This window comes from Ciconia boyciana, chromosome 4, assembly GCF_034638445.1.
Source record: "Ciconia boyciana chromosome 4, ASM3463844v1, whole genome shotgun sequence".
Classification (NCBI taxonomy): domain Eukaryota; kingdom Metazoa; phylum Chordata; class Aves; order Ciconiiformes; family Ciconiidae; genus Ciconia; species Ciconia boyciana.
In genome coordinates, this window is record NC_132937.1 from 4,560,470 (window position 1) to 4,848,827 (window position 288,358).

At 43.5% G+C, this 288,358-nt stretch overlaps 2 protein-coding genes and 1 long non-coding RNA gene across 7 annotated transcripts in view; 2 read left to right on the top strand and 1 right to left on the bottom strand.

Annotated features, from left to right (window-relative positions):
- Positions 1-6,719: 6,719 nt before the first annotated feature.
- LOC140650991 (transcription factor RFX3-like) lies at positions 6,720-162,381 on the top strand. Of its 5 annotated transcripts, XM_072859947.1 has the most exons (18): positions 6,720-7,217; positions 49,182-49,380; positions 50,350-50,474; positions 57,785-57,882; positions 94,344-94,599; positions 111,980-112,054; positions 117,377-117,558; positions 118,342-118,461; positions 127,839-127,960; positions 129,253-129,365; positions 130,785-130,900; positions 131,390-131,544; positions 147,730-147,827; positions 148,142-148,291; positions 149,965-150,173; positions 151,194-151,347; positions 154,667-154,709; positions 155,495-162,381. In XM_072859947.1, exons 3-18 carry the CDS (start codon positions 50,358-50,360, stop codon positions 155,734-155,736), a joined length of 2,250 nt encoding a protein of 749 aa, XP_072716048.1. In that variant the 5' UTR covers positions 6,720-7,217; positions 49,182-49,380; positions 50,350-50,357; the 3' UTR covers positions 155,737-162,381. The 5 variants fall into 5 exon arrangements, with proteins under 5 accessions (XP_072716048.1, XP_072716047.1, XP_072716050.1 ...); XM_072859946.1 differs by lacking the exon at positions 49,182-49,380; XM_072859949.1 differs by lacking the exons at positions 49,182-49,380; positions 154,667-154,709; positions 155,495-162,381 and having other exon boundaries at positions 6,722-7,217; positions 151,194-151,356.
- Positions 162,382-185,806: 23,425 nt separating this feature from the next.
- On the top strand, positions 185,807-190,731 carry LOC140650918 (uncharacterized). Its single transcript, XR_012042197.1, has 3 exons — positions 185,807-185,919; positions 186,293-186,355; positions 190,445-190,731. It is a non-coding gene; the product is annotated as an uncharacterized lncRNA (long non-coding RNA).
- An 11,056-nt stretch (positions 190,732-201,787) lies between these two features.
- Positions 201,788-288,358, bottom strand: part of LOC140650760 (lens epithelium-derived growth factor-like) — a 111,219-nt gene continuing 24,648 nt past the window's right edge. The window contains exons 4-19 of the mRNA XM_072859490.1: positions 288,200-288,338; positions 278,825-278,941; positions 273,266-273,361; positions 272,829-272,891; positions 242,554-242,647; positions 240,538-240,613; positions 238,378-238,603; positions 237,789-237,801; positions 237,586-237,703; positions 231,421-231,476; positions 228,540-228,610; positions 227,471-227,572; positions 227,043-227,262; positions 226,131-226,242; positions 205,701-205,843; positions 201,788-204,522 (exon numbers count right to left, since the gene is read on the bottom strand). Coding sequence (XP_072715591.1) covers positions 204,452-204,522; positions 205,701-205,843; positions 226,131-226,242; positions 227,043-227,262; positions 227,471-227,572; positions 228,540-228,610; positions 231,421-231,476; positions 237,586-237,703; positions 237,789-237,801; positions 238,378-238,603; positions 240,538-240,613; positions 242,554-242,647; positions 272,829-272,891; positions 273,266-273,361; positions 278,825-278,941; positions 288,200-288,338 — 1,717 coding nt within the window. The 3' untranslated portion in view covers positions 201,788-204,451. The remainder of the gene's footprint in view (positions 204,523-205,700; positions 205,844-226,130; positions 226,243-227,042; positions 227,263-227,470; positions 227,573-228,539; positions 228,611-231,420; positions 231,477-237,585; positions 237,704-237,788; positions 237,802-238,377; positions 238,604-240,537; positions 240,614-242,553; positions 242,648-272,828; positions 272,892-273,265; positions 273,362-278,824; positions 278,942-288,199; positions 288,339-288,358) is intronic.

Genomic DNA, 288,358 nt, shown 5'->3' on the forward strand with positions numbered 1-288,358 from the left:
AGGTGCACAAGAAGCTGGGAGGGGGCACAGCCAGGATAGCTGATCCAAACTGGCCAAAGGGCTATTCCATACCATATGGCATCATGCTCAGTATATAAACTGGGGGGAGTTGGCCAGGGGGCAGCGATCGCTGCTCGGGGACTGGCTGAGCATCGGTCGGCGGGTGGTGAGCGGTTGCATCACTTGTTTTTTTCCCTGGGTTTTGTTCCTCTCTCTCTTTTTTTGTTGTTTTCCTTTTCATTACAATTTATTATTATTATTTTGTTCCAATTATTAAACTGTTCTTATCTCAACCCACGAGTTTTCTTACTTTTGCTTTTCAGATTCTCTCCCCCATCCCCCTGGGAGGGGGGAGGGTGAGCGAGCGGCTGTGTGGTGCTTAATTGCCGACTGGGGCTAAACCACAACAGGAGTGGCCACCTCTTCCAGCAGCTGCTGCCCAGAACTCCTCCTGCCCAGCCACTGGAGCCCAGCTCTGTGCGTCCCGGGGACCCCAGGGTCTCTGCCCAGGCTGAGGGACATGGCTGCCGCTTTCCCATTTGCAGGTTCAACCAGTAACAAAGCTGAGCTCGTATCCCAGAGATCCCCCACCCACATACAGGACACACAGAAGACATACACAGGACACTGACACAGCCGGTCACACAGCCTGCCACAGATAAGGCGCTGCCTTCAACAGCACCTACATATAGGACTCACATAAACCAAACATAGATAGCCAAGTCCCCTTCCTCCTCTTTGGCTGATAGAAATTGAAGATCACTACTGAAGGCACACACACGACACTCTCTGGATTCACAAGCACACGCACATTAGTGGATCCCCTGAGTACCAGCATGGACCCTTCTGTCTTTTCAGTACCCCTGCCTGGATTCCAGGCCCTCTTACCTGCTTCACGGGTCTTTTATTTGCCAGCTGGTCCAGCACTTAGCTATGATAAGTGCTCTAAAGATAGTGGAAAGCCGAGACATATGTAAAGCTGATAAGGGGGATTCATACTGGAACATGGAACATCTAATCGAGAATTACTGTCCTTGGGAGTAAAGCACATCCTGGAGAAATATGTAAGCTAATTAAGATGTTTTTGGACAATCTGAAACTGCTAGCAGAAGTGTGATAAGGAGCACCCTTATGCGAACTATCCTCATTATAATACTAAAAATCACACCCCTTGAGCTGGAGACCCTGGCCCAAGCAGTGACCCCTCACCTTTGAGCATGCGCAGAATATTAAAGTAGCACTGTAGCTTTAAGATTGAGACAAGAAAATGTAGACCAATAGAAAACCGCTTTGCGTAATTACTTATACATATGTATAACTAGATTGTATAAATATTGTACCTGCATGAACGAGCGGTGTGCTAGCTTTGTGGAATTACCACCTAGCACCCGGTCTTGTGCAAAACCTGAAATAAACTGATATCTCGGCTCTGTGTGCGTATTGGGTGTTGCACACTGGGTAACGAACTCCGTTTGTGATGTAACACTGAGAGTCTCCCAACCCTCTGGCCTGGGACTCTGTCTCTCCTTCTGGAGGCCTCCTCACACTAATTAAAAAATACATCCCACCTTAAGTGAACTATTTTATCTAAGTTAAGGTACCTTCTAGAGTGAATTGTTTTGAGGGATCATTTTTTTTGTCCCCAAATTCCAATTATCTAAGTACCTGCAGGCTTTAGGAGAGTACTGCATATACATATAATACTCTGGAGTTCCCTTTGAGGGCAGTAGAACTTCCTTTGATTGTCTGGTCCCATTTTCACTTATTCAGAGGAAACAAAGGAAAGTCAGAGGGACTTATGTTGCTTGGATCCTCAGTGAGGGAGTACAAATCTAGGCCTATCCATGGCACAGAGGGATAAGAGAAGAGGTTTGGGCATCCTGGAGAAGACATAGCTTTGACTTAATCCCCTCAAAGTGATCAACCACGGTTTTCTCCCCCAAGGCGACTAACCAGAACCAGAGACTGAAGGGAAAGATAGAAGTCACACAATGGGCCCTCCTGTTCACAGTGTCTAGCCTGAGCCCACCATAGTGGTTGAGGTTGGGGTTGTCAACAATTAAACCAAAGGAGGCTCATACTAGAACTAGAGACAGAAAAGGGGTAACGGGGTCACTCACACCAAGAGCTCACACCATTCGTCTTTAACTGCTAGGGCTAATCACCCCTTCGCAGAGGGTAGCCTGGGTGGCTAATGGATACCCCAAGAGTTTGCCTCTAAGTGGTGGCAGAAATCAATGCCCAGCTCTCAAGAATCACTGTCCACACAGGTTCATTTATTCATACCATATTAATACCAGAAACCAACCCAGACTTTTACTGACTTACCTCTCCTAAATTTTACCAGAACCAGAATTACAGATTTCTTCTCTCTTTTAGCCAGCAATTTGGGTCTGAACTGACCTTTATCAAAAGTTCATATTCGGCAGTCTCAGCATGCCACAGGAGCCTACAGATGACCATTGCCCAAAGTCCCAGTAGGGATTTCAAAAGGTCCTGTACCTTTCTGAGTGGCACCAAGGGGTTTTGGCAGGGAGCAGTCTGCGGTCTTCCCAGGTGAAGCAGGATGTGTGAATCCGACTCATGGCCCCAAATTTGTCATGGAAAAAACAGAATACAATTTACATCAGGTCAGAACAGAAGCTATTGGAGAGAGCACAGAGCAGCAGAGAAACAGTCTCTGCTGATGTGAACTCTGTCTCTGTACAGTGGATACAAGTTTTATACACTTAGAGACGCTATGCAAAAGACAGATAACAGGATGTGAGTTATTCATATCTGTTACATACACAAGGCCACAGAACTGCTCAAGGCCGGTCTAGAGTCTGCTTTCTTTAGCACAGGGACTGATTTATCATGAAGGTTACACAGTGATTATTGTTTCAGGAGACAGGGTGAGAGTTGAGTCGAGAGGCCCACTCAGGCCTTAGTATTTCTACTTCCATAATAGCAATGAGTAATTGTTGTAAAATTCAGAAAAAAGGATGATCTCTTAAAAAATTAAGGAGACATACTTTCTTTGAGAATGATTTAAGTTTAAAAAGTTTATTTTGAGAGAAAAATCTATATATTTGGAATTATTTGAATTAGAATTTCCTATTCCTATTCTAATTTCTATTAGGCCTATTAGGCCTTGACAGATCTAAGTGGATATCTTTGCAAATTAACTACATAGAAGAAAGGATTATAACTTTAAACTGATTTGATAATTTCCTTGTAACACTGGTAGCTACAACCCTCCTACCTATATAACAGCTGATTATATATTCATAAGCTGAAGATGTTTCTAAAACATTCTACAAATATGTAGAGTCAGGGAAAGAACTTCATCCATTTCATTTTATTTCTGCCAAGGCCTGAAAGAGGTTTGATTTCTTCCTTCAAAGATAAGCACATAAAGTTCCTTGCTTTGAGAACACAAATTGACAGCCCAGTTGATTGAGATAAAGAGCCAACTTTAAGGCTCTTACCACAGCTTATCCTGTTCATCTTTCTAAGCAAGTAAGCATGCAAGTGATGCTTGACAGAACAAATAAGACAGTACAGTATCAAGAAGAAACAGCCTTCAGGTCACAGAATCACAGAATGGTTGAGGTTGGAAGGGACCTTTTGAGATCACCTAGTCCAACTCCCCTGCTCAAGCAGGGCCACCTAGATCTGGTTGCCCAGGACCATGTCCAGATGGCTTTTGAATATCTCCAAGGCAACCACCACCACCTCTCTGGACTACCTGTTCCAGTGCTCAGTCACCCTCATAGTAATAAAGTGCTTCCTGATGTCAATGCTTTCTTAACCATCATGGGTAAGATGAAGGATTCTAAAGCATTACTGTGGACTTACAGTCACAGTGTTCTGGCAACAGTTTTTATGAGATAAAAATTATTTGGTGTCCAACCTTTAGAAATACCTTTTCTGTCCCTTATATCTTTAAAAAGGAATTTAAAATTCAATGAAAATACAACTCCGGAACACTTTCAGTGTATTATTACCTAAATTAAACTACCTTTATTTGCTGGATAGAAAGGAAAAAATATGTTTATCAAAATAGTTTTTAACTTCAAAACAAATTGACTTATTAAAGAAAGTATTATCCATTGTTAGCAAGTTGCAGTTTATGTTTGTCTGTCATTGTAATGCTATGTAGATGAGTGAATGTGAGCTCTTCGATCACCCAGAGATCCATTTAGGATTGTGGAACCTAGGATTAGGAACCTAGTGGAGAAGTTATTTGTTCAGCATCTCAGGATTAGATTCTATAATAGAAACTAACAAGCTATATCTTCACCTCGAAAAACAGCATAATGTTACTAATTTAAGATTATTCTGTCTTGCTTTTAGCAGCAATTGCGCTAAGAACCCTTTCAACTTTAAACATTATGATATAAATTTTGTGGCCTTCTATGTGGATGGTGAACAAATGCCAGTGAAACTGCTGCAGCCTGATTTTGAGAATGGCTGCTATGTGAGAGAATACATACAGCTCATTTAGACAGTCAGCAGACATATGGAAGACCATTCCCTGCTGGTTGACATAAGGATCATTGAGTCCAACTCCCTGCTACTCGCAGGACTACCTAAAACTAAACCATATGACTAAGAGCATCGTCCAGATGCTCCTTGAACTCTGACAGGCTTGGTGCTGTGACCACTTCCCTGGGGAGCCTGTTCCAGTGACCAACCACCCTCTCAGTGAAGAACCTTTTCCTAATGTCCAGTCTGAACTTCCCCTGACGCAGCTTCATTCCATTTCCTTGTGTCCTATCGCTGGTCACCAGAGAGAGGAGATCAGCACCTCCCCCTCCACTGCCCCCCTTGAGGAAGTTGTAGACTGCAATGAGGTCACCCCTCAGCCTTCTCTTCTCCAAGATGAACAAACCAAGTGACCTCCGCCGCTCCTCATAAGTCTTGCCCTCGAGGCCTTTTGCGATCTTGGTCGCCCTCCTCTGGACACACTCTAATAGTTTGACATCCTTCTTATACTGAGGCACCCAAAACTGCACACAGTACTCAAGGTGGGGCTGCACCAGTGCAATGTAGAGTGGGACAATCGCCTCCCTTAACCGGCTAGCTATGCTGTGCTTGATGCACCCCAGGACACGGTTGGCCCTTTTGGCTGCCATGGCACACTGTTGACTCATATTCAACTTGCCATCAACCCAAATCCCCAGATCTCTTTCTGTGGGGCTGGTCTCCAGCCTCTTGTCCCCCAATTTGTATGTATAACCAGGATTATCCTGCCCCAGGTGCAGAATCTGGCACTTGCTCTTGTTAAATGTCATACGGTTGGTGATTGCCCAGCTCTCTAGTCTATCCAGATCTCTCTGTAAGGCCTCTCTACCCTCGAGGGAGTCCACAGCTCCTCCTAGTTTAGTATCATCAGCAAACTTACTTAATGTACATTCGACTCCTGCATCCAAATAATTTATAAAAACATTAAAGCACACTGTCCCTAAAATTGAGCCCTGGGGAACCCCACTAGTGACTGGTCGCCAGCCTGATGTAACCCCATTTACTATAACTCTTTGAACCCGACCCATCAGCCAATTGTTCACCCAATGTATTATGGACTTGTCTAGCTGTGTGCTGGACATTTTGTCCAGAAGGATACTGTGAGAGACAGTATCAAAAGCTTTGCTAAAATAAAACAAAACCAAACCACATCTACTGGCTTCCCTTGATCAACTAGATGGGTGACCTTGTCATAAAAGGAAATTAAGTTAGTTAAGCAGGACTTTCCCCTCGTGAGCCCGTGCTGGCTATGACCAATATATGTATTACAGCCAAATATTACTGGTTATGTAGATGGTAGAATGGACTGCATACAACTATACAGTGATTTTATAGGTTACAAAAGGTGCAAAAGAGCTGCAGGTTTGCATGTACTGGGGTTACAGGGATATATGGGATCATAGTGGCCATTAGATGTGGATGCATTGCAGAAAAATAGGTATGACGCTGTGTAAATTCTCATTGTGTATTGCCTCCAATACACAACATCCCTTATATCCCTAAAACAAGCAGTCGTCCTTAACACCTTGTAGCCCCATGACCCTAGAGGAGCAGAGAATCGCTGGTGATATGGGAGATTAAGGGGAAACGGGATGAAGAAAGGAAATTAAAGAGCATTGCCCTAGTGGCAGCATGCAGAATGAAGTGTGTTCAGGGAAGGAATAGAAGTGAAGCAGGTTGCATTCTAAGGAAAGGCATATGTGGGGAAAGGTAGGGGTCTATGAGGAACATCGCTGGAGGGAAAGGTTGGCACAAGGCAGCTGGTAATGCACATGCTGGTTTGTGCACGTGCCGAGTCCAGCAGGCCAAGTGTATACAGCAGTTACAGAAAATGTTCAGCTTTGCCAATGAGGGCAGTACAGCTGCTGCCACAGTCTCACCTACTTTAAATAGCAGCAGTTAACAAATACCCCATCCATCAACACCTCTTCACTGCCATTTTCTGATGGAAAAAGAAGTGGAAAAGGTGACAAGCAGTGAGCACAAAGCAGAACTTCCTGTTCATTCTAAACTGCTTCCAAGTAGCAGGAAGCAAGCAGCATGGAAAAGCAAAGCAAACCACTGAACAGAGATCCCTGCCGAAAACCCCCCTTTATCTTAGTTGCTAATCGGATGTGACGTCAGGATGTCGGTGAGCATGATCCACGCGGGAGACAGATATGACCACACCCCCTCTTCTCTCCTTCTTCCTCCTACTCGGGTTTCGGCCTGGCGGTTGCTATCCATTTGAACAATCGGCCACCACTACAGGTTCCCTCCCTGCCCACTCCGATGTAGTGTGATCTTACATCCATGGATAGTCCATTGTCATACTACTGCCACTTTGCTTGTTGGGGATAGAATGCGCCCTCGCACGCCCTTAGCGAGGTAGAGGAGTTAATACGTCCCTCCCAACCTTCTTTTCTCTCCCCCTTGAGGAAACGGATCCCCCTCCCCTCCGGCCCTAGAAGCGGTCCGTCATACGGAAGGCCCTGCCTCTTCCGGGTCTCTTCGGCTGGGCCACTGCCTCCTCCTCTCTCGCTTGCTCTCTCTCTTTTGTGAGTTATAGCAACTGTTGCCTTGTGAATCAAGCGCCATAGTCACCGTAGTCTTGGTGACTGTTACTCATCAACAACAACCGCTCTTCCGCTGCTTTCTATCTCCTTCCTCATCGTCACCTACAACAGCCACCACCAGCAAGAACAACAACACAGCTTTCCACAGTTCAGGTGAATGTAACTGTTCTATACACGCTTGCAATTCCGCCTTTCTATCCCTTTCTTCTCCTCCTCCTCCTCCTCCACCCCAACCTTTACCTCCTCCCTCCTTGCAGCATCCGGGCTGGGACTGCTCCATTGGGCTTCACTATTGATTGAGGGGGGAGGGAGGGGGGAGGGGGGAGGGGGGAGCCTCGAGCGCTTTCTCTTCCTCAGCCTTTCTTCCCTCCCATTTTATAATATGGGAAGAGACATAATTTCCAAAGGGGAAAAAAATGATGTAAATTGCCCTGTGGTTGTTTATTATGAAGGGTATTTATCTTTTTTTAATTGGAAGTTATCTGACATGCTGCAGTACTTGTAATGTTCCAAAGTATTTTGTATATCAGTAGGGAAGGCCAGTGGGTAACACAGCAGAGGGATTAGAGATCCTTTAAAACTGTCTTCAGGGTGTGATTAGTAGTTAATAGTAGAGGTTGAAGGGCTAATTGGTACTATATAAAATCCTTCAGTGTAATTAGCTGTCATTTCCATAAACCAAGCTATCTGGTTGCAAGTCTAATTTAATTTTATAATTTAATTTTATGGCTGTACTTCTAAATTCCCAACTTTCTGTTCTCATCAACTAACGCTTTCATTTTATTTTAAAAACATATTTGTTCTACATGGAATATTTGATTGTATTATTTTTCATGCGCTGATTCAGAGCCTTTTTGAATTCTCTAGCTTATACTACTTGTAGAATTTAACCTGCTAGTATAGAAACCACTAAGTTTTCAGTAAACTCAAAGGAGTTGTGCATATTTAGAGCACACAATGCTGTGTGTTTGTCTTACTTTATTAGAAACACATTTGTTTCTGAAGAGCTAAAGAAGTCTTTAATGTATAGTTCCATAGGAATAAGAACCATCTACCTGGGTATGTTTTCTCAATTAAGGTGGTCTAACCGTGCCATGTTTTTGATTCATATGGTTTCCTGTTGTCATTCAGTTTCTGTATCAAGTTGTATTATCTCAGATGTTCTAAAATAGTTTCATAATCTATTAACCCTAGCTTATACTGTGTTAGGAAGTGCACCTCTTCTTACAAAAAATGTACACGCTATCTTTCTTATAAACATAGTGTCTTTCTGCTACCTGATAAAAGTGCTATGTAGAAAAACAATGACAGAATGTATCTACTGTGGGTTTTAACCTATTTTTAAATTAATTTAAAAGAAGAAAAACACTGATACTGTGTAACTATCTAGTTCTTCATAACCCCTTAGCCAGTGTTTTTTTCACTGATTCTTAACATAAATCTCGTGTATTTCCTGTATAATTGCTTTACTTGGATTTACTCTAGTGTCTCTCTCTCTCTCACATTTAGTGCCATGATGAAATGTTTAGTTGCCTCTTACACCCATACTTACGTGGCACAAAACAGGGATATTTTTATCTTCAGTGATTCCTTTTTGTTTCATTTTATCACATTATCAGTCCTTTTGAATTAAACCTAATTTTGAGCTAACTATAAAGTAATATTGTATTAGGAAAATAATAATTATTTTTTTTAGAATTACTGTTTACTAACATGCAGATACAAGCCTGTGAAATGGAAGACAAAATGCTAGATTTTTAAAGGGATATTTGGAATTCAGATAATGGGGGAAGCTAAAGAACATCCTTGAAACATTTTGTTCATTTTGTTTCTAGATAAGAAGTTAAACTAAATGTCAGTCTTTAAATCTTTTTTTTGTGTCAACATTTTCTTTGCTTTTGCAGTTTGTTTTAGTCCTAATTTGCTTTTTTATTATTGCTGATTATTTTGTCTCTTCATATACATTTTAGAATTCTGTTTTCTGTATTTGCTGGCACTCAGTTTCAGTCTTTATTAATCTCCTCACTATGGTTCCTTTTTGGTGAATTGTTTCCTGTCCACTGTTCTTTCCTTTTCCTTGTTAGATGCTTCGCTTCCACATGGTTTAATGTTTCACAGTTTACTTGAGGTAGTGGGATATAGCAAGGCTGGGAAGCACTGTATATCAGACATCTCTGAAGTATATCCAGCTGAGCTGCAGGGATAGCCTACAATTACTCTTTTGTTAATCTGTTTTCTTTTGGGGTGTAAACATTACCTGCTTCATCTCAATATACACAAAATTGACATTTAAAATTTATTTTGAAGAAGACTTCTTCAGCCAATTGCAAATGACTAGAAAGAACGCTTGTTCAGCAGTGCAGGATCTATTTTTCACACCAGCAACCTGAAGATTGGTTAAAACATCTTCAAACATATTGTGAAAATAATCATGTTGAGGAATTTGCCTTTTGTCAAGTAGAAGAATCTGAGGAAGTTTTTAAATTATTTTTTTAGATAACTTAGAAATTATCTGTAAGCGTAGTCAGTTGACATCTGCTTAGATTTTTGCAGAACATATTAAAGCCTGCCCCCTTTGTGATATAGTAGTGCTTCTGTGCCTGGCTTGACATCTCTGTTGGTGTGATAACCCTTTACCACCTTAAATTTACCATAAAAAATCAGGGATTTACTAAAACTTAGTATTGGAGTAGCTGGTTTTGGTGGATTTTTTTTTTTTAGTATCTATGTTAAAATATATATATGTTATATATTTTATATATATGTATCTATGTATACATTTAAATACAGGTGATTGAGCGCTTTTTTTTTTTTTAACATGCCCTATTCTTGGAATTGCAGAGAAGTTAATTTTCCTGAAAGTTCTGTGTGATTGACACTATGCCCAGCCGGAAAAAGAATAAATTTAGTAAAGATACACCAAAATGAAAACATATTTATGCTGGAAAATGTTAAAAAATCTTAAGTGTAGTTGATAATATCCATTTTACTTCAGGTAGATCTTTATTGTGTACATGTGAAACAGCTGTTTAGAGAGAATAAGCATCTGCATGTGTGTCAAAGCCTGCTCTACGTACTTGCATTAAGTACTTAAAAGTTTGATGCCGAGAAGGAGTGAGGGAGGGAGAAGGAATTCGAGTGGAAAAGACTAAAGGGAGCATTGAACTTGGATAGTTTGTACTTAGAAGCATGCTAGTCTCACAGATGAGGGAGATGCTCCATAATAGTGGAGGGAGGAATGCTGGTTTAATCTCAGTAGGGCCTGGTTCTGGTTGAATTTCTTCATGTGAGCAAAACTTATTCAACCAAGCTGTCTCACCAAACTTAACAGATTGAGGCTCTATCCTGTTTTATATAAACAAACCTATATGTCTGCAGAAGTTTCATTTACTGTAGTTACATTGAAGGGACTATCTTATGGTACTAATAAAGGGTTACTTATGGAACAACTGAAGTTGGACAGCATTGCAACTGCTCTTTGCTAAAGTCCCTCCTGTCTCTAGTACATCCTTGAGCAACACAGAGGAAAACACTTGCTCTCAGTTGAAACTAGATCTAACAAAAATCAAGACTGTAAAATGTAGTTCAGATAATCATTAGCTAGTTTTTAAGTACAACTATTTTTACAGTATAATATATCTAGATGTCTTTAACTATAGCTGTGTAGATATAATAATTTTAGACTGTTTTCCAAGCTGTTTTCCATCACTTTTGAGTTTACAATCAATAGGGTAGCTTTTAATGTTGCAGTGATCTGTCCTTGAAAGTAATTAAAAGTAGCAATTACTGTACTTATTAAGTCTCTATATTTATCTTTTTGCCTGTGTTGATGGAAATGGGTGCTTGATTCTGGACTCCGAGTTGCTACTGTGTTCTTTACAAGGCTAAATCCTAAAAGCGCAGGAGATGAGGCAACTTCTCTTTATGGTTTGTCTTATAAGCCCATTATCTTAATGTAGGCAAAAAAAAAAAAAAGTTTGGTTTTGCTTTAGAAAAAACATTGCAAGTTTATGAATTCTGGAGAAGAAACAAAATACCAGTTACAAAACAGTTTTCATTCATGAATGCTCTCTTAGGAAGAAATTTGCTTCCCCCACTGGCTTTTTGCTTTCAGAGCAGTCTTTGTTTTGTTATTCTTTTTTGAGGTCCCTGTAGAAAACCTTGGCCAAGTAGTATAAAATGTTTTGAGGTGCGCAAACTGGGTATTGCATAGACTAGTTATCCTAGCTTTTCTGATAACTTTCAAGACATCTTTTTATTCTTGTGTTCCTAAGGAAATAGTTTCTGTGATACTTCCCTCCATCTTATTTGAAAGAGGGGTAGAGGTTTCAAAAACACAGATTTCATCAGAATAATATCTTGGGAAAGGTAAGACTAAATTTATGCTATTATTGAAGAAAAGGCAGTTGGTGCTCAGGTGTTATACATTCCATTTGGCAATAGACAGCTGGCCAATCAGCAAACATCCACCCCCTATACTCCATCTATTGTAATATGGATACATTGAAAGAGCAAAAGGCATAAGCCAGATTTCCTATTTCCTATAGATGTGCTACTATAATTGTGCTACTATAATTCCTATAATCGTGCTACTATAGAACAACTTATAGGAGAAAAGCCATATCGTTCACTTCTTCTATGTGCCATTTCTTAGCCCTTCTCCAGTGGATTTGCTAAAATATTATTGAAAACACTAATCTTGTAGAGGTATTTGTAGATATGTAATTCAGCCTGCAGAATCTTTATGACTGAAAATAATGAGCAAAACCAGAAGAACACAGTTTGACAAAAACATCTTAGAGTCAACTTGAAGATCCATTGGGCATATGTAGATATAAAAAGTAAATATGAAGCATCATGCTGCCATTTTAAAGGTGTTTTTTTAGGTTGTTAATTTATGGTCTAAAATATAGAGCTTGATATGTTGTTCTTTGGGAGCGTAAAATAAAGTATCTCTACAGAGCATGTTGTGCAGCTGTTTTAGCTGTTGAAACATTAACTTTGAGGTTTCTTGGTATTTAAGATTTTTTAATTGTCCTCCTAAATCACAAATTAGAGGAAAACTTTGTTTGCTTTCAGTTAGAATGCAGTGAAGATAATATGTACTACTTTAGGTTTTCTGCTTTAATATTTATTAAATATTTGCTTTTGTGTACAAGCAAAGCAAAACAAGGAATTCATTCACTACTTCCCATCTGCAGGCAGGTGTTCAGCCATCTCCAAGAAAGCAGGGCTTCATCGCACATAATGGTTCCTTGGGAAGACAAGCGCCATAACTCCGAACATTCCCCCCTTCCTCCTCCTCCTTCCCCCCAGCTTTTATTGCTGAGTGTGATGTCATATGGTATGGAATATCCCTTTGGTCAGTTGAGGTCAGCTGTCCCAGCTGTGTCCCCTCCCAACTTCTTGAGCACCCCCAGTCTACTTGCTGGCAGGGCAGTGTGAGAAACAGAAAAGGCCTTGATGCTGCATAAGCACTCTTCAACAATAGCTAAAACATGGATGTGTTATCAACACTGTTTTAGTCACAAATCCAAAACACAGAACCATACAAGCTGCTATGAAGAAAATTAATTCTATCCCAGCCAAAAAACAGTGCAACTGTTAAAATCTGTTAGTATAACCCTTTTAAAAAAAAGATATCTGGGGGTGTGTGGTGACTATTTGAGAAGAGTTTTAAGCTCTTTAAGCAAATTGGTCAGAAATGTGTAAGGAGGCCTACAGATTTATTAATGCTTCTTAACCTGAAAGCACCACATACCTTTAAGGTTGCACAGCAACTGACTCCTAGCAACAGTAGTAGATTGAATTTCTAAGAGCAACCATGTTGGATGTAATAATAAAGCAAGAGTACAAACAGTTGTCATGGTTTTCTTTTCATAATAAACTAGTTTGAATTTAAGGAACTTTTTGGCCCTCAAAAATAGGAAGCCCCTTGTAAAACCAAGGTACTTCAGAATGCTTCTGGTACTAAAACTAATAAAATTGTTTAGAATGAGAGTGGCTGTAACGTTTTGGGGTGTGTGTGGTTTGTGTGGTTGGTTTTTTGTTTGGTTTTTTTTTTTCTAATATCCTTTTTTTTTTTTAGCATAGTACTATGAGACAAAACAGAAAATAAAGAATCATTACACGGAGCATTAAGTAAGGAAGACATTTAATGCTTGCTTAAGGTGATTTGTAAATTTCAACTTCTCTTGTAAATTAATCCATTGTAGGACTTCCTAAAAGTCACCAGCTAAACAAGTAAACAAACAAATGTTTTTTGAAGGAATCAAAATTCTTTTACTTTGGGGTATAAGTCAAACTAATGGAGTTAGAAAGAGACCTCCCCTGAAGAGGTTATTCCATAACTGTCTACCGTAGGGGTTCTTGTGTCTATGTGAAGCTTGCAGTATCAGCTGATCTCATTTAGACAATTTTTATGTTCCAAAATATACATGGTCAGTGTTTCATTATTTTTATTTTTTCTGTTGTCTTCTCTTGGTTCAGCTAGAAAATATTGAGGCAATTTTTCTAACTTTTTTGGAGAGAAATGTTGATATAAAATCCTATATATTTTTTTTTTAAATTTTATTTGCTAAACACAAGAAAATTGGCTATTTTAAATCAAACTCTAACCTTTTTCAAAAAGGTTTGTGAAATTCTTGTGAAGATTTGTATAAAACTGACTGACAAATTTACTGTCATACCTGTCTGTCAGTGTTTTACCTTTTCAAATCCTTTGTGTTAAAGGTGTGAAAAAGGTAGAAAATATGTGGGCAGGTGGGTGGTGTGGAGATGGAATGAGACAGACATTCTCTCACAAATAGTAAAATGCATTACTTTGTCCAACTACATTCAAGTTTAAAATTTCTCACCTGGCTGACTGACTTAAGAACCAGAACACTGTTTGGTGTCTTTGTTTGTTTGGTGTCTTTGTTTGTTTGGTGTCTTTGTTTGTTTGGTGTCTTTGTTTGTTTGGTGTCTTTGTTTGTTTGGTGTCTTTGTTTGTTTGGTGTCTTTGTTTGGGTTTTTTTTAAATGCTAGTAAAATCTAAGTCTAAATTTGATTAATACCCTTGTTCATTTCTTGTGTCTGCTTTTAGAACAGTTAAAGTGTAGCTCTGCTAAAGGCCAAAAACTATAATAAAAAGCCCAATTTAGTTCTTTGACATGTTATGTTTCATTAAAATAGCACCATTTTTTTCTGAATAGCAGAGAGCTGTCCTAAGCTTAAAACATACAGTTTCAATTAATAAAAGCAATAGTTCTACCTTCATAGCATAAGAACATTGTATGGAAATATAAACTACTTTAATGTTACTCATTTGACTTGGGATGTTTTAGTGTTGCATTCTGAAAAAGTCTTTGTTAAATGGGTCTCTTGAGTCAGACTATGTGAATAGTACCTTCCAGCTCAAATAGTCAATTTCAGAAAGTGTTGTTCTGTGATATCACTAACATTAGAATTCTCATTGTCAAGCATATTAGTAGGTGAAGATGATATATTCAGTAAAATAAATGTTTATGTTTATATTTGAATAATCATATTTATGTGGCATATTTTTCTAAACTGGGGACTTAAGCATTTATAAAGCATATTTGAAGCAGGTATTTAGGTCTATCTATCTTTAGGGAAGTTGTTAAGCAAGCACTTAGTTTTAAGCATGTGAATTCAGTTAATTTAAATGGGAGTTAAGCACTTGTATGAACAACCTTCTGAATTAGTATGATGTCATTAGACTATTGTGCTGGTTTTGGCTGGGGTAGAGTTAATTTTCTTCATAGTAGCTAGTATGGGGCTATGTTTTGGATTTGTGCTGGAAACAGTGTTGGTAACACAGGGATGTTTTAGTTGTTGCTGAACAGTGCTTACACAGGGTCAAGGCCTTTTCTGCTTCTCACACCGCCCCACCAGCGAGTAGGCTGGGGGTGCACAAGAAGTTGGGAGGGGACACAGCTGGGACAGCTGGCCCCAACTGACCAAAGGGATATTCCATACCATATGACGTCGTGCTCAGCAATAAAAGCTGGGGGAAGAAGAAGGAAGGGGGGGACATTCAGAATTATGGTGTTTTGTCTTCCTTAAGTAACCATTATGCGTGATGGAGCCCCCTGCTTTCTTGGAGATGGCTGAACACCTGCCTGCTGATGGGAAGTAGAGCATGAATTCCTTATTTTGTTTTGCTTTGCTTGTGCATATGGCTTTTGCTTTCCCTATTAAACTGTCTTTATCTCAACCCACGAGTTTTCTCACTTTTGCCCTTCTGATTCTCTCCCCCATCCCACTGAGGGTGGAGTGAGTGAGCGGCTGTGTGGTGCTTAGTTGCCAGCTGGGGTTAAACCATGACAGCTATCGATTCAGTTATTTTTGCAATAAGGAGGTATTAGTGTAGTAAACTAGCAACTACCACTAAAATTGGAGAGTTTAGAGGAAAGATGATGAAGCAAAAATGGAAGAGAGAAGATCTGAGACTCAGAAATTGAAGGTTTGCAATTTGGAGGTTAAAATGTGATAATTTTTTTTTTTTTTAGTAATGGAAAGTAAGTAGAAAGCAGAAATTTAAAAAAGACAAACTATAGAAAATACCTTTTATAATGTAGCTGTTCATATTCATAGCCCATAATTTTTAAAGGTGTTTTAACTATATAAGCAACAAACAGCTTTTACTTATAGTAGTGACCTTTTCAGAGGAGATTTGGGAATTTTCATATCTCGTTCCTTATAAAAAGTGATGGTAAGTATGTATTCTCAAATCATGTGGATTACTTTGAGTTTCTGTAAGGATTTCATTTATTTTCTGGAACAGTCTTCATTATCTTCATACAACTCCCCCCTCCACCTTCTCCCAAGTAGCTGTTTTATCATATATTGTATATATACTTATCTTCTTATAGACTATCATCTTCTAGAATAGCCATTCCCTAACACAACTCTTATAGGATAAACCTGAGTAACTGAGTTTGCAGGTTAATGTTTCCACTGCATCCAGAATTAACTTATTATGATGACTGCTCTATGAATGTTCAACTAAATTATGTTGTGGTGGGTTGACCTTGGCCAGATGCCTGCCCAGCTGCTCTCTCACTCCCCCTCCTCAACAGGACAGGGGGAGAAAATAAGATGGAAAAGCTTGTGTGTCAAGATAAAGACAGGGAGATCACTTACCAGTTGCTATCATGGGCAAAACAGTCTCGACTTGGGAAAAATTAATTTAATATACTGTCAATTAAAAAATAGATTTGGATGGTGAGAAATCAAGACAAAAAATATAACACCTCCTCCCCTTCCCCCCTTTTCTCAGGCTCAAATTCACTGCTTCATTCCGAGCTCCTCTGTCTCCTCCCCCCTGCCCTAGTGTTGCAGGTGGGATGGGGAATGGGGGGTTGCAGTCAGTTTGTAACAGTTCCTCTCTGCCGCTCCTTCCTCCTCACACTTCTCCAGTGCTCCAGCGTGGGACCTTCCCATGGTCTACGATCCTTCAGGAAAGGACTGCTGTTGTGGGTTAACCCTGGTAGGCAGCTAAGTACCACACAGATGCTCGCTCACTACCCCCACAGTGGGATGAGGGAGAAAATTAGAAGAGCAAAAGTGAGAAAACTTGTGGTTTAAGATAAAGACAACTTAATGGGTAAAGCAAAGCTGCACACGCAAGCAAAGCAAAATAAGGAATTAATTCACTACTTCCCGTTGACAGGCAGATGTTTCAGGAAAGCAGGGCCTCAGCATGGGTAATGGTTACTTGAGAAGATAAACGCTGTAACTCTGAATGCCCCTCCCCCCCCTTCCTCCTTCTTTCCCCCAGCTTTTATTGCTGCGCACAACATCCTATAGTATGGAATATCACTTTGGTCAGCTGGGGTCAGCTGTCCCAACTGTGTCCCCTCCCAACTCCTTGCCCACCCCCAGCCTACTCACTGGCGGAGCAGTGTGGGAAATGGAGAAGGCCTTGACGCTGTGTATGCACTGTTCAGCAATAGCTTAAAACACCAGTGTGTTATCAACACTGTTATCAAAGCACAGCACTATACAAGTTCTATGAAGAAAATTAACTCCATCCCAGCCAAAACCAGTACAAGTGTGTGTCCCCCATGGGCCACAGTTCCTGCCCAAAAACCTGCTTTTACTTGGGTTCCTCTCCATGGGCTGCAGTTCCTGCCAAGAGCCTGCTCCGGCATGGGCTTTCCATGGGCTGCAGCTTTCTTCAGTGCATATCCACCTGTTTCGGCGTGGTCTTCACCACAGGCTGCAGGGGAATCTCTGCTCTGGCGTTCCTCCTCCCCCTCCTTCTTCACTGACCTTGGTGTCTGCAGGGTTTTTTCTCACACCTTCCCCCCCATCTCCTCTCTCTCTCACTCTGCTGCACAGTGTTTTTACCCTTTCTTAAATATGTTATCACAGAGGCGCTACCAGCTTTGCTGATTGACCCAGCTTTGGCCAGTGGTGGGTCTGTTATGGATTGTGCTGGAACCACCTCTGTTAGGCACAGGGGCAGCCCCTCATCTTTCTTCACAAAGGCCACCCATGCAACCCCCTGTGGTCCGAACACTAATGGAGTCTGACAGCACGTTATAAAACAAAGCTTTATTGAGGCAGTAAGAAAGATGAGCAATGACGTGCCCATATGGTGACTCACCCAATCACCGTTAGCAAACACAGGATCATAAGTGATGCCATGGCTCCGATGGCCAGGTCATCTGTCAGCAACTGCCAATCATGCAAATACTTTTTGAGTGTGGGTAAGAGTTGCGCCTCCCCTTGGCTCCACCAATGGTAGCGTGATTTGAGAAAATCATACTGTACATGAATAATGTGGTGCTGATATCAGTCAAGGGGCAGGGTGTCAAGAAGCAGGGTGTCACCCCCCCGCTACCAAAACCTTGCCACGTAAATCCAGTACATAAGTTTTGTTTTAAACTGCGCTTTGTTAAATGTAATGAGGATATTTCATTACTTCATATGCCCTCAATAGAGGGCTAGTGATAGAAATTCATCTAAAAGAATGCCTTGCATGTCATAAAGCTTTATTTTATGACATAAAAGCAAAATGAAAGGTGGAGATTTAAGACAATGTCTAAGAACCAACTATATGTAAAGAGAGTCATAACGTGCTTGCTTTTTTTTTTTATTTTTTTATTTTTGGTGTTGTGTCTGTAGTGGGTTAACCTTGGCTGGCTCAGACCCCCATCCAGCTGTTTTCTTACTCCCCCTCCTCAGCAGGATGGGGGAGAAAGGAAGATGATGATTGGTGATGCAGCTCCCATCCTAAACCACTGAACCTGGAATATCAACAGTAATGCTAAGTTGAGAGGAAGCTAGTAAAAGGATAAGAAAACAAAAGTCACATTCTGATAGTGGCCCTGACTTATTGTGCTGGTTTTGGCTGGGATAGAGTTAATTTTCTTCATAGTAGCTGGTATGGGGCCATGGTTTGGATTTGTGACCAAAGCAGTGTTGATAACACAGGGATGCTTTAGCTATTGCTGAACAGTGCTTACACAGCGTCAAGGCCTTTTCTGCTTCTCACACCACCCCACCAGCGAGTAGGCTGGGGGTGCACAAGAAGTTGGGAGGGGACACAGCCGGGACAGCTGACCCCAACTGACCAAAGGGATATTCCATACCATATGACGTCGTGCTCAGCAATAAAAGCTGCGGGGAAGAAGGAGGAAGGGGGGACGTTTGGAGTTATGGCGCTTGTCCTCCCAAGGAACCGTTACACATGATGAAGCCCTGCTTTCTTGGAAAAGGGCTAAACATCTGCCTGCCGATGGGAAGTAGTGAATGAATTCCTTGTTTTGCTTTGCTTGAGCGCATGGCTTTTGCTTTACCTATTAAACTGTCTTTATCTCAACCCACAAGTTTTCCAGTTCTCTCCCCCATCCCACTGGAGGGGGAGTGAGTGAGCAGCTGTGTGGTGCTTAGCTGCCTACCAGGGTTAAGCCACGACAGTATGTTTTAACTTGTTCTTTCAAAATAAGTTATATTTTGAACTTTCGGTCTGACTGCTGTTTTTAGTATCTTTGAGAAAACTTGCATTGTTGGAAAAATATTATGCATCAGGTAATAACGTTCTAAGACATTTCATGTTGACTGTTATGTTCTTCTGTTAATCCATTTTGACTTCGCATTGCAGTTTTTTCTTAGACATGTCAGTTTCATTCTGTATTTCTCCTTCAGTATGTAAGGTGTATGTGTCATGGATTAAGTCAACTGATTTTGAGCTTAATAATCAAAGTATCATTCAAATTGTTGCTCACTTCAGATATATAATTTAGTGTCATTGATTTGAGAAATGTAATTTACAGTAGCTGTTTTAATAGAATTCCAGTACACTGAGGGACAGCCATCAACTGTGTGAGAAACGTTTGTGATGTCATAATCTTATCCAACAGTAAATTTGGTCACAAGGGGGAGCAGCATATAGTTATAAGGAATAAGTGAGCATAAGCAGTCTCTTGATGAGCTGTGAAGGGACTGCCTAAATGCTTACTGAAAAGTGTAAAGAGAAGAGAGAATGAAATGGGCATTCAGTAATCAAAGATGAGTTTTGTGAGTATAATTTCTGCTTTGAAGAGAGGTGACACTGCTTTCTGTCTCTTTAAGGGCATGATGAGACCAAATTCTACTGGTAGCTCCTGTATTTGCCCACATGATGTATCTTTTAATTCTTTTTGAAGAGCTGTCTCTGTATCTATCTCTTGATAGTTGTGGATCTTCAGAGCTGGAGATTTTATTGTTGTCTTGGCCTGTTCTCTGTGCAGTAGACTTTTTCATGTTTCCCCTTTCAATCGCTTGGGGAGAGGAGAGAAAGAGAGGTGTTACTTGGACAGTCAGTTAGTCTTAGCCTCTTAGTTTTTCTGATTTCATACTAGGCAAAGATAGATCAACACGTATCTGAAACTGAATAATTGTTGTCTACTAAAAATAGATCTTTGCTGTAGTTGATTACCGTTCTAAGTTTGTTGTAAAATTAGGATAAATAAGCTCCTTTCTATTTTTACACTGAAGATTTTGAAGAATTTTAATTCCTTCTATGCAGAAAGTTGTTATGGTATACATAAAGTCACTTGTCTTCAAAATGTTCTCCGTTTCCTCTATTTCCTTCTGCTAAAAGTGCACTGAGCTCTATAGATCCTCAGTCTTTTGGTAAACAGTACTGATTTTGGATCCTGTAACAGAAATTGGACTTCTTACCTCTTTATTAAAAGCAACAAAAGTAAATCCATGTCTCTTAGCAAGTGGAAAAGAAAATAATCCTTTCTTCTTAGGGAACTATTGATAAAGTTTCCTCAAGGTACAAACATCATAACAGTGTGGTGAACAAACACCTACTACTAGCAAGACTGTGGTACTCCTTCCAAGATTTATTCTGATGTAGTTGTCTTCAATACTGAGTCCCTTGGCACCAGGAAGGTCAAGGTTGTTATTCAGCCCTGAGGAAAGTCAGTCTTTGGCATTAATACTACCTTTTATGGTTTATCTTACTAAATGATCTACAGTTCAATAATGATCATCTTGTGCTGAGTTATTCTAAAAATGGATGCCTAAGTGTAAGTTTAGATAATTGCTATTAGTATTTTGTATCCAATGTAAGGCTGTTTGGGGTTAAGTGACAAGACACATGGGGTTTGATTTATCACTCCTAACTATTAACCAGAGCATATGTGGATAGGTAACGAGTTCTGACAGTTTATTTGTTCCAGTCAGTGCCTTCAAGCATGGAAATCAGAGTACTAATCTATTTAAGGTACTGTGTACTATTATCCTTTTACCATTGTATCTCAGCAGATCAGAGACTTCAGTGTAGTTCCTCTTATGCTTACAAGTCTGAGAATTACAATTATCTTGATTTTATAGATGGGAAGCTTGGGCAAGCAAAGTGACTTAATCAAGGTCATGAAAGGAAGACTGGGAAATGAATTTAAATCTCCAGATTCTTAGACAGGTGTCTTCACTGCGTAGACCAGCATTCGTCTCAAAAGTAATATTTTGGTCTGCCTAGCACAAGGAATCTCAGAATTAAGGAATAAAATGTTTTATCTACTACATAGATTTGTAATTCCTTTAAAAAAGGTGAAATTCATAACATTAGCAGTTAAAATATATGGAAAGGAATATCAGTAGTTATTGTGTATACACTGGAGATTAGCACTAAAAAGAATAGAGTCCTTTCTATTGCAAGTTGACTATTTGACCCCCTAGTAAGTGATATATGAGAGATGTTTTATAAAGTGATGAGAAAACTATGTTAATTCTATTAGTTGCATTCTGAATGAACTGGTTAAAATAATCTGAATCTTTATAAGTCAGTTGGAACATCAAAAAACTAAATATCCACAGCACACCCCTCAGTCATCTGGACCAGCAAATCTATTGAAGCAGGTAAACAGCCAGAAGTTGTCTTAACATGAAGTCAGTAAGCAGCCAGCATATACTTGGAAGAAACTAGGACTTGCAGGGCACGCTTAAACCTACAGTTTGTCTGCATTCTTGGTGTATTTAGGTCTAATTCATATGTTTAAAAACCCATATGGGCTGCTATGAAGAAAATTAACTCTATCCCAGCCAGACACAGTACAAAAACTATAAGAAACAAATTTTACATGATCTAACAGCCACTATAAGGAGACGTAAAGTCTTTCTTTATGGGCAGATAACTGATTTAATAATTTTGATCTAGTTTGAGTGAGATCTTCTAAATTTGGTAGCCATGCAGTTGTCAGTGTAGTCTATTTATTTATAAGTAAAAGATCAAATTAATTCTGAAATATATTTGGCTAATATCTCAGCTGTTTTATTATTTTCTTAGTAATTTCTGATCTTTTTACTACATTTCCCAACACTGCTTACTGCCATAATAAAATGAAAGATGTGATCTAAATTAAATAAGTGTTTATCATATGGCTTCAAGTTTTGCATAGGTATTGTATTGTACAGGTATTGTTCTGTCTCTGCTAGTAATTAGGAATGAGATGTTCAACAGATTTCCTACAGGCATATATTTGAAATTATAACAGGTGGTTAACAGGTAGTAATGTTAAAACCGAAGAGATAAGGCTGCTACATCAAGCTTCCTTTCTTGAGTAAAATCTCTCTGTTAGCCCATTATGTCTGTTTTCTACACTCAATATATAGACATTAAGGTGGGTTTCAGAGAGTTTAAAGACTTATTTTTGAGCTTTTACACCATAAATTATTTAGGGGTTACATATTTAAATGTTTGCTTTTCTTTCTGTGTGCTTCTACTATAGTTGTAGCACTTGGGTACTATGATGATAGATGGGGTTTTTATATATATATATATATATATATATATATATATATATATATAAATAATGTCTTATTTAATTTTGCTTGAAACAGACCCCAGTGATTTTAGGTATTAGTAAAATGCTACTAAGTTATACCATTATATCATTGTTGGTAAAAATAAAATAAAATATCAGAAACAAGTGGAGTTTAGGAATGGGTATTTTTATTGTTAAAGGTAAATTCGTATGGACTTTAAAAAATTATTATGAATTTAATTATTTATAAAATACTCAGATACTATGTAGAAAGTACGTAGGAAATATTTTAAACTGCATTATTATTTTAAATATATGAATACATCCTTATACAAGATTGTAAGCATATAAAATGAGCTATAGTGGATGAATTAGTATCTTCTTTCAAGTTTTATTTCTGACCACCTTTTGTCATGTTGCTAGGTGAAGTTAGACGTTTGTCTTAATATAACTAAAGAAAATTTTATTCTGTCTCTTTTCTGCCACCTTGTGGACTTACTTATTTTAATTCTAGAGTGGGTTCTTCCTATGTTTCCTGAAAAAGACTTTTTTTTTTTTTTCCTTCTTGTTTCATTCTTCTTATTTAGCATGTTCTGCAGTGGTTTTCTACTCCCTTCTATTTTCAAATCTGAAATGTAATGAAACTGTTCCTAGTGTTTTAAATTTTGTGATATCCTTAATGGAAAGTTGATTAAGTTTTTGTAGGCATTTGTTGACCTCATCTCTTATCTCTCTGCCTGAATTGTCATATGCAATTCAGCAAGAGGAAAAGATACAGTCCTTAATTCTATTCTTGCGATATACACATAAAAATAACAAAATCTAGTTTAATTAGTTTCTAGCAGGAATTGATCCATTTAGGAGGAGAAAAAGCATGAGCGTGTATCGCCAGCTACCTATTCTGGAATCAGTATAATGTCCGGTAAAAGCATTGAAGTTCCATTTCAATATATAATTAAATTGGACTCCAACTTCTGTACTTCATATTAATTTGTTGCAAGTTAACTTGAACTTAAATCTATCAACGTAAACTAATATAATGTACATTTAATAGTCACCCAGTTGTTAATTTTAGGACTGCTTGATCGTATTTTCTCTGTGGATGCCTCAAAATTTTAATTACCTTTCTGTTTTTTTTTTAATTCTGTGTACTAGCTTTAAAATGGTTTTAGAACTTTTTGTATATATGTCATGGAAAACAGCTTTGAATTTGATGTCAGAACACGCATAGCAATAGAAAGACAATTCACTGTGATCCCACTGTGAGGTTACTGGACTATGTTGATAATGAGGTAGCTGAAGAAAAGTAGAGAAGTAGTTAATGAGAATTTTAGTAGTTATGGTTCTATAAAAGACCTTTAGTCTAAAAACTTTGAGTTAAGACATAATGGGTGCCAGAAGGGATAATTGTAAAGATGGAGTTCTTGACTTTCACTGTATTTTTTTTCCACTGTGCATTGCATACGTACATCTGAAATAGTATTAATGATTTCAAAAGGCTGAAATTTCAAAGGATTCAAGCATTGTGAGCTCTCTTTGGCTAACTCTGTAGCAAACAGTGCCAAAATAAAAATTAGTATTTTAAATTTTCAAAAGATTAACTGGCAAATTGGTTCATTATCCTGTACTAAGAAATTAATCTTCCACTTCCTTTACTGGTACTTAGTTAAATTGAACAGGAGCTTGAAAAGGGAAGACACTTATTGGAAAAATAAATTTTGTATAGAAGAAAAACTGGTGGTGTGTGGAAGCAGATATCTGGGAGGGATAGGACCATTGGACTGACTTTGAATAGAGGATGGACATTTGAGAGATTTGAGTTCTAATAAATACATACTTTAGGTGAAAGTGGAAAAAGAAGAAAGGGAGAACAGGATCAAAATATTCAGAATAAGGGTAGGAGAAGGAGGGTATGAGAAATGTTAATTCTATGTAGTATAGAGGGATTATTACCAAATATAGTAATTCTTTGTTTTTGACTAACATGTTACAAAAAATTTTTTTAAAAAATGAAACTTCCTTCAAGTTTCTTCCTTCAAAACTGGGTTGTTTCTCTTTTCTTTTCTTTTCTTTTCTTTTCTTTTCTTTTCTTTTCTTTTCTTTTCTTTTCTTTTCTTTTCTTTTCTTTTCTTTTCTTTTCTTTTCTTCTCTTCTCTTCTCTTCTCTTCTCTTCTCTTCTCTTCTCTTCTCTTCTCTTCTCTTCTCTTCTCTTCTCTTCTCTTCTCTTCTCTTCTCTTCTCTTCTCTTCTCTTCTCTTGAGATCGTCATGATGTGCATTAGTGTATTTTGTATGGTTATCTCTAGTGTTTCTCACTTTTATTTTGAAAGGAAAGAAAGTCCGGAAATGAGGGTGTTTAATCTGGAGACCTACACTCAGTTCCCTGCTGTGTTACAGATTGTGTGTGTGGTCTGGTCTGAGCAAATTATTTGAATGTTTCCAGGGATGGGGTATCTACAACCTCTCTGGGCAACCTGTTCCAGTGTTTCACCACCCTCATCGTAAAAAATTTCTTCCTTATATCTAGTCTGAATCTACCCTCTTTTAGTTTAAAACCATTGCCCCTTGTCCTATCGCTACAGGCCCTACTAAAATGTCTGTCTCCATCTCTCTTATAAGCCCCCTTTAAGTATTGAAAGAAAGAAAGAAGAAATGTGTCAGTTGACATAACTAGAAATATGAGAGTCCTACCGGTAGTTGTGACCGTTGTTTTCTAACCTATATCTGAGAAATTATTAATCTCAAATACTAATGGAAATTGTTGTTGTTATAGATCTCTGAAATGTCACATAGATCTTTATCCAAACTCATTCTTAGTCTGTTGCCCTCTAGCAGGTTCTCAAAAGTGCTTCTTGAACCAACTTTTTCTAGAGAATTAGACCAAGTTTCCCTTTTATCTGTGCAACACTTGATTATATCATTACAGTCTCTCTTAATAACATTGGTGAAACATTTACTATCTTTATTGCTGTCTTGTGAGAAAATCTATTTCAAAAAATACCTATTTTTCAGTAATGATGGCTATGCTACTATATCTCAGTTCTCACATCAAGTTTCAGTAATTTAACCAAAGTAGTTCCCTTCCTTCCGTTCTTTTGTCCCAAATCCTCGATGTTTGTTACACAAATATTGCATTTATTATTTCCATCCAGTTTTCTAACCAGATTAGAGATAGTCCTTTGATTACCTGTCATTTTTCTGACTTCTGTTCTCATCAATAGTAATACTTTACTCTTTACTATTTTTCATTCTACTTGCCTGTTTACCTGATTTTATTTACTTAAACTCAGGAGTGGAGATTACATGAATCTTTCCCAACCTTCTTTCCTCACTTCTTAGTTTAAAGCTCTTAAGACTGTTAGACTAAATAATGCAACGCTGTTTTTCACATATTTGGTCCATAATTTAAATAGAGTCCGATGAATTGATGGTAGTGATCAAACGTCCGAGAAACTTGATCATAGAACCAGTCCTGAAGCTATTATTTTACCGTGCTTTTGGCCTTCCCCTGTACAAATGAGAAAAATTCCAGGTTCACTTCTGTATCCACCTGGTAGTCTAGAACAGTGGCCTCCAAACTTTTTGATCGTGCACCCCTATCAGTACAAAAGTTTTTGAGCATGCACCCCCACTATATGTGTATTTATTTATTTATAAATTATATACATGTATTACTGTGCTAATATATTATGTACATTATAAAACATACACAAAAAAAGAAATTAAAGAAGGATGAGAGAAAGATGAAAGGAACAATATTTTAAAAATATTTTTTATTTTATTTATTAATGGTACAAAAAACCTTTTTGCTCTTGCTAAAAAAATATTATTAATAATTTTTAGTGAGAGCAATGTGATTGAATATGCTTCATTATTTTTTAAAATCCTGGTTTAACACTTTGTGATACAGCGATTCAAAGGTCTGGTTCTAAGTTCAGTTTATTTTGATACTTGGTTTTAATGGCTGTCATAGCCGGAAAAGATACCTCACAAAGATACATGGATCTGAATGGAAGAAGTGCATTGTTGCCTGCGCTTACTAAATCACGATACTCATTTTTCAATCATCCCATCCACCAATTATGCAAAGTTTTTTTGTTGAAATTTGGTGTTGCGGTTTAACCCTGGAAGGCAGCTAAGCACCACACAGCCGCTCGCTCACTCCCCCTCCAGTGGGAGGGGGGAGAGAATCGGAAGGGTAAAAGTGAGAAAACTCGTGGGTTGAAATAAGGACGGTTTAATAGGTAAAGCAAAACCTGCGCGCGCAAGCAAAGCAAAACAAGGAATTCATTCACTACTTCCCATCGGCAGGCAGATGTTTAGCCATTTTCCAGGAAAGCAGGGCTTCATCATGCGTAATGGTTCCTTGGGAGGACAAGCGCCATAACTCCAAACGTCCCCCCTTCCTCCTTCTTCCCCGCAGCTTTTATTGCTGAGCACGACGTCATATGGTATGGAATATCCCTTTGGTCAGTTGGGGTCAGCTGTCCCGGCTGTGTCCCCTCCCAACTTCTTGTGCACCCCCAGCCTACTCGCTGGTGGGGTGGCGTGAGAAGCAGAAAAGGCCTTGATGCTGTGTAAGCACTGTTCAGCAATAGCTAAAGCATCCCTGTGTTATCAACACTGTTTCCAGCACAAATCCAAAACATAGCCCCATACCAGCTACTATGAAGAAAATTAACTCTATCCCGGCCAAAACCAGTACATTCGGCTATTAAATTTCCATCTTCCCTGATGTAAATCCGTTGTTCTTGCAAATTGATAGGAAGGTGTTACAGTTTTATAGTTCTAACAAATGGGTCCAAAACCTACTGAAACTCTTCATTTGGAAGATTTTTAAACAGGTTCGAAAGTTCTGTTTCCAAACTTTTTAAGTGCACAAATATGAGAGTTTTTATAGGTGACACACTTGCACTTACTAATTGATGATATGGACCCATCGACTTCCATGTCCAGTGTTTCTTTTTCACTACTGGGGTGTTTACTGTAGTTGGGGGTTGGGTCCCCTCAACCATGGTGTCCTGAGATGTGGTTTGGGTCCCTGTCTCAACCATGCTCCTCTGATGGTCCTGAACAGAGGCTTGAGAGGCACAGGCCAAGCCCCAATACTGTGCTAAGAGCTGCTGGGTCTCATTGGGGTAGGCAAGGCACCCTTCCGTCAAGTGGTACGCCAATTCATCGGGGCTACATGCTTGTTCAGGTGTAAAATCCCAGGCTATCGGAGGTGATAAACACCCTAGGCATCTGCCCAAAACCATCCACACACCCTGCCACCCAGGAACCGACCGCCTCAGGGCACGTTTCTCTGTGGCCTCACCAACAAGTAGTTTCCTCTTACGCCAGAATGAAACCAGGTTCCACGCACCCAGCAAAATGACTGCGATATTAGATAACAGGATCAAACAGCTTACGTAAGGATGTGCAAGAACCTTGGGATCCTGTGCAACAAAGCCAGCCACATCGGTCCCAGAGGAGAAGAGGGAGGTGTAATCCCTCATTCTCACTGCAAGATAGCCCACCCAGAACAGCAATGGCATCAATGCCAGGGCCAAGTGCATGGCCACTGCTTTTATAAAAATGTTCCCGGGCATAGCAAAATAGACAGATAAGCAGCGCAGCAAAGAGCAAGAGCTGAAAGCAGTCACTAACAAGCCCTAGACTCTATTATACAGTAAAGCAAGCAAGCTCCATGATCTGCAATGAGCTTGCCAATTAACTAACTACAACAGCTATAGCATGCTCAGATTAAAACTGTCGTTATCTCGATCCCCACGTTGGGCACCAAAAAAGGGCTGTGGTGGGTTGACCCTGGACAGCAGCCAAACTCTCTCTTTGGGAGAGAAAAATAGAAGAAGAGACTTGTAGAGTGAGATAATGACAGTTTAATAAGAAGCGCAAAATCTGCGTGCTCAAGCGAAGCAAAAGACAAATTCATTCACTACTTCTCATTGGCAGGCAGATGTCCAGCCACTTCCTGGGAAGCAAGGCCTCAGCATGCGTAATGGTTGCTTGAGAAAACAAATGCCATAACCACAATTGTCCCCCCCTTCTTCCTCCTTTCCCTGAGCTTTTATTGCTGAGCATGACGTCATATGGTATAGAATATCCCTTTGGTCAGTTTGGGTTAGCAGTCGTGGCTATGTCCCCTCCCAACCTCTTGCCCATTCCCATCCTACTGACTTTTGGGAGGGGGGAGAGAGAGAAAGCCTTGACGCTGTGCAAGCACTCTTCAGCAATAGCCAAAACATTGGTGTGTTATCAATCAACACTGTTCTAGCCACAAATGCAAAGCGCAGCACCACATGGGCTGCTATGCAGAAAGTTAACTTCATAACTCCATCCTAGCCAGACCCAGCGCAGAGTCAGATGGATAGTTGGGAGAAAAAGAGTCCCTGATGAGGTGCTACAAGAAATCCAGCTGTTACCCAATCCTGAGAATAAAAATAAGTTACGTGCTGTGCTAGGGACTTTAGGATTTTGGAGGACGCATATTCCAGGATTTAGTATAATATCCACTCTATAACTTGCTAAAGAAAAATGCAGTCTGGGAATGGAGTCCACAACATGAAGAGGCCCTGGAGCTTTTAAAGGAATATGTGACTGTTTATCAATCATTGGGACCCATGCACCCTATGTGGCCCCTCTCACTACATATCCAGGTGAGAGAGAAGGGATATTGGTGGGGGCTATGGCAACAAGGGCCTACCGGTTCCAAGGAACTCCCTATTACTTTTGGCTCCAAATCATGGCAGAATGCTCAGCACAATTACTTGACTCTTGAAAAGGTGCTATTAGCAGCTTATGAAGGGCTAGTAGCAACTGAGTCCTTGACTCAGGGAAGAAGTGTAAAATTGCATGTGCTAATATCTATTCTTAAGCCTATTCTTGCTGGTAAACCACTGCCTTTAGGTGTAGCACATAAGACCACTGTACAAAGGTGGGCCCTGTGTATCCATAAACGTGTAACCACAGATGGCTTAACTAAGGAGAATAAAGTTACTGGAGTTGTGGAGCGTGTAGGAATGCCCGCTGAATACACAGACCCTCTGTGCTCTCCTGTCCAGCATGCCCCTGAATTCAATCCCCATCAACCAGATGGTGTCTGGTTTACTGATGGGAGCGCTTGCAAAATACAGGGTAAATGGCAAGGAATGGCTGCTGCTGTATCTGTAGCTGATGAACTTGCAGTAACTGAGTAGAAGGCTCTGCTCAATTAGCAGAGCTCTATGCCATAGTATTAGCTCTTAGAAATGGCGCACGGACCGTATACGCTGATTCCTATGCTGTATGGGCTGGTGCTACACAATGGCTAGGAAATTGGGCAAAACACAACTGGCAGGTAGGGAACTGAGATGTATGGGGAAGGGAATATTGGGAACAAATATACAATATCACTAACTCCCATACTATTGCTGTAGGGCACATAGCCACACACCAGAAAAATACCACTCAGGTAGCCAAATGGAACAGTATGATTGACCACTTAGCGAGCATAAATGCGGCAGGATTTTCCTCTACCTTGAGTATTGAATGGCTGGAGTAAACGGCTGCATGAATGGTTGGGACACACTGGTGCATATGACCTGTATCAGCATGCAGCAAGATGAGGTTGGCCAATTACTAAGCAACAACCAGTTCAGCTAGTGACCACCTGTGGATTTTGTAATGAAACGAAGGATTATCTTGACAAAAGTCAACAACAAGCAAACCTCAGGGAAGGCAAAGTCCTTTGGGGTACTTGGCAAGCAGACTATACCAGGCCCATGACACGTACCTCTGAAGGATGGAAATTTATTATGACTGGAGTTGAAATACTGAGCGGTTTGGGTAATGTTTACCCTACTCTCACCGCGTTGACAGCCATGGCAGGATTAAACTGATGGTTTGCTACGCACCCAATGCCACAAGAGATACAGTCAAATAATGGGTCACATTTTAAAAATAAAATAGTACAGGAATGGTGTCTTAAGCATGGAGTTAAGTGGCCTTTCCACTTACCCTATCGAACTCAGAGTAATGGTATAGTAGAAAGATGGAACAGGTTGCTTAAACAACAACTCAAATGTCAAAATGGTGATGTTAATTGGGGAAGAAACATATAGGAGGCTATGCGAGCTTTGAACTCCTGGCAGACTCTTACTAGTAGTCCACTATACAGAGGTTTTTGTATTGGGTTTGTGTGGCAAGGTTTTGGTAGCGAGGGGGTTACAGGAGTGGCTTCTGTGAGAAGATACCAGAAGCTTCCCCCATGTCCAACAGAGCCAGTTCCAGCCGGCTCCAAGAGGGACCCACCGCTGGCCAAAGCTGAGCCAATCAGCGATGGTGGTAGCACCTCTGTAATAACATATTTAAGAAGGGGAAAAAATTCCTGCGCAACAGCAGATGGGAGAGAGGAGTGAGAATATGTGAGAGAAGCAACTATGCAGACACCAAGGTCAGCGAAGAAGGAGGGGAGGAGGTGCTCCAGGCACCCTGGTGAAGACCATGGTGAAACAGGCTGTTCCCCTGCAGCTCATGGAGGTCCACGGTGGAGCCGATATCCACCTGCAGCTCATGGAGGACCCCACGCTGGAGCAGGTGGATGTGCCTGAAGGAAGCTATGACCCCGTGGAGAGTCCGCACTGGAGCAGGCTCCTGGCAGGACCTGTGGACCTGTGGAGAGGAGCCCACGCTGGAGCAGGTTTTCTGGCAGGACTTGTGACCCCGTGGGGGACCCATGCTGGAACAGTCCATTCCTGAAGGAAATGGACTGGCACCCCGTGGAAAGGACCCATGCTGGAGCAGTTCGCAAAGAACTGCAGCCCGTGGGAAGGATCCACGTTGGAGAGGTTCGTGAAGGACTGTATCCCATGGTTGGGACCCCATGCTGGAGCAGGGGAAGAGTGTGAGGAGGAAGGAGAGGCAGAGACAACGCATAATGAACTGACTGCAACCCGCATTCCCCGTCCCCCTGCACCGCTTGGGGGGTGGAGGTAGAAAAGTCGGGAGTGTTTGTTTAGCAATTGGTGAGTGATCTCCCTGTCCTTATCTCAACCCACGAGCTTTTTGTTATATTTTTTTCTCCCCCTGTCCAGTTGAGGAGGGGGAGTGATAGAGCGGCTTGGTGGGCACCTGTCGGCCAGCCAAGGTCGACCCACCACAATCGCGGAGACATAAGGGGATGTAGGACACCACCACCTGGAGCAGCCAATAGATGTTGCTAATTTCTATTTTTCACCTGGGATGGTCAATAAGTAATGATGTTTTCCTAATCTCTCAGACCAATTTTTATTTTTCCAGACTGTTTTCCTGTTCTTGCAGTTAGACCAGCCAATGGCAGTCACCAATTCCTTCTTTTTCAGGATGTTTTCCCTCTTTTCCAGACTATTTTTCACTTTTCCAGACAATAAGTTGCTGTTACAGTTTCTTGGGTTTGTGCTTATCGGTGGTATCTCAGGCTGTCTCCGGTTTCTAGGTACCCAGCTGCACTTCAAAGATGCCAGTTGCGCTTCTCAAGGATGCTTCTGGTTCACAGGCCTAGTTCCCAGGCTAGCGTTTCCCAGGCTGGCAGGCGTTTTCTCTGTCAGTATTTCAGCAGACATCTTCTGTTCAGTATTATTCCCCTTATAACCAGGTTGTCTTTATGGCTGCTCCCATCAAGGATACCTTGCGTAATGTACGTGACACATGACCACCTGACATACGGACCGAGTGAGGGCACCAGTATATTAAGTATTAGTAACATCCATATGTTAAGTATTAGTAAAGCTTAATTTTTCTTATTTCTTTTAAATAAACATAAATATAAATTCTAGTATTTTCTTCCCCCACTCCAATGGATCATCTTGTGCACCCCCCTGGGGTGCATGCACCCCACTTTGGAGACCATTGGTCTAGAACACAAGACATCAAACAGATTATATATTTTGTCTTTCCAGTTTGAACAGATTTGGACTAACAGCATGGAGGTGAATTATTGTTTTTATTGTTATTACCTACTGTTTGAGTTCTCTTAGTCTGTCTTTGACACTTGCCATCATGGCACCCTTCACTCTCTGGGCACTCTGTCTCAGCTCACTTGCTCCCTCTCTCAGTGTGCGCTCTCAGTGCGCTCAGTTGAGCTTTCTTGCTCGGCTTTCTAGCTCGATCCTATCGATGCTCTCACTGGACCTGCCTGCCCAGCTCCATGTCAGTGCCCTCGGATCACTCAGCGCATCTGCTCTTCTCCCTCTCTCCTTTCAGCGCTCCCTCTCTCTTCTCAGCATGCTCTTTACTGTTATTGCTCTCATGTCTCAGCTTGCTCAGTGCTCCGCTCTTGACTCTCAGCACTCCTTCTCAACTCTCTCTTGACTGTCAACTCTTGAGACTCTCGTGTGTCTTGACTTACTTGGTGCTCCATCTGTTGAATCACAGTCTCTCAGTTCTTGGTGCTCCCTGTCTTGGGGCTCTCATTCAGCTATTGGCTCTTTCTCTGCTCTCTCATGGCTCTCTCTTGGTGCTCTTTCTGCTCTGGATGCTCGCTCAGCTCTCTGTCTGCTCTGGACACTCTCTTGGCTTGCTCTCAACTATCTGAGCTTTTGACTCTTGGTGTTCCTGTTCTTGACTCTTGCTCTGCTTTTTACTCTTTTGATGTTTGGATCTCTCTGGGAACTCGCTTGGCATTTTGGGCACGCTCTCTCCACTCGTTCCTGTCTTTTGGCTCCCCTCCCTCCCGTCCTCCTCTCTCAGTCCCCTCTTGCCTCCCACTCTCGGCTCTTGCTCTCGGCCCCTCCAGCCCTCTCTCCAGTCTCGGCCCTCGCAGGATCCTCTCTCAGCCCCTTCTAGGCACTAGAAGGATCCTCGCTCGGCCCTCTCCGCTCTCGCTCTCCTCTTTCTTGGTCCCCGCTTGTCTTGCTCACCCCTCTCTTGGCTCTTTTTTTCTCAGCCCTTGTTCCCTTCTTGCTTTCCTCTCTCTTGGCCCTCACTCACTCCTCAAGCCTGCCCCCCCCACCTAGCACATCTATTGCCCTCCTCTCTTGGCCCTCACTCCTCTCATTCCCCCCTCATTCTCCCCTCTCTTAGGTCCTGCTTCCCTTTCACTTGGCCCTTGCCCTCCTCTCGCTTGGCACTCGCTCCTCTCCCCCCCTGCTTTATTGGCCCTTGTGCCTCTCACCCTCTTCTCACTCTCACCTTGCTCTCCCCACACCCATTTTGTTCACCTATTGCTCCCTTCTCTTGGCTGTTGCTCTCTCCCCCTTCTCAGCCCTCACTTCTCCCAACCCCTGTGCCCCTCTCGCTCTCCTGTCTGTTGGCCCTCACCCCTCTCATTCTCCCCTCTCTTGGCCCTCTTGCTCCCCTCTCTCTGGGTCCTCTCTCACTCCTGTCAGCTGTATGCTAATCTCTCTTGGCTTCTCATTTCTTGTTGCGCGCTCTCGGCTCTCGCTCCCTGCTCCTCGGCTCTCACTCCTGGTTCCTCACTCTCGGCTCTCCTCTCTGCCACCCACTCCTCTCCTCTCTCCTTGCTCCTCGCTCCTCTCACTCCCCTCTCTTGGCCCTTGCTCTTTGCTCGCGGCCCTCGACCTCAGTCCTAGCTCTCTGCCCTCTCTCGCTCCTCTCTCCTCTTGGCCATAGCCCCTCTCTCTTGGCTCTGTGCTCCTTGCTCTCAGCTGCTCACTCCTTTATCCTCTTGGCTCTTGCTCCTTGGTGCTCAGTCATGCTTCCTTGCTCTTGGCACTCCCTGCCCCCCCGGTCCTTGTTTCCCCTCTCTCTCACTCCTCACTCCACTCTCTCAGCTCTCATCCCTTGCTACTTGCTCCCCTCTCCTTCAGCCCTCCCTTGCTCCTTTCTCATCTCGGCCCTTGCTCCTTGCCCTCGGCTCTCTGCTCCTTGCTCATTGCTCTTGCCTGCTCATTCTTGGCTCTTTCTTCTTGCTGCGCTCTCCCCCTACTCCTTGCTCTTGCTCCTTGTTCCTGGCTCTTGCTCCTTGCTCTCAGACTGTGTTCCTCTCAGCCCTTGCTTCTCTCTCCTTTCGCTCCCCTCTCTCGGCTCTTGGCCCTTGCTCCTCTGGCTCATCTTGGCTCTCATGCCTCTCTTCTCTTGTGCCTCTCTCCTCATCCCCCTCTCCCCTCCACTTGGCTCTTGCTCCCCTCTCCCCTTGGCTTGCCTTTCCCCTTGGCTCTTTCTCCTTGCTCTTCTCTCTTGGCCCTTGCTCTTGTCTCTCATTCCTCGCAGCTCTGTGTTCCTTGCTCTCAGCCCTCGCTCCCCTTGCTCCCCTCTCACCGCCCCCCCCTTGGCCCTTGCTCCTCTGGCACTCCTCTCACTCCCCCCCACTTTGGCACTCACTCCTTGCTCTTCTCGTTCCCCTCTCAGACAGTGTTCTTTGCTCCTCTTGCTCCCCTCTCTCTTAGCCCTCTCACCACTTGTTCTTCTCTGTCTTGCCTTCTCACTCCTTACTCCTTGCGCACCCCTCTCGGCCCTCACCCCTCTAGCTCTCCTCGCTCTCTCAGCCCTTGGTCCTCTTGTTCTCCCTGCTCTCATTTCTTCTCCACAGTGGTCCCCTCTTGCTCTCCTTGGCCTGTGGTCCCATCATGTGCACCTCTTGCTCCTTTCTCTCTCTGCCCTAGGTCCTCTCGCTTCTTCCTCCCTCGGCCCCCGCTCCCCTCTCTCTTGGCCCTCGCTCCTCTCATTCCCTCCATCTTTCTCAGCCCTCATGCCCCTCTCCTCTCACTCCTGTCTATCTTGGCCCTCACATGTTGCGCTCCGCTTTTGCTCTCCCCCTCCTCGGCCCTCACCCCTCTTGCTCTCCCCCTTCTTGGCCCTCGCTCCTCTCGCTTCTCTCTCTCGGCCCTCACCCCCCCTGCCCTTGCTCTTCTCACTTTCTCTCGTGTCTCACTCACCTCACTTCCCCTTTGCTCTACCCCCTCTCAGCCTTTGCTCCTCTTGTTCTCCTATCTCACAGCCCTCGCTCTCCTCTCTCCCCTCTCGCTCCTCCCTCTATTGGCCCTTGTGCCTCTGGCTCTCCTTGGTCATTTGGCTCTCCTGCTCTCCTCTCTCTTGGTACTTGGTCCCATCGCAATAACCTTTTGCTCCTTTCTTTCTTGGCCCTTGCACCTCTTGCTCCCCTCTCTCTTGGCCCTCATGCCTCTCGCTTCTTTCTCCCTTGCTCCTCGCTCATCTCACTCTCCCCTCTCTCAGCCCTAAATCCCCAGGCTTTCCTCCTTCGTCCCTCACTTCTTGCCCACCCCCCCCCTTGGCCCTTGGTCTTTGTGCTTTCCTCTCTCTTGGCCCTTGCTCATCTCGCTCTCCTCTCCCTTGGCCTCCACTCCTTTTGCTCTCCTCTTGCTCCCCTCTTGCTACTCGCTGCTCTCTCCTCCCTCTCAGCCCTCGTGACTCGTGCTCGCCTCTCTTGTCCCTTGTTCCTCTTGCCCCCCCCCCGTCTCTTTTCCTCGCTCCTGTCTCTCATCCCTTGTTCCCCTGGCTCCCCTCTCTCACACCCCTTGCACCTCGCTCCCCTCTATCTCATCTCTCGCTTCCCTTGCTCCCCTTCCTCTCAGCCATAGACTCTCGTTCCCCTCTGTCAGTTGTCGCTACTTGCTCTCCTGTCTCAGCTCTTGCTCCACACCCTCCCATGGCTTTCACTCCCCTCACACCCCTTAATCTTGCTCTGGGTTCTCAGCCCTTGCTCCCCTCTCTTTCAGCTGTTGCCCCATGCTCCTTGCTCCCCTCTATCTTGACCCTCGCACCCCACTCCCCTCTATCTCGTCTCTCGCTCCCCTTCCTATCAGCCATAGGCTCTTGCTCCCCTCTGTCGGCTCTTGCTCCTCACTCCCCTCTTTCAGCTCTCATTCTTGCTCTCTTTGCTCATGGCTCTTGCTCCCCTTGCTCTCGGCTCTCGCTCATCTTGCACCCCTCGCTCCAGGCTCTCGCTCATCTTGCTCTTGGCTCTTGTGCCCCTTGCTCGTGCTTCTCCCTCCCCTCCATTGTTCCCCTCCCTCGTGTCTCACTGTTGGCTTGCTCCCCTCATTCCTCATGATCCCAGCTCTTCCCATCGTTCCCCTCTCTCATACCCCTCACTCCTGGCTCCTGCCCCCCCCCCCAGCTCTCACGCCTCACTGCCCTCACTCTCACCCCATGCTCTTGCCCCTCGCTCCCTTCTCTCTTGCTCCACCCCCTTGCTCCTTCCTTTCCTCTCTTGCCTCTTTCTCCTCGCACCCCTTCCTCTTGTCCCTCCCTCTTTGCCCCCCCGCTATTCCCCCTTGCCCCTTGCTCCCCTCTCATAACCCTCCCATCTCTCTTGCTCCTTGCTCTCTCAGCTTTTGTGTCTTTCACTTGCGGATCTTGCTCCCCTTGCTCCTTTCTCACCCCTCTACTCTGGGCTCTTGCTCATCTTGCTCTCAGATCTCACTCCCCTTGTTCTCGACCCTTGCTCTTGCTCTTGGCCTTCTCTCCCTTCACTCTCACCTCTTGCCCCCCCCAGTTGTCACCCCTTGCTCCTCACTCCCCTCTCTCTTGGCTCTCACACCTCGCTCCTCTTGCCTCCTTTTATCTTATCTCTCACTCCTCTTGCTCCCTTTCCTCTCAGCCGTAGGCTCTCACTCCCCTCTGTCAGCTCTTGCTTCTTGCTCCCCTCTGTAGGCTTGTCACCCAGCGCTATGGGGACAGACAGGTTCTTTTGGGGATCCTTGGCAGAATGATGATGGCACTAAGTTGTAGTTACAATTAAAGCTTTATTTTTTTAACAGAATTTTATGATCAGCATAGCATAGAATTTTATGATCAGAGTAGCATAGGAGTTTTATAAGTAGAATCAGTGTAGCACAGTTTTATAAGCAGCGTAGCACAGAATTTTATAGCACAGCTTAGCTTATGGTTTTTAATCACCTGGACCCTCTGCAGATCAGGCCAAATCTTAATACTTGGCTTGCTGTATCAATATAACAATCATAATCTAAACTTGAAAACATGTAAAAGAATACGAGTCAGTCACTCAATCCTCAGAGGAAGCAGACGACGGTGGAGGTGTCCCTGACCACTGAGGGATCATGGGTTTCACTGTCCAGCAGCAGTTCTGGTCCAAGTTCCCACTTAGGACTTGTAAATGCTTGATTTTATAGACAGTGCTCTGTGTACTGTTATGCTTCCCTGTTCTGTGATGGGGTCATCATCACCACTTGGTTGGCTGGGTGCCTGGGACCTTCAAGGCTGGTAAGGAGGGAAGAAGTCGGCCTGGCGCCCAGGAACCTTGAGGCCGATAGGGAGGGGAAGAAGAAATCTGCCTGATGTGCAGGACCTTCAGGGCCTGATGAGGAGGGGAAAGGAGACTGATATGTGACTAGCTCGGTGACAGAGAATGGCCATTTGCCTTATAAAATGGTGTTAGTAATGCTAACCATGTTACCAGGGGTCAGGAGCAGGGTGTACTTGGTCACAAGGCTCTTGCTCCCTTTGCACACAGTTCTTGCTCCCCTCGCTCTCGCTCCCCTCACTTCCCTGTCTCTTGCTCCTCACACACTCCTTGCTCTCGGCTCTTGCTCCTCTCATACCCCTTGCTCTGGGCTCTCACTCATCTTGCCTTTGCTCCCCGCTCCCCTTCCTCTCAGCCTGTTGTGGGTTAATCCCAGTAGGCAGCTAAGCCTGACACAGCCGCTTGCTCACTCCCCCTCCAGTGGGATGGGGGAGAGAATCGGAAGGGTAAAAGTGAGAAAACTTGTGGGTTGAGATAAAGACGGTTTAATAGATGAAGCAAAGCTGCATGCACAAGCAAAGCAAAACAAGGAATTAATTCACTACTTCCCATTGGCAGGCAGATGTTTAGCCATTTGCAGGAAAGCAGGGCTTCATCACACATAATGGTTACTTGGGAAGACAAATGCCGTAACTCCAAATGTCCCCCTGTCCTCCTCCTTCCCTGCAGCTTTTATTGCTGAGCACGATGTCATATGGTATGGAATATTCCTTTGGTCAGTTGGGGTCAGCTTTCCTAGCTGTGTCCCCTCCCAACTTCTTACACACCCTCAGCCTACTTGCTGTGGGGGCAGCATGAGAAACAGAGAAGACCTTGACGTTGTGCAAGCACTGTTCAGCAATAGCTAAAGCATCGGCGTGTTATCAACACTGTTTTGGTTACAAATCCAAAGCACAGCACCATAGGGGCTGCTATGAAGAAAATTAACTCTGTTCCAGCCAAAGCCAGTACACAGCTGTAGGCTCTCACTCCCTTTGCTCCCCTTGCTCTTGGATCTCGCTCCTCTCGCTCCTCTTGATTATGGCTTTTGCCACCTTGCCCTCGTTCCTCATTCCTGCTCCTTTCTCCCCTTACTCCATTCTCCCCTTGCTACCCTTGCTCTTGTCCTTCACTCCTTGTTCCCCTCTTTCTTGGCTCTTGCTCCCCTTTGTCTTGGCTTTCCCCTCTCGTTTCCCCCTTTCGATTCTAACCCCTCCCTCTCACTCCCCTGTCTCTTAGCTCTCATCCCTTGCTCCCCTCTCTCTCAGCTGTCGTCTGTTTCTTCTCACTCCCCTCCCCGGCCCTTCCCCCCTTTCCCAGCACTCCCTCGTCTCTCTCCTGTCTCTTTCTTAGGCCTTGCCTCTATCTTGGCCCTCTCTCCTCTTGGCCCCCACTCTTTTCTCATTTTTCTCTAAGCCTTTGCTCAGCTCTTGGCCCTCCTTTTTCTCTTGGCCCTTGCTTTTCTCTCAGCCTTTGCTCCTCTCTGGCCCCTCTCTTGGCTCTCTTTTGGCTCTCTCCTCCCTCACCCCTTTTCTGGCTCTTTTGGCTCTCTAGGCCCTCGCCCTTTTCCCAGCTCTATCCTGTCTCTTGTTCCTCGCTCCTCTCTTGTCCCTTGCTCCTCTCTCAGCTCTCTCTCAGTCTTTGTCCCCCTCCCATCTCTTTCACAGCTATCTCTTGGGCCTCACCCCTCTCTCGCCCATCGCTACCCCCTCTCTCACCCCTTGCTCCCCTCTTGTCCCCCCCTCTCGGCTCTCATCCCTTGCTCCTGTTGCTCTCGGCTCGCTCTCTCTTTGCTCCCCTCACCCTTGGCGATCTCCTACTCCTTGCTCCCTTCTCTTTTGCTCCTTGCTCCTCTCATTCCTTGCTCATGCTCTTCAGTCCTCTCTCTCATGCCTCACTCCTCTGTCTTGCTCCTGTCAGCTCCTTGTGCTTTGCTCCTTGCTCCTTTCTCTCAGCTCTTGCCCCTCACTCTGCTCTCGAAATGTGCTCCTCTCTCCATCCTCTCTTGGCCCTCCCCTCTCTCTTTTATCTCTCAACCTGCACTCTACTCTTGACACTCACTCTTCTCTCGGCCCTCCCCTCTCTTTGCTCTCAAACCTCTCACCTCTCCTGTCTCTCTCTTAGCTTGCCCCTCTCCCGGCTCTGTCTCATCTCTGTAGACCCTCGCCATGCTTCTGTCTCTCTCTTGGCCTTAGCTCCTCTCTTGGCCCTCACCTCTCTCAGGGCCCTCACTCCTCTTGGCTTTGTCTCGCCCCTCACCCCTGTCCTGGCTCTCTCCTCCCTCTCCCCTCTCCAGACTCTCTCTCAGATCTCTAGGCCCTCGCCCCTCTCACAACTCTCTCCCAGTTCTCTCTCGGCCCGTGCTCCTCTCTTAGTCCTCTCTCCTCTGTCAACTCTCTAGTCCCTCTCACCTCTGTCTCAACATTCTCTTGGTCCTTGACCCTCTCCTGGCTCTGTTGGCCCTTGCTCCCCTCTTGGCTCTCTCTCGGCACTTGTTCCTCTCCAAGCTCTCTCCTGGTTTTTGGCCCTTGCCCCTGTATCAGCGCTCTCTCAGCTCTTGCACCTCTATCAGTTCTCTCTCGGCTCCCTCTCCTCTCTCGGCCCTTGCTCATCTCTCGTTTTTTTTTTCTTGACCCTAACCTCTATCCTGACTCTTACTTGGCTCTCTCCTCCCTCTCCCTTCTCCGGGCTCTCTCCTGGCTCTCTAGGTTCTTGCCCCTCTCACAGCTCTCTCCCGGCCTTTGCTCTTCTTGGCCCTCGCTCCTCTCGGCACTTTCTCGGCCCTTGCTCCTCTCTCAGCTTTCTCTCAGCTCTTTAGGCCCTCACCACTGTCCCATCTCTCTTTTGGGGCTCTCTTGCCCCATGCTTCTCCATCCACTTTCTCTCAGCCATTGACCCTCTCCCGGCTCTCTCTTGGCCCTTGCTCCTCTCTTGGCACTCACACCTCTCTGCTTTCTCACAGCCCTTGCCCCTTATCAGCTTGCTCTCGGCCCTTGCCACCTACCCAGCGGTCTCTCTTGGCTCTCCTCTATCTCCCCTCCCTGGGTGCTCTCTCAGCTCTCTATGCCCTTGCCCTTCTCACATCTCTCTCCTGCCTCTCTCTTGCCCCTTGCTCCTCTCTCAGCCCTTGCTCCTCTCTCGGCTCTCTCTAGGCCCTCGCTCCTCTCTTGGCTTTCTCTTGGCCCTTGTCCCTCTCCTGGCTCTGTCTCAGCTTTCTCCTCCCTCTCCCCTTCCTGGGACCTCTCTGTAGGCCCTCACTGTTCTCTTGGTGCTCTCTTGGCCCTCTTTCATCTTGGCCCTCGCATCTAGACTCTTCCTTGGCTCTTCCTCACGCCTCTCTGGTCTTTCTCAGCTTGCTCTCTGCTCACTTCCAGATCTCTGTTGCCTTTATCTCTCTCTCTGCCCTTGTTTCTTTCTTGGTCCTCGCTCCTCTCTCAGTTCTCTGCTCCTCTCTCGGCAATCTCCCTCGCTCCTCTCCTGGCTTACTCTCAGCTCTCTCTTGCCCCCCCCCCCCCAGTCCTCACTTGGCCCTTGCTACCCTCTTTGCATTCTTGCAGCCCCTGCTCCTCTCTTGAGCCTTGCTCCTCTCTCTGTTCTCTCTCAGCCCTTGCTCCACTCTTGGCTCTTCCCAGCTCCTCTTCAGGCATTGTAGGTTTGCTCTTGGCTCACTCTAAGGTGTCTTGCACCACCCCCCACCACCCCCCCCCCCATCTCAGCCCTTCTTATTCCCTCAGCCCTTGTTCCTCTCTTGCCTCTCTCATCAATCTCTCTCGGCTCTCCCTCACTCCTCTCCTGGCTTACTCTCAGCTCTCTCTTGCCTCCCCCCCCCCCTTTCTCTCAGCCCCCCTTTTCCTCATGGCCCTCATTTTTCTCTCTTGCCCCTCTCTCGGCTGTCTCCTCCCTTGCCCCTCTCCTGTCTGTCTGTCTTGGATCTCTAGACCCTTGCACCTATCCCGGCTCTCTCTTGGACCTCACCCCTCTCAGCCGTCAGTCCTCTCTTGCCTCGATTTAATCTCTCTCTTGGTCTTTGCTCCTCTCTCGGCCCTATCTCCTTTCTTGCTCCTCTCAGGCTTTCTGTTGGCCCTTGTCCCTCTCCTGGCTCTCTCCTCCCTTGCCCCTCTTTCGTCTCTCTCCCAGCCATCTCTTGGGCATCATGCCTCTCAGCCATCGCTCCTCTCTCAGCTCTCTCTCAGCCCTGGATACTCTCTCCTACCTCTCTGTCACTTCTCTCCCCCTCTCCCCTCTAGCTCCCATCCTCCCTCTCCTCTCCCCTCCCCTTCCTTTTCCTCTTCCCTTCTTGTCTTCCCTTCCTCCCTCTCTCCACTCCCTCGCCCTGAACCTCTCGGCTCATCCCCTCGCTCTCCCCTCTCTCCCTCTTTCCTGAACCTATCTCGTCCCTCTCTAGCTGCCTCTCTCTCTCATCCACCTATTTCTCATCCATGTCTCTCCCACCCTCTGTTCCCTCTCTTGTGCCTCTCTTGCCTCCCTGCTATCTTCCCTCCACTCGTATTTCTCTCTCCTCTCTCACCCCCTCCTCTCTTCCGCCCTCCCTCTCTTGCTCACATTCCCTCCTAGCTCTTGTCCCCTCTCTCTGCTTCTCTCTCATCTCCCCCTCTCTCGTCTTCCCCCTCACCCCACCCTTTGCCTCCCTCTCTTGCCTCCTCTTTCCCTCCTTTCCCTCGTCTCTTCTCCTCTCCCCTCTTCTCCCCCCTGCCTCTCCCCCGCCTCCCTACGCACTCTAGTCTCCCTTGACTCTCTCGTATCTCTCCTCTCCTGTCTCTCTTCTCTCATCTCCCCTGCTCTCCCACATTTCTTGTCTAATCTCTCAGCCCTCCCTTGCCCCCTCCCTCTCCCCTCATATCTCATGTGCCCCTCTCATATCTCTCTCTCATCTCCCTCTCCTGCTGCCTCGTCTCTCTCGCCTCCTGCCTCTCTTGCCTCACATAATCTCTTGTCTCATGTCCTCTTGTCTTGTGTCCTCTTGTCTCATCTCATCGCATTGCTTGTCTCATCTTGTCTCACCTCCTGTTTCTCATCTCCCCTTTCTCTCCTTTCTCCCCTCTCCCCATCTATCCCCCTGTCTCCCTCCCATTTCTCCTGTCTCTCATCTCTTTGTCTCCTCTCATCGCTCATCTTGTCTCTCTTCTCTCACCTCTCCTCGTCTCATGTCTTGTCCTCTCATCTTGCCTTGTGTCTTTCTCTCATTTCTTTCTCATCTGTCGTTTCACCTCTCATTTCTCTCTTCTATCTTTCCCATTCTTCCCCTCTCCCCCCATCTCTTTCATCTTGCCTCCTCTCACCTCTCTTGCGCCTCCCCCCAATACAGTCTTTCTCATCTCTCTCTCGTCTGGTCTCATCTGGTCTCTCATCTTGTCTGTCATGTCTCTCATCTGGCCACTCTTGTCTTGCCTGGCCTCTCATCTCTTGTCTCATCTTGTCTCTGTCAGCTTGCCTCTCTCATCTCGTGTCTCGTCTCTCTCATTTTGTGTCTCCTCTCATCACTCATCTTGTTTTTACCCTTGTGTCTTACCTCATGTCTCACAGCTGCTATGCAGCATTTTTTACCCTTTTGTAAACATGTTATCACAGAAGCACCACCAGCTTCGCTGACTGGCTCAGCCTTGGGAGGCAGTAGGTCCATTTTGGAGCTGGCTAGAACTGGCTCTGTCCGACATGGGGGCAGCTCCTGATCTCTTCTCACAGAAGCCACCCCTGCAGCAGTGCCCCCCCCCGGCTACCAAAACCTTGCCACATAAACCCAATACAGGCACCAAAAAGGGCTGTTGTGGTTTAACCCCAGTAGGCAGCTTAACACCACACAGCCACTTACTCTTATCTTGTCAGGTCTCTCGTCTCACCTCTCTTATCTTATCTTGTCTCTCTCACCTCTCTCATCTGGTCTCACTCTCCTCCTCTCTCCTCTCCTTGTCTCTGTCGGCTTGTCTCTCATCTTGTTTCCCGTCGCATCTCTCTCAGCTGTAGTATCTAGCATCTAGTCTCTTTGTCTCTCCTCTTGTCACTCACTTCCCCTTTCTGGCTTCCCCTTTCTTGCCTCCCCTTTTCTTCCTCTCTCTCGTCTCATTTCATCTAGTCTCTCGTCTTGTCTCATCTTTTGTCTCTTGTCTCATTTCTCATGTCTCATCTCTTGTGTCTTCTCTCATCTCCCCCCATATATCTCTCGCCCTGTCTCGCCTCTCGCCTCTCATCTCACGGCTCTCCCTGTCTCCCTGTCCCCCCCCCAGTCACTCTTGTCTCTATCATCTCTTGTCGCATGGCGCCCCCCCCGTCAGCTTCTGGTCTCCCTCCATCGTCTCGTCCCATACCTCATCTTGTCCCACTCCCCTCTTGCTCCTTCCTCTCTATTCTCGCTCCCCACCCCTCCCTAGCCCCCGTTTCTCTCTTGTCTCTCCTTTTGGCCCTCATCTCTCTCTCGTGTCTCAGCTAGTCTCTCTTGTATGGTCTCTCTCATCTCTCTCTTCTCATCTCATCTCATCTCCCTCCTCCCCTCCCCTTGCCTCCTCTTGTCTCATCTCCTCTCATCTTACCCCCTCTTGTCTCATCTAGGTTGGCTTGTCTCTCTCATCTCATTTCTCATCTTGTCTCGTCTCTCCCTGCTCTTTAATCTCTCATCTCGCCTCTCTCACACTAACCCCTCTCCTCTCCTTCTCCCTCTCTTGTCACTCTGCTCTCTCTCCTCTATCTCGTCTCCCCCCCCCGTCTCATCTCATCCCTTATCCCTCTCTCACCCCCCTGCCCCCCCCTCATCTGGCCTCTCTTGTATCTTTCATCCTGTCTCTCCATTCTTGTCTCGTCTCGTCTCGTCTCGTCTCGTCTCGTCTCGTCTCGTCTCGTCTCCTCTCCTCTCCTCTCCTCTCCTCTCCTCTCCTCTCCTCTCCTCTCCTCTCCTCTCCTCTCCTCTCCTCTCCTCTCCTCTCCCCCATCTCTCCTCTCCCCCATCTCTCCTCTCCCCCATCTCTCCTCTCCCTCATCTCTCCTCATCTTGCATCTCTCGTCATCTCCTCTCTCACCTTATCTAATTTTTCCTCTTGTCTCTCCTCTCATCACACATCTCCCCTCTCTTGTCTGTCTTGTTTCTGTCTTATCCCTCTCTCATCCCTCCCTCATCACCCTCTCGTCTCCTTCTATCATCTCATCTCATCCCTCATCTCGTCCCTTGTCTCACCTCTCACCTGTTGTCTCTCATCTCTCTCGTGTTGTCTCTCTCGTCTCGTCTCTCATCTGTTGCTGTCGCCTGTTGTCTAGTCTCCCCTCTCCTGTCATCTCTCATCTCTTGTCTTGCCTTGTCTCCCATCTCATCTCCTCTCTAGTCTCTCATCTTGTCTCTCCTCTCTCATCTCCTTTAATCATCTCTTGTCTCTTTCGTCCTGTCTCTCCATTCTCATCTCTCCTCTCCGCTCCTGTCATCTCGTCTTGTCTCGTCTTTAATCTCTCCTTTCCTCTCTCATCTCGTCTCGTCTCATGCCTCATCTCTCTCTACTTGTCTATTGCCACTCGTCTCGCCACCCATCTCGTCTCTCCCTCTCTTCTCATCTCTCTCTATTGCCCCCCTCTTGCCACCCTCTTGTCTCCCTCTATTGCCTCATCTCATGTCTCGTTCCTTGTCTCATCCCTCTTGTCTCTCTCCTGTCTCTCTCGTCTTTCCTGTCCCTTGCAACTCTCACCTCTCTCTCATTATTCACCCCTCTTATCCTCCCCTCTACTCTTGTATGGTCTGGCCTATCTTGTCTAATTTCATGCTCTCGTTTAGTCTCTCTCATAGTCTTGCGTCTATAGCTCATCTCCTCTCCCGTCTCTCTCATCTCATCTTTCTAATCTCTCGTGTCTCTCATCTCTTGTCACTCCCCCCCCCCGGTACCTCTCTTATTCTGTCTCTCCATCCACATCTGGTCTCTCTCATCTCGCCTCGGCTCCATCTAGTCTGTATCTCGTCTGTCGTCTTTCTCTCATCTGCCCCATCTCTATTGTCTGCCTCCTCTGTCTCATCTCGATCATCCACCTCGTCTGTCTCTCATCTGTTGTCTGTCTTTATCTCCCCTGTCTCTCCCTCTTCTGTTTCTTGTCTTTTATCTTGTTTGTGTCATGTCTCCCCCCCCCCCCCCCTTCTTGTCTTTTCTCTTGCCTGCCCCTTGCTCCCCCCTCTCTCGCCCCTCATCTTTCTCTGGCCTCTCTAGTCTGTCTCCTGTCTCTCACTTGTCTGTCTTCTTTCTTGGCTCTGCCTCATCTTTCTCTCGCCTGTCTCTTGTCTCTCTCCTCTTGTTTCTCTCTCCACTCATCTTGTCTCATCTCTCCACTCATCTTGTCTCATCTTGTCTGCCTCGTTCCTCACCTCACCTCAGCTCTCACCTCTCGTCTCTCTCCTCTCACCTCATGCCCCTCATATCTCTTGCCTCTCTCCCCTCTCATTTCTCTTACCTCTCATCTCTCCACTGATCTCTTGTCTCGTCTTGTCTGTCTCGTGTCTCATCTCATCTCTCCCATCTCTGTCTCCCATCTCTCTCCTCATCTCTCTCCACTCATCTCTTGTCTCGTCTTGTCTATCTTGTGTCTAATCTTATCTTGTCTCTCCCGTCTTCCCCCCATCTCTTGTCTATCCCCTCTTGGCTCTCTCTCAGCCCTCTTGGGTCTCACTCACATCTCTTGGCTTTCTCAGCCTTCACTCTCCTCTCTTGGTCTCAACTGTCTTGAATTTCGTAATCAGCTTTCTCTCTCATGTCTTGGAACTAATTTCTCTCATCATGCTATCATCTCTCCCACTCCTCAGTACTCTCTCTCTTTCTCACTCTCCATTTTGTTTATGCTCTATCTCTTTTCTTTCCAGTCAGTTGGGACTTTCTTTTTCTTCTTTTTAAAAATCCTTTTGACAGTATAAACTTTTAGCATAGCCCCCAAAGCCAACAAAAAGCAAAAGTGTTGCTTTCTTCCATAAATAACAAATAGGCATTTTTCTAGGGTTGGTGTGGTCAGTGTCTACCTCTCAATTATACTTGATTAAATATGTCATGGGTTGACCCTGAGCAGCAGCCAAACACTCACCCTTCTTGCTCACTACCTTCTCCCATAGGATGGGGGGAAAACAGAAGGAAGGTGAAAAGACTTGTGGATCAAGAAAATGACAGTTTAAGAAGAAAAACAAAAGCTGTGTGTGCAAACAAAGCAAAAAGAGGAATTAATTCACTACTCCCCATTGGCCAGCCACGAGATGTCCAGCCACTTCCTGGAAAGCAGAGCCTCAGCATGCTTAACGGTTGCTTGCGAAGACAAATGCCATAACCATGAGTGTCCCCCCCTTCCTCCTCCTTTTCGTGAGCTTTATTTGCTGAGCATGATGTCATATGATATGGAATATCCCTTTGGTCAGTTGGGGTCAGCTGTCGTGGCTATGTCCCCTCCCAACCTCTTGCTTACCCCCAGCCTACTGGCCTTGGTGTGGGGGGGTGGGGAGTTGGAGAGAAAGCCTTGATGCTGTGCAAGCGCTGCTTAGCAATAGCCAAAACATTAGTCTGTTATCAACACTGTTCTAGCCACAAATGTAAAGCACAGCACCATATGGGCAGCTATGAGGAAAGTTAACTCTATCCCAGACAGGCCCAGTACAAAATGTAATGCTGATTGATAGATGCGTTGGCAACAAGAAAGGATTCTACAAGTACAGAAACAGCAAAAGGAAGACTAGGGAAAATGTTATCTGCTGCTGAATGGGGCGGGGGAACTGGTGACAAATGACATGGATAAGGTTGAGGTACTCAATGCCTTCTTTGCCTCAGTCTTTACTGGTAAGACCAGCCTTGAGGATTCCCAGGCCCCTGAGACCAGAGGGAAAGTCTGGAGCAAGGAAGATTTACCCTCCGTGGAGGAGGACCATGTATAAGAGCACTTATACAAACTGAACATACATAAGTCCACAGAGCCTGATGTGTTGCACCCACGAGTGCTGAGGGAGCTGACTGATGTCATTGCAAGGCCACTCTCAATTATCTTTGAATGGTCATGGTGATTGGAAGAGGTTCCTGACAAGTGGAAGAGAGCAAATATCACTCCAGTCTTCGAGAAAGGCAAGAAGGAAGATCTGGGGAACTACAGGCTGGTCAGCCTCACCTGTATTCCTGGGAAGATGATAGAGAAAATAATCCTGGAAACTGAAGGACATGAAGGTGCTTGGTAGGAGTCAGTATGGATCTACAAATGGGAAATCATGCCTGACCAACCTGATAAGCCTTCTACAATGAGGCAACTAGCTTGGTGGATGAGGAGAGAGCAGTGGATATTGTTTAATGGACAGTGAGGTAGACTGAAACTGGCTGAATGGCCAGGCCCAGAGGTTTGTGATCAGTGGCACAATTTTCAGTTGGAAGCAAGTCACTAGTGGTGTCCCCCAGGAGTCTATACTGGGGCCAATACTTTTTGCTATCTTCATTAATGACCTGCAAAATAGGACAGAGTGCACCCTCAGCAAGTTTTCAAATGATACAAAACTGGGAGGAGTGGCTGATATACTAGATGGTTGTGCTGCCATTCAGAGAGACCTTGACAGGCTTGAGAACTGGGCAGAGAAGAATCTCATGAAGTTCAACAAGTAGGAATGCAAAGTCCTGTATCTGGGGAGGACTTACCCCAGGCACCAGTACAGGCTGCAGGCTGACTAGCTAGAAAGTAGCTTTGCAGAGAAGGAAATGGGTGTCCTGGTGGACAAGAAGCTGAACGTGAGCCAGCAGTGCACCCTCGTGGCAAAAAAGGCCAACAGTATCCCTGGCTGCATTAGGAAGAACATTGCTAGGAGGTTGAGGTAGATCCTTCCTCTCTACTCAGTGCTAGTGAGGCCGCATCTGGAGTACTGTGTTCAGTTCTGGGCTCCCCAGTACAAGAAAGGTATGGACTTACTGGGGCAAGTCCAGCAAAGGGCCACAAAGATGATTAAGGGACTGGAGCATCTGCCATATGAGGAGAGGCTGAGAGAGCTGGGACTATTCAGCCTGGAGAAGAGAAGGCTCAGGGAGGATCTTATCATTGTGTATAAATACCTGATGGGAGGGAGTGAAGATGAGGGAGCAAGACTCTTCTCAGTGGTGCTCATTGACAGGACAAGAGGCAATGGGCACAAATGGAAAAAAACAGGAAATTCCATCTGAACGCTCGAAGACGCTTTTTTACTGTGAGGTTAGTCAAGGACTATACCAGGTTGTCCAAAGATGTTGTGGAGTCTCTATCCTTGGAGATTTTAAGAACCCAACTGGACATGGCCCTGAGCAACTTGCTCTAGGTGACCCTGTTTTGAGCAGGGGGGTTGGACTAGATGATCTCAAGAGGTCCCTTCCAACCTAAACGATTCTGTGATTCTGTGCAAAATTGAGGAATTCTCTAATTCCTAGTATGTAGAAGTCATCCTCAGTCTTCTTTCTGATACTCTAAATAGGTTTTCTTTGTAAGGCATTTTCCTTCGTTGTTGGACCATTTCTGTGCTCTATCCGGACTTTGAATATTCTTCTTTAAAATGTCAGTGCCACAACCTCATGTACTTTTCTAGTGTGTGCCTCACTATTTTAATAGGGGTAAAATCCTTGTTTATAACTCCAGTGATTACATTAACACTTTCTGCTAAAGCAAGCTTACTTGAGTCACTTTTTCACTATGACCTTTAAAATGCTTTTCAGGGTCTTCTTTTCAGGTTGCAGCCCCTCATTCTATCACCTGCTAGAGCTTTAACTCGGCATTTGAATATGAAGAATTTATAGTGCAACTCAGTAAACCAGAGGAAGGACAGCTTTGAAGAATGGGTAGTCATTTACAAGCTGATGGGAGGACTTTGACTTATTTCTGATTTTTGAGTTGTTCCTGAAGTCGCATAAATAAGTGAGAAAAGTTTCTGTTCATTTACATTATTAAATAAGATATTTTGAGTGCAAGTAAGGTAAGAGAAAACTTTGAATATTTCAGTACATAAGGATTTGAACTGTTTCAGGGAAGAAAATGAAGAGAGAAATTTCTGGTATTGCATATTTTACCCATTGTGTTCTTACAGTACACTTTATTCAGTGTATGTTAGTTCTTTCTAAAAGCTGACAATATTGGAGGTACTGTAATTTACTTGTATTGTGATTACTATAGAAATTACTCTCTTAGTTCTTCAGAATTGTGTCGAGTTGGTATGAAATGTTTCCAGTGTTCAGTTTAATTGCATTGATTATTGCAAGTCTTTTTGTGAAGGCATGCTTAATTAAGAAGTAGGCATTTATATGTGCAGTTTCTAGAATTAATTATGTTTGTGCATATAGGTAGCTTAAAGTGTGTTGTCTTAATATGGTATAAGGTTTTGAGTCTCCTCTCAAAATTTGACAATAGTTGCAGCTAACGTATACAAGTGTAATTAGAGAAGAATCAGGCCTGTGAATGGATTTTTTTTCTAAAAGTTCTTTACCTCAAAGCAGTAAGTAGGTTCGTGTGCACCTCGCTTCTGATTTGATAAACGTATTTGCTGTTACAAAGCAGACTGTAAACTGTTAGAAAAAAATTCATGAAGTCCAAAGCTTATAGTATTCTCTTCTTGATGTGCTGCAAGCTCTAAGCAGACCTTAGATTAGACAAAGCAATAATATATAATATGAATTTTCTAATATTTTAGGCTAAAGCAGCATTTTAAAAAAGGAAAAATAAAATAAATATCTCCATGTACTAATGTAATAGTATGTGAAACAATCTTTAGCTAATCCCTAGGTTGGATTTTGGGTGAATATTCTTCTTTTAAGATCTGAATAAGGATAAGTGACAAAAAGCAAAGAAGTTTGTGCTGAACTTTTAATTTTACATTTTAATTTTATTCAGAGACCACGATGCAGACATCAGAGACTGGGTCGGACACAGGTTCGACTGTGACTTTACAGGCATCTGTGGCTGGCCAGGCAGCAGTGCCCACACAGGTAGTACAGCAGGTACCGGTTCAGCAACAGGTAGGTGTCTGTTAATTTTGGGAAAACAAAAAACCCTGGCAAGACAGAATGATGCATTTCAACAGATGTAGTGAAGAACTGATTTTGTACAAGGCTGCAAAAGCAGCTCTTTTTCACTGTTTTATTCGATTTTATTTTGCTGGAACTAAAATAGCTACATAAGCAGACATGCAGTTTTCAGGGTTTATTTCTTGAACTAGAATATCTGGTGACCACCAGAAATACATATGCATGATTCTAAAAGTAGATTACTATGAAATGTGTGCAATATCTCATAAAAAATTACATTTCAGTTATTGAATAGTCACATTTATTCCTTTGAAAGGTTGATAAGGAATATGGAATTTTTGAAATAAATACAATATAGATGTAAAATACAAAAGCGATGTCATTTTGTACTTCTATGCTGGACTCCCTGCAGGTTCTTGCACAACTGCAGAAAGGTATTTGAAGTAAAACCATATGTAATGCATAATTTGGATTTGCCAGAGGATTAAAGGGGCTTCTGAAGCAGCCAGCTCAGCACATGCTTCTGTGACATGATTAATCACCTATGCAGCCCCACCAACATTAGAGGGAGTGGTGCATGGGGAGATTAAGGAGGGAAGTGGAGTTGGAAAACAGGAACTGAATGTGAAAAGCCATGACTTTTGTCCAAGACTCCTTTAGTATGTGTAATTTAGCTTTTTTTTTTTTTTTAAAATTATTTGTTCCAGTTGGAAGGGACCTACAATGACCCATCTAGTCCAACTGCCTGACCACTTCAGGGCTGACCAAAAGTTAAAGCATGTTATTAAGGGCATTGTCCAAATGCCTCTTAAACACTGACAGGCATGGGGCATCGACCACCTCTCTAGGAAGCCTGTTCCAGTGTTTGACCACCCTCTCACTAAAGAAATGTTTCCTGATACCTAGTCTGAACCTCCCCTGATGCAGCTTTGAACTATTCCCACTTGTCCCATCACAGGATACCAGGGAGAAGAGATCAGCACCTCCCTCTCCACTTCCCCTCCATTCAGCTGTCAGTGTTTTAGGTTCTTTGGGCGAAATCTGATGTTCTTTTTCAACATAAGTTGGCTTTACAGTTTCAAAATCATCAATATTAAAACTGAGAATAACTGGTTAAATTATGTAAGTCTGTTTCTGTGCTAGTGAATCACTGTTGTCTAAATTAAAATTTTTAGCATTTTGTTAAGTTTAGTTTTAAAATTTAAGGTGATGAATCTTTCTGCATGTTCTTTGCAATGCTGTTTAACTGCCTCATACATTTCACTAATAATTTTTCCTGGTATACAGACTCAATTCATAATGTCTCATAATTCCATTAATATCACTTCTATTTATATTATCATGTACCTCGGAATACATTTGCTTTTTTTTTCTTTAACCCCCCCCCCCAAAAAAAAAACCAAAACCAAACCAACAAACAAAAAACAACCCAAACCAAACAATGTTTCAGCAAAACATTTAGCATTGGGCACTTAACATGAATTTAAATGCTTATCTTTGTATACTTGCTCAAAGTTCATCCCTACTAAGTTGTTAATTGGCTGAAGTCACAGAATTGCAAAATCACAGAATGGCCGAGGTTGGAAGGGACCTCTGGGGGTCATCTTGTCCAACCCCCTGCTCAAGCAGGGCCACCTAGAGCTGGTTGCCCAGGAACATGGCCAGATGGCTTTTGAATATCTCCAAGGAGGGAGACTCCACAACCTCCCTGGACAACCTGCTCCAGTGCTCAGTCACCCTCACAGTAAAAAAGTGTTGTTCCCTTATGTTCAGACGGAACCTCCTGTGTTTCGGTTTGTGCCCATTGCCTCTCGTCCTGTCACTAGGCACCACTGAAAAGAGCCTGGCTCCATCTTCTATGCACCTTCCCTTCAGATATTTATATACATTGATAAGATCCCCCCTGCCCCAAGCCTTCTCTTCTCTAGGCTCAACAGTCCCAGCTCTCTCAGCTGGGAGCCCAGAACTGGACACAGGACTCCAGGTGCACAGTACTCAATTGGTGCTGAATAAAGGGGAAGGATCACCTACCTGGACCTACTGGCAATACTTTGCCTAATGCAGCCCAGGATACCATTAGCCCTCTTTGCGGCAAGGGCATGCTGCTGGCTCATGTTCAACTTGGTGTCCACCAGGACCCACAGGTCCTTTTCTGCAAAGCTGCTTTCCAGCTGGCTGCCTCCCCCCCCCCCACCCCGGCATGTACAAGTGCATGGGGTTGTTCCTCCCCAGGGGCAGGACTTGGCACTTCCCCTTGTTGAACTTCATGAGGTTCCTGTCAGCTCATTTCTACAGCCTGTTGATATCTCTCTGAATGGCGTTCTCCAAAAGAGTTTTAAAAAATAACTTTTCCCACAGTTGCTAGGCCCTGCCAGAATAGCAGAAAAGGGGTGCTTCCAGCACATACCCATAATCAAAAGCCATAGGGGAGGCTGTTAACATTTTTAGTCAGTACCCTTTTGTCATAAATTACCTTCTGCATCTTCTGGAGGGGCCTGGTTTCTATTGCCCATTTCTGCTTATTCCTGACAATAGAGCACTGCTCTATCACAGTCTTTTTAGGGTCATCACTGTCTGGATTTGTGCTGTAATCCAACACAAGATCCCTCAGTGCCTCAAAATTGATCTTTTCTCTGTTTGTTGCATTTAGAGTGATGCCTTTAACCTTTAAATGACACTTTCTTCCAGACTGCAGGCAGCAGGACCCCCAGGTCCTTTTTTGTAAAGCTGCTTTCCAGCTGGTCGGCCCCCAGCCTGTACTGGTGCATGGGGTTATTCTTCCCCAGGTGCAGGACTTGGTGCTTCCCCTTTTTGAACTTCATGAGGTTCCTGTCAGCCCATTTCTACAGCCTTTTGAGGTCTCTCTGGATGGCAGCATGACCCTCTGGCATATCAGCCACTCCTTCCAGTTTGGTGTCATCAGCAAATGGCTGAGGGTACACTCTGTCCCATCATCCAGATCATTAATGAAGATGTTGAACAGGACTGGACCCAGTATTGGCCCCTGGGGTATACCACTAGTCACTGGCCTCCAACTAGACTTTGTGCCACTGAAAGGCTTTTGCTGAATTAGGACTTTTATATAGATCTCTCTCTTTAACTTAAATCTTTATTACAGAATCACAGAATGGTTGAGGTTGGAAGGGACCACTGGAGGTCATCCCCCCTGCTCAAGCAGGGTCACCTAGAGCTGGTTGCCTAAGAACATGTAAAGAGAGCTTTTGAATATCTCCAAGGGGGGAGACTCCACAACCTCCCTGGGCAACCTGTTCCAGTGCTCAGTCACCCTCACAGTGAAAAAGTGTTTCCTGATGTTCAGAGGGAACCTCTTTGTTTCAGTTTGTGCCCATTGCCTCTTGCACTTTCACTGGGCACCACTGAAAAGAGCCTGGCTCCATCTTCTGTGTACCTTCCCTTCAGGTATTTGTACACATAATGAGATTCCCCCCTGAGCCTCTGGGCTAAACAGCCCCAGCTCTCTCAGCCAACTAGACTTTGTGCCACTGATCACCACCCTCTGGGCCCAGCCATTCAGCCAGTTTTCAATCCACTTCGCTGTCTGCTCATCCAGCCCATATTTCAACAGCTTCTCTATGAGGACCTTATGGGAGACAGTGTCAAAGGCCTTCCTGAAGTCTAGGTAGACTATATCCACTGCTCTCCCCTGGTCTACAAGGCCAGTTATTTCATTGTAGAAGGTTATTAAGTTTGTCAAGCATGACTTTCCCTTAGTGAATCCATGCTGACTACTCCTGATTATTTTCTTGTCATTCATGTGCCAGGAAATGGTTCCCAGGATTAGTTGCTCCATCACCTTCCCAGGGATTGAGGTGAAGCTGACCAGCCTGTAGTTCCCCGGGTCCTCCTTGAAGACAGGAGTGATTTTTGCTTTCCTCCAGTCCTTGGGCACCTCTCCTAATTGCCATGACCATTCAAAGATTATTGGAAGTGGCCTCACAATGACATCAGACAGCTCCCTCAGCACTCATGGGTGCATCCCATCAGGGCCCATTAGGATAAGGTCTTTCTAATATTATACTAACTTTGTAAATGAAGCTTCTGTGATGCTTGGACTTAGTTAAGCTTTCTAGGAGGCTTAGTGTGGTTAACTCTTTTTAAGCTTTGCTTAAAACTTTTAAAAACTAGATATAGTTTATATCAGCATATATTTTCAATAAGATATTACTTATCTTTCAGTGTTACTATTTCCAATAATTCTGTTTCACTGAATATTTCATCTGTATTTTGGACTATTTTGTGATTATATTGGATTGTATTTTTTCAGTTGAGTCTTATTTTGAAAGTAGAAGTCATGTAAGGTTTCAGAAGGAAAGTTAGGGGATCAGCCTGGCCAAGGAAGAGGAGTTTGCTGCAATATTTTGTACAGACTGAAGAGGTGATGCATATGTTGTGAAAGCCAATGCAGATGATTCTGCGGTGATTGAGGCAGGATATGAAAGAGATACTGGTTTAGAGAGAAAAGGATAGATGATGAAAGCGTTGAGAAAAGGTCAGGAATTTTAAAGGAATTGAATGTGTAGGGTAAGGAAAAGGAAGAATAAAGATGTGAATCTAGTATACCACTAGGAAATGTGATGAAGAATGTGGGTAAGATAGGTGCTTTTCCACTGCAGGAAAAGAAGGGGCTATCAGGCATTAAAACAATCTCTTTGATGAAGAAGAGTGGTTTTGCTCTGAAAAATTAACTGCATATATTATATATTTGCTTAAATTTGAAATTTGAATTTATGTACACATGCTTTAGGAGCAGACTACTTTAGGTAAAGATGAAAAATTCAGAAGAAATAAGTTATTTTAAAAATTCTTTTCCTGTAGTTATGGGGGGATAATTTCTCAATGTCTAAATTATTTTCTGCTAAAATAAATCTTTTATTTGCACACTGACAATATAACTGTGGCTTTCATGAATGTCTGATATGGTGCTCCAAATGAAGAAAAAAAAAAAGTCCTTAATGAAAAACTAAGATTCCCTTCTGAGTGTAGTGGCAGTGGTTTCACAGGTGTTTTCAAGCAACACAGCAGTTGTCATTTTTGGCACTTTGAATGGTGAAGGGAGAAACCTATACATGTGCAAGTAAAAAGTAGCAAAAGTAAGGCCAAAAAGTGAGGAGCATAATTAAATGCCATTTAATGTCCTGCAGAATTTTTCTTAGTCTTATGTTTCCTCAAATATGATTTTCCACTCATGTATCATTCCTGTTTTAACATGCACTCTTAAGTATGAGGTAGCAAGCTTATAAGGATTTTAAATTCATCTCACTGACCTTATGGTTTATGTCATGAAATACAGAAGGATTCGAAGAGTAAAATTAAAAACAAGTGTCTGATTGATTTTAGAAGGTGTATCCATGCATCAAAAGTTACACAAAACAAATCTTCCTATTCAGCATAGACTATGACCATAGCATTCAGAAATAATTGTATCATTAAACTGGACATACACACTTTTGCTAATCAAAATCAGAGCTTAATGCAAAATCAGATTTAACATATGAAAAACATAGTCATGAACTTATATTGGTCATTTATCTAAATATCAACATTATAGCATGTGCTGCTTTCCAAAAGTATTCCAGACTTCTTAATGTATTAATTAACAGAAAGCTTTGCATATCCAACTCTTTTTTTTTTTTTTGGCACTGCACTTTTTTTTTTAATTTTAAATGGAGTTTATAAATCCTTACTTATGTTACCCTAGTATTTTTCTCATAAACTTATTAGTACTTTTAATGCAAATGCTTTTATCTAAAATCAAAATTCTGTACATAGTTTTATCTTGCCTTAATGATAAGAGATGTATTTTTTTAATTTGGGAAATTATAGTTCAGGAACACTGTTAAGGGATGGCAGGCCAATGTCAATTTATGTAATGGTTCACGTGGGAAATCACCAAACTGCTGATTTTTTTATTTAACCATCAAAAAGAGTACATCTCATTACTGCTGACTGACAGAAACATCTGTTTTTCTGTCACACTTGAACAGTCTTATTCAAAGTAATGTGGGTTTTTTCAGAATTAAGGTTTTCATATCAATTTTTCCTTAGGTGTTGTGGTTTAACCCCAGCTGGCAACTAAGCACCAAACAGCTGCTCGCTCACTCCCTCCCAGTGGGATGGGGGAAGAGAATTGGAAGGGTAAAAGTGAGAAAACTCGTGGGTTGAGATAAAAACAGTTTAATAATTAAAAAGTAGTAATAATAATAAATTGTAAGGAAAAGAGGAGAAAAATAACGAAGAGAGAGAGAAATAAAACCCAAGAAAGACAAGTGATGCAAATGAAAACAATTGCTCACCACCCACTGACTGATGCCCAGCAAGTCCCCGAGCAGCAGGCCCCCCGCCAACCTTCCCCCTAGTTTTATTGCTGAGCATGACATCATATGGTATGGAATATCCCTTTGGTCAGTTGGGGTCAGCTGTCCCGGCTGTGTCCCCTCCCAACTTCTTGTGCACCTCCAACCTACTCGCTGGTGGGGCGGTGTGAGAAGCAGAAAAGGCCTTGACTCTGTGTAAGCACTGCTCAGCAATAACGAAAAGATCCCTGTGTTATCAAGACTGTTTCCAGCACAAATCCAAAACATAGCCCCATACAAGCTACTATGAAGAAAATTAACTCTATCCCAGCCAAAACCACTACATTAGGTTAACAATGAAGTTTAGAATCTCATTTTGAAGTATATGAGTTAATGGTGGAAAAGGAGGAGTAGGAATTTTATAGATTGTAGTGAGGATGATGAAGGTGTTCTAACTAAAATGTTCTTAAAGAGCTCTTTTAGATGATGCATCACATGCATGAGAACCAGACTCTTCTAGGATTACACTGAATTTTTTTAGGACCTACTCTGACAGGTCAAAAGTTGCCTGTTAACAGCACATATAAGTTGTGATTTAGAGGCTTGTATTGTATAGAGTTAAATTGGAGTAAAAAAACCCCAGAAAAGCAGAATATAGATGACCAAATGAAGTTTTCTTCCTTACTAAATATAGTTCCTAAGCTTGGTGTGAAGCATACAGTTCTTGTTCTTGTGCTTTCCAGGTGGTTCTGTCTTTGGCATTGAAAATACCCATACTCTCAAGGGCATGCATCTCCAATGTTAGTACTCCACTTAGCATATTACAGACTTGCAGCACAATATTACATTCTGTGTTATTTAGTAATTGTGAGAACAGGGATGTCCCATGACTGAGAGTATTGTTTAGAAACCATTAGATGCACTGAAGCACTAGTCATTCTTTTTATAAGGTAAACTATCCTGTATTTCTGGTGTTCTTGTTTACAGGTACAGCAAGTACAGACTGTGCAACAGGTACAGCATGTCTACCCAGCCCAGGTTCAGTATGTGGAGGGAAGTGACACAGTCTACACAAATGGAACTATGTAAGTTGGTTATTGATCAAAATTAGAATGTTTACTAAAATATGAAGTTAAATGCACATTCTTTTAATGACATCATATGGGCTACTGTATTTTAAGTAACAAAGAAAAATGTTTGAACAAAAACTTTATTTTTTGTCATTTTAAATCATTATTTAGGTGAAAACAAGTTGAATTCACATCACTTGAATTCACCTAAAATCAATTCAGGTAATTGTTACAGTTGGACATAGTGTGAAGCTATATATGCAGCATTTTGTTGTTTGGGGAAAAAACTTAAGTTTATGGACAAGTTTTAAGTTATGCTGATAGGAAGGATTATCTAAATTTGTCATAATATGATCATCTGTGTAATAAAGAAGTCTTCATGTGGGCCTCCTATTCTTCTAGTTGAAATTCTACTGGCAATTTCCTAAATTGCTGAGGCAGCTGCAGTCATTACTTACAGAAAACAATTATGTAATCTTTACTGTGTTTAGTGCAATGAGATACATATTTAATTTTTTTTCAAAAGGAAGGAAGAAAGGGAGAGGAACTCTTCTATTTCCTGTGCTTTTCTTGCTTCAGTGAACATGCTTTTCTGCCATCAAGTTCCTTTCTCCCATGTGTAAACTTAAAATCATAGAATAATTTAGGTCAAAAGAGACCTCTGGGGTTATATGGTACAACTCCCACACACACTCAGAGTAGGGCTAACTTCAAAGTTGCTCAGGGAGGACCTTCCCTCCCTCTTTTTCCAGTTACCTCTAAATATATCCCCTTGACACTTTTGATGTGTTATTAGGTTAAGGAAGAAGCAAAAGGCATGTAGAAAACTTGTTTGGTGCCAGCAAATATGTATTTATTGATGATAATCTGGCATTGACACAAAAAAGTCAACAACACTATTGGGTTCAGAGACTGATGTTAACACTTGCAGCATCCTCTCCACTGGCATATTTTGCCAAATTCATTCTTCAGTTAACCTTTTCCCACACACTCTCTTGTTGCCTGATTTTCTTTGCTCTTATAATATCTAATCAATCTTCTGTCCTAAATGGGTCTGTTAAGATGTGCTTATTATTAAGAATGACCAATGTGTCCTTTTTTAAGATACTGTAAAAACTGAAAGTCACTCATAACATTGTTAAACTGTAATCAAAGATTGAAAATTTCTATGTAGAATGCCTTGTCAGGCTAACTTGTTTTTGAAAAATGTCAGCCAAAGACATTGAACTGTTGAGACAAAAGAAAACAAATTTCTTCATCCACACTTGTATAAGTTTTTTTCTTTTAAAAGCTCTAGTACTTCTACTCTTTCAATTATGGACTTGAAACTGAGCAGTGATGTTGGGAGTGTGTGGTTTATTGCAGTTCATGAAATTTTGCCTGAGTTTATAGCTCAAATATATTAAGCATAGGATTATGTTTGCTTTACTCTATTTATATGTTAAATGCTCCAAAGACCAATGGATGTGCTCCAGGTGGTCCTAAATGGGGCATCTCCTTGCAGCTGCTGCTTCTGCTATTAATTATATCAACTCTGGGTTCTAGTACTTAACCTATGAACAAAGAGTCTATTCTATTCCATATACAGGGCCTAGGATATATGGTTGAAGGAAACTATCCTATTAAAACAGAGAAAGGAGCAAGTACTAAACCTGTGGTCAGAATGGAAAATGTTCTATGACTATTAACATGGATATGCTTTCATTCTCCTTTTACGGCCATGTGCTAGCCTGATTCTAACACAACCCTCAAGCCCTCCCAAGAGATCATTTACACATGAAAACAGCAACTAGGGCCAGTCAGTGAGGAGGAAAGGAAAACATGAGTTAGCTGGTTAAGAAGACTGGGACTGTGATCCAGTAAGCAGGAAAGGGTTCTGGTCTTAGATAAAGAGCTGGTGGAAGTGACTGGAAAGGCAAGAGCCAAGAACCAGTGGGTGGAAAGAAGAAAATATGGTGGCAGACATACAAATTTAACAAAGAGCCAGGATGCATGGTTGTCTGGGAAAAAGAATTTTAAAAAACAAAACAAAAATAAAAACACTGACCAGATAAACAGCCCAGAAAAGTTGTCTCCATACAAGAGATGATGCCTATATGATTTTCCCAATATAACTGCTAATGATTTAATTTGTAGATAGTACCTTAAAAGGAGATGGAAGGGGGTGCTGGCTGACACAACATAACTTGTAGTGCTATTTCATCCGCCAGTAAACTGTATTTTACTATGATTGATAATTTACCATAGAAAAATTTAGGTTGTAAGGGACCTCCAGAGGTGATCTAGTCCAACCGTCTGTTCAGAGCAGGTCTAATTAGATCAGGTTGCTCAGGGACTCGTCCCATCGAGTCGTGTACACCTCCAAGGATAGAGGTTCCACACCCTTTCTGGGCAACCTGTTCCTGTATTTGACCACCCTCATGGAAAAAAGTATTTTCCTAATATCTAATCAGAACTTCCCATATTACAACTTGTGTTCATTGCCTCCTGTCCTATTGCTGTGCTCCTCTGAGAAGTGTCTGGCTCTATCTTCTCTGTATCCTCGCATCAGGTAGTTGTAGAGAGCAAAAAGGTATCCCCTGAACCTTCTCTTCTCCAAGCTGAACAGGCCTAGTTCTCTTAGCCTCTCCTCATATGTCATGTTCTCCAGCCCCCTGACCATCTTGGTGGTCCTCTGCTGGACTCGCTCCAGTATGTCCATATCTCTCTTGTACCGGGGAGCCCAAAACTGGATACAGGACTCCAGATACAGTCTCACCTGTGCTAAACAGAGGGTAAGGATCACTTCCCTCAACCTGCTGGCTACACTCTTGGTAATACAGCCCAGGATGCATTTGTCCTTCTTTGCTGCAAGGACCAGTGGATGGAAAGAAGAAAGTACGGTGGTAGACACACAAATTTAACAAAGAGCCAAAATGCTGCTGGCTCATATTCAGCTTGCTTTCCACCAGGACCCCCAGGTTCTTCTCTACAAAGTTGCTTTGTAGACAGTCAGCCCCCCAGGCTATATTGTTGCATGGGGTTATTCCATCCCAGATGCAAGACTTGGCATTTATTTATATGGCATTATGTTAAACTTAATGAGGATCCCATCAGTCCATTTCTCTGGCCTTTCCAGGTCCCTCTGACCTCCAGCATATTGAGCGCGCCCCCCCCCCCCCATTTGGTGTCATCTATAAACTTGCTGAGAGTGCATTCTGTCCCATCATCCAGGTCACTAATGAAGACCTTAAACAGCATTGGTCCCAGTACTGATCTCTGAGAGATCCCACTAGTTACTGACCCACAGCTGGACGTTGCTCCACAGATCACAGCTCCTTGAGCCCAGCAGTCTAGGAGATTTTTCACCCACCTTATCATTCACTTATCCAGCCCATATCAACAATTTGGTGATAAGGAGATTATGGGAGACTGTGTCAAAGGCCTTTCTTCAATCAAGGTATACAACATCCACTGCCTCCCCTTGTCCACAGTACCAGTTACCTCATCATAGAAAGCAATGAGTTTGGTCAGGCATGATTTGCCCTTCGTAAATCCCTGTTGGCTGCTCCCAGTCACCTTCATGTATTTACAGGTAGCTTCCAGGAGGATTTGTTCCATAACCTTTCTAGGGACTGAGGTGAAGCTGACTGGCCTGTAGTTCCCAGTGTCCTCCTTTTTGTCCTTGAAGATGAGTGTGATATGACTTTTTCCAGTCATCATGAACTTCCCCCAGTTGCTGTGACCTTTTGAGGATGATAGAGAGCTGCCTTGCAATGACATCAGTCAGCTCCTTCAGCACCCTTGGATGCATCCCACCTGGTCCCATGGGCTTGTGTACATCTAAAAGGCTTAAGTGCTCCTTAACTGCATCTTCCTAGCTACAGGAGACTGTGATTTCTAGCAAGCTCTAGCAGTTCTAACAGGCTCTGTCAGCTGTTCTTGATTAAAGAGGGCATTGAGCTTTTGTTCCAGCTGACTCCTGATTAGGGACAGTCAAGCACCCTTTCAGCAAATACTAGGGAGTGGCCTATATAAGTGCCAGCATAGAGCACAATGAACAGAGTCAGCAGTTTGTAGTGAGTGGGGTCTAGTAACTACTCAGGACAGTGTCTGTATCCTCAACAATGGTGGGGACCTGTTACAGGACATGATCCCTAGCAGCTGTTAGAGCAACTGTCCCTGGAATGTCAGAGGCCTTGGCCTAGATGGAGCTCCAGAAGGAGGATACAGTTCTGTAGGTCTCAGGCTGTAGGATGTGCCTGGGGTTTTGCTGATGCTGGGGCAGCAGAAGATAGTCTTATAGCCTGCAGGTGGTGTGCACTTGTTGAGGATCTGTGTTGCCAAGTAAAGAAGCTATGGGAGGAGGTCACCAGACTGCACAGCATCAGAGATGATGAGAAAGAGATCAACTGGTTCTCCTCTGAAATCCTGTAGCTCCAAGAGCCTGAACCCCCAACTGTACTGAAGAAGGAGCAGGAGCAGTTTGTGCTTATTGGGTTGGGAAGTGGAGACTCCCATGATGGTGGAGGGTGGAAGCTTGTGACTTCTGGCACCAGGAGGAAGGCTCCTTCTCCACCTGAAGATTTGCAACTACAAAATAGAATCAGTGCTCTCATAGCAGAGGAGGAGTTGGGAGATCTGTCAAACAAAGCATCCATGCTGGTGGAACCTGAGTCATGCAGTAGTGAATAACTCGCTGCTGAAGGGGACGGAGACTCCCATGTGCTGAACTGACCAGTTGTTTAGGGAGGTTTGCTTGCTGGGGGCTTGGATGTGGGACACCGTTGAAAACGTGCTAAGGCTTCTCTGGCCCTCAGGCTATTAATCTCTGCTACTCTTCCATGTGGGCACCAAAGATACTGCTAAGGGAGACCTACCTGGAAAGTGTCAAGTGTGGCTATATGACTCTGGGGGCAATGGTCAAGGACATGGAGGCCTCAGTGATGTTCTTCTTGATCTTACTGGTGAGGGGAAAGAGCTTGAGGATGAGGGGATGGATCCTGCAGGTCAACAATTGGGGGTGTGGCTAGTGTTGGCAGCAAGGTTTTCATTTTTTTACAGAATCACAGAATGGCCGAGGTTGGAAGGGACCTCTGGGAGGTCATCTTGTCCAACCCCCTGCTCAAGCAGGGCCACCTAGAGTCAGTTGCTCAGGAACATGGCCAGATGGCTTTTGAATATCTCCAAGGAGGGAGACTCCACAACCTCCCTGGACAACCTGCTCCAGTGCTCAGTCACCCTCACAGTAAAAAAGTGTTGTTCCCTTATGTTCAGACGGAACCTCCTGTGTTTCGGTTTGTGCCCATTGCCTCTCGTCCTGTCACTAGGCACCACTGAAAAGAGCCTGGCTCCATCTTCTATGCACCTTCCCTTCAGATATTTATATACATTGATAAGATCCCCCCTGCCCCAAGCCTTCTCTTCTCTAGGCTCAACAGTCCCAGCTCTCTCAGCTGGGAGCCCAGAACTGGACACAGGACTCCAGGTGCACAGTACTCAATTGGTGCTGAATAAAGGGGAAGGATCACCTACCTGGACCTACTGGCAATACTTTGCCTAATGCAGCCCAGGATACCATTAGCCCTCTTTGCGGCAAGGGCATGCTGCTGGCTCATGTTCAACTTGGTGTCCACCAGGACCCACAGGTCCTTTTCTGCAAAGCTGCTTTCCAGCTGGCTGCCCCCCACCCCGGCATGTACGAGTGCATGGGGTTGTTCCTCCCCAGGGGCAGGACTTGGCACTTCCCCTTGTTGAACTTCATGAGGTTCCTGCCAGCCCATTTCTCTATCTTGTCGAGGTCCCTCAGGATGGCAGCACAACCCTGTGATGTATCAGCTACTCTTCCGAGTTTTGTGTCGTCAGCCAACTTGCTGAGGGTACGCTCTGCCCCATCATCCAGATCGCTAATGAAGACGTTGAACAGTATTGGACCCAGTATTGACACCTGGGGTACACTGCTATTTACTGGCCTCCGACTAGACTTTGTGCCACTATGACCATGGGATCCTCTTTGAGGATGGAGGACTGCTAGGGAGAGACAGGATCCACATGACCAAGTGGGGCACAAACAGCTTTGCCAACAGTGTTCAAAGACAGTATCAATAAGCAATATATATGAATGTGTTTAACTAACAGAAGGTAGGATTGCTCTTACTGCTGTGAAATCTTGGTGGTGGAGAATGAATGCTGCTACAGTATAATGAAGAAGAAAAAACTAGAAAAGGGAAATCATTATCTTTAAGTGATTTTTTTTTTTTTTTCCACTACATCTAAGAAGAAACAGTCCAAGTAAAGACTGGATTTTGTTTATGAGGCAAAACACCATGTTTGGTAGAGTAAGAATTAATGGTTAATGGAAGTCACCTAATATGAGAAATGCCCTTTTTCAACTTGAGTAATCGATGAATCCTGTAATTAAGAACTTCTGCTAGCAAAGTTAGCCAATTTGCTTAAAAAGAAAGAAATATTTTATTTTTCACAGCATCCTTTTCTCCAAATTTGTAGTGATAACTAGTTTATGTAACTGCCCCCAAATGTGGATGCTCATCTGAAATTTAATTTGGACTTATAAAACTTATGTATTAGCTCTATGGAACAGGCTTTTTTGTCTTGGTTTTTTGTTTTGTTTTTTTTTTCTTGAGGTTTCCAGGCAAAGAACAAATGCTCTTTTGCACTGTCAATCATCTAACCCACTTATGCTTCTACATAAACATTTTTTGTATGTACTTACTAATTAACTAAACATTCACTCATGTTAATTTATTACCTGCAGAATAAGAAAAAGTCAAAGTATAAGGTATACCATAAATAATGTGTCAACAATATTTAGTTATTTAAGGATTTATTTTTTTTTTCTGGACAAATGCTATGTAAAACACCTAACATAAGATCTTTTTCACCCCACTGTATTACAGGATGATCTGTTTTAAAAAAGAAGTGTGGAAAGAAGCAGCTCAGTGTCATCCTGATTTAAAAAAAAATAAAAAAGTCTTTAGCTATGAAGACAGAGGAGTTCTAAATTCTAAAGAAATAATATTCCCTCTTTCTAGCTAAACACTATATTATTAGAGGACAGTGATGTATAGAGTGATCACAAATTTCTAATGAGTTCTGAAAATGATACATTAAATTAGAAAATGTTGTTGTCCTCTGTCCTGTAAATAGTGGTTAACATACCCAGACATTACCAAAAACCTAAGCACCTACATGCTCCAAACATTCTTCAAGTTGATCTGGCTATCATCAAAATTGCCAAAAACCTCTTCCAGAGAATCTTAAGAACAATCTGGGGCAAAATAAATGGCCTAAGTTCATTCTGATAGTTTGTAAAGTGTTACGAAACGCACATTAAATGATGTAGCAAAAAAAGTTACGAGGAGAACATTTATTTTTGGATAAGCATTCAAAAAGCTTGGGTTCTCATCTGAAATCTCTCTCCTACACAAATCTCACAAATAACAAGATTTTGCAGTCTTTCCGGTACTTGTAATTGCTGAAATTGAGAAATTCAATGTGAAAAATATGTTGAACATAACTTCTCTGCCTGGAATAGGAATTCCCAAACAAGTTTGTTACTGTCCATCCTGTCATTTGTGAAGAGACAAAAAGGTCATTCTCAAGGGAAAGGATCTATTGCCAGTAATACTCAGTGGCTCTGGTCTTTTGCTAGAATCATTAGATAATAATCAACTTTACTCCCGACTCAAGTATAGAGTGTTTGACTTCATTTTAAACAAAGAAATTTGGCTTTTTCCTACACAGTAGTTTTTCATTCGTTTTGTGGGCACTAAAAAGTTTTAACAAAAATTTCAACTGACCAAATTTTACTTAGAGCTTGTTTTTCAAAAAGTTTTTCCTCACTGTTAATTTCTTTTATGCTAATATTTGTTAGGAAGTTATGTGACAGAGTAGGTTTTGGGGATTATCCACCCCCCCCGTACTGAAAATCAGGAAAAGAAAAAAAGATAAAACTCATAAAAATAGAATTATCAGTCTACATCCTTACTAAATTAAACACATTTTCCCATTTTTTTGCCCAGCTGCTGTTGGTACCTTTCCAATTATCCAGAAAAAAGAAACCCGCCTATGATGGGGTATTTCTACAAAGCAGTACTTGCAAATATTTTCCTGAGTTGCTTCTTACAGCATAGCTAACAGAGGCAGCCAACAGATGCAGCACTTTGCTCAGAAGGGGGCCAGAAACTGTGCAGAGAACAGCATCCATGTCCTGAGCAATGGTGTTAATGTGTCACAGGGCACCACCTCCAGTCATTGGAGCAACTATCTCTATAATGTCAGAGGCCTCAATCCAGACCGAACTCCCGAGGGAGGATGCAGCTCTCAGAGTAAAGTGAGTGCCTGGGGTCTCTCACTGAGGCTGGGGCAGAGGGAGACAGTTTCCTTACCTGCAGAAGGTGTGCAGTGGTACAGGATCTGTGTTGCCAAGGAGGTGCAGGAAGAGGTCAGCAGACTGCGCGGTATCAAAGATGGTGAGAAAGAGAGCAACCGGATCTTTTTCCAGCCCCTGCAGCCTGAACCCTCAGCTTTATTGAAGGAGGATCAGGTGGTCTGTGCTTATTGGTTTAGGAAATGGCAAAGGCTGGAAGCCTGTGACTTCTGGCAACAGGAAGAAGGCTCCTGCTCCACCTGCATATCTCCAGCTAAAGAACAGGTTCAATATCCTCGCAGCAGATGAGGGTCTGGGAACTCTGTCCAATGAAGCATCCAAGCTAGCTAAGCCTGAGCCATGCAGCAGCACCAGAAGGAAGTGGCAAGTGATAATAGTGGGAGACTCCATGCTGTAGGGGATGGGGGCCCACATCTGCTGACCTGACCTGCTGTGTTGGGAGGTTTACTGCTTGCTGGGGGTTGGATCTGGGATGCTGTGGAGATACTGCCAAGGTTTGTCTGACCCTCGGACTATTACCCCTTGCGAATCTTCACGTGGGCACCAACGATACTGCCAGAGGAGACCTGGAGCATATCAAGTGTGACTACATGCATCTGGAAGCACTGGTCAAGGGCATGGGGGCCCAGGTAGTGTTCTCCTTGATCTTTCCAGTGAGAAGCAAGGGCTTGAGGAGGAACGGAAGGATCCTGTGGGTCAACAGTTGGTTGCCCAGCTGGTGATGACAATCGGTATTTGTATTTTATGACCACGGGGACCCTTCTTTAAGGATTGAAGACTGCTAGAGAGAGATGGGATCCACCTGACCAAGTGGGGCAAAAACATCTTTACCAACAGGCTGGCCAACCTGGTGAGGAGAACTTTAAACTAGAAATGACTGTCGCGGATGGAGTGAGAGTGCACTTCACTCGTAAGAGAGAAGTAAAAATATAGTTTATTGATACAGAATAGGGAGTTAACAAAGTTCAATGCGACAGTGTTTTAACAAGATTCGATGGCGAGGCACACTTGATTATTTACTGCATAGAGGACAGGGTCAGACAAAACTGTCAGGGAGACCCTCCCGTTGAGTCATGAGGTTCGGAAAGGATCCCCTTGCTTTCTAAACTCCTTCTCAGAGAGGAGTCTAGGTGCGGCTAGATCCAGTCCTAGTCCCAGACTTGGTCAACGGTTTATGTCTAAAGGATTATATGTGCGCAGTCAATCCTTTATATCACTTAGCTAAGATTTCAAAGTTTAGCATGCTGTTAGTCACTTACCGAGGATCTGTTGCGGCAAGGAATCTCTCAACCTCGAGGAGTAACCTTGAGAGGCGTCCCTGCCCAAGGGGAGATCCTGGCGTGCAGCCCGCTGCCGTGCAGGAGAGCTCAAAGGGCCCTGGGCTGTCCACTATTTAAGGAGTAAGATGATTGACTTATGGTCATATTTGCATATCAGCAAGAGGTTTAGATCCTTGCGTCAAAGCAGCCAATGGCTACTTTGTTGCCATTTGTCCTCAAGGTCCAGGATAACTGGATGCAGCTATCAGGATGACTCCCACTGATGGTTACTGCTTGTGCAGGGAGCTGGGGAGCTGGGGGGGGGGAGCACACCGCCACACTCCACCCCGTGACTATAGTCAATTCATCTTACCTTCACAGAGTGGTGGTACGGTCACCTCTTGCCTCTGTGCCATAAATAGTATACTGATGGTTTGTGCGCTTATAGATCCATGGTAAGTAGACAGTGAAGCACTGCTATTTGTTATGCGTTAATTTGTATGTTTTGGGTGGTTGAAGTTGGGTTATCTGTTTTATCATGTGCCAAACCTTTATATACAATATAATTATAAGCAATAGACACACTAATGTTAGAGTTAGTAAAATGACAACTGGGTGAAGCATAAGATTGAACACTCCCGTTGCTGTCGGTGACCATCCAAGAAGAGTTTCCCACCAATGGTGTTCTCCATCCTTCTTCACTCTTTCCAAGACATGGTGTATTTCTTCTGCATCATGATGAACGGTGATTAGAGTTTTGTGTCCATTGTTTCGTATGCGTTCTAGCAGTTGACACAGGTCATCATGTTGTAGTAGTTTCTTCACCAATGTAAGATTCATTCCGATGGGGGTAGGCAATAAATCTTGACTCAATGTGTAGTTAGATTGTAACAATTGATAAGACGTAACAGGAGCTGAATAATTGAAGTCACATCCCACAATTTTAGTAAAGTTACAAACACAAATATTTGAGCGATTGCTTGTATCTACAGTAACGTTATCTACAAATATAACATCACAAAGGTTTCTCATACAAACACATCCTTTTCCAGTATACACAAGTACAGTTTCAGGGGCTTCATCAGGTCGTATTTCAAAATGACAAACATTTTGTTCAGTATCAAGACAAATGTCTTGGGCTTTGAGGGTGTTACTCTCACAAATAAATCCTTGTTGTTCCCGTACAACGCATGCATTAACATCAACAGTTTGCCATTTGTTTCCATTTCGGTGGGCCCATACTCTATGTTCTAATGGATAGAGTACAGTTCCATTGTGATTCAATCCCAGCGCAATGATTGGGTATATGGTGTATACCGAAGCATTGTGAATTGTTAAGACAAAAGCTGTGGCCTTATTGCTAATGGGGTCATAAGTGAAATTGACTAAATACCACCAGGACTGGAATTCTTTCTCAAATTTAGTTGCATTATCCCAAATTACCTTTCGAATTTCAGTGGGTAAGGTGCCCTCTTCACCTTCTCTTATAATTGCTGCTACCATAGATTGCATCCACAGTTGAGCTTGGATACAACTAAGAGCTAGAGAAACATTGGTTTGGGCTACACCAAGTGCATCCACAATCAGTTGGTGGTCCCTTTCATTAATTCTTTTCCACTGAGGTAATATATCAGATAAGAGCCATTGGTTAGTTCCCAATGCTAATAGAGAAGACCGTAATGGGTGTTCTAATTTGTTTAAATCACTTGTTGTTGTGCTCAGTTTGTTTACGAGTACTTCGGCATCGATACTATTTAAGACTCCCAATCCTGTCCCTATGATACCGGTCACATCTCTCCTTGTTCGTCTTGGAGAGGTGAGGGTTCGCCCATGTAACCATGCTAACCATCCTGCATAGGACGTACCTAGGAATGGTGAACAGGTCGGTTTGATTGCAGAGATATTAATTTGCATTAGTAGTTCTACTCGTTTAAGAGACCATGATGGATTAAATAACACTTGTTGTTGGCCTGTATTTTTGATCACATATGGTCCAACTTCAGAAACCTGTGGGGATAGAATTGTCTCATCCTTTACAGTCAGGGCGGATGTTGTGCTAGGCTTAATAATGTCTATTTTAAATTTAAAGGATAATCCCACACGATGGTGAGCCCAGAGGCAGACTACAAAAACAGGTCGTACTAAGGTAAAATTGTACCAACAGTCCAGTTTTTCAAAGGCGCAAAGTTTCGTATCTTTGGCTATTGGTTTTGATGTAATGTTGTACACAGAAATCTGAGATGCCTTCTCATGGGTAGACCCATTGATCATCCGGCATCCTATTTTAATTTCTTTCCCTGCTGTTCCTCGGAGCCGGGAACTTTATCATCAGCTTCATCTTTATCCCAACTCCATTCGTTTTCTAAGTATGTTTCAGTTCCGTGCATGACCACGGTGGAAAGCTTTAAATCCCCCTTACTAGAGTGTATTCCCATACTTCCAGTGTACTCAACACGAGCTTGGGACCATGGCCATTCTAGGGTTCTTTGACCACAGGCTAAGAAGAGCAGCATTGTTAGGGTTTGGAATAGTAACATGAACACAGTATTTCCGTCTGCCATCCTGTGGGGTGCTGTAAGAGAAAATAGAGACTTGTTTCGGTGGGGAGAGTCCGAACAGGTTACCCCATTAAGAAGAAGGAAAAATCCATCGTGAACTAATTCTGTGTTTTGCACCACTGCTATCAGTAGCTTCCCAGGCAAGTGGGCCACGAGGTTTAGTTAAAGTCATAGGCACAGTACCGATGGATGGTAAATTGACCATCACAGGCTGTCCTGGCTGTAATGTCATTGGATATTCTCTTTTCCTAGTAGGTGGAGCGCTAAGCTCAGTTTTTACAAAGAATGCTCGGCTTACAGGGCTTCCAGTAGGCCCATACCGATTGTTTAATTGATGGAGTACTTTGGGAAGTCTAGTATCCCATTGAGCTTCCTGTGGTTTGAGACTCCTTTTCAACAAGCCATTAGCTCTTTCTACCATCCCATTTGATTGAGGGTAGTATGGGGTGTGGAAAACCCATCTAATTCCCTCTTGTTTTGCCCAATCTTGCACTTCCTTACAAGAAAAGTGTGAGCCATTATCACTCTGGATAACATCAGGAGTAGGTAGATTTGAGAACCAAAATGATAGCCCTCGCACTGTGTTTCGCCCATCGGCTTTCCGACATTTAGTCGCCATAAGCAAGCCGGAGACTACTTCCACTCCTGTAAGGATGTATCGATATCCTGCAGAGGATTTGAATGGTCCGATATAATCAATTTGCCATGTAGACCATAAAGTTTTCCCTTCATTGATATGTAAAGGTGGTGCTTTAGCAGGATGATCTGCTTGTAATTTCAATCTACACTGAGGACATTCTGTAAGAATAGTTTCACAAGTTTTTCTATTTATAGGCCAGCCTTTACTCTGTGCAGCAAAGTAAAGTGCTTCTTTACCTGTGTGGCCTAGGTTTTGATGTAACCATTCTCCCAGTCGATACCACTCAGGATTTAAGGTGATTTTCCTAATTGTAGTTAGCTCATCTACCTTTTGATTCCACTTTGTGGCTGGTTGATTATCTTTAGCATGAGCTTTTACCCATCCCATCTTGAAAGGTGTTTTCCTGGCTATATCTAGTAATAATTGCCAATCTTTGTTTCTCCAAACTGGGGATCTATTTACTTCCCAATTCAAGGTTTCCCATTGACAGAGCCACTGTGTGGCACCGGCCCACACAGCATAGGAGTCTACATATATGATTTTTGCTCCATTCTGTGCTGCTAAAACAACTGCTCTTATTTCTCCTACTTGTGCACTGCCTTCACCTTCTTCTACTACTTGTTTGCCAGTGGTAATGTCTAATGCAACAGCCTTATATTGCCATTTACCGTTTACCCTTTTTGCTGAAGCATCTGTAAACCAAATGTTTTCTGTTGGTGTACCCTCAGTGAGGGGTGGTGCATCCAGAATGGGTGAAGGTTTAAAAGGTTGTTGTAAAGCTAAAGGGTCTGTGTTTATGGGCATCTGCAATTTGGAAACCTTAGTGTGTCCTTCAGTTAGTTGCATATTTTCTGCAACTCCTGTTAGGTAGGCATACCATTTTCGGACAGTGGGTTTTTGTGCAACTCCTTCTGGGGGAGCAGTCCCTTTTAGGATTGCTTCTAGTAAATTAAATGGTCCTCTAGTTTGCACAGGTTTTCCCTGATGTATTTTCTCAACTTGTTTAACTGCTCGGACTAAAGATAAAAGTCCCTTTTCCCATTCAGAGTATCGTTGTTCTGTTTCTTTAAATGCAGTTGAGCTAAACAATAAAGGTCTTTTTGGCCCATCGGGTCCAGTTTGGAACAGGTTACAGTAAGTAGCATGTTCGGCGAAACCCCATTCAGCTATAATAGGGTCGCGGGGGTGCACTGGTCCCAGTGACTGATATGTTTTTAACTCTTCAGTTAGAGTTTTGACTGCCTCTTTATGTTCTAATTTCCACTCCCAGGGTTTGCCTTTCCGTAAGAGTGAGTATAAGGGACGGAAATGATAGAAAATCCAGGCACATGTTTCCTCCAATATCCTAAAGTTCCCATTAATTGTTGTAACTCCTTCCTTGATTGGGGCATTTGCAGCTCTTCAATTTTTCTTAAGGTATCTGGAGGAATCACTGCACTGCCTGCTATCCACCAAGTACCTAAAAATTTTACTTCTTTACTTGGTCCCTGACATTTTCCGGGTGGAATCTCAATTTCTGCTTTATTTAGTGCTTGCCATACTGCTGCTGCTGCTTCCCCAACCTTTTCAGGGCAAGTTCCTCCAATCAGAATATCATCTATATATTGGTACAGTTTCACTTCTTGGGGGAGTGAGACTGTCTGTAAAAGTTCAGCAAGCGCAGCATGAGCAATCGTGGGTGAATGTTTATACCCCTGTGGGAGTTTGTTAAAGGTGTATTGTATTCCCTCCCAAGTGAAAGCAAACTTCTCTTTATCCTCCTCCTTTAAGGGAACCATAAAGAACATATCCTTTACATCTAGCGCTGCCATCCACGGATGTGCAGCTGCTTGCAAAGTAGCTGTTAAGTTGGCAATGTTTGGCACAGCAGCTGTGAGCGGGGCTGTATTGGTGTTCAGGTGCCGATAATTGACAGTTAAACGCCACCTCCCGTCTGGTTTCCGGACGGGCCAGACAGGTGAGTTATATGGGGAGTGCGTTCTGGAGATAATTTGTCGTTTCTCCAAATCAGCTATGACTTCAGAAATTCCATTTCGTGCCGCAGCAGAAATGGGATATTGCGGTACGTTAGTGATTTTTGACTCTGGAAGTGCAGGGGCTGCGCGCAGTGCCCGCACTGCAGCCTCCCGGCTTCTGCTGGGGTTGGGATCGATGTTCGAGCCGAAGGACCACGCGCTGCCGTTCGGCAGGCGCCAGGTTCGTCCGTTTAAAACATCGAAACCTAAAATATTTTCATGGTGATCTTTAATTGCAAAGCGAGTACTCGACATGCGCTTCTCGCCCGGGAGCCATAAATTGACCTTGGCAGTTTGGCACTGAACACTCACTCCGTTCACGCCGGTAATTTTAACTCTTTGCCGTCTGGGTCGTACACCCAGCTTCTCGGCATCTTGTTGTGTTAATAGTGAAATTTGTGCTCCCGTATCTATTAAAAACTTTACCAATTGTCTTTGAGGACCAACTGGAATTAGAATGTATGGGCCGTTATCATTTATCCACTGATAAGCCTCCACTTTCCGGACAGGCAGGCCCAATTGCCTTCCGGACACTACCCGTTTTTTGACTTCAGGCCCTGCAATTCCTCCCTAAGGGGGAGGAAGGGGTTGTCTCCCCTTCTGGGGTGTGGCGCAGGAGGAGTTGAGATACGCTCCTTCCTTTCACCGTTATCTCGTTTCTGGAATGCTTCAATTAGACTTAAAATAATGCCAGTAGGTTGACCTTGAATCGCAGCTCTGGGAATGCCTAAAGCTAATGCATTCCTCCACAATTCATTCCTCTGTTCTCGAGATTCTGTTTGGGGGTTTTTAAATTTGTTTCCCTTCGATCTAGTTTCTGTTCCCTGTTTTATGGGTCTTACTTTGTGATCTCCTCCCCGGGGCTTCAGGTTTTGTTTTTCAGCTGGTGCATCGTCCCAGCCCATCTCACGGCTGTAGTTAACAATGCCGTGCATCAGTTCTGCCCAGGTAGGGAGCTGCTTGTGGGCATTTTGAGCGTTGTCACCTAGTCCCTCATTGTGTTCTGTGTCTTTCTTGATCTCATCTCGTTTTGCAACTAAATGGGATTTAAGAATTGCCGGGGCTCCTCTAATCAGTGGTTTTAACATTGCGAAATCTACTGTAGCAGACAGTGGGACATCATGGGACCCTCGTTTGTGCATGGCTTGTATACAGGCGGCTTTTGTGACAGCTGTAGAGAGCTCACTTAAAGATTTAATGGGAATTATGGAGGGTTCACCTCGCTCCATGCTGTCTATTCCTCCAGCCCAATAAGCTACTCGGCTGGTGATAGAATGAGGTGTATTTGTCGGGTCAGGCCCTAAATTTAAGAAAACTCCCGGACCCCAATAGCCGCTTGCTTCGTCCTCACTCAACATTATTCGGTCACCGCCACTGAGGCATACTCGCCACAAGTATTCTGTTTCGGTTTCACCTGGTTTTCTGCTATATCTCTCTTGCAAATTTGTCAGTTGCAACGGATCCCAGGGGATGGTTCGCGTAGTATGTCGCGGATGACCACCCCGAGGACCCACAGTTCTTTCTGTTTTAACAATGGGTCTGGCTTCATACTCAGGAGGATTTGTGGGGAACAAAGGGTCGTCGTCTTCTGGCTCGCTGTCATCGGGATCACCCCAGATGTCTCCATCCCAGTCTTCAGGGGATACTATTAGTTTCCTAATCTGTACGATGTCGGGGGGCGGGTGAGCCTGTATAAGCATCATCTCGACCTTTTCTCCCAACTTTTGTCTTTTTTCCTTTTCCTCCTGCAACTGTTTCTGCAGTTGTTCAATTTTAAAAGATAGTAACAACTCAGTTGCCTTTCTACCTTCTATTTCCTTCTCTAGGTCCTGCTCCTTTTTATTTCTGTTGTCTCTTTCCTGATGTGCAGCTTCTAAACAGGCACCTAGCATCTTGCAGATAATTCCTTTCCCTTTTCCATCTTTTGTGTGGCCTCTAGTTACTTTTAGGTGTTCTTCAATGGCTTCCCAATTATGCCAATTGTCACGAGTCCATTCTGCTGAGAATTTGGGACTCGGATTCACTCCATGCCTCCGTAAATAATCAGTGATACTACTTGCCATCCTGCCGACTACGCCAATTTGTCGCGGATGGAGTGAGAGTGCACTTCACTCGTAAGAGAGAAGTAAAAATATAGTTTATTGATACAGAATAGGGAGTTAACAAAGTTCAATGCGACAGTGTTTTAACAAGATTCGATGGCGAGGCACACTTGATTATTTACTGCATAGAGGACAGGGTCAGACAAAACTGTCAGGGAGACCCTCCCGTTGAGTCATGAGGTTCGGAAAGGATCCCCTTGCTTTCTAAACTCCTTCTCAGAGAGGAGTCTAGGTGCGGCTAGATCCAGTCCTAGTCCCAGACTTGGTCAACGGTTTATGTCTAAAGGATTATATGTGCGCAGTCAATCCTTTATATCACTTAGCTAAGATTTCAAAGTTTAGCATGCTGTTAGTCACTTACCGAGGATCTGTTGCGGCAAGGAATCTCTCAACCTCGAGGAGTAACCTTGAGAGGCGTCCCTGCCCAAGGGGAGATCCTGGCGTGCAGCCCGCTGCCGTGCAGGAGAGCTCAAAGGGCCCTGGGCTGTCCACTATTTAAGGAGTAAGATGATTGACTTATGGTCATATTTGCATATCAGCAAGAGGTTTAGATCCTTGCGTCAAAGCAGCCAATGGCTACTTTGTTGCCATTTGTCCTCAAGGTCCAGGATAACTGGATGCAGCTATCAGGATGACTCCCACTGATGGTTACTGCTTGTGCAGGGAGCTGGGGAGCTGGGGGGGGCGGGGGAGCACACCGCCACACTGACAGGGGAGGGAGATGACGACCCATAATCAAGCGAGGGAGCGGTGGAATGGGTTGGCAAGCAAAGGGTGCAGGGTGTTATGGAAAAGAGAGAGCTTGTAATCAGCAAAACAGGGCTGAAGGGGAGACGCTCTGCTGGATGCAATTCTTACAAACAAGGAAGCTTTTCTTACAATTCTTACAAACTGGTTGGCGGTGTGAAGGTTGGGGGGCAGCCTGGGCTGCATTGACCATGAGATGGTGGAGTTGAGAATCCTGAGAGGAGGGAACAAGGCAAATGGCAGGATCACAACTCCAAACTTCAGGAGAGCAGACTTTGGCCTGTGCAGGGACCTGCTTGGAAGAATCCCATGGGAGACAGTCCTGGAGAGCAGAGGCGGTCTAGGAGACCTGTTTGATATTCAAGGATCACCTCCTCCAAGCTCAAGAATGGTCCATCGCAATGAGCAGGAAATCAAGCAAAGGTGACAGGTCTGCATGGATGAACAAGGAGCTCCCGACTAAACTCAAACATGAAAAGGAAGCATACAGGAGCTGGAAAAAGGGGCAAGTGACCCAGGAGGAATGCAGAGACACTGTCCAAGTGTGCAGAGATGGGGTTAGGAAAGCCAAAGCCCACCTGGAGTTGAAACTGGCGAGGGATGTGAAGGGCAACATTAAGGGTTTCTACGGGTACATCAGCAGCAAAATGAAGACCGGAGAAAATGTGGGCCTGCTGCTGAATGGGGCAGGGAACCTGATGACAAAGGACATGGGAAAGGCCGAGGTACTGAATGCCTTCTTCACCTGAGTCTTTACTGGTAAGGATCGCCTTCAGGAATCCCAGGCCTCTGAGACCAGAGGGAAAGTCTGCAGCAAGGAAGAATTCTCCTCAGTAGAGAAGGACCCAGTTAGGGAAACATTTAAACAAATTGGAGATGCACAAGTCCATGGGACCTGATGGGATGCACCCATGAGTGCTGAGGGAGCTGGCTGATGTCATTGCAAGGCCACTCTCAATTATCTTTGGATGGTCATGGTGATCAGGAGGTTCCTGAGGACTGGAAGAAAGCAAATGACACTCCAGTCTTCAAGAAGGGCAAGAAGGAGGATCCAGGGAACTACAGGCCGGTCAGCCTCACCTTGATCCCTGGAAAGGTGATGGAGAAAATAATAATGGAAACCATTTCCTGGCACATAAAGGACACAGGGTGATTTGGAGTAGTCACCATGGATTTACAAAGGGAAAATTATGCTTGGCCAACCTGCCAGCCTTCTACAATGAGTCAACTAGCTTGGTGGACGAGGGGAGAGCAGCGGATGCTGTTTATCTTGACTTTAGCAAGGCTTTCGACACTGTCTCCCATAACATCCTCATAGACAAGCTGACAAAGTACAGGTTAGATAAGTGGACAGCGAGGTGGACTGAAAACTGGCTGAACCGCCAGGCCCAGACGGTTGTGATCAGAGGCATAAAGTCTAGCTGGAGGCCAGCCTCTAGTGGTGTCCCCCGGGGTTGATCTTTGGGCCAATACTGTTTAACAACTTCATTAATGACCCGGACGATGTGACAGAGTGCACCCTCAGCAAGTTTGCAGATGATACAGAGCTGGGAGGAGCAGTTGATAGACCAGATGGCTGTTGTGCCATTCAGAGGGACCTCGACAGTCTGGAGAAATGGGCAGACAGGAACCTCATGCAGTCCAACAAAGGGAAATGCCAAGTCCTGCCCCTGGGGAGGAATAAAACACGATGCACCAGTACAGGCTAGGGGCTGACTGGCTGGAAAGCAGCTTTGCAGAGAGGGACATGGGGGTCCTGGTGGACAACAAGCTGAATGTGAGCCAGTAACGTGCCCTTGCAGCAAAGGAGGCCAATGGTATCTTGAGCTGCATTGTTGACAGGAGGTTGAGGGAGGTGATCCTTTCTCTCTACTCAGCACTGGTGAGGCCACACCTGGAGTACTGTGTCCAGTTCTGGGCTCCCTGGTACAAGAAAGACATGGACATACTGTAGCAAGTTCAGCGAAGAGCCACTGCAGTGATGAAGGGATCGGAGCATCTCCCATAGGAGGAGATGCTGAGAGAGCTGGGATTGTTTAGCCTGGAAAAGAGAAGGCTCAGGAGGGATCTTATCAATGTGTCTAAATACCTGATGGGAGGGTGTATTGAAGATGGAGCCAAACTCTTCTCAGTGGTGCCCAGTGACAGGACAAGAGGGAATGGGCACAAATTGAAACATAGGAAATTCTGTTTAAACTTAAGAAAACACTTTTACTCTAAGGGTGGTCAAACATTGGACCAGGTTGCCCACAGAGGTTGTGGAGTCTCCATCCTTGGAGATATTCAAAACCTGACTGGACAATGTCCTGAGCAACTTGCTCTGGTTGATCCTGCTTTGAGTGGGGGTTGGGAGGGGGTTTGGACTAGACAATCTCCAGAGATCCCTTCCAACCTCAACTACTCAACTATTCTATGGTTCTGTGATCACACTTGAAGTCACCATGGCAGAAGGTGTCATTTACAGTATCAAAAATAGCTTTGCTAGCTACAAGGATAGCTGAGGGTCTATGTCTTAAAATATTAATCCAACTTTATAAAGTGATTATTGTTTGGTCCATAGAAAGGCTATAAAACGTAGTATTTACAAGGATTATACTGGATTGTAAATAGGAAACTTCTTTTTAATTTTTAACACAACATACAAAACATGCAATAAATGTTTTAGGAAGGAATTTAAACTACAGGCACCACTTCCAGGAAGATCAACCTGAACTTTGCAACTGATAACATGTTAAATCGGGGGGATCCCAGACAGCAAACTGGGAGGGATGTGGGAATTGATAGAACTATACAAACCGATGAAGGGACTTGCAGGGGGAAGGGGAAGCAGGGAGAAACAAAGAGGGGGGATAGACAGAAAGGGGGATAAAATGGGCCAGTCACGGGTAAAACGGGGCCGGTCAGTACGCTTGTCTGGCTAAGCCCTGCGCCTGATCACTGCAGTCTGTCCTATTTTCTTATATATTTTCTTTTAAAATAGTTTCTTAACTATCGCTCTGCTTAATCTCACTCTCTGTCCCCTGTGTATGTGTGCTGCAAGGAACAGGTGCCAGCTGCTGGTGAGACCTGTGTGTGTGTGGGTGAAATTTGGTGCCCAGCTACTGGAGTCAGACTAGGGGGTGTAGGCACCCTGGGGCCTCTGGTGTCAGCTACGGGAGTGAGTGAGGGTCCTGGCATCAGTAGTTGGAGGGGCCATAGCTCTCTGGATCATCATCGTAGACTCATCATATGGTTTGGGTTGGAAGGGACCTTTAAGGTCCAACCCCCCTGCCACGGGCAGGGACAGCTTTCACTAGATCAGGGTGCTCCTAATGCACCCCAGGTTGCGGTTTACCCTCTTGGCTGCCAGGACACAGTGCTGACTCATATTGAGCCTGCTGTCAACCAGCACCCCCAGGTCCCTTTCTGCAGGGCTGCTCTCCAGCCACTCCTCTCCCAATTTTTACTTGTGCCCGGTGTTACTCTGTCACAGGTGCAGAATCCGGCATTTGGACTTGTTAAATTTCATGCCATTGATGATTGCCCAATGCTCCAATCTATCTAGATCCCTCTGCAAGGCCTCTTGTCCCTCAAGAGAGTCAACAGCACCTCCCAGTTTGGTATCGTCAGCAAACTTGCTAATGGTGCATTCAACTCCTGAATCTAGATCATTGATAAAAATATTGAACAGAACTGGCCCTAGAATTGAACCCTGAGGAACACCACTGGTGACCGGTTGCCAGCCAGATGTAGCCCCATTCACTATAACACTTTGAGCCCTGCCGTTCAGGCAGTTCTTCACCCAGCGCACCGTGAACCTGCTCATCTCACAGTTGGACAACTTGTCCAGAAGGATGCTGTGAGGGACAGTACCTAAAGCCTTACTAAAAATCCAGAAAGACTACATCCACCGCCTTCCCTTCATCCACTAGGCGGGTGACCTTATCATAGAAGGATATCAAATTAGTTAGACAGGACTTTCCCTTTGTGAACCCATGTTGACTGTGCCTGAGGAGTGCATTATTCTTTAAATGCCTTTCAATAGCACCCAGTATGATCTTCTCCATAATTTTTCCAGGTACTGCGGTTAGACTAACAGGTCTGTAGTTCCCTGGGTCTTCCCTCACGCCCTTCTTGTAAATTGGAATAACATTGGCTAGCTTCCAGTCAGCAGGGACCTCCCCTGACTCCCAAGACCTTTGGTAGATGATAGAGGGGGGTCCCACCATAACATCCTCTAGCTCCTTCAGTACTCTGGGATGAATCTCATCAGGCCCCATGGACTTGTGAACGTTCAGCTGATACAGCTGGTCCCTTACAATTTCAGCGTCCACAAATGGAAAGTCACTGTTCCCACACTCGTGGTCCTCCGACTCAGGGGACCGGGCAGCCCAAGGTCTATCAGTATTATTAAAGACTGAGGCAAAAAAAAGCATTGAATGCCTCTGCTTTTTCTTCGTCCCTATTAGTCAAGTGACCATCTTCAACAAGTATTGGTTCAATGTTTTCCTTAGACCTCCTCTTGCTATTAACATACTTAAAGAAGCCTTTCTTGTTGTCTGACACAACACTGGCCAGTTTCATCTCTAATTGAGCTTTGGCCTTTCGTGTCTTCTCCCTGCATATATGAACCACAGCTCTGTAATCTTCCTGTGAAGCCTGACCTTGCTTCCAGAGATCATACAATTTCTTTTTCCTCTTGAGCTCCTCGAGGAGTTCCCTGTTCAGCCAAGCTGGTCTTCTGCCCCGCTTGCTTGACTTTGGGATTGCCTGCTCCTGTGCACAGTGGGATTGCCTGCTCCTGTGCTTCTAAAAGGTGGTTCTTAAAGACTGACCAGCACTCGTGGGCTCCTAAGCCCTCAAAAGCAGATTCCCAGGGTACTCTGCTAAGTAGCTCCCCGAGTAACTTAAAAGTTTTCGCTCTTGAAGTCCAGGGTAGCAACTCTGCTGTCCTTTACACTGAAAATTTTAAACTCAACCATTTCATGATCACTGTGGCCAAGACAGCCACCTACCATCACATCTCCCACGAGTCCTTCTCTATTCACAAACAACAAGCCTAGGAGGGCATCTTTCCTAGTTGGCTCACAGAGTACTTGTGACAAGAAGTTATCTATCTCCCACAAACTTCAAGAATTTCCAAGACCTGCTCGTCACAGCAGTATGGTATTCCCAGTTGATGTCTGGGAAGTTGGAATCTTCCATAAGGACAAGGGCTACCGATCCAGAGATTTCTCCTAATTGCCTATAGAATAACTCATGTCACCAGTGACATGGTAAAGCATAACCTGGGCAAGATCAAGCAGGACTTGAGAGCCCTGGGGGCCCAAGTGAAAGGGACAGGTGCCCAAGTGATCTTCTCCTCTGTCTTGTGAGTCAGATATAGAGGTGCAGGCAGAAGTCAATGCATCATGGAGATCAACACCTGGCTTTGTGGCTGGTATCATCACCAGGGCTTTGGTTTCTATGTTCATGGGACACTCTTCAATGAATACAGCCTATTGGGGAGGGATGGAATCCACTGATCTAGAAGAGGCAGGAGAATCTTCACCAGCATATTGGCTGACTTGGTGAATCATGCTTTAAACTAAGGAACTTGGGGGGGTAGGGTGCACAGCTGTGACACCTGTATATCCATAAGCAACAGGGTAGATAAGCATACCTACCAGACTAGTAAGGAATGCTCCCCAGTCCTTTCCAAAGGCAAGAACCCCAAGTCCAGCCACCTCAAGTGCATGTATACAAATGCAAATAGTCTGGGCAACAAACAGGAGGAACTGGAGCTCCATGCCTAGTCTGAGAGTTATGATGCCATAGGAATCAAAGAAACCTGGGGGGAAAACTCACATGACTCGAAGACCACAATGGATGGCTACAAATTCTTTTGGAAAGATAGGAAGGGAAGAAGAGGAGCTGGAGTTGCATTGTATGTAAAAGAGAAATTTGAGTGTATGGAGGTGAGATGTGGAGACGACAAAAGTTCTGTCATCGAATGTCTTTGGATCAAGACTGAGGGACCGTCACCAGGGGGGATCTTATGTTAGGTATCTATCTGTTACCAACCTCCCAAGCAGGATGACAAGGCTGACGAAACCTTACTTCGGCTGCTCAAGGAAGTCTCAGGCCAACAGAACCTGGTCCTCATGGTTGACTTCAATTACAGAATCACAGAATCATATAGGTTGGAAAAGACCGTTAAGATCATCGAGTCCAACCGTAAACCTAACACTACCAAGACCACCACTATACCATGTCCCTAAGCACCTCATCCAAACGTCTTTTAAATACTTCCAGGGATGGTGACTCAACCACTTCCCTGGGCAGCCTGTTCCAATGCTTGATAACCCTTTCAGTGAAGTAAAATTTCCTAATATCCAGTCTAAACCTCCCCTGGCACAACTTGAGGCCATTTCCTCTCGTCCTATCCCTTGTTACCTGGGAGAAGAGACCGACCCCCACCTCTCTACAACCTCCTTTCACGTAGTTGTAGAGAGCAATAAGGTCTCCCCTGAGCCTCCTTTTCTCCAGGCTAAACAACCCCAGTTCCCTCAGCCACTCCTCATAAGACTTCTGCTCTAGACCCTTCACCAGCTTCGTTGCCCTTCTTTGGACATGCTCCAGCACCTCAATGTCCTTCTTGTACTGAGGGGCCCAAAACTGAACACAGTATTTGAGGTGCGGCCTCACCAGTGCCGAGTACAGGGGCACAATCACTCCCCTAGTCCTGCTGGCCACACTGTTTCTGATACAAGCCAGGATGCCATTGGCTTTCTTGGCCACCTGGGCACACTGCTGGCTCATATTCAGGCGGCTGTCAACCAACACCCCCAGGTCCTTTTCCACTGGGCAGCTTTCCAGCCACTCTTCCCCAAGCCTGATAGCGTTGCATGGGGTTGTTGTGGCCCAAGTGCAGGACCTTGCACTTAGCGTTGTTGAACCCCATACAACTGACCTCGGCCTATCGATCCAGCCTGTCCAGGTCCCTCTGCAGAGCCTTCCTCCCCTCAAGCAGGTCAACACTCCCGCACAACTTGGTGTCATCTGCAAACTTACTGAGGGTGTACTCGATCCCTTCGTCCAGATCATTGATAAACCCAGCAAAGATTACACCAAGATTAAACCAGCGAAGAGTACACCCATCCAAGCCATGAGCAGCCAGTTTCTCCAGGAGAATGCTGTGGGAAACCGTGTCAAAGGCTTTACTGAAGTCTAGGTAGACAACATCCACAGCCTTACCCTCATCCACTAGGCGGGTCACCTTGTCATAGAAGGAGATCAGGTTGGTCAAGCAGGACCTGCCTTTCCTGAACCCATGCTGGCTGGGCTTGATCCCTTGGTTATCCTCTACATGCTGTGTGATGGCACTCAGGATGATCTGCTCCATCAGCTTCCCCGGTACCGAGGTCAGGCTGACAGACAGGCCTGTAGTTCCCCGGGTCCTCCTTCCGGCCCTTCTTGTAGATGGGTGTCACATTTGCTAACCTCCAGTCAGCTGGGACCTCCCCAGTTAGCCAGGACTGCTGGCAAATGATGGAAAGGGGCTTGGTGAGCACATCTGCCAGTTCCTTCGGTACTCTTGGGTGGATCTCATCAGGCCCCATAGACTTGTGAGTGTCTAAGTGGTGCAGCAGGTCACTAACCATTTCCCCCTGGATTATGGGGGCTCCATTCTGGTCCCCGTCCCTATCTTCCGACTCGGGGGTCTGGGTACCCAGAGAACAGTTGGCCCTGCTATTAAAGACTGAGGCAAATAAGGTATTAAGTATCTCAGCCTTTTCCTCATCCTTGGTCACTGTGTTCCCTCCCCCGTCTACTAGGGGCTGGAGATTCTCCTTAGCTCTCCTTTTGCTGCTAATGTATTTGAAAAAGTATTTTTTGTTGTCTTTTACAGCAGCAGCCAGATGGAGCTCTAGCTCAGCTTTGGCCCTTCTAATTTTCTCCCTGCCCAGCCTTGCTACACCTTTGTAGTCCTCCTGAGTTGCCTGCCCCTTCTTCCAGAGGTTGTAGACTCTCCTCTTTTTCCTGAGTTCGAGCCAGAGCTCTCTATTCAGCCAGACCGGTCTTCTTCCCTGCCGGCTCATCTTTCAGCACCTGGGGACAGCCTGCTCTTGTGCCTTTAGGACTTCCTCCTTAAAGAATGTCCAGCCTTCCTGGACTCCTTTGCCCTTTAGGGCTGCCTCCCAGGGGACTCTGTCGACCAGTCTCCTAAACAGGCCAAAGTCTGCCCTCCAGAAGTCTAAGGTGGCAGTTCTGCTGACCCCCCTCGCTGCTTCTCCAAGTATCAAAAACTCTATCATTTTGTGATCACTCTGCCCAAGACGGCCTCCAACCATCACATAGCTCACAAGTCCTTCTCTGTTCGTGAACAAGAGGTCCAGCGGGGCACCTTCCCTAGTTGGCTCACTCACCAGCTGTGTCAGGAAGTTATCTGCCACACGCTCTAGGAACCTCCTAGACTGTTTCCTCTCTGCTGAATTGTATTTCCAGCAGACATCCGGTAGGTTGAAGTCCCCCACAAGAACAAGGGCTAGCGATCCTGAGGCTTCTCCCAGCTGCTTATAGAATAGTTCATCTGTCTCCTCATCCTGGTTGGGTGGTCTGTAACAGACTCCCACCACAATATCTGCCTTGTTGGCCTTCCCCCTGATTCTTACCCATAGACACTCCACCCTATCCTCACCATCATTAAGCTCTAAACTATCCAAACGCTCCCTAACATACAGGGCTACCCCACCACCTCTCCTGCCTCGCCTATCCCTCCTGAAGAGTATATAGCCATCCACCGCCGCACTCCAGTTGCGCGAGTCATCCCACCATGTTTCTGTGATGGCAACCATATCATAGTTTTCCTGATGTACAATGGCTTCCAACTCCTGCTTGTTGCCCATGCTGCGTGCATTGGTGTAGAGGCACTTCAGCTGGGCTGTCGTCCATGTCTCCTTCATAGAAGAACACCCCTTGTGTGCTTTGAGGTGTTTCACTGGTGTTTCCCTCTTGGCTCCTATTGCCTCAGTATCCCCTAGCTCAACTCTGTTCGACTTCAGCTGTGCCCCAGTGAACCCCGCACATCTCAGAGACACAGGCTGAGTGCCCTCGCTAGCACCCGCTCCCTCTAGCCATGGCACGTCGTCCCTCAGCTTCTCTTGGGCAAGCCTGATATTATCCCCCTCCCCCTTCAAGTCTAGTTTAAAGCTCTGTCGATGAGCCCTGCAAGCTCCTGAGCAAAGATTCTCTTTCCCCTTTGAGAAAGATGAATTCCATCAGACGCCAGCAAACCTGGTGCTGTGTAGGCCATCCCGTTGTCAAAAAAACCAAATCCGTGGCAATGACACCAGCCACGGAGCCATGAGTTGATAGATTGGGTGCCTCTGCTCCTTCTAGTGTCACTGCCCACAACTGGAAGGAGAGAGGAGAAAATAACCTGTGCTCCGGAGTCCCTTACTAGCTGTCCCAAGGCCCTGAAGTCTCTTTTGATTGCCCTAGGACTTCATGTTGCAGCTTCATCACCCCCCCACATGGAAGAGCAGTAGAGGGTAATAGTCTGAGGGCCGTACCAGGCTAGGGAGTATCCTAGTGATATCCTTCACCCGGGCCCCAGGGAGGCAGCAGACTTCCCTAAGAGGAGGGTCCGTCCGGCATATCGGACCCTCGGTTCCCCTCAGAAGGGAGTCACCCACAACTATAACCCATCTTCTCTTCCTTGTGGAGGTGGTGTTGATACAAGAGGTACGCTTTTCTGACCTAGGCGACACCTCTGGTGTAGATGGACTGTCATCCCCATCCTCCATTGACTGGCCTTCCACCTCCAGGGCCTCATACCTGTTGTACAGAGGCACCTGGGGAGGCGAGGTGGGCAGGGAGGGCGTTCGCCTGCCGCCACGAGCGTGGACTTGCCTCCATTCACTCTTTTCCTTTGAGCTGCTGCCTTCAGCCCGGTGTGGGGGGGATACAGGATCCCCTTGATCGTGGGTTCTTACTGGTGGCTGCTGCTGCTCCTGTTCCTGTCTCGGGGGGGCAGAGCGTGGCACCACCAGTCTATCTCTTTCTCAGCCTCCCTGATGCTCCTTAACCTTTCTACCTCCTCCTGTAGCTCTGCCACCATGCAGAGCAAATCATCCACCTGGTCACACCTCACACAGCTGTCCACATGGCTGCCATGCGTGAACAGTGAGAGGCCCAGGCACTCCCTGCAGCCTGAGACCTGGGTGTCTGCATGTTTTTGTGGGAGCTCCGTCTGGGTAGCCACATCCACTCTGGCGAGCACAGGGGGCATTGCTTTCTGACGAGTGAATACCATAGTTGAATTTCTTCTGAAAGTATAAGGACTACCGAATGAACTCACTTTTCACAGTTCCTCTTGCGCTGCTAGCGTGACTTCGCCTTCCCCACACGCCCTGCCTGCGCGAACTGACGCGCCAACTGACGCGCCACGCCCCTCTGACGCGCCACGCCCTGTTTGCCCGTTCTGTTCGCCGCGCTCCTGGCCGCTTGCACTCCCTGGGGGCTGCTCTTGTAAGGGAAGGGAAGGGAATTGCCGCCGTCACTCTTGTCCCCGCCCACGCTGAGTCAGAGCCGGGCCCTCGTCAGGAGCTCCCTCCTTCCAGCTCAGGGGCCGGGGCGTGGCTGCGGTAGCCCCCTCTCTCCGTGCCTTTTTTTTTTTTTTTTCCCTTCCCTGCGCTGTTTTGCCGCGGTTTAGCCGATCTAGCAACGGTCCCCCGACGCAGAACTCTGTCTCAGAGCTCCTCGCCTCGGAGCCTTCGCTGAAATGGCTTTGCTGAATTACCCAGACATTTGTTGGGAAAACAACACAGTGGTGCACAAGTCGTCCATCAGGTTCCTGGAATGCTATGAGGACTGCTTCCTGCTACAGATGCTGGACATGCCGACTAGGAACAGCGCATTGTTGGATTTACTGCTCGCAAACTGAGAAGACTTACTTGACACCATAACTACCAATGGTAGCCTTGGATACAGCGACCACAGCATTGTGGAGTTTAAGATCCTGCCGAGCTGAAGACCAGTAGTAGGACAAAGACCCTGGATTTTCGAAGAGCCAACTTCAAGATGCTCAGAGCCCAGCTGCAAGTGATTCGATGGGAAGCATCCATGTAGGGCAAAGGAGCTTGTGAGTGATGGGAGTTATTCAAGAACAGCCTCCTGGAAGCACAAGAACAGTCCATCCCCTACAAAGGGAAAGGAAGAAGGCAGAACAAGAGGCCACCCTGGCTTAACAATGAGCTTTTGGCTGTGCTTAAAGGCAAAAAAGAAGCATACCGGCTATGGAAAAGTGGCCAAATAGCCATCGAGGACTACAAAAACCTTGCTAGGGCATGCAGAGATGCAGTCAGGAAGGCTATGGCTCAGCTATAACTGAAATTGGCCAGAGAACAACAAGAAAGGGTTCTTCAGGTACGTGAGCAGTAAGCAGGACAGGGAAGACATAGGCCCATTACTAAACAGGGCAAAGAAACTAGTTACTAATAATGCTGACAAGGCAGAGGTTCTCAATACCTTCTTTGCATCTGTCTTTACTGGTGTAGCTGGACCCCAGATCACAAGATCAAGTAGCTATGACAACGCATGTGTCAACATTCCTCCAGTAGTGGAGGAAGGGCTGGTCTGCAGTCTTTTGCAAGGGCTCAACCCACATAAATCTATGGGCCTGGATGGAATCCACCCCAGGGTGTTAGGAGAAGTGACTGACATTGTTGCGAGGCCACTGTCTATAATCTTTGAAAAGTCATGGATATCGGGGGATATCCCTGATGACTGGGAGAGGGCAAATGTCATGCCCATCTACAAGAAAGGCCCAAAAGAGGGCCCAGGAAACTACAGGCCCATTAGTCTTGCTTCAGTCCCTGGGAAAGTAATGGAACGAGTTCTCCTAGAAACTATCACAAGCCAAATGAAACAGGTGATTGGGAAAAGCCAGCACAGATTTACCAAAGGCAAATCATGCCTGACTAGCCTGATCACCTTCTACAACAAAGTAACACTTTCTGTTGAAGTGAGGAGAGCAGTGGATGTTGTTTACCTGGATTTCCGCAAAGAGTTTGACACTGTTTCCCACAGCCTTCTCCTGGACAAACTGGCAAGATACAGACTGGATGGGTGGTCTGCGAGATGGGTAGGAAACTGGCTAACAGGCCGCCTTCAGAGGGTGGTGATCAATGGTTTTTGATCAAGCTAGCAGCCTGTCACAAGTGGGGTCCCCCAGGGATCGATACTGGGCCACACACTGTTCAACATTTTCATAAACGATCTGGATGATGAAATTGAAAGCGCCTTCACCAAGATTGCTGATGACACCAGAGTGGTGAGGTGGACATTTCAGAAGGGAGAGCCATCTTACAGAGAGACCTGGACAGGCTGGAAGAGTGGGCTAGCGAGAACAGTATCATAGAATCATAGAATCGTAGAATGGTTTGGGTTGGAAGGGACCTTTAAAGGTCATCTGTTCCAACCCCCCCCCCTGCAATGTCCCCAACCAGGGACATCTTCACCTAGATCAGGTTGCTCAGAGCCCCGTCCAGCCTGACCTTGAATGTTTCCAGGGATGGGGCATCTAACACCTCTCTGGGCAACCTGTTCCAGTGTTTCACCACCCTCGTTGTAAAAAGTGTCTCCCTTATATCTAATCTGAATCTACCCTCTTTCAGTTTAAAACCATTGCCCCTTGTCCTATCGCTACAGGCCCTATTTAAAAGTCTGTCCCCATCTTTCTAATAAGCTCCCTTTAAATATTGAAAGGCCACAATAAGGTCTCCATGGAGCCTTCTCTTCTCCAGACTGAACAACTCCAACTCTCTCAGCCTTTCCTCATAGGAGAGGTGTTCCATCCCCCTGATCATTTTCATGGTCCTCCTCCGGACCCGCTCTAACATGTCCATGTCTTTCCTGTGCTGAGGACTCCAGAGCTGGATGCAGTACTCCAGGTGGGGTCTCACCAGAGCAGAGTAGAGGGGCAGAATCACTTCCCTCGACCTGCTGGCTACGCTTCTTTTGATGCAGCCCAGGATACACTTGGCTTTCTGGGCTGCAAGCACACATTACCAGCTCATGTCCAGCTTTTCATCCACCAGTATCCCCAAGTCCTTCTCCACAGGGCTGCTCTCAATCCCTTCATCCCCCAGCCTGTACTGGTACTGGGGGTTGCCCTGACCCAGGGGCAGGACCTTGCACTTGGCCTTGTTGAACCTCATGATGTTCACATGGGCCCACTTCTCTAGCTTGTCCAGGTCCCTCTAGATGGCATCCCATCCCTCAGGTGTGTCAACCACACCACTCAGCTTGTTGTCATCTGCAAACTTGCTGAGGGTGCACTCGATCCCACTGTCTATGTCATTGATGAAGATATTAAACAGTACTGGTCCCAATACGGACCCCTGAGGGACACCAGTTGTCGCTGATCTCCATCTGGATATTGAGCCATTGACCACTACCCTCTGGACGCGACCATCCAGCCAATTCCTTATCCACTGAACAGTCCATCCATCAAACCCATATCTCTCCAATTAGAGAGAAGGATGTTGTGGGGGACTGTATCAAAGGCCTTATAGTAGTCCAGGTAGATGACATCCATAGCTCTTCCCTTGTCCACTGATGCAGTCACTCCATCGTAGAAGGCCACTAGATTAGTCAGGCAAGACTTGCCCTTGGTGAAGCCATGCTGGCTGCCTCTAATCACCTTCCTGTCATCCGTATGCCTCGACATACCTTCCAGGAGGATCTGCTCCATGATCTTACCGGGCACGGAGGTGAGGCTGACTGGTCGGTAGTTCCTGGGGTCCTCCTTTTTACCCTTTTTAAAAATGGGTGCAATGTTTCCCTTTTTCCAGTCATCGTGGACTTCTCCTGACTGCCATGGCTTTTCAAATATCCTGGAGAGTGACTTGGCAACTACATCAGCCAATTCCCTCAGGACTCTGGGATGCATCTTGTTGGGTCCCATGGACTTATGTATGTTCAGGTTCCTCAGGTGGTCTCGAACCTGATCTTGTCTTACAGTGGGAGGGACTTTGCTCCCCCAGTCCCTGCCTTGAGGTCCATCCACTCGAGAGGTGTGGGAAGAGAGGTTGCTAGTGTGAAATTTAAAAGTCGTGCAAATTCCTACACCTGGGTCAGAATAACCAAAGACCCCAGTACAGGCGAGGATCTGTGTGGCTGGGGAGGAGCCTTGCTGAAAGGGACCTGGGGGTGCTGGTGGACAACAAGCTGCAGCAACAAAGGCAAATCTGATCCTGGTCTGCATCTGCAGGGGCATTACTTCCAGAGATAGAGACATGATCATCTCACTCTACTCAGCCCTTGTCAGGCCACACCTTTAGTACTGTGTCCAGTTCTGGTTTCAACAATACAAGAAAGACACACACAGGCTGGAGAGGGTCCGAAGGAGGACCACAGAGATGATCCAAGGGCTGGAGAAGCTGCCCTATGAGGAAAGACTGAAGGAGTTAGATCTTTTCTCCGTGGAGAAAAGAAAGCTCAGGGGGAACCTCATCACAGTATTCCAGTACTTAAACGGCAGCTACAAAGAGGACTGAGGCTCTCTCTTCACAAGGAGCCACATGGAGAAGACTGTCGCAGATGGAGTGAGAGTGCACTTCACTCACAAGAGAGAAGTAAAAATATACTTTATTGTTATAGAACAGGGAGTTAACAAAGTTCAATGCAACAGTTATTTAACAAGATTTGATGGCAAGGTACACTTGATTATTTACTGCATAGAGGACAGGGTCAGACAAAACTGTCAGGGAGACCCTCCCGTTGAGTCATGAGGTTCGGAAAAGGATCCCCTTGCTTTCTAAACTCCTTCTGAGAGAGGAGTCTAGGTGCGGCTAGATCCAGTCCTAGTCCCAGACTTGGTCAACGGTTTATGTCTAAAGGATTATATGTGCGCAATCGATCCTTTATATCACTTAGCTAAGATTTCAAAGTTTAGCATGGTATTAGTCACTTACTGAGGATCTGTTGAGGCAAGGAATCTCTCAACCTCGAGGAGTAACTGTCATGGTTTAGCCCCAGACAGGAACTAAGCACCACGCAGCCGCTCGCTCACTCCCCCCTGGTGGGATGGGGGAGAGAATCAGAAGAGCAAAAGTAAGAAAACTCGTGGGTTGAGATAAAGACAGTTTAATAGGTAAAGCAAAAGCCGCGCACGCAAGCAAAGCAAAGCAAGGAATTCATTCACTACTTCCCATGGGCAGGCAGGCGTTCAGCCATCTCCAGGAAAGCAGGGCTCCATCATGCGTAATGGTTACTTGGGAAGACAAACGCCATCACTCCAAATGTCCCCCCTTCCTTCTTCTTCCCCAGCTTTATATACTGAGCATGATGTCATGTGGTATGGAATAGCCCTTTGGTCAGTTTGGATCAACTGTCCTGGCTGTGTCCCCTCCCAGCTTCTTGTGCACCTGGCAGAGCATGGGAAGCTGAAAAGTCCTTGACTAGTGCAGCAACAACTAAAACATCTCTGTATTATCAACACTGTTTTCAGCACAAATCCAAAACATAGCCCCATACCAGCCACTCTAAAGAAAATTAACTCAATCTCAGCTGAAACCAGGACAGTAACCTTGAGAGGCGTCCCTACTCAAGGGGAGATCCTGGTGTGCAGCCCGCTGCCGTGCAGGAGAGCTCAAAGGGCCCTGGGGCTGTTCACTATTTATGGGGGTAAGATGATTGACTCATAGTCGTATTTACATACCGGCTGCAGATGTTAGTTTCTTCCAAACTTAAGTCGGACACTGACCAGCACTGTGGTTAGGTGGACGTATTGCCATAAATTAGCCCTTGGCTATTGCATTGTTATCTGTCTCCCCCGAATCCACTTTGAGCTGGATGCATCCATCATAACTGCCATGGGTGGTTATCGCTTGAGCAGGGTTACGGGAAAAGGTCAGGGCGGGGGCGGGGTGGGGGAGCACACCATCATAAAGACAAGGTGCAATGGGTAAAAGTTTCACCGAGAGAAGTTTTATCTTGACATAAGAAAGAAATTTTTTTACAGTGAGAACAATCAATCACTGGAACAACCTCCCCAGGGACGTGGTAGAGTCCCCATCGATGGAGGTTTTCAAGATGTGATTTGGCCAGGTGCTAGATAATTTCATCTAGGCTCCCTTTCCCACAAAAGGTTGGACCAGATGATCTTTTGAGGTCCCTTCCAACCTAGGCTGTTCTATGATTCTATAATTCTGTGCTTGCCTTTCTACTCATTCTATGCTTGCCTTTCTACTCATTGGATTGGACCATTCTTGTTTTCTGACGAGGCTGTCCTCGATGATCAGCTAATTCTCCTGGGCCCCTTTTCCCTCCAGGGCAGTTTCCCATGGGATCCTGCCAAGCAGGGCCCTTAACAGGCCAGAATCTGCTCTTTTCAAGCCCAGGGTTGTAATTATACTGTTGTAATTTTCAAAAGTTATACCATTTCAATTTTCCATTAAACAAATTAGCAAAATTTTGGTTAGCTAGGATTTTATGTGGAGAAAATTTTTTAAAAAGAGTTATTAAGTTCTAAGATTTCATCTTTCCTGCATATCATCCTCAGACAAAGGATAATTTGGCATCTAATCTATTTTATGAAATGCAAATATGTTTGGAAGAATAAATCATGAGGTCTGGAAACATGAATAAAACTTAAAACTATTTTTGGAAGAGTTAGGAATCTAAGTAGAGCATGCACTCCCTGTCAGTTGGATAGAGTAATCTTTTCAGTATTGTTAGTTGTAGCCTATTGAAGAGAGGGAGAAATGAACTGAAGTGAAGAAATGAGGGCATTCTCTAGGATTTGCATCAGTCTTTTGGGCTTCTAAGACCCACCTCTTGGACTCCACCTCTTCAAGTGAGATTTGTCTTGCAGACATCATTTGTACCATTTCCTCTGGCCAGGGCTATTTTTACTGTCAGCAATAATCTCATGCCTTTGTTCTTTTCCTTATCTTAATAATATCTAGTTTTGTCTTTCCCCTTTTGGGGGAAATTCCAGTGTTCCACCCCCCTGGCAGACACTTGTTGAACTATTTCCCCTAAGTTTCCATCATCATGTTCTCCTTAAGTACCCTCTATTAAATAGGGCTGTTTATTAAATTGCCTGGTTCTAAGAAAGATATAACATCTGGTCTGGTAGCAGATGCTTGACTTACCATCCATTGGAGGCATTCAGTGATGTCCCAGTTTAATAAAATCAATCAGGTATACCCAAGGAGATTTCTCCAAACCATCTTGCCTGCACACATGTTATTGCAATGTAAAAGATAGCTTGATTCTAGCTCTGAAAAGAAGGTGCTACTAGATGACCATACAGGTTCTGGAGCCTTTCTCCCCCTGCCCCCCCCCCCCCCCCTTTTTTTTTTAAAAAAATTGTTTTGTTTTCATTAGACTGCATTGTAGTCCCTCTAGATTAACTGTGAATTTCTCACAGCTGCTCTTAAAGCTTTTGACATACCAAGAATAAAACACCACCAACAACAAAATTAACTTAAGTAACTGTGAAAACAAGTAATATAGTACATAACTTGAAAAGCTTTTAGGATATTAAAATTAAGTTTTAGAGGTTTTTGCTGTCTCTGAAGAACAAGGGAGAATCCATGATGGCCATAGTTAATACCATAGAAGTTCTGACTTGGTTGTTGTTATGGGTTCAAAATGTTGGTGCCAGTTGATTTTAGGAAGCATTATAGGATTTTATGGTTAAATGTCAAAATTATCATCTGGGTAAATAAACTAATTTTTATCATTTGACTATTTTATTGTAACACATGCCATGGTATAAAGCTTGTTGGCCTTGAAACGTTGGCTAAAATTTTTTAATTACTACAAAATCCAGATTCTTCATTTTAGAAAAGCTAATAAGTGTTATTTACTTGTGTATTTTGAGCTATATCAATTTGAAAGTCCAAGTTAGTATACAGGACCAAATATCCACTATGTTCAATAGCTAATAAAATATTATAACCCGTTAAAGGGTAATGATCCAAGTCATTATGAACATGAAGTGAAGAATGACATAAGGTTCATGAATTAAGTGAAAAGTTTAAGATTAACTGGTTAATGAGGCCCAAATGTTTAATAGTTGGAAAGAAATGAGTTGAATTACTGCTGTTCCTTTGACTGTTTTAATCCCCTCACAAATCCCTTCACAAATTGTAATTCTGTTTTAGTTTTATTACTTTTTCATCATAACACTGTACATACTGTTATCCAATTTAAAATTTCACTCTGCTGAACTAACTGCATGTCTTAAAATACAAATGAGCTCAGAATTTCAAGCTTCAGCCAGAGAGTTTCAGTGAATTTAAAATCAATAAAAAACATTTATAGGACTCTTGGATATAGGACCATCTTGACTGACATTTTTTGGATCATGTTTACAGTTTTGTAACTGTAAACACAGTATACAAAATAAATGGCATCTAAATAAAAATCCAGCTTTGACTGTAGGATTTAAAAGTTACAACAAATTTATAAATTACTATATAATGTATTAATACTTGAATGAGATCTTCCTCTCATCTCTTCAATTCTTGTAATACTTTTCTCCACCCCTCTTCAGATGGGACTGAAAACATTTTCTGTGAAGTTTAACGAATACTTATTTTAACAGTGAGTCCAAGTTAATTACTCAGTACTTTGACATAAAGAAATGTTATTTTGTGTGGAGGCACGGGTTGTTTGTCAATACTATTGAGTTTGTTTATAGCAACTGTACACTCTTTTCTACAGTGATGTTTCCCTCACTTAAACAATCCAAATAAATAACTACTACTTTTGTTTTCTTTTCCTGAAGTCGAACAACTTATCCTTACACGGAAACCCAGATGTATAGCCAAAACACTGGGGGAAATTACTTCGATAATCAAGAAAGTTCTGCACAGGCAACAACAGTGGTCTCCTCTCATAGTATGGTGGGCACCGGAGGGATTCAGATGGGTGTTGCAGGAGGACAGCTCATTAGCAGCTCAGGCGGGACGTATCTGATTGGCAATTCAATGGAAAATTCTGGTCATTCGGTGACTCATACAACGCGGGCCTCCCCAGCTACAGTAAGTACTTCAAAACTATGTTAAATCTTTGGGGATAGTTTCTTAGTCACTATGATGTTCCTTCGTGCTGACGTTTCTGTAGCAAAAAGCTATGTTGGCAGAACCAATAATACATGGCTTTGTCTTGCAAATATTTACATTTAGTTTAACTTTGTGCGTGTGAACAGTATTAAGTGAGTGCTGTCCTGGTTTAACCCCAGCCAGCAACTAAGCACCACGCAGCCACTCACTCACCACCCCCCCCGGTGGGATGGGGGAGAGAATCGGAAGAGTAAAAATGAGAAAACTCGTGGGTTGAGATAAAGACAGTTTAATAATTTTAAAAGCGTAATAATAATAATAATAATAATAATAATAAAAATTGTAAGGAAAAGGAAAATAACAAAGAGAGAAAAATAAAACTCCAGAAAGAAAAGTGATGCAAATTAAAACAATTGCTCACCACCAACCGACCGAGGGCCAGCCAGTCCCTGAGCAGCCAGCCCCTGCCAACCTCCCCACTGGTTTTATTGCTGAGCATGACATCATATGGTATGGAATATCCCTTTGGTCAGCTGGGGCCAGCTGTCCCAGCTGTGTCCCCTCCCAACTTTTTGTGCACCTCCAACCTACTAGCTGGCAGGGCGGTGTCAGAAGCAGAAAAGGCCTTGACTCTGTGTAAGCACTGCTCAGCAGCAACTAAAACATCCCTATGTTATCAACACTGTTTCCAGCACAAATCCAAAACACAGCCCCATACAAGCTACTATGAAGAAAATTAACTCTATCCCAGCCAAAACTAGCACATTCTCCACCCGTTATTCCATACCATTTACATCATGCTCAGGTCGCACGCTATCCAATGCATCCTCATTAACTACCCCTTCCCCCATAAAATGTTTGTGAAATGTCCATAAATATCCATAAAATGTTCATTCAGTTCATTTGGTCTATGACTTTGGGCTCCATCTGTTATGGTGGTCGCTCAGGACAGGAGAGATTGTGTGTTGCGTGGAGTTATTGGGCACCAAAGCCAGCTCAGCTCGGGTCGCTGCTGCACTTGCACTGCTTCTTGTAAGGCTTGTCCTCCATTGGTTCGTGTGGTTCCTGCTATAGTAATTCCCATAACATGCAACTCAAATAATGGGTTACAACCATTTAAAGGTATTTCCATTGCAATTTCCACCCCTGGTCCCTTTGGACCAGACCATAGGGTTTAACATTGCAATGAAGTCCTCCTCTTGCCCCTGCTCTAGCAAGGGTTTATCCACAGACTGCAGTCTCTTAGGGGAGTACCTGCTCCAAGTGGACCCTTATCTGAGCCACAGTTTCTCTAGGGGTATACCTGCTGCATCATAGACTTATCCAGAGCCACAGTTGCTTTGAGGTGCACCTGCTCCAGCGTGGCCTTCTCCATGGGCCTCAATGCCTTCAGAGATAGACCTGCTCCAGTGTGGCCTTACCCACAGCCACAGTCCCTTCAGAAGTAAACCTGCTCCAACATGGCCTTACCTACGGCTGCAGTCCCTGCAGGGGCGTACCTGCTCTGTCGTGGGCTTATCCATGGCCACACGCTTTGAGGTGCTCCAACATGACCTCATGCACAGCCACAGATGCTTCGAGGTGTACCTTCTCCAGCGTGGACTTATCCTTGGGCCACAATCCCTTCAGAGGTATACCTCCTGCCTCACAGACATAACCATGGCTACAGATGCTTTGAGATGTATCTGCTCTGGCATGGACTTATCCACGGCCACAGACACTTTGGGGTGTCCTGCTCCCGCGTGGACTCATCCACAGGTCACAGTCCCTTCGACTCGAGTTCACACTGGAGTTCCAGCCTGTCCAGTACAGCAGCACAGAAACAGCAGCGATGCCCTGGCCATCTGCCAGCCCAGGCTCATGGCCATTGCTATTATCAAACTGTTCCCAGGCACAGCAGAGTAAGGTGATAAGCAGTACAGCAGTACAGCAAGCAGCGAAAGCAAAAAGCAGCCACTAACGAGCACTAGACTCTAATATACAGTAAGGCAAGCAAGCCCCATGGCAAGCACAGGAGCCTGTCAGTTAATAGCTAAACAGCAATAACAGCTATAAATTCTATCATCTAGCACATTCCAATCAAATCTGTCGTTATCTCGAACCCTTCGAGCCCCACCTTGGGTGCCAAAAAGGACTGTCGTGGTTTAAACCCGGCTGGCAACTAAGCACCACACAGCCACTCGCTCACTCCCCCTCCAGTGGGATGGGGGAGAGAATCATAGAATAGTTTGAGTTGGAAGGGACCTTTAAAGGTCATCTAGTCCAACCCCCCTGCAATGAGCAGGGACATCTTCACCTAGATCAGGTTGCTCAGAGCCCCGTCCAACCTGACCTTGAATGTGTCCAGGGATGGGGCATCTACCACCTCTCTGAGCAACCTGTTCCAGTGTTTCACCACCGTCATCGTAAACAATTTCTTCCTTATATCTAGTCTGAATCTACCCTCTTTTAGTTTAAAACCATTGCCCCTTGTCCTATTGCTACAGGCCCTGCTAAAAAGTTTGTCGCCATCTTTCTTATAAGCCCCCTTTAAGTATTGAAAGGCCACAATAAGGTCTCTCTGGAGCATTCTCTTCTCCAGGCTGAACAACACCAACTCTCTCAGCCTTTCCTCATAGGAGAGGTGTTCCATCCCCCTGATCATTTTCATGGTCCTCCTCCGGACCTGCTCTAACATGTCCATGTCTTTCCTGTGCTGAGGACTCCAGAGCTGGATGCAGTACTCCAGGTGGGGTATCACCAGACATACACCCAGCAAAGATTACACCCAGATTAACCCAGCAAAGAGTACACCCGTCCAAGCCATGACCAGCAAGTTTCTCCAGGAGAATGCTGTGGGAAACCGTGTCAAAGGCTTTACTGAAGTCTAGGTAGACAACATCCACAGCCTTTCCCTCATCCACTAGGCAGGTCACCTTGTCATAGAAGGAGATCAGGTTGGTCAAGCAGGACCTGCCTTTCCTGAACCCATGCTGGCTGGGCTTGATCCCTTGGTTATCCTCTACATGCTGTGTGATGGCACTCAGGATGATCTGCTCCATCAGCTTCCCCGGTACCGAGGTCAGGCTGACAGGCCTGTAGTTCCCCGGGTCCTCCTTCCGGCCCTTCTTGTAGATGGGTGTCACATTTGCTAACCTCCAGTCAGCTGGGACCTCCCCAGTTAGCCAGGACTGCTGGCAAATGATGGAAAGGGGCTTGGTGAGCACCTCTGCCAGTTTCTTCAGTACTCTTGGGTGGATCTCATCAGGCCCCATAGACTTGTGAATGTCTAAGTGGTGCAGCAGGTCACTAACCATTTCCCCCTGGATTATGGGGGCTCCATTCTGGTCCCTGTTCCTCTCTTCCGACTCAGGCGGCTGGGTACCCAGAGAACAATTGGCCCTGCTATTAAAGACTGAGGCAAAGAAGGCATTAAGTACCTCAGCCTTTTCCTCATCCTTGGTCACTGTGTTCCCTCCCCCGTCTACTAGGGGCTGGAGATTCTCCTTAGCTCTCCTTTTGCTGCTAATGTATTTGAAAAAGTATTTTTTGTTGTCTTTTACAGCAGCAGCCAGATGGAGCTCTAGCTCAGCTTTGGCCCTTCTAATTTTCTCCCTGCCCAGCCTTGCTACACCTTTGTAGTCCTCCTGAGTTGCCTGCCCCTTCTTCCAGAGGTCGTAGACTCTCCTCTTTTTCCTGAGTTCGAGCCAGAGCTCTCTATTCAGCCAGACCGGTCTTCTTCCCTGCCGGCTCATCTTTCGGCACCTGGGGACAGCCTGCTCTTGTGCCTTTAGGACTTCCTCCTTAAAGAATGTCCAGCCTTCCTGGACTCCTTTGCCCTTTAGGGCTGCCTCCCAGGGGACTCTGTCGACCAGTCTCCTAAACAGGCCAAAGTCTGCCCTCCAGAAGTCTAAGGTGGCAGTTCTGCTGACCCCCCTCGCTGCTTCTCCAAGTATCAAAAACTCTATCATTTTGTGATCACTCTGCCCAAGACGGCCTCCAACCATCACATAGCTCACAAGTCCTTCTCTGTTCGTGAACAAGAGGTCCAGCGGGGCACCTTCCCTAGTTGGCTCACTCACCAGCTGTGTCAGGAAGTTATCTGCCACACGCTCTAGGAACCTCCTAGACTGTTTCCTCTCTGCTGAATTGTATTTCCAGCAGACATCCGGTAGGTTGAAGTCCCCCACAAGAACAAGGGCTAGCGATCCTGAGGCTTCTCCCAGCTGCTTATAGAATAGTTCATCTGTCTCCTCATCCTGGTTGGGTGGTCTGTAACAGACTCCCACCACAATATCTGCCTTGTTGGCCTTCCCCTGATTCTTACCCATAGACACTCCACCCTATCCTCACCATCATTAAGCTCTAAACTATCCAAACGCTCCCTAACATACAGGGCTACCCCACCACCTCTCCTGCCTCGCCTATCCCTCCTGAAGAGTATATAGCCATCCACCGCCGCACTCCAGTTGCGCGAGTCATCCCACCATGTTTCTGTGATGGCAACCATATCATAGTTTTCCTGATGTACAATGGCTTCCAACTCCTGCTTGTTGCCCATGCTGCGTGCATTGGTGTAGAGGCACTTCAGCTGGGCTGTCGTCCATGTCTCCTTCATAGAAGAACACCCCTTGTGTGCTTTGAGGTGTTTCACTGGTGTTTCCCTCTTGGCTCCTATTGCCTCAGTATCCCCTAGCTCAACTCTGTTCGACTTCAGCTGTGCCCCAGTGAACCCCGCACATCTCAGAGACACAGGCTGAGTGCCCTCGCTAGCACCCGCTCCCTCTAGCCATGGCACGTCGTCCCTCAGCTTCTCTCGGGCAAGCCTGATATTATCCCCTTCCCCCTTCAAGTCTAGTTTAAAGCTCTGTCGATGAGCCCTGCAAGCTCCTGAGCAAAGATTCTCTTTCCCCTTTGAGAAAGATGAATTCCATCAGACGCCAGCAAACCTGGTGCTGTGTAGGCCATCCCGTTATCAAAAAAAACCAAATCCGAGGCAATGACACCAGCCACGGAGCCATGAGTTGATAGATTGGGTGCCTCTGCTCCTTCTAGTGTCACTGCCCACAACTGGAAGGAGAGAGGAGAAAATAACCTGTGCTCCGGAGTCCCTTACTAGCTGTCCCAAGGCCCTGAAGTCTCTTTTGATTGCCCTAGGACTTCATGTTGCAGCTTCATCACCCCCCCACATGGAAGAGCAGTAGAGGGTAATAGTCTGAGGGCCGTACCAGGCTAGGGAGTATCCTAGTGATATCCTTCACCCGGGCCCCAGGGAGGCAGCAGACTTCCCTAAGAGGAGGGTCCGTCCGGCATATCGGACCCTCGGTTCCCCTCAGAAGGGAGTCACCCACAACTATAACCCATCTTCTCTTCCTTGTGGAGGTGGTGTTGATACAAGAGGTACGCTTTTCTGACCTAGGCGACACCTCTGGTGTAGATGGACTGTCATCCCCATCCTCCATTGACTGGCCTTCCACCTCCAGGGCCTCATACCTGTTGTACAGAGGCACCTGGGGAGGCGAGGTGGGCAGGGAGGGCGTTCGCCTGCCGCCACGAGCGTGGACTTGCCTCCATTCACTCTTTTCCTTTGAGCTGCTGCCTTCAGCCCGGTGTGGGGGGGATACAGGATCCCCTTGATCGTGGGTTCTTACTGGTGGCTGCTGCTGCTCCTGTTCCTGTCTCGGGGGGGCAGAGCGTGGCACCACCAGTCTATCTCTTTCTCAGCCTCCCTGATGCTCCTTAACCTTTCTACCTCCTCCTGTAGCTCTGCCACCATGCAGAGCAAATCATCCACCTGGTCACACCTCACACAGCTGTCCACATGGCTGCCATGCGTGAACAGTGAGAGGCCCAGGCACTCCCTGCAGCCTGAGACCTGGGTGTCTGCATGTTTTTGTGGGAGCTCCGTCTGGGTAGCCACATCCACTCTGGCGAGCACAGGGGGCATTGCTTTCTGACGAGTGAATACCATAGCTGAGTTTCTTCTGAAAGTATAAGGACTACCGAATGAACGCACCTCTTGACCTAGTAGGGTGACTTCGCCTTCCCTGCATGCCCTGCCTGTGCGAACATCTCTTCCCTCTAGGGAATTAACTGCACCACTCAGCTTTGTGTCATCTGCAAACTTGATGAGGATGCAGTCAGTCCCGCTGTGTCGTTTATGAAGATATTAAATAGTACTGGTCCCAATATGGACCCCTGAGGGACAATACTCTTCACTGGTTTCCACTTGGACATTGATTTGTTGACTGTAACTCTTCAGACTTGGCCATCCATTTAGTTCCCCATCCACCGAACAGTCCATCCATCAAACCCATATCTCTCCAATTTAGCAGCCAGAATGTTGTGGGGGACTGTATCAAAGGCCTTATAGTAGTCCAGGTAGATGACATCCATAGCTCTTCCCTTGTCCACTGATGCAGTCACTCCATCGTAGAAGGCCACTAGATTAGTCAGGCAAGACTTGCCCTTGGTGAAGCCATGCTGGCTGCCTCTAATCACCTTCCTGTCATCCGTATGCCTCGACATACCTTCCAGAAGGATCTGCTCCATGATCTTACCAGGCACGGAGGTAAGGCTGACTGGTCGGTAGTTCCTGGGGTCCTCCTTTTTACCCTTTTAAAAAATGTGTGCAATGTTTCCCTTTTTCCAGTCACCGTGGACTTCTCCTGACTGCCATGGCTTTTCAAATATCCTTGAGAGTGGCTTGGCAACTACATCTATGTCATTGATGAAGATATTAAATAGTATCGGTCCTAGTACAGACCCCTGAGGGACACCACTCATTGCTGATCTCCATTTGGACACTGAGCCGTTGACTGCAACTCTTTGGACATGGCCATCCAGCCAGTTCCTTATCCATGTAACAGTCCATCCATCAAACCCATATCTCTCCAATTTAGTAGCAAGAATGGTATGGGGGACTGTATCAAAGGCGTCACAGAAGTCTAGGTAGATGACATCCATAGCTCTTCCCTTGTCCACTGATGCAGTCACTCCATCGTAGAAGGCCACTAGAATAGTCAGGCACGATTTGCCCTTGGTGAAGCCATGTTGGCTGCCTCTAATTACCTTCCTGTCATCCGTATGCCTCAACATATCTTCCCGGAGGATCTGCTCCATGATCTTACCGGGCACGGAGGTGAGGCTGACTGGTTGGTAGTTTCCAGGGTCCTCCTTTTTACCCTTTTTAAAAATGGGTGCAATGTTTCCCTTTTTCCAGTCACTGGGGATGTAGTCTGACTGCCATGACTTTTCAAAATATCCTGGAGAGTGACTTGGCAACTACATCAGCCAATTCCCTCAGGACCCTGGCATGCATCTCATTGGGTCCCATGGATTTTTGTATGTTCAGGTTCCTCAGGTGGTCTCGAATCTGATCTTCTGCTATGATGGGTGGGACTTCATTCCCCCAGTCCCTGCCTTGAGGTTCAGGGTCTTGAGAGATTTGGGAAGAGAGATTTTCATTGAAAACTGAGGCAAAAAAAATTTTGAGTACTTAAGCCTTCTCCATGTCAGCTGTCACCAGTTCTCCTGTCCTATTTATCAGGGGGGATACATTTTCTTTAATCTTCCTTTTCTGACCAATGTACCTGTAGAAGCCCTTCTTATTATTCTTTGCATCCCTTGCCAAATTCAGCTCCAACTCTGCCTTAGCTTTCCTGATCCCATCCCTACACCTCTGGGCCTCATCCCTATATTTTTCCCAGGATACATGTCCCTAGTTCCACTGCCAGTGCATTTCCTTCTTGCACTTTAGTTTGACCAGTTTGACATTACTCAGCCATGCTGGTGTCCTGCCTTCCTTGCCTGATTTCTTACATGTGGGAATCAAGTGCTCTTGTGCTCTAAGAATAGTGTCCTTGAAGAGCTGCCAGCTCTGTTCAGCTCCTTTATCCCTGGGGTCAGTTTCCCAGGGGGTCCCATCCACTAATTCCTTAAACAACTGAACGTTCGCTCTCTTAAAATTCAGAGTCCTGACTCTACTTTTCACCTGGCCCATATCCCTCCAGATTGTGAATTCTACCAGGGCATGATCACTGCAGCCCAGGCTGCCACCAGTCTTGAGATCTCTAATTAGTTCTTGACATCTCTAATTAATTTTAGGCTCTCGATGTATAGGATTCAACTCGTACAAGCAAGAGTCAATTGAAACCTACACAGTTCAGCTTAAACTGTGACATCAAACACATACTCAGTTTTAAATTTACTAGAAGGTATAAATAAACCAGGCAAACTAGAGCAACACAGAAGTTCAATTTTTCTTTGCTTTGTATCTGATATAGCTAGAGCTCATTTAACTTTTAATCCTCGTCCTACCTGCACCGTCATAATATTTTTCATTGTTGTTTAGAGAATTTAAGAGATCACAATAATATGTAGCCAGGCCTGCTTCCTAATGTAATACTCAGCAAATGTATTCAAATCTTTTGAATTAATTTTGGATAATTTTCACATGGAGACAAATGAACCAGGCATGGGCTTATTATAATCTCTGACTCTTTTGCCATATTAAGATTTAGTTCTGTTTCAGTGTTTAGAACAAACAACTTCATTTTGTTTTATTCACCCTCACTAATCGAATAATTAAATTTTTGTAACTAGCAAATTAGTTATAACATTGATAAGATTTTAGTTCTTCCTGATAATTCTACTTATAGATTGTAGGAGGAGCGATTTGCCCTAGTTGGTTGGCAATTTGAAATTATATTACATGTTGTATCCTACTTGAAGGATGAGTCTGGGTTGGTTACTGACAGTTACTGTCAGAGGACGGGCAGCTACAGCAAAGACTAATTAGAAAATTATCTGCCCTATAAATAATAGAATTTAAATCACCCTGCACTTTTTACCATATGTGAATGTCTTAAGGACTGTTCTGATAAAATTTGAATTATATTATCAATGTTTCCTAATGTCAAAACTTTCAAAATGTATATATAGTTATTAAATTAAAAAAATGTATTATGCTTGTCAGCCAGGGAGGAGCTCCCATGCATTAGTTATGTTTTTTCTAACAAGCATTAGGATTTATCTGCAATCACTGTTATTCATCAGTCATCACTAACCACAGGAACTCTTGACTAAGAAATTTATCCTATTTCAGTGCAGATCAAAAGGTACATGGAAATAAAACCAAAGTTAATATGAATTAATTAATACTTATGAATTAATTAATTAATACTTCTGGTACTAAGTACAGTGTGCTAAGCATTCTCCTGATGTAAAAGAAAGCATGGTACCTTCCTAAAATAAACCATCTGATAATGGAGTGGGAGAAAAAGAATAACAGCCGCAAATAAAAAGGCCCAATAGTAATGTCATATCCTGATAATATAATTGTGGTATAAGTATTATGGTTATTTTAAGAGCAAAATATATATAAAAACGTGTAAGCTTCCATAGCCATAGCTGGAGTGGCTGTGATTTGGAAAGCAGTTTGAGATGAGATTTTATTTATTCAAACAGTCAATCTCTTTCCAGGTAAAGGAATTTTTTTCCTTGTCTATTCCCTCACCCCTCTGGTAATTGGCAGCACACTTTTTATGTGGCTGGATTCATCCTAGGATGAACAAACTGCTTCAGATAAAAAAATCAGAGATGCATGGATCTTTATGTTACATTGGAATATTAAATCATCTAGTCTGACCTTTTAATCATGCAGGCCTGACATTTTTATTCAAATCTTCTTCTGAGTACAGTGACTTGTTTGGTGAAAAAAGGCATTCAGTCTTGGTTTCCAAACACAAGAAGGTGAATAATCTGTTTAATCAGTCATTCAAATGGTCAATTACTACCACTGCTAAAAATGTTGGTCAGTTATGAATTAACTAGTGGGGTGGTAAGATTAGAGGATTTGGGGTCTTGTACTCTCATTAACCTCTGTCCCCCAAGACTCTGCCTCCTGCTTCTTTCTGCTCCATAGCTGTGAAGCATCATGTCTTCTCCCTAGCCCTTCCAGAAAGAAAGATAAGTTTCAGTGTTGCACAATAGATAGAAGTACATATATGACCTACTTTGCCCCTGTGAGCCCCATACAGCCCCCACTGTATGTCCAGAAAATCCCCATGAGACTAAGGTCAGTCACACTTGCACCATTTACATTCTGGCCTGATCTGCTTATGTTGCTTGTTTCTCTCTAGCTTTCAGCCATTAGCTTTTCTTGTGTTAAAAAATATAAATTAAATTGTGTTAAAAAAATTAAATTTAAAAAGCCCTGTAGCACCTAGTGTTTTGTTTCTAGTTTTGCCTCTTAATTTATTTATTCAGTAGATCACATACCTATATTAACTATCAGCATGTTATATTTAGTGTATTAATTACAAACAAATTGTTTCTGAAGTAACTCTTTGTGGTGGGTTGACCTAGCCACCAGGTGCCCACCAAGCTGCTCTCACTCCCACTCCTCAACAGTCTGTTTTGCCCGTGACGGTAACTGGTGAGTGATCTCCCTGTCCTTATCTCAACCCATGAGCTTTTCGTCATGTTTTTCTCCCCCTGTGTTGTTGATGGAAGGGGAGTGTTAGAGCGGCTTGGTGGGCACCTGGAGGCCAGCCAAGGTCAACCCACCACACTTTCACAGGCAAAAAGACTCGACTTGGGGAAATTATTGTAATTTATTGCCAATTAAACAGAGTAGGATAATGAGAAATAAGAACAAATCTAAAAACACCTTCCCCCCACCCCTCCCTTCTTCCCAGGCTCAACTTCACTCCTGACTCTTCTACCTCCTCCTCCCAAGTGGCGCAGGGGGACGGGGAATGGGGGTTGCTGTCAGTTCATAATGCTTTGTCTCTGCCTCTCCTTCCTCCTCACGCTCTTCCCCTGCTCTAGTGTGGGGTCCCTCCCACGGGAGACAGTCCTTCACAAAATTCTCCAACATGGGTCCTTCCCACAGGCTGCAGGTCTTCAAGAACTGCTCCAGCATGGGTCTTTTCCATGGGGTACAGTCCTTCAGTCCTGCAGGTCCTTCCAGAAAACCTGCTCCAGCATGGGCTCCTCTCCACGAGCTGCAGCTTCCTTCAGGGCACATCCACCTGCTCCGGCGTGGGGTCCTCCACGGGCTGCAGGGTGGATATCTGCTCCACTGTGGATCTCCATGAGCTGCAGGGGAACAACCTGTGTCACCATGGTCTTCACCATGGACTGCAGGGGAATCTCTGCTCCGGTGCCTGGAGCACCTCCTCCCCCTCCTTCTTCCCTGACCTTGGTGTTTGCAGGGTTGTTTCTCTCACATATTCTCACTCCTCTCTCCCAGCTGCTGTTGTGCAGCAGTTTTTACCCTTTCTTAAATATGTTATCACAGAGGCATTAGCAACATCACTGATTGGCTCAGCTTTGGCCAGCTGGCACTGGCTCTGTCCAACATGGGGGCAGCTTCTGGTGTCTCCTCTCAGAAGCCATCCCTGCACCCCTCACGTCTGCCAAAACCTTGCTACGTAAACCTGATTGATACACTCTTATGGAAAACTCTGATGCAATTGATTTAATAATTTTCAGTAGAGAAATATAACAGAAATCAAGTTGAAATGTTGTTGGAATTAAAATACATTCGAGTGTATTGTTCTCATTATTAAAAATTGGCCAAAGGAACACAATGATTTTTTTGTTTTCGAGGTATTCAAAATTTGATATTTGAGATGCCTCTGAATCCCTGAGGTGAATTTCTGTCTGTTCCTTTTCTTTTTTTCTGTGAAAATGTGTAAAGTAGGTCAAACATAACTAGTCACTGACTGCTATCATAACAGTCCAATTCTCAGTGGCATGGTGTTAGCACTTTTCTAGAGGAGAGGATTCCTGTGCATCTAATTAAATAGCCAGATTGTTCTAAAAGTGGCAGTTCATCTCTTGCCAACTCTGTCTTGTCATATTTTTTTCTGAATTTTTAAAAAGAATTATCTGAACTTTCTGTTTTGTTTCTCAATCCTGATTTCCTGATGGGACTAACTCTTGTGGAAGTGTATGTCTCTTGCTATGTGTTTTTTAGGAGTTCAGTGGAGTGTGCCTGTTCTAGAAATCCTAAGTAAACTTGACAAGGTTTTGGGGACATTTTTGAGTCTGTACCATATCTGGCAGATCAACTACAGGGCAGCTCACTGGTTTAGAATCTCAAGTGTATGAGAAAGGTGAGGTATACAAACTACTGCTTGATTTATAAAACAGGGTTGGATCCAAGAGAAAGAGTGGAATTGATAATTTGACCAGCCATTTGAAACATCCAGCAAGGAAGATAAAAATGGACAGTGAATTGTCATTTGAGGACTTAGGGAGGAGGAAGTAATCTGATAAAAACTCCAAACATTTTGAATTTTTACCAAGTCATGGATGTTATGTATGCTTCTGCTCCATATGTTCGCCCCATATGTTGTTTTCTGATCATAAGAAAGATTTATATTCATCAGTCAATATGCATACCCTATGCACATGCAGACTACTGGAGATAACTGTGATATGTTTATTTTATGATCAAATGTAGTGGATGCTCATAGCATCCCAAATACCCTCACATCGACATCAGAAATAAAACAAAATAATTAGGGGCCCCGTTCATTTCTCCCAGCTTTCCTATCTAATTAGGGACAGAAAAGAAGTCCTCAGCCTAATTAAACATTCCAGCTGGGAAAAGTGTGAATTTTGGAGGCCACTATTTTCTGGAACTTGTCTGTCACCTCCTTAATTATTATAAATATATTAGTTACAGTATTTTGTTTTGGAAGGTAAACAGAAATAAAACATTATGAGAAGTGATACAGTAGCGGAGACCACAACTATGTCTAACTCTGTCTGTGGATTCCCATAAATGTCAATATTTTCATTAGATGACCAGTGTTCTTACTGAAGTGGCCAGCACTGTTCCAGTAATTCATTATTTTCTCTCTTGTTCTCCTTTGAATAGGAGCTACCTCCTGCTGTTTGTGCATCTAGTCCAATACAAACACTTCTAAAGCTTTTCTGAGTTCTTTTAAAGTTGGCATATATAAAATATCAGACATATTTTACATCTTTTTATGATCTTTTTGTGTATATGTACAAAACTTCTTTTTTCCCAAAATCTTAAAACAATTGCTTTTTTTTTCTTCTATCTTTCAATTACTTTTTCATTCTCTTGAGCAAAATTTGATATAACCTAGTAAAAGCTCTATTACAGTTGCTTAGTCTGTGGATTCTCCTGGACTTTCAGGAGAATCTTTCACATTCTTCTGGGTGTAAAAGTTGGACCTGTGAGTTTTCTTTATATGGTCACTGATGCTTCATTTTCAAGTCTCTACTTCTAGGCAAGTTTGTCTGCCCAATTCAACCCTCTGGCATGAGTACCTCTTCAGAGGACAGTAGCATTTGTATGAATGCACTGTTTTGAAATATAAGTGGGAAGCACTCTGGAATTCTCATCCATTTATCATATAACACTTGATTATTATAGTGATGTGTATAGACCTTGTTTTAGGATTGTCAATGAGAAAGTAACAATTGTTACAAGGAAAAGCTATAACAGCAAATACAGTTATCACTAGTACCCAAGGCTTAATTAGCTGTGCTGAATTTAATTTTTCTAATATACATTTGATGAATTAGTAATTTCTTCACAATGATGAAGAATTTCTTCACTTGATGAAAACTTCTTTAGTATTTCACTTGGTTTAAAGCCTACAATGGCAACATTTTTGAAACAGATAAAGTTAAAAGGTGCTAAAGATATAGCAGATAAAAATAAAAGGAAGCAGATAAAGTTAAAAATAGGTGCCTGTGTAGATAGAGACATGGACTTCTTTAGGATGAGGCAGCAAATGTCTTAAACTTTAAGATATCACCAAAAGCAGCCTGTTTTACTGTCAGTGAAGAGGGGTTTAGAAATGCAAACAAATATAGATAATGAATTGGAGAATGTCCATGTTAATTTCAGTACCTCAGAGCTTAAACTTCTGAGGAATTTTTTTTCCTTATGTCCTGACCTCCTCAGAACAACTTAAGTATTTTGTGTCAATTACTTGAATCATGAAGAAAGTAATATTTCTTTGCCATTGACTTTTAGGAAAGCAGTTTTTCAAAGTGAATTTGAGATTGTTAAGTGTTGTTCTATGTATATACTATAAAGGCATCTGAGACATTAATGTATATGTTAATCTGATAAAATGTTAATGGACAATAAGACTTAAACTAACAGGAACACTTAATAAGATTACATAAAGACTGAACATTACAGCATTTAGTTGACATATAATAATCACAGTTTTGAATTTATTATCCACAGAAAAGTTATACCCTTCTTAACCATTAATGACTATGGCAGATAATAAATTAGCATTTTAGGTGGCAAATTGAGTGAACTGATGGAGAAGTCTAAAATCACAATTCCCATCATTATCATGCTGTAATTTCCCCCCCATGTTTATATTAATATGTACACTGATAATTATATGCATTAGTAATTAGTAATACAGATATTTTTAACATGGTTTGGTCGGGGTTGCTATGGGAATGATAACTTTTTTCAGTTATCAGTCAAAACATTTTAATAAATGATGTCTTTCCATATTGAATTAGTCTTTTAAAAAGAAGAAATGTATGACTGATCGCACATTCAAACAGATGGATGTGTTATTTTTTTTGTCATTTAGCACTCCAGTTGTAAATATGCCTGTAACTTCTGACTGCTTGTCCTTAGAAATGTAAGGAATGCAATTAATTCATCTCTATATGTGTAGAATATAATTTAAAATGTTAAATTTATTTTCATAATTTTCCCAAAATGTCAAGACTACAATTTAAAAAACAACACTATTCAGGATAATCCCTATTTAATTTGGGATATATGCTTAAATGCTACTTTGAATAAAGATGAACTTAAGTTCATGCTCATTTTTTTCCAGAACCAAAGTCTAAGTTCCTGGCCCTAACTTTGAACTTAAAAGCTTGAAGGAACAGATTCTGCACATGAATAACTTGCCATTAAAGTAGCTGGCACTTCCTGCACACGCAGGGGCCTGTTTCACATCATAGAACATTTTGAAAGCCTGAGGACCCAAGCCTACCAGAAGCTTAAGATTTTTAAAAATAAAATACATTGGAATGAGAGAGAACCCAGAAGTAGCTGGAAGTTTTCAAAATGAGCAAGACAAATGATTCACTGTCTGGAAAATCTGCCTTCAAGTTAAGCCTACTTTATTTACATGCTAGAGAAGGTTAAGAGATGCTTTGTCTGTGGTTAGGTGCCTGCATGGGAAAAAGTTTTCTGATAGTAAAGAGATATTTCAGTAGCAGGTAAAGCTCAAAATGCAACTCATCAAAATTTAGACAAGGAATAATGTACAAAATAATGAAAATAATTACTATTGGAACAGGTTACACTAGAATATGGTGAATACTTTTCACTTTAAATATAGATAAGATGTCTTTCTGAAAGACCTGCTCTAGTTCAGTAATACTTCATGAGATTGATGAAATAATTAATGGTGAATTTTAGCAGTAATAAACACTTCTTGACCTACGTTATTCAAAAAATAAGACAAGCTGATCATAATAATCATTAAGATCTCTTGTTTTAAAATCTATGGATCTGTGGCCACAGATATATTGTCTTCAGTGGCAATATTGGTGACATATATTAATATATATTCCCCAGTGCCTTGTTCCCTCAACTGTTTGTAGTGCTATGCTGTTGCCAAAGCAGGGAAGTGTTTCTTTATATATATACACACATATATATATAACTTCTTAATTTACAATTTTAAAGGATTGGTTCTTTGCACAGGCCGCAAAAACTTGACTCAGTGAAGTGAGAGGGTAGTGTAGTAGCTGGAACGAGCAGCAGGAGGCAGGACTTCAGTCATGTAGTACTGCTGTATACAAGGTATTGTCAAACAGTGGAGTAAGATTCAGACATGATTCAAATTATGTATCATGTTATAATATCATCTTAAGATGGGAGAGTCTATGGTTGCAGTATATAGTAAGTTGATCTTAGTATGATGAAATCTTAACCTTTTAATTTTTAGCATACTGTATCCTTTTAAATTTGACCTTTTCTGTTTGACCTAATAGTATTTTCCACTGAAGCAAGAAAAAAAACCTGGATTTAAACATTATTTTTGTAATACTGAAGTATATTTTCTTACATACTAATCAGATACTTGTATGCTTTTATAAAAAGGCTTATATTTCTAATATTAGACAGTTGTAAGAAAGACTTCCTTTTTTATTGAGAATTACTACAGTAAAAATACTATTTGATTAGCTTATAAAAAGGGGAAAGCAAATGGTATTTATGCACTAATTGAAATAGAATCTGAAATATTTTCCAGTTTTGTGCTGTATATTGAGTGAACTCATTTTAGTAGTGTAATTTACCAGCATAAACTCTTTGGATAATACTGTAATAATTAAATAAGCATAGGGAAGACTTATTTTAAAACTGTCTACAGGGAGAATAAGTGGTTTTAAATGTACAGATGGTTTTCCATTGCTTTTGTGGTTTTTCCATTTAATGTGGCTAATTATGTGCCTTCTTTTACTGTACATCCCATTGTCTCTATCACTTTCAATGTTTTTGCTATTCTAGCTCTGCAGCTAAACTACAATTAGATTGTAATTTTATTTTTAATGCTGTCATTATAGAATTAATCAAAAGATGTATTAATATGGGGGGAAGAATGGGAATGGGTATGGTTGTCTACACATTTGTATTAGGAGTAATACTACTGTATAATTAGTGGTATATAATACTTTTTCTTTTAAAAGTATTATTCTGAACCCATCTGATTTTTTTTTCTTTTTTAAGGACGGATCTTGCTGTCTGTGTAAACCTTCAATTTTCATTTACTTTGAGAGCTCTGGATATTCAAAGAATGCTCTGACAGGCTGTAGGGGTGATATCCTGTCCAATGAAACTAATGGCAAAAACCCTACTGAATGATTGAGATTTTACTCCATGGTTGCAGAGAGCAGAAATTTTGTTTCTAATTCACATTCAAAGTGCACACAGGTCTTTCTCAAATACTTGTAGGAAGAAACGTTGAGGCCTTAGGATTTTATTCTGGGATTTTTTTTTTTTAATTGAAAACATTGATTGTTCAGTAATTTTTTCTGTTTGCAATGTAGCTTACTGATAAATCCACTTCTCTTATTTCATGAGCAGGGAGAAAGGTAAATTGGACTTTGAAAGTGGGATCCTGCAGTATATATGCAAGCAAAATGCCTCCCTGACTTAACTGGGGAGGTTTGCCTTCATGGGGACTTCAGGATGAGGCCTTTAAGTAGAAAACAACCCTTAGCCATGACTGAACTAGATATTTCTGTTGAACTTAAGGCAATCTATCAGAATTTTTCTGATCAGCCTTTTTTACTGTCTTGTCTTGAGTCATTTTTTAATGACATCTATTATCAGATTGAAATGGCGATTGAGACACTGCAAAAGTCTGATGGTCTTTCTACTCACAGAAGCTCTCTTCTCAACAGCCATGTAAGTTGTCTCTTCTTTCATGAAAGCTAATATCTTGCTTGTTCTGCATGCTTAGCCTGCCTCTAAATGTTTGTTTTAATTTATTGCTACTTTTTTGCTTTTAATCTTTCCATTTTAGTTGCTTGTAATCTACATCTTCTGTCACTATATTTTGTCAGGTTAAGTGTCATGAGATATTGTAGAGTGCATTTCTTTTCTAGGTTCTGTATTGTGTTAACACAGCTTAATGTATTTGCCTGTTCTGCAGGTCCTAATGTAAATGTAAAAATAATAATCAAATAATTATTAAGTAGTCTGGGTTTGACATTTTAAAATAATTTTCTACAATTTGTGTACCTGATATAATAATTTAGGAGCAGGTGAAGGGGGAAGAAGCAGCACATACTTTGAATAAAAAATATTCTTTAGATTTCTTTTAAAATATTTCTATTATTCTGAATAAGTTTATTATAAGATAAGAATTCTGAAGATCCATTTCATGAGATAAAAAAAATTAAAACAATCTGTTAGTCTCTAATATGTTTTATTCTTCTACCTCTTGCTTTGTTCTATCTTTGCAAATCCTGTAGTTACGAATTTTCCATAAGACAAAGCTGAAGATGTTTGCATAAAAAGATAGTTGCAAATATAGTGGTAAAGCCATTAAATATAACTTTTAGGTAAAGGAGAAAGGCTCAAAGTTTAATCTTCAGTTTGTTTTTAAACAGTGCTAGTCTTTCTTGAAATGTTATGTAAACATCATGTTTTTTTCTTCAGTTGGTATAAATAGTTTTGTATTTTTTAATGCTGCTTAATTTCTATACATACTGCATCCTTTTTGCTTCTCAGCCTTACTAACCAACATAAACTTACATATTTTTTCAGATTCTTGTATACCTTTACCAGAGAAATGTAAATATTGATTGTGATATGAATGTATGAGTATACTGGGTAGAGGCTATACACTTATTTTGATTTGTTGACATTCCCCCCCCAAGAATGTGGTAATAAGGAGATGAAAACCAAAATTGTTTTGTCAAAGTTTATCATAATGGTAAAAAAAGACAGCAGGTGCCAGTACAATTTCTTGGAAGAGAATTTACTTTTCTTTGAAAATGCTAAAATTGGCTGAGGGAAATTGAATTCTGTAAAATGTGAAGAAGGACTTTTAGATCATTTTGGATGTTTTTAAAATAATTGTTTCAATGTTAAGACAACCTAGAAACATGCTAAAATTATTTTAATATCATAAATGGATGATAATTTTTTTTGCAAAATGCCAAAAATCTGTCTTAAAACTTAGATATACAAAGAATAGATAAGTCTGCCTTGAATCTGACAAGGAAGTCCAGAATCTTCACACTGAAAACAATAAGAATTAAGGGACAAGCTTTTCTACATCAGAAAACTGTATTCCCCTGTTTCCTGTGTCATGCACTAGTTAAAAGATCATGGAACAGATCCTCCTGGAAGACATATCAAAACATATGGAAGACAAGGAGGTGATTAGAGACAGCCAACATGGCTTCACCAAGGGCAAATCGTGCCTGACTAATCTGGTGGCCTTCTACGATGGAGTGACTGCATCAGTGGACAAGGGAAGAGCTATGGATGTCATCTACCTAGACTTCTGTGACGCCTTTGATACAGTCCCCCATACCATTCTTGCTACTAAATTGGAGAGATATGGGTTTGATGGATGGACTGTTACATGGATAAGGAACTGGCTGGATGGCCATGTCCAAAGAGTTGCAGTCAACGGCTCAGTGTCCAAATGGAGATCAGCAATGAGTGGTGTCCCTCAGGGGTCTGTACTAGGACCGATACTATTTAATATCTTCATCAATGACATAGATAGTGGGATAGAGTGGGTCCGAGGAGGGCCACAAAAATGATCAGAGGGCTGGAACACCTCTCCTATGAAGAAAGGCTGAGAGAGTTGAGGTTGTTCAGCCTGGAGAAGAGAAGGCTCTGGGGAGACCTTTTTGTGGCCTTTCAATACTTAAAGGGGGCTTATAAGAAAGACGGAGAGACACTTTTTACCAGGGCAATGGTTTAAAAGGGGCAATGGTTTAAAACTGAAAGAGGTTAGATTTGGAGTGGACATAAGGAAGAAAGTTCTTTACGATGAGGGTGGTGAGAGACTGGAAGAGGTTGCCCAGAGAAGTTGTGGATGCTCCATCCCTGGAAGAGTTCAAGGTCAGGTTGGATGGGGCTTTGAGCGACCTGATCTAGAGAAAGGTGTCCCTGCCCATGGCAGGGGGTTGGACTAGATGATCTTTAAAGGCCCCTTCCAACCCAAACCATTCAATGATTCTATGAATATATCTTCCTAATAATGAGATTTGCATCTGTCTGTTATGGTAGTCTTATCCTGATGTTTCTTAACTGTTTTGAGGTATTTTCAAAACTACTGAAAGACAAATAGAGGGATCTATTGTTGATTCTGTGAAAAAAAAAGACCTCCATGCATCTTGCTGTAATAATTGTTCTTTCCTAGCCGCAGTCATTTTGGAAGAAATTAATGGAACCCAGATCAAACTTACTGGATGTTTTCCCTACTTTTAAAACGTTTATTGAATTATGACTCAAATAAGGACAGTAAATATGGTTTTAGTCCTATCTTCTTCCTTAAGCTGGCATTTTGTTGCCTAAGTTAATACCTGTTCATTTTAATGTTTTTTTCATTTTCCTCTATTTTATTTCCTTTCCTGATTTCTTTCCGCATGCAATTGACTTAACTAATTTATAATCTAATGTTTTCTAAATATTGAAGTTTCATTGAAGTTGGAATCAATTTACCTGTTCTGTGTAAATCATTTCATACAATTCCAATGTTGTTAATATTATAAATCAACAAGTCAGAAATCAAAGTCTGGACATTTCAAATTTAGAATTAGATTTCTGCAAATACAAAAATATGTTTAAGGTTTTTTGCAATAACTTTATCATGTCTGCAGATTATTTACCTTTTTACATGGTATTCAGCTATTGGCACTCTTCTTTCCAGGCTGTAACCTACCAAGTAATCAGTTCAAGTTTTTGTTATTGAAATATCTTCACCCTAGAGCAAAAATCCTTATTTTGTACTTATCTTGGATTTTGCTTTCCCATTGTTGACTAATGCCAAGCTGTGGTTGAAAGAATATCTGTCAAATATAGATCATTAGTAAAATGCACTTAAATTAATCCTAATAAATTCTAATTCATCTGGAAAAAAGTCTAATGCAATATTTAGAAGTTAATTGGGAAATAATTTTGTTTGTTTGTCAATCATTTTTTTCTTTGTGAGGTAAAACAGAAATAGCTCATATTCCATAATCATAATTATTATAGATTAAATGGAAAGGTTGAAAGATATAATTAAGATATACTTAGGTGATTAGTGAAATGGTTTTGTTAATATAATCAAGTAATGGTAAAAGTTTACAATAATATTTTTCCTAGGCTTTATTTCAGAATTGTAAATGCTCAAGATAAAATACATTTGTGAATGTTAAGACTTTTTTAATAATGCATTTATATCTACAAGTTGATATAAGGATGATGAACTGCACTTTTTTGTTATGTTTGTTTAAAGTGCAACATTATCTGCATCCATCTTGGAACCAGTTAGATCTTGCTTCTCCTGCATCTTTACATAGAGCTCTTGTTTAGAAACCTAAGCATGATAGTTCTGGTGATGATTTCTGTAAGAAAGTAAATATGAAGATGGTCTTTGAAAGGTCTGGAGTAAATGTTTTCCTAATTTTTTTTTTTCATTTTTCATGTATTGTGCTTGGTAAATTGCTTACAAGTGACTTAAACAGAACTGTATGTCCAATATATTCACTATAATCTAAATTTTACTAGTAGTTCTGCAATAAAGAAGGGTGAGAGTGGAAACATATTTCCATGAGTAATGGGCATTAAAATATTGATATTCATGTTCTTTAAATGACAAGTTATATCAAACATTAGTAGAACAGAATTTGTTCAGTGATCTATTAGTAAATAACCCTGAAGAGTAGCTTATTAAATGTCTCTCTTTTACTTTGTATCTCTTTTACTGTACTTTGTATCTCTTTTACTGTACTTTAAACACATATCTTGGTCATATTAATTGCTTTGGTGGACTAAATTGAAATGGATTATACAACTGTGTGAGGCTCCAGCATATTGGAATAAAATTTTGTTCCAAATGCCAAAACCAAATCCATGGCTTGGGGATTTATTAGATGCTCAAACTAAGCCCAGAGTTTTGGTAAGATTTGTGAACCTGGAAAATGTGGATGTTCATGCTGATTCATTTTGGTATAATTACTTTCTTAAGTAATTAAGCAGTAAATGCAAGCAGAAAACAAAATTTGGGAATTATTCAAGCTGAAATTAAAGGGAAATTCCAAGGATATGAAACCATGGGGGGAGGGGGGTGTAAGCTAGGTAAAATGTTAGCATCCCCAAAAACCTGAAACCACAGAATTTACATATGACCACTATAAAAATATTTCCATTTTATTCTGTTGTTCTCCTATACTGTTAAATGTCATTAAAGTGACCATTTTACTTGGGTTTTGTGTGTATGTTAGTTACTATTTGTTCTATACAAAGGTACAATGATGTATTAGAAACTGTTTGCCTACATGCTTCCAAAATTGCTCACCAAAATTCTACGTTAAATTACATGGAAAAAAAAAAGAATACTAATTCTGTTCCTCTTTGAAGTCAAAGGCAAACAGGCTACAACAGAAAGGGATTGGGTCCATAATATTTTATAGATGTACCAGTTATTTTTCATGTCATCTAGATTGCTTGTTACCTTATATTTGATAGTTTCTTCTTTGTATTTGGAAGAAAATAAACCCTATTCAGTTAAATGAAGTACTGGGTTTTTTTCATTTGTATTTTTTTAATTTCAGGTGAAGAGAAATAGTATAATATTCCAGAATTAAAAATGTATTAACTTACTCCTTTTATTTTTTTCCTGCAATTAATGTAAATTACATTGATTATTTTATTTCCTTGGAGTTCCAACAATTTGTCTCCAAAGCACAAATAACTTCATAAAATGTTAATGTATGGTACTGAATCTGAAATATTTTTAGAAGTGGAGCTATCTGAGGTCATAAATGCAATGAGTTTTGTTATTTCCTTGTAATTCTAAAAGATACTAAGGCATCATGGCATATCTAGCATTGAAAGAGATTTAAAGAGATTATATTTGCTTGAAGAACAAAGTCACTGTATTAAACAGGCCTTAAGAGTGGTCTAAAAAACATCAGAGATCTGTGTTGTACAATTAAGATTTTTTTTAGTAGAGTAATACTGAATTTACATATGTTCACTCTTTCATATTTGATATAGCTCCAATGGCTTTTAGACAACTATGAAACTGCAGAAGGAGTGAGTCTCCCCAGAAGTACCCTTTACAACCATTACTTACGTCATTGTCAGGAGCACAAGTTAGATCCAGTCAATGCTGCCTCCTTTGGAAAACTCATACGGTCAATATTCATGGGATTACGGACCAGAAGACTGGGAACCAGGTTTGCATTAATGAAATCTTAAAAGTATAATAGAAAATATCAATAATAATTGTGAACGTGAAGCTTGTATGTTAAAAACAAGCAAGCAAACAAACAAATAAAAAATATTCAAAACCTTACTGTTAAGGGAGTTGCCAAATCCGGTGGACTTCAGGACCCAGGGGACTCCCGGTCTGCTATAGCCAGATTCTGTGTATTCTTAAGAACCAGGTATCTTCCATCTCAGTCCAATGGATGCAGCTACTGCTGTTCCCATTTGCAGGTCCAGCTAGTAGTGAGACTGAACGTGTGTTCCAAAGATGCAGATAAACACACACGTGACACTAACACAGCTAACCACACAAGCTAACACAGAACAATGCCTTTACCAGCACCCATATAGACACCAATAGCACTCACATAAACATGAATGCAGATAGCCCAATTCTGTTCTTCCTCTCCAGCTGATCAGGACTGAAGTTGACTAGTGAAACATACACAAACCCTCACTCACTCACAAACATACCCCATTTATGGAATTGTTTTATTCACCATGACTGCATAAGTCATTTATTTGGTTTTTACTTTCCTTATTCTGTTTAAATGAAGTCCAACAGTAAAGTGCTGGAAAATATAGTTTAAGTGAACTGATTTCCAGAAGCTGGTGGAGTTATACCAGTTTTATACTAGAGTGAGAGGAAAGTCAAGCCTAACTTTTATGTACTGCTTTCCAGTCAAGGCAAATTGTGAAGTGAGTATGATGTATATGCATAAAACTAATGTTATTTTTCTTCTTTCATAAAGGGGGAACTCCAAATACCATTATTATGGGATTCGTGTCAAACCAGATTCTCCCCTTAATCGGCTACAAGAGGACATGCAATATATGGCTATGAGACAGCAACCCATGCAGCAGAAACAGAGGTACGGTGTTAAATGAAACTACTTTTTCATATTTCTAGTTCTTGGAGACTTACCTGTCCTCATTTATGTGGCAAAGTTGAACCTCTAATGGAAATTGTTCTTCTTGTTTGTTCACTTCTCTTGTGAAAAATAAAGGTTTGTCAGATCTGCAGTTGATATCACTGGAGTCTGATCTCAGTAGACATGAGAGAGCACACCTAAAAACTCATAAATTTTTAAAAAGTGATAATAAAAGTAAAATATGATGCAATTCTTCCAAACAGACACTTCTTGGCGGTCTTGGGTTATTTTCCCACAAGCTGGAAAAAAAAGTAATAGGAGCTTTGAATTTCAAATTCTGTTGTTACTTTTCATTACTTTAAGCAGCACATATATACAATGATAGAAGAGCTTGTGATTAGGTTCAGCTTTGTGTTGATTTCCTCCTCCTGGCAAGAACTGATGTATCAAAACCCTGGACTTGAGGAGAGAAGACTTGGGCCTCTTCTGGGCTCTGCTTGGAATAATCCCATGGGAGACAGTCCTACAGGGCAAAGGGGTCCAGGAGAGCTGGTTGATTTTTCAAGGATCACCTCCTCAAAGCTAAAGAATGGTCCATCCTGACATGCAGGAAGTCAAGCAAAGGTGGCAGGAGGCATGCATGGATGAACAAGGAGCTCCTGACAAAGCTCAAAAATAAAAAGAAAGTATACAAGAGGTGGAAGCAGGGTTGGGGAACCCAGGAGGAATATAGAGAGACTGTCTGAGTGTGCAGGGATGGTGTTAGGAAAGCCAAAGCCCACCTATGAAGGGCAAGAAGATGACTGGGAGTTGTCAGCATGGACTTACGAAGGGGAAATCATGCTTGACCAACCCAATAGCCTTCTACAATGAGGTGACTGGCTCAGTGGATGAGGGGAGAGCAATGGCTATTGTCTATATTGACTTTAGCAAGGCTTTCAACACTGTTGTCTTGTCAGGGAGCAGCAAGGGCTGGCTTCTCCCTAAGGGATGGGGAATTGGGAGTCGAGCACCATGATATACACGGCAGGGGCCTCACCAGCCTGAGCCCAGTCCCGCAGTATCCAAGTGAGGCAGACCTGGAGCTGGTAGTCAGATTCAACCAAGAGTCCAGATCATCAGACAAATTTGTGGTGGTCCGATCTCCAGGATCATTATAATTCCAATTTGGATTGTTCACTGGCCAGGGATTTCTATTCCCCCTGCTTGTTGTACCAATTCCGCATCTTTGCTTAGTATTTTATCTTTTTCATCATGCTGGAACAATTATCTCAAAAGTATCTGGGTATCTTCCCAATTTGGATTATGTCCCGTGCAAATGTTAGAAAATAGCTGGGCGCATCGTTCCACATCCTCCCATAATCTAGGTATTTTGCTCCCCCATATGGCCAAATCTTACTAACGAAGACCTGGTGCACTGCGGGGGCTCCTGGCTGTCCAGCCGCAGGGTTAGGTATTACTTTCATGATCATAGGGTAAATTCCCTCTTTCGGGGAATCTGGGGTAAAGGGGGGAGCCGACATGGTTGGGGAGTCAACTTCCACGATTGCAACTGTTACCCCAGGTCTAATTCCTCTTCCTTTGGCTGGATACCTCCTTTCCCATGCCCAATTATCCTACACATACCAGTAATTCATTTGTCCAGGGCATTCATCCTCTAAGTGGTGTCGTAAATAAGCAAGTCTTGATTGATTGAAAGATCCATGTGGTAGCCAAATTTCCCGGGGGCTCCCACCAGCTGTTCTAGTAATATATGGCCATTCCTCCTGGCTCAAGGCCACTGTGCACTTTTTAGATAATTGAGCCGTACCATAAATCTTTTCCCAATTTTGTAGTACCTCGGCCAAGGGGCTCCCCTTTTCTACGCTGAGTTTATTTCCCATATCTTGTCAGGGAGACCCTCCCGTTGAGTGTCCTGGTTTCGGCTGGGATAGAGTTAATTTTCTTCCTAGTAGCTGGTATAGTGCGGTGCTTTGGATTTTAGTATGAGAATAATATTGATAACATGCTGATGTTTTGGCTGTCGCTAAGCGGTATTTACATTGGTCAAGGACTTTTTTTTCCTTCAGCTCCCCCTGCTCTGCCAGGTGCCCAAGAAATGGGAGGGGGCACAGCCAGGATAGTTGATCCAAACTGACCAAAGGGCTATTCCATACCATATGATGTCATGCCCAGTATATAAACTGGGGGAGTTGGCCAGGGGGTAGTGATCGCTGCTCGGGGACTGGCTGGGCGTCAGTCGGCGGGTGGTGAGTGGTTGTATAATTTTTTTTTTTTTTTCCCTTCTTTTTTTTTCCCTCCCTTGGGTTTTGTTCCTCTCTCTCTCTCTCGTTGTTTTCCTTCTCATTATAATTCATTATTATTATTATTATTATTTTGTTCCAATTATTAAACTGTTCTTATCTCAACCCACAAGTTTTCTTACTTTTGCTCTTCCGATTCTCTCCCCCATCCCACCGGGGGGGAGTGAGCGAGCAGCTGCGTGGTGCTTAGTTGCCAGCTGGGGCTAAACCACGACATTGAGTCACGAGGTTCAAAAAGGATCCCCTTGCTTTCTAAACTCCTTCTTAGAAAGGAGTTTAGTGCAGCTAGATCCAATCCTAGTCTCAGACTTGGTCAATGGTTTATGTCTAAAGGATTATATTTCCCCGTTACTCAGAGGGACTCAAACCCCCTTCTACATGCGCCTTACGCTGATCAGACTGCTCAACACTTCTGCACTTTACGCTGATCAGGCTACGCACCACTCCTGCCTCTTTCTGTGCTTTACACTGATCAGGCTATGCCCCCCCGCAATGCACTTGTTTCCCTGTACTTGTAAATAAGCTGCAGCAGTAATTTCTCTGAATCTGCTTAGGGAATCTTAACACTCACCCTTCGATGTCTCCCGCTCCAAAGGTCCCAGGTGAACTCACCCGATGCTGGCAGTTGGATGTTTGGAGATGAGAGGATCTGAAGGTGGTGGCCTAGGGTCCCATTTGGGTTGACAAACTGTTAAAGAAATTTCTTTGCCCTAGGTTTCCCACAGCAGAGTCTCAGGCATCCGATCCCAGGGAAAAAAAAAAAAATTGAGTGGTACAGCAATAGGAGCAGCTAAAGCTGGGTGCCTCCGGAGAGGGACCCAGAACAAAGAAATCCCTGGGCATTTATACCCTTACAATCTATGCACCCATCCTTCACGCGTTCTTCACGCACCTTGCACATGCCTCTTGGTCCAATGATAATTTTTGGTCTGGGGGTCTTCTTGTTCCTTAATGGATTCTTTCTCCGACTCCAGGTGGGCTTTTAGCTGTTCTTATCTGGACGGGTTGCAGCTTCTGCTGACCACCTTGGCCTCCTTATCTTCCAGTTTGCACTGGTCTCAGGGTCATCCTTCACGTAACTAAGCAACAGTTCAAGATAAGTTCAAGTATTCTAGGTGAAAGTTCGCAGCTTGCAGCCTAAGGCTTCAGCAACTTTAGCTACTCATGCTAAGCAAAACTACTCATACAAAAGAATACAGTTAAAAGAATTTAGTTAACTAAACTTAATTTGCAACACCTGGCTCCATCTTCTTTGCACCTTCCCTTCGGGTATTCATATACATTCATGACATTCCCCCTGAGCCTTCTCTTCTCCAGGCTATATAGTCCCAGCTCTCTCAGCCTTTCCTCATAGGAGAGATGCTCCAGTCCCTTAATCATCTTCGTTGCCCTTTGCTGGATTCTCTCCAGTATGTCCATGTCTCTCTTGTACTGGGGAGCCCAGAACTGGACACAGTATACCAGGTGTGGCCTCACCAGTGCTGAGTAGAGGGGAAGGATCATCTCTCCACCTGTTGGCAATGCTTTGCCTAATGCAGCCAAGGATACCTTTGGCCTTCTTTGCAGCAAGGGCACACTGCTGGCTCATGTTCAACTTGCTGTCCGCGAGGACCCCCAGGTCCTTTTCTGGAAGCAGCACAACCCTCTGGAGTATCAGGTACTCCTCCCAGTTTTGGTGCTGTCTGCAAAGTTGCTGAGGGTACACTCTGCCCCATCATCCAGCTCATTAATGAAGATGTTGAACAGGACTGGACCCAGTATTATCCTCTGGGGCACACTGCTGGTCACTAGACTTTTTGCCACTGATCACTACTCTCTGGGCCCAGCCATTGTGGTGGGTTGAACTTCGCTGGCCGCCAAGTGCCCACCAAGCTGCTCAGCAGGACAGGGGGAGAAAAATACAATTAAATGCTCGTGGGTCGAGATAAGCACAGGGAGATCATTCAGCAATTACCATCTGTCCTGGTTTCGGCTGGGATAGAGTTAATTTTCTTCCTAGTAGCTGGTATAGTGCGGTGCTTTGGATTTTAGTATGAGAATAATATTGATAACACGCTGATGTTTTGGCTGTCGCTAAGCGGTGTTTACATTGGTCAAGGACTTTTTTTTTCCTTCAGCTCCCCCTGCTCTGCCAGGTGCCCAAGAAATGGGAGGGGGCACAGCCAGGATAGTTGATCCAAACTGACCAAAGGGCTATTCCATACCATATGATGTCATGCCCAGTATATAAACTGGGGGAGTTGGCTGGGGGGTAGCGATCGCTGCTCGGGGACTGGCTGGGCGTCGGTCGGCGGGTGGTGAGCGGTTGTATAATTTTATTTTTTTTTCCTTTTTTCCCTCCCTTGGGTTTTGTTCCTCTCTCTCTCTCTCTCGTTGTTTTCCTTCTCATTATAATTCATTATTATTATTATTATTATTTTGTTCCAATTATTAAACTGTTCTTATCTCAACCCACGAGTTTTCTTACTTTTGCTCTTCCGATTCTCTTCCCCATCCCACCGGGGGGGAAGTGAGCGAGCGGCTGCGTGGTGCTTAGCTGCCGGCTGGGGCTAAACCACGACACCATCACAGGCAAAACAGACTCGACTTGGGGAAATTAATTTAATTTATTGCCAATCAAATCAGAATAGGATAATGAGAAATAAGCACAAATCTAAAAAAAACCTTCCTCCCAACCCTCCCTTCTTCCCAGGCTCAACTTCACTCCCAACTCTTCTACTTCCTCCCCTCGAGCAGCGCAGGGGGACAAGGAATGGGGGTTGTGGTCAGTTCATTATGCGTTGTCTCTGCCTCTCCTTCCTCCTCACACTCTTCCCCTGCTCTAGTGTGGGGTCCCACCCATGGGAGACAATCCTTCACAAACTTCTCCAATGTGGGTCCTTCCCACGGACTGCAGTTCTTCATGAACTGCTGCAGCATGGGTCCTTTCCATGGGGTGCAGTCCTTCAGGAACAGACTGCTCCAGCATGGGTCCTCCACAAGGTCACAGGTCCTTCCAGAAAACCTGCTCCAACGTGGGCTCCTCTCCATGGGGTCACAGGTCCTGCCAGGAGCCTGCTCCAGCATGGGCTCTCCATGGGCTGCAGTTTCCTTCAGGGCATATCCACCTGCTCTGGTGTGGGTTTCTCACGGGCTGCACTGTGGTTATCTGCTCCACCATGGATCTACATGGGCTGCAGGGGGAAAGCCTGCTTCACCGTGGTCTTCACCATGGACTGCAGGAGAATCTCTGCTCCTGCACCTGGAGCACCTCCTCCCCCTTCTTCTTCCCTGACCTTGGTGTCTGCAGGGCTGTTTCTCTCACATATTCTCACTCCTCTCTCCCGCTGAAGTTGTGCAGCAGTTTTTTTACCCTTTCTTAAATATGTTATCACAGAGGTGACACGAATGTCTCTGTCTCAGCTTTGGCCAGTGGCAGGTCTTCTTGGATCCGGCTGGCACTGGCTCTGTCCGACATGGGGGCAGCTTCTGGTGTCTCCTCTCAGAAGCCACCCCTGCAGACCCCCCGCTACCAAAACTTTGCCACGTAAACCCAATACAGCCATTCAGCTGGTTCTCAATGCACCTCACTGTCTGCTCGTCCAGCCCATATTTCATCAGCTTCTTCCCTGATCTACCAGGCCAGTAATTTCATTGTATAAGTCTATCAAGTTGGTCAAGCATGACTTCCCTTTGGTGAAGCAATGCTGACTACTCCCAATCACCTTCTTGTCCTTCATGTGTTTGGAAATGGTTCCCAGGATTAGCTGCTCCACCACCTTCTCAGGACTGAGGTGAGGCTGACCAGCTTGTAGTTCCCTGAAATTATCTATCAGTTCTGGGTCAAACACAGGTCTGACATTTAATAGTAAATGGATCTCACAAAAAAAGATGATTAAGAATAAAATAAGGTAATATCAAAACCAAATATTGTGGTGAATAAAAGTGAAAGGAAAAAAACCCTAATACATTATTAGAGCTTAGTTTGGTTTCTGTCTCTAAAGCCCTTAGAGTTTATTTTTCAGCAAGCCAGAACAGTATAAGCCTTTCTTTTGAATGAAAACAGAGACTACCAATAAATTATGTATGTGCATGAATTGGATTTTTGAGGTAATACTAAATATTGAGACTCTCAGTAAATATTTGAATATTGACAGCATGGCAACTACAAGGAAGCAAGAAAATTTGCAGAAAAACTTAGTTTTTTTCTTTGTCTTGTGACTTAGTCAATCCATTTTGACTTCTTTCTTTTTTAATAGTTTCTACTTTTTTCTTACTGATTTGCTTACTTTTGTGTCCGTTTAATACCAAACAGGAAGTTTGGCATGTACTCCTGTTCTTCCTATTTCTGCTTTATCTTATTCATGACTATTGAATGTTTGCTGTTTTCAAATTTTAGTCAAAATTTCTTAAACTTTTCTGAGGAGTGGGAAGTTTCAGTTTAATTACAGTGTGTAGGATTGGACTATGGGAATCAATGAAGTTCTACTGTAAATTATGTTAATAATGAGAAAAGTACATAATTTTGCATTGTTTTTTTAATTAACTAATTTCATATTCATATATCAGTGTTCTAGTTCTGTTGGATTTCCATAGCTTTTCAAAACTTTAGAATGTTTGTTGTTAGCTAAAGGCTCTCCAAACTTTTATTGTGCTTACATTTAGCTATATAAAATTAAAGTTCTATTCTTGAGTAAAGGTAAGCATCTTTTGAAAGCTATTATATTTATAAAAGGTTGGGTTTTTTTTTTCAGTGACTATTCTCTTAGCAGTTAATTAAAAAAAAATTTGAAAAATCAGAGTTGAAATAGGAAAAAAGGTCAGATAATTTTAGAAAAGCTAAATTCTTCCATTAAGTAGTTGTGTAAATCAGTTGTAGTAACATTTTCCCCGTCTGTAATTAAAAACACAAAGAGTAACCTGGGTATAAACAGAGGATTTTGCCAGTAATTCTGGAAGCCTCTTGTTGCCTGAACTGCAAAAACATCACACTCTACTGTCCATAAAAGACAGGAAATCTAAAATTGTTAACAACTCTGCTCAAGATTCATTTGAAACACCTGAAAATGAATCTTTTCTTTTTTTCATTCCTCGGTTGCATTTTGCAAGTTATTTTCTAATGCTGTTGAAACTGTTTGAATCCTATAATGTCACCTGTAATAATGCCAGAATTAAGACTTTTCCCCAACATTTTTTACATAAAGCACATTGGAGCAAGTGGTAGGATAATCCTGACTCCTAGCACCAGTGGATTACATTGGCTTTTTTTTTGTTGTTAAAGTTCTTCCTAAACCCCAGAAACTCAAAGGACTGTTACTTTTATGCATTCAAGGCACTTCAGATTCTACTCCAAGAGCTGAAAAGTTTGTGAAATAATACATTTTGTAGAAACTAGTGGAACTATGTGAACATACTGATTTTGATTTGCAAATATTTATAGAAATTGATCTTCTGCCAGGTATTTTTAATGATAAAGTATAATGAGAATAAAGTTAAAAATTCTTACAAAATGAGGGTTTTGGATTGCAAATAGATCTATCAAGTGATGAGAAGTTTATCTATAAGAGTTCAATGCTACTGTGATACTAGAGATTAAACTTTAGTCTTCTTAAAGTTGATTACAGTTGTGCTGTTGATTTCAGCAGGCCTGGGATTTTGTCCTGGGCCTTTACAATAACCAAACTTCATATAAAAGTCCTAGAGATTAAGATGATGACAGAAGTTTTTGTTTCCAAGTATTAACATTCCTAAAGTTATCATACTTTATGTTAATCAGGCCAAGAGGCCTTCTCTGGAAAAGTATACTTCTTGTATATCCCATGTCCTATGTTATTGTATAGTTAAATATGTCTGGAATGACCAGTATCTTGGATGCTTGCTTCTTATGGGAGCTTTCGCATGAACTAAAATCTAAGTAGTTACATAGGGCATTCCTATTATCTGTTTAATAAGATCAAAATGAGAACATGCTCACAGCTGACTCAACTGCTTCTGAAGAGGAGCGTTTTCAGAGTGGAATTTGCTGACATTTCTAAAGTTAATACAAAGCTTTACAATCTGCACAGTGCAATTTCAGACTTGAGTGACAGTTCACATGCATTGCATTCTGCACCAAGGTTTTTCTAGTTTTCTTCTGGCTGCAAGGCTATTTCAGAAGCTTCCAAGTTCTTATCACTAAGAGCTGGGGCAGAATTAATTTTCAGTTGTGTTGGAGATGGCAGGCAGAATCTTCAGCCTGTCAGTGTGATGGTCTTAACATCTGACCATCCAAACCAGGATTCCTATTTGTATCTTTGTCCTTTTTATCCTTTATAAAAGCTTTTGTGACTTGACTGATGAAGAGATAGAATAGAATAGAATAGAATAGAATAGAATAGAATAGAATAGAATAGAATATTTTCAGTTGCAAGGGACCTACAACGATCATCTAGTCCAACTGCCTGACCACTCCAGGGCTGACCAAAAGTTAAAGCATGTTATTAAGGGCATCGTCCAAATGCCTCTTAAACACTGACAAGCATGGGGCATCGACCACCTCTCTAGGAAGCCTGTTCCAGTGTTTGACCACTCTTTCTGTAAAGAAATGCTTCCTAATATCAAGTCTGAACCTCCCCTGGTTCAGCTACTTAGTTTAAGTCTAAGTAGCCTTCTCAGACCTTTTGAGCTCATGAGAAGTTTGTTACATTTTAAAATTATTTAAATTCCTTTGTCTCCAAACAGATACATGGCCCTTCTTAAGGTGATTAAACCTTATTTTTGAGCTACTTGATTCCTGAGAAGGCAAGTCCTTTAGAAAAGGAAAGATTGTGTTTCTGTTTAGTGTAAATGATGAGCTTTAAGTCTTAGTGGTATAGTTCTTAAACTAAATTCCACAAGAAATTGATAGTTGTGCTGTGAAATCAGCTTTATGAATTTTATAATGCATTGCCAATGTTCTACCTTTCCTTACTACAATTATTCTGATGTTACTTTTTTCTTGTGTGTGAACTAGCAAAACTGTATATTGAGACTGAGAAATCAGGCAGAACAGAGTGTGATATTGCACTTACAAAAAAGTGAACATAAAGAATAATTTTGTATTTGATAATTTTGTAGGTACAAGCCTGTGCAGAAAGTGGATGGAGTTGCAGATGGTTTCACAGGAAGTGGTCAACAGACAGGCACATCTGCTGAACAAACTATAATTGCCCAAAGTCAACATCATCAACAGTTTTTAGGTATGAAAAGATGTATTATACTGTTGTATAAATAAAATAAACCCCATTATTGCCATGAACATCAAGTCATACAAATACAATAATTATTTTAGTTATGTTGCCCTGTTTAAAATTCTCACTGATAACAGAACAAAAAGATACTCATAGAAGCTATATGTTCTATATTGTAAGACTTCTGCAATATTTAATATGCATCATGCAGATATAAAAGAAAAAATGTGCAAAATCTACTTGCATGGTAGATTTAAAATATGTTGCAATGCAATTGCGATGAAGCATTTTATACAAAAATGCATACTGAAAATCTTGCCCTAAAAGCTCATTTATTTCCACTGGCTTCCCAATTTTATGAATATACACATAAATTGGGATTATATTTTTGCACTGCAGTTGTGTTGACCATTGACAAGAAGGTGTACTGAGTTTGTGCTGCAATGTTATAAATGGAAAGAGCCAAATAGTTAAAACCAGAAACCCAAGGTTTGAGTTTAAAAAAGTGCATTTTGTGCATTCATTGATGTAGCTAAGCATATCCATTTCTCAGTTGTGGAAGCAAATGGTAATTTAGTAATTTGCTAATGTAAAAAAGCTTATTAAAAGTGTTATTGCAATAATTGTACACTTAGTTTTGAGTTCATATATTGGGATTTTGAAGCACCACATCCTTTGGCCTAACCTTGCTGTTACTGAAATCGTTGGGAACCTTAGGCTATAGTTCGCATGTTTTTGAATTTTCCCTTCCACTGCCCCCCCAGTTGACAGTGCATTTTCCCCCCCATACCAGTGTATCTCTTGGAAACATTTATGAGAAATAGTAAAAGTACATGTTGGCTACAGTTGAAAGTCTTGTAAATTTCAAATAAATATATGCTGCTGAGTCTACTAAACTGTAACATGCATGACAATGCAAAAACTATTCAGTTGATCAAAACAAAAACTATTAAATTATGTTAATCTCTTATGTACTGGCACGACTATTCTGCTTCATCCTGTCATATTCTGAAAATGTGTCTTAGCTTTTTTTATATACAGGTACAATATGTATGTGAAATCATTTTTATCTGCTATCTGTCAAGAATAATTTAACATCTACTTTTGCTTAAAAAAAAAGCTAGCTGGTTTGTTCACAATTTTATTGCAACTTTAAAATATATTAAATATGAAAGACATTCCTCTTTGGGCTTTATGACCTTCTAGACTATTTCTTTACATCATCCTTAAATGTTTTCTAATAGAACTGTAGTTGGCACCATTCACAATAGCTTTTTTCTGTTATGTTGTCATGGAAATAGATGCATCTCGAGTACTTCCAGAGTTTGGAGAAGTTGAAATATCTTCTCTGCCAGATGGTACTACCCTTGAGGACATAAAATCACTGCAAAGTCTTTATCGAGAGCACTGTGAGGTAAGAGAAAAGAGGCATTTCACATAAATCATCATTCTTTGAAAATTCATGACTTCTAGTGAGAATCAGTACAACAGGATGACTGACACAAAACACATTACAGCCAGCCTACTTGTATCTGTGTCGTGGTTTAACCCCAGCCGGCAACTAATCACCACACAGCGGCTTGCTCACTCCCCCTCCAGTGGGATGGGGGAGAGAATCAGAAGAATAAAAGTGAGAAAACTCGTGGGTTGAGATAAAGACAGTTTAATAGGGAAAGCAAAAGCCGTGCACGCAAGCAAAGCAAAGCAAGGAATTCCTTCACTACTTCCCATCGGCAGGCAGGTGTTCAGCCATCTCCAGGAAAGCAGGGCTCCATCACGCGTAACGGTTACTTGGGAAGACAAACACCATCACTCCTAATGTCCCCCCCTTCCTTCTTCTTCCCCAGCTTTATATACTGAGCATGACATCATATAGTATGGAATAGCCCTTTGGCCAGTTTGGATCAACTATCCTGGCTGTGCCCCCTCCCAACTTCCCATGCGCCTGGCAGAGCATGGGAAGCTGAAAAGTCCTTGACCAGTGTAAACATTACTTAGCCACAACCAAAACATCAGTGTGTTATCAATATTATTCTCATACTAAAATCCAAAACACAGCACTATACCAGCTACTAGGAAGAAAATTAACTCTATCCCAGCCGAAACCAGGACAATCTGATGTGCTCCTCAAATATTTTGCTTATTCCATCGGAAACGACATTTGCAAAAAGACTTATCTGGAATTTCTCTCTTTACAGGGAAAGAAAATAACATGTAATAGAATACTGATACTGGATTGTAATCGTGTAGGTTTTGAGAATTTTAGATGAATTGAACTTTAGATAATATATATACAGAGTTTTGCTTTTGTTTATAGGAGTTGAAATCAGATTAAATTGTTATTTCTAATGTTTATGTTAAAAACAAACTCACTTTTTTCTTCAAGTTTTAAAGAAGCAGGTTGTTTAAGAACTTAAGGCTACATTTCATATTGAATAACATGTTTTAAAATTATTGTTGAAGGTGCTTTAAAACATGTAATGAAGCAACAAAATTCATGAAATAGAAGGTTTCCTTTGTGTTTGTAATAGTGTTAAAAGTTCTGTTTAGGTGAATTCACCTGCTATATGTGCTTAGGCTCTTTTCTGGAGGCTTCCTTGTATTTGCACTTGGCCTGATCTGAGTCTCTGTACACACTAGTATGGACAGATGGAAAATTTGTTGCTAAGAAGTTATTAAAAGGGATATTATATGTTTATTTATGAACATACATTTTACTATTTTTTCCACAAAATGACTGGGGGGAGCTATACCCCTGGGAGGAGTTGGGGCGGGGGGGGCAGGTGAGGTAGAAGACCTGTTTTATATTTGCACTTGTTTTATATTTTTTTAGGCAATAGTGGATGTTGTTGTGAATCTTCAGTTTAGCCTGATAGAAAAATTGTGGCAAACTTTCTGGCGCTATTCTCCCTCTGCTCCAGCTGATGACACAGCTATTATTGAACTGAGGTCAGTAAATGTCTCTTTTGGTTTACTGTTGACCATCATAATATAACAGCCAGAGTCAAATCAAAGAAAATCTTAGTTTTACATACAGGCTAAGAACCTTTTCTGATATCAGTAGTTTTTCAGGTTAAATTTGTGTTGTCTGCTATTTGATATATAGACTGTTGGTATATGTCAAACTGCAGCCTTGAAATTATTGTATACATCTATTTGTTCCTTTGTTTGGATGACTAAAGTCAAAGTATCTTTTCACAATATACTGTCTGGTGTGTTTAAATTGCAAGGACCATTTTTATCATACCTCTGCATAATTTATGGGCTGGAGCAGAACTTTGGAGGCCATTTTTCCCCAGTTTCATATGAAGAAGTTAAAGCGTTTCAATTGGATGTAACAGAGACATTTATAAAGTTTTTATTAAATAATCAAAGATCATTGTACTTTTCTTATCTGTATGTAAATGCATTTTCATTTGTTACATTTATTCACACCAGCAATCTGAGTGAAATAGAAAGTCGACTTCCAAAAGGAAAACTGATTACTCTGTGCAAAAATGAGTCTATTCTGAAATGGATGGGTAATTGTGACCATGTGATGTACCAGGCTTTGGTGGAGATTCTCATTCCTGATGTCCTTAGACCTATTCCTAGTAAGTTAAACACAGATAACATCTTGTAAGACTGTGTTTTGTTTTGTTTTGTTTTATGTGGTGATTTTTTTGTGCCTCACGTGAAACTTTTGGTAATGATTTGGAAGGATGTAAACGTAGTGTGTGTCATCTTTCCTTAATTCTGTTGAGTAGGAAGGTGTACTGGAGTTGATGTAAGCATTGTATTTAAAGAAAAGGAGAGTGGATATTTCACTGCATTTAGGAAAGTCTCTAGAAGTTTTAAGAACATATTTCCCTATTGAATATGCTTTTGTCACTGCAAATTCTAAGTTTTTTATTAAGATAAAAATGGGTTCCTTTACATACTGGCTGTAGTCTACCTGACAGCTGTGAATCTACTATGGCCCTGAGCCTGAGTCGATTAATGTCAGACAGTCTTTCCGCTGACTTCAGTAGGCTTTAGTTTAAGTTTTATATATAAAAGTTCTAGTTGTTAAAAAAGGCAAAATGTATATGCTTTGTCATTTCATTTTTGGATAATTAAACATCTATGTATTATCAGTGGCTGCTAAAACCTTATCAGTTTTGATACCTATTAAACCAACATAACATTGTCAAACATTTTAAGTCTTGTTTATTATTCCAGTCTACTATACTTTCTGTTTTATTTCCAGTATGAAGGACTCATCAATTGATTCAAGTATTATGGCCAACTGACCATTATCAGGAATAGAGCTTTCTTTTCAAAGTTGATTTTATAGTATCCATCATTGCTCAAGCATAGTATTTTTTTATGGCTGCTTTTGGTAATAAATGATTTTAAATTGGTTTCCAGGAAGGTTAAATTCCTTCCTAAAACATTTATTGCATGTTTTGTATGTTGTGTTAAATATTAAAAAGAAATTATAATTACATATATATATATATAAAATGTAATATATAATATTAAAATAATTTATAAAAGAAATATTAGGAACCAACAGAGAAACACCTGTGAAATGCCTCAAAGGAATTAGGGCATGTTCCTCTAAAAAGGTGACAAGGTCAATAGGCCCACTAAAGTGCCTCTATAGCAATGCAAGCAGCATGGGTAACAAACAGGAAAAGATGGAAGCCACTGTACACCTGGAAAGCTATGATTTAATCGCTATCACTGAAACTTGGTGGGACAAATTGCATGACTGGAGCGCTGCAATCGATGGCTATAAACTGTTCAGAAAGCACAGGCAAGGAAGGAGGGGAGGGGGGGTTGCCCTCTATGTAAAAACATGGATTGACTGCACAGAGCTGTCTTTGAAAAACAGCGATGAACAGGTTGAGAGCTTATGGGTAAAAATAAGGGAAAAGCCAACAAAGGAAACATCGTGGTTGGTGTTTACTACAGGCCGCCCGATCAAGGGGAGGATGTCAATGAAGCATTCTTATTCCAACTACAGGAAGCATCACGCTCGCAGGCTATGATCCTCCTGGGGGACTTCAATCACCCTGACACTGGCAATCTCTCTTCCCACGTCTCAAGACCCTGAACCTCAAGGCAGGGACTGGGGGAAAGAAGTTCCTCCCATCATAGCAGATCAGGTTTGAGACCACCTGAGGAACCTGAGGACATACACAAGACCATGGGACCCAATGAGATGCATACCAGGGTCCTGAGGGAATTGGCTGATGTAGTTGCCAAGTCACTCTCCATTATATTTGAGAAGTCATGGCAGTCAGACTACGTCCCCAGTGACTGGAAAAAGGGAAACATCATGCCCATTTATAAAAAGGGTAAAAAGGAGGACCCTGGGAACTACCAACCAGTTGGTTTCACCTCCGTGCCTGGTAAGATCATGGAGCAGATCCTCCTGGAAGATATGTTGAGGCATACGGATGACAGGGAGGTAATTAGAGGCAGCCAACATGGCTTCACCAAGGGCAAATCGTGCCTGATTAATCTAGTGGCCTTCTACAATGGAGTGACTGCATCAGTGGACAAGGGAAGAGCTACGGATGTCATCTACCTGGACTACTGTAAGGCCTTTGATACGGTCCCCCACAACATTCTGGCTGCTAAATTGGAGAGATATGGGTTTGATGGATGGACTGTTCGGTGGATGAGGAACTGGTTGGATGGTCGCATCCAGAGGGTAGTGGTCAATGGCTCAATGTCCAGATGGAGATTGGTGACGAGTGGTGTCCCTCAGGGGTCTGTATTGGGACCAGTACTGTTTAATATCTTCATCAATGACACAGACAGTGGGATCAAGTGCACCCTCAGCAAGTTTGCAGATGACACCAAGCTGAGTGGTGTGGTTGACACACCTGAGGGATGGGATGCCATCTAGAGGGACCTGGACAAGCTAGAGAAGTGGGCCCATGTGAACATCATGAGGTTCAACAAGGCCAAGTGCAAGGTCCTGCCCCTGGGTCAGGGCAACCCCCAGTACCAGTACAGGCTGGGGGATGAAGGGATTGAGAGCAGCCCTGTGGAGAAGGACTTGGGGGTACTGGTAGATGAAAAGCTGGACATGAGCTGGCAATGAGCGCTCACAGCCCAGAAAGCCAATTGCATCCTAGGCTGCATAAAAGGAAGCGTGGCTGGCAGGTCAATTCTGCCCCTCTACTCTGCTCTGGTGAGACCCCACCTGGAGCACTGCATCCAGCTCTGGGGCATCCAGTTCTGTTAGAGCGGGTCCAGAAGAGGGTCACAAGAATGATCAGAGGGCTGGAACACCTCTCCTATGAAGAAAGGCTGAGAGAGTTGGGGTTGTTCAGCCTGTAGAAGAGAAGGCTCCAGGGAGACCTTATTGCAGCCTTTCAATATGTAAAGTGGTAAGACAGAGACTTTTTACCAGGGCCTGTAGTGACTGGACAAGGGGCAACGGTATTAAACTGAAAGAGGGTAGATTTTTATTTAGATTTAGGGCTCAGGAGCATATCTGAAATGCCTGTACGCCAATGCACGCAGTTTGAGAAAAAAACAGGATGAACTGGAAGCGTTAGTTAGTTCCCAGAACTATATCATTGGTATTAGTGTGACTTGGTGGAATGAGTCCCACAACTGGAGTGCTGGGATGGAGGGCTACAGGCTGTTCAGGAGGGATAGGCAGGACAGGCGAGGTGGAGGTGTCGCGCTATATGTTTGATTGTACAGCCCTTACAGTTAGCGATGATGTAGTTGAGAGCCTCTGGGTGAGGATTAGGGGGATGGAAAACAAAGCAGATGTTGTAGTGGGTGTCTACTATTGATCGCCCAGCCAGGATGATAGCACTGATGAGTTATTCAATAGGCAATTAGGAGAAATAGCTGGATCAATAGCCCTTGTCCTTATGGAAGATTCCAACTTCCCAGACATCAACTGGGAATACCATACTGCTGTGACGAGCAGGTCTTGGAAATTCTTGAAGTTTGTGGGAGATAGATAACTTCTTGTCACAAGTACTCTGTGAGCCAACTAGGAAAGATGCCCTCCTAGGCTTGTTGTTTGTGAATAGAGAAGGACTCGTGGGAGATGTGATGGTAGGTGGCTGTCTTGGCCACAGTGATCATGAAATGGTTGAGTTTAAAATTTTCAGTGTAAAGGACAGCAGAGTTGCTACCCTGGACTTCAAGAGCGAAAACTTTTAAGTTACTCGGGGAGCTACTTAGCAGAGTACCCTGGGAATCTGCTTTTGAGGGCTTAGGAGCCCACGAGTGCTGGTCAGTCTTTAAGAACCACCTTTTAGAAGCACAGGAGCAGGCAATCCCACTGTGCACAGGAGCAGGCAATCCCAAAGTCAAGCAAGCGGGGCAGAAGACCAGCTTGGCTGAACAGGGAACTCCTCGAGGAGCTCAAGAGGAAAAAGAAATTGTATGATCTCTGGAAGCAAGGTCAGGCTTCACAGGAAGATTACAGAGCTGTGGTTCATATATGCAGGGAGAAGACACGAAAGGCCAAAGCTCAATTAGAGATGAAACTGGCCAGTGTTGTGTCAGACAACAAGAAAGGCTTCTTTAAGTATGTTAATAGCAAGAGGAGGTCTAAGGAAAACATTGAACCAATACTTGTTGAAGATGGTCACTTGACTAATAGGGACGAAGAAAAAGCAGAGGCATTCAATGCTTTTTTGCCTCAGTCTTTAATAATACTGATAGACCTTGGGCTGCCCGGTCCCCTGAGTCGGAGGACCACGAGTGTGGGAACAGTGACTTTCCATTTGTGGACGCTGAAATTGTAAGGGACCAGCTGTATCAGCTGAACGTTCACAAGTCCATGGGGCCTGATGAGATTCATCCCAGAGTACTGAAGGAGCTAGAGGATGTTATGGTGGGACCCCCCTCTATCATCTACCAAAGGTCTTGGGAGTCAGGGGAGGTCCCTGCTGACTGGAAGCTAGCCAATGTTATTCCAATTTACAAGAAGGGCGTGAGGGAAGACCCAGGGAACTACAGACCTGTTAGTCTAACCGCAGTACCTGGAAAAATTATGGAGAAGATCGTACTGGGTGCTATTGAAAGGCATTTAAAGAATAATGCACTCCTCAGGCACAGTCAACATGGGTTCACAAAGGGAAAGTCCTGTCTAACTAATTTGATATCCTTCTATGATAAGGTCACCCGCCTAGTGGATGAAGGGAAGGCGGTGGATGTAGTCTTTCTGGATTTTTAGTAAGGCTTTAGGTACTGTCCCTCACAGCATCCTTCTGGACAAGTTGTCCAACTGTGAGATGAGCAGGTTCACGGTGCGCTGGGTGAAGAACTGCCTGAACGGCAGGGCTCAAAGTGTTATAGTGAATGGGGCTACATCTGGCTGGCAACCGGTCACCAGTGGTGTTCCTCAGGGTTCAATTCTAGGGCCAGTTCTGTTCAATATTTTTATCAATGATCTAGATTCAGGAGTTGAATGCACCATTAGCAAGTTTGCTGACGATACCAAACTGGGAGGTGCTGTTGACTCTCTTGAGGGACAAGAGGCCTTGCAGAGGGATCTAGATAGATTGGAGCATTGGGCAATCATCAATGGCATGAAATTTAACAAGTCCAAATGCCGGATTCTGCACCTGTGACAGAGTAACGCCGGGCACAAGTAAAAATTGGGAGAGGAGTGGCTGGAGAGCAGCCCTGCAGAAAGGGACCTGGGGGTGCTGGTTGACAGCAGGCTCAATATGAGTCAGCACTGTGTCCTGGCAGCCAAGAGGGTAAACCGCAACCTGGGGTGCATTAGGAGCACCCTGATCTAGTGAAAGCTGTCCCTGCCCGTGGCAGGGGGGTTGGACCTTTAAAGGTCCCTTCCAACCCAAACCATATGATGAGTCTACGATGATGATCCAGAGAGCTATGGCCCCTCCAACTACTGATGCCAGGACCCTCACTCACTCCCGTAGCTGACACCAGAGGCCCCAGGGTGCCTACACCCCCTAGTCTGACTCCAGTAGCTGGGCACCAAATTTCACCCACACACACACAGGTCTCACCAGCAGCTGGCACCTGTTCCTTGCAGCACACATACACAGGGGACAGAGAGTGAGATTAAGCAGAGCGATAGTTAAGAAACTATTTTAAAAGAAAATATATAAGAAAATAGGACAGACTGCAGTGATCAGGCGCAGGGCTCAGCCAGACAAGCGTACTGACCGGCCCCGTTTTACCCGTGACTGGCCCATTTTATCCCCCTTTCTGTCTATCCCCCCTCTTTGTTTCTCCCTGCTTCCCCTTCCCCCTGCAAGTCCCTTCATCGGTTTGTATAGTTCTATCAATTCCCACATCCCTCCCAGTTTGCTGTCTGGGATCCCCCGATTTAACATGTTATCAGTTGCAAAGTTCAGGTTGATCTTCCTGGAAGTGGTGCCTGTAGTTTAAATTCCTTCCTAAAACATTTATTGCATGTTTTGTATGTTGTGTTAAAAATTAAAAAGAAGTTTCCTATTTACAATCCAGTATAATCCTTGTAAATACTACGTTTTATAGCCTTTCTATGGACCAAACAATAATCACTTTATAAAGTTGGATTAATATTTTAAGACATAGACCCTCAGCTATCCTTGTAGCTAGCAAAGCTATTTTTGATACTGTAAATGACACCTTCTGCCATGGTGACTTCAAGTGTGATCACAGAACCATAGAATAGTTGAGTAGTTGAGGTTGGAAGGGATCTCTGGAGATTGTCTAGTCCAAACCCCCTCCCAACCCCCACTCAAAGCAGGATCAACCAGAGCAAGTTGCTCAGGACATTGTCCAGTCAGGTTTTGAATATCTCCAAGGATGGAGACTCCACAACCTCTGTGGGCAACCTGGTCCAATGTTTGACCACCCTTAGAGTAAAAAAGTGTTTTCTTAAGTTTAAACAGAATTTCCTATGTTTCAATTTGTGCCCATTCCCTCTTGTCCTGTCACTGGGCACCACTGAGAAGAGTTTGGCTCCATCTTCAATACACCCTCCCATCAGGTATTTAGACACATTGATAAGATCCCTCCTGAGCCTTCTCTTTTCCAGGCTAAACAATCCCAGCTCTCTCAGCATCTCCTCCTATGGGAGATGCTCCGATCCCTTCATCACTGCAGTGGCTCTTCGCTGAACTTGCTACAGTATGTCCATGTCTTTCTTGTACCAGGGAGCCCAGAACTGGACACAGTACTCCAGGTGTGGCCTCACCAGTGCTGAGTAGAGAGAAAGGATCACCTCCCTCAACCTCCTGTCAACAATGCAGCTCAAGATACCATTGGCCTCCTTTGCTGCAAGGGCACGTTACTGGCTCACATTCAGCTTGTTGTCCACCAGGACCCCCATGTCCCTCTCTGCAAAGCTGCTTTCCAGCCAGTCAGCCCCTAGCCTGTACTGGTGCATCGTGTTTTATTCCTCCCCAGGGGCAGGACTTGGCATTTCCCTTTGTTGGACTGCATGAGGTTCCTGTCTGCCCATTTCTCCAGACTGTCGAGGTCCCTCTGAATGGCACAACAGCCATCTGGTCTATCAACTGCTCCTCCCAGCTCTGTATCATCTGCAAACTTGCTGAGGGTGCACTCTGTCACATCGTCCGGGTCATTAATGAAGTTGTTAAACAGTATTGGCCCAAAGATCAACCCCGGGGGACACCACTAGAGGCTGGCCTCCAGCTAGACTTTATGCCTCTGATCACAACCGTCTGGGCCTGGCGGTTCAGCCAGTTTTCAGTCCACCTCGCTGTCCACTTATCTAACCTGTACTTTGTCAGCTTGTCTATGAGGATGTTATGGGAGACAGTGTCGAAAGCCTTGCTAAAGTCAAGATAAACAGCATCCGCTGCTCTCCCCTCGTCCACCAAGCTAGTTGACTCATTGTAGAAGGCTGGCAGGTTGGCCAAGCATAATTTTCCCTTTGTAAATCCATGGTGACTACTCCAAATCACCCTGTGTCCTTTATGTGCCAGGAAATGGTTTCCATTATTATTTTCTCCATCACCTTTCCAGGGATCAAGGTGAGGCTGACCGGCCTGTAGTTCCCTGGATCCTCCTTCTTGCCCTTCTTGAAGACTGGAGTGTCATTTGCTTTCTTCCAGTCCTCAGGAACCTCTCCTGATCACCATGACCATCCAAAGATAATTGAGAGTGGCCTTGCAATGACATCAGCCAGCTCCCTCAGCACTCATGGGTGCATCCCATCAGGTCCCATGGACTTGTGCATCTCCAATTTGTTTAAATGTTTCCCTAACTGGGTCCTTCTCTACTGAGGAGAATTCTTCCTTGCTGCAGACTTTCCCTCTGGTCTCAGAGGCCTGGGATTCCTGAAGGCGATCCTTACCAGTAAAGACTCAGGTGAAGAAGGCATTCAGTACCTCGGCCTTTCCCATGTCCTTTGTCATCAGGTTCCCTGCCCCATTCAGCAGCAGGCCCACATTTTCTCCGGTCTTCATTTTGCTGCTGATGTACCCGTAGAAACCCTTAATGTTGCCCTTCACATCCCTCGCCAGTTTCAACTCCAGGTGGGCTTTGGCTTTCCTAACCCCATCTCTGCACACTTGGACAGTGTCTCTGCATTCCTCCTGGGTCACTTGCCCCTTTTTCCAGCTCCTGTATGCTTCCTTTTCATGTTTGAGTTTAGTCGGGAGCTCCTTGTTCATCCATGCAGACCTGTCACCTTTGCTTGATTTCCTGCTCATTGCGATGGACCATTCTTGAGCTTGGAGGAGGTGATCCTTGAATATCAAACAGGTCTCCTAGACCGCCTCTGCTCTCCAGGACTGTCTCCCATGGGATTCTTCCAAGCAGGTCCCTGCACAGGCCAAAGTCTGCTCTCCTGAAGTTTGGAGTTGTGATCCTGCCATTTGCCTTGTTCCCTCCTCTCAGGATTCTCAACTCCACCATCTCATGGTCAATGCAGCCCAGGCTGCCCCCCAACCTTCACACCGCCAACCAGTTTGTAAGAATTGTAAGAAAAGCTTCCTTGTTTGTAAGAATTGCATCCAGCAGAGCGTCTCCCCTTCAGCCCTGTTTTGCTGATTACAAGCTCTCTCTTTTCCATAACACCCTGCACCCTTTGCTTGCCAACCCATTCCACCGCTCCCTCGCTTGATTATGGGTCGTCATCTCCCTCCCCTGTCATTTCTAGTTTAAAGTTCTCCTCACCAGGTTGGCCAGCCTGTTGGTAAAGATGTTTTTGCCCCACTTGGTCAGGTGGATCCCATCTCTCTCTAGCAGTCTTCAATCCTTAAAGAAGGGTCCCCGTGGTCATAAAATACAAATACCGATTGTCATCACCAGCTGGGCAACCAACTGTTGACCCACAGGATCCTTCCATTCCTCCTCAAGCCCTTGCTTCTCACTGGAAAGATCAAGGAGAACACTACCTGGGCCCCCATGCCCTTGACCAGTGCTTCCAGATGCATGTAGTCACACTTGATATGCTCCAGGTCTCCTCTGGCAGTATCGTTGGTGCCCACGTGAAGATTCGCAAGGGGTAATAGTCCGAGGGTCAGACAAACCTTGGCAGTATCTCCACAGCATCCCAGATCCAACCCCCAGCAAGCAGTAAACCTCCCAACACAGCAGGTCAGGTCAGCAGATGTGGGCCCCCATCCCCTACAGCATGGAGTCTCCCACTATTATCACTTGCCACTTCCTTCTGGTGCTGCTGCATGGCTCAGGCTTAGCTAGCTTGGATGCTTCATTGGACAGAGTTCCCAGACCCTCATCTGCTGCGAGGATATTGAACCTGTTCTTTAGCTGGAGATATGCAGGTGGAGCAGGAGCCTTCTTCCTGTTGCCAGAAGTCACAGGCTTCCAGCCTTTGCCATTTCCTAAACCAATAAGCACAGACCACCTGATCCTCCTTCAATAAAGCTGAGGGTTCAGGCTGCAGGGGCTGGAAAAAGATCCGGTTGCTCTCTTTCTTACCATCTCTGATACCTTTTTTATTTTTTTTTAAATCAGGATGACACTGAGCTGCTTCTTTCCACACTTCTTTTTTAAAACAGATCATCCTGTAATACAGTGGGGTGAAAAAGATCTTATGTTAGGTGTTTTACATAGCATTTGTCCAGAAAAAAAAAATAAATCCTTAAATAACTAAATATTGTTGACACATTATTTATGGTATACCTTATACTTTGACTTTTTCTTATTCTGCAGGTAATAAATTAACATGAGTGAATGTTTAGTTAATTAGTAAGTACATACAAAAAATGTTTATGTAGAAGCATAAGTGGGTTAGATGATTGACAGTGCAAAAGAGCATTTGTTCTTTGCCTGGAAACCTCAAGAAAAAAAAACAAAACAAAAAACCAAGACAAAAAAGCCTGTTCCATAGAGCTAATACATAAGTTTTATAAGTCCAAATTAAATTTCAGATGAGCATCCACATTTGGGGGCAGTTACATAAACTAGTTATCACTACAAATTTGGAGAAAAGGATGCTGTGAAAAATAAAATATTTCTTTCTTTTTAAGCAAATTGGCTAACTTTGCTAGCAGAAGTTCTTAATTACAGGATTCATCGATTACTCAAGTTGAAAAAGGGCATTTCTCATATTAGGTGACTTCCATTAACCATTAATTCTTACTCTACCAAACATGGTGTTTTGCCTCATAAACAAAATCCAGTCTTTACTTGGACTGTTTCTTCTTAGATGTAGTGGAAAAAAAAAAAATCACTTAAAGATAATGATTTCCCTTTTCTAGTTTTTTCTTCTTCATTATACTGTAGCAGCATTCATTCTCCACCACCAAGATTTCACAGCAGTAAGAGCAATCCTACCTTCTGTTAGTTAAACACATTCTTATATATTGCTTATTGATACTGTCTTTGAACACTGCACATTGTATTTTGTTCTTCAGAACTAAAAGAAACAGCATGTTGGCAATCGTTCAGGGTACTTCGAGCTTACTTGAGGAAACTGCAGTATTGCATTAATTGCCATTTCCTGCAGGGTTTTGCTCTTTAAAAGCAAAAGCACTTAGGCAAAAATTGAAGGCGGAAAATTCATGATGGAAGTTACAGATAGGAAACAATTGTTGCAATTATCAATGTACCTGTAGGAATGCCAAAAAGAATTTTCACTGCTGATCATAAGTTTCTTGAAAGGGTCTTAGGTGAAGTGGTCAGTTCTGCTTGTTAAATCAGAAACTAAATAACTGTTACATAATATAGAATCAAAGAATAATTCAGGTTGGAAGGGACCTCAGGAGGTCTCTAGACCAACCTCCTACTCAAAGCATGGTCAATGCTGAATTCAGACCAGTTTGCTCAGAGCTTTACCCAATTGGGTCTTGAAAACATCCAAGGACGGAAACTACACAAACCTCTCTGGGCAACCAGTTGCACTGCTTAACTGTCCTCCTGGGTTGCTTGTGCCCTGCTTTGTTGTCCCTCTAGCAGATATTGGGATTGTTTAAATCTCTCATGAGAACCAGAGCCTGTGAACATGAGGCTTATTCCAGTTGCCTGAAGAAGACCTGTATTGGCTTTACGAGGCAAGGTTTTGGTAGAGGTGGGGGGTGCAGGGATGGCTTCTATGAGAAGACACCAGAAGCTGTCCCCATGTCGGAAAGAGCCAGTTTCAGCCTGCTCCAGGATGGACCCGCCGCTGGCGAAAGTCTGAGCCAATCAGAGACATTGGTAGCGCCTCGTGATAACATATTTAAGAAGGGGTAAAAACTGCAGCGCAACAGCAGCTGGGAGAGAGGAGTGAGAATATGTGAGAGAAACAGCCCTGCAGACACCAAGGTCAGGGAAGAAGGAGGGGGAGGAGGTGCTCCAGGCACCAGAGCAGAGATTCCCCTGCAGCCCATGGTGAAGACCATGGTGACACAGGCTGTCCCCCTGCAGCCCATGGAGGATCCCACGCGAGAGCAGGTGGGTGTGCCCTGAAGGAAGCTGCAGCCCATGGAGAGCCCATGCTAGAGCAGGCTCCTGGCAGGAACTGTGGCCCCGTGGAGAGGAGCCCATGCTGGAGCAGGTTTTCTGGAAGGACCTGTAACCCAGTGGGGAGACCCACACTGGAGCAGTCTGTTCCTGAAGGACTGCACCCCGTGGAAAGGACCCACGCTGGAGCAGTTCGTGAAGAACTGCAGCCTGTGGGAAGGACCCACGTTGGAGAAGTTGGTGAAGGACTGTCTCCCGTGGGTGGGACCCCATGCTGGAGCAGGGGAAGAGCGTGAGGAGGAAGGAGAGGCAGAGACAAAGCATTATGAACTGACCACAACCCCCATTCCCCATCCCCCTGCACCACTTGGGGGGAGGAGGTAGAAGAGTCGGGAGTGAAGTTGAGCCTGGGAAGAAGGGAGGGGTGGGGGGAAGGTGGTTTTAGATTTGTTCCTATTCCTCATTATCCTACTCTGTTTAACTGGCAATAAATTAAATTAATCTTCCCCAAGCCGAGACTGTTTTGCCTGTGATGGTAATTGCTGAGTGATCTCCCTGTCCTTATCTTGACCCACGAGCTTTTCATCATATTTTTCTCCCCTGTTCTGTTGAGAAGGGGAAGTGATAGAGTGGCTTGGTGGGCACCTGGCAGCCAGCTAACGTCAACCCACCACAAAACTTCATCTACTTCTTCCTGATCAGGCAGCCTGTATCAGATACCTGCAACATCACCCACGTTGGTATGTCATCTAACCCGGACCCTTAAGCTCTCAGCTGGCTTAGCATCCATCCCTAGGCAAAGCGCCATGCATTCCAGCTCCTCTTTCATATAGAGCGCCTTCTTGGCTTGTTTTCCCTAAAGATTCTGTATCCATCCATTGCAGCACTCCAGTTATATGAGCCATCCCACAATATCTCTGTGATCCCTGGGATCGTAGCCTTGCAAATGCTCACAGACATCTAATTCCTGCTATTTTTCCCCATGTTGCGTGCATAAGTGCAGGCACTTCAGAGAGGCAGCCAGTCATACCAATTTCCCCAAAAGGGCATGAAAGCTTTCCCATAATGCTGATCTCCAGACACTTCCTTAGTTATGTGCATATGCTTGAAGTGATCCACTTTCAACCCGGTTTTGTTGATTATGAGGTCCCTCCTGTTTACCCCACATCCTTTGCTTGCCCATCCAGTCTATGACTTCCTCACTTGACTATTGGTCATCCCTTCCCCATCATACCAGGTTGGCCAGCCTGTTGGCAAAGCTGTTTGTGCCCCACTTGGTCATGTGGATCCTGTCTCTCCCTAGCAGTCCTCCATCCTCAAAGAGGATCCCATGGTCATAGTGGCACAAAGTCTAGTCGGAGGCCAGTAAATAGCAGTGTACCCCAGGTGTCAATACTGGGTCCAATACTGTTCAACGTCTTCATTAGCGATCTGGATGATGGGGCAGAGCGTACCCTCAGCAAGTTGGCTGACGACACAAAACTCGGAAGAGTAGCTGATACATCACAGGGTTGTGCTGCCATCCCGAGGGACGTCGACAAGATGGAGAAATGGGCTGGCAGGAACCTCATGAAGTTCAACAAGGGGAAGTGCCAAGTCCTGCCCCTGGGGAGGAACAACCCCATGCACTGGTACATGCCGGGGTGGGGGGGGTGGGGGGGCAGCCAGCTGGAAAGCAGCTTTGCAGAAAAGGACCTGTGGGTCCTGGTGGACACCAAGTTGAACATGAGCCAGCAGCATGCCCTTGCCACAAAGAGGACTAATGGTATCCTGGGCTGCATTAGGCAAAGTATTGCCAGTAGGTCCAGGTAGGTGATCCTTCCCCTTTATTCAGCACCAATTGAGTACTGTGCACCTGGAGTCCTGTGTCCAGTTCTGGGCTCCCCAGTACAAGAGAGACATGGACATAATGGAGAAAGCCTAATGAAGGGCCATGAACTGGCATTGCTTAACTGTCCTCAAGGTGAAAAAATTTCTCCTATCAAGTCAGGACCTCTCTTTTTTCAGTTTATGCCCAGTGTCTATCACCCTCCTGCCATGCATCATTGTGAAGAGTCTGACTCCGTCTTCTTGATACCTTGTAGGTATTGAAAGGCTGTTATTAGGTCCCCTCTAAGCTTTCTCTTTTCCAGGCTGAACAAAGCTAGTTCCCTCAGCCTCTCCTTATAAGGTATGTGATCCAGCCCCCTGACCATGTCAGTGGCCCTCTACTGAACTTGCTCTAGTTTATCAACATCCTTCTTGTATTGGGAGGGATCTGAACCTAGACTGGATAAGTCTCTGAGCCAATGTCATGAGCCGCTTGCTCATCCCCCCCACAATGGGATGGGGGAGAGAATGGGAAGGGTAAAAATGAGAAAACTCGTGGGTTGAGATAAAGACAGTTTAATAGGTAAAGCAAAAGCCACACACGCAAGCAAAGCAAAACAAGGAATTCATGCTCTACTTCCCATCGGCAGGCAGGTGTTCAGCCATCTCCAGGAAAGCAGGGCTCCATCACATGTAATGGTTACTTGGGAAGACAAATGCCATCACTCCGAATGTCCCCCCCTTCCTTCTTCTCCCCCCCCAGCTTTTATTGCTGAGCATGACATCATATGGTATGGAATATCCCTTTGGTCAGCTGGGGCCAGCTGTCCCAGCTGTGTCCCCTCCCAACTTTTTGTGCACCTCCAACCTACTAGCTGGCAGGGCGGTGTCAGAAGCAAAGGCCTTGACTCTGTGTAAGCACTGCTCAGCAGCAACTAAAACATCCCTGTGTTATCAACACTGTTTCCAGCACAAATCCAAAACATAGCCCCATACAAGCTACTATGAAGAAAATTAACTCTATCCCAGCCAAAACTAGCACATTCTCCACCCGTTATTCCATACCATTTACATCATGCTCAGGTCGCACGCTATCCAATGCATCCTCATTAACCACTCCTTCCCCCATAAAATGTTTGTGAAATGTCCATAAATATCCATAAAATGTTCATTCAGTTCATTTGGTCTATGACTTTGGGCTCCATCTGTTATGGTGGTCGCTCAGGACAGGAGAGATTGTGTGTTGCGTGGAGTTATTGGGCACCAAAGCCAGCTCAGCTCGGGTCGCTGCTGCACTTGCACTGCTTCTTGTAAGGCTTGTCCTCCATTGGTTCGTGTGGTTCCTGCTATAGTAATTCCCATAACATGCAACTCAAATAATGGGTTACAACCATTTAAAGGTATTTCCATTGCAATTTCCACCCCTGGTCCCTTTGGACCAGACCATAGGGTTTAACATTGCAATGAAGTCCTCCTCTTGCCCCTGCTCTAGCAAGGGTTTATCCACAGACTGCAGTCTCTTAGGGGAGTACCTGCTCCAAGTGGACCCTTATCTGAGCCACAGTTTCTCTAGGGGTATACCTGCTGCATCATAGACTTATCCAGAGCCACAGTTGCTTTGAGGTGCACCTGCTCCAGCGTGGCCTTCTCCATGGGCCTCAATGCCTTCAGAGATAGACCTGCTCCAGTGTGGCCTTACCCACAGCCACAGTCCCTTCAGAAGTAAACCTGCTCCAACATGGCCTTACCTACGGCTGCAGTCCCTGCAGGGGCGTACCTGCTCTGTCGTGGGCTTATCCATGGCCACACGCTTTGAGGTGCTCCAACATGACCTCATGCACAGCCACAGATGCTTCGAGGTGTACCTTCTCCAGCGTGGACTTATCCTTGGGCCACAATCCCTTCAGAGGTATACCTCCTGCCTCACAGACATAACCATGGCTACAGATGCTTTGAGATGTATCTGCTCTGGCATGGACTTATCCACGGCCACAGACACTTTGGGGTGTCCTGCTCCCGCGTGGACTCATCCACAGGTCACAGTCCCTTCGACTCGAGTTCACACTGGAGTTCCAGCCTGTCCAGTACAGCAGCACAGAAACAGCAGCGATGCCCTGGCCATCTGCCAGCCCAGGCACATGGCCATTGCTATTATCAAACTGTTCCCAGGCACAGCAGAGTAAGGTGATAAGCAGTACAGCAGTACAGCAAGCAGCGAAAGCAAAAAGCAGCCACTAACGAGCACTAGACTCTAATATACAGTAAGGCAAGCAAGCCCCATGGCAAGCACAGGAGCCTGTCAGTTAATAGCTAAACAGCAATAACAGCTATAAATTCTATCATCTAGCACATTCCAATCAAATCTGTCGTTATCTCGAACCCTTCGAGCCCCACCTTGGGTGCCAAAAAGGACTGTCGTGGTTTAAACCCGGCTGGCAACTAAGCACCACACAGCCACTCGCTCACTCCCCCTCCAGTGGAATGGGGGAGAGAATCAGAAGGGTAAAAGTGAGAAAACTTGTGGGTTGAGATAAAGACAGTTTAATAGGTAAAGCAAAAGCTGCACATGCAAGCAAAGCAAAACAAGGAATTCATGCTCTACTTCCCATGGGCAGGCAGGTGTTCAGCCATCTCCAGGAAAGCAGGGCTCCGTCAAATGTAATGGTTACTTGGGAAGACAAACGCCATCACTCCGAATGTCCCCCCCTTCCTTCTTCTTCCCCAGCTTTATATACTGAGCATGACATCATATGGTATGGAATATCCCTTTGGTCAGTTGGGGTCAGCTGTCCCAGCTGTGTCCCCTCCCAACTTCTTGTGCACCTGGCAGAGCCTACTCGCTGGTGGGGAGGTGTGAGAGGCAGAAAAGGCCTTGACTCTGTGTAAGCACTACTTAGCAACAATTAAAACATCCCTGTGTTATCAAGACTGTTTCCAGCAGAAATCCAAAACATAGCCCCACACTAGCTACTGTGAAGAAAATTAACTCTATCCCAGACAAAACCAGCACAGGCAATAAATGGAACAGATCTCAGTGTGGAATATTTAAATACTGAGGATGCAAAAGGTTTCAAGAGAGGCACCTTGCCATCTTTCTCATTTTATTCTTTAATGTTTAGGTGCCTTGACCCAAGCCATTCGCAATTTTGCAAAAAGCCTTGAAGGTTGGCTTTCCAGTGCCATGAACAATATTCCACAGAGAATGATACAAACCAAGGTAAACAATGTTTACTGCAGTTTTCTTCTCTTTATGCAATTGTACACCAGATGTCATTTAAGATCTAAATGTAGCAGCATTTTAACTTTTATGCTAAATCTCATATTTAGGTTGAACTTCAAACATGAAACATAGGATTGGAAATAACTTTGTTTTGCCAAAAAAAATTAATAGGAAAAACTGTATTTGTTCCATTATAGGTGAATTGCAATATCTGAGGGCTCATAAATTAATACAGCAATTTTAAAATGAAAATAGATTAAACAGAAGACCTGTTAAATACAATATGTTAAGGTAAATGGATTTCTTCTTAGGTTGCCACTGTAAGTGCCTTTGCCCAGACTTTGAGAAGATACACATCTCTTAATCACCTGGCTCAGGCAGCTCGGGCTGTGCTTCAGAACACTTCTCAGATCAACCAGATGCTCAGTGATCTCAACCGTGTTGATTTTGCCAATGTACAGGTAAACTGTGGCTTTAAAAACCAGACTTTTAAAAAATTGTTATTTCCCCCACATTTTTTATTTTTATTGTTAGTTCTTATTATTCAATTACGAAAGTGAAGTGGGAACATTTTGCTGATTTTTATATATGCAGTGATTCATTTGAAACTTTCCAGCTTACACTTTGGCCATAAGGAAAATAAAAATCTCAGAACCATTATCTATTTCCATTTTCTCTGAAGGCTTCTTATCTTTCAGATCATGCATTTTGCGAATTTTTATTTAATGCAGATTGAAGTGTAGAGTACATGCGTTCTTATAATGAACAGCATGAACAATGCCTGAAGATGAAATCTTGGATAGTAGCATAGCTTCTGATCTTCTATTAAAAAATATTGATCATACAGCACTATTTCTAGTACAGATTGTTTCATTACATTTATTTTTATTTCAAATACAATATCATTAGTATACTTTCTTTAATTGTTTGTGTTTACATTTCCAACCTTTCCTAAGTAACTCGTTAGAACTAGCTTCTAGTTATCTTTAAAACATCAATTTATTTTTTTTCATTATGTTTAGAAAAAGGTTTCCCTTTTACCTCTTTCTTCTCCTTAGAAGAAACAACATTTTTTTTCTCCTGTTGCTCAACTGACATGGCCCACATTACTGGTAGTCATACATTTGTCTTCTTTCATGAACAAATGTTTTAACACATTTTTAACTTAACAGAAGTTCAGAAGTTCACTAGCAACAGTTAAATTCTTTTTGCTTGTTGCAAAAACCTTTGAATAAATAAATTTAACACAGATATAGTTATATTGCATAATGGTGTGTAAACTACCTAAGATTTAGTATGTGACCAAATATATGGTATATTAAATATTCTGTGGTAAGATATAGGGTCTATGAATGTTGAGATGTTAACTTGGCATGTGATAGCTAAAGTTTAAGAATATGGCTTATATTAAATCGATATTGGTTTTCTCTAAGTTCCATTTAACAGAAGTGTCCTATTGGTCTTATTTAAACTTTAAAATGTAATATAATCACATTCCATGATAATACTGTGAATTGCTCATTATTATACATGGACTGTGTTTGTCCAATTGTGTGCTATTTATATTACTCATTAAGCATTGTGCAATATATTGCAGACTATGGATAAACACAACAACCCTTTTTTGCCTATAAAACAAAGCTTTTTTTAAGTGAGGTGATTAAAAAATGTAACAGAAATTGTATTTGGTCTTAACTCCTTCAAAGCAATAGGAACCATGGTACTTTGGTTTCTTGGTTCCTCTTTATTTCTTACTCTCTCAACTTCCATCTGACTGCCCTTTCCACTCCTTGTTCCTGTAGTCCCAAGCCTGACAATTCCTGAAATTTTTACTAGAAAAATTATGAATGAGGGAAGTTGAAAATTCTTTCATGAAAATTAATACGGATCTTTGCAATGTATTTGTGGTTTTTCCATTGTATTTTTGTGTGTGTGTGCTTTATTTGATGCCCATTTTTATACTTTGGGTTCCTTACTCTCATTTTCTTCCAACAAAATTGAAAGAGACATGAAACTAAAAATACTCATTAGTTTGCCTAATAAGTGTATTTCATCCTTTTCATTTAATTGTTCAGTCTTTAAGAATAATTTACATTTTGTGTTTTGCTTACATGTTTGCCATGTCTTGTAACAGGAACAGGCTTCCTGGGTGTGTCAGTGTGATGACAATATGGTTCAAAGACTAGAAACAGATTTCAAGATGACTCTTCAGCAGCAGAGCACTCTGGAGCAGTGGGCTGCCTGGCTTGATAATGTAATGATGCAAGCATTGAAACCGTATGAAGGAAGACCCAGCTTTCCTAAAGCAGCACGGCAATTTCTTTTAAAATGGTCTTTCTACAGGTAGTTCTTAATAGTCTTCTAAATTATTTTATCTATTTTATTATTTGCTAAACTGTATGCTGTAATAATGTTGACAAAATTAATATCAGACAATAGTTCCCAAGAAATGAAGAGGGGCCCCCCCGAAAGATTAGTGTTGTTAACATTAAACACAGGGCTATGTGCAACTCAGCAGTGGATAAAATGATCCTTGCATATTATTTTAAAGGCCTTGTGCAAGTGTAATGAGGTTAGAATTTTATCCTGATTTGGAAACATGCTATGAATCATTTTGGATTGAATAGCTATACAATTTTAAAGCAAATGTTCTTAATACTATTTATTAAAATACTATGGCTTCTATTTTTATTATGTATGGAAAACAAAATATTTTTTAATGTGTAAAAAGAACATTAAGACAAATATTCCATGTCATCTGCTACTGTATCAGTTATCATAGTAAAGCTAGGGGTTTTTTTCAAAATGGTACATTGTAGCATCTACTTTCTGAGGGTATCATATGGATGTTTTCATCCACAATCTGCATTTTTCTATTATAAGGTATACACAAACTTATTTAAATTTTACAAGTTTAAAAATCATGCCAATTAAAACCTTTGAACTAGGAATGTGAGCACAACAGACACAATATTTTGAAGGACTACTTTATTTAAAATTAAATAATCTTAATACAATTTTATTATTTAAAATTTTAACAAAGAACTTCCTTCCACTAAGGTCAGTTTTTACACACGCTCACATATTGGTAATTGTGCATATACCAAAACAAAACCCTTCCTGTCTTTTTGAAAATTTAGTTTCTAGTTGTGTAATGTGGTCTCCAACCATGCTTTCAGAAAAAGGGGAGAGGCAAATAATTGTCTTTCCCAGATATTTCTTTCTGAAGACACCATAAATCAGCTGTTTGTGGATAGCATTACTTTAAAAAATATTATTCTTGAAGTGCATATTCCATATGAATAAATTATTAAAGAATTGTGATATTTATTTCATAAATTTTTTTTCCCCATATTTAAATAGCTCAATGGTGATTCGAGATTTAACCTTACGCAGTGCTGCTAGCTTTGGCTCTTTTCATCTGATCCGCTTGCTTTATGATGAGTACATGTTTTACTTAGTAGAACATCGTGTTGCTCAGGCAACAGGAGAGACGCCTATCGCAGTTATGGGAGAGGTAAGATAATATGCAAGACAATGGATTGGTGGATTTAGTGATCAATTTGGATATGCATCTACAGGTTTTTTTAACATTTGCATGGAGCTATGGGATATTTTGTAATATAACTGTTGCAGATTGAGTTGCAAATACATTGGCATCTTCAAATTTTGGTTATATACCTTAATCCATGTTTCCTTGGCTGATTGTTTTTGTTTTTCAGAGTACTAAAACCACAATGACTTCTAACACTGATTCTCTGAAAACGAGCTTGTTCAAAAAAAACAGAAACAAAACCCAAAAATCAGATCAACCTACTAGGTAGAAACCTACTTGTTTGGGTTCTGGAAAACTGAATAGTTTATATGAAAATAACAAAGGAACAGAATAATAGGAAAATTGCTTTCAGGGATCTGTTTACACATACTTAAAATTCCAATACAAATATTTACACAAATGAGTAGTCCCATTGACTTCAGAAGGGTGGCTCACGTGCAGAAGTTAGTTTTGCTTCAATGGTACTGTTCATGTGTATTGGTTGTATGTGGCAAGGCTTTGCGGGGCGGGGGCTGCAGGGGTGGCCTCTGTGAGAAGAGGTAAGGGACTGCCCTGTGTAGGACACAGCCAGTTCTAGCCGGCTTGGCAACGGACCCACCACAGGCCAAAGCTGAGCCAATCAGCAATGTTTTAGGTGCCTCTGTGAAAATATACTTAAGAAAGGGCAGAAAACACCAGACAGGCACAGGAGGAGGGAATAAAAGAGAGTGAGAAACAGTAGAGGGAACACCAAGGTCAGAGCAGTAGGAGATGCTCCATGGTGGAGCAGATATTCCCTGCATCCTGTGGAGAACCTCCAGAGCAGAGGGATATTCCCAAAGGAACTGCAGCCTGTAGAGAACCCACGCCAGACCAGAGGAAAAATGTGAGAAGGAAGGAGTGGCAGAGAAAAACCGCTAAGTACTGACCACAAGCTCCCCTGCACCACCCATTGCCTCACTGAAGGGATTGAGTGTAACTTGCGACAATAACACAGGGGGAAAAGAGGTGCTTGGAGTGAAGTTGAGTCTGGGAAAGGGGGAAGAAAGATGTTTTCCTTAAGTGTTTGTTTTGTTCTTTTTAGCTTTTGCTTCCCACTACTTGAATCAGTAATTAAATATTTATTTTAATTGGCAATAAATTAAGTTAAATTCCCCAAGTTGAGTCTGTTTTGCCCGTGACAGTAATTGTTAAGTGATCTCCCTGTCTTTATCTTCATCCATGAGCTTTCTCACTCCAGTTCTTCCTATTTTCTTCCCCATCCCTCTGGATGGGGGGTGGGGAAGTAAGTGAATGGCTGGATGAGTGCTTGGCTGTTAACCAAGGCCAACAGACAACAACATGCATGAAATGAAAGTAGCACAGAAGTACTTGCAGGATTGGGACATGGCATATTTTCATGCCTATATTTCAATGTATTTTGTTTAAAATAAACAAAGCAAAAGTCTCAATTCAGAATCACTGTGTCTTATATGTGCCCATGGTATTTGCAAACTGAAGTTTACCTCAGATCTCTTTTTTTCAGTAGCTCACCTAACCATTAATTTTGTGTGAGTTGCTTAAGAATTCACATTATCTTAGGAGTTATCATCAAGGAATTACACTTGTAAAGTGCTAGAAATGGATAGATGTGGCCATATGATAGATGGTTCACTAGACTGAAGCTTAATGTTTTTATACTTGACAATCATTATATCATGTTTTATTTTACTGATAAGTTGTAAGTCACCTTGCATGATGCTATATCATTCTATATCATTCTATTCTATCATTCATCAATGCTATATCATTCTTCCCTCAGGATATATTAAATAGTATCATTAAATATTATAAAAATATGTACTTTTTCATAGAGATGGGGAGTCTTGGCTTAATCTGTAGTTTGCTTGATATGACATGTTTTAGAAAAAATAAATTACTGTTTCTGATTAGATATTTGATTAAACTCTGCCATTACATTTATAGCAAAGTATTGCAAAAGTGTAGTATTGCTACATTCTTGTTTTCTTGACAGACATGGTGTATGTTAAATGTAATGTTTTTGGTGTACTGTGGGACTTCCTATAATGTTTTGGTAAACTTAAGATGGATATGATCTTAGAGAGAAAATATGTAATCTAAAGCTTTTAGAGGTGAGAGGGGAACAGGGGAGATGTTGTAAATATTCATTAAATGCATGGCTTCTTGTGTTTCTCTGCATTTACTGACTGGTTGAAATAAAATGGGAAAGACCAAGACTAGGTTGACAAGCACTTGAAGCCAGTATAAACTGGCTTTGCAGCTGAGAAAAACACGCTGTCTCCTCCTCTCCCATCCCTTAGCTTTGGACATTGATGCTGGCACAAGTACTCAGGCAGTCCTGTGGTTAACTGGATCAGAGAATTCATCCTGTGCAAAATAACCCCATTAAAATTGTGGGTTTTTCCTTGGGTCAGTTCTGTCATGTGGTTCTTTGCATGGCCATGCGAACACTTAAGGTGAAAGGATGGGTATGGGGAGGTGAGGAGGGAGTATGTGTGAGGGAACCTGGAAGGATAGGGCTGCTGCTGCTTATGCTGGTTTAGTGTTCACCGAAGTTTTATCTTTCTGTATTTCTGAAAAGGACTGAATCAGGTATGGTTAGAAATATATTTATCTAAATATTGTACTCCTTTCATTTGAGATTCACTCATCAAATTATGTTCTGCTGCTTCTTATTTAAGAGAAGGGTAGATGACTCAGACAAGGAAAGGGAGGAAGGAAGGTTGCATTTTTTACTTGTGAACTTTTCACTTTGTTTTTCGTATAAGTAAACTAGTTAGCAGAATACACTGTAATAACCATAAACCCTATTTTCAGCAGTGCCATTTATTTACCTTACATATAGTTTTGCTACACTATAACTGCCTTTAGTGACACACCTTCTCAGGGGAACTTTTAAAAGAGCTTTTGGTTAAAATATTGCAGTTTAAAAATGGACACCAGTCATATTTTCTGGCATTCTACATCAGAAATATCTCACTCAAAGCAACAAAGGCCTTGATATAAGTCACTCTAAAAAAAGCAAAAACATATGCTTAAGTTTATATTCCATTGTTTTAATTGCTGAGGATTTTTTATTTTAATGTTAATTTCCTTAATATGAACACAAATATGATGGAATGGAAAATGAACTGGTATACTATGGATGTGACTGCAGTCACATGCATGCATTTTCATACTAGCCACAAGCCATTGGAGCATAGTACTGGCTTCATCATAGATAATCTAAGGTCATGTTTGTGTAGGACTGTGTCCACATTTTTTATTGTTTATTTTGCAGTTTGGTGATTTAAATGCTATATCCCCTGGAAATATGGATAAAGGTAAGCAGTCAAATCTCTCAAATGTATAATTTTATATAGAACTAATGTATGTATCTCTTGGAGCAAAACAAGTCCTTATTTTTTGAAAATACAGTAAAGAGGAATCTAAAGCTGTATCATAATTTAAATTATCTGTATTTATTATTATATGGGTACAATATGCTATACATGATATATAGTATATAATAATGACTAGAATACTCTAGGTTCTTAATAGGAAAATATTTTTTAAAATGTTTATTATTTACACAAGAAATTTTCAAAATTTCACCCAGAATTTAGCTGTATATCCTGGTGAGAGAGTTGAAGGGGATGGACAATTGGAAAAAGGAAGATATGATGAGCATGTACATATATCTACATTTGTAGTGAATGATGGGTTTGATAAGTGAAGATGGAGAAATTGGGTCCAAGCACTTGCCAAATAACTTGTTAATTGTTACTGAAGGATATAGTAAGAAATGAGTTTATGTCCTCTTTGTAGATAGAAGGCTTAATTTGTCCTCCATTCTTACGCTGGTTGTATGATTTGGAGCAAGTCAACCTCTCTTCAGTTCAGTTTCCTTATCAGTAAAATGAGATAACATTAGAGAGAGTTCATTACCCTATTTATCTGTAGTATTTATTGACTTTTCCCAATAAAATGTTGAGCTTTCAGCTTCTACTTTATCAGGTTGCTACACTTCCCTGTGTTTTCATATTTCATGTTATTTGCAAAATAAAGGCCCTTGTATTTAGATTTTTTCCCTTTGTGCTATTTTTTCTTGGTTGTTTTTTTTGTGCAGATGAGGGCAGCGAAGTTGAAAGCGAAATAGAAGAAGAGCTGGATGAAAATGGAGAGCCACAAGCCAAGAGGGAGAAAACAGAACTAAACCAGGCATTTCAGGTGGGCTGCATGCAGCAGCCAGTGCTTGAGAGTGGAGTAGAGCAGAGCCTCCTGAACCCACTTCATAATGAGCACATTGTTACAAATACTCAGACTATCAGACAATGCAGTGCTACTGGAAATACATATACTGCAGTCTAATATTGAAGTGCCCCCCCAACTACATTAGCCCTGTTGATGCTGGACTTAACGTGGGAGGGGGAGAGAATAGGTCTGAAAGTTGACTTATTAAATTTTAGCTGTGATGAACATTACCTTTTATTGGAGTTGTGAAATGAAATGGGTGTATGCATTTTGCCAGGTGTTTAAAAAAATTTGTAAGCAAAATCATTTTACATTGGTTACTCAATATTATGAGTTTTCCTAGTTTCAAGTGTCAAGGAAGATTTTTGCCAAGCTTTTAATGTTAATGCTTTTGTCCTCTTAAAATTAAAATAACTTATTTTTTTCATAGTTTAAAAATATTTTAATGTTAATTATTTGTCATAATGATTTCAGATACATAGGTTTTTAATTAGATGCACTTCTGTGAAATATTAAAAGAAATACTTTCTTTGACTTATACTGGAGGCATACTAATTTGACAGCAGATGCATCAAATTTGTTATAAAAGGTGCTTTTCATTGAACAGAACTAGAAGACACTATTTTGATGAAATTGTGAGCATTCAGGGGGTATTTATAATGTTGGAGGGTTGGGAAGATCTACTGTTTTCTTTCTGTAAGGAAGAAGTGTTTTCACTGCATTTACAAATGCAGAATGAGTGATAGAATTGTAACAATGTGGTAATGTGTACACTGTAGGCATACCTAATTATCTGATTACCATGTAAACAATACAAGCTTCCTTTAAAATCAACAGCTCCAGATTTTATTTGCATGCCAGTTCCTCTGGTTTTGGAGACTACTGATTCTATATTTGAGACCACTGCACAGATGCTTTTGGTTGTTGAGTGGTACTGCAGTTGATGATAGAAACTGAACCAGAAAATAAGTGAATTGATTTTTTTTAAGTGTACATGCTACTTATGCTGAACTGGACATACAGAAAAACATTCCTTTTGGATGACTTTCTTCTATTCCAGGTCTTTTCCTACTACTAGTTCAATCTGCTGCTTTCATAAATGATAATTTATAGAATGTAAGGAATGTAGCAACCTGCATCATTTTCTTTTCAAAATATATTTCCTGATTATTAAAGTGAATTCAAATTTTTACAAAAATTTAATAAGGTAGTGTAACTGGCACACCTCACTTGTACTTATTCCCAATTGCATTGAATTTGAATAGGTGGCTAGATGGACCGTTGCCATTTAAGAATGTACATCAGGGATCATTGTACCTCGGCTATTACATGGTGCCTTAAACAGAACTGAAGCTAAGATTCAGTATTTTTTGTTATTCTTAATAACTCTTTAAAATTTATTCAACAAGGTGTGCCTGTCACTTTCAAATTTCCTAAGTACTAAGGGCAGGTTACATAGTCTTCAAAGAAATAAAAGGGGGTTTTATTATTAAGTGATTTTAATATCCCTCTTAAAATTGATAATAAAAATATTTTTTCTTGTTTCTAGCTGAATTTCACTTTATTACAAATAAAATTTGCTTGGGAATTTGAAAAGCAAAACTAGCTTTAATACCAACTTCAAATGCTGTTAAAGTAAATGGACCCTAGTCATAAGCATGGTTATATATTTTTAAACACTTGTCAGATTTTAATTTTAAAAAGTCAGACTAAATAAATGAGCAGGTACATAATGCAGCACATATTTTCAATTTGTATATGTGGTAGGGTGTCAGACTGATGCTATGTTTTAATGATTACATCTTACAGTGATAGTTTATACAGTCCATATTAATTGACATTAAACATCTCTGATTTTTTCTGATTATTTTAAGCATTTTCATTATTTTTAAAGCAGACACATGGATTTGCTAAGCTAAAATAGTGAAAATAAATAAATAAAAGCAAAAAAGTGAAGGAGAGAATAAAAAAATCAATTTTATAGAAAGGACTGTGTAAAAAATTTAGGGAGTCTCTTGTTTTATCTAGTGTGACTGTGGATTGATTTTTTTTTTAAAGTCATATATACCAAATGGGTGAACAGCATGTGAAATGAACAGTGTATTTTTAGCAAAGAAATTTGTTGCTAGAAATGTTGGAGAAATTTTCATATGCTCCAAGAACAGTTACAGATCAACTAAGATGTCCTAACATTTTCTGGTGTACAAAATTATTTGTAAATTGCTTATCAGAATTTGGAGGCCAACCCATCCTGCTCCATTCTATGTAGGCACAATTCCTACTGATGTCAGTAGATGTTTTTTGTCTCGGCAAAAAGTGCAAATGAGGTTTATGTTCATTTATCTCTAAATTCACCTGTGCACTGAATCCTCATAGTTTTTGTTCTCCCAAATATCACTCCATCCTGTTTTTTTCCCTTAGAAATCAGCACCCTTCACCAAAAATCCTAAAAACTAACATATGATAAATATTTACTCCCTTTTATTTTGCATTATAAGATTTTAACAAGTAAAATAAAATGAAATATTCAGCATTTTTCATTTTTAACATAGGGTGTTCTATGCTGTACTGATGGTCTGTATTGCCTGGTTTCAAATTTTGTGTTGACAAACCTTAAATGTTTTCTGATCATTGTCCTTTATTGGTAGAATGTTGGATTTGTTGTTGCTGAGAGAAAAGTATGGTTGTAACACGTAAATCTAGATTGCTAAGAAGAGGTGGGACCTGAATATCTTTTGACTGATATTTTGAACAGTTGATCACTGTTCATGTAGTGCAAAAAGAAAACAAAATATATGCATACGAAGATAGAATGTATATCATGGATTCTAATAGCAGTTATCAAAACAAATTGGAACTATCCCTGATTCAGATAACTGAATGGAGTTTGTATTTCTATGCTTATCAACTGATTATTCTCTCAAATTTTTAAGTAATATTTTCCCCACTTTAACAAATATTTAAAAGAATTAAGTTGCTGTAAGCTGCTGTGTATACTTACAGGTTTGAGATTTTTGTGCTTTGCTTTTAAATTTACTGCAATTTTGATCAAACGTACACATATGAAAAAATTTACACACTTTTGATATTTGTTAATAGATGGGTATTGTTAATGATTTAAGAACAGAGATATGGATACCCCAGTCCAAATTATGTAGTGTGCAGCATGTGGCTGAATTGCCACTCTGAAGCCTGCTTAACTCTTTTAGAGCTCTAAAGAGCTGTAGCAAGCATCCACTGGCTAGACATTATAAGATAAGGGCTCATATGATTTGTGGATTTTATCCGATCTTGATGTGAAATTCAAAATAATTCTTTTAGAGACACTTCCCCTGTTAGCACAAATAACTTAGTGAACACCGTGGTGGAATGGGTATTGTTGAATTACTTTTTCAAAACACAGGGCCCAATTTTCACAAGTTTTATATTTATGAAAAGTTGTTGGTACATTTTCATATTTCTCATTGTAAATCAGTTTTTAAAAAATCCCTCTTTTCAGTTATCTATTTCTGTGTTTTATTATTGTACTGTAGCATGCTTTGTGCACCTTTTTTTTTAAAGGAACATTTAAAAAATTGGAGAATATTCTTTAAATTGTTTACTTACAAAATTATGATGTACAGCATTTCTGCGTTTAGTTCACAAATGTGTAAAATAACGTGCTGGTGTACTGTCACTGAGGAATGTATAGGTCTATAAAACAGTTTAATTTAAACTGAAGCATTTTTAAATGTCTGAAACACTGCTTCTGTTCAAAATATTTTCCATGGGAATATATTTGTGTTCCTCACCAAATGATATCAGCATTGTTTAGAAAAACATTTATATTAATTAGAGCTACATTGCAATCTAACTTAATTTATGGAGTGGTTTTACAAAATAAAATAATCTTTTATAGTCATGAAAAAAATTGGTGAAAAATTAACTTTTTTAATAATGTAAGTATTTTTGGTACTTCATGTGACAGTGATTTCAGAGTTTAAAACATTCATTTGAGAGATCAGTATAAATTTCTGAAAATTGCATCCTTGTCTCTGTAGAACAGGAAAACTATCATGCCTGTGGTTTAAAAACAGGTCAATGAATGATATTCTAGTATCTTTGCTACTTTGGTGATAAAAAGAAAAAAAAAACAGGAATAGAAGCATAAATACAAAGTGCTTAGTTTTAGCCTTAGAAATTTAATTTAATGTAATGCCTTGCATTAACCCTTTGAGCATTGTAAGGATACACTTTTTAGGTAATTTAATTAGACCACTGAAAATATTCTATACATTTAAGTAGCTGATTGTCTTGTAGAATTTTTTTTTTAATTTCTAAATTAAATACTTGCATACTAGATAGAAATGGTTTTGTTACAGAAGGCTCAATAGATTTAGGCTAAATTATTCACAGCCATCAACATGTGCTGTCTGGTGCAAAACACTACTTCTGCTACTTTGTTTTCATAATTGCATAAATATCTGGAGAAATCAAATATTTGACTCTACAGACATAAGTTGTTTACTTTAAGATGCCTTTACAAGATGGAAAAAAAATATATTTGTATTATTTTGAAAATCTCTTTAGGGTAATATTAAAATACTTTAATATTGTAAATGAAAATCTTTAAAAATAAAACCAAAACTGCTTAGTTAACAAGAGAATGAATTTTACAGAACCCTTGGTATGTTTGCAATCAAATTTTCTGCAGTCTATCATCTGATAAATAGACAAAAAGGACACTGTTGTATTCATATTACTTTTAACATTCAGTCACTGTGATGTGAACTAATGGAAAGACAGAGGTACTAGATTCAGCTTCCTCTACAGGGATGCAGTTTGGATGACTCTTATTAAATGTCAGAATTTAGAAAGAAAAAAACCCAAACACCTAGAAATTGCACCTGCCTTCTGCTGTGTTCAAAAAGTCCTTTGTTCTTACAAGCAGTACTCACCAGAACAAGGGAACAAGTTCAGAAGTGAGTAGAGATTTGTTGAAAATTATAGATAGAAATACTACCTTACTGAGCTTTTCTAATGGTTCCTTGCAGTAGCAATCAGCAACACTAGGTGCAGATGTATTTATTCAAATCTAGCTGAGTGAAAAAAAAAATCTCATTACATTGTTTAGTGGAATTACATCAACAGTATAGTGCAAGTAAGTTGTAAAGATTTTTAGTCAGTTAATGCAAATTCATGCATAATTAAAATGCAATACTCAAAGGGTTTTAATTTAACAATATTTTATTCATAATTTATTGTAAATGCTTCCCAGTTTGCATGCCTTGAACATTGCTGCTAGTGATTTTATATGCCAGCAGACCTGAGTTTAATTTACCCATTTTACTTAAGAAGTAGTAAAAGCCACTTACAAAGTGACTGCCTAGTTTTTGTTTGAGGAAAATATGCCTTAGTTTGATCACTTAAACTCTCTTGGTTTATTCTGATTTTTTTTCTTTTACAAAAAGAAACCCAGCAATTAAAACGTTGGGATTGGAAGCCCTGAGTAATTAAACATTTGGTAAAAATTGTTCTTGTAAATTGATCATTAAAGCTGAAATTCATTGTACAGAAGAAAGTCCATAACAAGACTGTGAGCATCAAAATGACCCTCACTTAAATCCAAATCAGGGAAATGCTCTTATGTTCTTAAGTGCTTCCTTGATTGTGGTGCAAATGTCTTGCAAGAATTTTCAGCACTGGGTGAACTTTACTCTAAAATAATAAATATTTCAAAAGAATTAAGACTGAGGAGGGACAACCTCACCTTGATTGGTGTTTACCAGGGACCTAATCCAGTATCTATTGACTCGCTGATATCAACAAGAGGGTTTTTTTCTTTTGGTTTGTTTTTTTTTACACAAAGAATACTAAAGGGTTCCCAAATACATTGTTAAAGTGATTGTTTTGTATTTAAACATTAAATATCATATTAAAGTAACCCAATAAAGCAATTTAAAATGTCAGAAAAATATAATTTTGTACCAAAGCAAGTTTATCATCTTCACTGGAAATTTGGATTTACAGTAATAACCAATGAGGCTATTGAATAAACTTTGAGTGCCTTTCAAACACTTCGGAAATTTTGCCTCAGGTGGTAAACTGTAATTAGGTTAATTCTAGAGCTTGCCAATCAATAATTCTGTCATCACTCAGGGCTTTCTTACCTTCTAGGAAACTTACTTGGTTCCATTTATTTTCTACTGTATTTTTTTTAAGTGCCATCATTTAAATTTCACTTAGTAAGTGGCAGATTACATTATTCAGTCCCACAGGCACAGAAATGTAATAACACTAGGAGAAATTGAACTTTTGTTTTCCTATTTACTGCATACATTATGTAAATTAAGAAAGCAACTTTTTTTGTAGACTGTACATGTGACATAATGTAATGTTGTTTTGCAGTTTTTGAATTAGTTGAACACACTTTTTAATTATTTAAGGAAAACATCTTTACAGAATAATTTGATAGGGTTTTTTGTATAATGTATTTGATTTTGTAAATATGTATTTCCTGATGTGATTTTTTTTTTGGTGAGAAATGCTAAATCTTTTAGTATCTCATGTCCTCTCAAAATTGGAAGGAGCTAAATAATAGTTTGTGAGCAATTTGTATTGTGTAATGTATAATAACTAGGAAACTTTTATAATTATAAAAATATATATTAACTTTTAGTGTGTTGTTTAAAAATAATGACTGGAACATACTAAAGACAGTAGGATTTTTCTGAATATTTCAGACATGAACTCAGGCTAGTTTTCTTGTGTTTTTCAAAACAAAATTGTGTATTGTCTTCTGAAATAAATAAATTTGTTTTCCTGTTACAAACATTTGACATTTGAATTGTTTTGGGGTTTATACAATTAAATATTTTAAATTGCAATACTATTTATTTTGAAAGAAAAATTATTTCAACTTCTGCCTTTTAAATAAGACAGTTAATATTTACATAGCAGTATTAGGAGTAAAAAACTAACACTGAGTTTCTCAGGCTGCAGAAGAGATTATTATTTGAGGTGTCAACTTGATTAAATAGCTGTTCATGCTTCCAATAACTGCAGAATATAATATATTAATTTAAATATCAAGAATAATTTTCCATTCTAAATTTAGCTAGCTAAAATGGGGTTGTTAGGAGCAAGAAGACTTTGGCATCTGGACTTCATTGCTGTTAATGTATGACCACCAAAGCCTACTACTGCAAGCTTTGCTTTAGTAAAATTGTGAAAATATTTGCAGCATTAACTTATTTCAGCATACTTAATCTGAAAACAAAGAATAAAGCCTCTATCGTATCAAGACATGTTTCTCATGGATCTCTAATGTGTGTTCCAGACAGTGTGTTTTGCATCTAAAATTGTAGAATGGTATTTTAATTAGGGAAGACCCACCAAGTAACAGAATGCTAGAACATTAAAGTGAACTTGGAATACGAGGATCAAAAAAGGTATTTCATATAAAGCTTAGAAAAAAGATAGGAAAGCTGCCTCCTAGAGCTTGAATTTATTTTGTTTGGGAACTTCAGTTTATGAGCATTATAATCCACAGTTGCCTATCTCATACAGTTTATTTCAACTAAGGTCCAAAAGCTTATTACAAATACAATACTGGCTCCTGCAATGAATCCTATCAGACAAGACTATAAATCTTTATACCCTGATGACAAGACAGATTTATGTTTACAAAATCCTCCTAATTGGTTTGAAGACTGAGACTTCCTGTCCTAGCTGGTGCTTTGGTTGAGACTGAGTGGGTTTAGTTCCAGCACACATCTGGTAGAGAAGGAGCCGTAGAAGACATCTTCTTTCAGCCTGACTGACAGTATTTGGTCATATTATTAGATTCTTTTTCAGCGACAGTGTTACCAGAAAGAATGTTCAGAATTCAGCCTCTGTTATTGTTAATATTAATTAAAATAGCTTAATCATTTAAATAATAAATTGAAGTTTAGTTCAACCTCCCCACAGTGCTGTAATATAGATCCCATAGCATACAATATGGCAGAAGTGGTGGAAATTCAGGGAAATGCAAATGTAAGAAGACAGCAGAATAAGATGGGTTATACATCAAACTACCATTTTTATTACTTCTGCAAGGTGATTTTTCTGCACAATGTTGATATTATCAAGTAAGTTACATTCTATATCAAGTTATTTTAAATGTATTTAATTTGCCTCACCTCAGGCAATCACTTCTAATGTGTAAAAAGTCATATAGCCCACAACAATCTAAACTGTGCCAAAGCCATCACAAATATAAAGCCAATTATTATTCCACAAAGGAACCAAGGCAGTCAAACCTTTATCCATTTCTGGCACTGTTAATGGTATGCCAAATAGAGTTGCTGTGTTGACTTGATGCTGTTATTCCTGATCTTATTCCAGATTTCACTAAATACAATTGTATGTATTCTTCCCCAATAACCGGATTAGCCTAACAGTATTAAAAAAGAAAACAAAAAAAAAATCTTGACTACAATGTGGTGCTGTTGACAGTTTATTCTGAACAATTTTATGAACAGAACTGTTTTCCCAAGGAAATACTATGCACCCAAAATCTGGAGCTGTCTTCACTACTAAAGTTTAGGGCATAGTCAGACATACTTTCACAGATCTAGCTAGAGTGGTGTTTAAAAAGATGATGTCCCAAGCTGTTCTCTCTTTCCAGCTGGAAGTTGCTGTTCCCCACAGTTGGTGGGATGTGAGTACAGATGATCTGAGTACAACTAGCATATTTCTGAGACAAAACCAACCACCTTTGCTCAAACTAGCTGAAAGTAGTTTGTACTAATATCTTTGTTCCATAGCTTAGGAAGTCCTTAAAGCTTCCTAAGCTGTTGTAATAACTTCGTTAGAGGAACAAGAAAACAAGTGGATGATGTTGGGCATTTATTGAATTATAGAATGATATAGGTTGGGAGAGACATCTGGAGGTCTTTAGTCCAACCCACCCCACTCCCCAAGCATGGCCCCTATTTGTGTTTGACATCCTCATGGGGAAAAAACTTCCTAATATCTAAGTGGAATTTCCCATGTTTCAGCTTGTGCCCATTGCCTCTTGTCCTTCCTTCTCTTTTGAAGGCTAAACAATCCCAGCTCTCAGCCTCTCCTTTTATGTCATATGCTCCAGCCCCTGACCATCTTGGTGGCCCTCTGCTGGGCTCACTCCAGTATGTCAATGTCTTTCTTGTACTGGGGAGCCCAAAAGTGGACACAGGACTCCAGTTGTAGTCTCATCAGTATTGAATAGAGGGGGAAAAAATCACTTCTCTTAACCTTCTGGCTACATTACTGCTAATACAGCCAAGGATGCAGTTGGCCTTGACCACAAAGGCACACTGCTGGCTCATATACTAGTTGTCTACCAGGGCCCCAGGTCCTTTTCTGCAAAGCTGTTCTCTAGCCAGTCAGCCCCCAGTCTGTACTGGTGTATGGAGTTGTTCCATCCCAGATCTGGGAAATTTCCCTTTGTTGAACTCAATGAGGTTCCTGTCAGCCCATTTCTCCAGCCTGTTGAGGTCCCTCTGAGTAGCAACCCTGCCCTCCAGTGTATCAACTGCTCCCCCCAATTTGGTATCATCCAGAAACTTTCAGAGTGTTCACTCCATCCCATCATCCAAGTCATTAATAAAAATGTTAAACAGTATCAGCCCCAGTATCAATCCTTGAGAGGCTACTGGTAATCAGTCAATGGTTGGACTTTGTACCACTGATCACAACAGTGAGCATGATGGTCCAGCCAAATTTCCACCCACCTTGTTGTCCACTTATCCAGTCCATATTTCACAGATTTGGCTATAAGGATACTATGAAAGACCATGTCAAAGGCCTTGTTGAAGTCAAGGTGAACAACATCTAATGCTCTCCCCTAGTGCTCAGAGTCAGTCATCTCATCATAGAAGGCAATCAGGCTGGTCGGGCACAATTTGCCCTTGGTAAATCCATTCTGGCTGTTCCCAGTCACCTTCTTGTCCTTTCTGTGCTTGGGCATGACTTCCAGGAGGGTTTGTTTCATAACTTTCCCAGGGACTGAGATGAGGCTGACCAGCCAGTAGGTCCCTGGATCCTTCCCCCTTGTCCTTCTTGAAGATGAGTGTAACATTTGCATTTTCCAGTCATCAGGAAAATTCTTTGACCACCATGACCTTTTAACGTTGATAGAGCATGGCCTTACAATGGCATCGGCCAGCTCCTTCAGCCCCTTTTGCATCCTGTCTGGTTCCATAGACTTGTATATGCCCAACTGGCTTAAGTGCTCTCTAACTGTATTGTTCTCTACTGTGGGTAATGCTTCACTCCCACAGACTGCTAGGAGGCTCAGGGGACTGAGAGCTCTTAGGGCAATACTTACTGGTGAAAACTGAAGTAAAAAAAAAGGCATTGAATACCTCAGCCTTTTCCATGCCATTAGTCACTAGGTCTTCTGCCCCACTGAGTAACAGGCCCACATTTTCTTTAGCCTTCCTTTTGCTGCCATCATACCTATAGAAGCTCTTCTTTTTGGCCTTCATATCCCTTGCTAGTTCCAACTCCAGTTGAGCTTTGGTTTTCCTAACTCCATCCCTGCACACTTGGGCAATGTCTCTATGTTTTTCTCCTGGGAATCCCATCCCCGCTTTGTCTGCTCATATCTGCCTCATCTGCTTACAAATAGATTGCGCGAATACTGTATAAGCATTTGGGCCCCCTCTATTAGAATGTGTTCTCTAGGCAGAATCTAGATCTGCTAATGGGTTGTACCTAACATTTCCAAGCACCTATTTATCAAAAATAAATTATCTTTAGTGAAAGCAGAGGAGTGATGTACTCCTTACCTTCTTTCATGAAGTAGTGGTGGCAGAAGCATTTTTATAACCCTTGAGTTGTTAGAGCAGAGTTAGAGAGGGCTACCAGTAGAACAGTCGTGAACGGGAACAGCTAAATATCGTATGCACTTTAGAAGAAGGGTTCATGGACTGGTTCTTTGCAGAAATTGAAATTTGAGGTTGTATTGCCTTTCATGGATGTTGAAAGTCTGCACAAGCAGCTGCTATAACACCCCATTGATTCAAATGACAGACACAAAGAAGGGGATACATTGTGGGTTTTGTTATTGGCTGCAACACAGGCAGTGAATTTATGTGGCCCATGTGAATGACAAAATATATAATTTCACCACATCTGTTCAGATTGTTAGCAATCACTTTTCTCAGCTAATTCATCTGACTTTCAGCAGAGTTTCTGAAGTTTAGAATAAGTTTGTTTTTTTCTTTCTATGGTATTGACTTCCCTTCCTCCCCAGGTTTCAGCCAAGAGAATCAAACAGCCAAAACTAAGAGGTGCATTGAACAACCTGCTAAGAGACAATGAATTGGTTTGAGCCCTAGACCAGAGGCCCATATTTCATCCATGAAAAGGGTTCAGGGCTAGAATGGCATGGCCTGCTCTCCAGTATCTCAGTCATGGATCTTATTACCAGCTTCAGAATCACAGAAAAGAGACTTTTACCTAGTGTTCCCAGCATGACACCAAATTAGTTTCAGGTTCATAGCAAGTGGGAAGGATATCACTTGTGTTAGGGGTTGCCAAATCTGGTAGCCCAATGGAGGCAAGGCTGCTGCAGCTCCATGCCCCTAGGTCCAACCAGTAGCGAGGCTGAGCATGTAGTCCCATTAGGCACACACACAAACACGCGTATACAACATATATATACATATATATATGGCCAGCCACACAGATCAACACAGACAAAACCACTCATCAGCCATGCAAAGACAAACATCACCAGTGGATTCATCCTGTTTCCCTCTCTGGCTGATCAGGATGAAGATCCTTATGACATGGGAGTCTATAAGAGACTGCACTGAACTATGATCTCAAGAGAAATAACTTGATGGGAAGCAAAATAACTATAATGTGCAGAAAAATAAAACACCCACTAAATTACTGTGATATTTCACAACATCTTTAAACTATAATAATGTAATTTTGGTATAACAATGTTCAATATAACTATAACTTCACCCTTACACCCAGAGCTCTGTAGTCATTCTTGATACACCATTAAAAATGTACCATCTTGCACAAGTAGGTGACAGGCAACACCTTTCTAAACAGCAAATTCCAGGCCTCAGAAAACCCTTTGCATTTATTGTTCAGGTTTGTTACTCAGAAAATAAGTTTTATTTTGTGTGTAAGAACCCTTTTCTATATACCTTACTGTCTCTAGAAAAGGTAGTGCCCTTAAGTGTCTTAAGAGGAAAATCTTAAATATTTTTTGAACCATTGCTTTGTCTAATATTATTTGAAAGAAAAGATGAAAGAAATATCTGTAATTGTTATTTTAACTTGCCTGTGATAAAGACAGCAGGACTTTGAAAATACTTCAAAAGCCCATCCAGGAATTTTGATATATGTTTTGTCAATAAATGCAGCAGCTAGCCAAGATTGTTTACTGTACAATGGAAGAGGAAAACATTTCTCATACACTCAGGATTATTGTCTTGGATTTGTACAATAATAATAACTATGAAATTGTTGTTTCTCTTCAGGTTTATAGGTTGGCTTATCATAGTGTTTCAGAGATGTGCATTAATTTATCTTTACCAATAATCATTCCTGAAAATGTAATTATGTACAGCCTACTTTACAAGAACAGACCATTTTTTCAGTTGTGAAGAGCACTACAAAGATAAAAATAAAGCATAAATATACAGCAAGTGGTTAAAACCAATGTGATTTTTCTTGTCTGTCTTTCATCAATGATAAATGTGTTCCATTCACACAGTACAGCAAACGTAAAAAGGTATAAGATCATTCAGTTAGTGATATTGTCTGACTTCCTCTGTTGTACTTGAGTTCTTTCTTTAAAGATATTTTCTTCTTAGATGTAGTCATCATAACCTCTTCCTCTTATACAATTAGCACTGACCCGATAATGCAAAATTAATTAATCTTAAAGGGGCATTATCATCTTGTTTTAGACCTACATATCTGGTTTTGAAAAAAGTAATGATATTTAAAGGGGTTTTATGATGTTATAACAATGGGGGAAAACATTTGAGGGTTCAAGACTCAGCAGGAGGCTTCAGGCCATGATTTAACATCTGGATAACCCTTTCATCACAAGGAATTTGTAGGAGTCTTCCCTCCATGCCATTTCATTTATGTTATCTGAAAGTTGATGACTCTATGGACTTATTCCTATATAAAATATAAACTATATAAAACTATAACTATATAAAAGATACCTATTAAAATTTTTTCATTGTACTGATAACAGAGTTATACCTGGGATCTTGGGAAATTGCCACAAGGCATATATTTTTTAATCTCATTGTCAGTTTTGGAAGTAGACTGGATTTGCATTAAATGAATGATTTGATAACTTGATCAGGTGAGAATGCTGGTGGTTGATTTTTATTAATTCCTATTCAGTTGGGATAAGATAGCACCCTTCCTTTTTTCCTCTACGTTAAGTAAAAATAAACAGAACTGGTGCAGAGAGGTCTTCAGCACCATTTTGATTTTTACCAGGTCTACCCCCATCTCTGGAACAGCCCAGGATAGAGGTCCTACAAATATAGTTTAAAGGTTGACCCTGGCCAGCAGCCAAACACCCACCCTGCCTCTTGCTCACTCCCCTCTCCCGCCAGATGGGAAGAAAACAGAAGGAAGGCAAGAAGACTCATGGATCGAGATAATGACAGTTTAATATGGAAAGGAAAAGCTGCGCATGCAAGCAAAGCAAAAAGACAAATTCATTCACTACTTCTCATTGGCAGGCAGCTGTCCAGCCACTTCCTGGGAAGCAGGGCCTCAGCACACATAACGGTTGCTTAGGAAGACAAATGCCATTACCATGAATGTCCCCCCTTCCTCCTGCTTTCCTTGAGTTTTTATTGCTGAGCATGGTATGGTATGGAATATCCTTTTGGTCATTTTGGGTCAGCTGTCTTCGCTATGTCCCTTCCCAACATCTTGCCCACCCCCAGCCTACTTAATGTGGGGAGGCAGGGGGCAAGAGAAAAAGCACTGACACTGTGCAAGCACTATTCAGCAACAGCCAAAACATTGGTTAGCCACAAATGCAAAGCACAGCACTGTACGGGCTGCTATGAAGAAAGTTAACGCCATCCCAACTAGACCCAATACAAAGGTACCTTAACCCTTCTCCTCATTCTGTGGTTTCTGTGATGTTCATTTCAGAAGTGCAGTGTGAGAAGTCTTCTTACGTGCATTTCAGGGAATCAAGTCACATCAGTGCTTTAAAAGATGTCTTTTATTTTGGAAAAGAGAAGGTAGGGAAGGTAGGCTGAGAAAGGGAGCTGAGAGAGAGATGGAATTTGAGCTATCAGCAAAATTCAAGAAAGGAAGGAAATGTTTAGCCACACTTTAAATTTTGTTGGCAGATATTGGGCCTGGGTCCCATGTAACAGGAGACTGACTTCTAGCAAGCTCTAGCAGCTGCTAACAAGCTTTGTCAGCTGTTCTTGATTAAAGGGTACTTTGTGCTTTTTGTTTTTAGATGACTCCTGATTAGGGAGGGTCAAACATACTTTCAGCATGGCGCTAGGGAGGACATATATAAGTGCTGGGCCTAGAATGTAATGAAGACAGTAGTTTGTGCAGAAGTTAACACAGGAGGGTTCCAGAAACTGTGCTTAAAGCAGTGTATATATGCTCATTAATGTATTGGGTCTGGCTGGGATGGAGTTAATTTTCCCCATAGCAGCCCTCATAGTGCTGTGATTTGTATTGGTAGCTAGAAAGGTGTTGATAACACACCGGTGTTTTGGCTATTGCTGAGCAGCGCTCCCACAGCATCAAGGCTGTCTCTCCAAACCCCCCCCTCCAAAGGCCCTACTTCCCAGGAAGTGGCTGGACATCGCCTGCTGATGGGAAGTAGAGAATAAATCTTTTTGTTTTCCTTTGCTTCTGCACACGGCTTTTGCTTTTCTTTATTAAACTGCCTTTATCTCGACCCACAAGGGTTTTTTTTCATCTTATTTTCTCCCCCCCCCCGTCCTGCTGAAGAGGGGGAATGACAGAGTGGCTTGGTGGGCACCTGGTGGCCAGCTAAGGTCAACCCACCACAGGTGATGATGTGCCACAGGGCAAGATCCCCAGCACCCACTACAGCAACTATTTCTGGAGCATTAGAGGCCTTAACTCATATCAAGCTCCAGAGGAAGAATACAGCTCTCCAGGTCTTGGGTTGCAGGGAGCGACTGGAGCCTCTTGCTGAGGCTGGGGCAGTGGAAGATGGTATCCTTTCCTGCAGAAGATGTGTGCTGGTGGAGGACCTGTATTGCCAATTAAAGGATTAAAGGTGCTGTGGGAGGAAGTCAATAAACTGCACAACATAAAAGATTATAAGGAAGAGATGAACTGGATCTTCTTCAAGACCCTGCAGATAGGAGTGTGAACCTCCAGCTGCACTGAAGGAGGGGCAGTCAGACTCTGTGCTTATTGGGTTGGGAAATAGAGGCTCTGATGATGGTGAGGGTTGGAAGTTTGTGACTTCTGCCACCAGGAGGAAGGCTCTTTCTCCAACTGCAGATCTGCATCTATAGAATGGGTTTAGTGCTTTGGTAGCAGATGAGGGTCTGGAAGCTCTATCCAATTAAGCAGTTGAGCCTGAACTACTCAAGAGCATCAAGAGGAGGAGCTGTAAGAGACAGTAGTGATTGACTCCCTGCTGCAGGGGACAGAAGCCCCCATCTGCCAACTTGACCTGCTGTCTAGGGAGATTTGCTGCTTGCCATGGACTCAGATCCAGGACACTGTGGAGAGACTGCTGAGGTTTGTCTGGCCCTCAGACTATGATCCCCTGCTGCTTATCCATGTGGGCACCAACAGTATGCCAGGGGAGATCTGGAGCATATCAAGTGTGACTACATGGCTCTGGGGGCAATGGTCAAGGGCATGGGGACCCAGGTGGTGTTCTCCTCAATTCTGCCAGTGAAGGGAAAGGGTTTGAAGAGGACTAGATGGGTCAAAATCTGTTTATGCAGCTGATGTTGACAACAGGACTCTGGATTTTATGATCATGGGGACTTGCCTTGAGGATCAAGGATTGCTTGGAAGAGATGTTATTTATCTGATGAAGTGGGGCAAAAAACCATCTTTGTCAATAGGCTGGCCAACCTGGTGAGGAGAGCTTTAAACAAGGAATGATGAGGGAGGAATGATCAAGTGAGGAAGTGATGGGCTGGGTTGGGAAGCAAAGAGTGCAGGGTGATGCAGACAAGAAACTGATTTTATTTTGTTGTTTAAAAAAAAATAAAAGGAGAGAAGGGGGCCTCACACCAAGTATATGCACACAATAATGAAGAGATGAAGAGCTGATAGGATAGCACTATAAGGGAAGCTCTCATACCTTTTCTGGGAAATCAGCATAACTGTGGCCCCTCTGAAGTACCTGCACACTAAGGCATCTAGTATGGGGAACAAACAAGAGGAATTAGAGGTCTGTGTGCAGTTGCAAGGATACCTCCTTATTTGGATCACAGAGATATGGTGGGATAGCTCACATGGCTGAAGTGCTGATATGGATGGATACAGGCTCTTTAGGAAGGACAGGCTGGGAACGTGAGGAGGGGCAATTGTCCTTTATGTGAGAGGGCAGCTGGAATGCATGGAGCTCTACTTTGGGATGGATGATGTGCCAGCTGAGAGCTTATGGGTAAGGATTAGAGGGCAGACCAGTATGGGTGACACTGTGGTGGGTGTCTCCTACAGACCACAGGAAGAAGCTCATGTTCACAGACCCTGGTCCTCACGGGTGACTTGAACCACCTCAATATATGCTGGAAAGGCAACAAAGCAGGGCACAAGTAATCCAAGAGTTTTCTGGAGTGCACTGATGACAACTTCCTGACACAGGTGACTGAAGAGCTGATGAGGGGAGGGAGTCTGCTGGACCTGATTCTTACAAACAAGGAAGGACTGGTTGGGGATGTGAAAGTCAGGGGCAACGTCGGCTGACATGGTGAGGTGGAGGATTCTGAGAGGAGGGAACAAGGCAAATGGCAGGATGACTACCCCAGAATTGAAGAGAGCAGACTTTGACCTTTTTAAGGATCTCCTTGGAAAAATTCCATGGGAGACAGTCCTGGAGAGAAAGGGGTCCAGGAAAGCTGGTTGATATTCAAGGATCACCTCCTCCAAGCTCAAGAATGGTCCATCGCAATGAGCAGGAAATCAAGCAAAGGTGACAGGTCTGCATGGATGAACAAGGAGCTCCCGACTAAACTCAAACATGAAAAGGAAGCATACAGGAGCTGGAAAAAGGGGCAAGTGACCCAGGAGGAATGCAGAGACACTGTCCAAGTGTGCAGAGATGGGGTTAGGAAAGCCAAAGCCCACCTGGAGTTGAAACTGGCGAGGGATGTGAAGGGCAACATTAAGGGTTTCTACGGGTACATCAGCAGCAAAATGAAGACCGGAGAAAATGTGGGCCTGCTGCTGAATGGGGCAGGGAACCTGATGACAAAGGACATGGGAAAGGCCGAGGTACTGAATGCCTTCTTCACCTGAGTCTTTACTGGTAAGGATCGCCTTCAGGAATCCCAGGCCTCTGAGACCAGAGGGAAAGTCTGCAGCAAGGAAGAATTCTCCTCAGTAGAGAAGGACCCAGTTAGGGAAACATTTAAACAAATTGGAGATGCACAAGTCCATGGGACCTGATGGGATGCACCCATGAGTGCTGAGGGAGCTGGCTGATGTCATTGCAAGGCCACTCTCAATTATCTTTGGATGGTCATGGTGATCAGGGGAGGTTCCTGAGGACTGGAAGAAAGCAAATGACACTCCAGTCTTCAAGAAGGGCAAGAAGGAGGATCCAGGGAACTACAGGCCGGTCAGCCTCACCTTGATCCCTGGAAAGGTGATGGAGAAAATAATAATGGAAACCATTTCCTGGCACATAAAGGACACAGGGTGATTTGGAGTAGTCACCATGGATTTACAAAGGGAAAATTATGCTTGGCCAACCTGCCAGCCTTCTACAATGAGTCAACTAGCTTGGTGGACGAGGGGAGAGCAGCGGATGCTGTTTATCTTGACTTTAGCAAGGCTTTCGACACTGTCTCCCATAACATCCTCATAGACAAGCTGACAAAGTACAGGTTAGATAAGTGGACAGCGAGGTGGACTGAAAACTGGCTGAACCGCCAGGCCCAGACGGTTGTGATCAGAGGCATAAAGTCTAGCTGGAGGCCAGCCTCTAGTGGTGTCCCCAGGGTTGATCTTTGGGCCAATACTGTTTAACAACTTCATTAATGACCCGGACGATGTGACAGAGTGCACCCTCAGCAAGTTTGCAGATGATACAGAGCTGGGAGGAGCAGTTGATAGACCAGATGGCTGTTGTGCCATTCAGAGGGACCTCGACAGTCTGGAGAAATGGGCAGACAGGAACCTCATGCAGTCCAACAAAGGGAAATGCCAAGTCCTGCCCCTGGGGAGGAATAAAACACGATGCACCAGTACAGGCTAGGGGCTGACTGGCTGGAAAGCAGCTTTGCAGAGAGGGACATGGGGGTCCTGGTGGACAACAAGCTGAATGTGAGCCAGTAACGTGCCCTTGCAGCAAAGGAGGCCAATGGTATCTTGAGCTGCATTGTTGACAGGAGGTTGAGGGAGGTGATCCTTTCTCTCTACTCAGCACTGGTGAGGCCACACCTGGAGTACTGTGTCCAGTTCTGGGCTCCCTGGTACAAGAAAGACATGGACATACTGTAGCAAGTTCAGCGAAGAGCCACTGCAGTGATGAAGGGATCGGAGCATCTCCCATAGGAGGAGATGCTGAGAGAGCTGGGATTGTTTAGCCTGGAAAAGAGAAGGCTCAGGAGGGATCTTATCAATGTGTCTAAATACCTGATGGGAGGGTGTATTGAAGATGGAGCCAAACTCTTCTCAGTGGTGCCCAGTGACAGGACAAGAGGGAATGGGCACAAATTGAAACATAGGAAATTCTGTTTAAACTTAAGAAAACACTTTTTTACTCTAAGGGTGGTCAAACATTGGACCAGGTTGCCCACAGAGGTTGTGGAGTCTCCATCCTTGGAGATATTCAAAACCTGACTGGACAATGTCCTGAGCAACTTGCTCTGGTTGATCCTGCTTTGAGTGGGGGTTGGGAGGGGGTTTGGACTAGACAATCTCCAGAGATCCCTTCCAACCTCAACTACTCAACTATTCTATGGTTCTGTGATCACACTTGAAGTCACCATGGCAGAAGGTGTCATTTACAGTATCAAAAATAGCTTTGCTAGCTACAAGGATAGCTGAGGGTCTATGTCTTAAAATATTAATCCAACTTTATAAAGTGATTATTGTTTGGTCCATAGAAAGGCTATAAAACGTAGTATTTACAAGGATTATACTGGATTGTAAATAGGAAACTTCTTTTTAATTTTTAACACAACATACAAAACATGCAATAAATGTTTTAGGAAGGAATTTAAACTACAGGCACCACTTCCAGGAAGATCAACCTGAACTTTGCAACTGATAACATGTTAAATCGGGGGGATCCCAGACAGCAAACTGGGAGGGATGTGGGAATTGATAGAACTATACAAACCGATGAAGGGACTTGCAGGGGGAAGGGGAAGCAGGGAGAAACAAAGAGGGGGGATAGACAGAAAGGGGGATAAAATGGGCCAGTCACGGGTAAAACGGGGCCGGTCAGTACGCTTGTCTGGCTGAGCCCTGCGCCTGATCACTGCAGTCTGTCCTATTTTCTTATATATTTTCTTTTAAAATAGTTTCTTAACTATCGCTCTGCTTAATCTCACTCTCTGTCCCCTGTGTATGTGTGCTGCAAGGAACAGGTGCCAGCTGCTGGTGAGACCTGTGTGTGTGTGGGTGAAATTTGGTGCCCAGCTACTGGAGTCAGACTAGGGGGTGTAGGCACCCTGGGGCCTCTGGTGTCAGCTACGGGAGTGAGTGAGGGTCCTGGCATCAGTAGTTGGAGGGGCCATAGCTCTCTGGATCATCATCGTAGACTCATCATATGGTTTGGGTTGGAAGGGACCTTTAAAGGTCCAACCCCCCTGCCACGGGCAGGGACAGCTTTCACTAGATCAGGGTGCTCAAAGCCCCATCCAACCTGGCCTTGAACTCATCCAGGGATGGGGCATCCACAACTTCTCTGGGCAACCTCTTCCAGTCTCTCACCACCCTCATCGTAAAGAACTTTCTTCCTTATGTCCACTCCAAATCTAACCTCTTTCAGTTTAAAACCATTGCCCCTTGTCCTGTCACTACAGGCCCTGGTAAAAAGTCTCTCTCCATCTTTCTTATAAGCCCCCTTTAAGCACTGAAAGGCCGCAAAAAGGTCTCCCTGGAGCCTTCTCTTCTCCAGGCTGAACAACCCCAACTCTCACAACCTTTCTTCAGAGGAGAGGTGTTCCAGCCCTCTGAACATTTTCATGGCCCTCCTCTGGACCTGCTCTAACAGGTCCATGTCTTGTGCTGCAGATCCCAGAGCTGGATGCAGTACGCCAGGTGGGGTCTCACGAGAGCGGAGTAGAGGGGCAGAATCACCTCCCTCGACCTGCTGGCCACGCTTCCTTTTATGCAGCCCAGGATGCGACTGGCTTTCTGGGCTGCGAGCGCACGTTGCCAACTCATGTCTAATTTTTCATCCACCAGTACCCCCAAGTCCTTCTCTGCAGGGCTGCTCTCAATCCATTCATCCCCCAGCCTGTATTGATATGGGGGATTGCCCTGACCCAGGGGCAGGACCTTGCACTTGGCCTTGTTGAACTTCACGAGATTCGCATGGGCCCACTCCTCAAGCCTGTCAAGGTCCCTCTGGATGGCATCCCTTCCTTCTAGGGAATCAGTTGCATCACTCAGCTTGGTGTCATGTGCAAACTTGCTGAGGATGCACTCAATCCCCCTGTCTATGTCATTGATGAAGATATTAAATAGTACTGATCCCAGTATGGACCCCTGAGGGACACCACTCGTTGCTGGTTTCCACTTGGACATTGAGTTGTTGACTGTAACTCTTTGGACGTGGACATCCAGCCAATTCCTTATCCATCTAACAGTCCATCCATCAAACCCGTATCTCTCCAGTTTAGAGGCAAGAATGTTGTGGGCGACCATGTCAAAGGCCTTACAGAAGTCCAGGTAGATGACATCCGTAGCTCTTCCCTTGTCCACTGATGCAGTCACTCCATTGTAGAAGGCCACTAGATTAGTCAGGCACTATTTGCCCTTGGTGAAGCCATGTTGGCTGTCTCTAATCACTCTACTTATTCCTTTCTCTAATCAGGATGTCCTTACTGAGACATGCTGGTCTCCTACCTTCCTTGCCTGATTTCTTACATGTGGGAATCAAGAGCTCTTGTGCTCTAAGAATAATGTCCTTGAAGAGCTGCCAGCTCTGTTCAGCTCCTTTGTCCCTCACGGCAGTTTCCCAGGGGGTCCCATCCACTAATTCCTTAAACAACTGAAAGTTCGCTGTCCTAAAATTCAGGGTCCTGACTCTACTCTTCACCTGGCCCATATCCCTCAAGATCATGAATTCCACCAAGGCATGATAACTGCAGCCCAGTCTGCCACCAGTCTTGACATCCCTAATTAGTTCTTCTGTGTTGGTGAACAACAGGTCCAGTAATGCTGTTAGTTGGGCTGTCTATCACCTGGATTAAGAAGTTATCCTCTAAGAGTCTCCTGGACTGCTTACAGCTTGCTGTGCTGCTTTTCCAGCAGATGTCAGGGTGATTGAAGCCCCCCAGCAGGATCAGGGCCTGCAAGCATGATGCTTCCTGTAGCTGAAGTAAGAACACTTTGTCAGCAGGCTCCCCTTGATGAGGCAGCCTGTAGTAAAAACCAACTGCAAGGTTTCCTTTGTTGGCTTGGCCCCTAATTTTTACCCATAAGCTCTCAACCTGTTCATCACTGTTTTTCAAAAACAGCTCTGTGCAGTCAATCCATGTTTTTACATAGAGGGCAACCCCCCCTCCCCTCCTTCCTCGCCTGTCCCTTCTGAACAGTTTATAGCCTTCGATTGCAGTGCTCCAGTTGTGCGATTTGTCCCACCATGTTTCAGCGATAGCGATTAGATTGTAGCTTTCTAGATGCACAGTGGCTTCCAACCCCTCCTGCTTGTTACCCAGGCTGTGTGCATTGTTATAGAGGCACTTTAGTGGGCCTATCAATCTTGTCACCTTTTTAGAGGAATATGCCCTAATTCCTTTGTGGCATTTCTCAAGTTTTTCTCTTTTGGTTCCTAATGCATCAGCACCCCCTGGCTCTTGTCTGGTGCTCAAAACTCCATCCCCTTCCCCTGCTAAGTCTAGTTTAAAGCCCTCCTTATAGGTCTGGCCAGCTTGTTGGCAAAGACCCTCTTGCCCCATTTGAAGCTGCAACACGAAGTCCTAGGGCAATCAAAAGAGACTTCAGGGCCTTGGGACGGCTAGTAAGGGACTCTGGAGCACAGGTTATTTTCTCCTCTCTCCTTCCTGTTGTGGGCAGTGACACTAGAAGGAGCAGAGGCACCCAATCTATCAACTCATGGCTCCGTGGCTGGTGTCATTGCCACGGATTTGGTTTTTTTGATAACGGGATGGCCTACACAGCACCGGGTTTGCTGGCGTCTGATGGGATTCATCTTTCTCAAAGGGGAAAGAGAATCTTTGCTCAGGACCTTGCGGGGCTCATCGACAGAGCTTTAAACTAGACTTGAAGGGGGAGGGGGATAATATCAGGCTTGCCCAAGAGAAGCTGAGGGACGACGTGTGTCCTGGTTTCGGCTGGGATAGAGTTAATTTTCTTCCTAGTAGCTGGTATAGTGCAGTGCTTTGGATTTTAGTATGAGAATGATATTGATAACACGCTGATGTTTTGGCTGTCGCTAAGCGGTATTTACATTGGTCAAGGACCTTTTTTTTGTTTTTTTCCCCAGCTTCTCATGCTCTGCCAGGCGCCCAAGAAATGGGAGGGGGCACATCCAGGATAGTTGATCCAAACTGACCAAAGGGCTATTCCATACCATATGATGTCATGCCCAGTATATAAACTGGGGAGTTGGCCGGGGTTGCGATCGCCGCTCGGGGACTGGCTGGGCGTCGGTCGGCGGGTGGTGAGCGGTTGTATTATTTTATTTTTTTTACTTTTTTTTTTTTTTTCCTTTCCCTTTTCTTTCCCTCCCTTGGGTTTTGTTCCTCTTTCTCTCTCATTGTATTCCTTCTCATTATAATTCATTATTATTATTATTATTATTATTATTTTGTTCCAATTATTAAACTGTTCTTGTCTCAACCCACGGGTTTTCTTACTTTTGCTCTTCCGATTCTCTCCCCCATCCCACCGGGGGGGAGTGAGAGAGCGGCTGTGTGGTGCTTAGTTGCCAGCTGGGGCTAAACCACGACAACGTGCCACGGTTAGAGGGAGGGGGTGCTAGCGAGGGCACTCGGCCTGTGTCTCTGAGATGTGCGGGGTACGCTGGGGCACAGCTGAAGTCGAACAGAGTTGAGCTAGGGGATACTGAGGCAATGGGAGCCAAGAGGGAAACACCAGTGAAACACCTCAAAGCACACAAGGGGTGTTCTTCTATGAAGGAGACATGGACGACAGCCCAGCTGAAGTGCCTCTACACCAATGCACGCAGCATGGGCAACAAGCAGGAGGAGTTGGAAGCCATTGTACATCAGGAAAACTATGATATGGTTGCCATCACGGAAACATGGTGGGATGACTCGCGCAACTGGAGTGCGGCGGTGGATGGCTATATACTCTTCAGGAGGGATAGGCGAGGCAGGAGAGGTGGTGGGGTAGCCCTGTATGTTAGGGAGCGTTTGGATAGTTTAGAGCTTAATGATGGTGAGGATAGGGTGGAGTGTCTATGGGTAAGAATCAGGGGGAAGGCCAACAAGGCAGATATTGTGGTGGGAGTCTGTTACAGACCACCCAACCAGGATGAGGAGGCTGACGAACTATTCTATAAGCAGCTGGGAGAAGCCTCAGGATCGCTAGCCCTTGTTCTTGTGGGGGACTTCAACCTACCGGATGTCTGCTGGAAATACAACACAGCAGAGAAGAAACAGTCTAGGAGGTTCCTGGAGTGTGTGGCAGATGACTTCCTGACACAGCTGGTGAGTGAGCCAACTAGGGAAGGTGCCCCGCTGGACCTCTTGTTCATGAACAGAGAAGGACTTGTGAGCCATGTGATGGTTGGAGGCCGTCTTGGGCAGAGTGATCATGAAATGATAGAGTTTTTGATACTTGGAGAAGCAGCGAGGGGGGTCAGCAGAACTGCCACCTTAGACTTCCGGAGGGCAGACTTTGGCCTGTTTAGGAGACTGGTCGACAGAGTCCCCTGGGAGGCAGCCCTAAAGGGCAAAGGAGTCCAGGAAGGCTGGACATTCTTTAAGGAGGAAGTCCTAAAGGCACAAGAGCAGGCTGTCCCCAGGTGCCGAAAGACGAGCCGGCGGGGAAGAAGACCGGCCTGGCTGACTAGAGAGCTCTGCCTCGAACTCAGGAAAAAGAGGAGAGTCTATGACCTCTGGAAGAAGGGGCAGGCAACTCAGGAGGACTACAAAGGTGTAGCGAGGCTGTGCAGGGAGAAAATTAGAAGGGCCAAAGCTGAGCTAGAGCTCAATCTGGCTGCTGCTGTAAAAGACAACAAAAAATACTTCTTCAAATACATTAGCAGCAAAAGGAGAGCTAAGGAGAATCTCCAGCCCCTAGTAGACGGGGGAGGGAACACAGTGACCAAGGATGAGGAAAAGGCTGAGGTACTCAATGCCTTCTTTGCCTCAGTCTTTAATAGCAGGGCCAATAGTTCTCTGGGTACCCAGCCCCCGGAGTTGGAAGATAGGGACAGGGACCAGAATGGAGCCTCCATAATCCAGAGGGAAATGGTTAGTGACCTGCTGCACCACTTAGACATTCACAAGTCTATGGGGCCTGATGAGATCCACCCAAGAGTACTGAAGAAACTGGCAGAGGTGCTCACCAAGCCCCTTTCCATCATTTGCCAGCAGTCCTGGCTAACTGGGGAGGTCCCAGTTGACTGGAGATTAGCGAATGTGACACCCATCTTCAAGAAGGGCCGGAAGGAGGATCCGGGGAACTACAGGCCTGTCAGCCTGACCTCGGTACCAGGGAAGCTGATGGAGCAGATCATCCTGAGTGCCATCACACAGCATGTAGAGGATAACCAAGGGATCAAGCCCAGCCAGCATGGGTTTGTGAAAGGCAGGTCCTGCTTGACCAACCTGATCTCCTTCTACGACAAGGTGACCTGCCTAGTGGATGAGGGAAAGGCTGGGCTATGGATGTTGTCTATCTAGGCTTCAGTAAAGCCTTTGACATGGTTTCCCACAGCATTCTCCTGGAGAAACTGGCTGCTCATGGCTTGGACGGGTGTCCTCTTCGCTGGGTAAAGAACTGGCTGGATGGCCAGGCCCAGAGAGCGGTGGTGAATGGAGTTTACTCCAGTTGGCGGCCGGTCACAAGTGGTGTTCCCCAGGGCTCTGTGTTGGGGCCAGTTCTGTTTAATATCTTTATCAATGATCTGGATGAAGGGATCAAGTGCACCCTCAGTAAGTTTGCAGATGACACCAAGTTGTGTGGGAGTGTTGATCTGCTTGAGGGTAGGAAGGCTCTACAGAGGAATCTGGACAGGCTGGATTGATGGGCTGAGGTCAATTGTATGAGGTTTAACAAGGCCAAGTGCAAGGTCCTGCACTTGGGCCACAGCAACCCCATGCAACGCTACAGGCTTGGGGAAGAGTGGCTGGAAAGCTGCCAGGCAGAAAAGGACCTGGGGGTGCTGGTTGACAGCTGTCTGAATATGAGCCAGCAGTGTGCTCAGGTGGCCAAGAAAGCCAACGGCATCCTGGCTTGTATCAGAAATAGTGTGGCCAGCAGGAGTAGGGAGGTGATCGTGCCCCTGTACTCGGCACTGGTGAGGCCACACCTCAAATACTGTGTTCGGTTTTGGGCCCCTCACTACAAGAGAAACATTGAGGTGTTGGAGCGTGTCCAGAGAAGGGCAACAAAGCTGGTGAAGGGTCTAGAGCAGAAGTCTTATGAGGAGCAGCTGAGGGAACTGGGGTTGTTTAGCCTGGAGAAAAGGAGGCTGAGGGGAGACCTTATTGCTCTCTACAACTACCTGAAAGGAGGTTGTAGCGAGGTGGGTGTCAGTCTCTTCTCCCAGGTAACAAGGGACAGGACGAGAGGAAATGGCCTCAAGTTGCGCCAGGGGAGGTTTAGACTGGATATTAGGAAATTTTACTTCACTGAAAGGGTTATCAAGCATTGGAACAGGCTGCCCAGGGAAGTGGTTGAGTCGCCATCCCTGGAGGTATTTAAAAGACGTTTGGATGAGGTGCTTAGGGACATGGTATAGTGGTGGTCTTGTTAGTGTTAGGTTTACAGTTGGACTCGATGATCTTAAAGGTCTTTTCCAACCTGTACGATTCTGTGATTCTGTGATTCTGTGATTCTGTGATTCTGTGATTCTGTGATTTGGTCAGGTGAATCCCATCGCCTCCCAACAGACCTGTCTTCTCAAAGGTAGATCCATGATCATTGAAGACAAAACCTTGAGTATGGCACCAGCTACAGAACCAGGCATTCACCTGTTCAGTTCACATCCTCCTTCCTGGACCACTTCCTCTGACTGGGAGGATAGAGGAGACTACAGCCTGTGCTCCTTATCCTTTTAACATTGCTCCAAGGGAAATATAGTCTCTTTTGATGGTTCTAAGTTGCCTTGTTACAGTATCATTAGTCCCTACATGAAATAGTACGAGCAGTTGATAATCTGTAGGATCTAGAAAGGGTGCTACAAATTTTGTGCCCAGACTGCCAGCTACTGGAGGCATGAGTGAATTTGGTGCCAGCTACTGGAGTCAGACCAGAGTTGTAGGCGTCCCCGGCCTGTGGTGTCAGCTAGTGGAGTGAGTGGAGGGCTCTCAGTTCCAGCTATTGGAGTGAGTGGGAGTCTTTAACCTCTAGCCACTGGGGTGGGAACAGTGTGGGTCCCAAAAAACAGCTACTGGGCAGGCAGACCAGTGTGAGTGAGGTGAGCGAGGTGCTCGGTGCCAGCAGCTGGAGCAGGACCGTGGGTCACAGTCTGTGTGGCTGGTGCTGGCTGCTGGGGGAAGGCAAGTGTCTGTATCTTCCCCAAACCTGGTGTGCATGGGGGTGTGCATGTGTATTCACTATCAAACTTCAAGCTGGACTAGTTGGCAAGTAGCAGGGGCCTCAGGTCTAGGCCAGGGTATCAGGCAGGCAAGGGTCTGTGCTTGTATTCCCATGGGGACTTGCAAATGTGGAGTGCCTGGGTGGTGAGTATGTGTGTGTGTTCGCTAGTGAGCATCAGTCTGGACTAGCCAGTGAGTAGGGGACCCCCTCACCCCCTCTCACTTTCTCTCGCTTGCTCGCTTCCTCACTCGCTTAACATTTTTTCTCTCACTTTGTCTCTCTTCTTCCCTCTCTTGCTTTCTCACACTCTTTTTCTTTCTCTGTCTTTTGGTGTCTTTCTTTCCCACTGACTCTTTTATTGTCCCCTCTCACTTTCCACATCTCTCTCTGCCTCTGTTCACTTCTCTCCTCCCCCTCCTTCCCCCCCCCCATCCCTCATTTTCCCTCCTCCCTCTATGTTTCTCTCTCCCTTGCTTTTTCTCCCCCTCACTTTGTATCCCAGTGTATCTCAATCTCCTATCTATCTATCTTGGACTCTCTCTCTGTCTCAGACTCTCTCTCTTCCCCTCCCTCCCTAGTCTCCTCTGTCTTGCCCTCTCCTGGCCTCTTTCAGACTCTCACTCTCTCGGCACCCCACCCCCCCCTCTTTTGGTCACTTTCTCTGCATATCTCTCTCCTCGTCTTCTGCTTGCTCTCTCCCCCTCCCCCTCTGTCTCTCTCCCTATCTCTCTCAGTCGTCATCGCCCCCCCACTCTATTTCACAGTCTCTCAATTTATCTCACTCTCAGGCCCTTGGTCTTTCTCTCTGTCGGGCTCTCGCCCCAGCTATCTCCCTCTCCACCCCTCCGTGTCAGTCTCTCCCTGTCTCTCTCGGTCTCTCTCTCTCACACGAAGTCTTACTCTCTCACTCTCTCCCCCTCTTACCTTGCTCCCTGGCTCTTACTCTTGTTTCTCACACTCTATCTCTCTGTCTCTCTCAGTCTCTCCCCCTCCCCCCGTCCGGCTCTTGCCATCTCTCCCCCATCTCCCTCCGTCTCCCCTTGTCCCCCTCCCATGTCGCATGCTCCCTCTCACCACACTTGTTCTTGCTCTCCCCACCCCACTCGGGCTCCCCCCTCCCCCCCATCTCTCGCCCCATCTCTCTCGGCCCCTCTCTCAGATTCCCTCTCACTCACTCACTTTCTTCCCATCTCTCTTTCTTGGTCTTGCTCACACTCTTGATCTCCGTCTGTGTCTCTCCCCCACCCCCGTCTCTCTCCCATACCCTCTCTCGGTCTCTCTGCCACTTTCTATCTGTGCATCTCGGTTTCACTCTCTCGATCTCTCTGCCTTTCTCTCTATCGGTATATCTTTCTCAGTGTCTCTTGGTCTACCCCACCGCTCGGTCTCTTTCTTGGTATCTCTCTCAGAGCCTCCCTCAGTGCCTCTCCCTTGTCCCCTTCCTCTCTCAGACTTGGACACCCCCCTCCCGGTCGCAATCGCACGCTCTCAGCCTCCCTCTGTCTTGGTCTTAGCCCCCCTCCCTCTCTGTGCTACCCCACTTATCTCTCTCTCCCCACCGTCTCTGTTTCCCCCCCGTCCACCTCCCCCCACCCTGCTTTTTTTGCTCTCGATAACTCTCTTTGCCTACTCACTTCTCTCTCCCTCTCCTCTCTCTCTCCCTTCCCCCTCCCCTCTCCCTTTCCCCCCTCCTTCTCTTTTCCTTTTCTATCTCTCTTTCCTTCCCCCTTTCTCTCTCCCACTCTCTTTTTTCTTCTCTTTTCCCTCTCTTTCTCCCTCCTTTTCCCTTATCTTTTTTCACTCTCTCCCTATCTTTCTCCCCTGCTATTTACTCCTCGCTCTCTCTTTTCCCTCTGTCCTTTTCTCTCTTTCTCCTGCTCTTTTGCTGCCTCTTTCCCCTTCTCTCTTCCTCCATATCAATCTCTCTCTCTCTCTCGCACTCTCTCTGTCTGCCTCTTCCCCCTCTGTTTCTCCCTCTTCTTCTCTTTTTCTCTCTTTCTCCCCCATCTCCTGTATCCCTCTCACCCTCCCCATCTCCCTCCCCATCTCCCCCTTCCCTCTATTCCTCTCTCCCTCTCCCCCTTTCCCCCCTCTCTCTTTACTTATATCTTCTCCCACTTCCTCTCTCTTTCTCTCTCTCTCTCTCCTGCTCTCTTTCCAACTCTCTACCTTTCCCTCTCACGTCTTCCTTACCTACCTCTCTCCCCCCCAGCTCTCTCTGACTATTTTATCTCTTTCTCTCTTGCTATCTTTCGCATCCTCTTTCTCCCTATCTTTTTATCTCTTTTTCTCTCTCACTTTTGCGCATGCCCTCTTTCTCTCTCTTTTTCTTTCTCTCACAGGGCTAAGGTGACTATTTCCAAGTATTACAAACTCTTGATCATCAAACTTAGATAAATCTCTAAAATAGATCTAAATATATATCTCTAAAAACCAGCTCTTCTAAAGGTTTTTTGTTTTGTTGTTTTTAAAGCATAGCATCGTCAAAATCCAGTTACTGATGATCAGTGTTACTGAATTTTAGCTCATAAACCATTAAATGCCTTGTTTGTAGTCCACTGCATTTTGTTTGTACACTTTTACATTCATATTGTTTGCTCATTCTGATCCATGACTCTTATCCATATACATAGATAAGCAGTTGTCCAGATGAATTTTTTAGTATTGGTATGAACATTTAGTATGAATTGGTATGAACATACATTGGTATGAACATACTGATATGGAGAAATGTAATGATGTTACCACAAACATAAAATGGAATAAAATAAGTGCTGGTGTAATATTTATTTTTTTAGTTCTGTCATGGTATGTTGCAATATTTTTGACCCGTTCTGACAACTGTCTGTAAATATGAAAGAAATGTAGAGAGCAAGAGGTACACATATGAAAATGAACATGTTTGATTTGGAGGTATTGATGTCTATCTAAAGAAGCAATGTGCATATATAGCCATAAACTATTTAAACCGAAAGTGCAAAGCAGTCTGATAGTTGAGTTCCTCTTTTTCACTTCTGTTTTTCTATAAATGAACTAACTCCATGTTAATTTTTCCATTTTCAGTCATCAAGTAAACAGGATAATAATTTACCTACAGAAGACAAAGAGATGGATGCTGTCAAAGAAGATGATGTCCCATTTGAAAAACTCAGTAGCAAAGTACGTGGAATGTTACTCTTTTTAACCTAAAGAAGTTAACTTTAATACTGTGTACTTTGACTTGCAACTGTATCTTCAAATACTTAGAAGCTACAGTTGCTAGCACTGTGACTGTCTCGGGAGTGGTTTAAAATGTAAAGTTTCATATGTATTCAGATATATTTATACCGCTCATTGAAGCTAATGGGAATTAGGGATATCATCAGAGAGCAAACTTTAATGTAACGATATTTACTAACAGAAAGCGTCTTGATGTGATGAAATTTTTTGACGAAGTCGCATATCAGAAGCTTCAGTTATCCCTGAGAAATTCTTGATCATTTAAACTATATCTTAAGTTTGCTAAGACACTTTATTTTTCTTATCTTCATAGGATGTGATGAAAACAAATGATATATGCATTCCTAAAGTTGTTAGAAGAGGAAGGAAGAGAAAGGTAACAATATATTTAACTAACTTGTTAGAATCTGGATTGGAAGGTATTTTCTTATGGGATAGTCCGATTTCTTTAATAATAGATTGCATCAGTTTATAGTGCTTTTACCTTCCCTGTGCGCACCACCACCACCACCCACCCCACCCCCAATTTGAAAGGGTTGTAGTAACTTCTGTTTTCCCAGAGGCCATTTTGCCACTCACAATTCTGTGTTTGAATTTGATGCAAAGCAGGAGCTCCCATCTTTTCCTGGTTTAGCATAAATAAATGTTAAGGAATACATTGTTGTTAAACCACTAACAAAATAATCTCTTTTGACACCCCCCCCCCCCCCGACATTTCTGTAACATGTTCATAATACCGAATCAAACACTTGAAATACTGTCCCTTTTCATGAGACTATGCTTATGTAGTCACATCAATCCGGCATATATCTGGCCTTCTTCTGAAAGCAGTGGTCCCAGCTGCTTGCACTTCTTGTGCAAGCATTAATGCTCATGTAGCCACACAGCAAGCCAGATCAGGGAGTTGATCTAGAATAAAGTGGGGTAAAGTCTAATTTTAAGTTGAAGCCGTTTCCTGATTCAACTTGCTTGCATTAGTGCTGGCAGCAGAAATGAGTAGGAAGGTATAACCATGGCCTTAGCATGCTATGCCATGAATCATTAGCATACTGAATATCAGAAAGATAAAGAAAGATGCAGCATTTGTATGTCCTTATGAGAATTGCTTCTCTTTTTTAAAAAACAGAGTTTAAAGAATACCTTATTAAAAATCCAGCCTCCAACCTGGGACACTGAGGAGCCAAAAGATTGTGTGCATGTTTTGGGTTTTTTTAACTTCCCAAAGGGACAAAAACCTCTCAGATGACACTCTGAAAGAGAGATCTCATTCTTGAACTTTTTAAACACTCGAGCTTTCTGGTTCTTTGGCTTCCAGGCCCAAGATGATTTTCTCTGTCAGGCATGTGCAGCTCTGCTCAGATGAAAAAGGTGTTTGAAAACTTCTCCCATAAGTTCTTTGAAAATAATTAAGATTTTTTTTTTTTTTTTTTTTTTAAGTCTGAGCCTGACCTTATTCATATAAAACTGGACTAATTGCATCCATCCCCATGTCAGTGGTATGAGCTAGAACCTAGTTTTGATACTTTTGGTACTAACAAGGCTATGAGTATATGTAGTGGACAAAGATGTACAAAGGGGTATGTTTTCTTTAATCTTCCTTTTCTGTCCAACGTACCTGTAGTATGTGTGTCAGTCAGGTTTGTCTCTGTATGTTCTTGTTTATGTCTCCTTTGACCAGATACCCTTAAAGGAGCAGACACTCTCCTTCCACATACCCTTACAAAGACATGCAGCTGACTGCCCACACCAACATAAGTGCTCACAGCCACGTTCTCTTGTCAACTATACTTGCTGTTTGCAGCCCATTCTTGTGTTACAAGACAAGAGTTTTGGCTACAAGACAAAAGCTTTGAACTGTGACAAGAATGGGCTGTAGAAGGGAAGCGTGGGCAGGTAGGAGAATTTGGCTGTGAATATTGTGTTGGCATGGGCAGTGTCTGCAGGTCCTTGCACAGTCAAGAGAACAGCTTGTTGGTAAAGATGGTTTTTGGCTGGTGAGCAAGGGGAGTGTCCAGAGCTTCAGTCAGAGTGCAACAAGAATTAGCTGCAGAAGGCAGTTGTAAGCAGGAAAGAGAAAATGGCTGTGAGCACTTGTGTTGGTGTGGACAGTGGCTGTGTGTCCTTTTTAAGTGAGCAGCTGAGGTGAGCGCTTAGTGGTAGACACGAGTTTCAGCTGCCAAGCAAGGGGAAGCAAGGTGCTTGACTGCAGTCAGAGTGCAACAGAATGGGCTGTGGAAGGCAAGGCATATGCGGGAAAGAGAAGTTGGCTCTGAGGACTTACTTATGTTGGTGTGGGCAATGGCTGCGTGCCCTTAAGAAGTGCACAGTTCAGATGAGAGCTTAGCAGTAGAAGTGAGTTTTGGCTGGTGTGTGTGGGGAAACCCAGAGCTTGGGTCAGAGTGTGACAAGAATTTACTGCAAAAGGCATTGTAGGCGCTCAAGAGAATTTGACTGCAAGATTGTGTTGGAGTGGGCAAGGGCTGGCAGGGAGGATAAGGGTTGGGCATGAGAGGGGTGGGCTGGTAGGGTAGGGTTTTGGCTTGGAGGAGTTGGTGTGCAGGGTAAGGGTTGGTCTTGGAGTGGTTGTCAGGTAGGGTATGTGTTGGGCTTGGAAGAGTTGGTGGGTAGGGTAAGGATTGGTCTTAGAGGGGTTGCTGGTAGGTTATGAGTTGGGGTTGGTGAGCAGGGAAAGGATTGGGCTTGGAGGGGTGGGTGGGTAAGAGAAGGCTTGGAGCTGGAGGAATTGGGTAGAGTACGGATTGGACTTGGAGGGGATGGTCTTGGAGAGGTTTGTCTTGCTTTGAGGAGTTGGGTGTGGAATGGTTAATGGGCTTGGGAGGGATGGGCTTGGAGGGGTTAGTGGGAAGGGTAAGGGTTGGGCTTGGGGGATTTGGGGTTAGGGTAAGGGTTGGGCTATTTGGGTTTGGGCTTGGAGGGGTTGGCGGGAAGGGGTTGGTGGGTAGGATAAGGGCTGTACTTGGAAGGGTGGGGTTGAAGGAGTTGGCGGGCATGGAAAGGGTTGGGCTTGGAGTATTTGGTGTTAGGCAAAGTGTTGGGCTTTGACAGGTTGAGAGACAGGGTAAGGGTTGGGCACTGAGGGCATCGCGGACAGGGTAAGGGTTAGGCTTGGAGGGGTTGGCCGGCAGGGTAAGGGTTGAGCTTGGAGGGTTGGCAGCAGGGCTTGGAAGCATTGGGCTTGGAAGGTTTGGTGGTTGGGGAAGGGTCAGGGTAAGAGGGGTTGGCATTTGGGTTGGGTAAAGTGTTGGAGTTCAAGGAGTTGGGGGGTCAGGCTGAGGGTTGGGCTCAGAGGGGTTGGCGGTTAGGGTAAGGGTTTTGGTTAGAGGGGTGCAGTTAGGGTAGAGCGTTGGTGTTAGCAAGTTTGGTGGTTAGACTAGGCCTTGTGTTTAGAGGGGTTGGGGGTTAGGCTGGGGGTTGGGTTTGAGCTGCTTTCAGTTGGGGTTAGAGTGGTTGGGTTTTAGGCTAGGGGTACAGGTTGGGCTTGGAGGAGTTGGCAGGAAGGGTGAAAATGGGGGTGGGAGGGGTTGGCGGGTTGGCTAGGCCTTGGGCTTACAAGGGTTGGTGGTTAGAGATGTTGGCAGTTGGAGGAGTTGGGGTTTAGGCTAGAGGTTGGGCTGAGAGGGGGTTGGTGGATAGGGCAAGGTTTGGGCTTAGAGTGCTTGGTACTTAGGGTTAAGGGATGGGCCTGGAGGGGTTGGGCTTAGAGGGGTGAGCAGCTAGGTTTAAGGGTAGGCTTAACTGTCTGGATATGGATTGAGCTTGGAGGGCTTGGTGGATAGGGTAGGGGTTGGGATTGGAGGGATGGGTAGACAGGGTAAGGGTTGGGCTTTGAGGGTTTGGGTTTGGAGGGGTTGGCAGGCAGAGTAAGGGTTAGGCTTGGAGGGGTTTGCTGGCAAGGTAAGAGTTGGGCTTGGAGGGGTTGATGAGTTTGGATGGGTTGGGCTTTGAAGTCCTTCATGGGTAGGGGAGGGTTGGAGCCAGAGGCGTTGGCAGTTAGGGGATGTGTCAGGGCTTGGAAGAGGTTGGTGGGTAGAGGAAGAGTTGGGGTTGGCTATTAGTGGAAGTTTTGGGCCTGGATGGGTTGGCGGTTGGGGTATGTCTGGGGTTAAAGGACTTGGACGTTAGGCTAGGGGTTGGGCTTGGAGGGGTTGATGGATAAGAAAAGGGTTGGGCTTGGAGGGGTTGGTGGGTAGGGTAAGGGTGGGCTTGGAGGATTTGGGGTTGGGGTGAGGGTTGGGATTGGAGGGGTTAGCGCATAGGGGAAAGGCTGGAGAGATGTATTGGGCATAATTGGCAAGGTTCTGGTAGCAGGGGCAGGCTGCAGGGATGACCTGTGTAGGAGGAGTTCATGGACTGCCCTGTGCTGGTCATAGCCAGTTCCAGACGGCTCAGCAACAGACTGATGGACTGACTGCGCACCAATACTAAACCACTCATGACTTTACAGCGCCTCTGCAAAAACATATTTAAGGGTGGTAAATGCTGAGAAAACAATGCCAGAGCAGGACGACTGGCCCGCGGGGAACCCATGATGGAGCAGTCCGTTCCTGAAGGACTGTACCCTGTGGAAAGGATCCACGCTGGAGCAAGGGAAAAGTGTGAGGAAGGAGCGGCAGAGACGAACTGTTATGAACTGACCACAACCCCCCATTCCCCACCCCCGCCACACCGCTTGTGGGGGCAGGAGGTAGAAGAGTCAGGAACAAAGGAGTGAAGTTGAGTCTGGGAAGAAGGGGTGGGGTGGGGGGGAAGGTGTTTTTAGTTTTGTCTTTGTTTCTCACCATCCTACTCTATTTCTAATTGTCAACAAATTATTTTTCCCCAAGTCGAGTCTGTTTTGCCCATCATGGGAATTGGTGAGTGATCTCCCTGTCCTTATCTCGACCCATGAGCTTTTCCATCTTATTTTCTCCCCTTGTCCTGCTGAGGAGAGGGAGTGAGAGAGCGGCTGGGTGGGGGTCTGGCAGCCAGACAAGGTCAACCCACCACAGTGTGTATGTTTATTTGTATTGTATACCTCTGTTTGTGTGCCTACTGGGAATACATGCTTAGCCTTGCTACTGGTTGGACCTGGGGACGTGGAGCTGTGGCAGCCTCGCTTCTCTCAGGCTGTCGGATTCAGAAACCCCTAACATCGGGGACAGAGAGAGAGAGGGAAGGCAGAGAGAGGGGGATGAGAAGGGGAAGATAGAGAGAGGGCAAAAGGAGGGGCAGAGAAAGAGAGGCTGAGAGAGAGAGGCAGTGTCATGGCTTAGGTCAGGACAGACTAAACGCACGCATTAATTACTATGCAATAATTGTATCCACGTGAAGGAGTTTGGCAATTTATTGCCTCTGTGAAAGAGTGATTATTAATGCATAGAACCCTATCTCAAATGTCTACAGGGACAATTTTGTTTTGTTCACTGTCTATTCATAGCCATGGAGATGTCAAGCTATGCATCCATAACTGACCAGCCATTATGACTGGTAATTCCACTCCTTGGACGTATGTAGCCCACACAGGTTGGTTTTTCCACCTAATTCTTAGAAGTGCCCTCGCATCTTAGGTGTGCAGCTCACAGCTAAGTACTTCTCCTATTGAAGTATTAGGAAGATGCAACATATGGGCTCCGCTATCCCAATGTTTTCCTTCGCAGATTAACCATACTTGTTCATTATTAGTAAAGAGGCCAGTTGCATACTTTGGCAGGTAGTGTCCAAAGAGTCATTCTGAACACCAGTAGAAATAGTCTTAGATATGTTTTTCATGACTTCCCAGGTCTGTCTTTCTATTCAGTGCAATTGGAGGTGAGCCATTTCTAATCAGATAGCAGCTTTAGCTAGCCCCTCAAGGCACTGAGAGGTTAGTTGTCCAACCAGTTGCAACTGGGCTTGGAGGGCTTGGATATCCATGGTATTTAGGGCAACTCCTCCAAGTCTTAGCATTCCTAATACGTCTCTCTTAGTTCTTCTGTGGATGCCTTGTTCAGGGAACATGGCACGTTGAATCCTTATAATGAAAGGTGCACAGGTGGTATTGTGTCAATTTACATTCCAGTCCCACTTGACGTGGTACTCTTTCTCTTAGTGGATTACTCAAGTAAAGTTTGCCACTTGCCTTTGGTAAACATATCAGAGGGTGGTGTTACAAATTGTGGGGTTCACCATGTTCTTTGCCAAGGTAATATTGAGGTTAATTCACTAGTGTTGGTTTGTGTTTCTTCCATTAGATAGGGTCTCATATTTAAATTCTAATCTTAGATTGTTTTGGGTACATTTATAAATACTTGTGAAGTTGGTGGTCCAATTAAGTCTAGTCATCATACTGGTGAGAAGTCCTTTATGTTCACTAATATAGCCTACATACCAGGCTTCATTTTTACCTGCTCCGCTCTGGCTGCTATTCTGAGTTAACTGGGTTGTATTATCATTAGGGATTATTATACAGTAACACATTCCCCTTCATTTTCCTACCATACCGTGAATCCTCCAATATTTTTTTTTTGTTACTGTGCTGGTTTTGGCTGGGATAGAGTTAATTTTCTTTATAGTAGCTAGTATGGGGCTATGTTTTGGATTTGTGCTGAAAACAGTGTTGATAACACACTGATGTTTTAGTTGTTGCTAAGTAATGTTTACACTGGTCAAGGACTTTTCAACTTCCCATGCTCTGCCAGGTGCACAAGAAGTTGGGAGGGGCACAGCCGGGACAGCTGACCCCAACTGACCAAAGGGCTATTCCATACCATATGACATCATGCTCACTATATAAAGCTGGGGAAGAAGAAGGAAGGGGGGACATTCGGAGCGATGGCGTTTGTCTTCCCAAGTAACCGTTACGCGTGAGGGAGCCCTGCTTTCCTGGAGATTGCTGAACACCCGCCTGCCAATGGGAAGTAGTGGATGAATTCCTTGCTTTGCTTTGCTTGCGTGCGCGGCTTTTGCTTTCCCTATTGAACTGTCTTTATCTCAACCATCGAGTTTTTGCACTTGTACCCTTCCGATTCTCTTCCCCATCCCACTGTGGGGGAGTGAGCGAGCGGCTGTGTGGTGCTTAGTTGCCAGCCGGGGTTAAACCACAACGGTTACGGGTCATTTCATATGATTCCCTCTCATTCCACGGTGGCGTGGTAGCTTGCGACCAGCACTGGGGGGGTGGTTGTTTGTGCCACTGTTAAGGTCAAAGTCCAGACTGCTGTCCATACCAAAATAGGGCTCATCTTCCTGTGTATAATGAGGATCACAGGGAGTTAATTACAGTCACTGTGTGTGTAGGTACACATTTAATTTTTGTTTTGTAATTGTCCTGGTAATTGTCCTGGTTTCGGCTGGGATAGAGTAAATTTTCTTCCTAGTAGCTGGTATAGTGCTGTGGCTTGGATTTTAGTATGAGAATAATGTTGATAACACCCTGATGTTTTGGCTGTTGCTAAGTGGTGTTTACACTGGTCAAGGACTTTTCAGCTTCCCCTGCTCTGCCAGGCGCACAAGAAACTGGGAGGGCACAGCCAGGATAGCTGATCCAAACTGGCCAAAGGGCTATTCCATACCATATGACGTCATGCTCAGTATATAAAGCTGGGGGGAGTTGGCCGGGGGTAACGGTCGCTGCTCAGGGACTGGTGGGGCGTCGGTCGGCGGGTGGTGTGCAGTTGTATCACTGGGTTTTTTTTCCCCTTGGGTTTTGTTCCTCTCTCGCTCTCTTGTTGTTTTCCTTCTCATTACAATTTATTATTATTATTATTTTGTTCCACTTATTAAACTGTTCTTATCTCAACCCATGAGTTTTCTTACTTTTGCTCTTCTGATTCTCTCCCCCATCCCACCGAGGGGGGAGGGTGAGCAAGCGGCTGTGTGGTACTTAATTGCCAACTGGGGCTAAACCACAACATCAGTATATAAACTGGGGGGGGGTTGGCCAGGGGGGAGCGATCGCTGCTCGAGGACTGGCTAGGCATCGGTCGGCGGGTGGTGAGCGGTTGCATCACTTGTTTTTTTTCCCCTGGGTTTTGTTTCTCTCTCTCTCTCTCTCTTGTTGTTTTCCTCGGGTTAAACCACGACAGTAATATTACTCATGCTTTATGTCCTGGCCCATGTGCAAACACTACCACCCCCATCCCCCCACCCCCATGTTTTCCCTTTCCCTAAGGGGGTGACAGCCCAAACAAGCATGTTTCCTATCCAATCGTGGCCTGTCACGATCGGAACCTTATCTCCAGCTACTGTTCTGACAGGCTGTGAGCAAGAGGTCCCACTGGAATATTAGGCTTCAAAACTAGGTAAGGCCTCTGATGGGAACCAGAGGTGTGATGAAAACTCTTCAAGGGCAGAAGTATGGTGTGAGCACTAACTGGGTTATGTCGTTGCTCTATATGCAAACTGCTTGTGCTTAATTAGGAGTACGTAGGGGTATCAAGGCTAAAGTAAGATAATTCTGTCCAAAAAGCATATAATGGAAACCAAATATAACCAGCATGGACCAGTCAGAAGTCAGAAGGGAGTTGTTTTAGGTTAACCCCAGTAGGCAGCTAAGCACCACACAGCCACTTGCTCGCTCCCCAACCTCCACCCCCAGTGGGACGGGGGAAGAGGAAAAGAAGAGTAAAAGCAAGAAAACTCATGGGTCGAGATAAAAATTAATAAGCAAAGGAGAAGTGGAAGAAGAGAGGAAGAAAACAAAATAAAACAAGTGATACAAAGGCAATCACTCAACACGTCCCATGGGTAGACCAATGCCCAGCCAGTTCCTGAGCAAAAGATGGCTAACCTACCTAAACCCCTCTCCTCTCCATTTTATTACTGAGCATGACATTATACAGCATGGAATATCTCTTTGTTTAGTTTGGGTCAGCTGTCCTGGTTGTGTCCCCTCCCAACCTCTTATGCACCCCCGATCTGTTCACCGGGGGGGGGGCACGGGCAGAGTGAGAAACAGAGAAGGCCTTGATGCTGTGCAACCACTGTTCAGCAATAGCTAAAACATTGGTGTGTTATCAGCATTGTTTTGGTCACAAATCTAAAACACAGCACCATACAAGCTGCTATGAAGAAAATTAACTCCATCCCAGCCAGACCCAGTACAGGAGTCTTGGGATGCAAGGCCACCTTCATCTAGGTAACTGTATCAGTAATACCGTAATACCATATTAGGCCAAAATTGCCTAGGTAACAGTGTCGGAAACACCAAATTTGGGTACAGATGTAACAGAATTGGGACCAGTGAGGAAAAAGTAATTAGGGGTGGGTTGTTTGTTTAGGATGTGTTTGGGTGGAGAAAAGGAGGTTACAGGGGTGGTTAAAAGGTGTGTTCAGGAAAAGAAAAAATGGGGAATAAGGTATAAAATCAGGTGGAGGACAAAGAACCGGGGGATTTTGCAACGGTAGAAGTGCAGAGGCCTACAGACGGTGGTGAAGCTCACCTGCAGACCCAAGCTCCCCAGGACATTGGAGGGAACCCCCTTGGACAACCTGCTGGACTCTCCATCAGGCCTATGTCCGGAAGACTTGGTGTGGGAGGATGGAGTAAGAAGGAATAAACTTGTATGGAGGGATAGACTTGTGCCTTACTACTAAGTGCAGGAGGAAAGGCAATAGAATTGGAACTTAATAGCACTTATGTGTGTGTTTTATAAGTTTTCTTTATAGTAATATAACTGTGTATCAATAATGATACTACTAATAAGCAATAGAATCGTAACTCAATATTACTTGCAGTGATATAATTGTGTACTAATATTACTAATAATAGTGGTGAGTTTGTTAGCCAACTAAGATATTATTAGCTTTTTAAAGGTGTGTCGCTTAATCAGTAAATATAACCATCTCGATCAGCTATGTCTCAAGCCTCCAATCTAAAAGGGGAGAGTCGGACTTAGGGAGGTAACACAGGTCTAGCCTGGCCTGGGCCTGGTTGGGATGATGCCTCTCCAGTGTTTACAAGCCAAGTGGCTTCTGCCAAATGAACATCCCAGTTTCTCATATCTCTTTTTCCCTGGGCTTGTAGCATGGTTTTCAGGAGTCCATTATGCCATTCTACCTTTCCCAAGGCCTGGGGATAATAGGGAATACGGTATATCCAGTCAGTTCCATGTTCAGCTGTTCCTAACTTTATCATTTCATTTTTGAAATGACAGCCATTGTCAGACTCAATTCTTTCAGGTGTACCATGTCTCCACAAAATTTGTTTTTTGAGACCTACTACTGTGCTTTTAGCAGTGACATGGGTCACTGGGTAAGTCTCCATCCAGCCTGTAGTCATTTCTACCATGGCTAGGACCTGTCAACGCCCCCTAGTAGTCCTGGCACAAAGGTCCAATGTAGTCTACTTGCCACGCATCTCCAAATTGGTGGTTTAAATGTCATCTTCCATGCCTCAATATTTTTTTGTTGTTTAGCTTTTTCACTAATGCACAAATTTCAGTCCTTTGTTATTTATATAATAGAATCTTTAGACAAGTCCACCCCTCGGTCTCTTGGCCAGCTATAGGTGACATCTCATCCTATATGTCCTGAGGTTTCATGAGCCCATCGAGCTACAAATAGTTCCTCTTTATGTTCCCAGTCCAGGTCTTTGTCGATTGTGGCAATCTGAGCAGCTTGGTCCACTTGATGGTTGCTGATTTGTTCTTCAGTGGCACTTGCCTTTGGGACATGGGCACTGTGGGACATGGGCTTGAAATCCCTTCATATGCTGCTAGTATCTCTTTTTCAGTCGGAGTGTATCAGGCCTCAGATCCTCTGTATCCTCAGCTCCAAAACATTGACCTCGAGTCTCCCCTGGTGCTTTCCGCCAGAGGCTCCAGGTGGGGCCATGCTCCCGGCTGTGCTGTAAAGCACGTTTCTCACAGCTTGTCCTGTCCAAACCATCCCAAGGGCTACCGCATGAACAATTTCCTGTTTAATCTGTTCAAAGGCTTGTCCCTGCTCAGGGCCCCATCCAAAACCATTCTTCTTTCAGGTCACTTGACAGAGAGGGCTCACAATCTGACTGTAACCTGGAATATGCATTCTCCAGAAACCCACAACGCCTAGGAAAGCTTGTGTTTCTTTTTTGTTATCTGGTGGGGACATGGCTGTTATCTCATTGATCACATCCATTGGGATATGACGATGCCCATCTTGCCTTCTTTTTTTTCCTAAAAACTGGATCTCCTGTGCGGGTCCTTTGACTTTGCATTGTTTTACAGCAAAACCAGCTTTCAGAAGGAAACACAAACACTTCCTCTGCTGTGTTGAGCCATGCGACGATGTCATCAATGTATTGCAAGTGTTGAGGTGCACCCTGTTCCAGTGCGGTCTGGATCAGTCCATGGCAAATGGAGCAGTCGATTCCAGGTGTATTGGCCACCCCTCCACCACATGAAAGCAAACTGTGGTCTGCACTCTGCTGCCAAAGGGATCGAGAAAAACGCATTGGCAATATCAGTTGAGGCATACCACTTGGCCACCTTTGACTCCAGTTCATATTGGAGTTCTAGCATGTCCGGTATGGCAGCACTCAACAACAGCGTGACTTTGTTCAGGCCACTGTAGTCCACTGTCAGCCTCCACCCTCCGTCAGACTTTTGCACTGGCCATATGGGACTATTAAAGGGTGAGCAAGTCTTGCTGATGACTCCTTGGTTCTCCAGTCGATGGCAAAAAAACTCATGGATGGGAACCAGGGAGTCTCGGTTGGTGCGATATTGCTGCCGGTGCACCATCATGGTAGCAATCGACACCTGCTGTTCTTCGACCCACAGCAAGCCCACAACGGAGGGATCCTCCAAGAGGCTGGGCAAGGGAGACACCTGTTTAATCTTATCTGTATCCCCGGCAGCTACACCAAAGGCCCACTGGTACCCTTTTGGGTCTTTGAAGTACCCACTCCTGAGGTAGTCTATGCCAAGGATGCACGGAGACTCCAGGCTGGTCACAATACGATGCTTCTGCCACTTGTCCCCTGTTAGGCTCACCCCAGCCTCCAATACAGACAACTGTTGGCATCCCCCGTCACTCCAGAAATCCAGATGGGTTCTGTCCCCTTGAACCCCGATGGCATTAGGGCACGCTGTGCACTGGTGTCCACCAGAGCCTTATACTCCCGTGGGTCCGATGTGCCAGGCCATCAAATCCATACAGGCCAATAAACCCAATTGTCCCTTTCCTCCACCTGGCCAGAGGCAGGGCCCTTCTGTTCCTGGTCGGAGTGTTCATTACCTGACTCCTGTAACTGCAAACTGGAGGTCCCTTCGTTAGGATCAGAAGGAGGATCAGCCCTTCTACTCTGCCTAGGGAATTGCTCAACAGCAACCAGAGCAGTAACCTTCCTGGATGGACCCTTTTTGGCCGCTGTTTTTCCTCGCAAGCCACTTACCTGATCTTCTAGGTTCGAGGTAGGTGCACCGTCCCACTTCCTCATGTCCTCCCTGTGGTGACGCAGATAGAACCACAGAGTGGCATGAGGCGTGCTCCCACAGTACCCTTTCCCTTGAGAAGAGAAAGGCAGGCCAGTCTAGCCACAGTTGGTGCCTCGATGTCTGTCCAATCCATTATCACCAGGGTATTGGCATATGACGTTGGTGCACTCCATACAAACTTCCGCCACATGGACCACATGCACTGGACTTCATCCAGGTCTTTGGATCCCTGGTCGTTGTCCAGGTTGCTGTAGATCACCTCCACCGCTGCTTATTCCCTCAGATACTGGGTACTTCCCTCAGTGGTGGTCCACTTGCCTTGGTAGTTTACAAGATCTTCCTTGAGGGGATACCTTGCCTTCACGCTCGACAGGAGCTGCCTCCAGAGGCTGTGGATTATTGCCCCTCTTCCAATCCCTTTGTCGATATCCCGGTCCCTAGCGAAGGATCCCAGCTGCTGGGCTTCCTTGCCCTCTAATTCCTGACTGTTGGCCCCAGTATCCCATCATCGGAGCAACCAGGTGATAATTTGCTCGCCTGGATGATGGCCGAAATCTTTCTGCATATCTCGCAGCTCACTCAGGGATAGGGACCGGGTGGTTTCTGACTCGTTTATGATTTCTGTCTCTTCCCCCTCCTGTTCTTGTGACTGCTCTGCTGCAGAACAGGCGGCCTCTTCTGATTCTTCCTCTCCTGCTCCCTCTTAGGAGAAGCTTCTTCCTCCCTTACTAACCGAGTTGGCTTCCCTTTCCATTGTTTCTTCTTGACTATAGGAGTGACAGTTGAGGGTTGGGTCTCTGGTTTAGCCACAGTGTCTGTTTGTATGTCTTCAGATCCAGAGACCCTCTCGCCCCCTTGAGGGTGCTGAACAGTGGCTCGGTAGGCATAGGCCAGGCCCCAGCACAGTGCGAGAAGTTGTGTCTCTTTGGCATAGCCAGGGCATCCTTTTTTCAAGTGTGCTGTTACTTAATCAGGATTCCACACTTGTTCAGGAGTGAAGTCCCAGACCATCGGGGCTGAAAACTGCTCTAGCTACCTGCCCATATTCTCCCACGCACCTTGCCACCCATGATCAGACTGCATCAGGGCACATCCCTGTGTGATATTCCTAAATAGTTGGCTAACTTTGCTTTTTCCGGAAAAGCTGGAAACAGATTCTTGACTGTACCGATTTTGGCTGGGATGGAGTTAATTTTTTAATTTAGAGTTAATTAGAGTTAATTAGAGTTAATTTTTTAATTTAAGAAAGCAGAGCCCTGCTTTCCTGGAGATGACTCTAAACACCCGCCTGCCAATGGGAAGCGGTGAATGAATTCCTTGCTTTGCTTTGCTTGTGTGCGTGGCTTTTGCTTTACCTATTAAACTGTTTTTATCTCAACCCTTGAGTTTTCTTACTTTTGCTCTTCCAATTCTCTCCCCCATCCCACCGAGGGGGAGTGAGGGAGCGGCTGTGTGGTGCTTAGTTGCCAGCCAGGGTTAAACCACGACATTGACACACACCAATATGAGCATTCTGATTACCCAAGGATGTTAAAGAAACTGAAGAGCCATTGTAACAAGGCAGAAAACATCTACCCCACAGGAGAAGAAGGGGAAGGTGCCATTTTTTGTTTCCTCCACAAATTGGCTCTCGGAGAAGAGGAAAAAGGTGTAATTCTCTCCACCAGATGGTTCCCGAAGTACTGGGACAGCAGCAATGCAGGGCCCAAATACATGATTAGGCTCAAGGCCAGTGCTTTTATCATAACTCTGCCAGGCAAAACATAACAAAGTGATAAACAGCACAGCAAACTGCAGAAGCCAAAACCAGCCTTTAACAAGCCCTCAGATTTGATGTACAGCAAGAGAGGAAGTATGCCATGGAGCAGGTAAGGGAACAAATAAACCAGTGTCGAGAAAAATTAAGTCAACATGTTAAGTCAATGTTAAGTCAACATGTTAAGTCAACAAATTAAGTCAATGTTAAGTCAACACAGCTAAACAGGTATAACAACTGTAAATTCCATCTAGCATGCTACGGTCAAATCTGTTGTTATCTCAAACCCCTCAAGCCCCACGTTGGGTGCCAAAAAGGACTGTGGTGGGTTGACCCCAGCTGGCAGGTAAGCCCCTACCCAGTTGCTCGCTCACTTCCCCCCCCCAAGAGATGTGGGAGATAATTGGAAGGGCCAAAGTGAGAAAACTTGTGGGTCGAGATAAAGATAGTTTAAGAAGGGGCGGGGGGGAGAAAGTAACAAAAAAAAAGTGATGCAAAAGCAATCACTCACCACCAGCAGACCGATGCCCAGCCAGTTCCCAAGCAACGGCTACTTTGGAAAGACTCCCTCCCCCCCCCCGACTTTTATTGCTGAGCATGTCTGTCGTGGTTTAGCTTCAGTCGGCAACTAAGCACCACACAGCTGCTCGCTCACCCTCCCCCCGATGGGGGAGAGAATCGGAAGAGCAAAATTACGAAAACTTGTGGGTTGAGATAAGAACAGTTTAATAATTGGAAAAAAAAAAAAAGATTGTAATCAAATGGAAAACAACAAGAGAGATGCAAACAAACAAGTGATGCAACTGCTCACCACACGCTGACCGACTCCCAGCCAGTTCCCAAGCAGCAATCGCTGCCCCCCAGCCAACTCCCCCCAATTTATATACTGAGCATGACGTCATATGGTATGGAATAGCCCTTTGGTCAGTTGGGGTCAGCTGTCCTGGCTGTGCCCCCTCCCAGCTTCTTGTGCACCTGGCAGAGCATGGGAAGCTGAAAAGTCCTTCACTAGTGTGAACATTACTTAGCAACAACTAAGACATCAGTGTGTTATCAACATTATTCTCATCCTAAATCCAAACCACAGCACTATATTAGCTACTAGGAAGACAATTAACTCTATCCCAGCCGAAACCAGGACAATTATGTTATACGGTATGGAATAACTCTTTGGTCAATTCAGGTCAGCTGTCCCGGCTGTGTCCCCTCCCAACCTCTTGCCCACCCCCAGCCTACTCCCCAGGGAGGCCAGAGTGAGAAACAGAGAAGGCCTTGACACTGTCACCGAAATCGGGAATCAAACTCCTTAACACCAATGTAGTATTAAGAAGCAGGCATTCTTTATTACGGCGCCGGATGCACAGGGCATCGTTCCACCTAGCGTGCATACCGCAGGTTACATCAGCCGAAACTTATATTGTCCAATTACATACATATGCATCAAATTTCCCGGAATGATCATGCATATTCATTCTATTTCCCAGAACTAATTATCATATTTGCGTGGTCATTACGCATGCGTCCCTGAGCTCCGAGGGGCTTCCGTGGGGGTCTCTGGTGGTCCTTGGTGGTCGTACAGGTGTGTCCTTTAGTTGGCCCCTTCTTCTGGGCATGCGCAATCCCGCCTTGCTTATGTAACTTGCTTCCCTTCTTCATGGTGCATGGTCCCTAACAATGATTTGGCACCCTTAACACAAACCAATTATTCTAACTACCCTCGACTCGTTGTCAAGATGGGCTGGGGCTGTACTGGGAACATAGCAGCATGTCCGTACTACTCCTCGTCCAATTGTCTTTGGGCATAGTAGCATATCCATAGCCATAGGTGTACAAACACAATATTAAAATATTGTCTACCCTGCTCCTATCTCTATGTTGCTTAGTTGCAACAGAACAAACTAATCATTTTAGTTACATCTGCTTACATTTCCCCCCTTTGGAAGTTTTGAAATAATCATCTTTTCAGTACTTCCACTCATAATCTTTCATATCTCAACATAAGCAGGTGGCTCCTCTCCCGGCATTGGTGTACGATGCTTCATCACTGATTTCTGTGTCAACATTTTCTTTAAACATTGATAAACCAAACAAATCACCAAAACAACTGTAAGCAAAATGATTAGTGTCTGTAACAACTCAGTTATCCATCCTTTAAGAGGAAATCCAAAATGTCCCAAAATTTGGCCTAACCCATTTGTTTGCATTTCACTCCTTAAACCTTGAGTCTGTTGTGACACCCTCTTCGTATCATCTATTTGTTCATTCAAAGCAGCTGTAACATTTGGGATGTGCACACAGCAATCTTGATTTCTGTAAATCCACAATCATCGCTTCAATTCCCCCATGTGTTTCTCTGTTTTTCCTCTGCTATTTTTATCATTATTTGTGGGGTAACTATGACTCGTCGGGTGGATGTTACCCACCATCCATCCTCATTTTCTACTGCTCTCAACTGTTCTGCCAATAATCTATCCAACTTACCATAGTTTGGTTTCGGGGTTGGAAGTTTTACCTGTTTTACTGGTACCAGGGCAAGGATGCTTTGCTACGCTGCCTCTCTAGCAGTTTTATCAGCCAATCGGTTGCCCACACTTACCACGGTTTGTCCAAATTGATGTGCTTTACGATGCATTACCACTACTTGCTGGATGTCCTGGAGGAGTTGGAGAATTTCTTCCTTATATTTAATGGGCGATCCTTGAGCTGACAACAGTCCTCTCTCCTTCCAGATAGCTCCATGTGTGTGAATCTGCTTTCTGTGCTGATGTATTCACAGGGAGAGCTTCAGCTTTCATCACTTGGGTGGTGGTAACCACTGCATACCCCGCCATCCGTTTTTCCATCTCGGACAAAACTGCTTCCATCCGTAAACAGCTCCAAATCAGGATTAGGCAACAGTTCGTCCTTCAGGTCCTGTCTGCTAGCATATACCTGTTCAATAGTTTGCAAACAATCATGGTGTAAAGACTCACCCATTTCCGAGCTCAAAAACATTGCCGGGTTCACTGCTGTTGTAGTTTTAAGTTCCACATCGTCCTGTTCCAAGAGAGTGACCTGGTATTTGAGCATGCGGCTCGGGGACAGCCAATGCCCCCCTTTTTGCTCCAAGACAGAAACTACCATATGTGGGACGTAAACCGTAATTTTCTGCCCCATGGTTAATTTCCTTGCTTCTTGGATTAAGAGTACAGTTGCTGCCACCGCTCGCAAACATCCAGGCCATCCCTTGCTGACATTATCCAATTGCTTAGAAAAATACCCAACGGCCCGTTTCCAGGTTCCTAATTTTTGAGTCAACACACCCAGAGCAAGATGTTGTCGCTCATGTACAAACAATTCAAAAGGCTTTGCTAAATCCGGGAGTCCTAACGCAGGTGCGGACATCAAAGCCGCCTTCAGCTTTTTAAAAGCTGTCCGACACTCAGGTGTCCACAACAGGTGATTCTCCTGGGATCCTTTCAAAGCTGCATAATTGAGGATCCACAATCGACACCACCCGACCATACCCAAAAATGTCCGCAATTCCCATATCGTTCTGGGTTCTGGAACTTGACAAATTGCTTCCTTTCTGCCTGCTCCCAATCTTCTTTGTCCTTGCGAAATTTCAAAGCCTAAATATATCACAGTCTCTTTCCCAGTCTGGGCCTTGTTTTTTGATACTCGGTATCCTGCTTGTTCCAAAAAAATTCAGCAAGCTGATGGTCACTTGTAAACAGTCCTCTCGAGTCTCTGCTGCTATCAAGATGTCATCTACATACTGCAATATTATTCCTTCTGAATTTTCTTTTTTCCACACTTCCAATTCCTTTGCCAATTGATTAGCAAATATTGTAGGACTATTTTTGAACCCTTGAGGTAGCACCGTCCAGGTGAGTTGTGTCTTGCGTCCAGTGGTGGGGCTTTCCCATTCAAAGGCAAATATGCCCGGCTATCTTTGTCTAGAGGCATGCAGAAGAAAGCATCCTTGAGATCAAGTACAGTAAACCACTTATGTTTTTCTTTTAAAGATGTCAGCAAGGTATATGGGTTAGCTACTACCAGGTGAATGTCTTGAACAATCTGATTCACGGCTCTTAAATCTTGAACTAGCCTATATTCCTTGTTCCTTGCCATTCTGCTTTTTCACTGGCAATATCGGGGTGTTATATTCTGATTCACACTCTATCAATAATCCATAATTTGAAAATTTTGTTATTAATTCTTCCAACCCCTTTCTAGCTTCCCACTTAATAGGATACTGGTTTTGTCTTACCGGTTTAGTTCCAGATTTTAGAACAACCTTTACTGGTTCCGCCAATTAGACCGACCTGGGATTCCACTAGCCCATACCAAGGGTGTTACTGCATCCTCCACTTCGGCAGGAATTTCTTCCTTTGGTCTTGGTGTGTTCTGTAACATAAAAATTCTCGCTTCCACAGCTTTTGATTCGGGTATTAACAGCTGAGTCTCCCCATTTTTTAAAAATTATTTTGTGCATTCAATTTACTCAATATATCTCTTCCTAACGAAGATGATGGACATTCTGGCCTATACAAAAATTGATGAGTTACTCATTGCTTTCCCAGTTTGAATTTCAAAGGTTGTAAAAACGGCCGGTTTTCCTTCTGCCCTGCTCCCCCAACAACACTTATAGTTTTATGACTAAACCCCCCTTTGCATATATTTAATACCGACTATGTTGCCCCTGTATCAACTAAACATTCTACTTCATCATTCCCCAGCTTTAATGTAACCAGGGGTTCAGCCGGGGTTGACTCCCCTGGTCTCCTTCAGTCCTCATCATTCAGAGTCATCAACTTAATAGCCTGTAGCGAAGGATCCAATTCTCTCACTTTGGGACATTCCCATTTCCAATGCTACAGGCAGAGCAACATCATCTTAAACTCTTATTCCTTCCCTGTTTTTTTCCAAAGTCAATACCATAAAATCTTACGGGATAATCCCACACTGTTTTTGCCACTCCGGATGATTTCTCAAAGCGAAAAATAAATACCTCATAAGGTATTTCATCCCATTTACCTTCCCTTTTGCAAAATAACATTAATTGCAAGATGGTATTATATCGCAATGTACTATTCTTTGGCCATTTTCCCTCACTATCCAAAGTATACAATGGCCACCAATGATTACAATATTCAATTAATTGTTTCCGAGTCAAAGGATCACCCCCCAGATCTTTCCAATGTTTTAAAATACATCCCAAAGGTGTTCTTTGCGGGATGGGTTTTTTACTCGGAAATGTACCCATCTCCCAAAAGACTAGTGGTTGTGATTGTGCACTATCAATCACAGGCACTAGTCAGAGGGACCCCAACCCTTGTTGGAGCTCCCTCTGGGATTCCAGCCCCCTGCCGGAAATCCCAACCTTGGAGACTTCAACCCCCCGTTGAAGACTCCCCCTTGGGCCCGGCTCCACAGGCTTTCGCCTAGCAGAGACTAACCAACCGAGGTACCTCTTTAGCCCAACCCTGCGTAGCTTTTGCCGTGCCTTACGAGCAGGCTTTAGTGGGACTCTAACCCACGTCCTACCTAGAGCTCTGTTACCCGTTAGAAGAATGCCTTATTACCTTGTTCCAGGAGATCTTGCTCAGAATTCTTCGGTCCGGGGATCGGAGGTTCTCCCCGAGAATCCCTTGGTGCCGGCTGGAGGTCCTGCAATCCCTCGGATCCGTCGAAATTCAGAAGCAGGGTCCCATCTGGGTCGCCAAAACTGTCACCGAAATTGGGAATCAAACTCCTTAACACCAATGTAGCATTAAGAAGCAGGCATTCTTTATTACGGCGCCGGATGCACGGGGCATCGTTCCACCTAGCGTGCATACTGCAGGTTACATCAGACGAAACTTATATTGTCCAATTACATACATATGCACCAAATTTCCCGGAATGATCATGCATATTCATTCTATTTCCCAGAACTAATTATCATATTTGCGTGGTCATTACGCATGCGTCCTTGAGCTCCGAGGGGCTTCCGTGGGGTCTCTGGTGGTCCTTGGTGGTCGTACAGGTGTGTCCTTTAGTTGGCCCCTTCTTCTGGGCATGCGCAATATCGCCTTGCTTATGTAACTTGCTTCCTTCTTCATGGTGCATGGTCCCTAACAGTGATTTGGCACCCTTAACACAAACCAATTATTCTAACTGCCCCTCGACTCATTGTCAAGATGGGCTGGGGCTGTACTGGGAACATAGCAGCATGTCTGTACTACTCCTTGTCCAATTGTCTTTGGGCATAGTAACATATCCATAGCCATAGGTGTACAAACACAACATTAAAGCATTGCCTACCCCGCTCCTATCTCTATGTTGCTTAGTTGCAACAGAACAAACTAATAATTTTAGTTACATCTGGTTACAACACCGTGTAAGCACTGTTCAGCAATAGCTAAACCATCGATGTATTATCAACGCTGTTTTGGTCACAAATTTAAAGCACAGCACCATAGGGGCTGCTATGAAGAAAATTAACTCCATCCCAGCCAGACCTAGTACACGCAGCGACGTGTCACACTGGCACATGAAGTTTTTCCAAATCCTGTGCGATGTTTTCCCTCAAGTTAGCCATCCAAATAGGTTTTCCTTGTCGCTGTCACTTCCTCTGTTTCCGCTGTGCAAATCAGCCCCAGAGGGCGTTGGCCACCATCCAGGAGTCACTATACAAGTATAACCTGGGCTATTTCCTCTGTAATGATACATCGATGGCCATTCTTATGGCTTGAACTTCAGCGAACTGACTCAATTGTCCTTCGCCTTCATCCGTTTTTATCACCCATTGGACAGGATTCCAAATGGCAGGTTTCTGTCTTCTCTGATTGCCAATAATTCGTCAAGAGCTGTCAGTGAACAGGGCATATTGGCACTCTTCTTCAGATAGCTTGTCATATCCTGAGGCTTCTTGAGCATGTGGGAATACCCTGGGTGAGACCCCAAAATCACGATTTTTCAGGCCATTCCATCAGCTCTTCTCTCAGGCCCGGGACGTCTCTGAGCCCACTGGGTAATCAGGGCTGTCCATTTACTCCAGGTAGCACTTGCCACATGATGAGTCGAGGGCATTTCTCCTTTCAGCATCCAGTGAAATACTGGTAGCCAAGGTGCCAGCAGCAGTTGTGATTCTGTCCCCACCGCTTCAGATGCTGCCTACATTCCCTCATAGGTGGCTAATATTTCTTTTTCCATCGGGATATAGTTTTCGTCAGCAGCTTGATAGCCTCGGCTCCAGAATCCAAGGGGTCCTCCTCTGGTCTCTCCTAGTGCTTTCTGCCATAAACCCCACTGGCCTGTTTTGTCCCCTGCTGATGTGTATAGTACGTTTTGGACATTTGGACTGGTTCTGATGGGCCCCAGGGTAACCGCATGTGCTGCTTCTTGGTTTACCTGGTCAAAGGCTTGTTGTTGCTCGGTTCCCCACTCAAATGAGTTCTCTTTTCTGGTGACTTGGTACATACAGTGGGTTCACAAGCTGACTGTATCTGTGGATGTGCATTTGCCAAAATGCTACCATTCCAAGAAACATTTGTGTTTCCTTTTATTGGTTGGTGGTGCCATTGCCACAGTCTTGTCAATCATGTCAATAGGAATGAGATGGCACCCATCTTGCCATTTGACACCCAGAAAATTTATTTCTTGGTGCAGGTCCTTATTCCTCTTGATCGCAAATCCTGCATTTGGTAAAATTTCAGTGATCAGTTTGCCTTTGCTATATACCTCTTGGGTGGTGTTTCCCCATACTATGATGTCATCAATGTACTGTAAGTGATCTGGGGCGTTGCCCTCTTTCAAAACCTTTTGTATAAATCTGTGACAGATGGTGGGGTGTATTGGGTTTACATGGCAAGGTTTTGGTAGTGGGGGGGCTGCAGGGGTGGTCTCTGTGAGAAGAGGCAAGGGGCTGCCCTGTGCCGGATACAGCTGGTTCCAGCCAGCTTGGCAACAGGCCAAAGCTGAGCCAATCAGCGAAGCTGGTGGCACCTCTGTGAAAACACGTAAGAAAGGGTAAAACACCACATGGCAGTGTGGGGAAAAAAAAGTGCGAGAAACATCACTGCAAATACCAAGGTCAGTGAAGAAAGAGGGGGAGGAGGTGCTCCAGGCACCAGAGAAGATATTCCCCTGCAGCCCGTGGAAGAGACCACAGTGGAGCAGATATATCCTTGCAGTGCATGGAGAGGACCACACCAGAGCAGGTGGATATTTCCTGAAGGAACTGCAGCCCGTGGAGGAGCTCATGCAGGATCAGGTTCTCCTGGCAGGAACTGTGGCCTGTGGAGAATCCATGTTGGAGCAGATTTTTTTTCCTGAAGGTCTGCAGCCCGTGGAGAGGACCCATGCTGGAGTAGGGGAAAAGTGTGAGGAGGAAGGAGTGGCAGAGAGGAACTGTTATGAACCTCCCGTTCCCCATCCCCCCTGCGCCACTCTGTGGGGCGGGGGAGGGGGGAGGGAAGGGGAGGTAGAGGAGCTGGGAATGAAGGAGTGAAGTTGAGCCTGGGAAAAGAGGGGGAGAAGGGGAGGGAAGCTGTTGTTTTAATGTTTGTGTTTGTTTCTCACCATCCAAATCTATTTTAATTGGCAATAAATTAAATTAATTTTCCCCAAGTTGAGTCTGTTTTGCCTGTGGTGGTGATTAGCAAGTGTCTTTGTCTCGACCCACGAGCTTTTTCATCTTGTTTTCTCCCCCAGTCCTGTTGAGGAGGGGTAGTGAGAGAGCGGCTGGGTGGGCATCTGGCAGTCAGCCAAGGTCAATCTACCACATGGGACTATGCTTCCATCCTTGTGGCAGACAGTTCCAGGTGTATTGTACTCCTTTCCCAGTATAGGCAGTAAACTGTCATTTACACTCAGGTGTCAGGGGAATTGAGAAAAAACACATTAACTATGTCAATGGTCTCATGCCAGGCAGCATTCTTTGCTTCAGGTTCATGCTGTAGTTCTAGCATATCTGCTACTGCTGCACTCAAGGGTGGTGCTACTTCATTTCAAACCTCAGTAGTCTATGGTTGATCTCCTGATGTGTTTTCACACTGGCCAAATGGGCCTGTTGAAGGATGAATGGGTTCAAGTAACCACCCCTTGACTTTCAAGCTCTTTGATAAGACTGTATATGGGACCGAGCAAATCCCTTTTGGTCCGATATTGCTGTCGGTGTACCATTTGGGTTGCCACTGGCACCGACTGAGGTGATGACTGTAGCAGTCCTACTACTGACTCTCCCTCTGAGACACCAGGTAGTTGAGGTATCAAAGGTGTGTCTATAGGGGTATGTGGAAGGAGAGTGTCTGTTCCTTTAAGGGTATCTGGTCAAAGGAGCCTCACTTCCTTGTGCTTCAGGCATTCTTCTCTTATATGTTTTTTTTTTAAAACTGTCTTAAGTTATTGGAAAGGAGTTTTAGTAAAGACAATTGGGAAGCTTTCAACATCGTTCTACTTTACTAATAAGAGCTAACAATTAATCTGGATGATATGCTGTTAAGAGTATAAAAGCCTTTTCTTCTCAAATGACAAATTCCTTTATGTTACACTGTCCAGTAGTGCTTGAATTACACTGTTGTGATACATGTTCAGTTAAGTGGCACGCAGATGACAAAAGCTGATACTCCTAATGCCACAGACCGTAGTATGCATGATAAACTTAACACTGTTAGAGAAAAGGTGGAAGTATAGCCTTCCTCAAAGGATGGAAGGTAACATTTAAGAGGTTATTCTACATACTGTTTAACAGCTTTTCACAAGATAGAAAAGTTAGGTTTTTTAAATTTCACTAAATTTTTTAGTCTCACTTTCTCTCCTTATTTTCACTTTTTGCAAGAGCCCTTCTCTTCAGGCAACAACAATAAAATAGACTCAGAAAACATACACACAGTAATAAATTTTACCCTTAAACTTGATACTTGGTCATAAGAATACTATCTTTGAATAGTTCAAATAGCCTGAATATTTCGATAGCCGGGTGAAACTCTTACAAGACTGCTTCAGGCATCATTTGCATAAGGGTATGTGGAAGGAGAGTGTCTGCTCCTTTAAGGGTATCTGGTCAAAGGAGCCATAAACAAGAATATACAGAGACAAACCTGACCAACACATGATAAGGGAGGTTCTGATAAGAACAAACCTGGTTAGTCACCCTAATTGGTAAGGATATGTAGGGTGTGAAAATGTTTATTTTTTCAGGTGCATGATAAGGAAAGGGAGGGAGACAAATACACAGAGTCATAAAATCTGACCAATTAGCATTAACAAAGACGATAACCAGAAACAAACCCGGTCATTCACACTAATTGATGGGCTATCAAGGAACTGCAGGCAAACCCAGGACTTTGCAACTGATAAGGATGCAAACCTGTGGGTCCAGGAGGGGGTCCAGGAGGGGGTCGGTGGGACTATTCCAGCTGATGAGACAATGTCCAAGGGAAGGGGGAGCAGGGAGGAACAAAGAGGAGGGTAGACAGAAAAGGGTATAAAAGGGGCCAGTCGCATGTAAAATGGGGCCGGTCAGTACGCTTGTCTGGCTGAGCCCTGCTCCTGATCACTACAGTCTGTCCTATCTTCTTATTAAATCTTTTCTTAACTCTCTCTCTGTGTAATCTCACGCCCTATCCCCTGTGTATGTGTGCTGCAAGGGCTAAGCGTCAGCTACTGGTGAGACCTCTGTGAGTGGATTTAGTGCTAGCTACTGGAGTCAGACCAAGGGTGTGGGCGCCCCTGGCCTGTGGTGTCAGCTACTGGAGCAAGTGAGGGTCCTAGCATCAGTAGTTGGAGGGGCCAGAGATGTCTGGATCTGGGGAGGGTCCTACAGACTTTGAGCCCGGAGTGCCAGTGTACTGGGTCTGGCTGGGATGGAGTTAACTTTCTTCATAGCACCCCGTATGGTGCTGTGCTTTGCATTTGTGGCTAAAACAGTGTTGCTAACACACTAATGTTTTGGCTATAGCTGAACAGTGTTTGCACAGCATCAAGGCTGTCTCTCCAAACCCCGCTCTCCCCCCCAAAAAAGGCCAGTAGGCTGGAGGGTGGGCAAGAGTGGGCAAGGGAGGGGACACAGCAGGACAGCTGACCCCAACTGACCAAAGGGCTATTCCATACCATATGACGTTGCGCTCAGCAATAAAAGCTCAGGGAAAGGGGGAGGATGGGGGGGGACGACACACACAGTAAATCCTGTTATCTTCTGTAACATCTTCATCATCCCTTTTCCCAACCTGGCTGGGGGCAGGGCTTCCCTATGGGAGGCTTATCGGAGCCAGTTCTTCCAGGAGAAAGGTGTAGGAGGAGTCTTCCGCTGGTGAGGCTGATGGCGTGAGGCCATTCTCAGCCTGCTGTGGCTTGGCGGATGTCCTTTGTTGCTGTTGGAGTTCATGTACCTGGGTGGCCAACTCCCTGGTGCCATGCCACCGGGCCATGTCCTTCTCTTGCTCTTACAGCCATGCCCACAGAGCTCCGTGGGTCACTCTGAGGCATCTGCTCCTTCAGTCCATCAGCAGGTGGCACCGGGCCGCCTTGTTCTCGCATGGTGGCCACCCACGCCTTCACAGGGGAGGAGGCAGAAACTTCACAGATGGAGTGCATCACCTACTTCCCCCACCAGGGCCAAGGGGTTGGTTCCTAAGATCATCCCAGCCATGGTACTGGCTAACCGAGGGGGGCCCCCCCCCAAACCAATCACTTCCAAATGGCCTGTGTCACCCCCCTCTTGGTCCAGATCGATCAAAGGTGGGCTGTCTGACATGCCATACACCACTTTGACTACTGCTCATTCCCTTAACCTCTGAATCCCTTCTTCAGCCATATGCCACCACTTCTGGATGCGCATATCCAGAAGGTCCTCTTTCTGTAAATCACATCCTCTCGCCCCAGCAAGCAGTCTATGTCACAGATTAGTTGCAACACAAGATCTGGTTGCACAATCCACAGCTCCATCATTGGACAGAGACGCCCCCCAACCATGGTGCCTCCCTGTTATCTAGCTCTAAGCCACTGGCGCCCACATCCCAGAACCTCAATAGCCAGGTTAGCAGGTTTTCTTATACTCCCCGCTTAAAATCAGCCCTTAAGTCTCTGTGGTGGGTTGAACTTGGCTGGCCGCCAGGTGCCCACCAAGCCACTCTGTCACTCCCCCTCCTCAGCAGGACAGGGGAGAAAATAAGATGAAAAACTGGTGAGTTGAGATAAAGGCAGTTTAATGAAAGAAAGCAAAGGCCGCACCCGGAAGCAAAGCAAAAAAACCCACAACCCAAAAGATTTATTCTCTACTTCCCATCAGCAGGCCATGTCCAGCCACTTCCTGGGAAGTAGGGCCTCAGTATGCTTTGGAAGAGAAATGCCTTAATAACGAATGCCCCCCCCCCCCTTTCTCTTAGCTTTTATTGCTGAGCACGATGTCATATGGTATGGAATATCCCTTTGGTCAGTTTGGGTCAGCTGTCCTGGCTATGTCCCTCCCAACCTCTTTCTAGCTACCAATACAAAGCACAGCACTATGAGGGCTGCTATGGGGAAAGTTAACTCCATCCCAGCCAGACCCAATACAGTCTCAGAAATCAGCACTATGTAAAGATAATATGGTTTCGGTTTCTTCCTCTTCTTCCAATGTACCTACCCCCAGAGGTGGATGGGCCACCATGATCCCTGACACTGTCATTTCCCCCCCCCCCCCACGTTTGCATTAATTGTTCTGTTCCCTTCCTTTTCCATTGCCTAGTTTGGACTAAGGGGCAACTCCAGCTAAGTAAGCCGTTACTGCGCTCTAGAACAGCTGCTCGGCTCTCTGCTCCTCACACCCGCAGCTGGCCTTTGCAACTCCATTCTAAAAGAGGCCAGCATGCAAAGGCGCACCCCACATCAGTGTGGTGCGTTTTTCATCATTTCCTTGTAGGCATGTGGTGGGTTGACGCCAGCCAGCAGCAAAGCACCCACCAGCTGCTCACTCACTCCCCCTCCCCCCCGAGAGATGGGGAAGAGAATTGGAAGAGCAAAACTGAGAAAAAACTTGTCGGTCGAGATAAAGACAGTTTAATAGATGAAGGAAACAAAGGAAAAAACACGTGATGCAAAGGCAATCACTTCCCATGGGTAGACCGATGCCCCAAGCAACGGCTACCTTGGAAAGACTCCCCGCCCCTCCCCATCCCCCCCATTTTTATTGCTGAGCATGACATTATATGGCATAGAATTTCCCTTTGGTCAATTTGGGTCAGCTGTCCCGGCTGTGTCTCTTCCCAACCTCTTGTCCACCCCCAGCCTACTCCTGGCGGGGCGGGGGGGAGGGAGGGGGCCGGCAGTGTGAGAAACAGAGAAGGCCTCGATGCTGTGCAAGCACTGTTAAGCAATAGCTAAAACATGGGCGTGTTATCAACACTGTTTTAATCACAAATGTAAAGCACAGCACCATAAGGGCTGCTATGAAGAAAATTAACTCCAGCCCAGCCAGACCCAGTACAAGGCATTAAAGCCTTTTCCCAGTTGGGCTGCCAATTCTTTCAGGCTCTTGGTGTGCTCGGGTTTCAGTTCCCAAGCCACTGGAGGATGCATCCAAACCAGGCACTGAGCCAAAGGCACCCATTCCTCATCCCATCCAGGTACTGGAGGTTCAGGAGTCACTTCCCAGGTTCCCTTGCTCTTACGTTAGAACAAGTTTCAAAATGTTTCTGCTATCCTACCTCAAGTAGGAGTACTAAACGTACTACCTGCCAGACTCTTACCCCCAAGCGCCCACCCTCAAGATCTACAAGATTACACTCGGGCAAATTAATTTGGCAGCTGTATGTGGTCTCTGCGTTGTGGACATTTGTTGGCTGCACTACAGCTGTACAATCCTCTTTTCACAGTCCAAAACTTCCTTCGGATCCCACTTCTGACAGCAGTTTTAGTAATGTCATTGTTTAGGTCTGGACAGACTAAACGCATGCATTGATTACTATGCAATAATTGGTTCCGTGTGAAGGAGTTTGGATATTTATTGTCCTTGTGAAAGAGTGATTATTAATGCAAAGAACACTACAAAGTTACAGGAAAAGTGGCTATCTCTACTTCCCTTTCCTTGCTGACAGGAGCAGCAGTTGTCAGAGGTTGGGAGGAGTAGGGTGCTGAGGGTGTCTGTTCTGGCCATGCACGAGCATGGTCCCAGGCATCCCCAAAGGCAGAGTCATGCTGCCCCCTCTTTGGGCTGAGGTGGATGTGTTTTATGAGGTGGAGAGCACCTTCCAGATTATTTCATCTTTAGTTGTTGTTGGACTGCTCTAACTGTTGCTTGTTGATTGGTGTAGCGAGTTGCCAGGCAAATATTCTTGTATAAGTTTAGTTCTGCTATTTCTGCCAATTATGTGGTTTTTTTATAACACCTGCTTCATTGTGCTTCATCTAACAAAAGTTACAACCCTAACAACTACATAGCAACATACCGAAGGTCAAACAGTGGGCCTCCAACATCAGTCTAGTTATTCGAGTGATGTCAGCTCAGTAGGCCAAGACAACCAGAGGAGGACAGAGAGCACAGGGAGCAGAGACAGCACAGGGGTTAGAGAGGGGGGCCAGAGAGAAAGAGAGCGAGCACAAGGGGCGGAGTGGGGTGGGGGGTGTTGCACGAGAGTGGGGGCAGGGCTGAGAGATTTTACAAGTGTAGCACTTCTCTGTCTCCTTCCTTTCTTGCCTTCAGAAATCTTTACAGGGTTCTTTTGGAAAACCCAAGTTCTAAACCCCTCAAGTTCATGCCAAGGAAAATTTCTTAACAGCTTTGATTTAGACATTCCAACAGTTATGGCCCTTATGAATGCCTTAATTTATACAATTTAAACATTAAACTCATACAAAGAAGTTGATTCTTAAAGACTTTAATTTTTTTAAAAGCATTCAAGACTGTTTTCTGACCAATGTGCATCATCAACAGGTTCAGTGAAAACACCAGATTTCTTCCTAGTATGACATCTATAATACCAAAAGCATACTATGAGAATTCACGCAGCATAGATTGGTACAATTGGTACATAGCATCACTTGGTACAATGTTTTACAAGAACAAAATTAAACTTTAACATTAACCGCTATAAAAACAATGTTTCCAACTCGTACAAAGCACAGTAAAAAGCCATCCTGACACATGTTGAAAAACTACACACTAACAGGTCAGTATGACTGGAAGAGAGTATGTTTTATACAAATGAAGCAATTAAGCAGTTGAAAAACTATTTACACTCTTTCCTGCTATTAACTGGACAAACATACAGGAGTCAGATTAAAACATACTACAACTCTGTCTCCTGTTTTCTGAATGGGATTTTGAGATGTGTATTGCTTATTAATACTGGATAAAACCATCAGCAAAGCATTTAAATACTTTTCAAATGAAGATTAAAGGGGCTGTTATTTCACAAAATTTAACATTAAAATACTATGCTTATAAAATTTTTAAAACTTTTGGTCCATAGATTTCAAATGCAAAACTTAATAACTTTTATTTTGTATTTAAGAAAAAAAAAATACTCCAGTGGCATAATTTCTTTTCAGAGAGATTCCTTTGGATTTTCAAGCTCTCTCTCTTCACCTGATGTTCTAGAAAAATAATAAAGCGACATTAATAGCCATATAAAGAATTTTAGACATAAGTCTTATTTTAAAATTCATTGACCTGGAATAAGACTAGAATCTCGGTGTGTTGATACACATTCAGCAGTAGATGAAGTTTGGAAGACTGAAGCAGTTAGTGATGCCAGCTTCTCTCCTTGAGAGGACTGTGTCGTCCCCCCCGTCCCCCCCCCAATTGAGCTCAAGTCAACATGCCAAGCTGTGAACTGCAGTTATTTAGGATCTGATTTGTATTCCATTCAGGCGTTCCTAAATAGTAAGCCAAACAGTTTTTTACTGGTACCAGTACCAAACTCAATGCCCTTGGAAGTGTAGAAGATGGAATCCAATATTCTTTTGTGCTGGAAAAAAGAAAAGGAAGTTTGTGTTGACTGCAGGACCATGCCATCAGCAGCGTGCACGTTCAAGCTTGTAGCTTCCTTTCACTCCAACCAGCACTAATGTATTGGTTTGCTAGAAAACTTTTCACATCCTTCTTCTGGATTTTAGCAGTGGGGTTTCTTCCGTTGAGTTATAAAACCTGAATGATTGCAGCATATTGCTCCAAGTCGTTTCCAGTGACCACTGCAACAATCATTTAAGGTTTACTTTCCCCCTTATAAACAGAGTGCTTTGTCCCAAATATTTATTAATTTTTATCCAGAAACTATTGGGCTTTTTATGCATCCTTACTCTACTAAGCTAGGGGTTTTTTATTTTTTAGCGGTTTAGAAATATATTTTATGCAATATTTTAGGAAGCAAGTAAGAAATAGCTGCTTTACGGGGAGAGGGTCTATGGTTTTAATTTGTGAATTGCTTTCTTTAAATTAGGCCGAAAAACAAGCTGAAGCTGTGGAAGCTGCAGTGGTAGCAGCTGCAGTGGCTGTGACTCCAAAAGTAAGCCCTAAAAGAGGAAGACCAGCAGGTAACTCTAAACAAAAAGGAATTTTATTTATTTTTCCCCATACAAAATAACTTAATAGAGATGGTCGGAGGATTTATTGCCCCCAGATCTCCAGAGTATTACAGAATGTTTCCTCATATGTAAACCTCCAATTTTTATTTTTTATGTGTGTGTGTGCGTGTATACATATATATATAAAATATATATATTATATATATATTTTTTATACACGCACACACACACATCTAAACTATCCTACATGGCAACCTGAGGTATTTAGCAATTTAGCGCATAAAGGGCCTTAAAATGTTTATGGTTATGCTGGGTCCTCTGAAATAAGGATCATTGTATCCCCTTGCAAGTATCACCTTTAGGAAAGCCTCCATAGGATTCTGCTAACTTACAGACCATGCAATAAGGCCTCTGTTTCACTGTGGCTTCACAAAGGTTTATATTAATCAAAGATGTATAAAATTGGTACTTAAGTTATGTTAGACTATCCACAAAACAAGTTTTTAAAAAATGGGGGGAGGGAGACTGCCTATAGGTAGAGCTCAGAGGACAGTAAAAACAAGTGAAGAGCTGGAGAGATTTTGCTGAAAAGACGTTTAAAAGAAATCTCTGTAGACCGATAGACAACTGAGAAGAAAATATAGCTATTAGAAGAAGCATGTAATTTAAAAGATTTTGCTAATAGTTCTGCAGTACTTGTTTGTGAAAGTAGCAATGATTTAATTGTAATTCTTATGGCAAGTTTGCAAGTATTCTTGAAGGAAATGTTTTAAATTTGTTTACTGCTAACATGGGGAAAGTTATTGGAGCACTTAAATATGCTGTATGAGCATTTAGTCTAGGAAACAGATAATTTAATACTTTATACTCACCTGTATCTGGTAGCATTATGAAAATAACTTTTAGAAAGTGCAACCAGAGTTAGCTCCCAAGGCAAACTATTTAAGACTAGATGTGAGGAAATGAAGTATTACCTTAGTACTTCACCCACTCTCATTATATTTATTAAATGAACATTTCTAATATTTTAATGTGGGGGGGATTATATTGATCTTTCAAATGAGTTGTGTTTATACAAGCTATTGTCTGTAAGAGCAGGAAAGGACCTTTACAAGAGATGCTTTGGCACCCTATGGGAAATGTGTTACTAGATGATGTACTGTGCAGCATTCTCTCGCATTAATATGATGCATGCATCTCTTGCTTAGCAGTGTTCCGCACTAACACCAGCAGCACTTCAAACACTGGGCTGTTAGGTTTTTTCCTAACAGAATGTTCACTGGGGATAGCAGATAAGCATGTTCCATAAATTTCAATCCATAATGGCTTCATTTTACAGAATTCAAAGGGAATAAACGTCAAGAAGGTGGATAAACTATTTAGCTCGCTTTAACACTGAAACATGGTGAAACTGAGAAAATGTAGAACTGTGCTGTATACCTCAGTGTGGTGGTAGAATTTCTTGACACTGATTTACTCTCAGGGAAAGGGATGGAAGCTCCATGAAGCTCTTAAAACCACTACTAATAAATAGTCTGAGTTTAGATTTGCACACTAAATTACTTAATTCCCCCCCCCCTTATTATTGTCTTATTATTCCACTTATTATTCTCTTGTTTCAGGTTTTTTTTTTTTTTTTTATTAGCTGCATAACATGAGGCAGGGCCATTCTGAGTGCACTGGGTGGAAAAGGCACAGGAATAGATGGTTTAAACCTCTTAGACTGCTGTCTTAAAGTACCAAAGTGTTGGTTGAGATTTTAATTTTTCAAAGGGATCTCGATTAAACTTTGATACACAGTTACAACATTTGATTTTTTTTTAAAATAGAGTGTTTACCCTACTAAGTTTGACTCAAGTGTTGCTTCTATGTGTTGACATGAGAAACAATCCTTTTAGATAAGGAACGGGTGGTAGCTGTAGACTAACCTGTTCTTTTTGTATAATTAGCTACTGAAGTAAAGGTTCCAAAACCAAGAGGGAGACCCAAATTGGTGAAACCACCTTGTCCTTCAGAGACCGACATGTGAGTTGGCTTTTTATATAAAATGCCTGTCTTTATTGTAAACCAAGTGGTTGCATTTGATGAGCTGTCATGACTTACTGAGTTCCTGCCCAGCATTTTCCTTGTAGTACTCAGTATAAGTTGGATGTTGCAGTCAGGATGAGTGGACAACCAGATGGGTAAAAAAGTGGTTGGATGATTAGGCTCAGAGGATAGGGGTTAATAGGTTGTTTTCTACCTGGAGGCTGGTAACAAGTGGAATACTGCAGGGGTCTATCCTGGGACCTGTCCTGCTTAACATCTTTATCAATGACCTGGAGGAGGCGACAGAGTGCACTCTCTTCAAGTTTGCAGACGATAGCAAACGGGAGGGGGGGGGGGGGGCAGTCAATACACTTGAGGGCAGAGCTGCCATCCAGAAGGAACTAGACAGGTTGGAGGAACAGGCTGACAGGAACCTCATGAAATTCAACCAGCACAAATGCAAAGTCCTGCCCCTGGGAAGGAAGAACACCTGGCAATGGTACAGCTGGGGACTGACTGCAGAGCAGCTCTGCTGAAAAGGACCTGGAGATCCTGGTAGACAGCAAGCTGACCATGAGCCAACAGTGTGCCCTGGCAGCAAAGGAGGCCAACAGTATCCTGGGCTGTATGAACAGGAGCATAGGCAGTTGTATTGGGTCTGGCTGGGATGGAGTTAACTTTCCCCATAGCAGCCCTCATAATGCTGTGCTTTGTATTTGTAGCTAGAACGGTGTTGATAGCACACCAATGTTTTGGCTATTGCTGAGCAGTGCTCGCACAGCATCAAGGCTGTCTCGCCACCCCCCCCCCCCCACCTCCCCAAAGGCTGGAGGGTGGGCAAGAGGTTGGGAGGGGACATAGCCGGGACAGCTAACCCAAACTGACCAAAGGGATATTCCATACCATATGACGTCATGCTCAGCAATAAAAGCTAAGAGAAGGGGGGGCGGGGGGGGCATTCGTTATTAAGGCGTTTGTCTTCCAAAGCAATCGCTACACGTACTGAGGCCCTACTTCCCAGGAAGTGGCTGGACATGGCCTGCTGATGGGAAGTAGAGAATAAATCTTTTTTTTCTTTGTTTCTGGGCGCGGCCTTTGCTTTCTTTCATTAAACCACTTTTATCTCGACCCATGAGTTTTTCATCTTATTTTCTCCCCCTGTCCTGCTGAGGAGGGGGAATGACAGAGTGGCTTGGTGGGCATCTAGCAGCTAGCCAAGGTCAACCCACCACAGCAGTAGATTGAGAGAAGTGATTATCCCCCTCTATCCAGCACTTGTTAGACCACACCTAGAATCCTGGGTCCCCCAATACAAGAAAGATGCTGACTAACTGGAGCGAGTTCAGCAGAGGGCCACCAAGCTGGTCAGAGGGCTGGAACATGTCCTATGAGGAGGGGCTGAGGGACCTGGGCTTGTTCAGCCTGGAGAAGAGAAGGCTTTGGGGGAGATCTAATAACAGCCTTCCAATACCTACAAGGAGTTCATCAAGAAGAAGGAGCCAGGCTCGTCACGACAGTGCATGATGGGAGGATGAGAAGCAACAGGCATAAACTGAAACAAGAGAGGATCAGACAGGATATAGGGAAATACTTTTTCACCCTGAGGACAGTCAAGCAGTGGGGCAGGTTGCCCAGAGAGGTTGTCCAGTCTCCATCCTTGGAGGTTTTCAAGACCAGACTGAAGAAAGCCCTGAGTAACCTGGTCTGAACCACCCCCAGCAAGGGGTTGGACAAGAGACTTCCAGAGGCCCCTTCCAACCTGCATTACCCTATGATCCTATGAAATGAAAGATCTAAGAGTGAGCCAACTTTGTGCAGGTGGAGCATTTGATAGTAAAAACTAAAAAGTACATCTTCCTGAACTGAGAGTTAGGTTCTCTTTTAAACTGGGTATAGATAATGAGTATGAAGCTTAAATAATTTACTGTGTTTTAGTGTTCATGAAGAGGAGAAGACAAAGAAAAAGGACTGGAAGAAAAGCCCAAAAAACAAGGGAAAAAAGATGAGGAGAGTCAGAAGGAAGAAGACAAATCAAGGAAGGAATTTGATAGAAGAGAAGCAAAGAGGGAGACCGAACCAAAAAGGAGAAATACTTCCCAAGTGGGTTCTGCATCAGCGTCTGATTCTGAAGAGGATGAAGGAGAACATGAAGGTGATAAGGTATATTGCTCTTTATTGACTTACTTATTGTAAAGAACAGTAGTTCACTGAAAATATTTCTTAAAGCTAATACTAAGGTCTTCAATTTTGTCTATTAAGTGTTGGAGCCTTGTGTCTGGCTAATATAGATGCATGTCTTGGAAATGAGAAGTTGCAGAATTCCTTTCTGTCAAATAATCTTGTCAATAACTTTTAGATATTTACAAAGAAAAAAGATTTCTAATACTTTATTTTTTTAAAAGATGGATTTAAATGTAAGTGATTTATTGTAGCAAAAGTTTGTTGTGTTTTTTTTTTTTTTTAATATGCTTACTTGAATGCATATATTTTTTTGTCCTGAGTGTTGAGAATATGTGGGGTCTGTGAAATATATTTTTGAGAGATAGGAAGCTGTCTCTAGCTGATCATTTGGGAATGGCTTTGGGTTTTTTGGTGTTTGGGATATTCTTCTCCATATCTGAGAGAAAGCAGTAATAAAACTCAGCTTCTTATCTGCACATAAAAGATTTGGATTTAGTTACAGAGGAATGCTAACTCGCATCAGGGTGTTTCATGGACTAGAGCAATAACGTGTAGACATCTAGAGCAGGTAGGTTTAACTATGAATGTTTTTGACGTTCAGTAATCTAAAGACTCCTTCTCTCTTCTCACCCTAAAATCCTAAATAAAAACAGAAGAAAAAAGGATGGAGAAACTTTCAAGGAGCTCATAGAAGAAACACGTTACAAGGCCAACTTGAGAGAGACCTGACAGAAAGAAAGTGTAAGCAAGAGGAGCAAATGGAATCTGAGCCGTGAGTATGTTTTAATACATAGTGTCTGTACATTGTGGTAGTACTTTGAAACTAAGAGGAGGCACAAAACCTGACAAAATTCCCAATTGGTTTGCACTGTGTTCTGTGTCCTCCCTCTGCCTTTTTTTTTTTCCCAAGCATTATTTAACTTTTTAAGTGGAGAATAAAAAAGCTCTTGTAAATCAATATGTAGTATTGTGGGAGGATGGGAAAAATTGAATCCAGAAATTAAGTGATGTCAGTCTTTCAGTGACTTAGATTTCCTAACAGTAGGACAGAGTTGGTGGGTTCTGTTTAGAAGTATCCTGAGAATACCTGAAGAGAGAGCTAACTCTCTTGTTCCAGCAGGGCCATGTATTACATTTTAAGTAAGTCTTGAATACATGAGATTGAGATTGATATAAAAATTCTATAGCCATGAATTAAGTTGCTCAGGTTGTGGAATACATAGGGTTCCCTGGAAAACACTTCCTTCTCTGTCTGGCAGCTGGAGGCTATACTATCAGACAGAACAAGGAAGAAGTTATGATTTATGCTACTCTGGCTCTGCAAAGCCAGTTGAGTAATATCAAGCAGTTTGCAGTCAGAAGATAAATTATCACAAATGAACCAAGCATTAGCATGGAGAGAAGATCCTGCCAGAAACTTGGGGGGTTGGGACAGCAGGAAGAAATCGATCTGACCCATTCTCAAGACCTATTCCACAAGCGGGTGAAGAAGCCACCACCATGAGATCGAGATGTTCCCATCCACACAGTTCTTGGGAAGGAGGAAGAAGGGGGAGAACAAGGTAAAAATTCTGGGAATTAGGAGAAGGAAACGGTCCCCTTCATCTATAACAATAAAATTATAACCTTTCTCTATCCTTTATCAAGAATCTAGATTTATTCACTCCCCCCTCCCCCCCCCCCCAAGTGATTTTGTCTCTTCCTTGTCAGTTATTCTTTCTCTAGAAACCTAAACACACTTCTTCCTTGGGGCAAACCTAAACTTTTCCAATGTCCCAAAGACACTAAATTGTTTTTATAGTTTCTACAATTCTTAATATATTATTATGTAAATCTGACATGCTTTTTGATTTCTGCAATAAATTGTCATGTGTTGTTTTGGTTATCATAGAATCATAGAACGGTTTGGGTTGGAAGGGACCTTAAAGATCATCTAGTTCCAAGCCCCCTGCCATGGGCAGGGATACCTTCCACTAGATCAGGTTGCTCAAAGCCCCATCCAAGCTGGCCTTGAACACTTCCAGGGAGGGGGCATCCACAACTTCTCTGGGCAACCTGTTCCAGTGTCTCACCACCCTCACAGTAAAGAATTTCTTCCTAATATCTAATCTAAATCTACCCTCTTTCAGTTTAAAACCGTTACCCCTCGTCCTATCACTACACTCCCTGATAAAGAGTCCCTCCCCATCTTTCCTGTAGGCCCCCTTTAAGTACTGGAAGGCCGCTATAAGGTCTCCCCGGAGCCTTCTTTTCTCTAGGCTAAACGACCCCAACTCTCTCAGCCTCTCCTCATAGGGAAGGTGCTCCAGCCCCCTGATCATCTTTGTGGCCCTCCTCTGGACCCGCTTGAGCAGGTCCATGTCTTTCTTATGCTGGGGGCCCCAGAGCTGAACACAGTACTCCACGTGGGGCCTCACGAGAGCCGAGTCTTCTTTACTTTTAAATAGATTTCATATTTTATGCATCTAGGGAACTATACAGAGCTCCACTTCAGTAAAAGTAAGGAGCAGTAGCTTATCTTAGTGACTGTGCATAGTTTAGATTATACCTGATGCCTAATTATTAAGCACAAAACCTAACATTGATAAAATGTGAAAAGGTTTCTTTTTCTTTTTGCTTTCTTGCAACTTCCTCTGTTAGCATAATGGATATAAATTGAATTTTTTGTTTCTTTTTTTTAAATCATTATTTTCCATTTTTCTGGTCTAGGTAGCTACCTCATTAATATTTGTTAGGCAAACTCAATTCAGTGCTTTGTACATAAGACACAGCCTTGCTTAAAGAATGTGAGTCTGTGCAGGTACAACTGTGTTGCTCCTCAGTCTACTGCCAAATTTGTGCCAACATCCTCAGCTATTCATCCTCTCAGTTGGTAAAAAGAAACAAAGAAGCTTGTTGAACAATGTTGCAGAAAAGACCTTGACTTTTGCTGATGTAACATGCATTACCAACTACAACTTTTCTTAGTACCAATGAATAATTCAACACGTCCCAAACTTTAAAAAGATAACTTAAGGAAACAGCATATATGCCTATCAACACAACTGAAAGTAGTTCTTAAGCACAATCACTTGGAATACATTATTTTCTAGAATGCACAGAATCATAGAATAATTCAGGTTGAAAGGGACCTCAGGAGGTCATCTAACTTCAACCTCTGGCTCAAAGCAAGATTAGCTATGGGATCAGATTGTTCAAGTACATATTCAAAAGATATGAAAGCATCTTATCTCTAGTTAACAAATGGAGTAAAGTTACAGCAATATTTAAAATACAGAACTGAAGAGACATTTACAAACCATTTGCTCAGATGCAATACTCGGTGCTTACGAGTGTTTTGTAAATTCATGTTTTGCTCATGTTTACTCTGCTTAATGGTCTCTTCTTTAAACAATTTAACACTGCATATGAAATTGTAAGCAAGTTTCACATGACAGAAATATAGTTTGCAGATTGTTCAAGTTTTAACATGTGCAGCATATGCATTTCTCAGCATGAAAGGTGTACTAGTTTGGTGAGAGTGGTAAGCTTACAAGTGGACTTTTACTGCAAAAACTGTAAACTAACATTGGTTTAAGCAAGATAGGTTTGTGTTATGCACACATTGTTTGATAATGGCTAATCCAAATAAATTGCTCTTAAGTAGCCATACAAGGGTTTATGTAAACAGGTTTGATTTCTTCGTTTAGATGAGTCAAACAATGCTAACTGGAGCTTAGAGTTCAAGCCAATGCAAATACACACACACACGCTCTCACTCTCTCTTGAATAGAGGGAAATGTATATTGGCAGAACGTAACACTACCACTGGCTCAATTCTTGGAAGATATACTTGCAGGTTTTAAAGGACAAAAGCACAATATTGTGCTGGAATATTTAAAGAAATATATGAATTAATTTGCCTGTGGTTGCTTGTTTGAGACAACCTGGTCAAGACATCATGTGCAAGTATGTGAAGTGTTCGTCTTCGGGTTTTTTTAACCAGTAATGACCACTGGTGTGTCATGTCTGCACCCAAATAGCCTTATGCTTTTAACAGGAAATAAAAAAGGCAATCTGACTCAGTTTGTCTCTTGCCACTACAAAAATCCAAGTGTTGTCAGGTTCTGTAGAAACAAGGAAGTGGAACAGGTCATGAAAAATGTACCTTGGAGAGACAGTTAATAAAAGTGGCCATTTGTTTTCAAGTGATTGGCCACATACGTTCCACTGTCCAACCGCTTAATTTACAATTTCAATTAACTCAGATGCCACACTGCATTAATGTCATATTGCATTTTGAACAACTCATTGATTTAAGCACAGTGCTGTGTTGCATAACTTGGGTTCGGAACCTGCACTGATCTCTTATTCATAAAAGGTACTCCTTTAGTATGCCACTCATCCAGGCAAAACAAACATTTTTAATTATCATTATTTAGCTGAAAACTCCCAAATGACATTTTTAAAAGCTGTCCAATCAGAAACCAATAATTCCAAGACTACCTCTGGAGCAAAATCAAATTCCTGTTCATCTAAAAGAAGAGATAAAACATAACTTAAGTTTACCCTACTGCAATTAAAAGTCAACATGTCCCAGAGATTTATATGCAAAGTTTTAGCTTCCAGGCAGCCAAAAGGAATGCTGGACACCACAAGTCTCTCAGACTCTTTCATGCTTCTAAAACCAAGGAGAACACTGCTGACAGTATAGCTTCCCCCAACAAATACTGCTGGACAATAACAATCTGTGAGCACTGACTACAGGAATACTTGAAGAAATGTACATTTACAAATTCAAGCATTCTTATGGATGTTTGACCGGAACAGTTTAATTTGGCAACTTTATACACCTGTCACAGTTAGCCAAAGAATTCTGAAATTTCATAGGCAGAAGTTCTAATGCTTGTTAACTATATTTAGGCAATTTTCTTATATTGTATTTACTTGCCTACTGACTAGAATAAGAGAATTTGCAAAAATTTGATGTTTCAAATTCAAAAATCATGAGTTTCTGTGCAATACGGTCCAAGCTTCCTTTGCTTCCAGCTTAAGACCACTCTATAACACAGAAGAAAGAGTACACAGAACTCTGTCCCACCTCAAGCTATCTAGCCTACTAGCAGAACATCCTATAGAAGTTCCTTCTACCTACACTATAGAAATGAGTGAAGCATTTATTCTAAAAAAGTTTGTTCAAAACTAGAATTGAATTAACATACTATTATATTTCTATAAAGTTGAGGAGAAAACCCTGTAAAGAAAACATTAATTAAACATGATTAAGCGGTTTCAAAATAGAAATGGTTAGTTCAGTGAACTTACTAACATTAACTCACTTTTTCTTAGTGCCAACTTCACGCTTCTCTTTCTTTTCCTCAGTGTTCTCTCCATCCTGTTGTGATTGGTTGATGTCCTGAGTTTCAGACACTCCATTTAGTGTCTTCACACCTTTAAAATGAAGGGGAAAGAATCAGCACTGCAGGAAGCAAGAAAAGCAAAATTCTGTCATATGAAGCATCAACTCCAACACTAAAAATGTTTTTTCTATAATCTTGAAATCTACCAGCTGAAGCTATATATAAAAGCAAGAAGAGATATTATGATGACTTTTAAGAATTCAGTATACCTCAGTCCCATAAATTGCGTTATCTAAATAAAATGAGCAAGCATATAAAATATTGCTGAAGGCTACAGTTTCAAGGTAATTCACAACACATTTCAAGACAAACTCAAGAACACTGGAAAATTAACTTAAGAAGTATTAAGTGTATGACAGTTAACCTGAAGTGATCAGCATATATTTCAAGAGTGGCTAGGCAGGAGGGAGTCCTGGGCCAGAGCTGCAGAAGGAAGCAGCCACTCTTGAATATCCCGTAACAACTTGAACTTGGCTCACAAAGTAGTGGAGATTGGATAGAAACAAGAAACTAAAAATGAACTGTGAGGCTAACTGAAAGAACTATTTTATTTAAAACACCACATAAAGTGTTAACTATGGAAGCTCATTCAGCTATTATACTCCTAAAAGTATGCCAACTGATTTGACTTCAGTACTAATCTTCTTCCTTCCCTACTCCCATAATGCAACTTGGAAGATAACTGCAGTGTAATTAGTTACTAAATAAACCCTACTGTACTATAAAGTTCATTAAAAAATATAGCACAAACATAGCTGGTAACATTTCAGCCTCTGTGCTACTATAGTGAAGTCACCTGGGGAGAGTGGGATGAAGTACACCAACACCTACCTGTTAGTTCTTTTTCCTTTTCTGTTTTTTTGGTTGGACCTTTCTTCCAATGTTCTTTGGGTTTTTTGGTTTCCTCATGCTGCTTCTGCTCAGCAAGTGATTTATTTAGTACCTGTGAGAGAACAGAATCTCCTTCTCCAACTAGAAACATGGTCTTGAACTTGTTATAGAGCATTGTAGATTTTTCCATGATAACTTGGCTAATTTTGAACTTCCGTATCTGAAAATGAAAAGATAAAACAGTCAACTCCACTTATATATATATATATCTACTTAATCTCAGTAAGTGCTATATGAAATTCTTAACTTGTTGTATGTTATGTTTAAACTTGAAGTGAAACATGCTCCAAAGTAGTAAATAAACTTGATGTCAATTAAAAAAAAAGTTTCCATTTTGAAGTTACTGTAAATGAAGTTGCAAAACTCACCTTCTTCAGAGTCAAAATCATCTCTGTGTGTTTTTGAGCTTGTTGCATTGTGACCTGAAGGGAAGCAAGCTCATCAAGAGCCTCAATACACCTGTTCACATCCTGTATATAAACAAAAGTTTGATTTGAAGACTTTGTTTAAATGCTACAATCTTTGGTAGCCACATTAAGAGGAAAAAAATATAAAATTGAAGGTAATGTTCAGTTTTAGTTCCTGTTCTTGGGGGAAAGTAGCAAAAAAGCAAGTCAGACACTTCTTAGATCTCTCTTTAGAGAGGTGAGATCTTCACTCATTAAATTATATACAAAGATGCTCAAGTTGTAGAAACCACATGGGTACTTGGCAGAGAAAAAGAAGGATTTGGGACTACTCTCAGCAGAATATGGTAGTTGCCACACTTACTCAGTGATAAATACAGTAATGAAAGCATCTTTGCTCTAGCTCTACAACCAATCTTATAAAATCTTCTAATCCAGGCAAGAATAAGATTATATCTCTGTGAGCTCTTATTTCAAGTATTTTTACATTTGAAGTGAATTTACTATCTGGAGTTCAGCTGACAGAAAAATATTTAAACTGAACCATTTTTCTGAGGTGAAAATTTTTAAATTTAATATGAATTACTTTGAAGTCAGAAAATTTTTATAGACTTAAGAGTTGGCTGTACTAGAAACAAATGTTTTATTCTTTAGCATGACAGCACAAACTCATAGACTGAGTTGAAACTGCTCGCTACTTCTCATGCTGCTAAATGCAGAAGCCACTGCAGTGTTTGTTGTGAAAGACTTCTTTGCTTAAACTAGTAGTTTCTCATTACACAAATAGCCTTCATGAAGTAAAAGTGCTAAGTCAGAGGCCAAATCCCTTTCAACACTTTTCACATGATGACACTCTGAGAAGACCTGGTAAGTAATCAAGAAAGAAGTTCCCCAAACCAGGTCTTACAAATTAAAGAATTCCTTTACTTCTCAAGATATATTGTTTAATCAATCATACTTCAAACCAGGCATTCAAAAAAAAATTCCTACCTGAATTGTACACATACATCAATGAACAAAATATACTTACTAGATTATCAATTTTGAGCGAGTTTTTTATTTCTGCATGTATCCTTTGAAGCCTAGAATCCATTGACGTTTCTAAAGATCAGAAATAGCAGGCATGAATATTTAATAATCTCATGAGATGTTTTTGTAGAAAAATGTCTACAAACCTGAACTTGAGATACAGAAGGCACAAAACTATGAGTAGGCAACTCATATTAAGTTTTCCTAAGGTGCATTAAGGTAGCAAATAATGTAGCTTTTTTTTGTTTTAAACTGGACACACAACAACAACATGGAGTTACAACTGAACATTTTTCTGCTGTAATGTCCAACTGTCACCTTCTAGAAGTTAACCCAGGTTAAAAGAAAGTTTCAATAAATAGTAAGAGCTGGGAAACGGTAGAAGCTTTATGATGAGAGGATAACTGAATATTGATGCTTTGGATTTCAGAGACTTGGACACAGTCATAGTCCAAATCCATTCAAATAAAGTAGTTCACAATGTATGTGCCCTAACAAGCGGTAAAGACAAAGGAAAAGTTGAGTATCATGAAAAGCTTGTGAGTTGAGATAAGGACAGGGAGATCACTCAGTGATTACCATCACAGGCAACCGTCACTCGACTTGGGGAAATTAATTTAATTTATTACTAATCAAATCAGAATAGGATAATGAGAAATAAGAACAAATATCAGCAAACCTTCCCCTCCACCCCTCCCTTCTTCCTGGGCTCAGCTTCACTCCCAATTTCTCTACCTCCTCCCCTGAGCGGCGCAGGGGGACAGGGAATGGGGGTTGCAGTCAGTTCATAATGCTTTGTCTCTGCCGCTCCTTCCTCCTGACACTCTTCCCCTGCTCCAGCATGGGGTCCCACCCGCAGGAGACAATCCTTCGTGACCTTCTCCAATGTGGGTCCTTCCCACAGGCTGCAGTTCTTCATGAACTGCTCCAGCGTGGGTCCTTTCCACAGGGTGCAGTCCTTCAGGAATGGACTGTTCCAGTGTGGGTCCCCTTTGGGGCCAAAGGTTCTGCCAGAAAACCTGCTCCAGCGTGGCTCCTTCCCACGGGCTGCAGTTCCTGCCAGAAGCCTGCTCCAGCGTGGGCTCTCCACGGGGTCACAGCTTCCTTCAGGGCACATCCACCTGATCCAGCTGCATGGGGTCCTCCATGGGCTGCAGGGGGACAACCTGCTTCACCATGGTCTTCACCACAGGCTGCAGGGGAATCTCTGCTCTGGCTCCTGGAGCACCTCCTCCCCCTCCTTCTTCACTGACCTTGGTGTCTGCAGAGTTGTTTCTCTCACATTTTTCTCATTCCTCTCTCTCACAGCTGCTGTGCTGCGTTTTTTACTTTCTTAAATATGTTTTTACAGAGGTGACACCAACATTGCTGATTGGCTCAGCTTTGGCCAGCGACGGGCCTGTCTTGGAGCCGGCTGGAACTGGCTCTGTCTGACATGGGGGCAGTTCCTGACCTCTTCTCACAGAATCCACCCCTGCACACCCCACCCCCCCACCCCCGCTACCAAAACCTTGCCACATAAACCCAGTACAGAGGGGGAGGAGGTGCTTAAGTTCCAGAGCAGAGATTCCCCTGCAGCTCGTGGAAAGGACCGTGCCAGAGCAAGTATCCACCCTGCAGCCTGTGGAGAGTCCATGCTGGAGCCGGCTCCTGACAGGAACTGCAGCCCGTGGGAAGGACTCACGCTGGAGCAGGGAAAAGTGTGAGGAGGAAGGAGCAGCAGAGACGAACTGTTATCAGCTGACCTCAACCCCTCTTTCCCTATCCCTGCTGTGCTGCTAGGGGCGGGGAGGGGATAGAAGAGTTGGGAATGAAGGAGCGAAATTGAGCCTGGGAAGAAGGGGTGGGGTGGGGGGGAAGGTGTTTTAGTTTTTGTCTTTGTTTCTCACCATCCTACTCTATTTTTAATTGGCAATAAATGAAAATATTTTTCCCCAAGTCGAGTCTGTTTTGCCCATGATGGTAATTGGTGAGTGATCTCCCTGTCCTTATCTTGACCCACGAGCTTTTCCATCTTATTTTCTCCCCCATCCTGTTGAGGAGGGAGAGTGAGAGAGCAGCTGGTTGGGGGTCTGGAAGCCAGCCAAGGTCAACCCATCACAACATTTATTTGGATTTTCTTCAGTATACAAGTGGTATACACACTAAGTAATATTGCAGGCAAACGGCTTATTTTATTTGTCCCATCTGTCTTAGACACATTTATATAAAAATCTCTCCTCCTGCCAACACTGGAATTGGTTCCAGTTTAAACCACTGGATTTCTACTATATAACAAAAGATAGGTGGAACCTGAAGGCAGTGGTTTGAACTGCCCTTAAGACATATCTAAGAAGGGTAGGGACACTAAGAAGGGAATGACTTCTTATTGTAAAGGTTGGTTTGGAAGTCTGGTCTGGTGGACAAGAACTCTGTAACTATCCCAAATCTAAGCCCCTTCCCTGGAAAAGGATACCATCTGACTATTTGCAAGGGGTCCCCTCTGATTATTCTGCTATGATGGAACAATTAGCTGTGAAGATAAAGAATTAAAGTGATTCAGTTCAAAGAAACAGAACGTTTGATTTCATATGCTGGTGAATGGAGAACATGTAAAAGGTTTAAAAACTAGGATGACAATAAGATGAGAATACTGAAGACCAGTTCTAACACACTACTGAAGGAAAGAATGTAGAAGGCCTAAAACAAGAATACACTGCTTCAAAGATCTGAAGGAAGTAATCACAGATCAAACATCTTTGACTGAGATCCCAAAACCCCTTAGCAGTAAGTCTAGACATGTATTTCTTTTAAAAAATGTAAGATAGTAAAAAATATTGTGTATTTATATATTCTGTGTATGTATATATATATAAAGAATATTTAATATTCTTTAAACTAACCTCTCTTCTTCTCCATCCTCTTAACTTCTGATTTCTTACCTTCTTCTTTATTTTGCCTATCAAAACAGGAAAGCATTTTTACAATGCTGTCTTCTAAAGCCTTGAGTGTTTTTTTAATTATTATTTTTAAATGAGATGTTTTGAGATATTCAAACTGTGTGTAAAAATACAGATGTCAAACTCTGGTTTCTTCAAAGACCAAAATAAATTAAATAAATTTATTTACTAAGCTACTGCAGATAAGGAATCCTCCAGATTAGCAGACTGTTTCCCCTAGAAGCAGCAAAGAAAAGTATTATTAAAATTTAAAAATTAAGATAAAACTGCTGTGTATAAAACTGATTGATGGAGAGAGAATATTGTAAGAGGATCCAAATTTAAAAGTGACATTCAAGTTTACCTCAGGGAATTATGGGAAAAAGATTGATTATATGACAAATAAAATAAATAACTCCTACAGCAACTCTACTAAAAGAAGTACAGAAATAAGTAGGCTATAAGTATACCACAATCTTTAAAGAAAACTCCTAAAATATTTTTATTCAGAAAAAACAAACAAACCAACCCTTTTTACCAAGTGTGACAGTGTGCTTTCCCCTGCCCCTGACCTTTATCTCCTGTAACCCTGCTCAGGTGATAACTACCAGTGGTGATCGTAATGGATGCATCTGGTCAGGATGGCTGCATCTGGCTCAAAGTGGATTCAGGAGACAGATAACAACACAATAGCCTAGGGCTACTGTGCAATGCGCCCACCTAAGAAACTAAAATCTGTGGTTGGTGTGCAAATATGACTATGAGTCAATCATCTTACCGCCATAAATAGTGAACAGCCCCAGGGCCCTTTGAGCTCTCCTGCACGGCAGCAGGCTGCACACCAGGATCTCCCCTTGAGCAGGGACGCCTCTCAAGGTTACTCCTCGAGGTTGAGAGATTCCTTGCCTCAACAGATCCTCGGTAAGTGACTCATAGCATGCTAAACTTTGAAATCTTAGCTAAGTGCTATAAAGGATTGATTGCGCATATATAATCCTTTAGACATAAACCGTTGACCAAGTCTGGGACTAGGATTGGATCTAGCCGCACCTAGACTCCTCTCTGAGAAGGAGTTTAGAAAGCAAGGGGGTCCTTTCATGAACCTCATGACTCAACGGGAGGGTCTCCCTGACAGTTTTGTCTGACCCTGTCCTCTATGCAGTAAATAATCAAGTGTACCTTGCCATCGAATCTTGTTAAACCACTGTGGCACTGAACTTTGTTAACTCCCTGTTCTATATAAATAAAGTATATTTTTACTTCTCTCTTGTGAGTGAAGTGCACTCTCACTCCGAATCCGTGACATCAAGTCTCCAGTCTTGTTTTATCATAGACTTCAAAAGCCTTATTTTAAATGGTATATTCCACCATTCTGTGAGTTTTTTCAAATGTCATAAAAATAAGCATCCATTAAATAAAAATCCTGCATGTATATCAGTGTCCTCGTTTCAGCTGGGATAGAGTTCATTTTCTTCCTAGTAGCTGGTATAGTGCTGTGTTTTGGATTTTAGCATGAGAATAATGTTGATAACACACTGATGTTTTGGCTGTTGCTAAGTAATGTTTACACTGGTCAAGGACTTTTCAGCTTCCCCTGCTCTGCCAGGCGCACAAGAAGCTGGGAGGGGGCACAGCCAGGATAGTTGACTCAAACTGGCCAAAGGGCTATTCCATACCATATAACATCATGCTCAGTATATAAACTGGGGGGGGAGTTGGCCAGGGGGGCAGCGATCGCTGCTCGGGGACTGGCTAGGCGTCAGTCAGCAGGTGCTGAGCAGTTGTATCACTGTTTTTTTTCCCCTTGGGTTTTGTTCCTCTCTCTCTCTCTTGTTGTTTTCCTTCTCATTACAATTTATTATTATTATTATTTTGTTCCACTTATTAAACTGTTCTTATCTCAATCCACAAGTTTTCTTACTTTTGCTCTTTCAATTCTCTCCCCTATCCCACTGTGGGGGGAGAGTGAGCGAGCAGCTGTGTGATTCCTAATTGCCAACTGGGGCTAAACCACAACAATCATTTTCCATACTCCTTTCACATTTCATTGAGATACTGAATCATACTTCCAAAAGCTTAAGATTATTGTATAATTCTGCAGAATTTTGTAAAAGAGGGGGAAAAATTCTGAACTCTGAAGTGTTAGTTTGTTTTCTTCAAGTATTCCTGTAGTCAGTGCTCACAGATTGTTATTGTCCAGCAGTATTTGTTGGGGGAAGCTATACTGTCAGCAGTGTTCTCCTTGGTTTTAGAAGCATGAAAGAGTCTGAGAGACTTGTGGTGTCCAGCATTCCTTTTGGCTGCCTGGAAGCTAAAACTTTGCATATAAATCTCTGGGACATGTTGACTTTTAATTGCAGTAGGGTAAACTTAAGTTATGTTTTATCTCTTCTTTTAGATGAACAGGAATTTGATTTTGCTCCAGAGGTAGTCTTGGAATTATTGGTTTCTGATTGGACAGCTTTTAAAAATGTCATTTGGGAGTTTTCAGCTAAATAATGATAATTAAAAATGTTTGTTTTGCCTGGATGAGTGGCATACTAAAGGAGTACCTTTTATGAATAAGAGATCAGTGCAGGTTCCGAACCCAAGTTATGCAACACAGCACTGTGCTTAAATCAATGAGTTGTTCAAAATGCAATATGACATTAATGCAGTGTGGCATCTGAGTTAATTGAAATTGTAAATTAAGCGGTTGGACAGTGGAACGTATGTGGCCAATCACTTGAAAACAAATGGCCACTTTTATTAACTGTCTCTCCAAGGTACATTTTTCATGACCTGTTCCACTTCCTTGTTTCTACAGAACCTGACAACACTTGGATTTTTGTAGTGGCAAGAGACAAACTGAGTCAGATTGCCTTTTTTATTTCCTGTTAAAAGCATAAGGCTATTTGGGTGCAGACATGACACACCAGTGGTCATTACTGGTTAAAAAAACCCGAAGACGAACACTTCACATACTTGCACATGATGTCTTGACCAGGTTGTCTCAAACAAGCAACCACAGGCAAATTAATTCATATATTTCTTTAAATATTCCAGCACAATATTGTGCTTTTGTCCTTTAAAACCTGCAAGTATATCTTCCAAGAATTGAGCCAGTGGTAGTGTTACGTTCTGCCAATATACATTTCCCTCTATTCAAGAGAGAGTGAGAGCGTGTGTGTGTGTATTTGCATTGGCTTGAACTCTAAGCTCCAGTTAGCATTGTTTGACTCATCTAAACGAAGAAATCAAACCTGTTTACATAAACCCTTGTATGGCTACTTAAGAGCAATTTATTTGGATTAGCCATTATCAAACAATGTGTGCATAACACAAACCTATCTTGCTTAAACCAATGTTAGTTTACAGTTTTTGCAGTAAAAGTCCACTTGTAAGCTTACCACTCTCACCAAACTAGTACACCTTTCATGCTGAGAAATGCATATGCTGCACATGTTAAAACTTGAACAATCTGCAAACTATATTTCTGTCATGTGAAACTTGCTTACAATTTCATATGCAGTGTTAAATTGTTTAAAGAAGAGACCATTAAGCAGAGTAAACATGAGCAAAACATGAATTTACAAAACACTCGTAAGCACCGAGTATTGCATCTGAGCAAATGGTTTGTAAATGTCTCTTCAGTTCTGTATTTTAAATATTGCTGTAACTTTACTCCATTTGTTAACTAGAGATAAGATGCTTTCATATCTTTTTGAATATGTACTTGAACAATCTGATCCCATAGCTAATCTTGCTTTGAGCCAGAGGTTGAAGTTAGATGACCTCCTGAGGTCCCTTTCAACCTGAATTATTCTATGATTCTGTGCATTCTAGAAAATAATGTATTCCAAGTGATTGTGCTTAAGAACTACTTTCAGTTGTGTTGATAGGCATATATGCTGTTTCCTTAAGTTATCTTTTTAAAGTTTGGGACGTGTTGAATTATTCATTGGTACTAAGAAAAGTTGTAGTTGGTAATGCATGTTACATCAGCAAAAGTCAAGGTCTTTTCTGCAACATTGTTCAACAAGCTTCTTTGTTTCTTTTTACCAACTGAGAGGATGAATAGCTGAGGATGTTGGCACAAATTTGGCAGTAGACTGAGGAGCAACACAGTTGTACCTGCACAGACTCACATTCTTTAAGCAAGGCTGTGTCTTATGTACAAAGCACTGAATTGAGTTTGCCTAACAAATATTAATGAGGTAGCTACCTAGACCAGAAAAATGGAAAATAATGATTTAAAAAAAAGAAACAAAAATTCAATTTATATCCATTATGCTAACAGAGGAAGTTGCAAGAAAGCAAAAAGAAAAAGAAACCTTTTCACATTTTATCAATGTTAGGTTTTGTGCTTAATAATTAGGCATCAGGTATAATCTAAACTATGCACAGTCACTAAGATAAGCTACTGCTCCTTACTTTTACTGAAGTGGAGCTCTGTATAGTTCCCTAGATGCATAAAATATGAAATCTATTTAAAAGTAAAGAAGACTCGGCTCTCGTGAGGCCCCACGTGGAGTACTGTGTTCAGCTCTGGGGCCCCCAGCATAAGAAAGACATGGACCTGCTCAAGCGGGTCCGGAGGAGGGCCACGAAGATGGTCAGGGGCTGGAGCACCTCCCCTTTGAGGAGAGGCTGAGACAGTTGGGGTTGTTTAGCCCAGAGAAGAGAAGGCTCCAGGGAGACCTTCTTGCGGCCTTCCAAGTACCTAAAGGGGGCCTAGAGGAAAGCTGGGGAGGGGCTCTTTATCAGGGAGCGTAGCGCTAGGACGAGGGGTAATGGTTTTAAACTGAAAGAGGGTAGATTTAGATATTCGGAAGAAAGTCTTTACTGTGAGGGTGGTGCGACGCTGGAAGCGGTTGCCCAGAGAAGTTGTGGATGCCCCCTCCCGGGAAGTGTTCAAGGCCATGTTGGATGAGGCTTTGAGCAAGCTGATCTAGAGGAAGGCGTCCCTGCCCACAGCAGGGGGTTGGACCTAGATGATCTTCAAGGTCCCTTCGAACCCAAACGGTTCTATGATTCTACGATAACCAAAACAACACATGACAATTTATTGCAGAAATCAAAAAGCATGTCAGATTTACATAATAATATATTAAGAATTGTAGAAACTATAAAAACAATTTAGTGTCTTTGGGACATTGGAAAAGTTTAGGTTTGCCCCAAGGAAGAAGTGTGTTTAGGTTTCTAGAGAAAGAATAACTGACAAGGAAGAGACAAAATCACTTGGGGGGGGAGGGGGGAGTGAATAAATCTAGATTCTTGATAAAGGATAGAGAAAGGTTATAATTTTATTGTTATAGATGAAGGGGACCGTTTCCTTCTCCTAATTCCCAGAATTTTTACCTTGTTCTCCCCTTCTTCCTCCTTCCCAAGAACTGTGTGGATGGGAACATCTCGATCTCATGGTGGTGGCTTCTTCACCCGCTTGTGGAATAGGTCTTGAGAATGGGTCAGATCGATTTCTTCCTGCTGTCCCAACCCCCCAAGTTTCTGGCAGGATCTTCTCTCCATGCTAATGCTTGGTTCATTTGTGATAATTTATCTTCTGACTGCAAACTGCTTGATATTACTCAACTGGCTTTGCAGAGCCAGAGTAGCATAAATCATAACTTCTTCCTTGTTCTGTCTGATAGTATAGCCTCCAGCTGCCAGACAGAGAAGGAAGTGTTTTCCAGGGAACCCTATGTATTCCACAACCTGAGCAACTTAATTCATGGCTATAGAATTTTTATATCAATCTCAATCTCATGTATTCAAGACTTACTTAAAATGTAATACATGGCCCTGCTGGAACAAGAGAGTTAGCTCTCTCTTCAGGTATTCTCAGGATACTTCTAAACAGAACCCACCAACTCTGTCCTACTGTTAGGAAATCTAAGTCACTGAAAGACTGACATCACTTAATTTCTGGATTCAATTTTTCCCATCCTCCCACAATACTACATATTGATTTACAAGAGCTTTTTTATTCTCCACTTAAAAAGTTAAATAATGCTTGGGAAAAAAAAAAAGGCAGAGGGAGGACACAGAACACAGTGCAAACCAATTGGGAATTTTGTCAGGTTTTGTGCCTCCTCTTAGTTTCAAAGTACTACCACAATGTACAGACACTATGTATTAAAACATACTCACGGCTCAGATTCCATTTGCTCCTCTTGCTTACACTTTCTTTCTGTCAGGTCTCTCTCAAGTTGGCCTTGTAACGTGTTTCTTCTATGAGCTCCTTGAAAGTTTCTCCATCCTTTTTCTTCTGTTTTTATTTAGGATTTTAGGGTGAGAAGAGAGAAGGAGTCTTTAGATTACTGAACGTCAAAAACATTCATAGTTAAACCTACCTGCTCTAGATGTCTACACGTTATTGCTCTAGTCCATGAAACACCCTGATGCGAGTTAGCATTCCTCTGTAACTAAATCCAAATCTTTTATGTGCAGATAAGAAGCTGAGTTTTATTACTGCTTTCTCTCAGATATGGAGAAGAATATCCCAAACACCAAAAAACCCAAAGCCATTCCCAAATGATCAGCTAGAGACAGCTTCCTATCTCTCAAAAATATATTTCACAGACCCCACATATTCTCAACACTCAGGACAAAAAAATATATGCATTCAAGTAAGCATATTAAAAAAAAAAAAAAACACAACAAACTTTTGCTACAATAAATCACTTACATTTAAATCCATCTTTTAAAAAAATAAAGTATTAGAAATCTTTTTTCTTTGTAAATATCTAAAAGTTATTGACAAGATTATTTGACAGAAAGGAATTCTGCAACTTCTCATTTCCAAGACATGCATCTATATTAGCCAGACACAAGGCTCCAACACTTAATAGACAAAATTGAAGACCTTAGTATTAGCTTTAAGAAATATTTTCAGTGAACTACTGTTCTTTACAATAAGTAAGTCAATAAAGAGCAATATACCTTATCACCTTCATGTTCTCCTTCATCCTCTTCAGAATCAGACGCTGATGCAGAACCCACTTGGGAAGTATTTCTCCTTTTTGGTTCGGTCTCCCTCTTTGCTTCTCTTCTATCAAATTCCTTCCTTGATTTGTCTTCTTCCTTCTGACTCTCCTCATCTTTTTTCCCTTGTTTTTTGGGCTTTTCTTCCAGTCCTTTTTTCTTTGTCTTCTCCTCTTCATGAACACTAAAACACAGTAAATTATTTAAGCTTCATACTCATTATCTATACCCAGTTTAAAAGAGAACCTAACTCTCAGTTCAGGAAGATGTACTTTTTAGTTTTTACTATCAAATGCTCCACCTGCACAAAGTTGGCTCACTCTTAGATCTTTCATTTCATAGGATCATAGGGTAATGCAGGTTGGAAGGGGCCTCTGGAAGTCTCTTGTCCAACCCCTTGCTGGGGGTGGTTCAGACCAGGTTACTCAGGGCTTTCTTCAGTCTGGTCTTGAAAACCTCCAAGGATGGAGACTGGACAACCTCTCTGGGCAACCTGCCCCACTGCTTGACTGTCCTCAGGGTGAAAAAGTATTTCCCTATATCCTGTCTGATCCTCTCTTGTTTCAGTTTATGCCTGTTGCTTCTCATCCTCCCATCATGCACTGTCGTGACGAGCCTGGCTCCTTCTTCTTGATGAACTCCTTGTAGGTATTGGAAGGCTGTTATTAGATCTCCCCCAAAGCCTTCTCTTCTCCAGGCTGAACAAGCCCAGGTCCCTCAGCCCCTCCTCATAGGACATGTTCCAGCCCTCTGACCAGCTTGGTGGCCCTCTGCTGAACTCGCTCCAGTTAGTCAGCATCTTTCTTGTATTGGGGGACCCAGGATTCTAGGTGTGGTCTAACAAGTGCTGGATAGAGGGGGATAATCACTTCTCTCAATCTACTGCTGTGGTGGGTTGACCTTGGCTAGCTGCTAGATGCCCACCAAGCCACTCTGTCATTCCCCCTCCTCAGCAGGACAGGGGGAGAAAATAAGATGAAAAACTCATGGGTCGAGATAAAAGTGGTTTAATGAAAGAAAGCAAAGGCCGCGCCCAGAAACAAAGAAAAAAAAGATTTATTCTCTACTTCCCATCAGCAGGCCATGTCCAGCCACTTCCTGGGAAGTAGGGCCTCAGTACGTGTAGCGATTGCTTTGGAAGACAAACGCCTTAATAACGAATGCCCCCCCCGCCCCCCCTTCTCTTAGCTTTTATTGCTGAGCATGACGTCATATGGTATGGAATATCCCTTTGGTCAGTTTGGGTCAGCTGTCCCGGCTATGTCCCCTCCCAACCTCTTGCCCACCCTCCAGCCTTTGGGGAGGTGGGGGGGGGGGGGGTGGCGAGACAGCCTTGATGCTGTGCGAGCACTGCTCAGCAATAGCCAAAACATTGGTGTGCTATCAACACCGTTCTAGCTACAAATACAAAGCACAGCATTATGAGGGCTGCTATGGGGAAAGTTAACTCCATCCCAGCCAGACCCAATACAACTGCCTATGCTCCTGTTCATACAGCCCAGGATACTGTTGGCCTCCTTTGCTGCCAGGGCACACTGTTGGCTCATGGTCAGCTTGCTGTCTACCAGGATCTCCAGGTCCTTTTCAGCAGAGCTGCTCTGCAGTCAGTCCCCAGCTGTACCATTGCCAGGTGTTCTTCCTTCCCAGGGGCAGGACTTTGCATTTGTGCTGGTTGAATTTCATGAGGTTCCTGTCAGCCTGTTCCTCCAACCTGTCTAGTTCCTTCTGGATGGCAGCTCTGCCCTCAAGTGTATTGACTGCCCCCCCCCTCCCGTTTGCTATCGTCTGCAAACTTGAAGAGAGTGCACTCTGTCGCCTCCTCCAGGTCATTGATAAAGATGTTAAGCAGGACAGGTCCCAGGATAGACCCCTGCAGTATTCCACTTGTTACCAGCCTCCAGGTAGAAAACAACCTATTAACCCCTATCCTCTGAGCCTAATCATCCAACCACTTTTTTACCCATCTGGTTGTCCACTCATCCTGACTGCAACATCCAACTTATACTGAGTACTACAAGGAAAATGCTGGGCAGGAACTCAGTAAGTCATGACAGCTCATCAAATGCAACCACTTGGTTTACAATAAAGACAGGCATTTTATATAAAAAGCCAACTCACATGTCGGTCTCTGAAGGACAAGGTGGTTTCACCAATTTGGGTCTCCCTCTTGGTTTTGGAACCTTTACTTCAGTAGCTAATTATACAAAAAGAACAGGTTAGTCTACAGCTACCACCCGTTCCTTATCTAAAAGGATTGTTTCTCATGTCAACACATAGAAGCAACACTTGAGTCAAACTTAGTAGGGTAAACACTCTATTTTAAAAAAAAATCAAATGTTGTAACTGTGTATCAAAGTTTAATCGAGATCCCTTTGAAAAATTAAAATCTCAACCAACACTTTGGTACTTTAAGACAGCAGTCTAAGAGGTTTAAACCATCTATTCCTGTGCCTTTTCCACCCAGTGCACTCAGAATGGCCCTGCCTCATGTTATGCAGCTAATAAAAAAAAAAAAAAAAACCTGAAACAAGAGAATAATAAGTGGAATAATAAGACAATAATAAGGCGCCCGGGAATTAAGTAATTTAGTGTGCAAATCTAAACTCAGACTATTTATTAGTAGTGGTTTTAAGAGCTTCATGGAGCTTCCATCCCTTTCCCTGAGAGTAAATCAGTGTCAAGAAATTCTACCACCACACTGAGGTATACAGCACAGTTCTACATTTTCTCAGTTTCACCATGTTTCAGTGTTAAAGCGAGCTAAATAGTTTATCCACCTTCTTGACGTTTATTCCCTTTGAATTCTGTAAAATGAAGCCATTATGGATTGAAATTTATGGAACATGCTTATCTGCTATCCCCAGTGAACATTCTGTTAGGAAAAAACCTAACAGCCCAGTGTTTGAAGTGCTGCTGGTGTTAGTGCGGAACACTGCTAAGCAAGAGATGCATGCATCATATTAATGCGAGAGAATGCTGCACAGTACATCATCTAGTAACACATTTCCCATAGGGTGCCAAAGCATCTCTTGTAAAGGTCCTTTCCTGCTCTTACAGACAATAGCTTGTATAAACACAACTCATTTGAAAGATCAATATAATCCCCCCCACATTAAAATATTAGAAATGTTCATTTAATAAATATAATGAGAGTGGGTGAAGTACTAAGGTAATACTTCATTTCCTCACATCTAGTCTTAAATAGTTTGCCTTGGGAGCTAACTCTGGTTGCACTTTCTAAAAGTTATTTTCATAATGCTACCAGATACAGGTGAGTATAAAGTATTAAATTATCTGTTTCCTAGACTAAATGCTCATACAGCATATTTAAGTGCTCCAATAACTTTCCCCATGTTAGCAGTAAACAAATTTAAAACATTTCCTTCAAGAATACTTGCAAACTTGCCATAAGAATTACAATTAAATCATTGCTACTTTCACAAACAAGTACTGCAGAACTATTAGCAAAATCTTTTAAATTACATGCTTCTTCTAATAGCTATATTTTCTTCTCAGTTGTCTATCGGTCTACAGAGATTTCTTTTAAACGTCTTTTCAGCAAAATCTCTCCAGCTCTTCACTTGTTTTTACTGTCCTCTGAGCTCTACCTATAGGCAGTCTCCCTCCCCCCATTTTTTAAAAACTTGTTTTGTGGATAGTCTAACATAACTTAAGTACCAATTTTATACATCTTTGATTAATATAAACCTTTGTGAAGCCACAGTGAAACAGAGGCCTTATTGCATGGTCTGTAAGTTAGCAGAATCCTATGGAGGCTTTCCTAAAGGTGATACTTGCAAGGGGATACAATGATCCTTATTTCAGAGGACCCAGCATAACCATAAACATTTTAAGGCCCTTTATGCGCTAAATTGCTAAATACCTCAGGTTGCCATGTAGGATAGTTTAGATGTGTGTGTGTGCGTGTATAAAAAATATATATATAATATATATATTTTATATATATATGTATACACGCACACACACACATAAAAAATAAAAATTGGAGGTTTACATATGAGGAAACATTCTGTAATACTCTGGAGATCTGGGGGCAATAAATCCTCCGACCATCTCTATTAAGTTATTTTGTATGGGGAAAAATAAATAAAATTCCTTTTTGTTTAGAGTTACCTGCTGGTCTTCCTCTTTTAGGGCTTACTTTTGGAGTCACAGCCACTGCAGCTGCTACCACTGCAGCTTCCACAGCTTCAGCTTGTTTTTCGGCCTAATTTAAAGAAAGCAATTCACAAATTAAAACCATAGACCCTCTCCCCGTAAAGCAGCTATTTCTTACTTGCTTCCTAAAATATTGCATAAAATATATTTCTAAACCGCTAAAAAATAAAAAAACCCCTAGCTTAGTAGAGTAAGGATGCATAAAAAGCCCAATAGTTTCTGGATAAAAATTAATAAATATTTGGGACAAAGCACTCTGTTTATAAGGGGGAAAGTAAACCTTAAATGATTGTTGCAGTGGTCACTGGAAACGACTTGGAGCAATATGCTGCAATCATTCAGGTTTTATAACTCAACGGAAGAAACCCCACTGCTAAAATCCAGAAGAAGGATGTGAAAAGTTTTCTAGCAAACCAATACATTAGTGCTGGTTGGAGTGAAAGGAAGCTACAAGCTTGAACGTGCACGCTGCTGATGGCATGGTCCTGCAGTCAACACAAACTTCCTTTTCTTTTTTCCAGCACAAAAAGAATATTGGATTCCATCTTCTACACTTCCAAGGGCATTGAGTTTGGTACTGGTACCAGTAAAAAACTGTTTGGCTTACTATTTAGGAACGCCTGAATGGAATACAAATCAGATCCTAAATAACTGCAGTTCACAGCTTGGCATGTTGACTTGAGCTCAATTGGGGGGGGGACGGGGGGGACGACACAGTCCTCTCAAGGAGAGAAGCTGGCATCACTAACTGCTTCAGTCTTCCAAACTTCATCTACTGCTGAATGTGTATCAACACACCGAGATTCTAGTCTTATTCCAGGTCAATGAATTTTAAAATAAGACTTATGTCTAAAATTCTTTATATGGCTATTAATGTCGCTTTATTATTTTTCTAGAACATCAGGTGAAGAGAGAGAGCTTGAAAATCCAAAGGAATCTCTCTGAAAAGAAATTATGCCACTGGAGTATTTTTTTTTTCTTAAATACAAAATAAAAGTTATTAAGTTTTGCATTTGAAATCTATGGACCAAAAGTTTTAAAAATTTTATAAGCATAGTATTTTAATGTTAAATTTTGTGAAATAACAGCCCCTTTAATCTTCATTTGAAAAGTATTTAAATGCTTTGCTGATGGTTTTATCCAGTATTAATAAGCAATACACATCTCAAAATCCCATTCAGAAAACAGGAGACAGAGTTGTAGTATGTTTTAATCTGACTCCTGTATGTTTGTCCAGTTAATAGCAGGAAAGAGTGTAAATAGTTTTTCAACTGCTTAATTGCTTCATTTGTATAAAACATACTCTCTTCCAGTCATACTGACCTGTTAGTGTGTAGTTTTTCAACATGTGTCAGGATGGCTTTTTACTGTGCTTTGTACGAGTTGGAAACATTGTTTTTATAGCGGTTAATGTTAAAGTTTAATTTTGTTCTTGTAAAACATTGTACCAAGTGATGCTATGTACCAATTGTACCAATCTATGCTGCGTGAATTCTCATAGTATGCTTTTGGTATTATAGATGTCATACTAGGAAGAAATCTGGTGTTTTCACTGAACCTGTTGATGATGCACATTGGTCAGAAAACAGTCTTGAATGCTTTTTAAAAAAATTAAAGTCTTTAAGAATCAACTTCTTTGTATGAGTTTAATGTTTAAATTGTATAAATTAAGGCATTCATAAGGGCCATAACTGTTGGAATGTCTAAATCAAAGCTGTTAAGAAATTTTCCTTGGCATGAACTTGAGGGGTTTAGAACTTGGGTTTTCCAAAAAGAACCCTGTAAAGATTTCTGAAGGCAAGAAAGGAAGGAGACAGAGAAGTGCTACACTTGTAAAATCTCTCAGCCCTGCCCCCACTCTCGTGCAACACCCCCCCACCCCACTCCGCCCCCTTGTGCTCGCTCTCTTTCTCTCTGGCCCCCCTCTCTAACCCCTGTGCTGTCTCTGCTCCCTGTGCTCTCTGTCCTCCTCTGGTTGTCTTGGCCTACTGAGCTGACATCACTCGAATAACTAGACTGATGTTGGAGGCCCACTGTTTGACCTTCGGTATGTTGCTATGTAGTTGTTAGGGTTGTAACTTCTGTTAGATGAAGCACAATGAAGCAGGTGTTATAAAAAAACCACATAATTGGCAGAAATAGCAGAACTAAACTTATACAAGAATATTTGCCTGGCAACTCGCTACACCAATCAACAAGCGACAGTTAGAGCAGTCCAACAACAACTAAAGATGAAATAATCTGGAAGGTGCTCTCCACCTCATAAAACACATCCACCTCAGCCCAAAGAGGGGGCAGCATGACTCTGCCTTTGGGGATGCCTGGGACCATGCTCGTGCATGGCCAGAACAGACACCCTCAGCACCCTACTCCTCCCAACCTCTGACAACTGCTGCTCCTGTCAGCAAGGAAAGGGGAAGTAGAGATAGCCACTTTTCCTGTAACTTTGTAGTGTTCTTTGCATTAATAATCACTCTTTCACAAGGACAATAAATATCCAAACTCCTTCACACGGAACCAATTATTGCATAGTAATCAATGCATGCGTTTAGTCTGTCCAGACCTAAACAATGACATTACTAAAACTGCTGTCAGAAGTGGGATCCGAAGGAAGTTTTGGACTGTGAAAAGAGGATTGTACAGCTGTAGTGCAGCCAACAAATGTCCACAACGCAGAGACCACATACAGCTGCCAAATTAATTTGCCCGAGTGTAATCTTGTAGATCTTGAGGGTGGGCGCTTGGGGGTAAGAGTCTGGCAGGTAGTACGTTTAGTACTCCTACTTGAGGTAGGATAGCAGAAACATTTTGAAACTTGTTCTAACGTAAGAGCAAGGGAACCTGGGAAGTGACTCCTGAACCTCCAGTACCTGGATGGGATGAGGAATGGGTGCCTTTGGCTCAGTGCCTGGTTTGGATGCATCCTCCAGTGGCTTGGGAACTGAAACCCGAGCACACCAAGAGCCTGAAAGAATTGGCAGCCCAACTGGGAAAAGGCTTTAATGCCTTGTACTGGGTCTGGCTGGGCTGGAGTTAATTTTCTTCATAGCAGCCCTTATGGTGCTGTGCTTTACATTTGTGATTAAAACAGTGTTGATAACACGCCCATGTTTTAGCTATTGCTTAACAGTGCTTGCACAGCATCGAGGCCTTCTCTGTTTCTCACACTGCCGGCCCCCCTCCCTCCCCCCCCCGCCCCGCCAGGGAGTAGGCTGGGGGTGGACAAGAGGTTGGGAAGAGACACAGCCGGGACAGCTGACCCAAATTGACCAAAGGGAAATTCTATGCCATATAATGTCATGCTCAGCAATAAAAATGGGGGGGGGATGGGGAGGGGAGGGGGGAGTCTTTCCAAGGTAGCCGTTGCTTGGGGCATCGGTCTACCCATGGGAAGTGATTGCCTTTGCATCACGTGTTTTTTTCCTTTGTTTCCTTCATCTATTAAACTGTCTTTATCTCGACCGACAAGTTTTTTCTCAGTTTTGCTCTTCCAATTCTCTTCCCCATCTCTCGGGGGGGAGGGGGAGTGAGTGAGCAGCTGGTGGGTGCTTTGCTGCTGGCTGGGGTCAACCCACCACATGCCTACAAGGAAATGATGAAAAACGCACCACACTGATGTGGGGGTGCGCCTTTGCATGCTGGCCTCTTTTAGAATGGAGTTGCAAAGGCCAGCTGCGGGTGTGAGGAGCAGAGAGCCGAGCAGCTGTTCTAGAGCGCAGTAACGGCTTACTTAGCTGGAGTTGCCCCCTTAGTCCAAACTAGGCAATGGAAAAGGAAGGGAACAGAACAATTAATGCAAACGTGGGGGGGGGGGGGGGGAAATGACAGTGTCAGGGATCATGGTGGCCCATCCACCTCTGGGGGTAGGTACATTGGAAGAAGAGGAAGAAACCGAAACCATATTATCTTTACATAGTGCTGATTTCTGAGACTGTATTGGGTCTGGCTGGGATGGAGTTAACTTTCCCCATAGCAGCCCTCATAGTGCTGTGCTTTGTATTGGTAGCTAGAAAGAGGTTGGGAGGGGACATAGCCAGGACAGCTGACCCAAACTGACCAAAGGGATATTCCATACCATATGACATCGTGCTCAGCAATAAAAGCTAAGAGAAAGGGGGGGGGGGGCATTCGTTATTAAGGCATTTCTCTTCCAAAGCATACTGAGGCCCTACTTCCCAGGAAGTGGCTGGACATGGCCTGCTGATGGGAAGTAGAGAATAAATCTTTTGGGTTGTGGGTTTTTTTGCTTTGCTTCCGGGTGCGGCCTTTGCTTTCTTTCATTAAACTGCCTTTATCTCAACTCACCAGTTTTTCATCTTATTTTCTCCCCCTGTCCTGCTGAGGAGGGGGAGTGACAGAGTGGCTTGGTGGGCACCTGGCGGCCAGCCAAGTTCAACCCACCACAGAGACTTAAGGGCTGATTTTAAGCGGGGAGTATAAGAAAACCTGCTAACCTGGCTATTGAGGTTCTGGGATGTGGGCGCCAGTGGCTTAGAGCTAGATAACAGGGAGGCACCATGGTTGGGGGGCGTCTCTGTCCAATGATGGAGCTGTGGATTGTGCAACCAGATCTTGTGTTGCAACTAATCTGTGACATAGACTGCTTGCTGGGGCGAGAGGATGTGATTTACAGAAAGAGGACCTTCTGGATATGCGCATCCAGAAGTGGTGGCATATGGCTGAAGAAGGGATTCAGAGGTTAAGGGAATGAGCAGTAGTCAAAGTGGTGTATGGCATGTCAGACAGCCCACCTTTGATCGATCTGGACCAAGAGGGGGGTGACACAGGCCATTTGGAAGTGATTGGTTTGGGGGGGCCCCTCGGTTAGCCAGTACCATGGCTGGGATGATCTTAGGAACCAACCCCTTGGCCCTGGTGGGGGAAGTAGGTGATGCACTCCATCTGTGAAGTTTCTGCCTCCTCCCCTGTGAAGGCGTGGGTGGCCACCATGCGAGAACAAGGCGGCCCGGTGCCACCTGCTGATGGACTGAAGGAGCAGATGCCTCAGAGTGACCCACGGAGCTCTGTGGGCATGGCTGTAAGAGCAAGAGAAGGACATGGCCCGGTGGCATGGCACCAGGGAGTTGGCCACCCAGGTACATGAACTCCAACAGCAACAAAGGACATCCGCCAAGCCACAGCAGGCTGAGAATGGCCTCACGCCATCAGCCTCACCAGCGGAAGACTCCTCCTACACCTTTCTCCTGGAAGAACTGGCTCCGATAAGCCTCCCATAGGGAAGCCCTGCCCCCAGCCAGGTTGGGAAAAGGGATGATGAAGATGTTACAGAAGATAACAGGATTTACTGTGTGTGTCGTCCCCCCATCCTCCCCCTTTCCCTGAGCTTTTATTGCTGAGCGCAACGTCATATGGTATGGAATAGCCCTTTGGTCAGTTGGGGTCAGCTGTCCTGCTGTGTCCCCTCCCTTGCCCACTCTTGCCCACCCTCCAGCCTACTGGCCTTTTTTTGGGGGGGGAGAGCGGGGTTTGGAGAGACAGCCTTGATGCTGTGCAAACACTGTTCAGCTATAGCCAAAACATTAGTGTGTTAGCAACACTGTTTTAGCCACAAATGCAAAGCACAGCACCATACGGGGTGCTATGAAGAAAGTTAACTCCATCCCAGCCAGACCCAGTACACTGGCACTCCGGGCTCAAAGTCTGTAGGACCCTCCCCAGATCCAGACATCTCTGGCCCCTCCAACTACTGATGCTAGGACCCTCACTTGCTCCAGTAGCTGACACCACAGGCCAGGGGCGCCCACACCCTTGGTCTGACTCCAGTAGCTAGCACTAAATCCACTCACAGAGGTCTCACCAGTAGCTGACGCTTAGCCCTTGCAGCACACATACACAGGGGATAGGGCGTGAGATTACACAGAGAGAGAGTTAAGAAAAGATTTAATAAGAAGATAGGACAGACTGTAGTGATCAGGAGCAGGGCTCAGCCAGACAAGCGTACTGACCGGCCCCATTTTACATGCGACTGGCCCCTTTTATACCCTTTTCTGTCTACCCTCCTCTTTGTTCCTCCCTGCTCCCCCTTCCCTTGGACATTGTCTCATCAGCTGGAATAGTCCCACCGACCCCCTCCTGGACCCCCTCCTGGACCCACAGGTTTGCATCCTTATCAGTTGCAAAGTCCTGGGTTTGCCTGCAGTTCCTTGATAGCCCATCAATTAGTGTGAATGACCGGGTTTGTTTCTGGTTATCGTCTTTGTTAATGCTAATTGGTCAGATTTTATGACTCTGTGTATTTGTCTCCCTCCCTTTCCTTATCATGCACCTGAAAAATAAACATTTTCACACCCTACATATCCTTACCAATTAGGGTGACTAACCAGGTTTGTTCTTATCAGAACCTCCCTTATCATGTGTTGGTCAGGTTTGTCTCTGTATATTCTTGTTTATGGCTCCTTTGACCAGATACCCTTAAAGGAGCAGACACTCTCCTTCCACATACCCTTATGCAAATGATGCCTGAAGCAGTCTTGTAAGAGTTTCACCCGGCTATCGAAATATTCAGGCTATTTGAACTATTCAAAGATAGTATTCTTATGACCAAGTATCAAGTTTAAGGGTAAAATTTATTACTGTGTGTATGTTTTCTGAGTCTATTTTATTGTTGTTGCCTGAAGAGAAGGGCTCTTGCAAAAAGTGAAAATAAGGAGAGAAAGTGAGACTAAAAAATTTAGTGAAATTTAAAAAACCTAACTTTTCTATCTTGTGAAAAGCTGTTAAACAGTATGTAGAATAACCTCTTAAATGTTACCTTCCATCCTTTGAGGAAGGCTATACTTCCACCTTTTCTCTAACAGTGTTAAGTTTATCATGCATACTACGGTCTGTGGCATTAGGAGTATCAGCTTTTGTCATCTGCGTGCCACTTAACTGAACATGTATCACAACAGTGTAATTCAAGCACTACTGGACAGTGTAACATAAAGGAATTTGTCATTTGAGAAGAAAAGGCTTTTATACTCTTAACAGCATATCATCCAGATTAATTGTTAGCTCTTATTAGTAAAGTAGAACGATGTTGAAAGCTTCCCAATTGTCTTTACTAAAACTCCTTTCCAATAACTTAAGACAGTTTTAAAAAAAAAACATATAAGAGAAGAATGCCTGAAGCACAAGGAAGTGAGGCTCCTTTGACCAGATACCCTTAAAGGAACAGACACTCTCCTTCCACATACCCCTATAGACACACCTTTGATACCTCAACTACCTGGTGTCTCAGAGGGAGAGTCAGTAGTAGGACTGCTACAGTCATCACCTCAGTCGGTGCCAGTGGCAACCCAAATGGTACACCGACAGCAATATCGGACCAAAAGGGATTTGCTCGGTCCCATATACAGTCTTATCAAAGAGCTTGAAAGTCAAGGGGTGGTTACTTGAACCCATTCATCCTTCAACAGGCCCATTTGGCCAGTGTGAAAACACAACAGGGAGATCAACCATAGACTACTGAGGTTTGAATGAAGTAGCACCACCCTTGAGTGCAGCAGTAGCAGATATGCTAGAACTACAGCATGAACCTGAAGCAAAGAATGCTGCCTGGCATGAGACCATTGACATAGTTAATGTGTTTTTTCTCAATTCCCCTGACACCTGAGTGTAAATGACAGTTTACTGCCTATACTGGGAAAGGAGTACAATACACCTGGAACTGTCTGCCACAAGGATGGAAGCATAGTCCCATGTGGTAGATTGACCTTGGCTGACTGCCAGATGCCCACCCAGCCGCTCTCTCACTACCCCTCCTCAACAGGACTGGGGGAGAAAACAAGATGAAAAAGCTCGTGGGTCGAGACAAAGACACTTGCTAATCACCACCACAGGCAAAACAGACTCAACTTGGGGAAAATTAATTTAATTTATTGCCAATTAAAATAGATTTGGATGGTGAGAAACAAACACAAACATTAAAACAACAGCTTCCCTCCCCTTCTCCCCTCTTTTCCCAGGCTCAACTTCACTCCTTCATTCCCAGCTCCTCTACCTCCCTTCCCTCCCCCTCCCCCGCCCCACAGAGTGGCGCAGGGGGGATGGGGAACGGGAGGTTCATAACAGTTCCTCTCTGCCACTCCTTCCTCCTCACACTTTTCCCCTACTCCAGCATGGGTCCTCTCCACGGGCTGCAGACCTTCAGGAAAAAAAATCTGCTCCAACATGGATTCTCCACAGGCCACAGTTCCTGCCAGGAGAACCTGATCCTGCATGAGCTCCTCCACGGGCTGCAGTTCCTTCAGGAAATATCCACCTGCTCTGGTGTGGTCCTCTCCATGCACTGCAAGGATATATCTGCTCCACTGTGGTCTCTTCCACGGGCTGCAGGGGAATATCTTCTCTGGTGCCTGGAGCACCTCCTCCCCCTCTTTCTTCACTGACCTTGGTATTTGCAGTGATGTTTCTCGCACTTTTTTTTCCCCACACTGCCATGTGGTGTTTTACCCTTTCTTACGTGTTTTCACAGAGGTGCCACCAGCTTCGCTGATTGGCTCAGCTTTGGCCTGTTGCCAAGCTGGCTGGAACCAGCTGTATCCGGCACAGGGCAGCCCCTTGCCTCTTCTCACAGAGACCACCCCTGCAGCCCCCCCACTACCAAAACCTTGCCATGTAAACCCAATACACCCCACCATCTGTCACAGATTTATACAAAAGGTTTTGAAAGAGGGCAACGCCCCAGATCACTTACAGTACATTGATGACATCATAGTATGGGGAAACACCACCCAAGAGGTATATAGCAAAGGCAAACTGATCACTGAAATTTTACCAAATGCAGGATTTGCGATCAAGAGGAATAAGGACCTGCACCAAGAAATAAATTTTCTGGGTGTCAAATGGCAAGATGGGTGCCATCTCATTCCTATTGACATGATTGACAAGACTGTGGCAATGGCACCACCAACCAATAAAAAGGAAACACAAATGTTTCTTGGAATGGTAGCATTTTGGCAAATGCACATCCACAGATACAGTCAGCTTGTGAACCCACTGTATGTACCAAGTCACCAGAAAAGAGAACTCATTTGAGTGGGGAACCGAGCAACAACAAGCCTTTGACCAGGTAAACCAAGAAGCAGCACATGCGGTTACCCTGGGGCCCATCAGAACCAGTCCAAATGTCCAAAACGTACTATACACATCAGCAGGGGACAAAACAGGCCAGTGGGGTTTATGGCAGAAAGCACTAGGAGAGACCAGAGGAGGACCCCTTGGATTCTGGAGCCGAGGCTATCAAGCTGCTGACGAAAACTATATCCCGATGGAAAAAGAAATATTAGCCACCTATGAGGGAATGTAGGCAGCATCTGAAGCGGTGGGGACAGAATCACAACTGCTGCTGGCACCTTGGCTACCAGTATTTCACTGGATGCTGAAAGGAGAAATGCCCTCGACTCATCATGTGGCAAGTGCTACCTGGAGTAAATGGACAGCCCTGATTACCCAGTGGGCTCAGAGACGTCCCGGGCCTGAGAGAAGAGCTGATGGAATGGCCTGAAAAATCGTGATTTTGGGGTCTCACCCAGGGTATTCCCACATGCTCAAGAAGCCTCAGGATATGACAAGCTATCTGAAGAAGAGTGCCAATATGCCCTGTTCACTGACAGCTCTTGACGAATTATTGGCAATCAGAGAAGACAGAAACCTGCCATTTGGAATCCTGTCCAATGGGTGATAAAAACGGATGAAGGCGAAGGACAATTGAGTCAGTTCGCTGAAGTTCAAGCCATAAGAATGGCCATCGATGTATCATTACAGAGGAAATAGCCCAGGTTATACTTGTATAGTGACTCCTGGATGGTGGCCAACGCCCTCTGGGGCTGATTTGCACAGCGGAAACAGAGGAAGTGACAGCGACAAGGAAAACCTATTTGGATGGCTAACTTGAGGGAAAACATCGCACAGGATTTGGAAAAACTTCATGTGCCAGTGTGACACGTCGCTGCGTGTACTAGGTCTGGCTGGGATGGAGTTAATTTTCTTCATAGCAGCCCCTATGGTGCTGTGCTTTAAATTTGTGACCAAAACAGCGTTGATAATACATCGATGGTTTAGCTATTGCTGAACAGTGCTTACACGGTGTTGTAACCAGATGTAACTAAAATTATTAGTTTGTTCTGTTGCAACTAAGCAACATAGAGATAGGAGCGGGGTAGGCAATGCTTTAATGTTGTGTTTGTACACCTATGGCTATGGATATGTTACTATGCCCAAAGACAATTGGACAAGGAGTAGTACAGACATGCTGCTATGTTCCCAGTACAGCCCCAGCCCATCTTGACAATGAGTCGAGGGGCAGTTAGAATAATTGGTTTGTGTTAAGGGTGCCAAATCACTGTTAGGGACCATGCACCATGAAGAAGGGAAGCAAGTTACATAAGCAAGGCGATATTGCGCATGCCCAGAAGAAGGGGCCAACTAAAGGACACACCTGTACGACCACCAAGGACCACCAGAGACCCCCACGGAAGCCCCTCGGAGCTCAAGGACGCATGCGTAATGACCACGCAAATATGATAATTAGTTCTGGGAAATAGAATGAATATGCATGATCATTCCGGGAAATTTGGTGCATATGTATGTAATTGGACAATATAAGTTTCGTCTGATGTAACCTGCAGTATGCACGCTAGGTGGAACGATGCCCCGTGCATCCGGCGCCGTAATAAAGAATGCCTGCTTCTTAATGCTACATTGGTGTTAAGGAGTTTGATTCCCAATTTCGGTGACAGTTTTGGCGACCCAGATGGGACCCTGCTTCTGAATTTCGACGGATCCGAGGGATTGCAGGACCTCCAGCCGGCACCAAGGGATTCTCGGGGAGAACCTCCGATCCCCGGACCGAAGAATTCTGAGCAAGATCTCCTGGAACAAGGTAATAAGGCATTCTTCTAACGGGTAACAGAGCTCTAGGTAGGACGTGGGTTAGAGTCCCACTAAAGCCTGCTCGTAAGGCACGGCAAAAGCTACGCAGGGTTGGGCTAAAGAGGTACCTCGGTTGGTTAGTCTCTGCTAGGCGAAAGCCTGTGGAGCCGGGCCCAAGGGGGAGTCTTCAACGGGGGGTTGAAGTCTCCAAGGTTGGGATTTCCGGCAGGGGGCTGGAATCCCAGAGGGAGCTCCAACAAGGGTTGGGGTCCCTCTGACTAGTGCCTGTGATTGATAGTGCACAATCACAACCACTAGTCTTTTGGGAGATGGGTACATTTCCGAGTAAAAAAAACCCCATCCCGCAAAGAACACCTTTGGGATGTATTTTAAAACACTGGAAAGATCTGGGGGGTGATCCTTTGACTCGGAAACAATTAATTGAATATTGTAATCATTGGTGGCCATTGTATACTTTGGATAGTGAGGGAAAATGGCCAAAGAATAGTACATTGCGATATAATACCATCTTGCAATTAATGTTATTTTGCAAAAGGGAAGGTAAATGGGATGAAATACCTTATGAGGTATTTATTTTTCGCTTTGAGAAATCATCCGGAGTGGCAAAAACAGTGTGGGATTATCCCGTAAGATTTTATGGTATTGACTTTGGAAAAAAACAGGGAAGGAATAAGAGTTTAAGATGATGTTGCTCTGCCTGTAGCATTGGAAATGGGAATGTCCCAAAGTGAGAGAATTGGATCCTTCGCTACAGGCTATTAAGTTGATGACTCTGAATGATGAGGACTGAAGGAGACCAGGGGAGTCAACCCCGGCTGAATCCCTGGTTACATTAAAGCTGGGGAATGATGAAGTAGAATGTTTAGTTGATACAGGGGCAACATAGTCGGTATTAAATATATGCAAAGGGGGGTTTAGTCATAAAACTATAAGTGTTGTTGGGGGAGCAGGGCAGAAGGAAAACCGGCCGTTTTTACAACCTTTGAAATTCAAACTGGGAAAGCAATGAGTAACTCATCAATTTTTGTATAGGCCAGAATGTCCATCATCTTCGTTAGGAAGAGATATATTGAGTAAATTGAATGCACAAAATAATTTTTAAAAAATGGGGAGACTCAGCTGTTAATACCCGAATCAAAAGCTGTGGAAGCGAGAATTTTTATGTTACAGAACACACCAAGACCAAAGGAAGAAATTCCTGCCGAAGTGGAGGATGCAGTAACACCCTTGGTATGGGCTAGTGGAATCCCAGGTCGGTCTAATTGGCGGAACCAGTAAAGGTTGTTCTAAAATCTGGAACTAAACCGGTAAGACAAAACCAGTATCCTATTAAGTGGGAAGCTAGAAAGGGGTTGGAAGAATTAATAACAAAATTTTCAAATTATGGATTATTGATAGAGTGTGAATCAGAATATAACACCCCGATATTGCCAGTGAAAAAGCAGAATGGCAAGGAACAAGGAATATAGGCTAGTTCAAGATTTAAGAGCCGTGAATCAGATTGTTCAAGACATTCACCTGGTAGTAGCTAACCCATATACCTTGCTGACATCTTTAAAAGAAAAACATAAGTGGTTTACTGTACTTGATCTCAAGGATGCTTTCTTCTGCATGCCTCTAGACAAAGATAGCCGGGCATATTTGCCTTTGAATGGGAAAGCCCCACCACTGGACGCAAGACACAACTCACCTGGACGGTGCTACCTCAAGGGTTCAAAAATAGTCCTACAATATTTGCTAATCAATTGGCAAAGGAATTGGAAGTGTGGAAAAAAGAAAATTCAGAAGGAATAATATTGCAGTATGTAGATGACATCTTGATAGCAGCAGAGACTCGAGAGGACTGTTTACAAGTGACCATCAGCTTGCTGAATTTTTTTGGAACAAGCAGGATACCGAGTATCAAAAAACAAGGCCCAGACTGGGAAAGAGACTGTGATATATTTAGGCTTTGAAATTTCGCAAGGACAAAGAAGATTGGGAGCAGGCAGAAAGGAAGCAATTTGTCAAGTTCCAGAACCCAGAACGATATGGGAATTGCGGACATTTTTGGGTATGGTCGGGTGGTGTCGATTGTGGATCCTCAATTATGCAGCTTTGAAAGGATCCCAGGAGAATCACCTGTTGTGGACACCTGAGTGTCGGACAGCTTTTAAAAAGCTGAAGGCGGCTTTGATGTCCGCACCTGCGTTAGGACTCCCGGATTTAGCAAAGCCTTTGAATTGTTTGTACATGAGCGACAACATCTTGCTCTGGGTGTGTTGACTCAAAAATTAGGAACCTGGAAACGGGCCGTTGGGTATTTTTCTAAGCAATTGGATAATGTCAGCAAGGGATGGCCTGGATGTTTGCGAGCGGTGGCAGCAACTGTACTCTTAATCCAAGAAGCAAGGAAATTAACCATGGGGCAGAAAATTACGGTTTACGTCCCACATATGGTAGTTTCTGTCTTGGAGCAAAAAGGGGGGCATTGGCTGTCCCCGAGCCGCATGCTCAAATACCAGGTCACTCTCTTGGAACAGGACGATGTGGAACTTAAAACTACAACAGCAGTGAACCCGGCAATGTTTTTGAGCTCGGAAATGGGTGAGTCTTTACACCATGATTGTTTGCAAACTATTGAACAGGTATATGCTAGCAGACAGGACCTGAAGGACGAACCGTTGCCTAATCCTGATTTGGAGCTGTTTACGGATGGAAGCAGTTTTGTCCGAGATGGAAAAACGGATGGCGGGGTATGCAGTGGTTACCACCACCCAAGTGATGAAAGCTGAAGCTCTCCCTGTGAATACATCAGCACAGAAAGCAGATTCACACACATGGAGCTATCTGGAAGGAGAGAGGACTGTTGTCAGCTCAAGGATCGCCCATTAAATATAAGGAAGAAATTCTCCAACTCCTCCAGGACATCCAGCAAGTAGTGGTAATGCATCGTAAAGCACATCAATTTGGACAAACCGTGGTAAGTGTGGGCAACCGATTGGCTGATAAAACTGCTAGAGAGGCAGCGTAGCAAAGCATCCTTGCCCTGGTACCAGTAAAACAGGTAAAACTTCCAACCCCGAAACCAAACTATGGTAAGTTGGATAGATTATTGGCAGAACAGTTGAGAGCAGTAGAAAATGAGGATGGATGGTGGGTAACATCCACCCGACGAGTCATAGTTACCCCACAAATAATGATAAAAATAGCAGAGGAAAAACAGAGAAACACATGGGGGAATTGAAGCGATGATTGTGGATTTACAGAAATCAAGATTGCTGTGTGCACATCCCAAATGTTACAGCTGCTTTGAATGAACAAATAGATGATACGAAGAGGGTGTCACAACAGACTCAAGGTTTAAGGAGTGAAATGCAAACAAATGGGTTAGGCCAAATTTTGGGACATTTTGGATTTCCTCTTAAAGGATGGATAACTGAGTTGTTACAGACACTAATCATTTTGCTTACAGTTGTTTTGGTGATTTGTTTGGTTTATCAATGTTTAAAGAAAATGTTGACACAGAAATCAGTGATGAAGCATCGTACACCAATGCCGGGAGAGGAGCCACCTGCTTATGTTGAGATATGAAAGATTATGAGTGGAAGTACTGAAAAGATGATTATTTCAAAACTTCCAAAGGGGGGAAATGTAAGCAGATGTAACTAAAATGATTAGTTTGTTCTGTTGCAACTAAGCAACATAGAGATAGGAGCAGGGTAGACAATATTTTAATATTGTGTTTGTACACCTATGGCTATGGATATGCTACTATGCCCAAAGACAATTGGACGAGGAGTAGTACGGACATGCTGCTATGTTCCCAGTACAGCCCCAGCCCATCTTGACAACGAGTCGAGGGTAGTTAGAATAATTGGTTTGTGTTAAGGGTGCCAAATCATTGTTAGGGACCATGCACCATGAAGAAGGGAAGCAAGTTACATAAGCAAGGCGGGATTGCGCATGCCCAGAAGAAGGGGCCAACTAAAGGACACACCTGTACGACCACCAAGGACCACCAGAGACCCCCACGGAAGCCCCTCGGAGCTCAGGGACGCATGCGTAATGACCACGCAAATATGATAATTAGTTCTGGGAAATAGAATGAATATGCATGATCATTCCGGGAAATTTGATGCATATGTATGTAATTGGACAATATAAGTTTCGGCTGATGTAACCTGCGGTATGCACGCTAGGTGGAACGATGCCCCGTGCATCCGGCGCCGTAATAAAGAATGCCTGCTTCTTAATACTACATTGGTGTTAAGGAGTTTGATTCCCGATTTTGGTGACAGTGTCAAGGCCTTCTCTGTTTCTCACTCTGGCCTCCCTGGGGAGTAGGCTGGGGGTGGGCAAGAGGTTGGGAGGGGACACAGCCGGGACAGCTGACCTGAATTGACCAAAGAGTTATTCCATACCGTATAACATAATTGTCCTGGTTTCGGCTGGGATAGAGTTAATTGTCTTCCTAGTAGCTAATATAGTGCTGTGGTTTGGATTTAGGATGAGAATAATGTTGATAACACACTGATGTCTTAGTTGTTGCTAAGTAATGTTCACACTAGTGAAGGACTTTTCAGCTTCCCATGCTCTGCCAGGTGCACAAGAAGCTGGGAGGGGGCACAGCCAGGACAGCTGACCCCAACTGACCAAAGGGCTATTCCATACCATATGACGTCATGCTCAGTATATAAATTGGGGGGAGTTGGCTGGGGGGCAGCGATTGCTGCTTGGGAACTGGCTGGGAGTCGGTCAGCGTGTGGTGAGCAGTTGCATCACTTGTTTGTTTGCATCTCTCTTGTTGTTTTCCATTTGATTACAATCTTTTTTTTTTTTTTCCAATTATTAAACTGTTCTTATCTCAACCCACAAGTTTTCGTAATTTTGCTCTTCCGATTCTCTCCCCCATCGGGGGGAGGGTGAGCGAGCAGCTGTGTGGTGCTTAGTTGCCGACTGAAGCTAAACCACGACAGACATGCTCAGCAATAAAAGTCGGGGGGACGGAGTCTTTCCAAAGTAGCCGTTGCTTGGGAACTGGCTGGGCATCGGTCTGCTGGTGGTGAGTGATTGCTTTTGCATCACTTTTTTTTTGTTACTTTCTCCCCCCCGCCCCTTCTTAAACTATCTTTATCTCGACCCACAAGTTTTCTCACTTTGGCCCTTCCAATTATCTCCCACATCTCTTGGGGGGGGGAAGTGAGCGAGCAACTGGGTAGGGGCTTACCTGCCAGCTGGGGTCAACCCACCACAGTCCTTTTTGGCACCCAACGTGGGGCTTGAGGGGTTTGAGATAACAACAGATTTGACCGTAGCATGCTAGATGGAATTTACAGTTGTTATACCTGTTTAGCTGTGTTGACTTAACATTGACTTAATTTGTTGACTTAACATGTTGACTTAACATTGACTTAACATGTTGACTTAATTTTTCTCGACACTGGTTTATTTGTTCCCTTACCTGCTCCATGGCATACTTCCTCTCTTGCTGTACATCAAATCTGAGGGCTTGTTAAAGGCTGGTTTTGGCTTCTGCAGTTTGCTGTGCTGTTTATCACTTTGTTATGTTTTGCCTGGCAGAGTTATGATAAAAGCACTGGCCTTGAGCCTAATCATGTATTTGGGCCCTGCATTGCTGCTGTCCCAGTACTTCGGGAACCATCTGGTGGAGAGAATTACACCTTTTTCCTCTTCTCCGAGAGCCAATTTGTGGAGGAAACAAAAAATGGCACCTTCCCCTTCTTCTCCTGTGGGGTAGATGTTTTCTGCCTTGTTACAATGGCTCTTCAGTTTCTTTAACATCCTTGGGTAATCAGAATGCTCATATTGGTGTGTGTCAATGTCGTGGTTTAACCCTGGCTGGCAACTAAGCACCACACAGCCGCTCCCTCACTCCCCTCGGTGGGATGGGGGAGAGAATTGGAAGAGCAAAAGTAAGAAAACTCAAGGGTTGAGATAAAAACAGTTTAATAGGTAAAGCAAAAGCCACGCACACAAGCAAAGCAAAGCAAGGAATTCATTCACCGCTTCCCATTGGCAGGCGGGTGTTTAGAGTCATCTCCAGGAAAGCAGGGCTCTGCTTTCTTAAATTAAAAAATTAACTCTAATTAACTCTAATTAACTCTAAATTAAAAATTAACTCCATCCCAGCCAAAATCGGTACAGTCAAGAATCTGTTTCCAGCTTTTCCGGAAAAAGCAAAGTTAGCCAACTATTTAGGAATATCACACAGGGATGTGCCCTGATGCAGTCTGATCATGGGTGGCAAGGTGCGTGGGAGAATATGGGCAGGTAGCTAGAGCAGTTTTCAGCCCCGATGGTCTGGGACTTCACTCCTGAACAAGTGTGGAATCCTGATTAAGTAACAGCACACTTGAAAAAAGGATGCCCTGGCTATGCCAAAGAGACACAACTTCTCGCACTGTGCTGGGGCCTGGCCTATGCCTACCGAGCCACTGTTCAGCACCCTCAAGGGGCGAGAGGGTCTCTGGATCTGAAGACATACAAACAGACACTGTGGCTAAACCAGAGACCCAACCCTCAACTGTCACTCCTATAGTCAAGAAGAAACAATGGAAAGGGAAGCCAACTCGGTTAGTAAGGGAGGAAGAAGCTTCTCCTAAGAGGGAGCAGGAGAGGAAGAATCAGAAGAGGCCGCCTGTTCTGCAGCAGAGCAGTCACAAGAACAGGAGGGGGAAGAGACAGAAATCATAAACGAGTCAGAAACCACCCGGTCCCTATCCCTGAGTGAGCTGCGAGATATGCAGAAAGATTTCGGCCATCATCCAGGCGAGCAAATTATCACCTGGTTGCTCCGATGATGGGATACTGGGGCCAACAGTCAGGAATTAGAGGGCAAGGAAGCCCAGCAGCTGGGATCCTTCGCTAGGGACCGGGATATCGACAAAGGGATTGGAAGAGGGGCAATAATCCACAGCCTCTGGAGGCAGCTCCTGTCGAGCGTGAAGGCAAGGTATCCCCTCAAGGAAGATCTTGTAAACTACCAAGGCAAGTGGACCACCACTGAGGGAAGTACCCAGTATCTGAGGGAATAAGCAGCGGTGGAGGTGATCTACAGCAACCTGGACAACGACCAGGGATCCAAAGACCTGGATGAAGTCCAGTGCATGTGGTCCATGTGGCGGAAGTTTGTATGGAGTGCACCAACGTCATATGCCAATACCCTGGTGATAATGGATTGGACAGACATCGAGGCACCAACTGTGGCTAGACTGGCCTGCCTTTCTCTTCTCAAGGGAAAGGGTACTGTGGGAGCACGCCTCATGCCACTCTGTGGTTCTATCTGCGTCACCACAGGGAGGACATGAGGAAGTGGGACGGTGCACCTACCTCGAACCTAGAAGATCAGGTAAGTGGCTTGCGAGGAAAAACAGCGGCCAAAAAGGGTCCATCCAGGAAGGTTACTGCTCTGGTTGCTGTTGAGCAATTCCTAGGCAGAGTAGAAGGGCTGATCCTCCTTCTGATCCTAACGAAGGGACCTCCAGTTTGCAGTTACAGGAGTCAGGTAATGAACACTCCGACCAGGAACAGAAGGGCCCTGCCTCTGGCCAGGTGGAGGAAAGGGACAATTGGGTTTATTGGCCTGTATGGATTTGATGGCCTGGCACATCGGACCCACGGGAGTATAAGGCTCTGGTGGACACCAGTGCACAGCGTGCCCTAATGCCATCGGGGTTCAAGGGGACAGAACCCATCTGGATTTCTGGAGTGACGGGGGATGCCAACAGTTGTCTGTATTGGAGGCTGGGGTGAGCCTAACAGGGGACAAGTGGCAGAAGCATCGTATTGTGACCAGCCTGGAGTCTCCGTGCATCCTTGGCATAGACTACCTCAGGAGTGGGTACTTCAAAGACCCAAAAGGGTACCAGTGGGCCTTTGGTGTAGCTGCCGGGGATACAGATAAGATTAAACAGGTGTCTCCCTTGCCCAGCCTCTTGGAGGATCCCTCCGTTGTGGGCTTGCTGTGGGTCGAAGAACAGCAGGTGTCGATTGCTACCATGATGGTGCACCGGCAGCAATATCGCACCAACCGAGACTCCCTGGTTCCCATCCATGAGTTTTTTTGCCATCGACTGGAGAACCAAGGAGTCATCAGCAAGACTTGCTCACCCTTTAATAGTCCCATATGGCCAGTGCAAAAGTCTGACGGAGGGTGGAGGCTGACAGTGGACTACAGTGGCCTGAACAAAGTCACGCTGTTGTTGAGTGCTGCCATACCGGACATGCTAGAACTCCAATATGAACTGGAGTCAAAGGTGGCCAAGTGGTATGCCTCAACTGATATTGCCAATGCGTTTTTCTCGATCCCTTTGGCAGCAGAGTGCAGACCACAGTTTGCTTTCATGTGGTGGAGGGGTGGCCAATACACCTGGAATCGACTGCTCCATTTGCCATGGACTGATCCAGACCGCACTGGAACAGGGTGCACCTCAACACTTGCAATACATTGATGACATCGTCGCATGGCTCAACACAGCAGAGGAAGTGTTTGTGTTTCCTTCTGAAAGCTGGTTTTGCTGTAAAACAATGCAAAGTCAAAGGACCCGCACAGGAGATCCAGTTTTTAGGAAAAAAAAGAAGGCAAGATGGGCATCGTCATATCCCAATGGATGTGATCAATGAGATAACAGCCATGTCCCCACCAGATAACAAAAAAGAAACACAAGCTTTCCTAGGCGTTGTGGGTTTCTGGAGAATGCATATTCCAGGTTACAGTCAGATTGTGAGCCCTCTCTGTCAAGTGACCTGAAAGAAGAATGGTTTTGGATGGGGCCCTGAGCAGGGACAAGCCTTTGAACAGATTAAACAGGAAATTGTTCATGCGGTAGCCCTTGGGATGGTTTGGACAGGACAAGCTGTGAGAAACGTGCTTTACAGCACAGCCGGGGAGCATGGCCCCACCTGGAGCCTCTGGCGGAAAGCACCAGGGGAGACTCGAGGTCAATGTTTTGGAGCTGAGGATACAGAGGATCTGAGGCCTGATACACTCCGACTGAAAAAGAGATACTAGCAGCATATGAAGGGATTTCAAGCCCATGTCCCACAGTGCCCATGTCCCAAAGGCAAGTGCCACTGAAGAACAAATCAGCAACCATCAAGTGGACCAAGCTGCTCAGATTGCCACAATCGACAAAGACCTGGACTGGGAACATAAAGAGGAACTATTTGTAGCTCGATGGGCTCATGAAACCTCAGGACATATAGGATGAGATGTCACCTATAGCTGGCCAAGAGACCGAGGGGTGGACTTGTCTAAAGATTCTATTATATAAATAACAAAGGACTGAAATTTGTGCATTAGTGAAAAAGCTAAACAACAAAAAAATATTGAGGCATGGAAGATGACATTTAAACCACCAATTTGGAGATGCGTGGCAAGTAGACTACATTGGACCTTTGTGCCAGGACTACTAGGGGGCGTTGACAGGTCCTAGCCATGGTAGAAATGACTACAGGCTGGATGGAGACTTACCCAGTGACCCATGTCACTGCTAAAAGCACAGTAGTAGGTCTCAAAAAACAAATTTTGTGGAGACATGGTACACCTGAAAGAATTGAGTCTGACAATGGCTGTCATTTCAAAAATGAAATGATAAAGTTAGGAACAGCTGAACATGGAACTGACTGGATATACCGTATTCCCTATTATCCCCAGGCCTTGGGAAAGGTAGAATGGCATAATGGACTCCTGAAAACCATGCTACAAGCCCAGGGAAAAAGAGATATGAGAAACTGGGATGTTCATTTGGCAGAAGCCACTTGGCTTGTAAACACTGGAGAGGCATCATCCCAACCAGGCCCAGGCCAGGCTAGACCTGTGTTACCTCCCTAAGTCCGACTCTCCCCTTTTAGATTGGAGGCTTGAGACATAGCTGATCGAGATGGTTATATTTACTGATTAAGCGACACACCTTTAAAAAGCTAATAATATCTTAGTTGGCTAACAAACTCACCACTATTATTAGTAATATTAGTACACAATTATATCACTGCAAGTAATATTGAGTTACGATTCTATTGCTTATTAGTAGTATCATTATTGATACACAGTTATATTACTATAAAGAAAACTTATAAAACACACACATAAGTGCTATTAAGTTCCAATTCTATTGCCTTTCCTCCTGCACTTAGTAGTAAGGCACAAGTCTATCCCTCCATACAAGTTTATTCCTTCTTACTCCATCCTCCCACACCAAGTCTTCCGGACATAGGCCTGATGGAGAGTCCAGCAGGTTGTCCAAGGGGTTCCCTCCAATGTCCTGGGGAGCTTGGGTCTGCAGGTGAGCTTCACCACCGTCTGTAGGCCTCTGCACTTCTACCGTTGCAAAATCCCCCGGTTCTTTGTCCTCCACCTGATTTTATACCTTATTCCCCATTTTTTCTTTTCCTGAACACACCTTTTAACCACCCCTGTAACCTCCTTTTCTCCACCCAAACACATCCTAAACAAACAACCCACCCCTAATTACTTTTTCCTCACTGGTCCCAATTCTGTTACATCTGTACCCAAATTTGGTGTTTCCGACACTGTTACCTAGGCAATTTTGGCCTAATATGGTATTACGGTATTACTGATACAGTTACCTAGATGAAGGTGGCCTTGCATCCCAAGACTCCTGTACTGGGTCTGGCTGGGATGGAGTTAATTTTCTTCATAGCAGCTTGTATGGTGCTGTGTTTTAGATTTGTGACCAAAACAATGCTGATAACACACCAATGTTTTAGCTATTGCTGAACAGTGGTTGCACAGCATCAAGGCCTTCTCTGTTTCTCACTCTGCCCGTGCCCCCCCCCCGGTGAACAGATCGGGGTGCATAAGAGGTTGGGAGGGGACACAACCAGGACAGCTGACCCAAACTAAACAAAGAGATATTCCATGCTGTATAATGTCATGCTCAGTAATAAAATGGAGAGGAGAGGGGTTTAGGTAGGTTAGCCATCTTTTGCTCAGGAACTGGCTGGGCATTGGTCTACCCATGGGACGTGTTGAGTGATTGCCTTTGTATCACTTGTTTTATTTTGTTTTCTTCCTCTCTTCTTCCACTTCTCCTTTGCTTATTAATTTTTATCTCGACCCATGAGTTTTCTTGCTTTTACTCTTCTTTTCCTCTTCCCCGTCCCACTGGGGTGGAGGTTGGGGAGCGAGCAAGTGGCTGTGTGGTGCTTAGCTGCCTACTGGGGTTAACCTAAAACAACTCCCTTCTGACTTCTGACTGGTCCATGCTGGTTATATTTGGTTTCCATTATATGCTTTTTGGACAGAATTATCTTACTTTAGCCTTGATACCCCTACGTACTCCTAATTAAGCACAAGCAGTTTGCATATAGAGCAACGACATAACCCAGTTAGTGCTCACACCATACTTCTGCCCTTGAAGAGTTTTCATCACACCTCTGGTTCCCATCAGAGGCCTTACCTAGTTTTGAAGCCTAATATTCCAGTGGGACCTCTTGCTCACAGCCTGTCAGAACAGTAGCTGGAGATAAGGTTCCGATCGTGACAGGCCACGATTGGATAGGAAACATGCTTGTTTGGGCTGTCACCCCCTTAGGGAAAGGGAAAACATGGGGGTGGGGGGATGGGGGTGGTAGTGTTTGCACATGGGCCAGGACATAAAGCATGAGTAATATTACTGTCGTGGTTTAACCCGAGGAAAACAACAAGAGAGAGAGAGAGAGAGAGAAACAAAACCCAGGGGAAAAAAAACAAGTGATGCAACCGCTCACCACCCGCCGACCGATGCCTAGCCAGTCCTCGAGCAGCGATCGCTCCCCCCTGGCCAACCCCCCCCCAGTTTATATACTGATGTTGTGGTTTAGCCCCAGTTGGCAATTAAGTACCACACAGCCGCTTGCTCACCCTCCCCCCTCGGTGGGATGGGGGAGAGAATCAGAAGAGCAAAAGTAAGAAAACTCATGGGTTGAGATAAGAACAGTTTAATAAGTGGAACAAAATAATAATAATAATAAATTGTAATGAGAAGGAAAACAACAAGAGAGCGAGAGAGGAACAAAACCCAAGGGGAAAAAAAACCCAGTGATACAACTGCACACCACCCGCCGACCGACGCCCCACCAGTCCCTGAGCAGCGACCGTTACCCCCGGCCAACTCCCCCCAGCTTTATATACTGAGCATGACGTCATATGGTATGGAATAGCCCTTTGGCCAGTTTGGATCAGCTATCCTGGCTGTGCCCCCTCCCAGTTTCTTGTGCGCCTGGCAGAGCAGGGGAAGCTGAAAAGTCCTTGACCAGTGTAAACACCACTTAGCAACAGCCAAAACATCAGGGTGTTATCAACATTATTCTCATACTAAAATCCAAGCCACAGCACTATACCAGCTACTAGGAAGAAAATTTACTCTATCCCAGCCGAAACCAGGACAATTACCAGGACAATTACAAAACAAAAATTAAATGTGTACCTACACACACAGTGACTGTAATTAACTCCCTGTGATCCTCATTATACACAGGAAGATGAGCCCTATTTTGGTATGGACAGCAGTCTGGACTTTGACCTTAACAGTGGCACAAACAACCACCCCCCCAGTGCTGGTCGCAAGCTACCACGCCACCGTGGAATGAGAGGGAATCATATGAAATGACCCGTAACCGTTGTGGTTTAACCCCGGCTGGCAACTAAGCACCACACAGCCGCTCGCTCACTCCCCCACAGTGGGATGGGGAAGAGAATCGGAAGGGTACAAGTGCAAAAACTCGATGGTTGAGATAAAGACAGTTCAATAGGGAAAGCAAAAGCCGCGCACGCAAGCAAAGCAAAGCAAGGAATTCATCCACTACTTCCCATTGGCAGGCGGGTGTTCAGCAATCTCCAGGAAAGCAGGGCTCCCTCACGCGTAACGGTTACTTGGGAAGACAAACGCCATCGCTCCGAATGTCCCCCCTTCCTTCTTCTTCCCCAGCTTTATATAGTGAGCATGATGTCATATGGTATGGAATAGCCCTTTGGTCAGTTGGGGTCAGCTGTCCCGGCTGTGCCCCCTCCCAACTTCTTGTGCACCTGGCAGAGCATGGGAAGTTGAAAAGTCCTTGACCAGTGTAAACATTACTTAGCAACAACTAAAACATCAGTGTGTTATCAACACTGTTTTCAGCACAAATCCAAAACATAGCCCCATACTAGCTACTATAAAGAAAATTAACTCTATCCCAGCCAAAACCAGCACAGTAACAAAAAAAAATATTGGAGGATTCACGGTATGGTAGGAAAATGAAGGGGAATGTGTTACTGTATAATAATCCCTAATGATAATACAACCCAGTTAACTCAGAATAGCAGCCAGAGCGGAGCAGGTAAAAATGAAGCCTGGTATGTAGGCTATATTAGTGAACATAAAGGACTTCTCACCAGTATGATGACTAGACTTAATTGGACCACCAACTTCACAAGTATTTATAAATGTACCCAAAACAATCTAAGATTAGAATTTAAATATGAGACCCTATCTAATGGAAGAAACACAAACCAACACTAGTGAATTAACCTCAATATTACCTTGGCAAAGAACATGGTGAACCCCACAATTTGTAACACCACCCTCTGATATGTTTACCAAAGGCAAGTGGCAAACTTTACTTGAGTAATCCACTAAGAGAAAGAGTACCACGTCAAGTGGGACTGGAATGTAAATTGACACAATACCACCTGTGCACCTTTCATTATAAGGATTCAACGTGCCATGTTCCCTGAACAAGGCATCCACAGAAGAACTAAGAGAGACGTATTAGGAATGCTAAGACTTGGAGGAGTTGCCCTAAATACCATGGATATCCAAGCCCTCCAAGCCCAGTTGCAACTGGTTGGACAACTAACCTCTCAGTGCCTTGAGGGGCTAGCTAAAGCTGCTATCTGATTAGAAATGGCTCACCTCCAATTGCACTGAATAGAAAGACAGACCTGGGAAGTCATGAAAAACATATCTAAGACTATTTCTACTGGTGTTCAGAATGACTCTTTGGACACTACCTGCCAAAGTATGCAACTGGCCTCTTTACTAATAATGAACAAGTATGGTTAATCTGCGAAGGAAAACATTGGGATAGCGGAGCCCATATGTTGCATCTTCCTAATACTTCAATAGGAGAAGTACTTAGCTGTGAGCTGCACACCTAAGATGCGAGGGCACTTCTAAGAATTAGGTGGAAAAACCAACCTGTGTGGGCTACATACGTCCAAGGAGTGGAATTACCAGTCATAATGGCTGGTCAGTTATGGATGCATAGCTTGACATCTCCATGGCTATGAATAGACAGTGAACAAAACAAAATTGTCCCTGTAGACATTTGAGATAGGGTTCTATGCATTAATAATCACTCTTTCACAGAGGCAATAAATTGCCAAACTCCTTCACGTGGATACAATTATTGCATAGTAATTAATGCGTGCGTTTAGTCTGTCCTGACCTAAGCCATGACACTGCCTCTCTCTCTCAGCCTCTCTTTCTCTGCCCCTCCTTTTGCCCTCTCTCTATCTTCCCCTTCTCATCCCCCTCTCTCTGCCTTCCCTCTCTCTCTCTGTCCCCGATGTTAGGGGTTTCTGAATCCGACAGCCTGAGAGAAGCGAGGCTGCCACAGCTCCACGTCCCCAGGTCCAACCAGTAGCAAGGCTAAGCATGTATTCCCAGTAGGCACACAAACAGAGGTATACAATACAAATAAACATACACACTGTGGTGGGTTGACCTTGTCTGGCTGCCAGACCCCCACCCAGCCGCTCTCTCACTCCCTCTCCTCAGCAGGACAAGGGGAGAAAATAAGATGGAAAAGCTCATGGGTCGAGATAAGGACAGGGAGATCACTCACCAATTCCCATGATGGGCAAAACAGACTCGACTTGGGGAAAAATAATTTGTTGACAATTAGAAATAGAGTAGGATGGTGAGAAACAAAGACAAAACTAAAAACACCTTCCCCCCCACCCCACCCCTTCTTCCCAGACTCAACTTCACTCCTTTGTTCCTGACTCTTCTACCTCCTGCCCCCACAAGCGGTGTGGCGGGGGTGGGGAATGGGGGGTTGTGGTCAGTTCATAACAGTTCGTCTCTGCCGCTCCTTCCTCACACTTTTCCCTTGCTCCAGCGTGGATCCTTTCCACAGGGTACAGTCCTTCAGGAACGGACTGCTCCATCATGGGTTCCCCGCGGGCCAGTCGTCCTGCTCTGGCATTGTTTTCTCAGCATTTACCACCCTTAAATATGTTTTTGCAGAGGCGCTGTAAAGTCATGAGTGGTTTAGTATTGGTGCGCAGTCAGTCCATCAGTCTGTTGCTGAGCCGTCTGGAACTGGCTATGACCAGCACAGGGCAGTCCATGAACTCCTCCTACACAGGTCATCCCTGCAGCCTGCCCCTGCTACCAGAACCTTGCCAATTATGCCCAATACATCTCTCCAGCCTTTCCCCTATGCGCTAACCCCTCCAATCCCAACCCTCACCCCAACCCCAAATCCTCCAAGCCCACCCTTACCCTACCCACCAACCCCTCCAAGCCCAACCCTTTTCTTATCCATCAACCCCTCCAAGCCCAACCCCTAGCCTAACCTCCAAGTCCTTTAACCCCCAGACATACCCCAACCGCCAACCCATCCAGGCCCAAAACTTCCACTAATAGCCAACCCCAACTCTTCCTCTACCCACCAACCTCTTCCAAGCCCTGACACATCCCCTAACTGCCAACCCCTCTGGCTCCAACCCTCCCCCTACCCATGAAGGACTTCAAAGCCCAACCCATCCAAACTCATCAACCCCTCCAAGCCCAACTCTTACCTTGCCAGCAAACCCCTCCAAGCCTAACCCTTACTCTGCCTGCCAACCCCTCCAAACCCAAACCCTCAAAGCCCAACCCTTACCCTGTCTACCCATCCCTCCAATCCCAACCCCTACCCTATCCACCAAGCCCTCCAAGCTCAATCCATATCCAGACAGTTAAGCCTACCCTTAAACCTAGCTGCTCACCCCTCTAAGCCCAACCCCTCCAGGCCCATCCCTTAACCCTAAGTACCAAGCACTCTAAGCCCAAACCTTGCCCTATCCACCAACCCCCTCTCAGCCCAACCTCTAGCCTAAACCCCAACTCCTCCAACTGCCAACATCTCTAACCACCAACCCTTGTAAGCCCAAGGCCTAGCCAACCCGCCAACCCCTCCAACCCCAATTTTCACCCTTCCTGCCAACTCCTCCAAGCCCAACCTGTACCCCTAGCCTAAAACCCAACCACTCTAACCCCAACTGAAAGCAGCTCAAACCCAACCCCCAGCCTAACCCCCAACCCTCTAAACACAAGGCCTAGTCTAACCACCAAACTTGCTAACACCAACGCTCTACCCTAACTGCACCCCTCTAACCAAAACCCTTACCCTAACCGCCAACCCCTCTGAGCCCAACCCTCAGCCTGACCCCCCAACTCCTTGAACTCCAACACTTTACCCAACCCAAATGCCAACCCCTCTTACCCTGACCCTTCCCCCAACCACCAAACCTTCCAAGCCCAATGCTTCCAAGCCCTGCTGCCAACCCCTCCAAGCTCAACCCTTACCCTGCCCGCCAACCCCTCCAAGCCTAACCCTTACCCTGTCCGCCAACCCCTCAGTGCCCAACCCTTACCCTGTCTGTCAACCTGTCAAAGCCCAACACTTTCCCTAACCCCAAATACTCCAAGCCCAACCCTTTCCATGCCCGCCAACTCCTTCAACCCCACCCCTTCCAAGTACAGCCCTTATCCTACCCACCAACCCCTTCCCGCCAACCCCTCCAAGCCCAAACCCAAATAGCCCAACCCTTACCCTAACCCCAAATCCCCCAAGCCCAACCCTTACCCTTCCCACTAACCCCTCCAAGCCCATCCCTCCCAAGCCCATTAACCATTCCACACCCAACTCCTCAAAGCAAGACAAACCTCTCCAAGACCATCCTCCAAGTCCAATCCGTACTCTACCCAATTCCTCCAGCTCCAAGCCTTCTCTTACCCACCCACCCCTCCAAGCCCAATCCTTTCCCTGCTCACCAACCCCAACTCATAACCTACCAGCAACCCCTCTAAGACCAATCCTTACCCTACCCACCAACTCTTCCAAGCCCAACACATACCCTACCTGACAACCACTCCAAGACCAACCCTTACCCTGCACACCAACTCCTCCAAGCCAAAACCCTACCCTACCAGCCCACCCCTCTCATGCCCAACCCTTATCCTCCCTGCCAGCCCTTGCCCACTCCAACACAATCTTGCAGTCAAATTCTCTTGAGCGCCTACAATGCCTTTTGCAGTAAATTCTTGTCACACTCTGACCCAAGCTCTGGGTTTCCCCACACACACCAGCCAAAACTCACTTCTACTGCTAAGCTCTCATCTGAACTGTGCACTTCTTAAGGGCACGCAGCCATTGCCCACACCAACATAAGTAAGTCCTCAGAGCCAACTTCTCTTTCCCGCATATGCCTTGCCTTCCACAGCCCATTCTGTTGCACTCTGACTGCAGTCAAGCACCTTGCTTCCCCTTGCTTGGCAGCTGAAACTCGTGTCTACCACTAAGCGCTCACCTCAGCTGCTCACTTAAAAAGGACACACAGCCACTGTCCACACCAACACAAGTGCTCACAGCCATTTTCTCTTTCCTGCTTACAACTGCCTTCTGCAGCTAATTCTTGTTGCACTCTGACTGAAGCTCTGGACACTCCCCTTGCTCACCAGCCAAAAACCATCTTTACCAACAAGCTGTTCTCTTGACTGTGCAAGGACCTGCAGACACTGCCCATGCCAACACAATATTCACAGCCAAATTCTCCTACCTGCCCACGCTTCCCTTCTACAGCCCATTCTTGTCACAGTTCAAAGCTTTTGTCTTGTAGCCAAAACTCTTGTCTTGTAACACAAGAATGGGCTGCAAACAGCAAGTATAGTTGACAAGAGAACGTGGCTGTGAGCACTTATGTTGGTGTGGGCAGTCAGCTGCATGTCTTTGTAAGGGTATGTGGAAGGAGAGTGTCTGCTCCTTTAAGGGTATCTGGTCAAAGGAGACATAAACAAGAACATACAGAGACAAACCTGACTGACACACATACTACAGGTACGTTGGACAGAAAAGGAAGATTAAAGAAAACATACCCCTTTGTACATCTTTGTCCACTACATATACTCATAGCCTTGTTAGTACCAAAAGTATCAAAACTAGGTTCTAGCTCATACCACTGACATGGGGATGGATGCAATTAGTCCAGTTTTATATGAATAAGGTCAGGCTCAGACTTAAAAAAAAAAAAAAAAAAATAAATCTTAATTATTTTCAAAGAACTTATGGGAGAAGTTTTCAAACACCTTTTTCATCTGAGCAGAGCTGCACATGCCTGACAGAGAAAATCATCTTGGGCCTGGAAGCCAAAGAACCAGAAAGCTCGAGTGTTTAAAAGTTCAAGAATGAGATCTCTCTTTCAGAGTGTCATCTGAGAGGTTTTTGTCCCTTTGGGAAGTTAAAAAAACCCAAAACATGCACACAATCTTTTGGCTCCTCAGTGTCCCAGGTTGGAGGCTGGATTTTTAATAAGGTATTCTTTAAACTCTGTTTTTTAAAAAAGAGAAGCAATTCTCATAAGGACATACAAATGCTGCATCTTTCTTTATCTTTCTGATATTCAGTATGCTAATGATTCATGGCATAGCATGCTAAGGCCATGGTTATACCTTCCTACTCATTTCTGCTGCCAGCACTAATGCAAGCAAGTTGAATCAGGAAACGGCTTCAACTTAAAATTAGACTTTACCCCACTTTATTCTAGATCAACTCCCTGATCTGGCTTGCTGTGTGGCTACATGAGCATTAATGCTTGCACAAGAAGTGCAAGCAGCTGGGACCACTGCTTTCAGAAGAAGGCCAGATATATGCCGGATTGATGTGACTACATAAGCATAGTCTCATGAAAAGGGACAGTATTTCAAGTGTTTGATTCGGTATTATGAACATGTTACAGAAATGTCGGGGGGGGGGGGGGTGTCAAAAGAGATTATTTTGTTAGTGGTTTAACAACAATGTATTCCTTAACATTTATTTATGCTAAACCAGGAAAAGATGGGAGCTCCCTGCTTTGCATCATATTCAAACACAGAATTGTGAGTGGCAAAATGGCCTCTGGGAAAACAGAAGTTACTACAACCCTTTCAAATTGGGGGTGGGGTGGGTGGTGGTGGTGGTGCGCACAGGGGAAGGTAAAAGCACTATAAACTGATGCAATCTATTATTAAAGAAATCGGACTATCCCATAAGAAAATACCTTCCAATCCAGATTCTAACAAGTTAGTTAAATATATTGTTACCTTTCTCTTCCTTCCTCTTCTAACAACTTTAGGAATGCATATATCATTTGTTTTCATCACATCCTATGAAGATAAGAAAAAATAAAGTGTCTTAGCAAACTTAAGATATAGTTTAAATGATCAAGAATTTCTCAGGGATAACTGAAGCTTCTGATATGCGACTTCGTCAAAAAATTTCATCACATCAAGACGCTTTCTGTTAGTAAATATCGTTACATTAAAGTTTGCTCTCTGATGATATCCCTAATTCCCATTAGCTTCAATGAGCGGTATAAATATATCTGAATACATATGAAACTTTACATTTTAAACCACTCCCGAGACAGTCACAGTGCTAGCAACTGTAGCTTCTAAGTATTTGAAGATACAGTTGCAAGTCAAAGTACACAGTATTAAAGTTAACTTCTTTAGGTTAAAAAGAGTAACATTCCACGTACTTTGCTACTGAGTTTTTCAAATGGGACATCATCTTCTTTGACAGCATCCATCTCTTTGTCTTCTGTAGGTAAATTATTATCCTGTTTACTTGATGACTGAAAATGGAAAAATTAACATGGAGTTAGTTCATTTATAGAAAAACAGAAGTGAAAAAGAGGAACTCAACTATCAGACTGCTTTGCACTTTCGGTTTAAATAGTTTATGGCTATATATGCACATTGCTTCTTTAGATAGACATCAATACCTCCAAATCAAACATGTTCATTTTCATATGTGTACCTCTTGCTCTCTACATTTCTTTCATATTTACAGACAGTTGTCAGAACGGGTCAAAAATATTGCAACATACCATGACAGAACTAAAAAAAAAAAATAAATATTACACCAGCACTTATTTTATTCCATTTTATGTTTGTGGTAACATCATTACATTTCTCCATATCAGTATGTTCATACCAATGTATGTTCATACCAATTCATACTAAATGTTCATACCAATACTAAAAAATTCATCTGGACAACTGCTTATCTATGTATATGGATAAGAGTCATGGATCAGAATGAGCAAACAATATGAATGTAAAAGTGTACAAACAAAATGCAGTGGACTACAAACAAGGCATTTAATGGTTTATGAGCTAAAATTCAGTAACACTGATCATCAGTAACTGGATTTTGACGATGCTATGCTTTAAAAACAACAAAACAAAAAACCTTTAGAAGAGCTGGTTTTTAGAGATATATATTTAGATCTATTTTAGAGATTTATCTAAGTTTGATGATCAAGAGTTTGTAATACTTGGAAATAGTCACCTTAGCCCTGTGAGAGAAAGAAAAAGAGAGAGAAAGAGGGCATGCGCAAAAGTGAGAGAGAAAAAGAGATAAAAAGATAGGGAGAAAGAGGATGCGAAAGATAGCAAGAGAGAAAGAGATAAAATAGTCAGAGAGAGCTGGGGGAGAGAGGTAGGTAAGGAAGACGTGAGAGGGAAAGGTAGAGAGTTGGAAAGAGAGCAGGAGAGAGAGAGAGAGAAAGAGAGAGGAAGTGGGAGAAGATATAAGTAAAGAGAGAGGGGGGAAAGGGGGAGAGGGAGAGAGGAATAGAGGGAAGGGGGAGACGGGGAGGGAGATGGGGAGGGTGAGAGGGATACAGGAGATGGGGGAGAAAGAGAGAAAAAGAGAAGAAGAGGGAGAAACAGAGGGGGAAGAGGCGGACAGAGAGAGTGCGAGAGAGAGAGAGAGATTGATATGGAGGAAGAGAGAAGGGGAAAGAGGCAGCAAAAGAGCAGGAGAAAGAGAGAAAAGGACAGAGGGAAAAGAGAGAGCGAGGAGTAAATAGCAGGGGAGAAAGATAGGGAGAGAGTGAAAAAAGATAAGGGAAAAGGAGGGAGAAAGAGAGGGAAAAGAGAAGAAAAAAGAGAGTGGGAGAGAGAAAGGGGAAGGAAAGAGAGATAGAAAAGGAAAAGAGAAGGAGGGGGAAAGGGAGAGGGGAGGGGAAGGGAGAGAGAGAGGAGAGGGAGAGAGAAGTGAGTAGGCAAAGAGAGTTATCGAGAGCAAAAAAAGCAGGGTGGGGGAGGTGGACGGGGGAAACAGAGACGGTGGGGAGAGAGAGATAAGTGGGGTAGCACAGAGAGGGAGGGGGGCTAAGACCAAGACAGAGGGAGGCTGAGAGCGTGCGATTGCGACCGGGAGGGGGGGTGTCCAAGTCTGAGAGAGGAAGGGGACAAGGGAGAGGCACTGAGGGAGGCTCTGAGAGAGATACCAAGAAAGAGACCGAGCGGTGGGGTAGACCAAGAGACACTGAGAAAGATATACCGATAGAGAGAAAGGCAGAGAGATCGAGAGAGTGAAACCGAGATGCACAGATAGAAAGTGGCAGAGAGACCGAGAGAGGGTATGGGAGAGAGACGGGGGTGGGGGAGAGACACAGACGGAGATCAAGAGTGTGAGCAAGACCAAGAAAGAGAGATGGGAAGAAAGTGAGTGAGTGAGAGGGAATCTGAGAGAGGGGCCGAGAGAGATGGGGCGAGAGATGGGGGGGAGGGGGGAGCCCGGAGTGGGGTGGGGAGAGCAAGGACAAGTGTGGTGAGAGGGAGCATGCGACATGGGAGGGGGACAAGGGGAGACGGAGGGAGATGGGGGGAGAGATGGCAAGAGCCGGACGGGGGAGGGGGAGAGACTGAGAGAGACAGAGAGATAGAGTGTGAGAAACAAGAGTAAGAGCCAGGGGGCAAGGTAAGAGGGGGAGAGAGAGTGAGAGAGTAAGACTTCGTGTGAGAGAGAGAGAGACCGAGAGAGACAGGGAGAGACTGACACGGAGGGGTGGAGAGGGAGATAGCTGGGGCGAGAGCCCGACAGAGAGAAAGACCAAGGGCCTGAGAGTGAGATAAATTGAGAGACTGTGAAATAGAGTGGGGGGGGGCGACGATGACTGAGAGAGTGGTCAAAAGACATAAAGAGCTTTAGAACAGGGCGGGGAGAGAGGGGGGGAGACGGAGGGAGGAAAGAGATACAAGGTAGGGAGAGAGACAAGGTGAGAGAGAAGGTGCGATAGACAATGGGTGGAGACAAGGTGGGAAGGGAGACACACACAGACAACGAGAGGCGCACACACGCAACGTGAGAGATACAGAGACACTCAGACAATGTGAAAGAGATACAGCAGGAGAGAGACAGCGTGCGAGCTTGAGAGGCACACACAACGTGAAAGAACGTGAGAAAACATGAGAGACAACATGAGATGAGTGACAGACAGACACACAATGAGGTGGGCACGAGAGACACGAGAGAGAGACAGGCACACGAGAGAGACGGACACAACGAGAGACAGACACGAGACATACACAACTCGAGAGAGAGAGAAGGAGAGGCAACAAGCACACGAGGCCAACACAAGACAGGCACAATGAGATGGGGGACACACACAAATAGAGAGACAGAACATGAGATGAGAGAGACACGAGAGATGGACACAGGCACAACTAGAGAGCATGACAGAACGAGAGACACGAGAGAAACAGACAGAGAGATGAGACAGACACACGAGACACACACACAGTGAGACAGAGACACAGGTGAACAACAAGAGAGGCAGAACGAGATGCGAGAGAGGCACGCAGCAAGAGACGGACCCTGAGAGTGAGATGGAGACCGGCACACTGAGAGAGCGACACACAATTGGTGAGAGAGCAACAAGAAGAGAGACACCGGACAAGAGCCACGAGACACACAATGAGACAAACACATGAGACAGACACGTAACGAGAGAGAGAGATGAGAGACAAGGCGCAAGAGAGAGACACAAGAGACACGATGAGAGAGAGAGAGCAAGAGACACAAGACAGACACGAGACATGACAAGAGAGCGACGGGAGGGAGAGAGACAAGAGACAGACCCACAACTAGAGAGAGAGACACAGGAGCCAACGGGACAGGTACAACGAGAGAGCGAGGTGAGAGAGACAATGAGACAATGAGACAGACAGACGCATCAAGAGCCAGACAGACCAGACTGAAAGAACTAAAGAGAGACAGAACAAGAGACATGAGGCAGAGACAGACACACAATGAGACAGACACACACACGAGATGATACACAGACACATGAGACACAATGAGAGAGACACAATGAGAGAGACAGACACAGACACCACAAGACAAAGAGACAGACGAGAGGGGGGGGGGGGCACGAGAGACAGGCACAGACACACAACTAGAGAGAGAGAGAGACAGAACAAGAGACGTGCAAGGGACAAGAGACAGACAGAACTAGAGAGAGACAACAAAGAGACAGACACACAACAAGAGAGACAGACACACAACAAGAGAGACAGACACACAACGGGAGACAGACAGCCACACATACACACACACTGAGAGAGAGACAGCTAGTAAAAACTGGTCCTTAACTTGCCTTTGATTAGCTGATTAAAAGACTAATTAGAGAGGCCTACGGAAAAGGAGTCCCTCAGGCTTTTATCATCCCATCTTCTCATTTAAAGGGCTCTCCATGTACTTCTGCCCATTTACCTTGGCAGCACCAACTTGAGACAGTTTGAAAAAATACTTGTGGCTTTAAGTGTTGCCATCCCCAACACTACACAAGCTTTTGCACAGCTTCCCAGCAAAGCAGTCCAGTTTAAAAAAAATAAATAAAATTGTTTCCCCCACTCCCAAAAGCAGGGTCAGCTCCTCACATCAATGAACAAATGCTTTTATCAGCACAGTACAACACAGTACACAGGACAGGAAAGAGCAGCAGCAACAGGCTAAGTAATACTGCCATGAAGTTACTTATCAAACCATGCTCCTAATGTGTAGCAAAGAAGCCTTAGAAACATGGGTTGGAAACATTAAAGAAAAACCTCAAAGCAACAAGAAGTTGGGAGAGAATCTAGAAAATAAGAAATCCTGACATATCTACAGTCTCCTTCCTACTACCAACTCATTGTAACAAAAGAACTCTTGACAACATCCATCAATGTAGTATCTAAAACTGTTGAGAATTTAACACCTAAAATGAAAGGACACTGATATCCTCTAATATAGTAGTTTCCAGAAATGAGTTGGAAATAACCGAGATACTACAGATGTTTCACTACCATCCTCACATAGTTTTGTGCTTTTAGGATTATTTAGACCACACATACCACCAACATCTTCATGAAGAGACCACGCACCTCTCTTCCATACTCTGCGTATGTATGTATGTGTGTGTGAGTGCATGTGTACATCACATGAACAGAGCTAAAAAATTAAGGATGTAAATCTAAAGATGTTTGTTACACTGTAATACCAAATGCATAGTGAAGTAGAAAGGTTTTCCTTCTTTCCCTTGTAGTAGAGACTACATACAGCAGCAATAAACAGCAGACATTTCAGATAAATGCAGTTTAAGTTCAAGTACAATATATTTTAAAAGGACACAATCTAGTTTCAGTAGGATTTTAAAACAATACATGCTTATGCAAGCAAAAAAGAAAAACTTTGTCTACGTAAACTAGCATATACCAGTTACTGATAGAGACTTCCTGGCACAAAAATTTGATAAGAGTATGAAAACCCTTACATGCATTCATATGAAGATTTGTAGCAATTTAAGTTGACTCTTTAAAAAAAAAAATCTATTTAGTGAAAGAGTACTCTTTTAGCCTAGACAGAATCTAATGTTGTTGTAGATTTTTCAGACAAAGTTGTCACAGAGAGAGCCCTACCTGTTCAAGCTATTAAACAGCCTTCAGAAAGAAATTGTGAAACAGTACTAAATCTTGACAGTCATTTCCCCTTTCACTTCGCTAAAAATGCTGTATAAATTTTCATTAAGTGTATTCTGATTTAGAAAACTAGATCTGTAAAGTAACTCAGTTTCACAAATATTTACAGCACCTGAAAAGCACTACAGAAGGACAAAATTGTTATAATGTTCAAGCCTGAAAACAAGAAAAAAGAACAGTCACAACACTGACACACTGCTAATTTAAAGTAATTATGACTTTAGCAATACATTTTTAAACTTGAAAGATTTTCTGATAAAACAAACCTAATTAATTTAGCCACTCACTTTAGAAATAACTGAGTTTCTCCTTTTGGCTTCTCCTTTTTCTTCATTGCCCTCAGTAGGCTCTTGACAACTTTCGCAAATAGTTTCTTTGACAGCGCTGTTAACAGCTGGATGGGACTAAAATACAAAAACATCACACTTGAAATCTAAATACCTTCCTAAACTAGAGAATAATGATATTAAAAGTTGCACCGCATCTGAAGATCTAAGTAACCTCTGGTTAAAGCTGCAAGAATGTTAAAACATCTTATCTAATTTATTAATTCTCAATTTAAATTGAGAAGTGACAGTATTTTCATTATCTACCTTTCAAGCTCTTATGCACTAACAGCAGCTTATATTTAGGTTATAAATACTGCAGGGCAACATTTTCTGAAGTGCAATTTAATAAATGGAAGAGTTCTGAGTCAAACATGACTTGTCAGGATCTTTGGCCAAGAGATGAAGTTACACCAGAAATAAATTCCACCATGGGGTACCTTTTCCAAACATATGGCAAACTCCACAAGTGCATTCTTGTATATACCTATAAATGTAATAAAGCCAATCAGCAATTCATCATCAACAAATGCAAGAAACCAAAATCCACTATTTAAAACTTTTGTACAGTTTTTATTTTAAATAATGCCAAAAAGCATGGTTAACCTTCTTTCTGGCCAAGAAATAAATTTTTTTAATTAGCTGTCAATACTAAGTGAGCACAGAAAGCAATTATTATTTTCCTGAAAACATTAGTAGATTAATATTTCAAAAGCTTGAAGAATTAAAGTAAAAGACGTGGAAGTAGAGTAGAAGGCAAAATTACTATTTTTAATTAGATTATTTTATGAATAATGTTCTCATTATTAAATCTTAGCTCCTTTGCACAAAACTGGCAGAACTTCCTCAACTCTTAATTTTTTCCTCTCATTGAGAAAGTGGCTCTAGATTGTGGCTCTCAAAAATTGTGCCTCCTCTAAGTAGGTACAAATTAAAAAAAAAAAAAAAGTATATGTAGATCAAATAACATCTTTAATATGCATCTTTTCCTCTCCAACAACACAGCTAAAAACCTTGCCAGTCTACTCATAACCACGTGTAGTGATTACTGCAATGTACTGGCTGTACACAGTCCCACTTGGAATACTGCTGGAAAAATCCATTTTCCTAGATTGTCAGATTGTCCACATCGCTTTTCCACTGACTCTTCATTCTCCATGAGAAACTGCATGCCTTTAGTTTTCAAGACCTTTCACGGCCTACTTTCAACCCTGTTTTGGACCCTTCCTCATCAGCTACTGAGGTCTCAGCTTCTGCCTCTGCCACTTTCAACCAATTTTGTTTCCTCATATGCTGCTCCCAAAATGAGCAAAAACTTCCTCATAATTATCCATAAAACCACACAACTACCTTGCATCAAATTCTTATTTGAACCTATTTACCTTCCCCCACTAAGAAGAAAACAAAACAAAAAAACAGGTTAACTGTTAATTATGCCAGATGCAGAGATTATGGCTTATTAGGATGATGAACATCCTTCCATGTTTTTTTATGCTCCCTTCACCCATTGTTTTCTCTTCAGTTGTAAAGGGCTATCATTCTTTTCTGCAGTTGTAGAATGCCATATGCAATAAAGGTTTTTGTTTATGACTAGGGCTGCTGGGTGCTACTGCAGTGTGAACTGAAATTCTTACAACTTTACTTCACAAGGAAATGGTGAAAAAGTATACTGACTCCTTTTTTCCAAATAGGGAAAAGTACATGTCCTTTGTTAATACAGTCTTTCTCCACTGCCATGAGTGGATCAGCACCTTTCTGTATACGTAAGCAGAGAAAATACTAATCCAGAAGAGAATATCTGATCTGCTGGTCTTACTTTGGAAACTCAAACTCTTTCTTTAGCCATATTCTCCTTTAAACTAGGCACACAGTAACTAGAGAAGTCTTGTGAAGCAGAGATTACCAATGCAAAAAAGGATATCTAGTATTTCACGTGAAAGTAATGAGGAACATTCAGAGAGACCAATTTTTCTTATTTGTATTACAGTATTATCCAGAGGCCCTAGATTGTGATCAAGGTCCACACAAATGGCCTGTAGTCTTTACAATGTTCTGAGCAGGTAAGTATAAACAAAATAAGCAGGAAGAGGACAATTTCTTTGTCTTTAGAGTAACTTTGGGGCTTCTGATGGATGAATGGCTATAATTTAAGCCCAAAAGGTTTATCAGGAGAATATGAAACGGGATCACTGAGACAAGGACTGATTCAAGCAGGCTATGTGACAATTTTGGTGGTAATAATAAGATGTAACATTGCTTCCAATAAATATAAGGGAGGAAAATACAGTACACTAAGATATCACATAATGAAATGTTGTCGTGATATTTGTGGAGAGCAAGTACTTGTAGCTTAAAAGGTGTGACGGATGCACCCGCTCTGAGTGAATGAACAGTACTTTGGTTCAGGCATCACCAACAAGTAGGCCTGACTAAAATCAGCCTTGCTGTGCAAACCGTGAGAACTGTGCTAGGCCACATCTTCTCAGGAACTAAGGAATCTAGGCCGTGTCTTAGCAGGAGCTAACAGTACCAGCCTGAGCTGGGACTAGACAAAACTAAAACTGCTACAGCTGCACACCTGCACATACACCAAAGGGGTGGGGTGGGGGTGGGTTGAATACGAGTCAATCACTTTACACTATAAAAATCTGTAGCCCCTCCAAGCCCATTGAGCTCTCCTGCACGGCAGCAGGCTGCACGGCGATCTCCCCCTTGAGCAGGGACGCCTCTCAAGGTTACTCCTCGAGGTTGAGAGACCCCTTACCCGGCATCTGATATATATAACAAGGTAAGCGACATTTTACATTAGGCCTAAAAGTATATTGTATGCTAGCGACATTTATATATATCCAGCTTAATTATTAGAAGTGTAGTAAGTAGTAGAGTGTTTGACCACTGTCTAAATAATTGTCTAAATCATTAAATTATAATTTAAATTGTTGTCAAATCATTGTTAAATCACTGTTTAACTAACATTCAATTATTGCTTAATCACCATTTGATTGCCATTTGATTTTCATTCAGTCATTGATTAATTACCATTTGATCATCGTTTGATCATTAATAAAACCCTTTTAGTTAACCCCATAACGATGACTTCTCTTAATAATTCACCATTTTATGACAAAAATTGGCATAATCAGCAGGATGGTAGATTCAATCACTGACTACTTATGGAGGCACAGAGTTAACCCTTCACCAAAATTTTCGGATGATTGGGCGCACGAAAAGCGGGATAATTGGAATAAGATAAAAGAACAGTTAAACCTTGTAAGAGGGAAACTGAAAGATGGTAAAGAGAAGGGAATAGTATGCAAAATGTTGGGAACATGTTTGGGAGCTGCATATCAGTATAAGAAATGTAAAGAACAGGAAATGAGAGTGTTACAAGATGAGGTTGAACAGAGAAAGCAACAAGAAATGCTGTTATCTCTGTGAATAGACCAATTGCAGAAACAACCGGGGGAGGAAAAAGAAAAACACAGGAATTTAGAGGATAAACTAGAACTCATGAGAATTCGAGCCCCCAACCCCCCAGATCCTGTGAAAATTCGTAAGCTAATTGTTTCCCCGGAAGATTGGGATGGAGATATTTGGGAGGACCCTGATCAAGAACTTAGCGATGAGAGTGAATTAGATGAATCAGAATTTAAGGTAGCCTCTATTATTAAAACTGAGATATCTGCTGGACCTCAAGGGGGCAACCAGAGAGATACCATAAAGACCATTCCATGGGACCCCCTTCAACTGGCCAATCTGCACGAAAAATAGGGGTGGAAGCCTGGCGAAAGCGAGACTGAATATCTGTGGCGTGTCTCCTTAACTGGAGGTGATCGTATTATGTTAGATCAAAGTGAAGCGGATGGCTTTTGGGGACCAGGAGTGTTCTTGAATGAGGGACCAGCCCCTAACACTGAACCACACTCTATTACGTGGCAAGTAGCATATTGGGCAGGGGGCATAGACCCTCGGGATAGAGTGGAGCCCACTGCTATACCAATAAGATCATTCAGCAAACTTTCTACTGCTGTTACAAAAGCAGCCTGTCTTCAGGCTATGAATGATAGGGGTGCATATGGTAATTACCCTATCTCTGCCCCTGTAGACCCCCAAGCCATGAGACCACTGATAAGGGGAGCCCCTGCTGTTTTAAAAACCTACCTCATTGCAAAAAGGGATGAAATAAGACAAAACATAGAACATAACGCTCAGGAGGGTCAGGACAGCCAACCCCACCTCTGACCCATCCAGACATGAGCAGATTTGATGCATGGCATTTTAAATCATAGTCGAGAAATGGGGTGGGATGAACTGACACCAGTGGGGCAATCCTGAGCTGACGCAGACAGCAGACAGATCTGGCAAGTAAAACAGACTCCCCAGAACCCCCGACACTTTCCCCAATCTCATAAAACCCCTGGTGAGGTAATGGACCCCCGGAAAAGGTGTAATTAACTGTGGAGGAAAGCCTTAGTGCCAGGCATACCTCAGGTAGCCATACAGGGCCAGCCGACTGGGACTATACTTAGTCTGATCCAGGCTTTTGAAAAACAAAGGATGTCAGGGAATTTGGAACAAACCAAACAACCATCTGCCTCTAAAGACCCCGTGAGTAACCCTTTCAGACCTCTTAAGGAGGAATTGCAAATCTTGACGCCAAAAAACGAGTAAGTTCTGGCAACTTGGACTGCCTGTCCGGAGGATTGAAGCTTATCAATGGGATAACACAGACGGCCCTCATATTTATGTTCCAATCGGCCCCCAAAGACAACTAGTGAAATTTTTAATTGACACAGGAGCTCAAATTTCAATACTTTCAAATTTGGATGCCCAAAGAATTAACATTAAGCCCGGCCGACAAAGGGTTAAAATAACAGGATTTACCAGCAAAAGTGAAATATGCCCCATAGCTAAAGTAAACTTGTTATTGCAAGGGGAGAAAAGAATATCAAGGCACCAATTAGCAGCAGTTTCAGGGAAGGAAAATGTTTTAGGCTTTGATGTATTATAAGGACGAGTTTGGAAACTGCTGGATGGTAGTATTTGGTCTTTTGGCCGCCTGGAGTTAGCTGAGCGAAAATTTGGCCGCCTTGGTTAGCTGAGCGAAAATTAGCAGCTACGCATGGGCGTCAGTGAACTGGCATAGTTTGCTTGCTGCGAGCTGCACCCACGCTGCCTGACTCAAAAATAACTAATGTCCCTCAGTATCGTATCTCTGCAGCTGCCCGGACGGGTATTGCGGAGGTCATAGCTGACCTAGAAAAAAGACGCATTATCTCCCGAACACAGTCCCCATATAATTCCCCAGTGTGGCCAGTTAAAAAAACAGACAGGAGATGGAGCTTAACCATAGACTATAGAAAGTTAAATGCAAACACTGCTCCTCTTATGGCCGCCATCTCGAACGCTGCTACATTAACTGCCACCCTCCAAGCTGCCGCTCACCCCTGGATGGCGATACTAGTTGTAAAATATATGTTCTTTATGGTGCTGCTGCAGGAGGAAGATAAAAGAAAATTTGCTTTTACCTGGGATGGGATACAATTTACTTTTAACAAACTTCCTCAGGGCTATAAGCATTCATAGAATCATAGAATCATTTAGGTTGGAAAAGACCTTTAAGATCATTGAGTCCAACCATAAACCTAACACTGCCAAGTCCACCACTAAACCATGTCCCTAAGCACCACATCTACATGTCTTTTAAATACCTCCAGGGATGGTGACTCAACCACTTCCCTGGGCAGCCTGTTCCAATGCTTGATAACCCTTTCGGTGAAGAAATGTTTCCTAATATTCAGTCTAAACCTCCCCTGGTGCAACTTGAGGCCATTTCCTCTTGTCCTATCACTTGTTACCTGGGAGAAGAGACCAACACCCACCTCTCTACAACCTCCTTTCAGGTAGTTGTAGAGAGCGATAAGGTCTCCCCTGAGCCTCCTTTTCTCCAGGCTAAACAACCCCAGTTCCCTCAGCCGCTCCTCATAAGACTTCTGCTCTAGACCCTTCACCAGATTCGTTGCCCTTCTTTGGACGTGCTTGTGGTGGGTTGACTCTGGCTGGATGCCAGGTGTCCACCAAGCTGCTCTATCAATCCCCCTCCTCAAATGGACAGGGGAGAGAAAATATGACAAAAGGCTCGTGGTCAAGATAAGGACAGGGAGATCACTCAGAGATTACCGTCAGGGGCAAACCAGACTTGACTTGGGGAAATTAATTTAATTTATTACCAATCAAATCAGAGTAGGATAATAAGAAATAAGAACAAATCTAAAAAAACCTTCCCCCCCACCCCTCCCTTCTTCCCAGGCTCAGCTGCACTCCCGACTCTTCTACCTCCTCCCCCCAAGCGGCGCAGGGGGATGGGAAATGGGGGCTGCGGTCAGTTTATAATGCTTTGTCTCTGCCTCTCCTTCCTCCTCACACTCTTCCCCTGCTCCAGCGTGGGGTCCCACCCACAGGAGACAGTCCTTCATAAACTTCTCCAACGTGGGTCCTTCCCACGGGCTGCAGTTCTTCATGAACTGCTCCAGCATGGGTCCTTTCCACAGGCTGCAGTCCTTCAGGAACAGACTGCTCCAGCATGGGTCCCCCACGGGGTCACAAGTCCTGCCAGAAAACCTGCTCCTGCGTGGGCTCCTCTCTCCACGGGTCCACAGGTCCTGCCAGAAGCCTGCTCCAGTGCAGGCTCTCCACGGGGTCACAGCTTCCTTCAGGCACATCCACCTGCTCCAGCATGGGGTCCTCCACAGGCTGCAGGTGGATATCTGCTCCACTGTGGACCTCCATGGGCTGCAGGGGAACAGCCTGCCTCACCATGGTCTTCACCATGGGCTGCAGGGGAATCTCTGCTCCCACACCTGGAGCACCTCCTCCCCCTCCTTCTTCACTGACCTTGGTGTCTGCATAGTTGTTTCTCTCACATATTCTCACTCCTCTCTTCCAGGTGCTGTTGTGCAGCAGTTTTTTCCCCTTCTTAAATATGTTATCACAGAGGCGCTACCACTGTTGCTGATTAGCTCAGCTTTGGCCAGCGGCGAGTCCGTCTTGGAGCCAGCTGGCATTGGCTCCATCGGACATGGGGGAAGCTTCTAGCAGCTTCTCACAGAAGCCACCCCTGTAGCCCCCCCTGCTACCAAAACCTTGCCACGCAAACCCAATACAGTGCTCCAGCAATGTCTTTCTTGTAGTGAGGGGCCCAAAACCGAACACAGTATTTGAGGTGCGGCCTCACCAGCGCCGAGTACAGGGGGACAATCACTTTCCTAGTCCTGCTGGCCACACTATTTCACCCACTATAGCTCAGTGGAGCTAAACATTGCATTAGTGCTAGGTGGATATATCCTAGCTATTAATTAAAAGGGGCAACCAGTCCGGAGTCCCCCCGCTGAGACTTGTGTTATTTTCTCTTTCCAGAAACGGTACCAGGAATGCTACCAGAATGCCTCCCTTGGAGATTGGATTGATCATTGGAGGAATATTCATCCTTCTTGCAGGAGCAATCATCGCCAATGTGAACCAGATCTGGTTTATACTGCAACAAGCCTGACACACGGGGTGGAGGCCCTCACTTCTTTTATTTGTGCTAATCATACGGTAACTGTAGTACATTCTGCACCATACGTGTTTAAAATTGTTGGAAATACAGGAATACTGGGAGAACCAACACAAATCCTAACAATGACAATCACTGGTGATCTCACAATTGTAAAGGCAAGTGAGTCACCTTATTTCTGTTACACCAGGTGACAGAATCTCTATTGAATGTAATGTGACAAATTATTCAAAGGGAAACACTTATGTGGTCATCTTTTATTTGTGCTAATCAATACGGTAACTGTAGTACATTCTGCACCATACATGTTTAAAATTGCTGGAAATACAGGAATATTATGAGAACCAAAAATAAAAAAATAAGAATAAAAGCTCCATAAAGTCAAAGGTACTATACAGACGCATTTAAAAATTAAGATGTTTAGAACTTGATATGCACTGTGCCAGTTTATTTTAAAATTGTTCAACATTTAATAGCTTGTATTGGGTTTATATGGCAAGGTTTTGGTAGCGGGGGGTGGGGTGGGGGGGTGGATTCTGTGAGAAGAGATCAGGAGCTGCCCCCATGTCAGACAGAGCCATTCCAGTCGGCTCCAAAATGGACCCGCCGCTAGCCAAAGCTGAGCCATCAGCAATGTTGGTGTCACCTCTGTTAAAACATATTTAAGAAAGGGTAAAAAATGCTGCACAGCAGCTGTGAGAGAGAGGAATGAGAAAAATGTGAGAGAAGCAACTCTGCAGACACCAAGGTCAGTGAAGAAGGAGGGGGAGGAGGTGCTCCAGGCGCTGGAGCAGAGATTCCCCTGCAGCCCATGGTGAAGACCATGGTGAAGCAGGCTGTCCCCCTGTAGCCCATGGAAGACCACGTGAGAGCAGATATCCACACAGCAGCCCATGGAGGACCCCACGCTGGAGCAGGTGGATGTGCCCGAAGGAGGCTGTGACCCCGTGGAGAGCCCACGGTGGAGCAGGCTTCTGGCAGGAACTGCGGCCCATGGGGGACCTACACTGGAGCAGTCTGTTCCTGATGGTATGTATACCATGGAAAGGACCCATGCTGGAGCAGTTTGTGAAGGACTGTATCCTGTGGGAGGGACCCCATGCAGGAGCAGAACATCATGAGGAGGAAGGAGTGGCAGAGACAAAGTGTTATGAACTGACTGCAACCCCTATTCCCCATCTCCCCAGCACCACTTGTGGGGGGAGGAGGTATAAGATTTAGCAGTGAAGTTGAGCCTGGGAAGAAGGGAGGGGTGGGAGGAAGGTGGTTTTATTTTTGTCTTTGTTTCTCACTATCCTACTCTATTTTTAATTGGCAATAAATTAAATCGATCTTCCCCAAGTCAAGTGTGTTTTGCCTGTGACGGTAATTGGTGAGTGAACTCCCTGTCTTTAACTTGACCCACCAGCTTTTTTTCATCTTATTTTCTTCCCCTGTCCTGCTGAGGAGGGGGTGTGACAGAACAGCTTGGTGGGCATCTGGTGGCCAGCCAAGGTTAACCCACCACATAACTTTATCCTTGTGTCCTGAAACTATTAACATGATCCCTCCTTAACTTTACTATAATAAAATGGCATCCCCAATTATATAGAAGAGCAATTTTCTCTTATTTTGCTGAAAAATTGAGGTAAATTGTAAATAACAATAGCAACATTACTCCAACTTGCAACTCAGTGATGCAGATCGATAAATTATTCCCCTATAGCAGCTAAGCCATCATTGCTTTCTTACAACAATAAGACAAACCAGATTAAAGTATTCACAGACTCTTTATCACTTACCTGCTGATGAGAGAATTTCACTTTGGGATTGTTGTCAATTTCCCATAATCCTTCATTAAAGCCTTTTCTTTTATTTGGTTTGCCATATTTTTCTTTATTTTCATAATAAGGGAATATATCCTTTGGTCCCAAGAATGCCCTTCAAGAGATGAAAACATT

What these genes read in the sequence shown, in the direction of transcription:
- LOC140650991 (XM_072859947.1), top strand. Translation starts at nt 50,358, where the DNA reads ATGCAGACATCAGAGACTGGGTCGGACACAGGTTCGACTGTGACTTTA. An exon ending in AGGTACCGGTTCAGCAACAG is followed by an intron (nt 50,475 to 57,784) that starts GTAGGTGTCTGT and finishes TCTTGTTTACAG; the next exon opens with GTACAGCAAGTACAGACTGT. An exon ending in CCCTGGAAATATGGATAAAG is followed by an intron (nt 154,710 to 155,494) that starts GTAAGCAGTCAA and finishes TTTTTTGTGCAG; the next exon opens with ATGAGGGCAGCGAAGTTGAA.